At 43.4% G+C, this 288,358-nt stretch overlaps 7 protein-coding genes across 15 annotated transcripts; 5 read left to right on the plus strand and 2 right to left on the minus strand.

The window, feature by feature from the left end:
• Nucleotides 1-22,198: 22,198 nt before the first annotated feature.
• LOC110505385 (EARP-interacting protein homolog) lies at nucleotides 22,199-121,246 on the minus strand. 6 transcript variants are annotated; one of them, XM_090220655.1, is made up of 10 exons: nucleotides 121,103-121,222; nucleotides 120,931-120,991; nucleotides 120,662-120,745; nucleotides 102,492-102,624; nucleotides 86,981-87,143; nucleotides 82,450-82,549; nucleotides 79,232-79,368; nucleotides 48,213-48,380; nucleotides 44,148-44,315; nucleotides 22,199-23,724 (listed from the first exon to the last, which is right to left on the minus strand). In XM_090220655.1, the coding sequence occupies exons 2-10, from the start codon at nucleotides 120,970-120,972 to the stop codon at nucleotides 23,700-23,702; spliced, it is 1,020 nt and encodes a 339-aa protein (XP_090076781.1). In that variant the 5' UTR covers nucleotides 120,973-120,991; nucleotides 121,103-121,222; the 3' UTR covers nucleotides 22,199-23,699. The 6 variants fall into 6 exon arrangements, with proteins under 6 accessions (XP_090076781.1, XP_090076780.1, XP_036818748.1 ...); XM_036962853.2 differs by lacking the exon at nucleotides 22,199-23,724 and adding an exon at nucleotides 39,328-39,643 and having other exon boundaries at nucleotides 121,103-121,246; XM_090220654.1 differs by lacking the exon at nucleotides 121,103-121,222 and having other exon boundaries at nucleotides 120,931-121,095.
• LOC110505384 (trafficking protein particle complex subunit 12) lies at nucleotides 121,189-138,106 on the plus strand. Its single transcript, XM_021584566.3, has 12 exons — nucleotides 121,189-121,292; nucleotides 121,658-123,009; nucleotides 123,127-123,243; nucleotides 130,724-130,837; nucleotides 131,160-131,298; nucleotides 132,438-132,550; nucleotides 132,689-132,761; nucleotides 133,595-133,668; nucleotides 135,027-135,125; nucleotides 135,213-135,313; nucleotides 135,600-135,687; nucleotides 137,202-138,106. Exons 2-12 carry the CDS (start codon nucleotides 121,669-121,671, stop codon nucleotides 137,442-137,444), a joined length of 2,502 nt encoding a protein of 833 aa, XP_021440241.2. The 5' UTR covers nucleotides 121,189-121,292; nucleotides 121,658-121,668; the 3' UTR covers nucleotides 137,445-138,106.
• Nucleotides 138,107-138,181: 75 nt separating this feature from the next.
• Nucleotides 138,182-142,227, minus strand: adi1 (acireductone dioxygenase 1). Its single transcript, XM_021584570.3, has 4 exons — nucleotides 141,840-142,227; nucleotides 141,164-141,283; nucleotides 140,830-141,009; nucleotides 138,182-138,635 (listed from the first exon to the last, which is right to left on the minus strand). The coding sequence occupies exons 1-4, from the start codon at nucleotides 141,963-141,965 to the stop codon at nucleotides 138,519-138,521; spliced, it is 543 nt and encodes a 180-aa protein (XP_021440245.1). The 5' UTR covers nucleotides 141,966-142,227; the 3' UTR covers nucleotides 138,182-138,518.
• Nucleotides 142,228-148,855: 6,628 nt separating this feature from the next.
• On the plus strand, nucleotides 148,856-178,820 carry LOC110505388 (filamin-A-interacting protein 1). 2 transcript variants are annotated; one of them, XM_021584571.3, is made up of 6 exons: nucleotides 148,856-149,225; nucleotides 163,293-163,583; nucleotides 163,976-164,146; nucleotides 164,406-164,584; nucleotides 174,699-177,555; nucleotides 178,031-178,820. In XM_021584571.3, the coding sequence occupies exons 2-6, from the start codon at nucleotides 163,296-163,298 to the stop codon at nucleotides 178,226-178,228; spliced, it is 3,693 nt and encodes a 1,230-aa protein (XP_021440246.3). In that variant the 5' UTR covers nucleotides 148,856-149,225; nucleotides 163,293-163,295; the 3' UTR covers nucleotides 178,229-178,820. The 2 variants fall into 2 exon arrangements, with proteins under 2 accessions (XP_021440246.3, XP_090076783.1); XM_090220657.1 differs by lacking the exons at nucleotides 148,856-149,225; nucleotides 163,293-163,583; nucleotides 163,976-164,146; nucleotides 164,406-164,584 and adding an exon at nucleotides 173,410-173,683.
• A 9,611-nt stretch (nucleotides 178,821-188,431) lies between these two features.
• LOC110505389 (cell cycle control protein 50A) lies at nucleotides 188,432-198,539 on the plus strand. Its single transcript, XM_021584572.3, has 7 exons — nucleotides 188,432-188,992; nucleotides 189,157-189,276; nucleotides 195,858-195,965; nucleotides 196,085-196,172; nucleotides 196,493-196,636; nucleotides 196,721-196,930; nucleotides 197,239-198,539. Exons 1-7 carry the CDS (start codon nucleotides 188,744-188,746, stop codon nucleotides 197,430-197,432), a joined length of 1,113 nt encoding a protein of 370 aa, XP_021440247.1. The 5' UTR covers nucleotides 188,432-188,743; the 3' UTR covers nucleotides 197,433-198,539.
• A 222-nt stretch (nucleotides 198,540-198,761) lies between these two features.
• On the plus strand, nucleotides 198,762-211,252 carry LOC110505390 (cytochrome c oxidase subunit 7A2, mitochondrial). Its single transcript, XM_021584573.3, has 4 exons — nucleotides 198,762-198,949; nucleotides 201,907-201,996; nucleotides 210,731-210,815; nucleotides 211,029-211,252. The coding sequence occupies exons 1-4, from the start codon at nucleotides 198,932-198,934 to the stop codon at nucleotides 211,082-211,084; spliced, it is 249 nt and encodes an 82-aa protein (XP_021440248.1). The 5' UTR covers nucleotides 198,762-198,931; the 3' UTR covers nucleotides 211,085-211,252.
• Nucleotides 211,253-215,723: 4,471 nt separating this feature from the next.
• Nucleotides 215,724-288,039, plus strand: LOC110504194 (collagen alpha-1(XII) chain). Of its 3 annotated transcripts, none has more exons than XM_036962414.2 (66): nucleotides 215,724-216,104; nucleotides 217,089-217,197; nucleotides 223,647-223,763; nucleotides 223,869-224,012; nucleotides 224,391-224,447; nucleotides 225,476-225,739; nucleotides 225,998-226,162; nucleotides 226,322-226,495; nucleotides 226,696-226,986; nucleotides 227,132-227,734; nucleotides 228,715-228,993; nucleotides 229,201-229,476; nucleotides 229,611-229,886; nucleotides 240,819-241,088; nucleotides 244,026-244,292; nucleotides 244,608-244,800; nucleotides 246,083-246,204; nucleotides 250,057-250,206; nucleotides 250,376-250,495; nucleotides 250,852-251,016; nucleotides 251,276-251,422; nucleotides 252,148-252,287; nucleotides 252,926-253,055; nucleotides 253,741-253,886; nucleotides 254,497-254,626; nucleotides 254,835-254,971; nucleotides 256,738-256,867; nucleotides 257,028-257,167; nucleotides 257,350-257,482; nucleotides 257,608-257,631; nucleotides 257,826-257,965; nucleotides 259,631-259,760; nucleotides 260,037-260,176; nucleotides 260,406-260,535; nucleotides 262,335-262,477; nucleotides 264,106-264,235; nucleotides 264,342-264,484; nucleotides 264,648-264,777; nucleotides 265,212-265,331; nucleotides 265,505-265,651; nucleotides 265,744-265,860; nucleotides 266,517-266,669; nucleotides 266,860-266,934; nucleotides 267,053-267,192; nucleotides 267,373-267,496; nucleotides 267,704-267,847; nucleotides 268,123-268,287; nucleotides 268,410-268,448; nucleotides 268,582-268,720; nucleotides 269,742-269,884; nucleotides 270,368-270,477; nucleotides 275,675-275,833; nucleotides 276,185-276,262; nucleotides 277,185-277,271; nucleotides 277,842-277,895; nucleotides 278,425-278,520; nucleotides 278,877-278,930; nucleotides 280,170-280,223; nucleotides 280,668-280,721; nucleotides 281,202-281,273; nucleotides 281,612-281,647; nucleotides 281,739-281,805; nucleotides 281,906-282,088; nucleotides 282,614-282,691; nucleotides 283,829-283,999; nucleotides 284,430-288,039. In XM_036962414.2, exons 2-66 carry the CDS (start codon nucleotides 217,128-217,130, stop codon nucleotides 284,438-284,440), a joined length of 9,216 nt encoding a protein of 3,071 aa, XP_036818309.2. In that variant the 5' UTR covers nucleotides 215,724-216,104; nucleotides 217,089-217,127; the 3' UTR covers nucleotides 284,441-288,039. The 3 variants fall into 3 exon arrangements, with proteins under 3 accessions (XP_036818309.2, XP_090076784.1, XP_036818310.2); XM_090220658.1 differs by having other exon boundaries at nucleotides 285,487-285,660; XM_036962415.2 differs by lacking the exons at nucleotides 223,647-223,763; nucleotides 223,869-224,012; nucleotides 224,391-224,447; ... (10 more) ...; nucleotides 244,608-244,800; nucleotides 246,083-246,204 and having other exon boundaries at nucleotides 215,731-216,104.
• The last annotated feature ends 319 nt before the right edge of the window (nucleotides 288,040-288,358 follow it).

Raw genomic sequence — 288,358 nt, forward strand, 5'->3', positions numbered from 1 at the left:
CTTTTCCAATCTGTATTCTGTTGGTAGTCTTTAAGATGTATATTCCATATAGTTACCTATTTCTGCCTATCATGTGTAATATTTAATTTTGAAAATGAGTATGGTGGTAATGATGGTTCACCGTGGGGCTTTTCAGCAGCAGTTGAGATCATAGCATCACTGCTCTTCATAATTCAAAGGTTCACCAAATGTCAGGAAAAAGATCCAGTATCTTGGCAACCACACGCCAGTGGCGGGGTGCCGGACAGCAGAAGAGACAGACACTGTCATCCACGCTAGGGATTTCTATTCCAAGCGCACACACGCATGAAAGCAAAAAACATGCCCATGCACATGCACACGCGCACACACACACTCAGATACCATCCACATTGGGGATTTCTATTCCAGACACCTCCCCATATGGCTGTTTACATTGCTTGTGAGCTTTCTCTTTCTTTCTTTATCTGTCCTTATTACCCTTTCCTGTCTCTCCCCTCTTTTCTGTCTTGTTCTCTCCCTCTACCCTCTCTCAGTCAAAACAAACCCAAACACTGAGGGGAGGAGGACTAATTACAGAGAGAAACAGGACTTAGCAAGCCACCTCACAGGAAGGGGCAAGGAGTTTGATGTGCTGTAGAAAAAGCCCTACAGCAAGCAAACACACACACACACACACACACACACACACACACACACACACACACACACACACACACACACACACACACACACACACACACACACACACACACACACACACACACACACACACACACACACATATCCCTCACAGTGAATTGGCTCTAGATTTGGCACAGGATAGCTTAATCTTGGCCTCTCCTCCACCCCCCAAGCCAGAGTCAGAGGTGGTGCCCGTGCCAGGGTATGGGGGGGGGGGGGGGGGGGAGCAGGAGAACTGGAGGCCACAGCAGCCAGACAGAGATAGATGTACTGCTGGCTGCAGCTGGCTCCCTCAGCATGGAACAGTGAGGGAGAGCTGGGGAGCCTAGATGATCCCTCACACACATAACAGAACAGAACAGAGTGTAGGTAGCCTAGCAGTTAAGAGCGTTGGGCTAGTTACCGAAAGGTTGCTGATTCAAATCCCTTATCCGACTAAGTGAAAAATCTGTTGACGTGCCCTTGAGCAAGGCACTTGAACCTAATTGCTCTGAGTAAGAGAGTCTGCTGAATGACTGAAATGTAAATGTAAGCAGAACAGAAGAGAGCTCCATAGAAGTGTGCAGCTCAGATAATACATACAGACATTGTGTTCAGAACATGTTTTTCATTTGATTTATTAGGATCCCCATTAGCCGACGCCAATGGCGACAGCCAGTCTTACTGGGGTCTGACACAGAACGAAAAATACATTACAGACAAGAAAATTACTTTACAATTTACATACATTTAAAATACATTAACATGTAGTGTGTGTGTGTGTGTGTGTGCGCATCTATCAGTGCTGAGGGACAAATCACAGCCAATTAATTAGTTCTGCTCACCCAGGAACCACAATAACAACAAATATGTAGGTGTACATAGTCACATAATACAGAATACATGTCAACAGACTATTTCTTATTCCTGAAGGCCGCTGAAATGCTGGAGGGAAACGGTTGCATATAAATGACATATGCATTTTAATAGAGGACAGTTTTGTCTTACACCATTGAGTCATATTACTGAGAAGTTGAAGATTTCAATGTTTTTTTTTTAATCCAGAAAGTCAGGATGATGGTCAGGATGATGGTGCTGGGGCTTCTGGATGAGAGAGGACATAGAATTGTGCATACACTCTATCCTGGGGTTCGGCAGAGAGGCTTTAGCCATGTGAGTAGCCTACGTGTGAAACTGACCTCTCAGCAGTCCTCTCTGACACTGGGATTAGGATTGGAACAATGTGTCTCCGGCGTGGGGAAGTGAAACCTGTCAGAATTAGAGAAGATTTAACCGAATTTAAGATCAAAACCAAGAGCTTTGACTTCCTCTGTCAGAAGACTGTATCCATTACTGAGCGTTAGGACCCCAGCGAGGAAAAGCTGAGGTTTTATGGGGAAATAGAAAAAGGTTCAGCGGACTGTGACGTTCCGTAGTCACCAGCTGAAGATTAAATCTATTTAGAAAGGAGATACCACTTTGTAATACACATTATCCAGATGTGATTTTCACATCTTACACTGTTGTAATTCTGCATGTTTCTACTGACTACGTGTTCCAGTGTTTGAAACTGTACATGCACACATGTTACCAACAGTGGAGCAGTTGGCTTTCCTTCATGCCTGTGGTCGTAGATGGGGCAAACAAGGGGGATTACACATGCACGCACGCGCACGAGAACACGCAACCGCACACAGGCACACACGCGCAAAGCGGGCGGGTGTGTGGGTATAGGCATGGGTATACACACAGAGATCTTGAAGGGCAGCCAAACCACACATCAAGCTGCAGTGGCAACTGGATCTGGAGAGTCAAGGGCTAACAACCCAGGACAAAGCTATTTATACAACCCACAGTGATGGAGTAAACACTTTATCTAGCTCTGCTCAGCCCCAGGCCCCAGCCCAATGCTCTGCTCACAGACCCATACAACGCATTACCCAGACAGGTCCCCGTAAACAATGGATTATCGCCCACCGTGTAATGATTTCACATACACGTCTCGGGCATTTATTCTGTTCTTTCTCGCCAGCCAAGTGATGGCTATGGATTTAGGGCGAGCTCAACGTGTCAAAACTAGCAGGTTGCGATTGAGGGATTGGGAAACGAGAAAAAGAGGGAAAGCGACATGGCACTTACAGTTTATTAATTAAAGTTTGCTGCATGGTTCAATACCTCTATGCCTGCCTGGCTGGCTGGCTGCATAGCATAGCACCTCTTATCAGCCCTGCTGGTGGCTGATCACTGAGATCTGGGGGGCAGATTAAGGCACCCTGTGGGAATCATTGGGGCTATTTATTCTCTTTCACCTTGGTCTCATTTCACAGCTCTTTGGGGAATATATTGGACTGTGTAACTCACTGAATTGTCATATTTGGTGGCATTATAGACTCAATCATTCCAGACTCAGTACATGATTTCCAGTCGAGTTACTTTAGTGGTTTATGTTCAGCAAGGAAACAACCCATCCAGCAACTTAGCAAATATCATATAGCCAACACTTAATAATCTGCATTACTCAGTGTGTTGTTTTATAATGGTGATGTATTAGATAACATAATGGGTCATAAGAAACCAAGCATAAAGCCTGCCACTGAGACATTCAATTTCCATCATAGAATGTCCTCCATTAGTATGCATGATGATTGGCAATGACACCAAACCCTAATGGCCCGGTGAGTTGTGGTTACCCAGGCTTGTTCCCCTACAGTCCTCCTTTCCCTCCACCCCCCTCATTTCTCCCAAAGTGTTATGTGTGTGTGTGTGTGTGTGTGTGTGTGTGTGTGTGTGTGTGTGTGTGTGTGTGTGTGTGTGTGTGTGTGTGTGTGTGTGTGTGTGTGTGTGTGTGTGTGTGTGTGTGTGTGCGTGCGTGCGTGCGTGCGTGCGTGCGTGCGTGCGTGCGTGCGTGCGTGCGTGCGTGCGTGCGTGCGTGCGTGCGTGCGTGCGTGCGTGCGTGCGTGCGTGTGCGTGTGCGTGTGCGTGTGTGTGTAGGTGCATACCAAGGTTTCCATTAGCCGGTAACAGCCGGCTTTTGGCCGATAAAATAAAATAGCCAATAGTTAAAATTGGCACCGTCCAAAGAAAAAACTCCATTGAAAAATAATGCTTTTCAGCATATTCGTTGGTGGAAATACCAGTTGATGGAAATACATTTGACTGCTCATGCTTATCGGTGTATAGGTTCATTTGCATTATTCATTGGAATTAAATTGCCGTGTGTGTGTGTGTAGGCCTACAGTGTATTCGTAATGTATGTTATTTATCACATGCATACAGATACAGGGTCTTTGAGCTGCTGCTACGGCATCTCAAACAGCAAACGCTTAGGCAACGGAAGGCAGACTTCATCAGTGCGTCACACACCACTTTGCATTGAGCTGGAGGCGGTATGCACTTTGAAAACGTATTCTTAATCGTTTGAAACCTGAACATTTTACTACATATTACAAGGCAGGTCTTACCTTGCTTCAAAGTAACCTAGCCAAAATCAGACCATATCCATGGAGGCAATTATTCATATCAACTTTATGTCGTTGTCCAGTGGCCAAAGGCTAGCAACCCATGCTAGTTGGTGCATATTTGATCTTCCCTCTTTCAAAAACGTCTCTGTCACATGAAACTGCTCGCATGTGTGGTGTGCTTTTGACAAAGGTGTTTTCCTGCTAATTGGTATGAACATGTGCATGTTGCCTACTGCCTGGTATGCAGTGCCTCGCTTCAAATGCGAATAAATAATAGTTCATTGAAATTTGAAGCTAAACGGTCTGATCTCTTGCATCAGACTCATTGCGTTAAAAAAAATATCTGTTTTTGCCTAGGCCTACCGGATGTATACATTTGGGATCTATTATCCCACAACTGTCCCAGAGTCTGTTTGGAACAGGCTATTTATTTCTTGACACGCTGACCAATAGAATAGGTCAACTTTTCTACAATGGGGGATAGTAAAATCCAGGGCCGTTTCAGACAGTCTCCAGGGCCGTTTCAGACAGTCTCCAGGGCCGTTTGAGATAGTCTCCAGGGCCGTTTCAGACAGTCTCCAGGGCCGTTTCAGACCATCTCCAGGGCCGTTTCAGACAGTCTCCAGGGCCGTTTCAGACAGTCTCCAGGGCCGTTTCAGACAGTCTCCAGGGCCGTTTGAGACAGTCTCCAGGGCCGTTTCAGACAGTCTCCAGGGCCGTTTCAGACAGTCTCCAGGGCCGTTTCAGACAGTCTCCAGCTCCAATGCAGCTCCAGCCAGGTACAGAGATTCGGCTCCACTCACCTTGAGCTCATTAACCTGCAGAGGCGCACGATGGATGTCCCCTCCTCTTCTCTCGCCACATTTTGGGAAGGTCGGAGTCGGGGAGAGAGGGAGAGAAATGCTCTGAACTGTATCAGCTCTGGAAGGACAATAAACAAAATCCTGACAACCCGTCACCACCCACCAGTGGCTTTAACAGCTCTCTACTGTGTTGCACTACATGTAATAACCTCTGTGTAGGTCCTTCAAAGACAACCGGTTGGTCTGTAACTCTGCATAGGGACCTTTCTTCTCGAGGGTGTTTCTGATGTAAATTCACAGGACTGTATGCAGCAGTGCTATCAGGAGGAAGCAGTCCCAAACCAAGGTGACTTGTAGCTGCTACTGTCAGACGGCCGTTGGTTTTGTTCAGCAAAGCGTGAAAGTGAGTTAAACGACCTGCTGAATTGTCCCAGTCGCCACGCTAAATGGAAACTAGAGGTAAAGCAAATACTGAAAGAGGAATGGGAGTAACACAGGTGTCGCTTTCATGTTTTCAGTGTTCCACAATACAAGAATGACAGTACATAGAAAAATAGGACTTTGCCACATTTCGGTCAAACAAAGAGTATAACATATCCACAACAATGTTAGCTACACATGTTATAAGCAGAATATTAGAGCTTTGCACAGAATGAATGTGGTCATTTTTAGCCTTTCGGTGCTCTTGTCTACGTGCTCTTCCATGTGGTCTGTTTGTTTCTTAGTTTGTTTCTTTGTTTGCCTCTCTGCAGCTGAGATAACAAGCGCCATTTTTACCTCGGCTCTCTCTCCCAGCGTGGTCCAATTAAAGCGTCTGATCAGGTAGAGCGGTTTAATGATGGTTGTGGTTGGTTCGGCCAGACGGGCGCTTCACTGGTCCGAGTCGACGGGTAGAGAGCGTGCTCTGAGGTGGTGTCTGCACAACGTTGGTGTTGTGGCTCACTGAATTAGTCTACAGACGAGGTCAAGTAACCCTCCCAGCCTCCATCCCTCTCAACAAGCAAGAGGAGGCAGGGGAGGCTAGTTGTTTATTGGAAATCCTTTATGTGGAGCAAATATCAAGCTGGATATCATCCCACACATCTTCCAAAATGGTGTCTAATACAACGATCAAACTAAAGCAAAGGAAACAAAACTACAATAGTATCACATTTTTCAACAATACAATTCTAAATGTTCAACTTCTTAACAATGGTCAAGGTCAACCATTGTGCTATGCGTAAATGAACAGAAAATGCAAAGAAACGGAAACAAAGTAAGAGGATGAAATGCATTACCTTGAACAATACATCTGTAGTTCAAATCCAGCACGTGTTCTGACTGCATGCAAGGCCACCCCTCTCGCAGTCACTTTCTGTTACTGTCTATCATATAATGTCATGCACTAACAAGCACAGACTAAATGGAATCAAGTACACACAAACACATGCAATACATTCACACATGTACACATAGAACATCTGTGACATGACCAACACAGCTGTTCATCCATTCTAATCAAATTGTTCATTTTCGATGTGGTCAAACACACCTCACAGGAAGGGGAAAGGAGTTTGATGTGCTGTAGAAAAAGCCCTACAGCAAGCAAACACACACACACACACACACACACACACACACACACACACACACACACACACACACACACACACACACCAAAATACACATTGGGACCATCCCACAGGTGCATGTGTGTGTTGTCTGACCCCTGACTCTCAGTGGAGGCCAGCGTCTGCTGAGGAGAACTTTAAAGGACCCCTAGCTGGAGTCAGGCACACACAAGGGCAGCCAAAGTCAGGCCCACTCCCATCGAGGGACCCCAGCATTTGGCAGAGCTCCGGAACCTGGTTCGGTCTTCTCTCTCTCTATGTGTGTGTGTGTGTGTGTGTGTGTGTGTGTGTGTGTGTGTGTGTGTGTGTGTGTGTGTGTGTGTGCATGCATTAGCGCAAGAGAGAGAGACAGGGAGAGACCGAGAGAGAAAAGGGCTGAAGATACAAAAAGCCCAACTCACAGACACATGATGCAACTCTCTCTTATCTTCTCTAAAATATCCGGTTTGTTTCAACAATGTAAATAAAACATCACATGTAACTAATATTCAGTGAATGTTAAAGCATAATTGTTATAGTGTAGTCAAATATTACTTCCTAATGGCAGAAAAAGCTTGTTGGCTTTGAAGTCTCTTTGCTTTGCTTTGTTATTGTAATTCACAGCTTCATCCATGTGAAAGTACAAGACACAAAAGCCAATAGCCACCCAAGGCAGAAAAAGAAGAAATTAAAGAAGAAGAGTTCTGAGGTCTATTCTATCTCTCCACCAGGCTTTGTAGATTGTTCTCGTCTGTGAGACCAATCGGTTTGATCTTCTGTACCGATGATACTTGTTGTTCATTCCAACTGTAGCACACCAACACCAACTTAGATGTTGCCTCAAAAAAACATGGTTCTCTCTACTGATCTCTTTTGCCGTATGGTCTGTACGCTGCATTTGGAGCTATAAACAGGATGCTATGGGAGGCAAAGTTCAATTGCACTATCAAAGGCATTGATCCGTTATTGTATGCCCGCTGGTATGCTGGCTATAGTAATGTAGTAAATCTGCATATTAGTCAGGTCTTCGGATATGGGCTTTCCCAAAAGAATTGAATATGTTTGTAAGGTTTCTGTGAATTTCGTTTTTGAATGCCTAAATCTGCATTTAAAGCAAGTGTGTGGGTACATGTCTGCACGCTTGCGCATGTGTTTTGGTTCGTGCTTATTCATACAAGGTTACAGCTAAGTGTGTGTTTGTCTCTGTAGAGTACGTGTGTAGAACGATTAATGTGAAGGCTACAATGTACTTGTAAACAGACGTCTCTCGTGAGTACTTCTGTACATAGGCCAACATATGTGTCTGTGTGTACATACTGTATGCATGGTATACACTGAGTGTACAAAACCTTAAGATCACTCTCTCTTTCCATGACATGGACAGACCAGGTGTATCCAGGTCAAAGCTCTGATCCCTTATTGTTGTCACCTGTTAAATCCACTTCAGTCAGTGTAGATGAAGGGGAGGAGACAGGTTAAAGAATGATTTTTAAGTCTTGAGACAATTGGGACATAGATTGTGTATGTGTGCCATCCAGATGGTGAATGGGCAAAAATAAAACAGAAGTGCCTTTGAACAGGGTATGGTAGTAGGTGCTAGGCGCACCAGCTTGTGTCAAGATCTTCAACATTGCTGGGTTTTTCACATTCAACCGTTTCCCGTGTGTATCAAGAATGGTCCACCACCCAATGGACATCCAGCCAACTTGACACAACTGTGGGAAGCATTGGAGTGAACATGGGCCAGCATCCCTGTGGAACGCTTTCCATGCCCCGAAGAATTGAGCACGTTCTGAGGGCAAAAGGGGGGTGTTCCTAACGTGTGGTGTACTCAGTGTACGTGTTCCAGTTGGGCCTCTTATGGTCTTACAGTGGCTACAGCTGACCACCCCGAGCCACAGCTGGAATACACACCCCAGAATGCCAAACACACACAGGCACATGAGCCTGGACAAACATACAGACATACAGAAACGTGCCTACTGTCTTGTGCCTTTCCCGCTGTATTACATATGCATGAGTTACAAGTCACAACACGGCTCGCGGTCTGCGTAAAGCAAACGTCTCTGTTCAAACAACTGTCGTTTGAACAGAGAGATGTGGGGAGATGTGAGTCAACATCCCCCTCTGATGCCTGTTAGCTGCACTCACCCTATCTCACCCCTCTCCCCCATGGTGGGTGTGATGTAGGGGTAAGGGTGTAGGTAAATGACAGAGCTGGTTGGGCATGGCCTTTAATAGCAATGTCCTGCTGGCGCCTGCATGAATACAGTCCCACTCTCTGCTACTACAACTGCAGTGGGAGAACAAGTAATATCTCTCTTTGTCTCTCTTTCTCTCTCTCTTACTCTCAGCCTTCTATTCCCTCTCTCCCATTCTCTGTCGTTTTCTTCCATTTGTCCCTCTCATTCTCTGTCGTCCTCTTCTTCTCTCTCCCATTCTCTGTCGTTTTCTCTCATTTTCTGTTGTCCTCTCCTTCTCTCTCTCATTCTCTGTCGCCCTCTCCTTCGGTCTCTCATTCTCTGTGACAGTGGAAGGTTGTGACCTTGATCAGCCTCTGTCATTCTATATTGTGTTCTGCACTCTCTATTTACCGAATTGTATTCTCACCCATTCTGTGTTCCCGGCTTACTGTACGCACGCACCCACACACACGCTCAATGTCCTTCAAAGTGTGTGACTGTAACCCGTCTCCTCCCCTGGGCATATCCTGATTGATCATTCCACCCTCTGAGTAGAGCATAGCTCAGAGCAGGGCTGGCACTGAGAGATGTGCCCCATGCAGCTCTACGATACTATAACAACCTCCCCCGCTGGGACACTCATAGACTTACCATGGACCCCTTCAGCCATACAGCCTGTAAAAATCACCGACATTGTGTATTCACAATCCATAACGCTCTAAACAATAGGCCTACCTACACACCTGCGCTATTGCTACGCCCCTATACGATGCAGATGTTTTCACTAATGTCACCCTAAACTCAAAATCTCCTATGTTTATGGAAATTATTGGCTACCGGTCCTACTTTAATCTACAGCAACTCTCTGAAAAATAAAAGTCCATCTGTATATGGCCCTTGACTCTATAAGGACCCCACGTCCCACGTCCAGAGGTGACCAGTAATATGCCTGAGACTCTTCTCATTCTCTGACCCAGCAGGTCTAAACCGTTCAGTTTTGTCCAGAGCCCAGCACCGCTTTTCCTCCTCCTCCTCAGCCTCCTCTTCCTCAGCCTCCCCCAGGCCTTTGTGAGGACCAGACACTCATCCCCATGGATTTAGATCAGATCTGCCTACAGCTGCAATTAGAAAAGAGCATTTCCTCTCCTGATATTTTAAGATGGTTTTATGCTCGTCTAAGTGGGACCTTTTCAAGTCAACAGCAAATGTTCTTCAGGTGGTTGTAGTGTACTATTAAATTCCTGCAGAGAGAGAGAGAGAGAGAGAGAGAGAGAGAGAGAGAGAGAGAGAGAGAGAGAGAGAGAGAGAGAGAGAGAGAGAGAGAGAGAGAGAGAGAGAGAGAGAGAGAGAGAGAGAGAGAGAGAGAGAGAGAGAGAGAGAGAGAGAGAGAGAGAGAGAGAGAGAGAGAGAGAGAGAGAGAGAGAGAGAGAGAGAGAGAGAGAGAGAGAGAGAGAGAGAGAGAGAGAGAGAAATGGGTGAGTGTTAATTTTGAGCAGGCAGAGCACAGCATAGCTATGGAGGAAGGGATTTATGTGGTTAGAGCTTTAGAATCTCTACTAAACAGCCCCACACAGCAGAAGGCCTGGCAGCATCTTAATCCCAGCACGCTCTCACAAATAAGCCAGCTACGCTTCAGAACAAGAGAGGGAGAGAGGGATGGAGAGATGGAGGGAAAAATAGAGTGAAGGAAAGAGGGAAGGAAGAAGGGAGACGCCAATTAAATGGAGCTACAAAGCATAAGAAGGGAGAAATAGAACGAAGATAGAGGGAGACAGAGAGAGTAAAGTATGGGAAGACGATCAGAAAGAGAGACAGAATGAGGGAACGAGGGAGGGAGGGATGGAGTAAGAGAAATAGATAGGGGTGCTTTGAGGTTGTGATTCAGCTGTCTCCAATGGTGGGTCTCACTGGCGTTAATGAGGGTAGTCGCTCTAGGGAGAGAGTGTGTGTGTGTATGTGTGACTGTGTGTTTAGAGGGAGGCAGAAGGAGGTATGGGGTTTGATTGGCATTGCCAGTCTATCTCACAATTTAGCTCCAGAATATCCACACACACCCCTCTCTTCGCTTCTCTACCCACCAGAATGAACAGTGCCTCTGGGTTCTTATGTGGTGAGCTTCCCTCTCTCCCACTCCCAAGTCTGGAGGTCACTAGCTTCCCCCTCTGGGTCCATGGAGAAACACTGGGCTGCTGTTATTCTCACCGTCCATTCCTGGCTCACGCCCCTGCTATGCTCTCTCCTTGTCTGCCTCCCCTGCCTCTCCACTCCCCTGCCTCCCCTCCTCTCCACTCATCTCCCCTGCCTCCTCTACCTCCTCTCATCTCCCCTGCCTCCCCTCTCTCCCCTCATCTCCCCTCTCTCCCCTCAAGTCCCCTACCTCCACTACCTCTCCTCTCTCCCTGCATCTCTCCTAAATGCTCTCTCTCCCCTCATCTCCCTTCATCTCCTCTCTCTCCCCTCTCTCGCCTCATCTCCCCTACATCCCCTCTCTCCCCTCTCTCCCCTCATCTCCCCTCTCTCCCCTCATCTCCCCTCATCTCCCCTTATCTCTCTTATCTCCCCTCTCTCCCCTCATCTCCCCTCTCTCCCCTCATCCCCCCTCTCTCCCCTAATCTCCCCTACCTCCCCTCATCTCCCCTCTCTCCCCTCATCTCCCCTCTCTCCCCTCATCTCCCCTCTCTCCCCTCTCTCTCCCCATCTCCCTCTCTCCCCTCATCTCCCCTCTCTCCCATCATGTCCCCTACCTCCCCTACCTCCCGTCATCTCCCCTCCTCTCCCCTACCACTCCTCTCTCCTCTCCCCTACCTCTCCTACCTCCCCTACCTCCCGTCATCTCCCCTCCTCTCCCCTACCTCCCGTCATCTCCCCTCCTCTCCCCTACCACTCCTCTCCCCCCACCTCTCCCCAGCATCTCCTCTTCCCCCTGCCTCGTCTCCAATCCTCCACAGCCAGTCTTAGCATTGATTCAGAGGAGAGTGCCAGGGCAAGCAATATGTGTCTCCTGACATTCATGGAAACCAGGGAGAATGTTGAAGTAAACTCAAAGGCAATTCATTCACCATGGTCACGGTGCTGAAGTCTGGTGGTGATTTAAGTTAATCGCCACGCTTCTGTGGTCAGTAACAACATTGTTATCAGATAACCTATGATAAAGCTCTTATTGGCTTCCTATATGTCCTACTGGTAGAGGAGAGGAGAGGTATTGAATGGCAATGCGGTAGTCTGTGGAATATTTTGCACTGTAGGCGTGCACCTTTCACACACACACACACACACACACACACACACACACACACACACACACACACACACACACACATACATACACACACAGAGAGAGACCACCACCACCATCTCCAAAATTAATTCAGTCAATAGAGACCCTTTGCCCTCCTAGGCTCTTCTAGGGATATAGCTGCCCTATACCTCCTCCCACACACAAATGCTCCCTCCCTCCCTCCCTCCCTCCCTCCCTCCCTCCCTCCCTCCCTCCCTCCCTCCCTCCCTCCCTCCCTCCCTCCCTCCCTCCCTCTTTATCTCTCTTTCTATCCTCAGCTTTAGCCAGCAGTCAGCCTCCCTCTCTACCAGCAGTTAATGTTACTCTGCTCCACTCCTCTGTGAGGTTATAATGCAGCCATTTTCTATGCTTTAATCCCAGTATGTCATATGGGGATGGTATAGCAGGTTAATAATAGGAGATGAGGAGGAATACTGATGACAGTGTGCACTTTAAAATGTCTGGATGTTAGTACACAGTGGGATTAGTTCCTACAAAGGGATTCACCTCTAATTGTGATGAGTTATAAATGTTTTGTTTATATATTGAGAAGTCTAGAAGTATATGGTTCTTGTGAAAAGTAGAAAAGTTGTGACTGTTAATAGAACAGCCCTTTGAAAACACAAGCGGTTCAATAAATGAGTGATGCTATCTGAAGGTAAGGGTGAGGGTAAGGGTGAAGGTCAGGGTGAAGGTGAAGGTGAGGGTAAGGGTAAGGGTGAGGGTAAGGGTGAGGTTAAGGATCAGGGTGAGGGTCAGGGTGAGGTTAAGGGTGAGGGTCAGGGTCAGGGTGAGGGTCAAGGTGAGGTTAAGGATCAGGGTCAGGGTGAGGGTCAAGGTGAGGTTAAGGATCAGGGTAAGGGTGAGGTTAAGTCAAATCAAATCAAATCAAATCAAATGTATTTATATAGCCCTTCTTACATCAGCTGATATCTCAAAGTGCTGTACAGAAACCCAGCCTGAAACCCCAAACAGCAAGCAATGCAGATGTAGAAACACTGACCAGGGTAAGGGTGAAGGTCAGAATGAGGTTAAGGATCAGGGCCAGGGTGAGGGTGAGAGTCAGGTTGAGGTTAAGGATCTGGGTCAGGGTGAGGGTGAGAGTAAGGGTGAGGTTATGGGTGAAGGTCAGGGTGAGGTTAAGGATCAGGGTCAGGTTGAGGGTAAGGGTGAGGTTAAGGATCAGGTTAAGGTTGAGGGTCAGGGTGAGGTTAAGGGTGAGGTTACGGGTGAGGGTCAGGGTGAGGTTCAGGGTAAGGATCAGGGTGAGGTTAAGGATCAGGGTCAGGGTAAGGGTGAGGGTAAGGGTGAGGTTATGGATCGGGGCCAGGGTGAGGGTCAGGGTGAGGGTCAGGGCGAGGTTATGAATCAGGGCCAGGGTGAGGGTCAGGGAGAGGTTATGGATCAGGGTGAGGGTCAGGGTGAGGTTAAGGATCAGGCTGAGGGTCAGGGTGAGGTTAAGGATCAGGATCAGGGTCTGGGTGAGGGTCAGGGTGAGGGTCAGGATCAGGGTCAGGGTGAGGGTGAAGTCCAGTAGAGATAATGTAACACCACTAATGTATCTGCATGTAGATTCGTGGCTATGGTCCATCCACCCAGACTGTCTGCCCGTCTGTCCGCCTGTTTATTTCAGAGATGAGCTGTTGACTCACAATATCCCATCCAACTTCCTGAGGTAGAACATGCATTAGAGGAATTGGAGAAACACCAAGAAGGCCAAATTAGACATAGCCAAGTCTAGACAGACAGCCAGGCACTTCCTTGACAGGAGACTCACTGAGTAAACAAATGTCCTTGTTGATTTGTACTTAATTTACCTGATTAAATCCTCCATTATGGCTGTCATTCATTCAAGCAGATATCAAGAGGTCAGGTTAAATTACATTTGTTATGGCACTGTGTATACACTATCTATGTTTACACACCTACTGCCAATGCACCTGAGTCCATAGTCTGGTTTGTGATGAGGGATTCCACTAGCACAGAGGATCCATATGATAGGATTTGATACATGATATAATTCTATAGCCCATGATACAAAGATAAGATCATTTTCATGCTGATTTCCACACTCCCTCTATTTATTTAGACTGAATGCAAATTAGAGTGCTATTATCACAGAACATTTGGTGCCAACATGGAGGGCAGTTTCCCAGAATCTGTACTGTACCTCTATGGCTCTGATTGCCACTATCCCGGTATCCTTGGCCATGCTGGGTACAGTAAGGGGAGGAGAGCCATGGGGAGATGTCCCTGGTCCCAGTGTGTTGTTGCTCCTGACGACACTCTCAGCGTGACCCAGCCCGACCATCCATCACGGGAACGCGGCTAAATGGAGCGTGGAGCCTCAGCTCTGACCCCTTTCAATGAGCCGCGAGGCCGACGCTTCGATGGTCCCTATGGGAGTGATTTGGAGTGATCCGACCGCCTCGGAATACTAATGTCCCATAGCGGGAGGGGTGCATTAGCTTCTGGACACTACCCCACTCTACCACCCTTTACGCCCACGCCTCATTGCTCTACCTATTCCTCCTTTTCTCCTTCTTCCCCTCCATGGCACCGTGCCAGGGAGTGAGTCAGTGATGGCTGATGGACGGAGGGATGGATGTCAGAAGCCAGAGGAGGACAACTTTTGCTCATGATGGAGTCACAGAAGCCAGTAGAGGGAGAGTCCCTCACTGTGGCTAGTAGTACTGTCTGTGATCTTTCTCTCTCAGTTTATTTTCCTTTACTTGCAATGTATTCACTAGTATTGACAATTCAAAAGTTTGGCTGAAAAGGTTAACATGGCTGAACAGGCTGGCAAACAGAATTGGTAGTAAAGCCTCCCCCTTCCAGGATTCTAAACGTCTTCCTCCCTGTTTGGGCTTTCTTTCCATTATGTGGCGGGTGGCTGCGGCTGAGACGGTCGCTGTCCACTGCCATGTGGTGCTGAACGTCGGAATTCCGCTTATGTCATTGTTCGTTTTAGTCGCCACTAATAGCAGGTTTGTTTTCTGTAGCATCAGTCGTTGTACTATTATGACAAAATCACCCTAATGCAATGCAATGTATGGTCTATATACACTGGATGTTGAAGACTGGGTGAATATTTGTCATTTATGCTCATCAAGTTTAATCAGACAAAAAACGCCCACTCACAGCCTATTATAATATATGTTTACTGAGAAAACAACACGTACTTTCATACTAAACAAACTAAATTGACTTCTGGTTCTTTGTATTTAACTGTATGGGTTTATGGAAATACTCAAAACTCCGCAAGAAATTCAAACAAACAAAAACAATTATTTGATGAACACACAATCAAGGTATTTCATCGCAGGCACCTGGATTTCTCATCAATAATACCCTGACGTACAGCAATTAAGTATAACAAGAGTTGGTATATTGAGCCTCCAATTGAATTCTCTATTGTACTCCCCCTCCCGTGTAATCATGGGGTGTAATTACTGCCTATGATATGGCATTAGCCCCATACCACAAATGATGATTGCTAGGAGAGATCGTGATTCAAATATTTGAACAATTTCCAAGTGGGAGTGTTTTTGTTACAGCACTTCTAACTAGTTATGCATCACTAGCTAGACATAGACTCTGAGAAGTTCTGTATTTGACAATGAGTGACCTACACAATACGGGATTAGAGGGCTCTTCATCAATCTACTGTACAGTGTGTACTACGTAGGGGACAAATAGCCTCAGTTGAATATGGCAATCAGAATCACCAGGATGGCTGGAGTCCCAGCTACTGATTGCTCATCAGGAGAAACAAAGACTTCCTCTTCAGACTGTGGCAAAGTGAGGAATAACAGCCTCAATAACAGCCTCGTCTCCCACCGTGTGAAACAGTACAGTCCTAATTAAAAGCAGCATGCAGCTCCTAAAGTAGATTTCCACAACCGACGTATTTACTTTCTTCAGAACTGATTCCTTTTCATTCTTCACTCTGAACAGGAAATGTTAGAGGTCTGCCTCTGATGAGAAAGAATGTTTCAACACCTATGTCAGGGGTTTCAAACATACGAGGGGGTCCAGGTCTGGCAGTACTGCACTAGCAGGTCCAGGCTCTGCTGTAGACCATGTGCTGTGGGTGACAGCAGGCATCGGTCATCTGCGAAGAGTTGGCATTTAATCCCTGGAGACTAACACCAGAGGCTGAAGATTTTTCTAGAATAATGGCCAATTCGTTGATGCAAATATTTAAGAGTACAGAGCTCAGATTGCAACTCTGGCGAAGGCCGCGCACCTGGGAAAAAAATTATGTTATTTTCTTGACAATAACTTTGTAGAACAGTCCTGTATGCCAAATGGAAGCAAATGCTTTTTGGAAGTCAATAAAGCATATTTTGGTATTATTTTGTTGGACATGTTTATCTATCAGGGTGTGTAGGGTGTAACTATGATCAGTCGTGCAATGTTTTGGTATAAATCCAATTTGGCTTTTACTCAAGACGTGCTTATTAAGAAAGTTCAGAACTCTTACATTTATAATACTACAGAAAATCTTCCCCAGGTTACTGTTCACACAAATGCCTCTGCAATTGTTAGGGTCAAAATTGGGGTTATGAGTCCTTGATTCCAGATGTCAGGGACATAACCTACACTCAGGATCAAATGAAACAGTTTTAATATAGCCAATTGAAATTTTGCACAAGTGAGTTTGAGCATCTCATTTTGGATGCCATCAGGTCCGCAATAAGCGAGGGGGTCCAATCCGGCCCGCGAGTGGTTTGACTAAAAAATGTATTTAAAAAAGTCATAATCATCATCATAACCATTTCGAAATTATTTGTATTATTATTTATTTTAAATGGGGGGGGGGGGGGGGGGGGGGGGACTCAATATACTTTAAAATGACTAAAACCAAATTGACACTGTGTAAGCATGTTAATGGACCTACATTCAGACAGTTTCTTGACTGAGTCCAGCTGCTAATAATCACCCAAATGAAAGCCTAACAGCCATTTTCAGTGCCGCCCTCCAGACCTCGTTGAAGACTGAATGTAGCCCGCGGGCCACCCACAAAATTGGACACCCCTGACCTATGCTCACATTAATTCAACATTGCACCAACTCTACACAGATGGCTACGGGTTAACAGCACATGGGTTACTGTAGCATTGCATGGATCCACTGTTGAGAGCAAACCAGCCTTTGTTTTGCATGTTCATACTGCAGACTCCCTCAGCATAGAGTTCCAGCTGAAGAAACATATGGAATTATGTTTTCTCTCAATGCACGAGTAGACACACACACACACACACACACACACACACACACACACACACACACACACACACACACACACACACACACACACACACACACACACACGCACAGGTCTGAGCAGAACCCGACTGAATATTCACATGATATAAATACTGCAGAGAGAACACTGTCTGTCTGGTCATGCAGTACTGCTTTGGTGTAGCTGCATCCATTTTTTGAGTTATTTAACTTAATAGGCTTCATCAATGCTGGTTAGCATATTTTATGGATGAGTGGAAATACATACAAATGTCATGTCATTCATAGGATCTAGAGATGCCAGTACACACACTCACACCACACACATCTGCAGAACAGAGCAGAACGTGTGCAACGAGATACAAATAATGCATGCAGATGCACATAGTGAAACAAAGCCACACTGAGACAGGTGTGAGACTGCTCTTCATCGACTACCATGCTAGGTAGAGGATTCAGCAGTGGTTAGCCAACAGCCATTGAAACAGGTGCAAAGCTTTGCCTTACTTTGAACTCCATCTGATAAACTGGACTAAAGTACATACTGCTGTCATCCACCTGTATCTCAAAAACACAATGACCTGAGTAGCTCGGTGCTGTCTGTCTGTCTGCCTGTTGTGTGGTGTTGCGAGTGAGGGAGTGAGTGAGAGGGAGATGTGTACAGCATTGTGTTGCGAGTGAGCACGAGCTGTGTTGTAGTGATGCTCTTCACAGAGCAGAGGGCAGATCAGATCGAACAGAGAGCGGCTGTACCCGTTAATAAGCCATTACAATCGAATTTAGTCCTCGTTAAAATACATCTAAAAACAAAACACATTAAGGTTCAGTCAGAAAGCAAAGAAATGATATATACTGTATGTCAACCTCTGATGTCAGAAAAAAACCTTAACATGTACTGTAGAAACACACCCACACAAACAGAGATAAGATAAAGGAACACCTTATACTCAAGGAACACCTCATACTAATCACCGGGTACACACACACACACACGCACACGCACACACACACACACACACACACACACACACACACACACACACACACACACCACCACCACCACCACGACTCCCCCACCCCATGTAAGAGATGGGTGTGAATCTCCTTGTTTTTCCCCTTGTTTAATTAAACCATGCAGTAAGTGTGAAATTAACTCTCTCCTACACTGTGGCTGACAGCTCTGAGTGGGAGGGAGAATCCGCCACCTTTGTCTGGGCCGTAATTAGTGAGAGGGGAGGTTGAGAGAGCAGGGCAGAAGGGGGGCAACAAAAAAAAGGGTGTGGGAGATAGAGAGAAGGAGGTGATTGGGAGAGGAAGAGAGATGGGGGTGAAGGGGAGAGAAAGAGAGGGGGGCTGTTAGTCATTACCACCTGCAAAAAAAGCCCAGCCTCTCACAGCCTCGGGATAATTTGACGATCCACTGCCACTCCGTCTCCTGCAGAAAGAGGGAGAGAGAGAGGACAGGTGGGAGAGGAAGGGAAAAGAAGGGGAGCTGGCTGATAGATGGTACAATTTGGAGAGTGAGAGAGGCAAGGAGTCTTATGAGTTTAAGAATTGATGAAGATGAACGTCGGCCTGACTGCGGTAATAATGTGTGTAGGCTCATCCTGATCCTTATGAGCGGTGTCTCTGTGTTTCTGTCTGCTGCAACGTTCTGATCCACTGCTTCCTCTTGCAGACTCACCCTGCCATCCAACACACCTGACTGGCTACTGTAGGGGAGACTGAATAGGCAATCTACTGTAGCCCAAAACACATCGGAATGATATATTCATCTCAATGACCTCGGCTAGAACTGGGATAATCAAGCCGACCTGATTCCAATGTTGATGCCTGAAAAGGAGGGAAAATTGTAAATGAATGTGATTTTCATTAAAAACGTTTAACCCATTAGAGTCTAAGCCCTGTCTATACCAAGGGAGGGGGAGGGGGGTTCTACTAAGGAATTGTATTAAGAAGGTCAAACCAATGATTATTCAGCTATTTGATTTACACTTTGAAGACCCCTTGAATTATTCACTACATGAAACAACAGTCCCCACAGAAAATCAAAAGGAAGTTTGTTCTGAAGTGTCCTATATCTGAGGTATAAGAAAGATCAGGAAACATTTGTACATTAATTTTTACATGTATTTAACCCCTTATTTTGGCACTACACAGACTTCATATATACTTCCATACATTTTTTCAACTGCTACCGTGGGACCTACAGACAAGTCTTGTGAGGCCTGTGGGTGTCCTAGAGAAAAATATGTAGGGGGGCAGAGAGTGAAAGACAGAAAGAGAAAGAGATAGATGTTGAGTGATGAATAATGATGAATGGGGGGGTGTCCGAGAGATAATACCGTGCAATAAGGACCCCGGGGCCCAGTTTTTCAAAAATGATCTATTTGGACATGATTAAATTCATAGAAATACAATGAATCTAACGAGAATCCCCATACAATCAATTGATTCATCCAATCTATACATTCTATTTAATCCTATCCGATATGCGAAATCCAGATAGATAACTTTTGAAAAACTGGGCACAGAGGGCAATAACCTGCGACAAGTAGAGAAACCCTCCTTCCACTGTCTGTCTGTCTGGCCAGAGAGGTGCTGGATCCCTAAACCATTTCCTTGTCCACATCAACTGTCATAAGTATCAACAACCAGTATTCATGATGTACAGCCTCCTGAAAAACATCCACAAACATCAAACAAAACTGAAAGTGAAACATCTAAAACAAGAGCTTCGCTATTTTCTGATTGAGGCGGTAAAGACTCCCATGGCGATCATCTCACCACCACAACGGTTGTCATATTTACAATCTTCAAGGTGAAACCTTTTAATCCTGACATCCTGTAACCATATTTATCTGACGGGTCAGTCTATCTGTCCGTCAAAGAAGAGCGGTGAGCCCACCCCCCTCCATTAGAACCCATGTAACCCCTAGTGGCACAGGGGCAGACATTAAGCCTCTCTGGCTCCGGCTATTGATTGGCCCTTATGGTAATGGACATCTTTCTCGCTATCTCGTAATTGGCTAAGTGAAGTGATTGATCCTGAGATTGTTCCGTAAATTCATTTGCTGGGCTGGCTGAGACTGTGGCCACCAGTGAGCACATCACATAGTCCCCATGTTTGACCCACGGGAGCGGTGGGAGACACAGCCTGCTGTAATGGCCCTGTTATTTATTAGTCTAACTGGGAAGCAGGAGGAGGGGCTGGATTAGTGTTGAGGAAACGTTGAGGGAGTGTTGATTATGGGTTATTACAGCGATCACAATGTGATCACACTTTACACAGAACACTCTAAAATTGTGTTTTCCTTCTCGGTGTGGCAGTCAATGACCTAAAGCGCCCTCTTTCACCTCATGGGTAGAATGTACTAATATTTTTAATAATTAAATCATTAATAAAGATGTTTAAATAAAACTGTGTTTCAATGTCAAATAGTTGTGTTATATTTCTTCTGTGATGTAAAGTGTAATATTTGGATGCAAACTCAAAATTGAACACGTCTACTCTATATCCGACATGGTACAGGTATCTTCTTTTTAAGCCCTTTTGTTTCAAAGTAAATGTGTTTAAGACTGCCAAGAATCACTCTATGTGACCCTGATTTAGACCACTGTAGTAAAAGGTTAAAAACACAGAATGTGAACCAAGACAGCCAGCTTATCAATCCCTGCAAACTGAAGGCCAAGAAGACCGTCAGAAGCAATATAATGTACTGTCCATTCTGCTACAAATGCTGAATATTGATAAAAAAAAATCCCCAATATAGTCTCTGTAGTATTCACCGAATATCTATTTCTATTCATACAAATATTCACATCACACTCCTCCTCTCTCTCCTGTGTGTATTAGAGGTTATAGCAGGCTGAAGGGTTGCAGGGTCTGTGAGAGAGAGTGTCTGTCCGGAAGGTTCTGCACAGCGCAGAGTGTTATCTCCTTCCCATATGTTTACCCCAGGGCCATTCCACTCCTTGTAATTGACTGTCTAGCATGGAGCCTGGGCCCAAGCCTCAGCCTGCACTGGAAGGAACACTTTAGTCCACTTGTTTCTCCTGTCTGTCACTCTGATAAAACAATTAAAAGACTACCGTAGTGCCCCGCAGTGCCCCACAGTGACAGCATAGCTGCAACCCAGCTCTAGAAAGAGGCCAGAGTTCCCGATTTGGATTTCCGAATTGGATGACCGTTCAAAATATATTTTCCCAGTCAGAGCTAGTTTTTTTTCCCAGAGTTCCCAGTTATCTTGAACTCACTTAAATCCGAGATTCCCCAGTTCAGAGTTTACAGTCGTTTTGAACGCGGCAGATGTCATACTGGATTGACAGCATGGCCAATCTATTCAACCTTTTCTGGCCCATGGTGTGTGTGAGTGTTTATTCTTTCAAGATTGGAAAAGATACCCTTAATCCCAGACTTGTACCACACACCCTCTCCACTAAATAGCAGGAGAAGCAAAATAGTGATTGATTTGCAACACTTGCAATTAGCCACTGATTCCATCAAACCACTGATTGTTGAACTTGTTGTGTGATGTTTATGTCCAATGGCCGATCATTTATCTTCATATGACTTTTTGAAAGGGATTTGCCAGTAGATTGTTGATGTGATTCATGATGATGACTGCTTGTCAGCTTGCTAGGTAAGATTTTGAAAGTATGACGTTGACATGTTGACACCAGTCCAATCAAAGCTACGTTAGATATATTTTGTGTCATTTTATCTGTGGTCAATGACCTTGAGCCTTCTTGGATTGGCACTTCTAATGTAAATCTATGGCAGCACCCAAGGAGGCTTGAATTTTCAAGCTCTTCCTGTAAATTTGGCGGTGACGTGGTGTCCCCATGAGTGACAGAACACTGAGCCAATCATGGCACAAATAGAGAAGATTACCAACCCCTATGCTCTGTATTTTCCGCTGGCTGACCCTCCACATGTGAAACACCTGCATTTCTGAGCCGCTTTACTCAAGAAAACAAAAAAGAGACCATGTTTGTATGCGGCTTTATTAACTCAACACATTTGTTTTTAAAGGTGGATTTTAAACTGATATGTGACATGTATTAATGTCAAAATAACACGCAACACAGGCAACAAAACAACAAAAACATCCATGTGTATTTTATTTTTATAATGTTTTTGCTAAAACAGGTGGGGCTCTCATCGTGGTTCTTACTTTGCCTGTAATGTGGCAGCCTCTGACTCTTGAGTATCAGACCACCAAAGGTTGCATCTTTGCACAAAACTGCATGTCCGGCAGCTCACAGACTGTCAATGATCGCTCGCAATTGAGAAATGATCAGTAGGCCTAAAATGACATCATTATATCTGTTGAATGACTGTTAGTTACAAAACGAACAGTCCTGGGTAGCCCCATATGCAAAAGGACCTTGGCCGCTTTGCGGTTACAATGTAGCCAAGCTGTGTACAGTATGTACTGTATGTGCCTATGCACCAAATTAAAAAAGCACAGGATCATTTGTATCCCAATAAAACAAACAGCTCTGCTTGGCTTGGTAAGTCATATTGACAAAATAAGTCATTTCTACCCTTTTTGAATCAAATACGTATGCTGTCTTTTACATTGGCATTTACTGTGTTTCACTATTAACAAAGTAAGCATTTACATTTGTCAGGAGTTATAATATGATGTAGAGGAAATGAAATATACAAGTCATTAAAATTTTTTTTTTAAATCATGGTTGACAGTGCTTCAAACAATGACGCCAATACAAGTCCATGTTGGAGGAAAAGCAGAATGGTCAACTGGCGTGGTTGTTGAGAATACACTTTTTTTCATTCATCTTTTGTTATTCCTCATACTTTTCATGATTATTCTGTTTCTTCACAATTTGTTGTCGGATACGTACCCCACTCACTTTGGTTGTTGTTCAAAATGACAATCATTTACGGTAGCCTAGCTGCAGGCTACATATTTGTTCAAATGAGAAAAAAAAACGTGTATTTTCTCTCATCTTAAAAAGGAAAGATTCTCAAGGTAGAGTACAGTCGAATGATTTTTTGTTCCAAATGTGTGGTTTTAGGAACCAAAACGCAATTACATTATGTATGTAGTGCTGTTCTTTGTTTCTATTTATCAAATCAGGCCTACACAATAACAAAATATGCAGGCTGTATATGAGTGGCTCACAATTATTGTTGTTGTTGTATGAAGTAGCCTTTATGAAAGAAATGGTAGGAGACAGAGTTCATGTTGAAATATGACCCATATTACTGGAGTTACATGTTATTTTTCTATTGCATATTCGGGGCCGCATTCATCATATGTTTGCAACATTATTTTTATGTGAACATAATCAATGACCAAATTTAAAAGCAAAACTCCAATTTGCTTTTTCAAGTTGAGAGTTCTTGTTCAATGCCCTTCCAGATAACACTGTCGTATTGAGAAAGAAAATTGTTCAAAGATAAATGAAAGTTCACATTCGAAAATTGTACTACATTGTTGTGGAAGGAGAAGGATGTTTGTCAGTCAAAGGGTTGGTAGGGGTTCAGACCTGTCAATAAATAGAAGGAAGGGAGTAGATTAGTAATCTAGTCACTAAAACACTTTTTCAGTGTAATTTATTGTGTCAAAACCAAAGAAAAATAGCTGTGTTCTGTTCATAAATATGGATTCCCCCTGTTAAGAAACAGCACAGCACTGCAGGAAAACTTACCCCCAGCGTTTGCACCCCCATTTTCAGACAAAGTCAGGCGCACATGGGGGTGGGAGGAGGTGTGTGTGTGTGTGTGTGTGAGTGTGTGTGTTGACATTATTATGATTTTCCACTATCAGCCTCAACGAACCATGCATCATAACTACTACACATTATGTGGAACTGCCTCAGTAGCTTCCATTCAGATAAAACATGTGTTTTTCAGGTGAACATATCTAGCCTCTATGTCTCTATGTCAAACAAGAAGCTAGTAGTCACATCTAATGACAGCTAAATCCTATGACACCTGATACAGCAGATGAACAAACAACTATACAATGCTCTATGTTACAGCCATCCATATCAGTCCCATCAGGTAGCTAGTGTACATACGGAGCCTGAAGGATCAACAGTCCCATAGGAATCACTGCGGAGAGACAGAAAGAGCAGGAATGATACCGTGCCTCCCAGTTAAAAAGGTTAATCCGTTTATCATTGTACATTCAGAACCATTCTATGAGTCAGTGTATGGTGCTATGGAATGCCATAGCCTTTGGGCTCGTCTTTCCCCATTGGCGTATAGCATTGTTATACTGTATAACGTCGTCAAGGCCACAGGATGTTCAACTGTCATTATAAATGAATGCATAGATTGAATATACACTGCTCAAAAAAATAAAGGGAACACTAAAATGACACATCCTAGATCTGAATGAATGAAATATTCTTATTAAATACTTTTTTCTTTACATAGTTGAATGTGCTGACAACAAAATCACACAAAAATTATCAATTGAAATCAAATTTATCAACCCATGGAGGTCTGGATTTGGAGTCACACTCAAAATTAAAGTGGAAAACCACACTACAGGCTGATCTAACTTTGATGTAATGTCCTTAAAACAGGTCAAAATGAGGCTCAGTAGTGTGTGTGGCACGTGTGGCCTCCACGTGCCTGTATGACCTCCCTACAACACCTGGGCATGCTCCTGATGAGGTGGCGGATGGTCTCCTGAGGGATCTCCTCCCAGACCTGGATTAAAGCATCCGCCAAGTCCTGGACAGTCTGTGGTGCAACACAGTCTGTGGTGGTGGATGGAGCGAGACATGATGTCCCAGATGTGCTCAATTGGATTCAGGTCTGGGGAACGGGCGGGCCAGTCCATAGCATCAATGCCTTCCTCTTGCAGGAACTGCTGACACACTCTAGCCACATGAGGTCTAGCATTGTCTTGCATTAGGAGGAACCCAGGGCCAACCGCACCAGCATATGGTCTCACAAGGGGTCTGAGGATCTCATCTCGGTACCTAATGGCAGTCAGGCTACCTCTGGCGAGCACATGGAGGGCTGTGTGGCCCCCCAAAGAAATGCCACCCCACACCATGACTGACCCACCGCCAAACCGGTCATGCTGGAGGATGTTGCAGGCAGCAGAACATTCTCCACGGCGTCTCCAGGCTGTCACGTCTGTCACATGTGCTCAGTGTGAACCTGCTTTCATCTGTGAAGAGCAAAGGGTGCCAGTGGCGAATTTGCCAATCTTGGTGTTCTCTGGCAAATGCCAAACGTCCTGCACGGTGTTGGGCTGTAAGCACAACCCCCACCTGTGGACGTCGGGCCCTCATATGGACACATGCACATTTGTGGCCTACTGGAGGTCATTTTGCAGGGCTCTGGCAGTGCTTCTCCTGCTCCTCCTTGCACAAAGGCGGAGGTAGTGGTCCTGCTGCTGAGTTGTTGCCCTCCTACGGCCTCTTCCACGTCTCCTGATGTACTGGCCTGTCTCCTGGTAGCACCTCAATGCTCTGGACACTACGCTGACAGACACAGCAAACATTCTTGCCACATCTCGCATTGATGTGCCATCCTGGATGAGATGCACTACCTGAGCCACTTGTGTGGGTTGTAGACTCATGCTACCACTAGAGTGAAAGCACCACCAGCATTCAAAAGTGACCAAAACATCAACTAGGAAGCATAGGAACAGAGAAGTGGTCTGTGTTCCCCACCTGCAGAACCACTCCTTTATTGGGTGTGTCTTGCTAAATGCTTATAATTTCCACCTGTTGTCTATTCCATTTGCACTACAGCATGTGAAATGTATTGTCAATCAGTGTTGCTTCCTAAGTGGACAGTTTGATTTCACAGAAGTGTGATTGACTTGGAGTTGCATTGTGTTGATTAAGTGTTCCCTTTATTTTTTTGAGCAGTGTATTTGTAGGCTATTGTCTGGGCTATAAGGGTTCTCTGTTGTCATATGAGATCAAAAAATTGAATGAATATCCCATAATGATCCATGTCTTGTTATGATCTTGTATGTCTTGTTATAAAGGCTCCTATCCTGCATTCCAGTAAAACATCCATTCGGGCCTGGGCTTGGTTCACCGAGCAGGGTGAGGTTAAATAGCAGGAGTAGCAGGGAGATGCGGTGAGTCAACACATTGCAGTGACCTCTCCCACTTTCCTCCAGCACATACAGTGAGTCTCCAGGGAGGAAACATCACATGCATCACCACAAATGCATGCCAGTATGACTACTATGGGGTGTGAGGATAGGGTCAAGGGTTGGAGTGTGACCCATTACTACAGCAAGCAGCCCAGACTTGGTCCAATTATAGTGAGAGAACCACCATGCACAGGTCAACGATGGTATGATAGCAGTGGCCATCTCTACACTGGATGTTGTGTATAGCTCATTAGAGTGGTGTTCTATCATTACTACTCATTCCCCTATAGAGGGGTCTCACATCATGTCATCCAGCCCGGCAGAACATCATTACAGTTTGTGTGTGTGTGTGTGTGTGTGTGTGTGTGTGTGTGTGTGTGTGTGTGTGTGTGTGTGTGTGTGTGTGTGTGTGTGTGTGTGTGTGTGTGTGTGGTAGAGGGAGCTGTTGCTGTTCCCAGTCCATGATAAAAGCTGCAAATGGACACCACCTTCGCTGGAGAAGCAGGGGTCATTTTAGATTGCCTAATGGATGGGAATATCCATAACAGTATGGGGGATACCATTTCCCATTATGTCCAGGGCCTACCATTAATGTCTCCAATCTTTTTCATATGGTGGGAGATGAGGAAACATATTCTGAGTTAAAGGTGGATGAGATTGCCAATATTGAAGATGCACTTCTGAAAATACTTGACTTGTTCTTCAAAGAAAGGTTGAATTCACTTACTGTGAGAGGTGGGGGACCACTCAATTGCCAGGTAAAACGTACAGTCATTGACATAGAGATAAATTCACACATTTTTTATGACTGCGTACACTCATCAAATAGGAGGGCCTACCTCTTTGAAAGCTAATTTACGAGAGTCCTTCTTGTTCCAAGTCCAGCTTTTAATAAGAAGACTTAGGAGGGATAAATAACTATGGGCGTTCCCTAAATCATCAGCCATTAGCAAGTTAGTATGCAGTGTTAACAAGGCACTGTCTATAGGAGCTTTATGTCTGTTTATAGGTCCCTGTCTTAAAGAGGCCCTTAGAAAGTGGAGTCAATCAATAGCTTTTCCTTACCAGTTGTTTACTTCTGCCTTAAATCATCGAACATCTCAGTCAAGTAAAACTTCTTCTCAAACCTACACAAAACAATATGGATGCCTGAATAAAAACATCGCTCCATGTTGTGAAATAGTGGCCATTGTTATGGGGATATGAGTAAATGTCACAGACACAATTAATGACTTGCGTCTGGCTGCCATTTCCGCAGGTGTTAAGGATTGGGTAGCCTATCCACAGCTGGTGAGATCCTGTTGTCCCGCTTGTTTAAAAGTCATTACCATCTTGTGTCTGCCTGACCAGTCTGGTGACTCATCTCCATACTTTTTCCAGCTCAGTGTGGACCCTGGTTATAGTTATTACTGTGTCTGCAGCTGGATGTATTGTGAACGAGCCCTAGTCTGACCACAGTCTTGGAGACGAATGTAGATAGACATGTCACATGGTAGACTATTGTAGGTGCTTCTGCTGATCACATACGCTGTTCTTCAGGGGAGGAGGGGAGAGAACTCCAAGTCTGTGTGTCTTATCTCCTCAGCACCAAGCAGCTTTAACCAGACTAGATTTTCAGAGTGCTGTGAGCAAAATATTCACCCAGAGATTGACAGGGTGGAGGGCTTTTTCCTCCCTTTCTTATCCAAAAGGCTGAGTGAGCGAGGGGGGCTGAGGAACGAGGCTGAGCGAGGGAGGCTGAGCGAGCAAAGGAGTGTAGACAGAGCGAAGATATAGGGACAGAGCAAACGGCGTGGGCAGTAAGCCATGAGAAACACTCCAATCTCCATCTATCCTCTAATTACCATGGTGCTTGCAAGGCAATGCAATTTGCATAGGAGACGACTAACATTAGAACACCATCATATCCACATTCAGCTTCACGGTTAGAGCAGTAAAAAGAAGAGATTGAATATATAGGTTATTTTTTAAATGTAATCCGTTACAGTAGTGCAATCCAAAATTATAATCAGTAAAGTCATTTTGGATTACCCAAACTCAGTAACGTAGTCTGATTTTTTTCAGTTACTGTTGGATATATTTCCCATTATTAGGCATTAGAAGAGGACAAAAGGATCCCTCTAATGCATTTGGTGTGTCATCATAATGGTCTCTGACTTGTGGTCAGACTAGCTCTGGTGGAACAAACTTCAATGCTGAATTGAATATCATTGAGAAAACAGAAAAGTCTCATAATGTATCTTTCTAATGTGACATACTTTCTGAAATGAAAAGTAATCCAAGAAGATATATATTTTTCAAATGTATTTGTAATCGGATTACAATATTTTAGCTGGTAACGTAGATTGCAGCTACATTTTATAAAATCAGATTACTTATAAATTATTACATTGAATCAATAACTCCCGACCCTCGTCATGACATATCCTCAGTGATGGCTGCTCAACACCAGTGGTTTACTAAATCAAGACAAATGTTCATGTTGTTCACATGTTACTGCCTGAAACAAGGCCTTCCCCCTGAGCAGAGCATTTAAAATGACCCCCTCCCCCTAGCCCCTTTTGCCATTCCAATTCTCAGCCATTTTCTGATTTGAATAATCATTCAACTAAGCTGTCAGTCACAAACCCTCCTTATTTGGGGAAAGCCGAGATATTGTTAGATCACAAACTAGATGGACCCAACTTCCCTTATTTACCATTTAAATATCACCCGTAAACTCTGCATGCTTGAGACCAGGAACACTACGCACATGTGCAGTCCATATTCAGCAGTCTAAATAAATCTGCATCTCATTTTACTACGTCTATCAAAGCCTGTGCTGTACGGTGGGCTGAGCCTCAGTCGTAAGATCATTCTGTCCTCTGAACCTTGTATGAAAACCCAGTCTTTGGCACAGTGAACATCATGCAGCACAGAAACCTCAACAGAAATGTGCCCAGATGCACACAGTGTACAAAGACACACAGACATACAGGCTCCTGTTGAAATAGCTCCAGTATACCTATCATTTAACCCTGCAAATCTGACTGTATACAATACCTAACAGGCACTACCTATTCTCCACATCTACATACTTTCCAGATAACCCAGTTGTTGTCCCTACTCCTCATACCTAGCCTATCACCAGAACTGATACTTCAGTGTTGGTCCAGAAGTTGTGTGAGCTTGCTGTGGCTGGCTGGTATGATGGTGGACATGCTGTGGCCGTTCATCATAGCCAGGGATATGGCAGACAGCCTGTCAGGCCAGTGACTCGTGTGTGCCAGTTGTGGCCCCTACGGGGTGGGTGTCTCTGGGTAGGGTGAGACTGAGCATCCATCAATGTCCAACACACTGGGACTGAACCGCACAATATGGAGCTCTCTGTAGGCTGGGATTGGGTTGGAATGATTGTAGCCTGAGAGAATATTATCTGGAAGTTCAAAAAGCTTCCAAAAGAAAGTAAGCCAACAAAATACACAGCATTTACTACTGACTGTAACCAAAAAAACTCCTGTGGCACGGTCAAACTCACAACCCCCCCCCCCCCGAAAAATGTATTAGTGTATTCTCCACACAATAACACCCCCAGGTCTCCCATACATACTAGGTATGCCTGTCAGTTCTCTGCAGTTCCTAGAGCTTTCATGTACTTTTCAAAGTTTCATTTATCACCTACGGCAACCTTGCCTTTGCCCAGGGCAATGGCATTGCTCTGTGCCACCGCACACCTCATACACACAGACACACACACACACACACACACACACACGCACGTACATCCTCTTCGATTGTCTCAGCGCCTCACTGTCATTAACACTCATTGAGGATGGGTTTATTGAAGGCAGCGGTGTTGAGGCATCCTCTGTGTTATTCATAGGAGCCCTCTTCTTGAAATGCAGCTGGAGCTGGATGGGGCTGGGGACAGCTTCCTATATAGGTCACTTCCTCCTTCTCCCTCTCGCTCACTCTCTCTCTCCACCCGCATGGCAGGAAAGTGAAAGTGAAGGAGGAAGGGAAGGAGATGGAGGGAGGGAGGGAGGGAGGGGAAGGCTTATTTTATCAGGTGCACACATGCAGATATACACACATTCACAAACACACACACACACTGTAAAGTCACACGCCACAGCAGATAAAGCAGCATACGCTACAGAGTAGATTTTTGCAGTCATGATTGGAGGGGGGGGGGGGGCTGGATGTATTAATAGTATGTACTGTATTACTAGATACACTAGTATTAATAGATACAAAATAAATGGACAGCCAGTTATCATTAAATCATGTGAGACAGAGTTTTTACATGCATACACATAACCCTTATTCAATAGATACTTGTTGAAAATGCAGGGACATTGATATGCATTTACACAATTTTGATAATGCCTTCAATCAAATATTCATAACATATAATTAGGGTTAAATATGCATGATGGTAGAAACATTGGTAATCAAGAGTGAACCCAAGCACTGGGGGTAAGTACACAATGTATGAAAAGGTAATGTAAACATATTCCCTGGAGTGAAAATATAAATATGAAGGAACCAAGACAAAAAAAACAAGTAGAATACTACTGCAGAATAATGATGATGTTCATGACAAGGATGATGATGATGAAGGTGATACTGAGCTCTCAAACTGTTTTGTATTGTCTTGCATTATCTGCTAAGGACTGACTGTTATAATGGTAATAATGTTCTCAAAGTCTCTTCCTGTTCTTTCAACCAATGAGAGTCATTCCTTACTACTGTCTCTGTCAATCCTGGTCTTTCTATTGGAGGGTTAAGTTCTAGGCTTCCTCTCAAGAGTAGCTTGAGCAATGACTTTGTGAAAATAACTACACAAATTGAACTACATTGAGACAAGTTGTATTGACTTTAAAAGCTTTCGAAAGCCGGTGAAGAAATCGTATGTCCTTCTCTATCATTCAGACCACAGAAATCACAAAACAGCATGGAAAGAAGAGTGTGTGTGTGGTGTGTGTGTATGTGTGTGTGCGCGCGTGCGTGTGTGTGCGCGTGCGTGTGTGTGCGTGTGGGTGATCCAACCTTGTTTCCCAACAGCCTCCTGTCTAGAGGCGAATGCCACAGTGACGGTTCACTGCCCCTCTGTATGACCTGGGTCATACAGTCCTCACCTAATGTCTTGTCAATGACCCACATCTCAGGCGTGTGTGTGTTTGTCTGCCACTCGGCTGGGTGGGAGGAGGAGACAGATCTGGGTCAGGGAGTTCCCATGAGCCTGTCTGAGACAAGTGTTCCATTCAATCACACATCTGACATGGACGAGAGAGCAGAGAACACTGTGGACACACACACACACCCACTAGAACAACACACACATGTACAGTATGCAGTGCCTTCAGAAAGTATTCAGACCCCTTGACTTTTTCCACATTTTGTTACGTTACAGCCTCAATCTAAAATTGCTTAAATTAAAAATGTTCCACAGCAATCTACACAAAATACCAAAACATGACAAAGCGAAAACAGGTTAAGACACTTTTGCAAATGTATTAAAATAAAAAAACAGAAATACCTTATTTACATAAGTATTCAGACCTTTTGCTATGAGACTCGAAAATGACCTCATTTCCATTGATCATTCTTGAGATGTTTCTACAACTGTGGTAAATTAATTTGATTGGACATGATCTGGAAAGGCATACACAGTTGAGAGTGCATGTCAGAGCAAAAGCCAAGCCATGAGGTCGAAGGAAGACAGGATTGTGTCGAGGCATAGATCTGGTTACTCTGACAGAGCTCTAGAGTTCCTCTGTGGAGATGGGAGAACTTTCCAGAAGGACAAACATCTCTGCAGCACTCCACCAATCAGGCCTTCATGGTAGAGTGGCCAGACGGAAGCCACTCCTCAGTAAAAAAAAAAAGAAAAAAAGACACAGGATGTTTTTCAGGGGCAGGGAGACTAGTCAGGATCGAGGCAAAGATGAACAGAGCAAAGTACAGAGAGATCCTTGATGTACACCTGCTCCAGAGCGCTCAGGACCTCAGACTGTACTGGGGTGAAGTTTCACCTTCCAACAGGACAATGACCCAAAGCACACTGCCAAGGCAACGCAGGAGTAGCTTCGGTCTCTGAATGTCCTTGAGTGGCCCAGCCAGAGCCCAGACTTGAACCCGATTGAGCATCTCTTGAGAGACCTGAAAATAGCTGTGCAGCTACGCTCCCCATCTCAACTGACAGAGCTTGCGAGGATCTGCAGAGAGGAATAGGAGAAACTCCCCAAATACAGGTGTGCCAAGCATGTAGTGTCAAGAAGACTTGAGGCTATAATCGCTCACAAAGGTGCTTCATCAAAGTACTGAGTAAAGGGTCTGAAAAATGATGTATTTTAGCATGTAAATCTTGGTGGGGCAACCGAAGTTAGTTTGCAGGAGCCCGGCCCGCCACAAGTAGTGACTAGAACAGGATGAGAGAAGGACATCCCGATCGGCCAAACCCTCCCCTAACTTGGACGATGCTGGGCCAATTGTGTGCCGCGTCATGGGTCTCCCGGTCACAGCTGGCTGCGACATAGCCTGGGATCGAACCAGGGGCAGCAGTGGCGCCTTAGTACTCATTGTTAAATTTGTGATTTCCAACTTGTTGTGAAATGTTTATGTCCAATGGCTGATGAGCACTGATACGTTTTATCTTTATCTTGTCTGCATGTGACAAGGATTGAAAAGGATTTGCCAGTAGATTGCCGACTTTATGCATGATGATGACTGCTTGTCTAGCTTGCTAGCTGATGTTGTATGATGTTGACATGATCAGTCCAATCAAAGCTACGTTTGAGATAGCATATAGATATAGCATTTGACATCATTTTATCTGTGGCCAATGATCTTGAGCCTTCTTGGATGGTCACTTCTAATGTAACTCTATGGCAGTACCCAAGGGGTTTGAATATTCGAGCTCTACCCGTAGGTTTTACGGTGACGTAGTGTCCCCATGAGTGACAGAACACTGAGACAATCACAGCGCAACAAGAAAACATTACCAAACCCTATGCGCCATATTTTTTTGCTGGTTGCAAAAATGTATAAAGAACAGTTTTCGCTGTGTCCTTGTGGAGTACTGTGTGTAGTACTGTGTGTAGATTGAAGAAGGGGGAAAAAACATTTAATCAATTTTAGAATAAGGCTGTAACATAACAAAATGTGGAAAAAGTCATGCACTGTATTTGATAACATTTGCTGTGATGACTCAAATCCATCCTTTAATTTCTCCCCCTACAGCAGGGGTGTCAAAGTCAAATGGACGGAGGGCCAAATAAAAAAATCAGCTACAAGACGAGGGCCGGACTGTTCGAATGTTCATTGAAAAATTTTTAAATGACGCATATAGTCTAGTGAACCTAATTGAACCTACTGAAAACCTAACAAATATATTACAATATGATCAGATAAATAAAGCAATATTTTCTTATGGCTCTGTCAGTAATCTTTAATTTTCAACAGACACAAAAGACAAATTTCCTTTATATAAATATCCCCATAACATGAACATTAAATGAAAGAAACCGGTATTCAAGGCACCATCAGTAGACTATATTTTCTATTTTAGCAAAAGTGGGCTAAATTTACTTCAAAGAAAAAACAATAATAGCAATTTTCTATCATCCACTCAACTGAAATATTTTTAAAATATAATTGGATTGAAATACAAAAAAATAAAGTGCAAAAATCTATTAATCAAAAACAACACTTTGTTTAAGGAGAAGTAACATGCAGTGAAAACAAATATTAAATTTTAACTTTTAAACTTGAACTGAGTAAAAACTCTAAATATGTGATTGCACAGTAATGTTCACTTGTTTGAGGTTGAGGGTGATACTTGGTGGTGTCCCATCTTTTCCACAAGTTCATCAATGTTCGGGGTAAGGCTCTGAGCTGAAGAAATCCTCAGAATTGAGTGGAGGTGTTCAGCAGTAAGTCGACTTCTGTGTGATGTTTTGTTCAGGTTCATCAAAGAAAACAGTTGTTCACACAGGTATGTGCTGCCAAACATAGACAACGTTTGAGCAGCCTGGATGCGCAGCTGGGGCATTGTGCCGGGGAGGAAACGGGCGAACTCCGCAGCACCCACTGCCGCATATTTTGCCCTCAGTGCATCATTGCATTGGAGGTCAATCAACTCCATTTGGAGGTTTGGTGGTGAGCTTTCCACGTCAACAGCAAATGGGTTACCGAGCAGTTCCAACCTGCTTTTTTGTGCTTCAAAGTCAGCAAATCGGCGTCGAAAGTCAGCGGCAAGCATACCTATTTTATCAGCCAACTGTGTGCTCGGGAACGCACTGGTAGAGAGCTTCTCTTTCATGGTCTGGCAGCTGGGAAAGTGGCTCAAATTTTCTTTCCGCATCTGCGTCTCCCACAGAGTCAGTTTGGTTTTAAATGCCTTCACTGTACTGTACATATCAGAGATGACACGATCCCGACCCTGCAGCTGCAAGTTTATTGCATTCAGATGACTCGTAATGTCACACAGAAAAGCCATTTCACACAGAAACATTTCGTCTCGGAGTTGTGTTGTGTCTTTCCCTTTGCTGTCCAAGAACAGACAAATCTCCTCACGAAGCTCGAAACATCTTTGAAGCACCTTTCCCTGGCTTAGCCATCGCACCTCTGTGTGATAAGGCAAATCACCATGCTCCGTTTCTAACTCCGTCAGAAATGCCTTGAACTGGCGGTGATTCAAACCTTTGGCTCTGATAAAGTTAACTGTGCGCGTGATGATGCTCATTACATGCTCCATTTTCAAGGCTTTACCGCACAACGCTTCCTGGTGTATGATACAATGATAAGCTGTCAGCTCACCTGTCGCGTTTTCCTCTTGCATCTTTTCCCGTATCTTCGCCACCAGTCCGCTCCTGTGTCCACACATCGCAGGTGCTCCGTCGGTTGTCAAACCCACGAGTTTTTCCCAAGGCAGCTCCATCTCATTTACACATCTTGACACCTCTTCATACAAATCATGCCCCGTAGTTGTGCCATGCATAGGACGTAAAGCCAAAAACTCCTCTGTCACGCTTAGGTTGGAGTCCACTCCGCGGATGAAAATTGACAACTGGGCAATGTCAGAAATGTCGGTGCTCTCATCCACAGCCAAGGAATATGCAATAAAATCTTTTCCCTTTTTCACAAGCTGCTCTTTTAGATTGATGGACAACTGGTCTACTCTCTCGGCAATGGTGTTTCTGCTCAGACTCACATTTAAAAAGAGTTGCCTTTTTTCTGGGCAAACTTCGTCACAAACTTTAATCATGCAGTTTTTGATGAAATCCCCCTCCGTAAATGGCCGGGCTGATTTAGCGATCTCTTCTGCCAAAATAAAACTGGCCTTGACAGCAGCCTGGCCTTGTGATTTGGCTTTTTTGAACAGAGCCTGTCGAGATTTGAGGCCTCGTTTTAATTCCTCTGCCTTTTGTAGCCTTTGTTCCATGTCCATATTCTTGTTTTTGTCCGCGTGTTTCGTTTCATAATGTCGTCTCAGATTATACTCTTTCAGTACCGCCACACTTTCTCCACACAGAAGACACACAGGTTTTCCAGCTACCTTCGTGAACATATACTCCGACTCCCACCTTGTTTGAAACCCCCGGTTCTCAGTATCCACCTTCCGTTTTGCCATTTTTGATGGGTATCTGAAAGTTAATTTTACTGTGATGCTGACGACTGCTGTGCCAATAAATATTGAAATGAAGCAGCCTACTGCTCGGTGCGTCACCTTTGCATTGTGGGAAATGTAGTATTGGTGCGTGTAAAAGATCTGCGGGCTGCCGGCTTGCTGCGGGCCGGTTCTAATAATAAATCAAGATCATCCCAGGGGCCGTAAAAAACCTTCTTGCGGGCCGGATGTGGCCCGCGGGCCTTGACTCTGACATATGTGCCCTACAGTAATGGACACAGTATAATACACTTTAATTACAATCAAATATTGTATTTCTTACACAATGACAAATGGCAACCAGAGTTGAAAACAACAGTTTAGAAATAACTTTGATGACCAAAGTTTTGAAAATCTATTTACTAATTCAATACTTATTGATTGAAATGCTCAAATATCTGGGAGGCGTTTGGGGAAGAACTAAATTGGTTTTAATGGATTTCATGGTGTGACAGTTTCTAGCCAGACTGTGTGACTGTGTGATTGACACACAAGTTGTGAGTGGCTGTAACCTCTGCCTCTGTCATGTTCTTAAACTGTGCTCCATTGATCGAACATACTCAAGCTGCCACATCACATTGCCATAAGACTAGCGACGAACTCAGCATAAACTCTAATCATATCAATCAGCTCTCTATGAAATTCCACCCTCATAGGACCTATACCCATTCAATAGAAGCTATTGTTTGACAGACTGTTTCATTTATGTTATCAGCACAAATAAAGCTTGCCACTGTAGGCTTTATTCAGAATAGGAATGAGTCACAAATAATATGTATTCATGTACCTTAAAATCAGCACTGTACAACCAACATTGTAAATGTCAAATAGTATTGTACCGTTTCTACACACACACAAAGCAACCACAACATTCCCACACTCCTCTCCAGTGTGGGCAACCTCATGACTTCAACGTCCCTCATCAAGCATGGCCACTCCATCTCCATGGAGACACAGAGGGCATGTATGCGGAAATTTGGCACTGGACATGAGAGACGAACGCAATTACAGCTTTTGAGAAGCAATTATATATATTGCCATGTTGTGGCAAAGCCCCATAAATAACAGCACATCCACTGGTGCTTGTTCTGTGACGGAGGAATAATATGGCTGAGAAAAGCTGTTGACTGTGTGGAAGGTTGCACGCTCCCACGTGGCCTTCTGTGATGTCCAGGGCCATTGTGCTCTGTTGTTCCATAAGAAAGAGGGTCAATCTGTTTGACAAAGGCTTAATGATATCAAACATGAGGACTATTTCTATGGATTTGACACTGAGCTACAATACGGAAGCATGGAGATATAAAAAAAAATTAAACAAGTCTGCTAAGAAGAGCATGTTGGGCCTTTTGTCTGGTTTTTGTAAGACATACAGAAAATCGTATAAATGTAAATCTGCCAGCACTAGTGCTTGACTGTGTGGAGTCCCTATATCCATGAGAGACCGGTGAGGGGTGGGGGGCACATTTAAATCAGAGATTCAGAAATGGTACAAGAAGACAAAGGGATAAATAATAATTTCCTAAATATAGACTGTGCCTGTGATTTCAGTGAGGGCTTGATAGTCTCGTTCGCCCCAGCTAAAGCACTTGATCTGCTGAGAAGGATGCTAAATAAGCAGCTTATGACACAAGCGCTAGCTAGCTTCCCCGGTCTATGGGGTGTTTGTCAGCGTAAGTAGTTATGCGAGTTAAGCATCAAAGAGCTCGGACCACATTTCAATGTGGCAACACCACTTCCACCACCATCTAGCTAAAAAGCCTAGGAAATTCCTTTAGTGTACGCAATGCCGGGACACAGAGACAGCATAGATGTATGCATGTATGAATACGGTTTGTCCTGTATTTTTCCTGCATGATTGATGGATCAGAGACTTTACAAGAACACGCATATAAACACGTGAACGTTTGATGTGATGCTGCCTGCAGGCAAGCCAGGCTCCGGCATTCAGTAAGAGCTTCCTGAGGATAGACCATCCCTGGGGTTTCCCCATTAATGTCAGGCAAAATTTCCTCCACAACATTCCCAACACATATCCAACCACCTCCCAACCCTCAGGACAACCTCTCGCAGGTGCCACAATGGTCTTAGTCTTTGCCAGTTGTTCACTCCTTCCGCAACATTCCCAACCTTTTCCAAATGCTCAGACAACCTACCACGGGTCCTTCCAATGTCTCTCTGATGTTTTTCCCAAAGTGTCCGTTTTCTCTCCACCCTTCTTGGATCGCCTGCCTGGTGTTTGCGCATTGTTTGTTTTTCAAGGGATTGTGATCATTTTCTGAATGCAAATGAAAGGGCCTCTTGAAGGTAATAATCACCTGGGTTGCTCTCTTGCTCCGAACACATGAATAAGTCATTAAATGAAATCTAATTTAATTTACTTCATTTCCAGAGCAGCTGAATCCAATTCCGCCTGCGTCCTCGGAGGAGGGCATCCGTATGACCCTCAGGTTTTTTAGGACTATTTAAAACATCACACAGAAATGAATATTTATTTTACCTTTATTTAACTTGGCAAGTCCGTTAAAGAACAAATTCTTACTTTCATCGACGGCCTAGGAACAGTGGGTTAACTGCCTTGTTCAGTGGGTAGAACGACAGATTTTTACCTTGTCAGCTCGGGGATTCAATCTTGCAACCTTTGGTTACTAGTCCAACGCTCTAACCACTAGGCTACCTGCACATGTGAAGCAATGTAGGGTATTTTGAATTCATGCCAAGATAACAAAGGAGAAATCGAGGCAATGGAGATGAAAGCAGGAAACATAGTGAGGCATGACTCCATGGGGGGGTTTAGACAAGCAGCTGCCATTCTGCATAATATTTAGATTGCATAGGAAACACAATAAAGGCTCAGGCTTTACTTGAAGTGTTCTTCCTCTACTCTGCATGTCTCTTGCTAGGATTTCAGTTCAGTACATATTTGAACTTGAACCAACTTTCAAATATACAGTGTAGACTGACATCTCAATTACATGTAAACTGGGGACACCGTAAGAAATGTATCTTGATTCATCCAGGTTATTTTCAAGAGATACTTGACCCTTTTAACCAACAACAAACCTCAGGGGTAAGTACAGTAACATAACGCATCTAGAGTTCACATGTAAAGTGTGTAATTGACTATTTGCTGTTCTCAATAAAACACTAAAGACAACTCCTTTTAAAACCGTTTGTAAATCTCAGCCTTGCCCATCCATTGGATACAGTATCTGCCAGTCACCTGTGATATCAACCATGACGCCATCTTGGATTGGAGATCCGGGTTCTTGACATGAAGATGCTCGTCACCACCGCTGACAGGTACACTGCACTAGGGGTCATGTGACTGTGTGACACAGACGATAGTTGTCAGTCGTGCCGGGCTTTGTGTGCAGGGTCTGCCGAGTGTGGCTCCCCTGACGGGTGTCGGACACGGTCGGCTCCCCTCCTCATCGCTCCTCCTTCCTCGCCCTCTTCTCCGTCACTCTATGATGAGTCCAGTCGTCGGCCCAGTGTGTAGTCTGTCTAGAGCAGGATATGGTATTTGAGTGCACGGGGGACCCTGTTGATGACCAGTCTGCCATCATAGCTGAGAGAGGCAAAGAGCCATGGGTCTGCTGAGGACCACTCTACTGCGTACACACTGTCCTCATGCTCCTCATAGGTAGAGATGATACTGTCCTGCAGGGGCTCCTTGCTCCTAGAACACACACATGTACACAAACACACACTGATTCACACTCACAAATTCATGCACACGCGTGCGAACGCACACACAGTGTGAAAAGGCAGTTGAATATGGAGAGTTTCTATTTTTGAGACGGTAGATCAGCTTTAATACTGCAGATAGATTGTCACTTCCATCAACGTAATTGTCTGCATCATTTCCAATCCCCCATATACAGTGCATTCGGAAAGTTTTCAGACCCATTCACTTTTGACAAATTTTGTTAAATTACAGCCTTATTCAAAATAGATTAAATATAATTTGTTTTCATCATCCCACACACAATACCCCATAATGACAAAGCGAAAACTTTTTTGTTGTTGTATTTTTTGCTAATTGAGCTCAGGTGCATCCTGTTTCCATTGATCATCCTTCAATCAAGTTGTGGAAACATCTCGAGTCCACCTGTGGTAAATTCAATTGATTGAACATGATTTGGAAAGGAACACACCTGTATAAGGTTACAGTTGACAGTGCAGGTCAGAGCAGAAACCAAACACAGGATTGTGTCGAGGCACAGATCTGGGGAAGGGTAGCAAAAAATGTCTGCAGCATGTAAGGTCCCCAAGAACACAGTGGCCTCCATCATTCTTAAATGGAAGAAGTTTGGAACCAACAAGACTCTTCCTAGAGCTGGCTGCCCAGCCATACTGAGCAATCGGGGGTAAGGACCTTGATCGGGGAGGTGACAAAGAACCCAATGGCCACTTTGACAGAGCTCCAGAGTTCCTCTGTGGAGATGAGAGAAACTTCCAAAATGACAACCCTCTCTGCAGCACTCCACCAATCAGGCATTTATGGTAGAGTGGCCAGATAGAAGCCACTACTCAGTAAAAGGCACATGTCAGCCAGCTTGGCGTTTGCCAAAAGGCACCTAAAGGACTCACAGACCATGAGAAACAAGATTCTCTGGTCTGATGAAACCAAGAATGAACTCTTAAGCCTGAATGCCAAGCGTCACGTCTGGAGGAAACCTGGCACCATCCCTACGGTAAAGCATGGTGGTGGCAGCATCATGCTGTGGGGATGTTTTTCAGCAGCAGGGACAGGGATACTAGTCAGGATCGCAGGAAAGATGAATGCAAAGTACAGAGAAATCCTTGATGAAAACCTGCTGCAGAGTGCTCAGGACCTTAGATCGGGTGAAGTTTCACCTTCCAACAGGGCAAAGACCCTAACCACATGGAAAAGACAATGCAGGAGTGGCTTCGGGACAAGTCTCTGAATGTCCTTGAGCGGCTCAGCCAGAGCAGAAACTCCCCAAATACAGGTATGCCAAGCTTGTAGTGTCATACTCAATTCCTCGCAGGGAACAGCCTTAATTTCTCAGAACAAGAATAGACTGATGAGTTTCAGTAGAAAGGTCTTTGTTTCGGGACATTTTGAGCCTGTAATCGAACCCACAAATGCTGACGCTCCAGATACTCAACTAGTCTAAAGAAGGCCAATTGTATTGCTTCTTTAAACAGAACAACAGTTTTCAGCTACGCTAACATAATTGCAAAAGGGTTTTCAAATGATCAATTAGCCTTTTAAAATGACAAACTTGGATTAGCCAACACAACGTGCCGTTGGAACACAGGAGTGATGGTTGCTGATTCCATTAAAAGTCAGCCGTTTCCAGCTACAATAGTCATTTACAACATTAACAATGTCTACAATGTATTTCTGATCAATTTGATGTTATTTTAATGGACAAAAAATGTGCTATTCTTTCAAAAACAAGGACATTTCTAAGTGACCCCAAACTTTTATTATTTTCCCCTAACCGTACCACCCCTCCCCTAATTGGAGAAAACTAATGTACAACTTCTACAGGCTTCTACATCCAGCGTATACACACAGCTGAAGTCAGAAGTTTACATACACCTTAGCCAAATACATTTAAACTCAGTTTTTCACAATTCCTGACATTGAATCCTAGTAAAAATTCTCTGTCTTCGGTCCGTTAGGATCACCATTTTATTTTAAATAATTATTTATTTCAGCTTTTATTTCTTTCATCACATTCCCAGTGGGTCAGAAGTTTACATACACTCAATTAGTATTTGGTAGCATTGCCTTTAAATTGTTTAACTTGGGTCAAACGTTTCAAGTAGCCTCCACAAGCAATACCTTGACTTTGTTGTCCTTAAGCCATTTTGCCACAACTTTGGAAGTATGCTTGGGGTCCTTGTCCATTTGGAAGGCGCATTTGCAACCAAGCCTTAACTTCCTGACTGATGTCTTGAGATGTTGCTTCAATATATCCACATAATTTTCCTACCTCATGATGCCATCTATTTTGTGAAGTTCACCAGTCCCTCATGCAGCAAAGCACCCCCCAAAACATGACGCTGCTTGCAAGCCTCCCCCTTTTTCCTCCAAACATAACGATGGTCATTATGGCCAAACAGTTCTATTTTTGTTTCATCAGACCAGTGGACATTTCTCCAAAAAGTATGATCTTTGTCCCCATGTGCAGTTGCAAACTGTAGTCTGGCTTTTTGTATGGCAGTTTTGGAGTAGTGGCTTCTTCCTTTGTGCCTGTTTCCTCCAGAATCTTCACAAGGTCCTTTGCTGTTGTTCTGGGATTGATTTGCACTTTTCTCACCAAAGTACATTAATCTCTAGGAGACAGAACACATCTCCTCCCTGAGCAGTATGACGGCTGCGTGGTCCCATGGTGTTTATACTTGCGTACTATTGTTTGTGCAGATGAACGTGTTACTTTCAGGCGTTTTGGAAATTGCTCCCAAGGATGAACCAAACTTGTGGAGGTCTACAATTGTATTCCTGAGGTCTTGGCTGATTTCATTTGATTTGATTTTCCCATGATGTCAAGCGAAGAGACACTGAGTTTGAAGGTAGGCCTTGAAATACATTCACAGGTACACATCCAACTGACTAAAATTATGTCAATTAGCCTATCAGAAGCTTCTAAAGCCATGACATCATTTTCTGGAATTTTCTAAGCTGTTTAAAGGCACAGTCAACTTAGTGTATGTAAACTTCTGAACCACTGGAATTATGATACAGTGAATTATAAATGAAATAATCTGTGAAATTTGTGGAGTGGTTGAAAAACGTGTTTTAATGACTCCAACCTAAGTGTATGAAAATGTCTGACTTCAACTGTTGTACACACATTTTACGGGCTAACTATATTTGACATTAGTTATCTTGTTGTTTTTAGTCCACCCTACACTAAACCCCTCCCTTCTATCTCTGGACACCATCCAATTTGGATTTTTATTTGGACAAGGCTACAGACAAACACACACACACAAAAGGTTACATTACTCATAACCTCCACTCATAGTCTCTGGCCTGGTTGTGATAACACCAGGTACAGTACTCCTCTACCCTGGCTTCCTTTACATACAATAGGCTATTTACTGCACTCTCCGAAAAAAAGGGTTTGGCTACAGTATTGTTCCCTGGGGTAGAAAAATATCTAAATACACAATGTACCTTCATAGGTGGACATAAGGATCTCACATGATACTGTTCGGTACGTTTCAGGGTACATGTGTGAATAGTATAATGGTACAAATTATTTATGTACTCAATATTTCATATATGAAGGTACAATCATTGGAGGTGTGGCTTAGTGGGGGTGTGGCTTTCAGTTAGTTATTTTTGGCCACCTGGGAGGGGAAGTGTTGGACCAATTTAAGTGGTCTATGGCAGTGTTAATTCAAGTTTGAGCATGTCCGCTGCCAGTTCTGGAGTCTTTATAAAGGCTTGCATAAGAGTATATGACAATAAAGAGCTGTAATTAATATTGCAGTGAGCTTAATGCAACACTGGGGGACCTAGTCAAGAGGCTGGCGTAATGGTTAAGGTGTTTGACTGTCGCTGGACCCTGGTTCCAGTCCCGGTCGGGGCTACTGAAATTGCTACACTGGTGTCAGAAGTGAGATGGCGAAGAGGTGTGTACAAGTGAGGGACTTTATATAGAGAAAAGGAAAACATTTTGCCACTTAAAAGGAACAAACGGTGGTACCCTAAAAAGGTAAACACGTTTGGCTCTTTTAAGGTACAAACTGCAAGAGGACAATGATGCACTTCTAACTAATGGTACAATGGACGTAACTACTACAGTGACAAGCGTTTGTACCCCTTTAAGTACAATTTGGTTACTTTTTTCCTGAGAGAACGCATGCTATTCACAATGTGTAGTGACAGTTATTTGGCACAGAAATTGAACCATCACAAAATAGGGCATGGCAAAGAGTTGGTGAAGTTCAAGACCAGAGAACTAGAATCAGAGCACAAACTCTAGATTGAATTGATAAAATAATCATAATGATTAGTAACTGTTGCATTGAAAATCCGATGAAAGATTATGACAGTGGACAGTTATGGTTGAGATTGATCCAGTATGGCTATAAGGGGGGACAGGTCTGGACAAATATGTCCGAAAGTGGACCGTGTTGACAGTCATGACTAAGTGGACAGATATGTCATAGAGGTTTTGACTTAGTGTCCATACTTGTCGTACTGGTTGTTGTCCTCTCCGTCGCTGAGGTCATCGTCGTCCACCAGGTGACCGAAGGGCTCGGAGGAGATGGACACCATGTTGGACAGAATCACCCTGCTGTCACTGCTGCCGGTCAGCACCAGCTGATCATGAGAGTGGTTGTAGCGAACGCTCCACACCCTGGGTGGTGGGCACACACACACACAAAGAGAATCAGTGAATGGGTGTTTTTAATCCATCTATATATCCTCTTTCCTTTTGTCTCTTATCCTTTTGGCTCCTCAATCCATGTACGTGTGTGGTAATTGAGATGGATCTGGGCTTTGTTTCCCTGCTGCTTAGTTTGTACTGCCGTGAGGTGTTGTATAATTATGGTTAGCTAATAAAGGTAATCATTCTGTAAACTCCTAAGCCGTCCCTCTCCAGCACTCTCTTTTCCTTCTTCACTTGCTGTCCTTCCCTCCCAATCACTATATCCTCTCTCTATATCTCGGTCTCTCTCTCAAAGCCTAGGGCAGAGCTCAGTGGTGGAGCTCCTCATAGAGAGGGATTGAAGGATAACTGGGCTGTTGACATAAAATCTGGCTCAGCGCACCCTTTCCCTGCGTTCGGCTAATCTTCTTCCCTCCTGAAAAATAGTTCCTAATACCCAGAGCCCCGAGGCCCTCGGAGCACTGCTCAGAAATCACACACTGTAGACTACTATCAGAATGGGATCACATCTACACTGCTCTGGATATATTTGGCCAGTTGGCCAGTATGTATGTATGTGTGTGTGTGTGTGTGTGTGTGTGTGTGTGTGTGTGTGTGTGTGTGTGTGTGTGTGTGTGTGTGGTTTGGGGAGTGAGAGGGGTTGTAGGGTGGATGTGTGTTTGTGTGTATGTACAGTAATGCAATGTACTTAATCTCAGAACGTATGTTGGTAGCAGCAACAAACTTCTCCACAGCCATTATCTATTCAGCTCACACCAGAGAGAAAGAGAGCCAGAGCGTGTCTCCACACACACACACACACACACACACACACACACACACACACACGCCTGAATACTGCAGTACACTGTGTTCAGCTACTTACTGAGCACTGCAGCTCATCACAGAATAGCTACAGTAACCCACACCTGAACACGGCAGTGCAATGTAATTAACCATCACAGAATGTATGTTTGTAGCAGCAGCAAGCTTCTCGTCATACAGTAACAACACACACATTGTGACAGGGTCAGTATAAAATAAGCTAAAAGCACACGTATATCAGCGGAATATGACTGTTTTGCAAACTGATGCTAATTGGTAGGAATGTTGTTCATGCTCTCAAATCCAATTTTATTGGTCACATATACATGGTTAGCAGATGTTAATGCGAGTGTAGTGAAATGCTTGTGCTTCTAGTTCCGACCATGCAGTAATATCTAACAAGTAATCTAACCTAACAATTTCACAACAACTAGCTTATACACACAAGTGTAAAGGAATGAATAAGAATATGTACAGTGGGGCAAAAAAAGTATTTAGTCAGCCACCAATTGTGCAAGTTCTCCCCCTTAGAAAGATGAGAGAGGCCTGTAATTTTCATCATAGGTAAACTTCAACTATAACAGACAAAATGAGAAGAAAAAAATCCAGAAAATCACATTGTAGGAATTTTAATGAATTTATTTGCAAATTATGGTGGAAAATAAGTATTTGGTCACCTACAAACAAGCAAGATTTCTGTCTCTCACAGACCTGTAACTTCTTCTTTAAGAGGCTCCTCTGTCCTCCACTCGTTACCTGTATTAATGGCACCTGTTTGAACTTGTTATCAGTATAAAATATACCTGTCCACAACCTCAAACAGTCACACTCCAAACTCCACTATGGCCAAGACCAAAGAGCTGTCAAAGCAATCTTGAAGCTTGGAATCCGATTGGTCGGACCAGCGTTGAACAGACCTGAGCGTGGGTGCTTCCTGTTTTAGTTTCTGTCTATGGGCTGGGAGCAACAAAATTGAGTCATGGTCAGCTTTTCTGAAAGGAGGGCGGGGGAAGGCCTTATATGCGTCGCGGAAGTTAGAATAACAATGATCCAGTGTTTTGCCAGCCCGGGACACGCATTCGATATGCTGATAGAATTTAGGAAGCCTTGTTTTCAGATTAGCCTTGTTAAAATCCCCAGCTTCAATAAATGCATCCTCAGGATATGTGGTTTCCAGTTAAAATATTGTCAAATGAAGTTCGTTCAGGGCCGTCGATGTGTCTGCTTGGGGGGGAATATACACGACTGTGATTATGATCAAAGATAATTCTCTTGGTAGAAAATGCGGTCGGCATTTGATTGTGAGGAATTCTAAGTCAGGTGAACAAAAGGACTTGAGTTCCTGTATGTTGTTATGATCACACCACGTCTCGTTAATCATAAAGCATACACCCCTGCCCTTCTTCTTACCAGAGAGATGCTTGTTTCTGTCGGCGCGATGCGTGAAGAAACCAGGTGGCTGTACCGACTCCGAAAGCGTGTTTCGAGTGAGCCATATTTCCATGAAACAAAGAACGTTACAGTCTCTGATGTCTCTCTGGAAGGCATCCCTTGCTCGGATTTCGTCTACCTTGTTGTCAAGAGACTGAACATTGGCGAGTAGTATGCTCGGGGACAGATTATTTCACTTGTAATTCACTGTATCACAATTCCAGTGGGTCAGAAGTTTACATACACTAAGTTGACTGTGCCTTTAAACAACTTGGAAAATTCCAGAAAATGATGTCATGGCTTTAGAAGCTTCTGATAGGCTAATTGACATCATGTGAGTCAATTGGAGGTGTATCTGTGGATGTATTTCAAGGCCTACCTTCAAACTCAGTGCCTCTTTGCTTGACATCATGGGAAAATCAAAAGAAATCAGTCAAGACCTCAGACAAATTGTAGCCCTCCACAAGTCTGGTTCATCCTTGGGAGCAATATCCAAATGCCTGAAGGTACCACGTTCATCTGTACAAAACATAGTACGCAAGTATAAACACCATGGGACCACGCAGCCGTCATACCGTTCAGGAAGGAGATGCGTTCTGTCTCCTAGAGATGAACGTATTCTGGTGTGAAAAGTGCAAATCAATCCCAGAACAACAGCAAAGGACCTTGTGAAGATGCTGGAGGAAACAGGTACAAAAGTATCCATAGCCACAGTAAAACAAGTCCTATATCGACAACCTGAAAGGACGCTCAGCAAGGAAGAAGCCACTGCTCCAAAACTGCCAGAAAAAAGTCTGACTACGGTTTGCAACTGCACATGGGGACAAAGATCATACTTTTTGGAGAAATGTCCTCTGGTCTGATGAAACAAAAATAGAACTGTTTGGCCATAATGACCATTGTTATGTTTGGAGGAAAAAGGGGGATGCTTGCAAGCTGAAGAACACCATCCCAACCGTGAAGCACGGGGTGGAAGCATACTGTTGTGGGGTGCTTTGCTGTAGGAGAGACTGGTGAACTTCACAAAATAGATGGCAACATGAGGCAGGAAAATTATGTGGATATATTGAAGCAACATCTCAAGACATCAGTCAGGAAGCTAAAGCTTGGTCGCAAATGGGTCTTCCAAATGGACAACGACCCCAAGCATAATTTCAAAATGTGGCAAAATGGCTTAAGGACAACAAAGTCAAGGTATTGGAGTGGCCATCACAAAGCCCTGACCTCAAGAACTAAAAAAACATGTGCGAGCAAGAGGCCAACAAACCTGACTCGGTTACACCAGCTCTGTCAGGAGGAATGGGACAAAACTTATTGTGGGAATCTTGTGGAAGGCTACCCGAAACGTTTGACCCAAATGAAACAATTTAAAGGCAATACACTCAATTAGTATTTGGTAGCATGTAAACTTCTGACCCACTGGGAATGTGATGAAATAATGAAATCTCTCCACTATTATTCTGACATATCAGATTCTTAAAATAAAGTGGTGATCCTAATTGACCTAAGACAGGACATTTTTACTAGGATTAAATGTCAGGAATTGTGATGTATTTGGCTAAGGTGTATGTAAACTTCCGACTTCAACTGTATATCTGCTATGTGTGTGTGTGTGTGACAGGTGCCCACCAGTGAGAGTGCTCCTCCAGGCTCTTGACTGGCTCGTTGATGTTTCTCACGTCCCAAAATTTGACCTTGCAGTCGTCCCCACAGCTGGCCAGGTAGTACTGTTTGTTGGGATTGAAGTCAAGGTCTCGAACCAGTTGCCCATGAGCATTCTCTATACAGTAGATCTGACTGGAAAAGAGAGTGAAAGGGATGAGGGGGGAGGAGAGGGGGAATGAGAGATAGAGAGAGAGAGAGAGATGACAGAAGAGGGTGAGAAGGGTGAGAAAAAGGGGGAATGATGTGAGCGAGAGAAAGTGAGAGTGAACGCCACAGCAACCCTGATGACATAAATCATGGAGAGAAGCCTGTAGTGGTTCTCTACACTAGGTGAAGGCCAGACCGTATTTCCAGTCCTATAAAAGCCTGACGTGTAATAAAGCCAGGAGTCACAACCAAACACGGCCTTGGCTTCCTGGTCCTGCTCGTCCCGGGTGGGGAGAGGTCAGTGTTAAGGCACGAGGAAAGAAATGAGAGAGCAAAGAAGAGAGGAGAGACTTTTCCGCTTCAGATTATGTTCATGTTGTAAACCTACTCTCTTCTCTACTCCTCCACAGGACCCTGTACCCTTCCTCTCATCTCCTCTTCTGTCCTCTCCTCCCCTTCCCCAGTCATTCCTACCTCTCATCCGCTCTTTTCCCCCACTCCACCCCTCCGATCATCTTCCCTCCCTCTCCTGCTGTGATGACTGAAGAGGAACCAGGGCGGTCTATTGAAACAGCGTTAGACCCAATGTTCTCTGCTCCCCTCTCTCCTCCACCAGACACCATCTACCCTGCTGATCTCATTATACAAATAACATGCTAATTAAAAATCTCATTAAAAAGGGAGGGAAAAGAAAATAACCTGAGGGATTCAATGAGATCAGGATGACGGTCTGTAATGGCTCTATGACTATATGGTTTACTTGTTATATGGTTATTAGATTCTGCCACTGGACCTCAGCAAACTGGATGAGACCACACTTGGACTTCACAGAGGGCCCAGACACTGGCAGCAGCTCCTTCCTCTAACCAAACAAAATTACAACACTCTTTAATCTTGTGACTTTAAAATGACTTGAGTGTGTGGAGTCACTTTGCTGTCAAGTGCACAATCTGCTCACCATTGACTGCCTCGGCATGACCTCTGGCCAGGGGTTTGACAGTGTGTGTGTGTTTGTGCTGTGTCGTAAACTCTGTCCTCCATGGAATAGGACGCATGAGGGAAATGGAGCAGGAAATTGGGTTAGTTTCGGTGCTTCCAGAATGCTTCTGAGCACCCCACTCCACTCGGCAAATATGAAATGGGGATCCTGAGCAAAGCCTGGCTGGAACCCTCCTCACAAAGTATTAAGGATTATATGCCTTCCTAGCCTAAGCCTGCGGACACAGTGAAACCAAATCGAAACTCATCCTCCTTTACGTCAGTGAGGGCCAGAACAATCTACAACACACACACACACACACACACACACAGTAAAGGGGTTACCATGAATTTGACAGTAATTTACAGGCAGCTCTGTGGCAAGTAAAATTCTGTATTTAATATTTGTGCACAAGGGCAAAACTTTCACTGGGGACGGGGCAGGGGTCATGTCACCCCCACATTCTGAAATTGCATTTTTGTCACCCCCGGTTTTATCATTGCCCTGTGATACAAAAAGAAGTGTCATCGGTGTGTGTAAGGACCATGCGGACACCTCAGAGCAGAGCGGTCAGGTAGGCTGTCTGGCTGTGTCAGCCGGCTAGATTTAGGACCGCCTGGACACCACCACAGAGCGTTTGGACAAGCTGTGGGAAGGCAACGCTTCTGAAAGGCTGGCTTAGAACTGGCAAGGGACAGTTGAACAGATGTAGCTGCTGACGGTGTGTGTGTGTTGCACTCTTTCTCGGAGTTGTAAAAGCAAGCAGTGCAGATACTGGCTACCCTTTAGTTAACTGATATTAGCTAATGTTTCATCCCCTCTCAAATGAGTCAAATGAATTTAGCCAGTTCAGCTCTAGCCATCTGTCAGATGGCGATATGAGGTGGCTATTATTATAGCACTATCTAACAGCTGTTGTGTGTATGGAAATGTTGTTTTGTAACCTTTATTTTGTCCCCTTTCAACAGTAAATTAATTTGGCTAGCTTTCGCCAGTTGATGTACCGGCATGCGAGAGTTTGCCAAAATTATTATTTTTGCCTCAATCACACTAGACCTGCATCAAACAAGACGAAACCAGCGGCCAAACGATTGAAGACCGATATTCTGATGTTTTTTCAGTGCAATGTGAGATTTTATTATTCAGTATAGCAATGTAATGTTATTGATCTGTCAGTTTCCCTAGCTAATTCTCTACTTTTCAAACTGATATAGTAATAAACAGCTCTACGGGCTTCACTGTCAAGCTGCTCAGTCAGTTCACAACACTATGCTCATCATGTCTTAGCACAATCAGATGGTGACAGGTGTCCCTGCAGGGTCAGACAGCCAGGGAAGACCAGTCTACGGAGCTCAGGTGAATTTCACTATATATTATAACAATATCAGTGAATGGACAAAAAGTTCCATCTTGAGTTGATCGGTAGGTCTACAGTAGCTACATGACAGAAGCTTAAGTTTAAAGCCACAGTCTGGGATCTGGGAATAATTGCAATTTCAACTATTGAACCATTGATTCTATGCTTGAATAATATTCATGTGTACACCAAGGTAATTCTTTGTCATGCCTGCCTCATCTTAGCAGGATCTGATGGTGACAGGGGTCTGTACATAAGTGGCAATGAGAGTGGTTATGGTAAACATGTTGGTCCTCAATGGCTAGTGGTAAAATACATACAATTAACCATTATGGAATTGCCCTACCTTTTCCATTGTAGCTACCCTACCCATTCACTATAACTTGTACTTGCAAAATGTCCAACTAAATACAACTACTGAACCATTATATTATCAAATAATAGAATCAATGTATTAATGCCCCACAAGCATAGCACAACTGTCTTACACTATCATAACCCCAAATATTATGCAGTTTAGGCCATATTTAAAACTATCATGTGTGTGAAATGGACTGTCAGTCTTGCATCTAGAATGCAGTCTATGCTTTTGAGATGGGTTATATTTGAAGTACTTTATATTGGGGGGGGGGGGTTGTGGGCTTCACTGTTATGGCACACAGACAGTACACCAGACAGTAATCACTTGTCATGCCTCATCTTAGGATGGTGACCAGATGATGACAGGGCTCCCAGCAGGGCCAGGTAGCCAGGGAAGATAAGTCTCTTACGGAGCAGAGGTGAATATAATAATATGATTAGTATTCGTGAATTAAACTACTCTCCTTAGTGTTTTCAGTAGTTTCTGATCATCAAACATACAGTAGCACTTGATTGTAAGGTATAGAACTTGTGAAGACATCACTGGGAAGACATCAGTGGTGTAGTGGAAACCTTACCCACCCATTTGAATTTTTAGATGCATGTACAACGTTATTAGAAAGGTTCAGAATATGTGTGAAACATCACAACACAGTTAACAAATATATGTCACATGGAAATCATAATAGAGCGGTTTACAGAGATTGTTGGGATGAGAGTAGCTGACGGGTGGGTTTACGGAGATTGTTGGGATGAGAGTAGCTGGCGGGTGGGTTTACGGAGACTGTTGGGATGAGAGTAGCTGGCGGGTGGGTTTACCGAGATTGTTGGGATGAGAGTAGCTGGCGGGTGGGTTTACGGAGATTGTTGGGATGAGAGTAGCTGACGGGTGGGTTTACGGAGATTGTTGGGATGAGAGTAGCTGACGGGTGGGTTTACGGAGATTGTTGGGATGAGAGTAGCTGACGGATGGGTTTATGTTCATGTTCTATAATAATTACGACAACAAAAACCCGATATATAGTGTATACCATATCTGTACTATCTATCCAGATGTAATTTATATAAAATAACTACATTCTTTCTATGTAACACCTGTAAAAAAAAAATGCCATGTACAGTTCTTCAGAAAGTATTCAATCATACCCCTTGACATATTCCACATTTTCTTTTGTGCTACAACCTAAATTCAAAATGGATTAAATGTCTTTTTTGATCTACACACAATACCCCATAATGACAAAGTGAAAACATGTTTTTAGAAAAGTTAGCAAATGTATTGAAAATGAACTACAAAAAGATCTCATTTACATAAGTATTCACACCCCTCAGTCAATACATGTTAGAATCACTTTTGGCAGTGATTAGAGATGTGAGTCTTTCTGGTTCAGTCACTAAGAGCTTTGCACACCTGGTTGTTCAATATTTGCAAATGATTCTTAAAGAAATGACAGCTTATTGCATTTGTGTTCATTCTCGGGAAGCCAGCAGCAGGCAGTAGTCAGTGCTGGGATACCCATAGACCCAATACAATCAGATACGAAATGGTTGCACAACGTAGACAAAATTAGCATGAATTTGAACAGCAGGTCAGCACAGGAGGAGCTGAGGCAGTAGGCTCTCCGGGAGAGGTTTAGGCAGTAGGCTCTCCGGGAGAGGTTGAAGCAGTAGGCTCTCCGGGAGAGGTTGAGGCAGTAGGCTCTCCGGGAGAGGTTGAGGCAGTAGGCTCTCCGGGAGAGGTTGAGGCAGTAGGCTCTCCGGGAGAGGGTGAGGCAGTAGGCTCTCCGGGAGAGGTTGAGGCAGTAGGCTCTCCGGGAGAGGTTGAGGCAGTAGGCTCTCCGGGAGAGGTTGAGGCAGTAGGCTCTCCGGGAGAGGTTGAGGCAGTAGGCTCTCCGGGAGAGGTTGAGGTAGTAGGCTCTCCGGGAGAGGTTGAGGCAGTAGGCTCTCCGGGAGACGTTGAGGCAGTAGGCTCTCCGGGAGACGTTGAGGCAGTAGGCTCTCCGGGAGAGGTTGAGGCAGTAGGCTCTCCGGGAGAGGTTGAGGCAGTAGGCTCTCCGGGAGACGTTGAGGCAGTAGGCTCTCCGGGAGAGGTTGAGGCAGTAGGCTCTCCGGGAGAGGTTGAGGCAGTAGGCTCTCCGGGAGACGTTGAGGCAGTAGGCTCTCCGGGAGAGGTTGAGGCAGTAGGCTCTCCGGGAGAGGTTGAGGCAGTAGGCTCTCCGGGAGAGGTTGAGGCAGTAGGCTCTCCAGGTGAAGTTGAAGAAATAGACTCCATAGGAGAGGCTGAGGAAGTAGACCCCAATGTCCACGTCACAACATATCAGCCAAACTCAAAACTAGTGGTAGACCAGAAGCTGTCAAACAAGACACTTCGGTTTCTGGATAGGTGGTACAAATAATTCCAGTGGCTCCTCTATGTTCCCAATGTGAAAGGAGTGTTGTGCTTTTATTGCAAAAATCTCTTGCAAAAAAATGCAGATCCTGCATTTGTGCACTCTGGATTCCTAAACTTATCCGGTGCCTTAATCCAGTTTTCTTCACGTGCATGCAGCCATGCACACAAGGTTGCCGTTACCACTCGCTGTCACCAACCAAAGCCAGTGGATACCCAACTTTCCACAGTAAGAGCTGTATAGCTAAACAAAGCAAGGTCTTGCCTTAGGAAAGTAACAGGTTCGGTCCATCCTCTAGCACGTAAGGTATCAGTTCTCAGGGGCCATGATGCTACCGAATATAATCTGTACCAGTTACTGAAAGTTAGAGCTGAAGATGGTCCAGTGCTCACTACATGGCTGAAACTCAGTCATGATCATACAAGCTCACAAATCCAAAACAAAATCCTGAGCATATTGGCCAACAGCATTGTGAGAGACATCACAAAGAGAATCCACCATCTACCACTGCTCCAGTACTCCATATTTATTGATGGTACACAAGATGTCGGGGGAGTAGAACAAGAGTCATTCTGTTTCCGTTACATGGTTCACGATCTAGTGCCTGTTGAGGACTTTGTAGGTTTTTATGAAGTCTCCCTTACAACTAAAGAGAACCTGGCAGAAGTTGCCACAGATGTGCTACTCCACCTGAATTTGCCTCTTTCAGGTCTGAGTGGGCAAACGTATGATGGTGCAGCGAACATGTCAGGGAAAATCAAAAGGAACACAGGCTAGGCTGAGAGCAGTGCAGCCACTGGCTCTGTATGTGCATTGTGGCCATCACAGTGTCAATCTAGTCACCCAGGCTGCCTGCTTATCTTCCACTGTGATATGTGATGGCCTGAAGTGGCTCCATAAGCTGGGCTGCCTGCACAATCAGGCAAATACAAAACAACATTTAAGGAAATAGCGACATCTGAGTGTGGGTCATTCACAAGCCCTTGTGTCCAACAAGGTGGACTGTTAGGACTCCAGCACTGAGCTCTTTGCTAGGTCAGTACGAGTCTGTGCTGTTCAGCCTGGAGGAAATTAGCACATCTGATTCATCAGACACAGCAAGGGGATTGCTGAGAGATTTGAGAAGGGGACCACAGTCCTAGGACTCCTTGCAGCAGCTAAGGTAATGGAAGATTTGGAGTGCCTCATTCGCACCTTACAAATGTGAATAAGAGACATTTGCTGGGATGCTCGCTGCAGTGGACTGTGTTAAGACCACCCTGAAGGCAAAGAGATCAGAGGTCCAATTTCAACAGATCTATAGGCGAGGAACAGAGTTGATTGCCAAGATCAAAATCCAGCCCATTCAGATGCGCCACATCTGTAAACCACCAAAGCGCTTCACTGGAAATGCTGCTTCATACTCACCCACATCCCCAGAGGATTTCTACAGGGCTGAGCACTTCAATGTGCTTGACACAGTTGATGTGCAGCTAACAGAGAGGTTCAAACAGGGTGGCCTGGAAACTCAGACTAAGCTGGAAGAAGTTCTTCTCTCTGGGGAGATGGATGCTGCAGTGGTGGACCAGTATCCAGAGTTGAACAGGAGATCACTTGAGATGCAGCTGGCCATGTTCAAGATGCAATACCAGTACAAAACAAGTACAGAAGCTGAATCTGTTCTCGGGAATCAGCTGCCTGAGGTCCACCGGTCTCCTTTGACCAGGTAGAAGCCCTCATTCGCATACTAATGTTTGTCCCTGCATCCTCTGCTAAAGTCGAGAGGAGTTTCAGTGGTCTAAGAAGGCAGTCTGTCACATTCATCAGGACAGAGTGGATGAAATAGACATGGAAAAAGTCTGCCAGCTGTTTGACTTGGCAAATGACCACAGGAAACATGTTTGGAGCTTTTTATTAGGTTGAAAAGGCAGAAGTAAGAACAGATAGGATGAATGGAGGATTAATTAAGAAATATGTTAAATAAATGAAACAGGGTTAATGGAGGAAGGAAAATAGATAGATGGTGTGTTGGCTATGGCTATTTGTGATTATTTTGAAAGTTGATCTAGACAATGTCTTGATAAAGACAATCAAGTTAAGTCTTTGTACTTTTTTTAGTTGTTCATTTGTTAGGCTATTAGTTCTAGTTGCAACACAACGTTAATGGTAACTCTAGCTGAATTAGAACATAAAGAAGTACAGAAGAAATGACAGAGGATGAAGGAAGAAAGGCTGGATGCATAAAGAAACATGGACGAACTAAGTATTTATAAAGAAATAGGATAAAGAAAGGAAACGGGGTTAATGGAGGAAGGAAAATAGATATGGTGTGTTGGCTATGTGTGCTGATTTAGAAATGTTATATATAGGATCTTAATAAAAGACAATCAAAAGTTGTCTTTGTATTTTTTGTCTTTGTACTTAAGTGCTGGTTAAGTGTTATTTTAGAGGTTTTTTTAGTTGGGGGGGGGCGGGGGGGGTTCAAGGTGAGGAGGAGGATAATTTAAGATACTGTTTGAAGAGGTAGGGTTTCAGATGTTTTTTGAAGATGGGCAAGGACTCTGCTGTCCTAGCTTCAGGAGGAAGCTGATTCCACCATTGGGGTGCCAGGACAGAGAAGGGCTGAGCGGGAGCTGTCCTCCCATAGGGGTGGGAGGGCCAAGAGACCTGAGGTGGCAGAACGGAGTACTCGGGTTGGCGTGTAGGGTTTGAGCATAGCCTGAAGGTAGGGAGGGGCAGTTCCTCTTGCTATTCCATAGGTAAGCACCATGGTCTTGTAGTGGATGCAAGCTTCAACTGGAAGCCAGTGGAGTGTGTGGAGGAGCAGGGTGACATGAGAGAACTTGGGAAGGTTGAAAACCAGGTGGGCTAATGCGTTCTGGATAGTTGCAGGGGTTTGATGGCACAAGTGGGGAGCCCAGCCAACAGCTAATTGCAGTAGTCCAGACGGGAGAGGACAAGTGCCTGGATTAGGACCTGAGCCATTTCCTGTGTGAAGTACTAGGGTCGTACTCTACGGATGTTGTAGAGCATGAACCTGCAGGAGAGGGTCACTGCTTTGATGTTTGCTGAGAATGACAGGGCGTTGTCCAGGATCACGCCATGGTTCTTTGCACTCTGGGAGGGCGAAACTGGGGCGGGCAGGCCTTCCCTGGGAGGAAGAGCAATTCTGTCTTGTTCCATCACTTCTGGTAGTACACCTACTGTAATATATATACAGTATCAAAGCAAGTACTTTGTAATGACACACATTACAATACTGTACGATAGACTATATTATACAGTAAAAAAAAGTAAACGCTACCGTAATCGGAATGAATGACTGGATGAATAAATTAAATAAATTAAGGGCAGGGGTTTGTGTTTCACAATTACAAGGGATCGGTGCAAGCAGGTTGATTGCTAGGTAAAGTGTTTACACATTTATTTCACTTGCACTTAGAGGCCTTACAGTGGAGCTGACAGCATTTTAACAACATGAAATCGTATTCAAATTTGTTCATATACATCCCCAGGAAGAATATTACGTACACTAAGGAATTTGGGAAGATTCTATAGCAATATATTGTTGGAAGGCGGTCGTGCGTTTGGATAATTAATAGACACTGCAGGAAATAAAATCAAATAAAAACATCTGTCTCGTCCAGGACCAGAGTCTATGCAGACCGGGTGCGTCATTGCCAATCAGAACTACATTAGGCCTTTATTTGCATCACAGGCCTGCCATCATTCACTTTGAACAAGCCTGTGTGTTTACAGGCAGTTGCAACAGTGCAACTTTAGATCATTAGAAAGCATTCTCCAAAAGCCACAAAATACACCTGAATGGATTTCTGTAAATATGTCAATACCACTTGGGAGTCCTTTTACATTTGGGAACATTACAGTCCTATTGATCAAACAACCATGAAAAGGTAGGCTCTCTCTCTCAACAACAAAAAGATAAACAACTAATGCTAGCCAGAGAAAGATGAGCTCAAAACTAATGAAAGAACATTAGATAAACCCTCTCAAACTTTTCCAGCTAGTTGGCCGTCAAAATTGCACCGATAAACAATGAGATTTATGTTACCTAGAGTGTTCGAGACTAACTATTACTTTCTTTGCCTACCTCTACTGACACGGGTAATATTCAGTAGGTGTTGCACGTTCGTAAATTAATAAATTATTCTGCGCTCTGGCACACTCAGATGAGAGTACTCTGAAATTGGAATAAATAGCCAGAGTGAATTTGCGAACGCAAGAGAAATGCTACAGTGCATTCGGAAAGTATTCAGACCCCTTCACTTTTCTCACATTTTGTTACATTACAGCCTTATTCTAAAATTGATTGGGAGACTAGTCAGGAGAGGGAAAGATGAATGAAGCAAGGTACAGAGATATCCTTGATGAAAACCTGCTCCAGAGTGCTCAGGACATCAGACTGGGGTCGAAGGTTCACCTTCCAACAGGACAACAACGCTAAGCACACAGCCAAGACAACGCAGGAGTAGCTTCGGGACAAGTCTCTGAATGTCCTTGAGTGGCCCATCCAGAACCCGATCAAACATCTCCAGAGAGAGCTAGCTTGCTAATGTTAGGCTCTGCTTTTCCTTCACTCTTCGGTCCAACTCATCCCAGACCATCTCAATTGGATTGAGGTTGGGTGACTGTGGAGGCCAGGTCATCTGATACAGCACTCCATCACTCTCCTTCTTGGTCAAATAGCCCTTACACAGCCTGGAGGTGTGTTTTGGATCATTGTCCTGTTGAAAAACAAATGATAGTACCACTAAGCCCAAACCAGACGGGATTGCATATCACTGTGGTAGCCATGCTGGTTAAGTGTGACTTGAATTCTAAATAAATCAGTGTCACCAGCAAAGCACCCCCACACCATCACACCTCATCCTCCATGCTTTTCGGTGGGAACCACACATGCGGAGATAATCTGTTCACCTACTCTGCGTCTCACAAAAACACAGCGGTTGGAAACAAAAATCTCAAATTTGGACTCATCAGACCAAAGGACAGATTTCCACCGGTCTAATGTCCATTGATTGTGTTTCTTGGCCCAAGCAAGTTTCTTATTATTATCGGTGTCCTTTAGTATTGGTTTCTTTGCAGCAATTCCACCATGAAGGCCTGATTCACGTAGTCTCCTCTGAACAGTTGATGTTGAGATGTGTATGGTACTTGAACTCCGTGAAGCTTTTATTTGGCCTGCAATTTCTGAGGCTGGTAACTCTAATGAACTTATCTCTGGGTCTTCCTTTCCTGTGGCGGTCCTCATGAGAGCCAGTTTCATCATATCACTTGAGGGTTTTTGCGTAGCCACTTAAATAAAAGTTCATGAAATATTCTGCATTGACTGACCTTCATGTCTTAAAGTAATGACGGACTGTTGTTTCTATTTGCTTATTTGAGCTGTTCATGCCATAATATGGACTTGGTCTTTTACCAAAAAGGGCTATCTTCTGTATACCACCACTATCTTCTCACAACACAACTGATTGGCACAAATTCATTAAGAAGGAATGAAATTCCACAAATTAACTTAACAAGGCACACCTTTTAATTGAAATGCATTCCAGGTGACTACCTCATGAAGCTGGTTGAGAGAATGCCAAGAGCTGTCATCAAGACAAAGGGTGGCTACTTTGAAGAATATCAAATATAACATATATTTTGATTTGAACACTTTTTTGGTTACTACATGATTCCATATGTGTTGTTTCATAGTTTTCATGTCTTCACTATTATTCTACAATGTAGAAAATAGTAAAAACTTTTGACTGGTACTGTAAATAGATACGCTAGCCTATTAGCCATGTTATGATTGACTTGTGATCATTGCCCAGTTGGATTGTATTGACATTCCCAGCCTTAGTTACATTTGTCAGTTGCTGTCCAAAATAATGAGCCATTCAAACTGAAACGGTGCATCCCGAATGGAGGCAGCAAACAATGTACCAGGACAGCTGTGATTTACAAACTGATTGCAATATTTTTTGGACTATCAACTAATAAATTGGTGAAAAAAAATAAAGGGAACACTTAAACAACACAATGTAACTCCAAGTCAATCACACTTATGTGAAATCAAACTGTCCACTTAGGAAGCAACACTGATTGACAATAAATGTCACATGCTCTTGTGCAAATGGAATAGACAACAGGTGGAAATTATAGTCAATTAGCAAGACACCCCCAATAAAGGACTGGTTCTGCAGGTGGTGACCACAGACCACTTCTCAGTTCCTATGCTTCCTGGCTGATGTTTTGGTCACTTTTGAATGCTGGCGGTGCTTTCACTCTAGTGGGAGCATGAGACGGAGTCTACAACCCACACAAGTGGCTCAGGTAGTGCAGCTCATCCAGGATGGCACATCAATGCGAGCTGTGGCAAGAAGGTTTGCTGTGTCTGTCAGCGTAGTGTCCAGAGCATGGAGGCACTACCAGGAGACAGGCCAGTACATCAGGAGATGTGGAGGAGGCCATAGGAGGGCAACAACCCAGCAGCAGGACCGCTACCTCCGCCTTTGTGCAAGGAGGAGCACTGCCAGAGCCCTGCAAAATGACCTCCAGCAGGCCACAAATGTGCATGTGTCTGCTCAAACGGTCAGAAACAAACTCCATGAGGGTGGTATGAGGGGCCAATGTCCACAGGTATGGGTTGTGCTTACAGCCCAACACCGTGCAGGACGTTTGGCATTTGCCAGAGAACACCAAGATTGGCAAATTCGCCACTGGCGCCCTGTGCTCTTCACAGATGAAAGCAGGTTCACACTGAGCACATGTGACAGAGTCTGGAGATGCCGTGGAGAACGTTCTGCTGCCTGCAACATCCTCCAGCATGAACGGTTTGGCGGTGGGTCAGTCATGGTGTGGGGTGGCATTTCTTTGGGGGGCCACACAGCCCTCCATGTGCTCGCCAGAGGTAGCCTGACTACCATTAGGTACCGAGATGAGATCCTCAGACCCCTTGTGAGAACATATGCTGGTGCGGTTGGCCCTGGGTTCCTCCTAATGCAAGACAATGCTAGACCTCATGTGGCTGGAGTGTGTCAGCAGTTCCTGCAAGAGGACGACATTGATTCTATGGACTGGCCCGCCCGTTCCCCAGACCTGAATCCAATTGAGCACATCTGGGACATCATGTCTCGCTCCATCTACCAACGCCACGTTGCACGTTGATAAATTTGATTTCCATTGATAATTTTTGTGTGATTTTGTTGTCAGCTCATTCAACTATGTAAAGAAAAAATTATTTAATACGAATATTTCATTCATTCAGATCTAGGATGTGTTATTTTAGTGTTCCCTTTATTTTTTTGAGCAGTGTAGTAATCATGCATTGAACTGCATCCATCTATTCTGCCAACAATGCCTTAGTGTATGTCATGGAATGTTGAGGTAAATAGAAGCTATTTTTCAAACCTCTCATAAAGTTGGTTTTGTAGCCTAGTGGTTAGAGCGTTTGGCCTGTAACCGAAAGGTTGCTGGATCGAATCCCCGAGCTGACAAGGTAAACATCTGTCGTTCTGCCCCTGAACAAGGCAGTTAACCCATTGTTAGGCCATCATTGAAAATAAGAATTTGTTCTTAACTGACTTGCCTAGTTAAACAAAGGTTAAATAAATTAAATAAATAAAAATAAACTGGGAGTTGTATATTTTAGACTGATATTATGAATGTTTCATATCTGCAAAGACTTCAAACCGGCAGTGCCTACAGGGCAAAACAGATCAAAAGGACTTGGAAAAATGCTCAACCATTTAAGACTAGCTGCTAATTCAATCTGTACCCTATACATGTTAAATTGATGTGGCACTATTAACACATACGAGTTAAAATAGTACAGTTACCTCACTCACGGGTTCAACAAATATAGCCTCTTACAAGGCACGCCTCAAAATATGTTAATTAGCCAGACACAGCAATACCATGCCCCCACTAGTGGTCAAAAGGTTTTTGGCGCTCCAAAGATACAATACTGTATTCTGTTGGCTAGAATTACAGTTCGAAATACAGCAATTTTCTCACAACGCACCATAACATAGTACGCTGCAGTAAAACATTTAAAAGTTTTTTTTATTGATGCTAATACCTAAAATTACCGTATAAATTACAGATTTCCATTACAGTACACACACACACACACCGCCCCCTCTAACCTCAGTCTGGGTGATAAATCGCTATGCTAAGGGGATAGACTGGATATCTCACACTATCACTACAGGTCTCTGTTTCTATGACAACTGCAGTGGGGGAGAAAAAAAAAAGAAGAGAGAAATAATTGAATTGCTTATCAAAATTAAAGCCCAGCTTTGTGAGTGGTTGGGAAGGAAGGAGTGACAGTCCATGCATAAAAGTAAGGGATCATCACATCAATAGTGTGGGTTGATTGAGATATATCTTTATGGACATTAATATAAAGCAATGCTTGAGGCTTAAAAGTCTCAGAGCAACAAAGTTTTTACTCATGTTACTGTGTTAATATAGGACAAATAGTGAGAAAGAGAAGCTTTGCCCATTCTAAATAAGCCCATAGTCTATTTAGTAGAGAGGTATATTATTTCCCATAGCATCCAAGCATGGCTGAGGAGCTCCAGTAATATTGTGAACGTTGCACCATCCTAGCCTTCCTGGGGGCAGCATCAGATGAAAAGGTCATGGATGATTGATTTGACAGAAAGTTCAGGAGGTTAATGTCAAATAGGCTTAACAAACGCGTCACTCACAGTCGACAACACCTTTGATACATTGTTAATATCCAACTGCCGAGGGCTGAAGGAAATACAGTAGGCTAAATCATACGAAAAAGGGCAAATCAGTTTGTTTTAGATGTGAGCAGTACCAGTGCGCTGTAGTGTCTATATATCTGTCTGGGTGAGAAGGCTGTCCTGTCCTGTTTCCCACTGTTATCTGACGCCAGTGTGACCGTTTCAGTCCCTGCTGTGAGTCTCCTCTCAACCCACAGTGTGATGGAGCAAATAGCAATCACACCACTGCTAGTCTCTACTCTACCTCCACTCCAACACACACCTGGATACTGGAGATAAAACGCTTCATTCAAATCATTTCTGCTTTAAAGACCAAGTAGAGGATACTGTGGTTGGTAAACAAGTTACACACAACAATATTCAACTGAATGTAAAACATACTATACACACTCGCTAAGGCATGCAGAGACACACAGTGCTGTGTGCTACTGTACTATACAGGGAGCTAGAGGGGCCAGTTTGACTGCAGCACTGCACTGCGTTTCTGTATGCATCCTGCGGTGCATGCTGAGTAGGCAGGCCCGGCAGCTATCGCACATCTGACGGTGTGTGTGCGCTGCCCTCTCACTGTGGATTGTGGGTCCAAATTAGGGATGTGACGGTCATGGAGTTATGGATGACGTTTATTGACCGCGATCACTGTAATAACCGTTTGAATAACAAACCGTCCGAATAGGGTTTAGGAGTGATGAACTGAGAGAACATCCCAAGTGACAGCCCCAGCCAGCAACAGAGCAGAACACACACACACACACACACTCCAGTGTACCCATTAGCAAGAGCAGCGCACAGAGCAGAACACACAAAATACACAGAGGAGCACAACACCCGCACATGTCACACACACACACACACACACACACACACGTGACACAAACACACACACGCACACACAACATGCCTGTGTAACTACATCTCCTGTGTCTCCTGTGTATACTGTGTCTTTAAGGCTGCTGGAGGGAGCAGTAGACCCAGCAAACCGGGAACATTTCACAAACATTAGCTACGTTTCCATTTAAGCTACGTTTCCAATTAAATCTATATATCAACAGTGTTTTAGATGAAATATCTTGTAATGTTCTCCTAACATTCAAAAATGTTGTGCAACAACCACCACAGAACATTCCCCAAAACAGTCTGGTGGAAACATCACAAAAGATACCAAAACTGTCCAGTTGTGCAGATGATTCAACTGTGCCTCTTCAACATCAGGAGGCTGAAGAAATTTGGCTTGGGCCTCAAAACCCTTACAAACTTTTACAGATGCACAATTGAGAGCATCCTGTCGGGCTGTATTACCGTCTGGTACGGCAACTGCACCATTCACAACCGCAGGGCTCTCCAGAGGGTGGTGCGGTCTGCCCAACGCATCACCAGGGGCAAACTACCTGCCCTCCAGGACACCTACAGCACCCGATGTCGCAGGAAGGCCAAAAAGATTATCAAGGACACCAACCACCCGAGCCACGGCCTGTTCACCCCGCTATCATCCAGAAGGCGAAGTCAGTACAGGTGCATCAAAGCTGGTACCAAGAGACTGAAAAACAGCTTCTATCTCAAGGCCATCAGACTGATAAACAGCCATCACTAGCCGGTTTCCAACTGGTTACGCAACCCTATATATATATTTCTATATACTATACTTGGAATCACTGGCCACTTTAATAATGAACACTAGTCACTAATGTTTAAATAATGTTTACATACTGCTTTACTCATCTCATATGTATATACTGTATTCTATTCTACTGTATTTTAGTCAATGCCACTCAGACATTGCTCAATCTAATATTTATATATTTCTTAATTCCATTCCTTTACTTTTAGAGTTGTGTGTATTGTTGTGAAATGTTTTAGATACTACTGCACTGTCAGATACTACTGCAATGTTGGAGCTAGGAACACAAGCAGTTTGCTACACCAGCAATAACATCTGCTAAATACAGTGCCTTGCGAAAGTATTCGGCCCCCTTGAACTTTGCGACCTTTTGCCACATTTCAGGCTTCAAACATAAAGATATAAAACTGTATTTTTTTGTGAAGAATCAACAACAAGTGGGACACAATCATGAAGTGGAACGACATTTATTGGATATTTCAAACTTTTTTAACAAATCAAAAACTGAAAAATTGGGCGTGCAAAATTATTCAGCCCCTTTACTTTCAGTGCAGCAAACTCTCTCCAGAAGTTCAGTGAGGATCTCTGAATGATCCAATGTTGACCTAAATGACTAATGATGATAAATACAATCCACCTGTGTGTAATCAAGTCTCCGTATGAATGCACCTGCACTGTGATAGTCTCAGAGGTCCGTTAAAAGCGCAGAGAGCATCATGAAGAACAAGGAACACACCAGGCAGGTCCGAGATACTGTTGTGAAGAAGTTTACAGCCGGATTTGGATACAAAAAGATTTCCCAAGCTTTAAACATCCCAAGGAGCACTGTGCAAGCGATAATATTGAAATGGAAGGAGTATCAGACCACTGCAAATCTACCAAGACCTGGCCGTCCCTCTAAACTTTCAGCTCATACAAGGAGAAGACTGATCAGAGATGCAGCCAAGAGGCCCATGATCACTCTGGATGAACTGCAGAGATCTACAGCTGAGGTGGGAGACTCTGTCCATAGGACAACAATCAGTCGTATATTGCACAAATCTGACCTTTATGGAAGAGTGGCAAGAAGAAAGCCATTTCTTAAAGATATCCATAAAAAGTGTTGTTTAAAGTTGGCCACAAGCCACCTGGGAGACACACCAAACATGTGGAAGAAGGTGCTCTGGTCAGATGAAACCAAAATTTAACTTTTTGGCAACAATGCAAGACGTTATGTTTGGCGTAAAAGCAACACAGCTCATCACCCTGAACACAACATCCCCACTGTCAAACATGGTGGTGGCAGCATCATGGTTTGGGCCTGCTTTTCTTCAGCAGGGACAGGGAAGATGGTTAAAATTGATGGGAAGATGGATGGAGCCAAATACAGGACCATTTTGGAAGAAAACCTGATGGAGTCTGCAAAAGACCTGAGACTGGGACGGAGATTTGTCTTCCAACAAGACAATGATCCAAAACATAAAGCAAAATCTACAATGGAATGGTTCAAAAATAAACATATCCAGGTGTTAGAATGGCCAAGTCAAAGTCCAGACCTGAATCCAATCGAGAATCTGTGGAAAGAACTGAAAACTGCTGTTCACAAATGCTCTCCATCCAACCTCACTGAGCTCGAGCTGTTTTGCAAGGAGGAATGGGAAAAAATGTCAGTCTCTCGATGTGCAAAACTGATAGAGACATACCCCAAGCGACTTACAGCTGTAATCGCAGCAAAAGGGGGCGCTACAAAGTATTAACTTAAGGGGGCTGAATAATTTTGCACGCCCAATTTTTCAGTTTTTGATTTGTTAAAAAAGTTTGAAATATCCAATAAATGTCGTTCCACTTCATGATTGTGTCCCACTTGTTGTTGATTCTTCACAAAAAAATACAGTTTTATATCTTTATGTTTGAAGCCTGAAATGTGGCAAAAGGTCGCAAAGTTCAAGGGGGCCGAATACTTTCGCAAGGCACTGTATGTGTATGTGACCAATACAATTTGATTTGATTCTACAATGTTTATTTTAGGGTGCAAAAAACATTCACCTGATGTTCCAAGAACGTTCCAAGAACACATTTTGTCTGATCTTTAAAAAGGTTCCCGTGACGTTTCATTGTGTTGTGGTAACATTGTGGGGACATGACAAGAGATATGTTCTCAAAATGCAAAAAAAACTGTCCAGTTGTGCTGACATTCAGATGTTTGTATCAGGTTGCACAAAACATTTATTTAACATTGCCATAATGTTGATAACATAGCCTGTGAGTCCTTTAAAAAGGTTCCCAGAACATTTCATTAGGTTGTGGGAACATCGCAAGAGATAAGTTCCCATAACACACTAAATATGCTCAGCTGTGATGACATTCATACAATGTTTAAGTTAGGTTACACAGGACATGCCCTTCATGCTGTTAGATAGAAATAAGTCAGTTTCTATGACGTTCATAGCGTATTTGTTTTAGGTTGAACAAAATACTCCATTGATGTTCACGCAATATACATATATATGCTGCATACTTCTGGGGCCCATATTTATACGGTACCGAAGACTATGAGTGCTGGTCTAGGATCACTTTTTCTTTTCAGATCATGAAAAATAAGACCATATCAAGCGTCTTTTATTTATTTTTTTACAGTTGCTCTAAATTCCGCAATTCTGAACGAAATGGACGAAATAAAGACAACCTCGCTTTTAGTAGAGAAATATGGCTTCAGAATATGTGTGATTGAACCTGCAATGTCTGGAACTGCAGCCAGATAATTAACCCTCTGCGTGGCCTTGTATATTTTTTTTCCTCAGTTAAATATGGTCAATCAGGACACAGAACTCAATTTCTGAGTCAATAAAATGTTCCCATTCTCTTCAAACGCTGTGCACTTTTATGATTTTCTTTCTTCATCATGTGATTTTAGTTGGATATAGCTTCCTTTAAATAACTTGTATTCTAGTGTATTCAAAAACGTTTTTTTTTTTACCATTTCTCAATTTCAAGATCACATTTCATAAGACTTTCAACATGCGATGAAGAAAGAGAATCATAAAATACAGTGTTACGAGTACACAGCATATGAAGAGGATGGGAACATTTGAATAACTGTTCTGTGTCCTGTTTAACCATATTTGACAACAACAACAAAAATAACACACGGCCACAGCTATCCCCTAATGGCACAGAGGGTTAATGATCGGGCTAGGGAACCAAACACTGCAAGTTCAAACCCCACATGTGCAGCCTGTCAACATACAAAGTATACAAAATATGGTTGTGTTCAAATGTCCTGTGAATGAAAGTGAAATGCCATGTCTCTCTATAATCACCTAAAATAAAGTCCTTAAATGTGAATTGCCATTACTGTACACCTGGAGAGAAATGTATTCCAATCTGCTTTAAGGAACTACAAATTTGCACACTGAGAATGTTGTGGCAATATTAGGTAAAACTTCAATTTAACATGTTCTTGAAATGTTCTGAGGACCTCAAAGACAAGGTAAAATTACGTAATTCTTACAACATTAAGAGAATGTCCTGTTTAACCTAACTTTAACCTAACAATGTTCCCACCAGAATGTTTCCATAACCTAATGAAACATTCCGGGAACACTTAAAGAATTGATTAAATATGTTCTGGGAACATTCTTGTAACTTCAGGTGAATGTTTTTTGCACCCTAAAAGTACGATAGTAGAATCATCCAGATAACTTTTTGGGTTTGGAACTCGGTACTGAGTGTTGCAACCAAGGACAGACCATTTTTACATGCTACGCGCTTCTGCACTCGGCGGTCTCGTTCTGTGAGCTTGTGTGGCCTACCACTTCGCGGCGGAGCTGTTGTTGCTCCTAGACGTTTCCACTTCACAAAAACAGCACTAACAGTTCACCGGGGCAGCTCTAGCAGGACAGAAGTTTGACGAACTGACTTGTTGGTAAGGTGGCATCCTGTGACGGTGCCACGTTGAAAGTCCCTGAGCTCTTCAGTAAGGCCATTCTACTGTCAATGTTTGTCTATGGAGATTGCATGGCGGTGTGCTCGATTTTATACACCTGTCAGCAACAGCTGTGGCTGAAATTGCCAAATCCACTAAATGGAAGGGGTTTCCACATACTTTTGTATATATAGTGTATATTTTGTGATGTCCCCACAATGTTTGCACCAGACTGTTCCCACAACCCTGTGAAACATTCTGGGAACCTTTAAAGAATATATGAAATGTGTTCTGAGAACCTTCTTGTAACATCAGGTGAATGTTTTTTACAAACATTCTATAATCATCACCACGACTGGACAGTTTTTGTGTCATGAGAACAATTTCTGCAACCTAAGGAATGTTCTGGGAACTTTCACAGAACCAATTTTGGTTTTCTGGGGAGAGTGTTCTCCTCTAGAGTCCCTTAGCGGGGCAGAGCGGGCAGGCCGGTTTGGGCTGGCACACAGTGTGACGAGCCAGAGAAGACACCAACTGAGGAGCCACTGGACCGTGTTCACAGACTGCCATCACACAGCTGCCGCACCAACTGGACACAAACACACACAGTCTCACAAACCCTGTAATACACACACCCACGCACCTAGCTCAAATCCAACACACTCTGCCTGCTCACAGACTCTGCTCACGAGCACACACTAAGCGCTACTCACACAGACACAGACTCAGCCTGTGTCCTTGGCTTCCTAAAGGCCCCTGTGTACCCTCAAAGCCCCTGAAGGGTGAATCACACTACTTTTACTGGTTAGGAATAAGAACTAGCTGGAATGTGACTAAAAAGATGGAATCAAATGCGGGATAATGAGGATAATACTACAGTACTGCAACGGTTTTTACATTTGCATGAAATACATTGTTTCTTTTCTTGGCTATTATCATTTCTCTCCTGTATTTTTCTAATATTTTCTCTGCATCCCTCTATTCCTTCTCTCTCTCATTCTTGTTCCACCTCTCTCTCTCTCTCTCTCTCTCTCTCTCTCTCTCCAGCACTCTGTCTTTATAGGAACGGTCGAGAGAGAGGTGATTATTATTCCTTTAGCAGTGCCCACACACAGCCTGACCTCAACTCAATATCTCTCTCCTCCTCTCTATCTTTCTCTTTCCCCACCGCACTTGCCACAGCCTCACACCTCAAGGCTGAGCCGGGAGGCAGTACAGGTTGTCTACTGTAAAGACACGCTGTTCATCAGTTGTTATACAGGTAATTGCTCAAATAAAGTAAACACCAACATCAAATCAAATTTTATTTGTCACATACACATGGCTAGCAGATGTTAATGCGAGTGTAGCGAAATGCTTGTGCTTCTAGTTCCGACAATGCAGTAATAACCAACAAGTAATCTAACTAACAATTCCAAAACTACTGTCTTGTACACAGTGTAAGGGGATAAAGAATATGTACATAAGGATATATGAATGAGTGATGGTACAGAGCAGCATAGGCAAGATACAGTAGATGGTATCGAGTACAGTATATACATATGAGATGAGTATGTAAACAAAGTGGCATAGTTAAAGTGGCTAGTGATACATGTATTACATAAGGATACAGTCGATGATATAGAGTACAGTATATACGTATGCCTATGAGATGAATAATGTAGGGTAAGTAACATTATATAAGGTAGCATTGTTTAAAGTGGCTAGTGATATATTTACGTCATTTCCCATCAATTCCCATTATTAAAGTGGCTGGAGTTGAGTCAGTGTCAGTGTGTTGGCAGCAGCCACTCAATGTTAGTGGTGGCTGTTTAACAGTCTGATGGCCTTGAGATAGAAGCTGTTTTTCAGTCTCTCGGTCCCAGCTTTGATGCACCTGTACTGACCTCGCCTTCTGGATGATAGCGGGGTGAACAGGCAGTGGCTCGGGTGGTTGATGTCCTTGATGATCTTTATGGCCTTCCTGTGACATCGGGTGGTGTAGGTGTCCTGGAGGGCAGGTAGTTTGCCCCCGGTGATGCGTTGTGCAGACCTCACTACCCTCTGGAGAGCCTTACGGTTGAGGGCGGAGCAGTTGCCGTACCAGGCGGTGTTACAGCCCGCCAGGATGCTCTCGATTGTGCATCTGTAGAAGTTTGTGAGTGCTTTGGTGACAAGCCGAATTTCTTCAGCCTCCTGAGGTTGAAGAGGCGCTGCTGCGCCTTCTTCACAATGCTGTCTGTGTGAGTGGACCAATTCAGTTTGTCTGTGATGTGTATGCCGAGGAACTTAAAACTTGCTACCCTCTCCACTACTGTTCCATCGATGTGGATAGGGGGGTGTTCCCTCTGCTGTTTCCTGAAGTCCACAATCATCTCCTTAGTTTTGTTGACGTTGAGTGTGAGGTTATTTTCCTGACACCACACTCCGAGGGCCCTCACCTCCTCCCTGTAGGCCATCTCGTCGTTGTTGGTAATCAAGCCTACCACTGTTGTGTCGTCCGCAAACTTGATGATTGATTTGGAGGCGTGCGTGGCCAGGCAGTCGTGGGTGAACAGGGAGTACAGGAGAGGGCTCAGAACGCACCCTTGTGGGGCCCCAGTGTTGAGGATCAGCGGGGAGGAGATGTTGTTGCCTACCCTCACCCCCTGGGGGCGGCCAGTCAGGAAGTCCAGTACCCAGTTGCACAGGGCGGGGTCGAGACCCAGGGTCTCGAGCTTGATGACGAGCTTGGAGGGTACTATGGTGTTGAATGCCGAGCTGTAGTCAATGAACAGCATTCTCACATAGGTATTCCTCTTGTCCAGATGGGTTAAGGCAGTGTGATGTGTGGTTGAGATTGCATCGTCTGTGGACCTATTTGGGCGGTAAGCAAATTGGAGTGGGTCTAGGGTGTCAGGTAGGGTGGAGGTGATATGGTCCTTGACTAGTCTCTCAAAGCACTTCATGATGACGGAAGTGAGTGCTACGGGGCGGTAGTCGTTTAGCTCAGTTACCTTAGCTTTCTTGGGAACATGAACAATGGTGGCCCTCTTGAAGCATGTGGGAACAGCAGACTGGTATAGGGATTGATTGAATATGTCCGTAAACACACCGGCCAGCTGGTCTGCGCATGCTCTGAGGGCGCGGCTGGGGATGCCGTCTGGGCCTGCAGCCTTGCGAGGGTTAACACGTTTAAATGTCTTACTCACCTCGGCTGCAGTGAAGGAGAGACCGCATGTTTTCGTTGCAGGCCGTGTCAGTGGCACTGTATTGTCCTCAAAGCGGGCAAAAAAGTTATTTAGTCTGCCTGGGAGCAGGACATCCTGGTCCGTGACTGGGCTGGATTTCTTCCTGTAGTCCGTGATTGACTGTAGACCCTGCCACATGCCTCTTGTGTCTGAGCCGTTGAATTGAGATTCTACTTTGTCTCTGTACTGACGCTTAGCTTGTTTGATAGCCTTGCGGAAGGAATAGCTGCACTGTTTGTATTCGGTCATGTTACCAGACACCTTGCCCTGATTAAAAGCAGTGGTTCGCGCTTTCAGTTTCACGCGAATGCTGCCATCAATCCACGGTTTCTGGTTAGGGAATGTTTTAATCGTTGCTATGGGAACGACATCTTCAACGCACGTTTTAATGAACTCGCACACCGAATCAGCGTATTTGTCAATGTTGTTGTCTGACGCAATACGAAACATGTCCCAGTCCACGTGATGGAAGCAGTCTTGGAGTGTGGAGTCAGCTTGGTCGGACCAGCGTTGGACAGACCTCAGCGTGGGAGCCTCTTGTTTTAGTTTCTGTCTGTAGGCAGGGATCAACAAAATGGAGTCGTGGTCAGCTTTTCTGAAAGGGGGGCGTGGCAGGGCCTTATATGCGTCGCGGAAGTTAGAGTAACAATGATCCAAGGTCTTTCCACCCCTGGTTGCGCAATCGATATGCTGATAAAATTTAGGGAGTCTTGTTTTCAGATTAGCCTTGTTAAAATCCCCAGCTACAATGAATGCAGCCTCCGGATAAATGGTTTCCAGTTAGCAAAGAGTCAAATAAAGTTCATTCAGAGCCATCGATGTGTCTGCTTGGGGGGGATATATATGGCTGTTATTATAATTGAAGAGAATTCTCTTGGTATAATAATAATAATGCGGTCTACATTTGATTGTGAGGAATTCTAAATCAGGTGAACAGAAGGATTTGAGTTCCTGTATGTTTCTTTCATCACACCATGTCACGTTAGCCATAAGGCATACGCCCCCGCCCCTCTTCTTACCAGAAAGATGTTTGTTTCTGTCTGCGCGATGCGTGGAGAAACCCGTTGGCTGCACCGCCTCGGATAGCGTCTCTCCAGTGAGCCACGTTTCCGTGAAGCAAAGAACGTTACAGTCTCTGATGTCCTCTGGAATGCTACCCTTGCTCGGATTTCATCAACCTTGTTGTCAAGAGACTGGACATTGGCAAGAAGAATGCTAGGGAGTGGTGCACGGTGTGCCCACATAGTGTCTTAGTAGGGCGTTTGGGCCACCACGAGCCAGAACAACTTCGATGCACCTTGTCATGAATTCTGCAAGTGTCTGGAACTCGATTGGAAGGATGCGACACCATTCTTCCACGAGAAATTCAACAATTTGGTTTTTTGATGGTGGTGGAAACTTAATTGAATCCTACAGACGAAGAACCATATATGTGACATTTACAAAAAAAATGAGATATACATGAACAATCATTATTGGACACCATTTTTCTATAGTGAACCAGTTTCACAAACTTTCCATGCGCTAATTAACAATAATTTTAAATTTAAAGATAGGCTCTTGTGGAATAACCGTTTATGTGCACCACTCAGAATGGACGGACAAGCGCACAACCTTTCTGTTGCTGATGAAAATCGCAGAAATGTGGGAAAGAAACGTAAAACAAAACTAAAAGAATGGAAAGACAGGCAAAGGAAGATCTTACGGGATGCGGGAAAACCCTATACAAATCGTAAGGGTCAAGAAAAAACTGGGAAAAGCTGTCCAAAAGAGGTATGTGGAAGAACCGTATATCAAACAATCAAGCTAGCTAGCTATAGTACAGTAACTAACATGTATGTTGTGGGTTGTCTAATTTGTAACTATAGAGAAAACATATTAGCTAAAGTTCATTGGCTAATAACTCATACATTAACATTACAAATGTTATTGCTAGATTATAGAAGAAACATAGGTAGCTACTTTTTCTCCATCCACCGGATGATTCGACATGGCTACAGTAGCTAGCTAGTTACACTGTATCCTGCAGGGAAGAGCGTGTTCCACGACGTGCAGAAAGGAGTGTGGAAAGTGACTGATGAACGCAAGCTGCATCTGTTCAACAGGTTCTACACTGTCCCATACGAGAAACAACAAGCGTTGATTCTCTCCGGCTTAGAACAGGTTAGAAATAAGACAAAACGCCTATTATTATAATAGCTATATTGAACACTTGCATAGTTTAACTTTGACAGTAATGATACGTACATTAACGTTAACTCTAAAAGTGCTGTGTTACACAATGGTGCAATTCAAACTCATTCTGTGTATAGATTGGGAGTGTTTTGTAGTTCTATGGTATGTTCACATTGAGGGCTTCATTTTAAATGAGACTAAGATTTCATGACTCAACTTTTAAGAAAAGTCATCATTGCTGAAGTTGATAGACCACCTTTAAATGAACCTCCATACAAATGAATTAACTACATATTGCATTTAAGTTATTTACATGAAGGGCATCTGTACTGTACTTGAAAGTACTTAAAACATCATATCAGGTGTTAAAAACGGACATCTTACAAGAGTCATGCAAAATGTCACATATACTGTTCTTCCACAAACTGAAATCATCACTGGAGATATACTGTTCTTCCACATTCTTAAAATTAAAACGGCAATAAAAAAAGTATTTTTTGAAATAACAAAAAAATATAAATTGTTGTTGGAAGATATGGGTATGGTGAATTATTTGTCAACCATAAAACACCTAATGTGGTACACACAATTAATAATATAAAAATAACTGATTATCTTAAAATGGAAAAATTGTCACATATATGGTTCTTCGTCTGTAGGATTCAATTGCTTAATTAACTAAGGAACCACACCTGTGTGGAAGCACCTTCTTTCTATATACTTTGTACCCCTCATTTACTCAAGTGTTTCTTTTATTGGGGACGTTACCTGGTAAGGACCACATTTAATACTAGAACCCTTTAGTTTCTAATATTAATGACGACAAATTAGAGTTACTATACGAAATAGTTCAGTACTACTAGACTATAAAGAAGTACTTTTGTAGAACATAGCTGAATAATATATGGTTAGTGAATTTTTTTATTTCACCTTTATTTAACCAGGTAGGCTAGTTGAGAACAAGTTCTCATTTGCAACTGCGACCTGGCCAAGATAAAGCATAGCAGTTCGACACATACAACAACACAGAGTTACACATGGAATGAGCAAACATACAGTCAATAATACAGTAGAAAAAATAAAACAAAAAGTCTATATACAGTGTGTGCAAATGAGGTAGGATAAGGGAGTTAAGACAATAAATAGGCCATAGTAGTGAAGTAATTACAATATAGCAATTAAACATTGGAATGGTAGGATGTGCAGAAGATGAATGTGCAAGTAGAGATAATGGGGTGCAAAGGAGCAAGATGGGGATGAGGTAGTTGGATGGGCTGTTTACAGATTGGCTATGTACAGGTGCAGTGATCTGCTCTAACAGCTGGTGCTTAAAGCTAGTGAGGGAGATATGAGTCTCCAGCTTCAGTGATTTTTGCAGTTCGTTCCAGTCATTAGCAGCAGAGAACTGGAAAGAAAGGCGGCTAAAAGATGAACTGTCCTTGGGGATGACCAGTGAGATATACCTGCTGGAGCGCGTGCTACGAGTGGGTGCTGCTATGGTGACCAGTGAGCTGAGATAAGGCAGGGCTTTACCTAGCAGAGACTTGTAGATGACCTGGAGCCAGTGGGTTTGGGGACGAGAGGGAAGCAAGGGCCAGCCAACGACTTAATTATAACATAACACACAGGAATACGAGCCTTTGGTCATTAATATGGTCGAATCCGGAAACTATCATTTCAAAAACAAAACGTTTATTATTTCAGTGAAATACGGAACCGTTCGGTATATTATCTAACGGGTGGCATCCCTAAGTCTAAATATTTGTGTTACATTGTACAACCTTCAATTTTATGTCATAATTACGTACAATTCTGGCAAATTAGTTCGCAATGAGCCAGACTGCCCAAACTGTTGCTTATACCCTGACTCTGCGTGCAATGAACGCAAGAAGTGACACAAAGATAAACAAGTAATTTCATCAACCATGTGTAGTTATAACTAGTGATTATGATTGATTGATTGTTTTTTATAAGATAAGTTTAATGCTAGCAAGCAACTTACCTTGGCTTCTACTGCATTCACGTAACAGGCAGGCTCCTCGTGGAGTGCAATGAGAGGCAGGTGGCTAGAGCGTTGGACTAGTTAACCGTAAGGTTGCAAGATTGAATTCCAGAGCTGACAAGGTAAAAATCTGTCGTTCTGCCCCTGAACAAGGCAGTTAACCCACCATTCCTAGGCCGTCATTGAAAATTAGAATGTGTTCTTAACCTGTTAGATCTCTAGGGGCGCTATTTCATTTTTGGATAAAAAACGTTCCCGTTTTAAGCGCGATATTTTGTCACGAAAAGATGCTCGACTATGCATATTCTTGACAGTTTTGGAAAGAAAACACTCTGAAGTTTCAGAATCTGCAAAGATTTTGTCTGTAAGTGCCCCAGAACTCATTCTACAGGCGAAACCAAGATGATGCATCAACCAGGAAATTAGCAGAATTTCTGAAGCTCTGTTTTCCATTGTCTCCTTATATGGCTGTGATTGCGCAAGGAATGAGCCTACACTTTCTGTCGTTCGCCCAAGGTCTTAGCAGCATTGTGACGTATTTGTAGGCATATCATTGGAAGATTGACCATAAGAGACTACATTTTCCAAGTGTCCGCCTGGTGTCCTGCGTGGAATTCGGTGCGCAATTGCCAGCTGCTTGTACTTTTCCATTTGATATAGGGGAGAAACCATGTGTCCAAGAACGATATATCAATGAAGAGATATGTGAAAAACACCTTGATGATTGATTCTAAACAACGTTTGCCATGTTTTCAGTCGATATTATGGAGTTAATTTGGAAAAAAGTTCGCGTTTTGAGGACTGAATTTTCGGGTTTTTTTGGTAGCCAAATGTGATGTATAAAACGGAGCTATTTCTAATACACAAAGAATCTTTTTGGAAAAACTGAGCATCTGCTATCTAACTGAGAGTATCCTCATTGAAAACATCAGAAGTTCTTCAAAGGTAAATTATTTTATTTGAAGGCTTTTATGTTTTTGTTGAAATGTTGCGTGCTGGATGCTAACGCTAATGCTAACACTAAATGCTACGCTAGCTAGCTACTTTTACACAAATTATTGTTTTCCTATGGTTGAGAAGCATATTTTGAAAATCTGAGATGACAGTGTTGTTTACAAAAGGCTAAGCTTGCGAGATGGCATATTTATTTCATTTCATTTGCGATTTTCATGAATAGTTAACGTTGCGTTATGGTAATGAGCTTGAGGCTGTAGTCACGATACCGGATCCGGATTTGGGAGATCAGAGAGGTTAACTGACTTGCATAGTTAAATAAAGATATATATATATATATATATATATATAGATTTTTAATCGGCTCCAAAAAAATACTGATTTCAGATTGTTATGAAAACTTGAAATCGGCCCTAATTAATCGGCCATTCCGATTAATCGGTCAACCTCTAGTCCACAGTAGTGATGCTGAACGGGCGGGCAGGTGTGGGCAGTGATCGGTTGAAGAACATGCATTTAGTTTTACTTGCATTTAAGAGCAGTTGGAGGCCACGGAAGGAGAGTTGTATGGCATTGAAGCTCGTCTGGAGGTTAGTTTACACAGTGTCCAACGAAGGGTCAGAAGTATACAGAATGGTGTCATCTGCGTAGAGGTGGATCAGAGAATCACCAGCAGCAAGAGCGGCATCATTGATGTATACAGAGAAGAGAGTCGGCCCGAGAATGGAACCCTGTGGCACCCCCATAGAGACTGTCAGAGGTACGGACAACAGGCCCTCCTATTTGACACACTGAACTCTATCAGAGAAGTAGTTGGTAAACCAGGCGAGGCAATCATTTGAGAAACCAAGGCTGTTGAGTCTGCCAATAAGGATGTGGTGATTGACAGAGTCGAAAGCCTTGGCCAGGTCGATGAATACGGCTGCACAGTAATGTCTATTATCGATGGCGGTTATGATATCATTTAGGACCTTGAGCGTGGCTGAGGTGCACCCATGACCAGCTCTGAAACCAGATTGCATAGCGGAGAAGGTACGGTGAGATTCGAAACGGTCGGTAATCTGTTTGTTAGCTTGGCTTTCGAAGACCTTAGAAAGGCAGGGTAGGATAGACATAGGTCTGTAGCAGTTTGGAGAAATCGAGGAGGCTTAGGCGAGTTTCTGTGGGGAGTGCAGAGCTGTTGACTGGGGTAGGGGTAGCCAGGTGGAAAGCATGGCCAGCCGTAGAAAAATGCTTATTGAACTTCTCAATTATAGTGGATTTATCGGTGGTGACAGTGTTTCCTAGCCTCAGTGCAGTGGGCAGCTATTCTCCATTGACATTACAGTGTCCCAAAATGTTTTTGAGTTTGTGCTACAGGATGCAAATTTCTGCTTGAAAAAGCTAGCCTTAGCTTTCCTAACTGCCTGTGTATATTGGTTCCGAACTTCCCTGAAAAGTTGCATATAACGGGGGCTATACGATGCCAATGCAGAATGCCAGAGGATGTTTTTGTCCTGGTCAAGGGCAGTCAGGTCTGGAGAGAACCAAGGGCTATATCTGTTCCTGGTTCTAACATTTTTGAAAGGGGCATGCTTATTTAAGATCGTGAGGAAGGCATTTTTAAAGAATGACTAGGCATCCTCTACTGATGGGATGAGGTCAATATCCTTCCAGGATACCCGGGCCAAGTGGATTAGAAAGGCCTGCTCGCTGAAGTGTTTTAGGGAGCGTTTGACAGTGATGAGGGGTGGTCGTTTGACCGCAGACCCATTACGGATGCAGGCAATGATGCAGTTATCGCTGGTTGAAAACAGTAGAGGTATATTTGAAGGGCAAGTTGGTTAGGATGATATCTATGAGGGTGCCCGTGTGTACAGATTTGGGGTTGTACCTGGTGGGTTCATTGATAATTTGTGTGAGATTTTTTATTTTATTTATTTTACCTTTATTTAACCAGGCAAGTCAGTTAAGAACAAATTCTTATTTTCAATGACGGCCTAGGAACAGTGGGTTAACTGCCTGTTCAGGGGCAGAACGACAGATTTGTACCTTGTCAGCTCGGGGATTTGAACTTGCAACCTTCCGGTTACTAGCCCAATGCTCTAACCACTAGGCTACCCTGCCGATTGAGGGCATCAAGCTTAGATTGTAGGATGGCCGGGGTGTTAAGCATGTCCCAGTTTAGGTCACCTAGCAGCACGAGCTCTGAAGATAGATGGGGGGTAATCAGTTCACATATGGTGTCCAGGGCACAGCTGGGGGCAGAGGGTGGTCTATAGCAAGCGGCAACGGTGAGAGACTTGTTTCTGGAAAGGTGGATTTTTAAAAGTAGAAGCTCAAATTGTTTGGGTACACACCTGAATAGTAAGGGAACTCTGCAGGCTCTCTCTGCAGTAGATTGCAACTCCTCCCCCTTTGGCAGTTCTATCTTGTCGAAAATTTTTATAGTTAGGGATGGAAATTTCAGGGTTTTGATAGTCTTCCTGAGCCAGGATTCAGACACGACTAGGACATCCGGGTTGGCAGCGTGTGCAAGGGCAGTGAATTAAACAAACATAGAGAGCATGAAACCAAGGCTTTTACAGTTACAGAAGTCAACAAATGAGAGCGCCTGGGGAATAGGAGTGGAGCTAGGCACTGCAGGGCCTGGGTTAACCGCCACATTACCAGAGGAACAGAGGAGGAGTAGGATAAGGGTACGGCTAAAGGCTAAAAGAACTGGTCGCCTAGTACGTTCAGAACAGGGAGTTAAAGGAACAGATTTCTAGGCGCGGTAGAATAGTTTCAAGGCATAATGTACAGACAAAGGTATGGTAGGATGCGAATACAGTGGGTGACGTGCATAGAGTGACAATGAAAGAGATATTGTCTCTAGGAATATCATTTAAACCAGGTGATGACACCATTATATGGTTAACATATGGTTAGTATATGGTTAATATGTTAGCATATGGTTAACATAACATATGGTTAGTATATGGTTAATACTATATGGTTAGTATATGGTTCACATATTGTTAGTATATGGTTAATATATGGTTAGTACTATATGGTTAACATATGGTTAGTATATGGTTAATATATGGTTAACATATGGTTAGTATATGGTTAACATATGGTTAGTACATGGTTAATACTATATGGTTAGTATGTCAGTCTTACCTCATGGTGCGGAGGTCCCAGCCTCTGATGGCTGTGTCGTTGGCTGTGGCCAGCTGGGTACAGTTGTGATGCGGACTCCACTTCCCAGAGGTGAATTTCAGTTGACCTTTACCCTCTAGGGTGGCACTGCTGGAGATCTGGAGGGGCAGGGGTTAATGATCAATACACCTGATCATACACCTATCAATCATGGGGTATGGCGAGGGAGGCTAAGATAAGGGTAAGAGTTAATGCATTGATGGACCTGTATGGGCAGGCCTTCCCTAGTGTGAAGCTGACCTCACCCTCCCTCAGACAGCAAAGTCAATGACAGGTTCAATGACTCCTGAAGGACCTTGTTGCCATTGTGAATATCTATATACTGTTACTCATGGATCACCAGTTTGACCAGTAAGGACCCTCTGAGTCTGTACTGACATAATCAACAGAGATACAATCATTTCATACTTCTGCATCTCTAAATCCAACCTGATAACATTACTCTCTATCTCGTCTCTCTCCACACACACACACACACATACACACACACACACACTATAGTTTCATTATTTCGAGGAGAGAGGGAGGAGAAGATAAGGGAGCGTGGGAGAAGGGAAGTGAAGGAAGGGGACGAGATAGGGTAGGGGATAGGAGAGAAAGAGAGGGCGGCTGTCTTCAAGTATAATCTCTCCTGTCTAGCACGTGGCACATTGGCACAGCCTCATGCCCTGCCTAGCTCCCAGCTTTGTTAGCGCTAAACACATTAGCAGGCCTAATGACAAAGCATATAAAACACAGAAGGACAGCTACCTTTAGCAATCGCTGTCCAATAAAACAACGCTATCTGCCAAACTTTCACGCATTTAGGGAGAGCGTGAATTGTGTGTGAGTGAACGGCCACGGTGGACAAGGTGTGTGAACGTACCGTGAGCCGGAGAAGATGTTCTGACTCAGTTTCAGCAGTGTTTCTAATTGATCACACACACACACACACACACACACACACACACACACACACACACCTTTAATCTACCGTACACTCGAGACAAATCCATGGTGCAGCTGGACAGACAGGCCTGTGATGAACACATCAGCCTGAGAGCCTCTGATAGAGGGAGGGGATGTGGGTAAGGAAGGAGGAGGGGGGGGGGGCTGTAAAGGAGTGGAGAAGATTAGCATTCTCAACAGCGCTGGAAGAATCTGTCTAGGCTGGCAGGCTCCCTCTCTCTATCCTAGTTCTCTCACTTCGTCTCTCGCCATCTATTTCTCTCTCATTCTCTCACCCTCTCTTTTTCCTCTGACCCTGCTCTACTCTTCTCTCCCTCTCTCACCCCTGTGCCCTCGCTCCAATTTTAATGGCTGCCATGCCCAGGGCAGGCTGTGTCACTCAATAGCTCCCTGCTCTGCTGCTCTGCAGCCCAGCCTGACATCAATGTCACTACACGAGGGGACGACGACACACAGAGTGCCTTCCTCTGGGGACGCTGCCACACACATAGAACAGGAGAGAATGTGTGTGTGTTCGTCTGTGTCCCTCTGTGAGTGTGCATGTCTGATTGCAATCTCTGGACAAGGCGATTCTTCACAGGTTTACATTATGACACACACATCCACACGCGCACACACACCAATGTCAAGTCCTTGGTTGTGTCCTGTTGGGCCTGTGGCCTGGCTGGCCTTGTGAAGATCTCTGTATGAGCACATTAATTACTAATGACTTAGCCCCATTATTCATGAAGCACCTCCCTGCTAAAGTATGCCCAGGCAGCTAGTAGCTAATGGAACATTAACTGACCAGCCTACACACTACAGAGTACACACACACACACACACACACTTCATCTCCACTATAGAACTATGGACGTTTTAATTGCAGAGGCAGTGGAGTGGAGAATCAGAGGAACAAAACAGTAAATAACAAAAGGAGGAGACCGGGACGCCTCCTCCTCACCTCACTGCATTAGTGGGGATGGAACAGCACTGTCAGAGGAGAGCATTTCCACTAAACAGCATGGCCACAAACTAGTCCTGACTAGACCAACTGTGTGACAACAATTAGAATTCCGGCCATTCAACTTTGAAATGGGTAAAGTTCAACATACACGGAGTACACAAAACATGCTCTTTCCATGACATAGACTGACCAGGTGAAGCCAGGTGAAAGCTATGATCCCTCACTTGTTAAATCCACTTCAATCCGTGTAGATGAAGGGTAGGAGAAGGGTCAGAGAAGGATTGAGACAAATGAGGCATGCTGTCCAAACACTTAAAAGAGACACACCCTATCCCCTCAGGCCTCAAATTAAGTGGACACTTCTGATGACGTATCATGACGTCTGACGAGTATACACTTGCAGGGCGAGGGAGGAAGGAATGATTTTTTAAATGGACCGCCCTTGGCTGGAAATTTGTCACTCGTTTATCCCGCGATGATTGTGTCTTCAGCTACTGGTAGCTTGTGGGTGCTTTATATGCGCTACAGTCAATTTTGATTGCATGTCTACTTATATTACATAGATAATTACTAATATACACCTACTGTTTGATAGCTAGCAAATTAATTAGCTAACTAACGTTAGCCTGCCTAGCTGGTTTTATTTCTACAATTTCCAGAAGATAACCAAACAAAAACATATTTACTTTTTACGAGACGTGTTTGTGCCATCATGTGCATTAGTAGCACAATTTCAAACTTATTTGCATTCGTTTTTACCTACACTTGTATGTTGACTTCTCCATCGATGTTGTGTTAAGTTTTCACAGACCTTTCTTAGCGGATGTACAATCGTCGCGAATTGAATAATGGGGAGTTTCAGGCCCCGAAGTGAACATAATTGTGTAGCTCTATATTAGGAAGGTGTTCCAAATGTGTGGTGTACTCAATGTATATCTAGCTTGAATGGGGGTCGTTAAAACAGCGAACGGTTTACTTGACACAAGTTAACTATTTTAGTTGGATGACAGCAGAAGAGAATTGGGGCACCAGTGAACCAGCTCTGAAAGTCCACAAAAACACCCACAGGAGCCACTGCTCTGGACACTAAAGCTAGCCCAGATACAGTGTGTTTCAGTAAGGAATCATGTGATCTTGGTGAACCAAGCAGAGTACACCCCTAGACAGTTCTTATAACACCGTTGTTGGGAAGGGAGGGCAAGATAAGACCGGTCTGATACCGTGGTTATCAAATAATGAGCATGGGGTATGGGGAGACGTATGGTGGTGTGTGTGTGTGTCTCACCGTGGCCTGGGTAGAGCTCTCCGTCAAGTCCCAGAGCAGAGCGTGGTTATCAGCCAGAGAGATCACACGCGTCCCATCTCCCATGGGCTCCCACAGGACACTGCAGCAGAGAGAGAGCGAGACAGCGAGATGGAGAGAAAGAGAGCGAGGGGAGAGAGACTCAGTTCACAGGACACACACATCAGTGCGAAAAATTTTAAAAAAAGGTAAACGCTCTTCTACACAACCACAGTACAATGCGCACACACATCCAATGGTGGCAGTTTATGACCAAAGTTTATTACCATGGTATATAGTCAAATGAGCACTATGTAGTATTTACTGCATGTGACACATACAGTGCATGATAAGAGCTGCCTGTGTCTGCTGTAGACTGATGTCATTAGTTCTAGTGGTGATAAATGAGACTGGCCCATCTCCTCTGAGTCATTCATCAGTGTGGAGCAACACAACATGAAGCCTCCACTGTGCTGTGTGTGGGGGAAGAGATAAAGGGATGGAAGGAGGAGGAGGGACGGACAAAGTTACAGTCTTCCTCAGGATTCCATCCAACTCAGGAATTTGCATATCTTGTGAGGGGAGAGCGGGACAGGGGGAAAGAGAGGAAGAAAGGGAACAGAGAAGAGGAGTTTATGGAAGTTGTAAATCCAGGGACGATGGGGGACAGTTTTTACTGCCCTCCCAAGGTGCTGGGAGTCACACACACACACACACACACACACACACACACACACACACACACACACACACACACGTGTAGGAGGCAGCACTGTCTGTCCCTCTCTTACCTGTCTCTCTCGCTCTTTCTTTCTCTTTCTCTCTCGTTGTCTGTCATTCATTTATTCCATAACAGCTCCAATCTGAAGTCAATATATTCACCACCCCCAGATTTATAAAAGTAGCCCTCCCAATAGTATTAATTAATTCATAAAAGAGAGAGAAAGAGAGAGATCCTCTTCCCCTTCATGGCAACAGCCAGCCGCTCTTATTAAAGAAAATAAGTTATGTGCATTTGACCTTGAGCTCTGCGGCGGCTTGGCATCCTGGTAGGGACTGAATATGTAAATGCATGGAGGACTGCCAGGGAGGGGAGTTTTACAGGCCCATATATCTCAGACAGTCCTGGGTGAGACACCCACCTCTGTCCTTCTCATCAAACTGTTTCTCCGTCTGCTTTGTATTCACATGAGTTTAATTCAATAGCAACATATGCACATGCTCATGGTATTGGGGGGAAAATCAGATTGGACTCCTTTGGGGAATAGAGACAAAACAGATAAATCCGGTTGGCTTGGCTACAGAGTTACAGTGAGGGATCAGCTCAATAGAGCTATACAGACCCCTTGACCCCTTGACTTTTTCCACATTTTGTTAGGTTACAGCCTTATTCTAAAATGTATTAAATAGTTTTTTCCCCTTCATCAATCTACACACAATACCCCATAATGACAAAGCAAAAACAGTTTGGCGGGGGTGGGGTGTTCTCCCATTCTTCTCTGCAGATGCTCTCAAGCTCTGTCAGGTTAGATGGGGAGTGTAGCTGCACAACTATTTTCAGGTCACTCCAGAGATGTTCGATCAGGTTCAAGTCCGGGCTCTGGCTGGGCAACAAGGACATTCAGAGGCTTATCCTGAAGCCACTCCTGCATTGTCTTGGCTGTGTGCTTAGGGTCGTTGTCCTGTAGGAAGGTGAACCTTCGCCCCAGTCTGATGTCCTGAGCGCTCTAGAGCAGGTTTTCATCAAAGATCTCTCTGTAATTTGTTCCATTCATCTTTGCCTCGGTCCTGACTATACTCCCAGTCCCTGCCCCTGAATAATATCCCCACGGCATGATGCTGCCACCACAATACTACACCGTAGGGATGGTGTCAGGTTTCCTCCAGACGTGACGCTTGGCATTCAGGCCAGCTCTAGGAAGAGTCTTGGTGGTTACAAACTTCTTCCATTTAAGAATGGAGGCCACTATGTTCTTGGGGACCTTCAATGCTGCATAAATGTTTGGGTACCCTTCCCCAGATCTATGCCTGGACACAATCTTGTCTCAGAGCTCTACAGACAATTCCTTTGACCTCATGGCTTGGTTTTTGCTCTGACATGCACTGTCAACTGTGGGACCTTATATAGACAGGTGTGCGCCTTTCCAAATAATTTCCAATCAATTGAATTTACCACAGGTGGACTCCAATCAAGTTGTAGAAACCTCTCAAGGATGATCAATGGAAGCAGGATGCACCTGAGCTCAATTTCGAGTCTCATAGCAAAGGGTCTGAATACTTATATAAATAAGGTATCTGATTTGTGTTTTCAATACATTTGCTAAAATTTCAAAAAATCTGTTTTCCCTTTGTCATTATGGGGTATTGTGTGTAGATTGTTGAGGGAAATGTTTTATTTAATACATTATAGAATAAGGATGTCACGTTAAAAAAAAGTGGAAAAAGTCAAGGGGTCTGTATACTGTAGGTCCAAGGCAAGGCCTGGGAAAGACACAGTGGATGAGAGAGTGATAAAAAAAGATTAGTGTGTGAGAGAGATAGAAAAGGGAGGGAGACGGAGATGGGAACAGAGATAGTAGAAGAGGGAGAGAGATTGAAGAGAGAAAGGAACTAAGAAGGACAAAATATGGGCAATTTAAAAAGTGTGTGTGTGCAGGCATGTGTGTGTGTGTAGAGACAGGATTATTCAGCCAAGCAGAGTTTGTGTCTCCAATTGAAGGTGTGTTAGAATACTGATCTCCACGGCCCCTAACATTACTGACAGTCTTGACTGGCTTGCATATGACTGTGTGGCTGCCTGAGATCCCATTGGGCTAACATTGATTGACTAACAGTCCCTTTGAGTGCAAATCATACTCTGTGCACTGTGATCACCAGGACCCCCCCCCCCCCCGCCCCAACACACATACAGACATACACACACCCCTGTACACAAAGGCTACACACACGCTCACAGACACACACGCTTACCCCCCTCCCGTCACACCCTCCCGTGAAGAAATAAAACAGTGTGCCTGTTGAGCTTCATGATTCCTCATGGTGCCCAGCCAAGCCATGATTAGTCCTAATCGCTCAATGGGAATTGATTCCTGAGCCTGGTGCTGCTCCAAATCGAAATGAGGCGCTTGGCTCCCCAAAGCATGGGGAGAGAAATGTAGCCATGCCAGAGTACTACTGTTTGTGGGTCTGCTTCTTCATTCCAGCCACGCTTCACAACACGACACTATCCCAAATATTAGTCCGGCAAGGCTGAGGAGGGACTGAGGTACAGCCATAAAAGGCATAAAGGACGTACATACATACATACAGGAAGGAAGGTAATAAGTGATCTGAACCCACGCAGACTCTCATACAGTACATTAAAAACAGCTTCCTATGCTCCTTCTGAGTCTATTTCTCCTTGAAATACACAACATTTGGCAGTATATCCTCACCGCTGAGAGCCCTGTTGATAATATACAGTATGTACATACAGACACTCATGTACTCCTTCTCTCACACACTTAAACAAGCACATAGTCGCACACACACAAACACACCCTCTGCTGGTTGCTGTGCTCTTGCCAGCGTAGTCAGAGACGGCGGGGGTTGCAGCCTGAAAGAGATGGACGAGGTGGGCACCAAACCAAAGCCATCCATCTCTCAGAGCCAATACAACAAAGCGAAGGCTGCAAGACTCACAGAACACACACACAGACACACTATCATGCCCTTGAGAGTGTTGCAGCTCTGGAGGTGTCAGAATGGCAGACAGCAGAACCATCAATCTCCACCACAGAGTCCCACCTCACTCACTCAACTGAAGGCTATTGCACACACACACATGCACAAAGTCAATTGCAGCCTCTAAAATATATATTTTTTAAATACTGCTCAGGGAAGTTTTTTTTAAAAATGGAAATGGGGAATTTAATTTAGAATGCCAAAATGCAATCTTCCTTCCAAAGGGATGAGGCAGCTACTGAAGTCTAAAAAGGGACGAGTATTGATGTTATCTTCCTGCACCATAAATGGATGATGAATGTAGTGTATACAGCTAAGTATAAGACAAAGGCCTGAGCAGTGGCTGAGCCCTGGGATATGTAGGTCACTCAACACAGTATTGTAAAGTATAGACCAGGATACACTTCAGTAGTACATGAGAAAGAGAGAGACGGGGCAAGTGACAGAGGGAGATAACAACGAGATGAAGAGGGCGAATGAGAGATAGAAAGATTTAAAGATAGAGGAAGATAAGCGGGTATAGGGGGTATAAATGGTGAGAGGCAGGACCATAGATTTAGCAAGACAAAATACACAGAGATGGAGTCAAATGGAGAACGGGAGAGAGACAGAGGGGGAGAAGGAGAGAAGATGAGATAGAGGAACAGAGAACGAGGGGAAAGAGGGGAAAAAGAACACAGAGGAGAAAAGAGCAGAGAAAAGTATTGAAACAGGGGGTCGTGGAAGCCCTATAGTTTCAGGTTTGAATTGATATGACTGTTGTGTTGTATACAGTATTGTAGCTGTAGGCGACAGTCTGAGAGCAGCCTACCTGGAGGCGTTGCCATGGGCGCTGTTGTCAAGGTGACAGAGGAGTTCCAGGTTCTGGGGGTTGTGGGAGTTGTGGGGATCGTCTGGGGACTCGTGGCTCCCTGACTCCCACTCTGGGGGCATCCTCCATACAGCCCCACACGTCACTACGCGACTCTCACTGGCTGCAGTGGACAGGAGACAAAGTCAGTGTTAGACACCTGAGGTGGGTGGGGACTCACTCATGATATGGATTTGAGAATGAAAACCAGAATGTACAGAGGGACCAGGTCTGTGGGACCGCATCAGGGACCAGGCTATGAAGGTTAAAAAAACCTGCTGCAGCTAGATCCCTATAGGTACTTTCATTCAAATACATTTCCTTAGTGTCCTGTGATTTACGTAAGGAATCATCAACCTGTGCGTTCTATGGAAAATAATCCATGACGTGGAAGGTGTGGCACTAACCTTCTACGGAGTTTCCTTATTTTCCAGAGAACACAAGAGCCCAGAGTTAATTATCACACAAGCCATGGGGTATCATTTAACGGATATACCACTAGAAATGTGCCGCTAGAAATGTGCTTAATATCCACTGAAGTAGCTAGTAAGTTTACTATATTGAACAAAAATATAAAACGCAACATGTAAAGTGTTGGTCCCATGTTTCATGAGCTGAAATAAAAGATCCCAGAAATGTTCCATATGCACATAACGCTTAATTTGTTTCCATCCCTGTCAGTCTGCAATTCTCCTTTGCCAAGATAATCCATCCACCTGACAGCTGCTTAAACAGCATGATCATTACACAGGTGCACCTTGTGCTGGGGACAACAAAAGGCCACTCTAAAATGTGCAGTTTTGTCACACAACACAATGTCACAGATGTCTCAAGATTTGAGGGAATATGCAATTGGCATGCTGACTGCAGGAATGTCCACCAGAGCTGTTGCAAGATAATGGAATGTTAATTTTTCTACCATAAGCCTCCTCCAACTTCGTTTTAGAGAATTTGGTAGTACGTCCAACCGGCCTCACAACCGCACACCACGTGTAACCACACCAGCCCAGGACCTCCACATCTGGCTTCTTCATCTGCAGATTGTCTGAGATCAGCTACCCGGACAGCTGATGAAACTGAGGAGTATTTCGGTCTGTAATAAAGCCCTTTTGTGGTGAAAAACAAATTCTGAATGCCTGGGCCTGACTCCCAAGTGGGTGGCCCTATTACCCTCCCAGGCCCACCCATGGCTGCGCCGCTTGCCCAGTCATGTGAAATCCATAGATTAGGGCCTAATTAATTTTTTTCAATTGACTGCTTTCCTTATATGAACTGTAGCTCAGTAAAACTTGAAATTGTTGCATGTTGCGTTTATATTTTTGTTCAGCATAGATAGCTACAATAGTTACCTTGGTAACCAACCAAACAGACTTGTTATCTTAGCCCCCCAACCATCAGTCCTTGCATGCAATTATGAAAATCGAATTCAACAACACCAGTAAAGTTTTCAATTCAACTTTTGCTTCCAAAAGCTGCTAAAACAAAGAACATATAAGTATTAATTTCCTAGCCATTGAATAATACCGTGCATTACACAACGAGTGGGTCATATCCTGAATGCTGATTGGTTAAAACCACATTCCAGCCAGTGTCTATTTCACAAGTTACCACTGGCTAAATCCATTGTCTCATCAGCTCAGCCAGGCAATGTATATACTAGGTCTACACTGTAAAAAGCATCTAGACATGATCACCCATTTGTTTTAGACTAACATTTAGTTTTCAACAGCGGAGATTTGTAATAACCTTGCTGTCTGTCTCTCAGACATTTTCAACATTGTTTCAATATTGCAATTCGATATCCAGCTGTCCCATAGTAATGAATGTGTCGGGAGTCAGGACGAGACAGACAGGCTGGCAGCTCTTCTCAGCCAGTCGAAATCATGAATTAGCATCATTTTAATGGATCTATACAAAGAAATGTGAATATAAAAACACAGAAATACAGATAGTTTGCGGTCATTCCAGCTTCAGTTTGAAGTCATTATGTTAGCTGTGTAGTTGGCCATCTCTTCTGAACAGTGGCCTGGCAAGAGAGCAAATGTTCTATGCCAGGCAAAATTGCACATCATTAGCTCGTTATGGATGTATCCCACCCAAAATCACTAGAAAAGGCAAATTAAGCTACTTTGCTGTTATTCTGGCTGCACTGTTTGCCGTGACTGTGTTTGGTAGCTAGCCGTGACTGTGTTTGCTTGGTAGCTAGCCAACTGTGGCTAAGCCATCATGGAAACGGAACATTTAGAATGAACGCGTCCATAGACTTGCAACAAAAATACTTAACAACTGGGTCGCATCTTTGGCAACCGAACCGAGAGAACGCATGTCGGCCAGAATATATTGGTAACCCGTTGTATAAAAGTGATAACGCCTTCGAAGCCGGTGTTCGGAGGATATATTAGCACGGTTTGCCGGACCGAGACACTGGCTTTAAATATTGCACGCTCTAGTGTGCCCTTCAAGCAAATTAGAAATGAGTATTCAACAATGCCACGGTATAAATGCCTATCTCACTTGACTCGCTCCTGCTCTAACTACTCACTATTATTTTCAAGCTTCAAGTATTTATGTCACGTGCACAAGTAGAATGAAATGCATATCTTGCAAGCTCAAAACCCAACAATGCAGTAATCAATATCAATGTAGTACTACAAATAACATAAGGTAGAACAAAAACACAATAAATAAAAATAAGAAATAATAACACGAGAAGTAAGTAAGCTACACAAAATACTCTGCGGGATGTCATGTGCCTTTTACGGAGGAGTGGCTTCCGTCTGGCCACTCTACCATAAAGGCCTAATTGGTGGAGCGCTGCAGAGATGGTTGTCCTTCTGGAAGGTTCTCTTATCTCCACAAAGGAACTCTGGAGCTCTGTCAGTGACAGTCGGGTTCTGGGTCACCTCCCTGATTAAGGCCCTCTCCCCCGATTGCTCAGGTTGGCAGGACGGCCAGCTCTAGGTAGTTCTTGGTGCCTAGAAGGCCAGCATCCCAGATTCGCCTCTTCACTGTTGACGTTGAGACTGGTGTTTTGCGGGTACTATTTAATGAAGCTGCCAGTTGAGGACTTGTGAGGCGTCTGTTTCTCAAACTAGGCACTCTAATGTACTTGTCCTCTTGCTCAGTTGTGCACTGGGGCCTCCCACTCCTCTTTCAATTCTGGTTAGGGCCAGTTTGCGATGTTCTGTGAAGGGAGTAGTACACAGCATTGTACGAGATCTTCAGTTTCTTGGCAACTTCTCACATGGAACAGCCTTCATTTCTCATAACAAGAATAGACTGTCTAGTTTCATAACAAAGTCCTTGGTTTCTGGCCATTTTGAGCCTGTAATCGAACCTAAAAATGCTGATGCTCCAGATACTCAACTAATCTAAAGAAGGCCAGTTTTATGGCTTCATAAATCAGTTTTCAGCTGTGCTAACATAATTGCAAAAGGATTTTCTAATGATCAATTAGCCTTCTAAAATTATAAACTTGGATTAGCTAAAACAATGTGCCATTGGAACACAGGAGTGACAGTTGCTGATAATGGGCCTCTGTAAGCCTGGGTAGATATTCCATAAAAAATATCAGCCGTTTCCAGCTACAAAAGTAATTTCCAACAATAAAAATGTCTACACTGTATTTCTGAACAATTTGATGTTATTTTACTTGACAAAAATGTTAGCTTTTCTTTCAAAAACAATAACATTCTAAGTGACCCCAAACTTTTGAACAGTAGTGTATGTACAGTGGGGCAAAAAAGTATTTAGTCAGCCACCAATTGTGCAAGTTCTCCCAATTAAAAAGATGAGAAAGCCCTGTAATTTTCATCATAGGTACACTTCAACTATGATAGACAAAATGAGAGAAAAAAATCCAGAAAATCACATTATAGGATTTTCAAATAATTTATTTGCAAATTATGGTGGAAAATAAGTATTTGGTCAATAACAAAAGTTTATCTCAATACTTTGTTATATACCCTTTGTTGGCAATGACAGAGGTCAAACGTTTTCTGTAAGTCTTCACAAGGTTTTCACACACTGTTGCTGGTATTTTGGCCCATTCCTCCATGCAGATCTCCTCTAGAGCAGTGATGTTTTGGGGCTGTTGCTGGGCAACACAGACTTTCAACTCCCCCCAAAGATTTTCTATGGGGTTGAGATCTGGAGACTGGCTAGGCCACTCCAGGACCTTGAAATGCTTCTTACGAAGCCACTCCTTCGTTGCCCGGGCGGTGTGTTTGGGATCATTGTCATGCTGAAAGACCCAGCCACGTTTCATCTTCAATGCCCTTGCTGATGGAAGGAGGTTTTCACTCAAAATCTCACGATACATGGCCCCATTCATTCTTTCCTTTACACGGATCAGTCGTCCTGGTCCCTTTGCAGAAAAACAGCCCCAAAGCATGATGTTTCCACCCCCATGCTTCACAGTATATAAGGTGTTCTTTGGATGCAATTCAGCATTCTTTGTCCTCCAAACACGACGAGTTGAGTTTTTACCAAAAAGTTATATTTTGGTTTCATCTGATGATATGACATTCTCCCAATCTTCTTCTGGAACATCCAAATGCTCTCTAGCAAACTTCAGATGGGCCTGGACATGTACTGGCTTAAGCAGGGGGACACGTCTGGCACTGTAGGATATGAGTCCCTGGCGGCGTAGTGTGTTACTGATGGTAGGCTTTTGTTACTTTGGTCCTAGCTCTCTGCAGGTCATTCACTAGGTCCCCCCGTGTGGTTCTGGGATTTTTGCTCACTGTTCTTGTGATCATTTTGACCCCACAGAGTGAGATCTTGCATGGAGCCCCAGATCGAGGGAGATTATCAGTGGTCTTGTATGTCTTCCATTTCCTAATAATTGCTCCCACAGTTGATTTCTTCAAACCAAGCTGCTTACCTATTGCAGATTCAGTCTTCCCAGTCTGGTGCAGTTCTACAATTTTGTTTCTGGTGTCCTTTGACAGCTCTTTGGTCTTGGCCATAGTGGAGTTTGGAGTGTGACTGTTTGAGGTTGTGGACAGGTGTCTTTTATACTGATAACAAGTTCAAACAGGTACCATTAATACAGGTAACGAGTGGAGGACAGAGGAGCCTCTTAAAGAAGAAGTTACCGTTCTGTGAGAGCCAGATATCTTACTTGTTTGTAGGTGACCAAATACTTATTTTCCACCATAATTTGCAAATAAATTAATTAAAAATCCTACAACGTGATTTTCTGGATTTTTTTTCTTCTCATTTTGTCTGTCATAGTTGAAATGTACCTATGATGAAAATTACAGGCCTCTCATCTATTTAAGTGGGAGAACTTGCACAATTGGTGGCTGACAATACTTTTTTGCCCCACTGTATAGAGTACTAGTCAAAAGTTTGGACACACCTACTCATTCAAGGGTTTTCTTTATTGTTTTTTACTATTTTCTACCTTGTAGAATTATAGTGAAGACCTCAAAACTATGCAATAACACATATGGGATCATGTAGTAACCAAATCAAAATATATTTTAGATTGTTCAAAGTAGCCACCCTTTGCCTTGATGACAGCTTTGCACAGTCATTGTATTCAGTCATTGTATTCGTATTGAAGGAGTTCCCACATATGCAGCACTCCATCACTCTCCTTCTAGGCCAAATAGCCCATACACAACCTGGAGGTGTGTTAGGTCATTGTCCTGTTGAAAAACAAATGATAGTCCCACTAAGCCCAAACCAGATGGGATGGCGTAGCGCTGCAGAATGCTGTGGTAGCCATGCTGGTTAAGTAAGTGTGCTTTGAATTAAAAAATAAGAATCACTGACAGTGTCACCAGCAAAGCACCCCCACACCATCACACCTCCTCCTCCATGCTTCACGGTGGGAACCACACGCGGAGATCATCAGACGCGGAGATCAACCACATGCGGAGATCATCAGGGAGACTTTTATCTCCCTCACCAACTTCAAACATCTGCTATCTGAGCAGTTAACCGATCGCTGCAGCTGTACATAGTCTATCGGTAAATAGCCCACCCATTTTTACCTACCTCATCCCCATACTGTTTTTATTTATTTACTTTTCTGCTCTTTTGCACACCAATATCTCTACCTGTACATGACCATCTGATCATTTATCACTCCAGTGTTATTAACCTGCAAAATTGTAATTATTCGCCTACCTCCTCATGCCTTTTGCACACAATGTATATAGACTCCCCCTTTTTTTTTTTTTTTTCTACTGTGTTATTGACTTGTAAATTTTTTACTTACTCCATGTGTAACTTTGTGTTGTCTGTTCACACTGCTATGCTTTATCTTGGCCAGGTCTACCTGGTTAAATAAAAGTGAAATATATATATATATTTTTTTAAATCCATTGACCCACTCTGCGTCTCAAATTTGGACTCATCAGACCAAAAGGACAGATTTCCACCAGTCTAATGTCCATTACTCGTGTTTCTTGGCGCAAGAAAGTATCTTATTATTATTTGTGTCCTTTAGTAGTGGTTTCTTGGCAGGAAATCCACCATGAAGGCCTGATTCACGCAGTCTCCTCTGAACAGTTGATGTTGAGATGTGTCTTGCTTGAACTCTGCAGCATATATTTGGGCTGCAATTTCTGAGGCTGGTAACTCTAATGAACTTATCCTCTGCAGCAGAGGTGGGTCTTCCTTTCCTGTGGCGGTCCTCATGAGAGCCAGTTTCATAATAGCACTTTGTGGTTTTTGCAACAGCACTTGAAGAAACTTGAAAAATTACTTACATTTTCCGGATTGACTGACCTTCATATCTTAAAGTAATGATGGACTGTCGTTTCTCTTTGCTTATTTGAGCTGTTCTTGCCATAATATGGACTTGGTCTTTTACCAAATCGGGCTATATTATGTATATCAACCCTACCTTGCTACAACACAAGTGATTGGCTCAAACGCATTAAGAAGGAAAGAAATTCCACAAATTGACTTCAAAAAGGCACACCTTTTAGTCGAAATGCATTCCAGGTGACTACCTCATGAAGCTGGTTGAGAGAATGCCAAGTGTGCAAAGCTGTCATCAAGATAAAGGGTGGCTACTTTGAAGAATCTCAAATATATCTCGATTTGTTGCTACATGATTCCACGTGTTATTTCATAGTTCGATGTCTTCACTATCATACTACAAAAAAATAGTAAAAATAAAGAAAAACCTTGGAATGAGTAGGTGTGTATAAACTTTTGACTGGTACTGTATATATTTGCGCCCATCTCAGTGAACTAATCCATTGCGGAGGCCTAGACTAAAAGACAATGTATGCTTGATTAAAAAATGTGGTAGGAGGCCTCATATGTGTGAAGCAATTGCGGAGTCTCCAGAGGCATGCAGAGGCCAAATCGAGTATATCCATGCCCCTCCCGAATTGGTTGACGGTAGGTGGGGGCGGTACATAAACACAAACTCAAAATCACTTTCTTGACAACAGCTCTGCACTGCTCCGCGAAACGCAATAAGTAGGAATGCCCTGACTTCTGCTGAGGCCATATCACCGTAAATGCTGCACCGCCAATGCACACGTCAGATTGACCATGCGCCCAGATGCAATTCTCACTCCAGAATGCGCTATCTCCCGCCAATTTGTGCACATTCATTGCTTCATAACTTCCTTGTGTGATTTTTTTTGCGTTTGATTGTGAGTGTATATCAATTCCCTAATACATATATCACCAGTAGTACATGACCGTTAACTCCTATAATTGTTTTATCTACAATGTTTGTTACTTTGTTCACGGTAATTTATTTTAATGCATTCAATATTATTATTCCAGTCTTCCTGTTCTCATTGTCGGAGTGGACACATTGTTTGCAGAGCGCACAACCTATTCTACACTTGTGAGAAAAAAACTTTGGGTTTATTTAATTCCATTTACGAGTTCTGCCAATTTAGTTATTGTATTTTGTTTGGAGCGCTCCTGTCAATGTTGAGTAAGGACGCGCACGCATAGAAGTAGGCCTGCGCGCAAATGTAGGCGTATAATGTGCCTATTTGGGCATCTGATAGTGTTTGTGATTGCCTTAACGGACCACCACTAATGACGTGTGGAGCTTCTCAAATTAATGTTTTCTTCACCTCAAAACAGCAAGCAAACCGTCTGTTTTTACGTCCATTGAGAATTACAATAGTTTACAATATTGAACATTCCATACAAATAAAGGCATTTTAATTAATTATATGAAGAGTGCCTTGGTCCTCCTTTCTTTTTAATGTCCAATTCACCCCTTTTACCAAAGAGCACCTTCTGTCTACCAAATTGTCCGTAGTAGCGCTTCCCTTCCTCCTCTTTCTACTAGTTCCTTAATGTATTTGAAAAAACTTTCCAACTCTCCCTTTCGATAACCACAGCGTGTAAGGGGAAAATGTTATGCTCTGATCCAGTGGAAACTTCATAAAGTAGGCTTCTTATCAGTGCTCGACTTGGACTGAAATAGGTTCCGGTAGTGATTTTGGGTGCTGGAAGGTACGGTTTAAACCCGCTAAACACCAGTCTCAACGTCAACAGCGAAGAGGCGACTACGGGATGCTGGCCTTCTAGGCCAGTCTGAGATATGGCTTTTTCTTTGCAACTCTGCCTAGAATGCCAGCATCCCAGAGTCGCCTCTTCACTCACTGACGATGAGACTGGTATTTTGCAGCACCTGATGTCACAGGAAGGCCAAAAAGATCAAGGACAAAAACTACCCGAGCCACTGCCTGTTCACCCCGCTATCATCCAGAAGGTGAGGTCAGTACAGGTGCATCAAATCTGGGACCGAGAGACTGAAAAACAGCTTCTATCTCAAGGCCATCAGACTGTTAAACAGCCATCACTAACGTAGAGTGGCTGCTGCCAACATACAGACTCAAATCTCTTACCACTTTATTACATTTAACATGGGATTTAATAAAGGTATCACTAGTCACTTTAAATAATGTCACTTTAATAATGTCTACATATCCTACATTACTCATCTCATATGTATATACTGTATTCTATACCATCTACTACTGCATCTTGCCTATGCCACACGGCCATCGCTCATCCGTATATTTATATGTACATATTCTTATTCATCCCTTTACATGTGTGTATAAGGTAGTCGTTGTGAATTTGTTAGATTACTTGTTAGATATTACTGTACTGTCGGAACTAGAAGCACAAGCATTTCGCTACACTCGCATTAACATCTGCTAACCATGGGCTCGTGAGTAAGCATTTCACGGTAAAGTGAAATTAAATTGGATTTGAGTTTGTCTCCCAGTGTTTGCTGGAAAGCAGATAACCAGGTTTTTCTTTAGGAATTCCCCTGTGCTTAGCTCTACTGACAAGCATACCCATAACATGATGCAGCCACTACAATGCTCGAAAAGGAGGGAAGAGGCATTGTCGTGCCCTCTTCACAACTGTGTTGATGTATTTGATCTGTCACAGACTAAAAAAAATCGACTGCTGAACATTTTTAAATGTGTATTTTTCCCATATATAGACACCCTATGTGTTTTAATAAAATCAACTATGTGCAGTATTGTTTTGGTGCCTTATTGCGAATGTTTTGGAATATTTTTATTCTGTACAGTCTTCCACTCTGTCATTTACGTTAGTATTGTGGAGTAACTACAATGTTGTTGATACATCCTCAGTTTTCTCCTATCACAGACATTAAACTCTGTAACTGTTTTAAAGTCAACATTGGCCTCATGGTGAAATCCCTGAGCTGTTTCAGTCCTCTCCAGCAACTGAGTTAGGAAGGACGCCTGTATCTTTGTAGTAACTGTGTGTATTGATACATCATCCAAAGCATAATTGATAACTTCTCCACAGTGTATTTAGCCTCAGTTTCATCAGCTGTCCGGGTGGCTGATCTCAGACAATCCTGCAGGTGAAGAAGCCGGTTGTGGAGGTCCTGGGCTAGCGTGGTTACATGTGGTCTGCGGTTGTGAGTTCTGGATGGATGTACTGCTAAATTCTCTAAAACGACATTGGAGTTAGCTTATGGTAGAGAAATGACTGCATGCTCCCAAGTGGCACAGCGGTCTAAGGCACTACAGACACCCTGGTTCAAATCCAGGCTGTACCACAACTGGTCGTGATTGGGTGTGTCATCTGGGTTTGGCCGGTGTAGGCAATCATTGTAAATAAGGATGTTATTAACTGACTTGCCTAGTTAAATAAAAGTTAAAAAGTGCACATTCTTGCATACCAATTGCACACTCCCTCAAAACTTGAGACATCTGTGACATTGTGTTTTGTGACAAAACTGCACATTTTAGAGTGGTCTTTTATTGTCCCCAGCACAAGGTGCACCTGTGTAGTGATCATGCAGTTTAAGCAACTTTTTGATATGCCACAACTGTGGATGGATTATATTGGCAAAAGAGACATGCTCACCAACAGGGATGTAAACACATTTGTGCACAAAATTGGAGGGAAAGAAGCTATTTGGGCGTATGGATATGTTCTGGGATTGTTAATTTCAGCTCATGAAACATCGGACCAACACTTCACATGTTGCGTTTATATTATTGTTCAGTATACATTGCCAATTCTTTGGATATATCCATTATAATGATCCTGATAAATTAATTTGCCTGGCTAAGAGAAGCTGTTAGTCTCGTCATGTTCACACGCAGGGCAGATTAAGTTTATGAACGCCTGGCTGGGCTGTGGGACAGTGGAAGCACATTTATACTTACAATAGAATTTTGCGGGAATTATCATGAATAACTCCCTGCTATCAACCAATCAGCATCCAGGGTTCAAACAACCAGTTTTATAATTGAGTTTATACCATGGCATGGCATTGTTGAATACTCATTTCTGATTGGCTTGTATGGCATTGTAGAGCGTAAATTATTTATTTATAATGCAAGTTATAATTCAATGGCTATGAAATTAATTCTTACATGTTCTATGCTTGAGCTGCTTTTTAAAGCGAAAGTTGAATTGAAAGCATTATCGGCAATAGCAAGTTGATGGTTTGGTTAGCTAAGCTGGGAGCTAAACTAGCAAGACTGTTTGTTTGGTTATCAAGTAAACTTGCTAGCTGCCTCCCGAGTGGCGCAGTGGTCTAAGCAGAGATCCTGGTTCGAGTCTGGGTTGTGTTTCGGAGGACGCACGGCTCTCGACCTTCGCCTCTCCCGAGTCCGTACGGGAGTTGCAGCGATGGGACAATTGGATACCACGAAATTGAGGAGAAAAAGGGCAAAAAAATATAGAATAATAAAATTGCTAGCTACTTTAAAAATATATATTTTACCTTTATTTAACCAGGTAGACTAGTTGAGAACACGTTCTCATTTACAACTGCGACCTGGCCATGATAAAGCAAAGCAGTGTGACAGACAACACAGAGTTACACATGGAATAACATAGAATAAACAATAAACAAGTCAATGACACAGTAGAGAAAAGAAAGTCTATATACAGTGTTTGCAAAAGGCATGAGGAGGTAGGCAATAAATAGGCCATAGGAGCGTAGAATTGCAATTTTAGCAGATTAACACTGGAGTGATAAATGAGCAGGTGATGTGCAAGTAGAGATACTGGTGTGCAAAAGAGCAGAAAAGTGAGTAAAAACAGTACGGGGATGAGGTAGGTAGATTGGGTGGGCTATTTACAGATGGACTATGTACAGCTGCAGCGATCGGTTAGCTGCTCAGATAGCTGATGTTTAAAGTTGGTGGACGAAATATAAGTCTACAGCTTCAGTGATTTTTGCAATTTGTTCCAGTCACTGGCAGGAGAGAACTGGAAGGAAAGGCGGCCAAATGAGATGTTGGCTTTGGGGATGATCAGTGAGATATACCTGCTGGAACGTGTGCTACGGGTGGGTGTTGTTATCGTGACCAGTGAGGTGAAATAAGGCAGAGCTTTGGTGGCGTGAGTGAAGGAGGCTTTGTTGCGAAATAGAATAGAGTCTGGAAGGAGAGTTTACAGTCTTGCCAGACACCTAGCTATTTATAGTTGTCCACATATTCTAGGTCAGAACCGTCCAGGGTGGTGATGCTAGACGGGCGGGGGCGGGCAGCGAACGGTTGAAAAGCATGCATTTGGTTTTACTAGCATTTAAGAGCAGTTGGAAGCCACGGAAGGAGTGTTGTATGTCATTGAAGCTTGTTTGGAGGTTAGTTAGCACAGTGTCCAAGTAAGGGCCAGAAGTATACAGAATGGTGTCGTCTGCGTAGAGGTGGATCAGGGAATCACCCGCAGCAAGAGCGACATCATTGATATATACAGAGAAAAGAGTCGGCCCGAGAATTGAACCCTGTGGCACCCCCATAGAGACTGCCAGAAGACCGGACAACACGCCCTCCGATTTGACACACTGAACTCTGTCTGCAAAGTAGTTGGTGAGCCAGGCGAGGCAGTCATTAGAGAAACCAAGGCTATTGAGCCTGCCGATAAGAATACGGTGATTGACAGAGTCGAAAGCCTTGGCCAGGTCTATGAAGACGCCTGCACAGTACTGTCTTTTATCGATGGTGGTTATGATATTGTTTAGTACCTTGAGGGTGGCTGAGGTGCACCCGTGACCGGCTCGGAAACCGGATTGCACAGCGGAGAAGGTACGGTGGGATTCGAAATTATCAGTGATCTGTTTATTAACTTGGCTTTCGAAGACCTTAGAGAGGCAGGGCAGGATAGATATAGGACTATAGCAGTTTGGGTCTAGAGTGTCACCCCCTTTGAAGAGGGAGATGACCGCAGCAGCTTTTCAATCTTTAGGGATCTCGGACGATACGAAAGAGAGGTTGAACAGGCTGGTAATAGGGGTTGCAACAATGGCGGTGGAATAATTTTAGAAAGAGAGGGTCCAGGTTGTCTAGCCCAGCTGATTTGTATGGGTCCAGGTTTTGCAGCTCTTTCAGAATATCTGCTATCTGGATTTCAGTGAAAGAAAAGCTGGGGAGGCTCGGGCGAGTAGCTGCGGGGGGGTGGAGCTGTTGGCCGGGGTTGGAGTAGCCAGGAGGAAGGCATGGCCAGCCGTAGAGAAATGCTTATTGAAATTTTCGATTATCATGGATTTATCGGTGGTGACCATGTTACCTAGCCTCAGTGCAGTTGGCAGCTGGTAGAAGATGCTCTTGTTCTCCATGGACTTTACAGTGTCCCAAAACTTTAGTTAGAGCTACAGGATGAACATTTCTGCTTGAAAAAGCTAGTATTTGCTTTCCTGACTGACATTTCGACAATGAAATATGTTAAATTATATGAATGCTGATTGATAGTATATAAGACCGTGTACCACAGGTATGAGCAAAAATGTATTTTCTGCGTTCTAATTACGTTGGCAATAGCAATAGGGAACCTCAGGGGTTTGTGTTATATGGCCAATATACCACGGCTAATGGCTGTATCCAGGCACTCCGTGTTGCGTCGTGCAAAAGAACAGCCCTTAGCTGTGGTACATTGGCCATATACCACACTCCCTCATGCTTTATTGCTTAATTATAGCCCTGGTATAAGTGGGATAATTAACTCGGGGCTAGTGCGTCGTGGAACCTTCTACGTCATACATTATTTTCCAGAGAACGCATAGCCCCTTGTTGATTATCTCTTGTATAATAGTGAGTAGTTAGAGCAGGAGCTAGTCACAGAAATAATATTCATAAATATACATTTTGTGTGTGACATGCATGTGTCTGTCTACAGTGGGGTGGTCTGGTCTCTGTGCTCTAACGGGAGCTGTCATCGTGTGAGCTGAAGCATGTAGAGCCCAGCTGACAAGAGAGACAGAGAGAGAGAGAGAGAGATGGAAAGAGAGAGAGCGAGAGGGAAGGAGAAAGAGAGAGAGGGAGAAAGAGAGAATAAGAAAGACAGAATGAGAGACTGTGGCCCTCTCTCCCTCTGGTGTCTGCTGCCCCTAGAGGCCTACCCTGGCCTCCACACCTCCCTGTTCTCGCAGTCTCTCGTCGCTGTCTACCACTGCACCCTATGCCACGTTCGCACCCTATGCCACGTTCACACCCCAACCACACCACCTCCACAAGAGACAGCCTATCTTCTCAGATCAGATAGTGGATAGAAATGAATTTGCCTCAGCAGCAGCAGTAGTGACTTAGTAGGTAAAATTGGGGCATATGATCTTCACTCCTCCACTGCGCTTCTCTTTGACTGGGGCTGCTCCATTAGATTGGATGTAATGGCAATTACATTTCTCTTTTGAACTGCACACTGACATATCGTGTATCACAGCCTTGTTTTCAATGCATCTCTCCCGGTCTCTCTCTTCAAAACGGCAGTACATCCAGAGGTGATTTAGATTGTCACCAAGGCCAAAGGCATTCATCTAATGAACTTAGAAATTTAATTACATTTTTTTCTTCTCTCTCTCGTCCAAATAGTCATGTTCCTTTAGATTTTTAATTGCCTCGTGGCAACTGTTGGCAGAAGGAGTGTGAGGGAAATGTGACATGTTACTTTAGCATAATTGCTAGCGTGAAATTGTTGGGAGCATGGTGTGAGTCTGGCCTTGTATGTCGTGTGTGTGTGTGTGTCCTATCTAGGCCATGGACAGGGGTGGACATGGCTGGCTAACAGGGTTCTTACTGTCTTGCCTAGATGGCTACCTTAAATAACATCCTTTCAGGTCAAGACAGAATTCAGTAGCTATACCTTATGGGACCCTTAGTTTTTCCTTTACACATGACTTCAGCAGCAAAAACTCTGGCCCCTATTTGTGAGAGAGACTAGTGACATAAAGACAGGAAAAAAAGACTGAAAAAAGAAGGGAGAGATAAGAGAGAGGCAGGAAGACAGACGGAGAGAAAGAAAAGGAGAAGGAGATAAGAGAGAGAGAGGCAGACAGACGGAGAGAAAGAAAAGGAGAAGGAGAGAGGCAGACAGATGGAGAGAAAGACAAGGAGAAGGAGAGATAAGAGAGAGGCAGACAGACAGAAAAGGAGAAGGAGAGCTAGAGAGAGAGGCAGACAGATGGAGAGAAAGAAAAGGAGAGAGAGAGAGGCAGAGAGGCAGACAGAGACGGAGAGAAAGAGAGGCAGACAGACAGAGAGAAAGAAAAGGAGAGAGAGAGAGGCAGAGAGGCAGACAGACAGACAGAGAGAAAGAAAAGGAGAGAGAGGCAGACAGACGAACAGGCAGGCTGAAAGAAAAGGAGAAGAGAAGAAAGGGACAAGATGCAACGGGAGTGTGTGAGTGTGTTAGTGAGAGAAGAAAGGGACTTGATACAACGGGAGTGTGTGAGTGTGTTAGTGAGAGAAGAAAGGAACGAGATACAACGGGAGTGTGTGAGTGTGTTAGTGAGAGAAGAAAGGGACTTGATACAACAGGAGTGTGTGAGTGTGTTAGTGAGAGAAGAAAGGGACTTGATACAACGGGAGTGTGTGAGTGTGTTAGTGAGAGAAGAAAGGGACTTGATACAACAGGAGTGTGTGAGTGTGTTAGTGAGAGAAGAAAGGGACTTGATACAACGGGAGTGTGTGAGTGTGTTAGTGAGAGAAGAAAGGAACGAGATGCAACGGGAGTGCGGAAGCCTCACTTTTGTTGTAGCAGGTCGACAGCACGGCTTTATCTGCAGGACTGGCGCTGATGTGCCATATCTCCCCTGCCTGGTGCAGCAGGACGCTCTTACTAATGATGTTATTCTCATCATCAAAGTCAATGATGTGGATCTGTGGGAAGGAGAGAGAAAGAGAGGTGGGGAGGGGAGAGGGAGGGAGAGCGAGAGAGAGAAACAGAGAGAGGTCGACAGCACGGAAACAGAGAGAACGAGAGCAGTGAGGAAGAGGTTGGAATGAGCTCCTCTTCCGTCATCTCTCACCAGTCACCCTAACCCTCAACAATTCAAAGCACCCCTCACTTCTCACAAAAAAAGTTTAATATGACAGTAAATGCATTCTTAACTTCACACACCCACTGTGTTTTTTTGTATTGATTTCCCCTTCAAAGCAGTGATTAAACTCCCCTTCAGAACTTGGGTTAGATTCATAGGAGAGATTCACATGTCTAATAAAGGTCCGATAGATGAAGATCGATCAAATCTAGCTCACCACACTTCACAGCATATGATAACTAATATGTGAAACATGAAAGCAGGGAGGGGTCACTCTCTGTGAAATCAGTAAAACATGACTGCAGTAGTGATGGTCATGTGACATCCTTTTGCTCCAAGGTAGGCCTTTTAGTGAGACAGGCTACAAGGAGAGTTAAAAGCATTGAAACTCAGATATGGTGGATATTGGACAATGGTTGACAGGTGTTGTGAAGCCAAAGCTTCCTGTTTAATTGATTCCAGATTGTCTAACAGCCATAAAGTTACACCATATATACAAAAGTATGTGGACACCTCTTCAAATTAGTGGATTCGGCTATTTCAGTCATACCTATTGCTGACAGGTGTATAAATTCGAGCACACCGCCATGCAATCTCCATAGACAAACATTAGCAGTAGATTGAAAGTCACTGAGCAAGGAGTAAGGCCAATGTGGCCCCATCACACACCTTTCCAATATGTCAGTTCATCAAATTTCTGACCTAGTAGAGCTGACTTGATTAACTGTAAGTGCTGTTATTGATGCTTCGAGACGTTTCCACTTCACAACGGCTCAGCCGCAAAGTGGTAGGCCACACGAGCTCATAGAACGGGACCATCGATGGCTGAAGTGCGTAAAAATTGTCTGTCCTCGGTTGCAACACTCACTACCGAGTTCCAAACTGCCTCTGGAAGCAAATCATCTGGAGCTTCATGAAATGGGTCTCCATGTTCGTGCACCCGCACACAAGTATAAGATCACCATGAGCAATGCCAAGCGTCGGCTGGAGTGGTGTTAAGCTCGCTGCCATTGGACCCTGGAGCAGTGGAAACGTGTTCTCTGGACTGATGAATCACGCTTCACCATCTGGCAGTCCAACGGACTAATCTGGGTTTGGCGGATGCCAGGAGAACGCTACCTGCCACAACGCATAGTACCAACTATAACGTTTGGTGGAGGAGGAATAATGATCTGGGGCTGTTCTTCATGGTTTGGACCCTTCTAGTGAAGGGAAATCTTAACGCTACAGCATACAATGACATTCTAGACAATGACTTCTAACTTTGTGGCAACAATTTGGGGAAGGCCTTTTCGTGTATCAACACGACAATGCCCCAGTGAACAAAGCGAGGTCCATACAGAAATGGTTTGATGAGATCGGAGCCCTGACCTCAACATCATCGAGCACCTTTTGGCTGAATTGGAACGCCGACTGCGTGCCAGTCCTAATCGTCCAACATCAGTGCCCGACCTCACTAATGCTCGTGGATGAATGAATGCAAGTCCCTGCAGCAATGTTCCAACATCTAGTGGAAAGCCTTCCCAGAAGAGTGGAGGCTCTTATAGCAGCAAAGGGGGGACCAACTCCATATTAATGCCCATGATTATGGAATGAGATGTTCGATGAACAGGTGTCCACATAGTTTTGGTCATGTAGTGCATCTTGGCAACCTCTTAAAGGTCAGCAGAACACAACGTTAGCATCACAATTGAAAACGTTGGCCCAATTTATGCAAGCAAGCAGTGTGCAGGAAGTTGGGACCTCTTGATTTGACTTAGGCTTGATTTGACTTAGGCTTATTTGAATTTACCATTCTGGAAATCTTTGATTTACGGATGTCGGATCTTAACTTGATCACTCTTTTGTCGCAGAGAATGTTCCTGCTGCATCAAGAATTTCAAATGAGCCTTGAGAGTCCCTAAAAAAGAGCAGTTGTCTTTCTCTCCATGCGGGGGCAGTCGAGTCATTGGGATCAGGATTTGCTATCAAAATCATTTTCTCTCGCTCGCTCAAACACTATAGACCTTAAAACATTAAACATGGATCTGAAATGCAGCCATACGCGTCAACCATCATTTTATACAGCTTAATAACACAAGATAGATATTGGTCTCCACTGGGCCATGACATAGAAGTGTCAAGTGTATGGGTAAGGTCAAAATTACCTTCAATCGTGGCATGCAGTAGTTTAGCGGTTCGGGCTGCGGCCTTCACTGCAGCTGAGCACATACAGTACAAGCCTACCGTGTATGCAATGGTTGCAATTGAGATCAGCTGTGCGTGTGAATTTAGCCGTGTTGATGGTTTAACGAGACATCTGGCGATAATATAGTGCCATCGATGGTTTCAATAGGCCCCTTGTTATTTGATAATATTCCAATACGCTACATTCTGTAGGCTACCTGTTAGCCTATCGATTGTCAATTAATGAAAGGTGTGAAAAGCCATAATAGGCTACTGGGTTTCCCTGGCTGAGTTTATCAGCTGATTTGGGCCATCCGTTGATTGGCAGATGTAGGCCTACTGTAGAACGATAACATTTCCTTCAGTGTGGATGTCGTTCACGTTTTATAGATAGGCTATGCATAATTTGTCAGTATATACTCACAAATATAAATGCAATATGTAAAGGGTTTTATTTCATGAGCTGAAATAAAAGATCAACAAAATTCTCCATATGCACATTATACCCGTTAGTGAGAATTTCTCCTTTGCTAAGATAATCCATCCACCTGACAGGTGTGGCATATCAAGAAGCTGATTAAACAGCATGATCATTGCATAGGTGCACCTTGTGCTGGTGACAAAAGGCCACTCTTTAAATAGGCAGTTTTGTCACATAACACAATGCCACACATCTCAAGTTAAGGGAAAGTGAAATTGGCATGCTGACTCCAGGAATGTTCACCAGAGCTGTTGTCAGATAATTTAAAGTTCATTTCTCTACCACAAGCTGCTTCCAACCTCGTTTTAGAGAATTTGGCAGTACGTCCAACTGGCCTCATAACCGCAGACCATGTGTACATGTATGGCGTTGTGCGGGCGAGCGGTTTGCTGTCAACGTTGTGAACAGAGTGTCCCGCCAGTGGGGTTATGGTATGGGCAGACATAAGCCATGCACAACAAAGACAATGGCATTTTATCAATGGAAATTTGAATGCACAGAGATATCGTCATGAGATCCTGAGGCCCATTGTCGTGCCATTCATCCGCCACCATCACCTCATGTTTCATCATGATAATGCACGGCCCCATGTCACAAGGATTTGTACACAATTCCTGTAAACTGAAAATGTTTCAGGTCTTCCATGGCCTGCATACTAACCAGACATTGTCACCCATTGAGCATGTTTGCGATGCTCTTGATCAACATCCACGACAACATTCCACAATCAACAGCCTGATTAACTCTATGTGAAGGAGATGTGTCGCGGTGCATGAGGCAAATGGTGGTCACACCAGATGTGGACTGGTTTTCTGATCCAAGCCTCACATTTTTTAAATAAAGGTATCTGTAACCAACAGATGCATATCAGTATTCCCAGTCATATGAAATCCATAGATTAGGACCTAATTTATTTATTTCAATTGACTGATATCCTTATATTAACTGTAACTCTGTAAAATCTTTGAAATTGTTGCATGTTGAGTTTATATTTTTGTTCAGCATAGTTGTGGTCTTCGATGTGGATCCAAAGACTATTTCGATTGAGCTGAGACACTTTTATTTGATGTGTAAATTATCAGACTATAAATGCATTTCAACTTCTGGACCTAAGTAGGCTCAGGCTGGTTACAATATAGCCCAGCATTGGGGACTAACTCGTGAGGCTTGTAGCCGGAGCGTGCTGCTTAGACCACTGCGCTATGGCAGTTCACAGCACTCTTGAAAGCACTAACAAAACTAATGATACATAGGCACATCGTTTTTAAAATTATTTTGTTTTACATAGTCCCAACCTTAACTTAATGTAGCGAAATGCTTGTGCTTCTAGTTCCGACAATGCAGTAATAACCAACGAGTAATCTAACCTAACAATTTCACAACAACTACCTTATACACACAAGTGTAAAGGAATGAAGAATATGGACATCAAAATATATGAATGAGTGATAGTACAGAACGGCATAGGCAAGATGCAGTAGATAGTATCGGGTACAGTATATACAGTGGGGCAAAAAAGTATTTAGTCAGCCACCAATTGTGCAAGTTCTCCCACTTAAAAAGATGAGAGAGGCCTGTAATTTTCATCATAGGTACATTTCAACTATGACAGACAAAATGAGGGGAAAAAAATCCAGAAAATCACATTGTAGGATTTTCTATGAATTTATTTGCAAATTATGGTGGAAAATAAGTATTTGGTCACCTACAAACAAGCAAGATTTCTGGCTCTCACAGATTTCTGGCTCTCCTCTGTCCTCCACTCGTTACCTGTATTAATGGCACCTGTTTGAACTTGTTATCAGTATAAAAGACACCTGTCCACAACCTCAAACAGTCACACTCCAAACTCCACTATGGCCAAGACCAAAAAGCTGTCAAAGGACACCAGAAACAAAATTGTAGACCTGCACCAGGCTGGGGAAGACTGAATCTGCAATAGGTAAGCAGCTTGGTTTGAAGAAATCAACTGTGGGAGCAATTATTAGGAAATGGAAGACATACAAGACCACTGATAATCTCCCTCGATCTGGGGCTCCACGCAAGACCTCACCCCGTGGGGTCAAAATGATCACAAGAACGGTGAGCAAAAATCCCTGAACCACTTGGGGGGACCTAGTGAATGACCTGCAGAGAGCTGGGACCAAAGTAACAAAGCCTACCATCAGTAACACAATACGCCGCCAGGGACTCAAATCCTGCAGTGCCAGACGTGTCCCCCTGCTTAAGCCAGTACATGTCCAGACCCGTCTGAAGTTTGCTAGAGAGCATTTGGATGATCCAGAAGAAGATTGGGATAATGTCATATGGTCAGATGAAACCAAAATATAACTTTTTGGTAAACACTCAACTCGTCGTGTTTGGAGGACAAAGAATGCTGAGTTGCATCCAAAGAACACCATACCTACTGTGAAGCATTGGGGTGGAAACATCATGCTTTGGGGCTGTTTTTCTGCAAAGCGACCAGGACGACTGATCCGTGTAAAGGAAAGAATGAATGGGGCCATGTATTGTGAGATTTTGAGTGAAAACCTCCTCCCATCAGCAAGGGCATTGAAGATGAAACGTGGCTGGGTCTTTCAGCATGACAATGATCCCAAACACACCGCCCGGGCAATGAAGGAGTGGCTTCGTAAGAAGCATTTCAAGCTCCTGGAGTGGCCTAGCCAGTCTCCAGATCTTAACCCCACAGAAAATCTTTGGATGGAGTTGGAAGTCCGTGTTGCCCAGCAACAGCCCCAAAACATCACTGCTCTAGAGGAGATCTGCATGGAGGAATGGGCCAAAATATCAGCAACAGTGTGTGAAAACCTTGTGAAGACTTACAGAAAACGTTTGACCTCTGTCATTGCCAACAAAGGGTATATAACAAAGTATTGAGATAAACTTTTGTTATTGACCAAATACTTATTTTCCACCATCATTTGCAAATAAATTCATTAAAAATCCTACAATGTGATTTTCTGGGGTTTTTCTTCTCATTTTGTCTGTCATAGTCGAAGTGTACCTATGATGAAAATTACAGGCCTCTCATCTTTTTAAGTGAGAGAACTTGCACAATTGGTGGCTGACTAAATACTTTTTTGCCCCACTGTACATATGAGATGAGTAATGTAGGGTATGTAAACATTATATAAAGTGCCATTGTTTAAAGTGGCTAGCAATACATTTTTCAGCAATTTTTCCATTATTAAAGTGGCTGGAGTTGAGTCCGTATGTTGGCAGCAGTCACTCAATGTTAGTGGTGACTGTTTAACAGTCTGATGGCCTTGAGATAGAAGCTGTTTTTCAGTCTCTCGGTCCCTGCTTTGATGCACCTGTACTGGCCTCGCCTTCTGGATGATATCGAGGTGAACAGGCAGTGGCTCGGGTGGTTGTTTTCCTTGATGATCTTTATGGCCTTCCTGTGACATCGGGTCATGTAGGTGTCCTGGAGGGCAGGTAGTTTGCCCCCAGTGATGCGTTGTGCAGACCTTACTACCCTCTGGTGAGCCTTACAATTCTGGGCGGAGCAGTTGCCGTACCAGGTGGTGGTACAGCCCGACAGGATGCTCTTGATTGTGCATCTGTAAAGGTTTCTGAGTGTTTTTGGTTAACTAGCCGAATTTCTTCTGCCGCCACGAGGCGCTGCTGCGCCTTCTTCACCACGCTGTCTGTGTGGGTGGACCAATTCAGTTTGTCCACGATGTGTACGCCGAGGAATTTAAAACTTACTACCCTCTCCACTACTGTCCCGTCGATGTGGATAGGAGGGTGCTCCCTCTGCTGTTTCCTGAAGTCCACGATCATCTCCTTTGTTTTCTTGACGTTGAGTGTGAGGTTATTTTCCTGACACCACACTCTGAGGGCCCTCACCTCCTCCCTGTAGGCCATCTCGTCGTTGTTGGTAATCAAGCCTACCACTGTAGTGTCGTCTGCAAACTTGATGATTGAGTTGGAGGCGTGCATGGCCACGCAGTCGTGGGTGAACAGGGAGTACAGGAGAGGACTCAGAACGCACCCGTGGGGCCCCAGTGTTGAGAATCAGCGGGATAGAGATGTTGTTACCTACCCTCACCACCTGGGGGCAGCCCGTCAGGAAGTCTAGTACCCAGTTGCACAGGGTGGGGTCGAGACCCAGGGTTTCGAGCTTGATGACGAGTTTGGAGGGTACTATGGTGTTAAATGCTGAGCTGTAGTCAATGAACAGCATTCTCACATAGGTATTTCTCATGTCCAGATGTGTTAGGGCAGTGTGCAATGTGGTGTCGATTGCGTCGTCTGTGGACCTATTGGGGCGGTAAGCAAATTGGAGTGGGTCTAGGGTGTCGGGTAGGGTGGAGGTGATGTGGTCCTTGACTAGTCTCTCAAGCACTTCATGATGACGAAAGTGTGTGCTACGGGGCGGTACTCAGTTACCTTAGCTTTCTTGGGAACAGAAAATAATGGTGGCCCTCTTGAAGCATGTGGGAACAGCAGACTGGATTGATTGAATATGTCCGTAAACACACCAGCCAACTGGTCTGCACAAGCTCTGAGGACGCAGCCGGGGATGCCATCTGGGCCAGCAGCCTTGCGAGGGTTAACACATTTGTTAGGTGTTTTACTCACGTCGGCTGCAGTGAAGGAGAGTCCGCAGGTTTTGGTAGCAGGCCGTGTCAGTGGCACTGTATTGTCCTCAAAGCGAGCAAAGAAGTTGTTTAGTCTGTCTGGGAGCAAGACATCCTGGCCCGCGACAAGGCTGGTTTTTCTTTTTGTAATCCGTGATTGACTGTAGACCCTGCCACATACCTCGTGTCTGAGCCGTTGAATTGCGACTCTATTTTGTCTCTATAATGACGCTTAGCTTGTTTGATTGCCTTGCGGAGGGAATAGCTACAGCTGTTTATAGCTGTTTGTATTCGGTCATGTTTCCGGTCACCTTGCCCTCATTAAAAGCAGTGGTTCGCGCTTTCAGTTTTGCGCAAATGCTGCCATCAATCCACAGTTTCTGGTTTGGGAATGTTTTAATAGTAGCTGTGGGTACGACATCGCCGATGCACTTGCTAATAAACTCGCTCACCGAATCAGCGTATTTGTCAATGTTGTTGTTTGACGCAATGCGGAACATATCCACGTGATCGAAACAATCTTGAAGCATGGAATCAGATTGGTCGGACCAGCGTTGAACAGACCTGAGCGCGGGAGCTTCCCGTTTTAGTTTCTGCCTATAGGCTGGTTGCAACAAAATGGAGTTGTGGTCAGCTTTTCCGAAAGGAGGGCGATAGGGCCTTATATGTGTCACGGACGTTAGAATAACAATGATCCAGGGTTTTACCAGCCTTGGTTGCACAATTGATATGCTGATAGAATCTGAGGCTACAATGAAGGCTACAATGAATGCAGCCTCAGGATATGTGGTTTCCAGTTTACATAGAGTCAAATGAAGTTCTTTCAGGGCCGTCGATGTGTCTGCTTGGGGGGGAATATACACGACTGTGATTATGATCGAGTGAGCCATGTTTCCGTGAAGCAAAGAACGTTACAGTCTCTTATGTCTCTCTGGAATGCTACCCTTGCACGGATTTCATCAACCTTGTTGTCAAGAGACTGGACATTGGCGAGTAGTATGCTCGGGAGCGGTGCACGATGTGCCCATCTCCGGAGCCTGACCAGAAAACTGCCTCGTCTGCCCCCTTTACGGCATCGTTGTTTTGGTTCGCCGGCTGGGATCTGATCCATTGTCCTGGGTGGTGGGCAAAACAGAGGATCCGTTTCGGGAAAGTCGTATTCCTGATCGTAATGATGGTGAGTTGATGTTACTCTTATATCCAATAGTTCCTCCCGACTGTATGTAATAAAACCTAAGATTACCTGGGGTACCAATGGAAGAAATAACACGAAAAAAAAAAAAAACTGCATAGTTTTGTAGGAATGCGAAGCGAGGCGGCCATCTCTGTCGTCGCCAGAAGTTGTTTCTGTTTTAACCCTGTAACCACGCAGAATTAATGCAGCAATAGACATTCATCCATGAGTCAAAAGGCAGTTGGCTGGATTCAAACTCATGCCGACAGGCATAGGGCCTGTGTGTACAGGGGTCAGTAGTGTAAACACTGGGCCATGCGGTCACTGAGGAAACTGATAATTTATCCTGCCTATTGCTTGCCTTTAACATATAAAAAAAAACATGTAGCCCCTACAAATACAGTGCCTTGAGAAAGTGTTCATACCCCTAGTCTGTGTTACAGACTGAATTCATAATGCATTAAATACATGTTTTTTCTCTCACCCATCTACAGACAACACCCCATAATGAAAGTGAAAACATGTTTTTAGAAATGTTTGCAAATTTATTGAAATACAGAAATATCTAATTTACATAAGTAATCAAACCCCTAAATCAATACTTTGAAGAAGCACCTTTGGCTGCAAATATTTGTCCATTATTCTTAAAAAAAGTTCTTCAAGCTCTGTCAAGTTGATAGTTGAACATTGCTCGAATGCCATTTTCAAATCTTGCCACAGATTTCTAAGCCTATTTAAGTCAAGACTGTAACTAGGCCACTCGGGAACATTCAATGTCATCTTGGTAAGCAACTCCAGTGTTGAATTGGCCTTGTCCTGCTGAAAGGTGAATTAATCTCCCAGTGGTCTGTGGAAAGCAGATTGAACCAGGTTTTCCTCTAGAATTTTGCCTGTGCTTATAGTTGTATTCCGTTTCTTTTTAGCAATAAAAGAAAACTCCCTAGTTCTTGCCGATGACAAATATGAAGAGCGTTACTCCGTGATGTGTTGGATTTGCCCCAAACATAACACTTTGCATTCAGGACAAAAAGTTACCTTCTTTGACACATTATTTGCAGTATTCCTTAAGTGCCTTGTTGCAAACAGGATGCATGTTTTGGAACATTTGTATTCGGTACAGGTTTCCTTCTTTTCACTCTGTCATTTAGGTTAGCATTGTGGAGTAACTACAATGTTGTTGATACATCCTCAGTTCTCATAGCACAGCCATTAAACTCTTAACTGTTTTAAAGTCACCATTGGCCTCATGGTAAAATCCCTGAGCAGTTTCCTTCCTCTCGAACAACTGAGGTAGGAAGGATGCCTGAAATTTTGTAATGACTGGGTGTATTAATACATCTTCCAAAGTGTAATTAATAACTTCACCATGCTCAAAGGGATATTCAGTGTCTGCTTTTTTAAATTTTTACACATCTGCCAATCGGTGCCCTTATTTTCGAGGCATTGAAAAACCTCCCTGGTCTTCTCTGTGCTTGAAATTCACTGCTCAATTGAGGGACCTTACAGATAACTGTATGTGTGGGTTACAGAGATGAGGTAGTCATTCAAAAAATAATGTTAACCACTATTATTGAAAACAGAATGAGTCCACGCAACTTATTATGCGATTTGTTAAGCACTTACTTAGGCTTGCCATAACAAAGGGGTTGAATACTATTTGCCTCAAGACATTTCAGCTTTACATTTTGTATTCATTTCTAAAATGTTCTATAAACAAAATTCCACTTTGACATTATGGGGTATTGTGTGTGTTACGGTGCGTGAATGAGGACCCAAAAGCGAATTAACGTAAACAGAGCTTCTTTAATAACAAAACATAGGTAGGCTCAGATGGACCGGCAGATTCCGACAGGACAGGACAAGGTTGCAGCAAACATGACGATAGTCTGGTTCAGGCATGAATAACACAAACAAGAATCCGACAAAGACAGAAACAAAAACAGAGAGAGATATAGAGGACTAATCAGAGGGAAAAAGGGAACAGGTGGGAAAAGGGGTGACGAGGTAGTTAGGAGGAGACAAGGAACAGCTGGGGGAAAGAGGGGGAGAAAAGGTAACCTAAAACGACCAGCAGAGGGAGACAGGGTGAAGAGAAAGGACAGAAACAAGACACAACATGACAATACATGACAGTACCCCCCCACTCACCGAGCGCCTCCTGGCGCACTCGAGGAGGAAACCTGGCGGCAACGGAGGAAATCATCGATCAGCGCACGGTCTAGCACGTCCCGAGAGGGAACCCAACTCCTCTCCTCAGGACCGTACCCCTCCCAATCTACTAGGTACTGATGACCACGGCCCCGAGGACGCATGTCCAAAATCCTACGGACCCTGTAGATGGATGCGCCCTCGACAAGGATGGGGGGGGGGGGGGGGAAGACGAGCGGGGGCGCGAAGAACGGGCTTGACACAGGAGACATGGAAGACCGGGTGGACGCGACGAAGATATCGCGGAAGAAGAAGTCGCACTGCGACAGGATTAATGATCTGAGAAATACGGAAAGGACCAATGAACCGCGGGGTCAACTTGCGAGAAGCGGTCTTGAGGGGAAGGTTCTGAGTGGAGAGCCAAACTCTCTGACCGCGACAATATCTAGGACTCTTAGTTCTACGCTTATTAGCAGCTCTCACAGTCTGCGCCCTATAACGGCAAAGTGCAGACCTGACCCTCTTCCAGGTGCGCTCGCAACGTTGGACAAAAGCCTGAGCGGAGGGGACGCTGGACTCGGCGAACTGAGATGAGAACAGCGGAGGCTGGTACCCGAGGCTACTCTGAAAAGGAGATAGCCCGGTCGCAGACGAAGGAAGCGAGTTGTGGGTGTATTCTGCCCAGGGGAGCTGTTCTGACCAAGACGCAGGGTTGCGAAAAGAAAGACTGCGTAAGATGCGACCAATAGTCTGATTGGCCCGTTCTGCTTGACAGTTAGACTGGGGGTGAAAGCCGGAAGAGAGACTGACGGAAGCCCCAATCAAACGGCAAAACTCCCTCCAAAATTGAGACGTGAATTGCGGACCTCTGTCCGAAACGACGTCTGACGGAAGGCCATGAATTCTGAAAACATTCTCGATGATGATTTGTGCCGTCTCTTTAGCAGAAGGAAGCTTAGCAAGGGGAATAAAATGAGCCGCCTTAGAGAACCTGTCGACAACCGTAAGAATAACAGTCTTCCCCGCTGACGAAGGCAGTCCGGTGACAAAATCTAAGGCGATGTGAGACCACGGTCGAGAGGGAATGGGAAGCGGCCTGAGACGGCCGGCAGGAGGGGAGTTACCGGACTTAGTCTGCGCGCAGACCGAACAAGCAGCCACGAAGCGACGCGTGTCATGCTCCCGGGTGGGCCACCAAGAACGCTGGCGAATGGAAGCAAGCGTGCCCCGAACGCCAGGGTGGCCGGCTAACTTGGCAGAGTGAGCCCACTGAAGAACGGCCAGACGAGTAGGAACGGGAACGAAAAGAAGGTTCCTAGGACAAGCGCGCGGCGACGGAGTTTGAGTGAGTGCTTGCTTTACCTGCCTCTCAATTCCCCAGACAGTCAACCCGACAACACGCCCCTCAGGGAGAATCCCCTCGGGGTCAGTGGAGGCTACTGAAGAACTGAAGAGACGAGATAAAGCATCAGGCTTGGTGTTCTTAGAGCCCGGACGATAAGAAATCACGAACTCGAAACGAGCGAAAAACAGCGCCCAGCGCGCCTGACGCGCATTAAGTCGTTTGGCAGAACGGATGTACTTAAGGTTCCTATGGTCAGTCCAAACGACAAAAGGAACGTTCGCCCCCTCCAACCACTGTCGCCATTCGCCTAGGGCTAAGCGGATGGCGAGCAGTTCGCGGTTTCCACCTGACCGAAATTACGGATGAAACGACGATAGAAGTTCGCGAAGCCGAGAAAGCGCTGCAGCTCGACGCGTGACTTAGGGACGGGCCAATCAATGACAGCTTGGACCTTAGCGGGATCCATCTTAATGCCTTCAGCGGAAATAACAGAACCGAGAAATGTGACGGAGGAGGCGTGAAAAGAGCACTTCTCAGCCTTCACAAAAAGACAATTCTCTAAAAGGCGCTGGAGGACACGTCGAACGTGCTGAACATGAATCTGGAGTGACGGTGAAAAAATCAGGATATCGTCAAGGTAAACGAAAACAAAGATGTTCAGCATGTCTCTCAGGACATCATTGACTAATGCCTGAAAGACAGCTGGAGCGTTAGCGAGGCCGAAAGGAAGAAGAGACAGAGGAAACAGGAGGGATAGCAGACATTAAACATTTCACATGACAAGAGACGTTCCAGGAGAGGATAGAATTACTAGACCAATTAATGGAAGGATTATGACAAACTAGCCAGGGATGGCCCAAAACAACAGGTGTAAAAGGTGAACGAAAAGAAATGGTTTCGCTATGATTACCAGAAACAGTGAGGGTTAAAGGTAGCGTCTCACGCTGAATCCTGGGGAGAGGACTACCATCCAGGGCGAACAAGGCCGTGGACTCCCTTAACTGTCTGAGAGGAATGTCATGTTCCCGAGCCCAGGTCTCGTCCATAAAACAGCCCTCCGCCCCAGAGTCTATTAAGGCACTGCAGGAAGCTGACGAACCGGTCCAGCGTAGATGGACCGACAAGGTAGTGCAGGATCTTGAAGGAGAGACAGGAGTAGTAGCGCTCACCAGTAGCCCTCCGCTTACTGATGAGCTCTGGCTTTTACTGGACATGAAGTGACAAAATGACCAGCAGAACCGCAATAGAGACAGAGGCGGTTGGTGATTCTCCGTTCCCTCTCCTTAGTCGAGATGCGGATACCTCCCAGCTGCATAGGCTCAGCACCCGAGCCGGCAGAGGAAGATGGTAGTGATGCGGAGAGGGGGGCAACGGAGAACGCGAGCTCCTTTCCACGAGCTCGGTGACGAAGATCAACCCGTCGCTCAATGCGAATAGCGAGTTCAATCAAGGAATCCACGCTGGAAGGAACCTCCCGGGAGAGAATCTCATCCTTTACCTCTGCGCGGAGACCCTCCAGAAAACGAGCGAGCAAAGCCGGCTCGTTCCAGCCACTGGAGGCAGCAAGAGTGCGAAACTCAATAGAGTAGTCTGTTATGGATCGATTACCTTGACATAGGGAAGACAGGACCCTGGAAGCCTCCTCCCCAAAAACAGATCGATCAAAAACCCGTATCAGGGGGAGAAAAGGTAACCTAAAACGACCAGCAGAGGGAGACAGGGTGAAGAGAAAGGACAGAAACAAGACACAACATGACAATACATGACAGTGTGTAGATCAGTGACACAAAATCTCAATTGAATACATTTTTAATTCAGCCTGTCACACAACAAAATGTGGAAAAGGTAAACGGGTGTGAATCCTTTCTAAAGGTACTCTATGTCCATTTATTATAATCCACATAAGAATTCACACGAGACGAACTGTAACCTGCACGTAGCCTACATAAGGTACAACGTAGGTACTACGTGCATTGTCTACAAACACCGCTTCAAGCTGCCCCCTGGTGGCGATTCTATTTTCAATATTCAAATTCTCCTGCTGCAGGATTATTTTCCTCCTGCGACGAAAGTGGTCAAATTAAGATCTGACATCTGTAGGTTGTAAAGCAGTGACAATCATCTGGTATGATGTGGTTGATAACACACATCATTCTAATAAGGCTGAGTCTCACTGCACCGTGGGAACCATTCATCTGGTGGCACCGGACAATAACTCCTGGCACTCCTCTCCCCTGTTCATTTTTTACAGGCAGGGAGGAGAAGAGCAGAGCATTGGAACAGCAGCATAGAGCATCCTTTAGCTGCCTCAAAGCCACATTGGCTGCCATTAACCTTGGGCTGGAACCCATTGAGCCAAAATTATTACGCAAAGTTATAATTTTATGGAAGGGAACCATACAAATAAATTCTGGTGCTGGTGGGACAGGGTAATTGGAAGGAGGGCCAGTAACAGGGCCCTTGAATGAACCCAGGTCTGGTGGAGAATTCCCATGGGTAATTTATTCTGTGTTATTCTCCAACTGGAGCCTGTTGAGTAACTCATCCCTCCATCCCTCTCTCAGAGGGATAAAAACGAGCTGGCCGGTGGCCTCCACTTTTGGGCCTCTTAGTTAAAGCTCTTTAGTGGTGCAGATGACAGTAAGTGGGGCAGGGGAGTAAAGAGATGGCAGAGGTGGTACGGCAAATATCCTTTATCCCCAACAATGTGCCATTCATATTGCCCTGCCCTCTCAGGGCTGAAGTGGCACTTGAGGTGAGAGGAGAGGGTAAATTAGATATCTGGGCCACACATTATAGAGACAATGAAAGGATAAAAAGCCAGGAGGCTTATTGACATGTCCAAAGGTACAGGATAAGTGCCTCTGAAGCCAGAGCCAATCAGGTGGGGTCTTTATGTGATCAATTCATGAGGATGGGACTGAAGTTATCTTCAAGGAAGAACACTTTCTGGAACATCCAATAATTGTACGTGAAATAGCATTTCAATAATGATTGGCTGAAATTATTGCTGTCTTTGTTATAACTGTAGTGCATTCTGAAATGCTGGTACAAAACACTCCCTTTTTTTCCCTCAACATCACCTGTCAGTGCTTGGTGCAGGCATCACAGCAGTACGATCATTATGAGTATTTGCCTCTCAAAAACATGGTGTGGGTGAGTCAAACATAAGTACCGTCTGTCTGTCCAACCACAGGGATATGTTCAAAGTGGGCTCCAGCTACATCTTAACACCCATAGACTTGTAAACAACAGCCAATCCCAGAATCAAAAAAAAAGCATTGGCAATTTCTCACCAAAGGATGCCAAAAACATTTCAACACAGACATCAGTCTCTCCTCTCTCCCTCTCTAAAATCACTAATTATCTCCCTCTCGTTTATGGCCAACTGTTTCTGTCGGTTGTCTATCTGCATGATGACCTAGAAAAGACCACATACACACACACTAAATTGGAGTCAGCCCAATACCCAGTGACAGGCGCCAAGGCTAAGCCTGTCCTCACAGCAATACCTGGTCCACACAGGCCTATACGGCTAGCATGATCCCAGGCTTGTTTGCTAGGGCTACAACTCTCAAAGCCACACAGCTGCTGGACAAGGCTTGAGGTAACCAACTTTACTGAAAGTACTGTACCACTAAACCCAGTTGGGTAGGTTACTTTATAAATGTAATATGTTACAATTTCTAGTTATCTGTCCAAAATTGTAATCAGTAACAAGATTTGTGGATTACCAAAACTCAGTAACGTAATCTGATTATTTTCAGTTTACCTTCCCCTTAAGAGGCATTAGAAGAGGACAAAAAGCCATTTGGTGTACCATCATAGTCATCACTGACTTGTGATCAGACTCGCTCAGGCAACTTAAACTTGCACCTTTTTCAATGCAGAATTGAGTGACATTGAGAAAACCAAAAGGTGTTATTTTCGCCCGCAAACATCCTTTCTGAATTTAAAAGTAATCATTTTGTTTTTCAAAAGTATCCAATTACAATATTTGTTGCAGGTAACGTATTTATAATCAGATTACATGTAATCAGTTACTCCGCAATCCTGAATAAATTAAAATAAGCTGAACATGGCATGGACAGTCATAGCACAGGCATTGAGATATTGCATTAAAACCCAGTCTTGCTGAAACCCAGGAGGAACTAGTTGTGAGATATCACTGAGTCCCAAACCCTGCAACAACATGTGGGCCAATCCTGGGTGGAATCACTGAGGTACAGTATATAATTAGAGTGGAAGAGGAATACCCCATTGGGAATACTAGAGGCCTTAAGGTGCTGCGACGGGCAGCCACAGGACTAGATCAGAGAACGGAACAAGTCCGCTCTAGGTTTTTCCATAAAAAATAGATAGTGAAAACACACATACCTTTAAGATATGTTCTAATTTCTCTCCCCCATGAGGGAGGATAATGAAAGTTCACAGGAGTAAGAAGTAAAAGGTAGCCCTACAAATTATATATATATTTTTTTATTGATATCCATTTGGTTTAGGATTTATTAAGTTATTGCACCTTGAAATTCTGTTACCAAATTGGTAGCAGAATTTCTGAAAAATCTCTAACAGAATTACTGCAATTGAATTGGCTGCAATGGTAAAGCATAGTAGTCACAAACTACAGTTGGGTCACCTGCTACATTTCTCCCTTCCACTGGCATACTGTAATATTCAACTCATAACTGTTTTCTTTCTCTTTAGTGAGATAAAAAGAAATCTCAGTTAGTAAAGCATAGCGTTTGCAATGTCAGGGTTGTGGCTTCGATTCCCGCGGGGGAACAGTACAAAAAAAGGATAAATGTATGCACTCACTACTGTAAGTGACTCTGGATAAGATTGCCTACTAAATTACGTAAATGTAAAATGAAAACAGTCTGGACAACCCTTCCCTCTCGCTCTCTCCAGTTACTATACCTCTCCTAGCTCTTACTGACACAATGAGCCCCCTCTTTTTACATTTTCTATCCTAAATATTAGGACTATGTAAAGGCTTTGATTTCTGATCAAACAGATGGAAAAATAGGTCTTAGAAAACATCTACCAGAAAAGGTCTTAAAAGGTATGAGAAAGCAAAGGCTTTGATTTCTGAGAGACTCCTTTCCTTAACCAGTATCCTTACCCACTGAGTACCAACCGAAGTTGAAAAGTAGTAGAAATTTGGTCAGTCTGCCTTGTCTTTAATTTTAATGTCCACAGACATTGTTTTTCATTTTTGGTACATTCCAGAACGGCCAGTACACAGTTGAGCACACTAGAGTTGAGTACACTAATGTGTTGTACTGTACTGAACTCTACTGTACTGTGTTTTTCTGTACTCTACTGAGCTGTACTTTGATGTCCAAACTTGTGAAACATAGACATCTATGACTGGTTCAGATTTGGTCAGGTCTGGACCAACCAAATTTTGTCTTGTTTGCCAGTGTGTAGATTAATACTCAAATATGCAAAGGAGGATATTGCATATTTAAACCTTTGTGTACCTATTTAGGATAAATCACCATGAAGAGAATGACATTCATATCCACAATTATGCATTTCTGTGTAGTACACAGTTCTGTTACCGCAATTCTGTTACCGGGTGTGAATACACGTCACTTTCTGTAGTTCAATAACTAAAATCTATTATTTCAAACTCAAGGTGTTATGTCATAGTTGACACCCAATTCTTTTCGGCAGACATATTTGAAACTTAATTAATTCGGAGCAGATGTTTAACAGTTTTTGGAAAAACTGGTCACAACAATCGGAGGTAAATTTGACCGAAAATCCATGACCAAATTTTGCGTTTGCACAGATCTTCCAGGAAATGTGTTTTTGTAAACATTTCTGTATACATTCTTACACGTAGTCCTGGTGCATGGAGTTGTATGGTTTGTTGAACTTTGTTTTTTGTTTGGCAAACATTTTAAGGTGAAAAAACATTACCATGGAATTGCCCATATACAGCTGTGTAGTAGGTTGACTCACCTGATTGTCAAATTTGAGGGACTGGGTGCCGACAAGGAATCGAATGGCATCTGATTCAGCTGTCTGGGAAGTAAGTGCACGAGCCTGGAGAAGCAAAACAACAAGATAGATACAATTGACACATTGTAAAAATGAATGATATAATTGCAAAGCAACAATGTTGACATACATTGAATATAGCTCAGCTGTCACTGAGGTTAAATTCTTAGCTAGGGGGTTGTCTGACATAGCATTAACGTTATCAAGCAAATGCATGTAACTGACTGTACCTGAAATTCGAGGCCGTATATGACAGGTGCATCGTCCTCCATTTCCCACGTCTGATGCAAGCTTATGATTATTGATAGAAAGCGTAACGTTTAATTTGAGGTTTCACAAATAAGCTGCACCTCACTGGACGTTATTATAGTTCCGCAAACGTAAAAATGAATACTTACGTACCGTATAGTAAATGCCCGTAAATATGTTTGGAAAAGCTGATATTTATGTTTTAAAATGCGTAAAATGTTCAAGAATACCCATTTGACAGTTGCGTATGAAATTTCAACCCTCTAGGACACCGTACATTTCCCTTCCTGGAAAACTAACGCAGGCGCACTATTGCCGTAACTGTCATCGTTCCTAAGCAAAGGTAACGTAAAGCTCCCTTTTTTGTTAACATGTATTCGTTTACAGCTTGACAGGAGATTCTGAAGCATCGCTACATGTGATTTCTGTAAACAAGTGTTTGGTATTAACACTGTTATGAAACTAGTTAATGTCCCGTTTCGCCATTTGAAGCACTGTTAACTTAGCTTAACAAGCTATTTAAATAGCTGGCTAGCTAGCCAAGCAGTTAGCCTATCGTCATCACGCAACAACCACAACAATATTCTACTATAGCCCAGTTTAAGAAATACCAAATGCATTACCTATACTTTAACGCACATACTTACAAATCCATGTAATATTTTTATGTGGATCTACTTTATTTCCCCGTGCTATGCTATTCCTCAGGGCAAAGAATCATGGACAACAACGAGACTCCTGCCCAGAGGCCAGTCACCCTTGACATCACAGGGGCAGTGGAGGTTAAACCCAGCCTGAGTGAAGCCCCTATCTCTCCTCAGCCATCCCTCCTTCCCTCCTCTGATGTCCATTTCCAGGAGGAGAGCATCGACCTGGGGGGCGAGTCCTTCATCACTCCCGAGGAGGACAGCCACAGCACGCCCTCAGAGAGCCTGATGGACAAGCTCAATGACCAGATGATGGAGAGTGTCATGATCTCTGACTCCCCCAACAACAGTGAGGAGGATGATGTGGTTCCCATGGACAACCTGCTGGAGCAGTTTGAGGAGAGGGAGGAGGAGCCAGCAGCAGCAGTGGTTAAAGAAACCTTAGTGGAGGAAGAGGAGGTGGAGGAGAAAATGGATGATCTGATTGGACAAGACACTACTGAGATCAAGATAGAGGCAGCGATGATGCAGACAAGTCCAGTAGCCTCTAGTCCTGAGGAACCATTGGAGAATGTGAAACAGAAGCTAACCACTGATGACCAGGACGTTATCACTGTCTCTGTCTCTGCTGTAACCCCAGAGGACAGCACCCCCAGCTCAGGCAGCCCCAAGCCTGAGGCAGCAGCCCTGGAAGCCAGCAGCAAAGAGACCACATCCAAGGATGAATCCATCCCTGTGTGCACCATATTCAGCCAGGGAAGCCAGCCCAAAGCCCAGGCCCTGGTGCCGGATGGCTTCCAGCCTACCCTCATTAAATCTCCCAGCTTCAGTAGTGGCACCGGGGGGAGCACAGAGATTACCCCCAGTCAACTGGCTCCCCTGGTCTGCCAGCCCAGCCCCAGCCTCAGCAAGTTTTTCTCTGACAGTGGCCATGTCAACCCGGCTACTGACTTCTTTGACTCCTTCACTACTTCCTCCTTCATCTCTATCAGCAACCCCAACGCAGAGTCCCCAAAGTCAGCCGCCCCACCCGAACGCCAGCTCTCTGCTTCCTCTGGGTCCTCTCTGTCCACCTCTGGGCTTACGGAGTCCGGCATCCTCACCCCTACCTCCTTCATTGGGCCTACCCAGACTGAAGCCACCCCCAGGCCACTTCAACAGGCTCCAGTAGAGCCAGCCCCGGCCACAGCCCCTCCTCAGCCCTTCACCCAGCTGCAGGCTGTGTTCTCGGGGGGAGATGACCCGTTTGCCACGGCACTGAACATGAGTGAGGCTGATAAGAGGTACGATGCCTGGCTGCCTTCTGAGGAGACCAGGAAGGTGCTGATCTCCATGGCAACGCAGCACTACAGCCAGGTGTTTGTGGAGAGGGAGAGACTGACCATGCCCGGACTCAAGTTTGACAACCTGCAGGTGGGTTAGCTTGCCATTTGCCCATAGAGCTGGGGTTCCATACATGTTGAGATCTAGTCATTTTCTCCTGGCCCTAACTGATTGTGACCAATGACCAGTTCTGTGTGTGCGTTTCAGGGTGATGCTGTGAAGGATCTGATGGTGCGTTTAATGGGGGAGCAGGCGGCTATGAAGAGACAGGTCCTTACAGCGAACTCTGTAGAACAGTCCTTCCTGGGCCTCAAACAACTCATTGTGAGTCACTGTGCGTGCATGTTAATGTATTTGTGTGAACAGGTATTTTATACATCTATATGTAACAGCCTTGTTGGAAACGACTTTCATGGCAGCTTGGTTTACCCATACTTAAAAAAAAATATAATAATTCGCCTTTGCGTTCCCCTCCATTTGAAAGAACTAGGATGCACAGAAAGCGCTTGCACTTCTACTTATTCAGTGAGTGAAGACAGCGTAAATTGCTGTTTGTATGTAGCAGATACGCTTGTGACATTCTATGATGACTACCTAGAGTATGCCTCACCTCCCTCATTGAATGGTTGTTAATAGCACAGCCCCATAAAATTGCCTACAATTTCTCTGGTTCACCTGACTCCCCTATCCCTCCATAAAGCATGTCAATTAGTCTGCATAGTGACCTCTCCTCCTCCATGACCTCATTCTCCTCTTTCCTCCCCTTCCCCTGTTTTAGCAAATGCCCCTGACCTGCACTTGGTATTTAAAGCGTATGCACTGTAGCGGAGGGAGGGAGGGAGAGAGAGAGAGAGAGGGAGAGGGAGGGAGGGAGGGAGAGAGAGAGAGATCCTCCAGGCTTCGAGTTCTCTCTCCTGCTGTGCTGATGTCTAATGCATGGGAGCTGTTTGCATATTTCAAAGCCTTCTGCTCACACACCCACCTGGCACTGGGCTGCGGTCCTCCAGGAATATACACACACCCACACAGAGATTGTGAGTGAGGCAGGTCTGTTGAAATGTCAATGGGTTTTGCTCCTCCACTGTGGCCCTCACAGCTCCAGCCGGCCCAGCCTATCAACCTGACACTGACCAATAGTTATGATTGATTGCACCGAATTTGAGACATTTGGGTGGTCTGTTTCTTCATTCACTTGGTGTATGTTGGCATGGTGTGTGTTAGTGTTAATGGCCTACTTTTGCATGTTTCTTGTGAGGGAAGGGTTCTATATTATGCCCTATGTATAATTATACACATTTTACAATTGTATAACATTGAGATTCTTGAAAATAACAATTAAGTGCTTGAAAAAGTCCTTGAATTTGTCTATGAGCCATGCTTAATAAAATATATATGGTCCGAGGGCTATGTTGTTATGGGCCAATTTTCATATATTCACTTTCACACATTCGGAGCTGCGTGAAAATCTTTATTTTTGTTTGAAACTATTTTGAAATGTTTATCCCAATGTCACACATTGGCCCCATTTGTTTATAGAAAGACTCATTTATAGATTATGGTAATTCCTCTTAACATAATTTACTGAATTTCCATGTTCACTTTGAAGATGGTAGAATAACTGTCCACATGTACTTTCCCTCAGCCCACAAGATGAGTCATGAACAGCAAAATCACTAGCCTATGTCAATTTACTATCCCCCATAGTAGAAAAGTTGACCTATTCTTTTGGTCAGCTTGTCGTTCTGTGCGAGAAATAAATAGACTACTCCAAACCGACTCTGGGACAGTTTCAGGACGATAGAGCACAAATTCATACGACCAGTACATACAAATTAAAAAGCAATGAGGCTGATGAAACAGAACAGAATTTACCTGAAAATGTTGACCAAATATTATTTCTTCACATTATAAACGCAGCGATGTGCACACGGCAGTAGGATGTGCACACGGCAGTAGGATGTGCACACGGCAGTAGGCTACGCACAAATGTTTGTTCCATAATGCAATAAGCGGGAAAATGACAGATATGAGAATATCCGTTAGAAATTTTGAACAATTGGAGATCTAAAGATGCAATAACTAGCTTGCCTACCGTTGCCTATGCACTTGAATGGTGAATGGGAAGTGGGCTTCAAATTCCAGTTGAGAAATAAAAATAGCAGCTCTTTTTAATCATGGCCACACAATGCAATTGCATTTAGAATTGTGCAATGATTTGGCTTTAAAGCACATGTTCAATCCAGCAGCAGCTCTTGTGCTGTCTTGACAGATTTCCCGCTCTGTATCTATATGCTCAACGTGTGATAAATAAGAATCATAAACAACGAACAAAAATACACACTCACCAATGTCATTTCACAAAATTATGCAAATGAATCTATAGACGACAAGCATGACCGGTCAAATGTATTTATGTCGACTGGTATTCGACTGGTATTTCCATCAATGAATAGGCTAAAAAGCATCTTGCAATGGGACTTTTTTTTCTTCTTCTCCCAGACAATTGGCCTGCACCAATTCTATTTATTGGCTATTAGAAACCCTGGTGTGTGTGTGTGCGCTCACACAGAGCTATGTTTACCTTGGGGTTGTAGTGACTAATTAGATGTGCCCTATGGCTGTATAGAGATGTGTGTGAGTCTTCCCTCTGGCTTGTGTGTGTGTGTGTGTGTGTGTGTGTGTGTGTGTGTGTGTGTGTGTGTGTGTGTGTGTGGTACTCCCTCCTGATTCTGGGGGCTGCTGGGAGCTGGCAGTGACTCATGCTGCAGTGCCAGAGTATGACTGCACCCACTGCCACCACACTCCCTCTGAGAGAACACACAAACGCTGGCTATCACAGATGGAGGGAGGAGCACAGAGATTATGGAAGGGAAGAACAGAGGAGAGGGAGAGGAAGGACGAGAGAGAAGGGAAGGGAGGAAGAGAGCTATTAGGCTGGGAAAGAAGAGAGATGAGGGGAGGGGAAGCGAGGGATGAAAAGGAGGAAACGGCCTCTGTGGAGAAGAGCGAGGCTTTGAGAACAGATGCTGCGTTCTCTTTCTCTTGCTCTCTCCCCATCCCCCGCTGATACAGACAGACAGTGGTGATATACACCACTGAGAGAACATTATTCATAGGCGAGCTCAGATAATATTATTAACACCACCTGAAAATACAGTAACTGAGTCCAAATATCATAGCTCCACACTTTGACTTGAAATAGGACTGACCCAAACCCTGTTGAATGTTGGTGTTGTAGAGGGAGAGCCAGATCCTCTTTCTCTCGGCTTGGTTAACTGTCCTCTATCCCTCAGGATGTCTCTCTCTCCCTCCCATCCCTCTCTCTACCCTTCCTTTGAGAGCTAGTGACCCGTCTGTCCTCTCCCCTGAGTCGTCCCGTCAGCATTTCCCCTCTTGCTCAGCAGGGCTCAGGGACTTTATTTTTTTCTCTCTCTCTCTTCCCTCCCTCTCATCCCTTCCTCATTTCCTCTGAGGCTTGTGTTGTGACCCGTCTCTTGTCTCTTGTGGCCAATGTCAGCTGGCCAATGCCTCCTCTTGCTCAGCATTACCCATGGCCCCTCTCCTTCCCCCCCTCTGGTGACCTGTCCCCCTCTCCCCATAGTCATATTGGCCTAGGGCTTATATTTCTCTCATCTCTCTCCCTCCGGTGACCTGTCTCCTCGCTCTCCCTGTGGCTGGTCAGCGTCCCCGCTCTCTCAGCAGGGCCCTGGGCTGGTTAATCTGTCACTCTGATTAACCACCTCTCTCCTTCCTTCTCTCCATCCCTCTCTTCCTCTGGGGCTGATGACCTCCCTCTCTCCCTAGTGTGCTGGTGTCTGGGCCTGAGGCCAGGCCCGTCTGTGCCGGGGCCATATGTCCAGTGGAGGAAGGGGAGGGGAGGTATGATTAGCATCATCCCCACCTTCCTCCCACCTTGGCTGGGTCAGCCTTGGCCTTGACACTCCCTCCCATCTGTAACCACAATGACCTGCATTATACAGTAGCTACCTGGAGGTGTGCAGCAGAGTTGTCATTACCTCAACCCATTACAACATTGAGATCTGGACTAGCTGTGTCAGCTGTTTGTCCTATGCTATGGCAGTCAGTGCTCTTCAGCACTGGTCCTGGGCATAAGCACAGAGCGTGGCAATGTAGCTACAGCTAGGTACTGAGTTTTGTAAAGGGAGAATGAGGCCTTTAAATCCATCTGTGGACAACGTCATCAAACACGGTCACCCAAAGGAAAGCTGTTCAGAACTCTCCCAGAGACAGCCATTACAGGGTCATACAGAGTTGCTATAGCAATCCCTACTAAACTAGTTACTTCAAAATACCTTCATATCAGTCATGTGATCTATTCCATTGTCCCAGGGCTATAGATGTCTGGATCCCTTCAAACAGAAACTACGGTGGTCTTTAGAACAGTCAGCCAGTCAGTCCATCCTCTTGGCCTGGAGGCAAAGCCCTGGACTGGCACTCGGGCCACTGATACAGAGCCTACAGCCCTTCACCAAACCATCAAAGACAAGTTAGCCACTACCAAGGCCTTAGAGATGCTAGTGTGTTTTGCATACTACCTTTCTTTTGTCTCTCCCCTCTATTCTCCCCTCTATTCTGGGGCTAAATTGAAGTGGCACAGGAACTTAGTTTGTTAGGAAGAACAGGGCGAGTAGCCTTTCTACTGTGTTTGGCTGGAGGCTGGCGTCTCACGAGAACCCTGGCAGTGGGTGTGCAGTGAGCTTCGCATCAGGGAGTTTCTACTTCACAAAAGGAAAATCTCTAAAACTTGTGATCTTCAACACAATTTAAGAATCCTCGCCCCTTTTAAACCCGTGACGCTGCTAATTGCAAACACAGCCTCGTGTTTGTTTCTGTGTGTTTTGTATGAGTAGGGAATCCAGTGGTATTCTATTGAAGTAGTAGGCTGTAGTGAAGTCTCTCTGTTCTTCTCCTATGGGGTGGGGATGGAGCTCCCTGGCGGGGGCCCAAGGCCTGATTGGTTTTACTGGCTCTGGAGTCTCTCGCTGTTGCCCCGTCAGAACTGTGGCTAGTCAAGCAGACACTAGCTGGCTTGTAATCCTATTGGTTCTCTCTCCCCCAGCTGTGTGCGTGCGTGAGTGCACGCCACACGTCAGTAGTACTCACAAGGGCTTCTGTTGAACCTTTTTTTTAATTTATTTTTTAAATCAGGTGAATAAAAAGGGATGAGCTGAAAGGAAGCTCATACCCCTGCCTCCCCGGTGGCTGTGCGTGAACACTATGCATGCAAACTGTGGCTAATCCACTTCCTTCCCCAGTGTGAGAGACAGGAGTTTTCATTTAGGCCTGCACTGTGGCCCTGCTCTGTACACATTCTGCGTTCATCCGCATTTCCTCATTAAATATCACTCAATATAATCAGCAACTTCTCTGTCTTAATGCATCCTCACTTGATTTAGGAGGATCCGATTGGCTCTTATTGCAGAGTAATATGAGCGGAGGTAAATTTATACTGAAAAAATATATTAACACAGCATGTAAAGTGTTGGTCCCATGTGTCATGTGCTGAAATAAAAGATCCCAGAAATGTTCCATACGCACAAAATAAAATTGTTTACATCCCTGTTAGGGAGCATATCTGCATTTACAGTCATGTGAAATCCATAGATTAGAGCCTAATGCATTTATTTCAATGAACTGATTTCCTTCTATGAACTGTAACTCGGTAAAAATCTTTGAAATTGTTGCGTGTTGCGTTTTTATATTTTTTGTTCAGTGTATTAGTCATGTTCATCTACTGTTCTCTCTCTCACCTCTTCTAATAGACCTTTCTCACACCTGGTATTATTGATGCTGTTGGGTGTTTGGGTATGCATGATGGCACTAACTAACATCGGTCTTGGTGGGTCATTCCATGGCATTTCAGCAAGCCATGACACCCACCATCTCTGATGGCTCTGAAATCATTTCTGTCGTTAGAAACAGAAGATTAGCATTCCTGCAACATTATTTTTCGTTGGGAAATAATTTGATTTTGATCATTAGAAGTGAAGCTAATTGATTGCACCCAAATTAGCCATTTTAATTTATAGGATTCATATAATATCCAATGAATATAGTACCTCACATATGATTTGTACCTAACTTTTTGTTCTAGCAATGAGATTGTAAAAAGCCACCCATAGATCCCACACCAAACCCACCCCAACAATGAGTATCAGTTGTAGGAATGCTAATCTTTTGTTTCTAACAACAGAATACATTTAGGAACAATCTAGATGGTGGGTGTTGATCCTCTTTCTTGTGCTTTTTGAGATGGAACGACCCCTTGTTGAAAACCCTTACTGTCCCTCTCCTGAACACTAACTCACAGCCATCTAATTCCGGAAACAAGTAGCCTACCTGCCCTCAACTCTGCCTACCCCACGTGCAGGGAACAGAGGTGTGGACCCCATTGTTTACAGGCTCCTCTGTTAGCACTTCTGGAGCTTTCCAGTTGCATCACCAACAGTTCCCTCCTCTGTGAAGTTGTGTGTGTGTGCCTGTATTAGGTGTGAAATAGCGTTTGAATTGCAGGCTATCCCTGTATTCTGCTGGTTGTTATCAGTCTCTTACCAGGACTATGGAAAAGTTGTGCCTAAACTAAACCGGCACCCCTTTCGGAGACCACCCACCGAGCCAACAGGTGGCGCTCTTTTTCAAGCCTACTTGCGACTTGGTGCCACTACATTATGGGATATGGTTGATTTAATAAGGGCCGTGTGAGTGTATGCGTGTACAGTATAGGGTCGTGTGAGTGTATGCGTGTACAATATAGGGTCGTGTGAGTGTATTTGTGTACAGTATAGGGTCGTGCGAGTGTATGCGTGTACAATATAGGGTCGTGCGAGTGTATGCGTGTACAGTATAGGGTTGTAAACTCAGGTAACTTTCCCCAAACTCCCTGGGGACTGCCGTGGGTTCTGTCTCAGTGGCTGCAGCTGCTTTTGGCCATCTCCATGTCTCTCGTTTTCAGCTTCATTTCACCCCCTAATGAAGATTTAGAGGCACCAGGGACACTGGCATGGGGGAGAGGGGGAGAGGGAGGGAGGGAGGGAGGGAGGGAGGGAGGGAGTGTGTGTGTGTGGAAGAGTGAGAGGGGGGAGAAAGGATGTCTTTCATTGTCCCAGTGAAATTGTCATCACAAATTAACACAGCCACAAAGTCAAAATTGGCTACAAAAATGTAGGCATAAGGTTCAGTGTTGCTGCAGTTAGGTTTAAAATACAATTTTAAGTCGAAGTTGTAGAAATGGGTGGGGTTTAGTCATAATTAGGACTTGGGTGTGTTTAACTAATGATAACCCAGTGAAATCTCCCATGATGGAACCCCACCTGTGCTCCAGTATAGAAAGAAAGCTGTCTGTTGTGACTGAGCTCTCCCTCCTCTATTCACTCAACAGATCTAGCTTGCATTCCTCTCCTCTCTGTTCTTCTATTCTCCTTTCACCCCCCCCCCCCCCCACCCCTTCTGTTTCATGTGTAATCCTCTGCTGCCTAATTAGCTGGCTGGCTGTGATGAATGGCCGTGCAGTGAAAACCCAATCTCTGGGCTGACCTTGTCATCCTTACTGATTGGGAGGCTCGACTCCACACACCCTCTTATGCCCCTCTGTCCCCTGTCTTTGGCTGCCCTGGCTCTTTACCACTAATACCACCAGTCATAAACTCACTTGACAATGCTATGGTTGGCATCTCTGGTTGGTTCAATTTAGCGGTCACCGTGTGTGTGTGCGTGTGTGTGCGTGCGTGCCTATCCTCTCACCTTGTCTGTTGGTTTTGTTGTAACGGCTCTTCTGTCCCTGTAGAGCACGAAGAACTGGCGTGCTGCTGTGGACCTGACAGGCAGACTGCTGACAGCTCATGGTCAGGGCTACGGTAAGGCTGGCCAGCCCTCCAGCCACAACACTGACTCACTACAGGTACCTGTGTGTCTGTCTGTATATGTTTGTTTGTCTTTGCCAATACTGGTGCACATGCCTGTATGTGTGAGAGTGGTTTATGTGTGTAAGTCACGTATCTGATCACGTATGTAGCTAAGGGTCGGTACAGTGTGTCTGGGGAATAGAGGTAAGACTAACGTGTGTGTGTGTGTGTGTGTGTGTGGTAGAGGAGAGGATGGGGTGAAAGCCAGGAGCTGCCTGCATGAATTAGACTCAGGATGACAAGAGTGGGCTGACACACACACCCACAGAGTGGGTGGGTGGGGACAGGCTAGGATGACAGGAGTGTGTGTTGTTGCAGCTGTGGTTTGTTCGCCTGGCCCTGCTCACCAAGCTGAGCCTGTTCCAGAACGCTGAGATGGAACTGGAGCCGTTTGGAAACCTGGACCAACCTGACCTCTACTATGAATACTATCCTACCGTATACCCTGGGAGGAGAGGTACACACCATCTACACTTAAAATACTAACCAAACGCTCTGACACCCCCCCCCCCCCCCCCCCCCGGATCAAACCATAGAAATCCCCAGCCCTGCTAACAACCAAAGACAACACTTTATTTCACAGCCACTGTTTAGTTTCCCTTTTAACTCTGCATGAGCAGCTCTCTGATGTAGTGCCATTGCTTTAGTCTTTACAGCCCTAGGGTTTACTATAGTAGAGGCAATCGCTGTAGAGTCATGGCCGCGGACACACAGACAGCGAGAGAACCGAGGTGAACGCTTGAAGCGACACCACACAGCAGTCCAAGGGGAGAGCAGATTGAATTTCCATTCCTCAATATTAAATGCTTTGTGCTGCCCTAGGTGGCTACAGATACTGGCAACAGTTTCCTGCCTGGCATCAAAGATTGACATCTGAAGGTCTGCTGCCCCCATCCAATATCTATTATCCATGATCTAACTCTTAGAAGGAACATTAGCGAGCGCCAAGCATATCCTCTCAAACAACCAGCAGGATATACTGTTTAAAAAAACAGAATCGGTTATTCATTTGTTTACAAAGTGAGAGGGAAAAGTTTAATGTTTTTTTAAAGGAAACTTGAATAGTTTAATTTTCTATCTGCATCAACAAGTCATAGTTTCACTAAATTATGGGATGTACTTTCATTTAGTTCACTCTTTCTACACGAAGCCGACAAGTCCGATGTTTCTTTAGGTCAACAGGGTGAAACAAGTTTAACCCCTGACCCTTATTACTCCAGAACATGGCTGTTCTCTCTGTGACGTCACTGTAAAGCTGTAGATAGGAGTCGTGGGTGTTTTCATGGGTGCTGCTGATTACCAGAGAATCTCTACACAGACAGCGACAGACAGACCGAGACGGTGCTTCCTCTGTAGCTATCAAAGAGCCAGAGATCAAAGGCTCAAAGCTCAGGCACATGACTCACTGCTCACCTCTAGGTAGGGCCTTCATTCCTCAGGAGGTGAGAGGAAGAGAGCTGGAGGAAGAGAGTGTTGGATAAAGGGAGAGGAGGCTTCCTGCTTTGCAACACACGTTTCTCAATGCCATCTGTACGTTTCGTCTGTGGGAGTTTGTGAATGACATATGTGTGAAGATTCTCTCTCTCGTTCTTTCAGGCTCCATGGTTCCGTTCTCGATGCGGGTGCTGCATGCAGAGCTGCCTCAGTACCTGGGGAAACCACAGGAGTCTCTGGACAGACTACACAGCATGAGGACCGTCTGTCAGACCGTGAGTTCACACACCAACTTTCTCTCGTGTCCTCCCTCGCTTTTGTTTTCTTCCAATAAAGTCAGTAATGGGTTGAAAAATAATGACTACCTTGTTTACAACGTGTCCCCTTTTATGAAACGCTGTCTCTCCTGATAGATCCTGGATAACCTTGAGCAGGGCTTGGCTGAGGACGGCAGCATGATCAACCTCACCCAGGAGAACAGACAAGGTGCGGTACAGAACAGTGTCTCGTCCCCACCTGTCCCACACTATCTGAGAGAGTGGCGTAAACCCACACTCTATACCCAGTGTTATTCAACCTCTGCCATCCTCCTCCCAGTGAAGCCACTATTTTGCTGTTTGTCTTATATTAAAGGAACTTATTAAATGGGCATAGACCATTGAGACAGTTGGTTTTGAGTCGTGAGAAAGCAATCAATACATAAGACATCGCCAACTTTTCAATAATTGGTTCATCGTACTGTTCAGATGCAGAGGGATCTGGTAGTTGCACCTCACTCCTTTGTCAGTCTCTCTCTCTGCTTCTCTTCCTACGCACTCAATAACAAAGACTAGCACATCTCAATAGACCCCCACTGAGTGATGGCCTCAGTCAGCAGAACACACACACACACACAGGTTCACTACACACACACAATATGACTGTACACACAATCCAGTCCATACACATTCACGCATATGAGAACACATCTTGCTGCAGCTGAGCGCAAACCAGCCCACTGACAGCCTATACAATCAGCCTGAGGATAGAAAGAGTTAGTGTGTGGGAGAGGGAGTTGCAGCGTCTTCCCTCCCTTCTCAGACAAACGATGATGGTGATGGGAATACTAGTGTGATGAGGGGAGGGGGTAGTTGGATAGAGAGATGGGGGAGAAAGGGAAGGAGGTGCTGAATTTGCTCTCTCGTGCTTGTTGTGTGTTATATTCAACTCTGTTTTTGTACAGTGAAATGTCAATTCAATTGGTCCCACAATGCTAAAATTGTCCCGGTAAATAAATCAACAGGTCTGAAATGAAACCAATGTGTCCTCCTTTGTTGCAGCATCTCTTCAGCTGTGGAAGTCTCGTCTGAGTCGGGTCATGTACGCCATGGCTAACTGTCTGCTCATGATGAAGGTATGTGTTCCGCGTGTGTGTGTGTGGGTGGGGGAGGGACTATAACGGCAGCACAAAGCTACCAGAGTGCCCTGTGGGTGTATGCGCACACACACACACCAACTGTAACACACACATTCATTGACGTACTTGCCCAGTCACATATTCACACACATGCCCGTCCATGGCTGTCAGGAAGCTAGCGGAGGAATGGATAACAACTAGCAAGCCACGTACACACACACACACACACACACACAATGGCTAATAAAGGCTTATTTGGTTTAACAGCATTGTTTTGGTGCATAGTGAGTAAACGTGTTAGAGGTCTTGTCGGGTGTGTGTGTTTCATTATATAAGGAGAGATGCCGTTTGTCTGGTTCGGTCCTCTTCATTCTGCCTTCCCCTCTGTCCAGAACTCTGTCTAGAGACCCATGCTGACAGTGGAACAGCCAGGCGGACGCTAGCCTGAGCATATCCTGCACCAAGACACTGTCTGTCCACCCAGAGTCTAGACCAAATGAGGGAACAGTGAAACACAAAGCTATCATGTAACAGAACCACCATTCTGGATGATCTGACTATCATGGCTTGGAGTCGTAATGTAATTGGCAGATGCAGAGTGACACAGTGTTCACCTGACACCCACAATACATTAGACAAGTTCCTTTGATGAAGACGGCATTCATCATGTTTAAGGGCCCTCTATACCAGGGTTATTCAACTCTTACTCTACGAGGTCCGGAGCCTCCTGTTTCTGTTCTACCTGATAATTAACTGCACCCACCTGGTGTCCCAGGTCTAAATCAGTCCCTGATTAGAGGGGAACAATGAAAAAATGCAGTAGAACTGGCGTTGAGGTTCAAAGTCGAGTTTGAGGGCTCTATACTTTACTAGAGAATGCTTTCCAACAATGTTGCTTGTTCTTTCCTAGTGACAGTTGTGTGTAAAATGTTGTTTGTGTTGGTCTGTAGATGTATGATGGCAGACCACAGGCTTCCCAGTAATATCCCATAGGATCACCCTGATTGGATTCTTTGTCAGTGGGAGATGGAGAAAGAGGGACAGAGAGAAAGTGGGGAGTCGTTCTGTACACAGGACCATTGAAAGAGACACAGCGCCATCTGCTGGTGGTAGCATGAATGTAAACACACACAAACTGCACCAACTCACTGACCTCTCTCCCATCCCCAGATACATAGCAGCCATGCTCAGCAGTTCAGTCAGCATGTGAGCGATGTGATGTGTGGTAGAGAACAGCCATGGCTGGGGCACGGTGTGACCAGGGACACCTCGCCCTACTAATGGTCAATACACTTGATTAATTCTCATTCTGTCTGTCTCCCTCTCTCTTTCTGTCTCCTTCTCTCTTTATCTAGGACTATGTTCTGGCTGTAGAGACATATCACTCCATTGTCCAGTACGAGCCTCAGCAGAAAGTACAGCTGCTGAGTGGGATAGGACGCATATTCCTGCAGGTGAACACACACACCTTTTCTCTTTCAATTTCAACTACTTTTTCCACAACATAATGCGTTTTGGTTTGAATTGTTATTTTTGACCAGATTGGAGACATTAAAACAGCCGAGAAGTATTTCCTAGATGTGGAGAAAGCCTCTCTGGAGAAGGGAAGTGGAACAACAGACACATGCGTTTTGATGAACAGGTACGAATCAGTGTGTGTCATAAATAAAACTATTTCCTGATTCATTTATCTGTACTTCTGTCAGACTTCCCTTACAGTTGTAGGGTGTGAGCAGGCACAGGGGTCACTTTGTGATGCTATGCTAGGAGACAAAATGGTGCCATTCACACTGTGTTGATTCACATTAGCTGTTAATTCCTGTCAGTTGGCCGACTGACACATCTTCACACAGAATCACTGAAGTGACATTGTAATGTGATAGGTCTCTGTAGTAACCCAGCTGACCTGTGTGTGTTGTGTGGTCCAGGGCCTTCATCTACCTCAGTCAGAACAACTACTCAGAGGCACACTCCTCGTTCGCAGAGGTCCTAAAGATCGACCCCAAAAACCCTGTGGTAGGTGATCACGCAATCTACGACAACTATACGTGATTAAGACTTAACATTTTATAGGATACATCGGAAGTTTCACTTTCCTAGAAGACTGTAAATAAATTAATGCACTGTAGTTGAGTAGTTGAGTGAGGCAGATCTCACCCCATCGACTTCATGATATTTCCCCTCAAGCAAGAAAACAGCCTCCCTCTCTCTCCCCCTAAGGCAACATTATCTTCTCCCTAGACAAATAACGCCTTTCTTCCCTCTCCTCTGTGCAGAGCTCTTCTCCTTTCTTCCTCAGGCAAATGACTCTCTCCTCTCCTTCTCTGTAGATGAATAATTATTATTTTCCTACTCTCCTCAAGCCTTTGTCCCCTCTCCTCTCTTTACGCACCTGCATTCATTTATTTACAGTCTTCTAGGAAAGTAAAACTTCCGATGTATCCTATATAAAATGTGTTAAGTCTTAATCACGTATAGTTGTCGTATATTGCTCTTTCCTCTCCCTGCAGGCAAAAAAACTCCTTTCTGCGTTCTCTCCCCTGTCGACATACCCATATGAAAATATACTGTAGTATTACTATATTTATTCACTGTAGTGTTTTTGCGGAAGTACACTAGTATTCATTGCAGTGTTTATGTACATGTCTGTAGTAAAATCTATAGCATATACTGTATTTACTATTTGTTTTATCTTTGACATAAAAGTGGGGGCTTTCTCCTTGAGGAAACCTACTGGGCAAATACTAAGAGCAAATGTTGCATAACATGTATAGTACCGGTCAAAAGTTTGGACACAACTCATGCAAGGGTTTTTCTTTATTTTCTACATTGTAGAATAGTGAAGACAAAACTATGAAATAACACATATGGATTCATGTAGTAACCAAAAAAGTGTTAAACAAATCAAAATATTTTATGAGATTCTTCAAAGTAGCCACCCTTTGCATTCTCTCAACCTACTTCACGAGGTAGTCACCTGGAATGCATTTAAATTAAGAGGTGTGCCTTGTTAATTTGTGGAATTTGTTGAAACGAGTCACTTAAGATTCCCTACATGGCAGTTTCTTGTCATTGTTGGTAGCTGTCTGGCAATCCAGAATCACAACTACTCACGGACTTCTGATCCATTTGAAGAGTGTGCATCGGTAACATGACGTCGTCAACTAACCCATCTATTTACTACAGTTTTTTTTGCAGATAATACTATAGTATTACATAGTATTATCCAGCATACTACATTCTAAAGTAAGCACTACATTATCAAACTATACTAGTGTGAAGTATAGTATTCTGCAGTATACTGCAAAAGTCTATAGTAAGCACTTCACGGTCGAGGGTTACCACCGTGTATAGTATTCTACAAAATTATATAGTAAGTACTACACATGATCGAGTGATACTACAGTGTGCAGTATACTGTATTCTACAATATTACAGTAGTAGAGTAATACCACTGCTTTAACTTCTGAGACCTTTCTGGCCTCTCTTCTCCCTGCGGGCCAACAACCTCTCTCTCCTCTCCCCTACAGGCGAATAACAATGCAGCAGTGTGCCTGTTGTACCTGGGCCGTCTGAAGGAGTCGCTGAGACAGCTGGAGGGCCTGGTGCAACAGGACCCGGCCCTGTACCTCCACGAGAGCGTCCTTTTCAACCTGACCACCATGTACGAGCTGGAGTCGTCCCGCTCCACCCAGAAGAAACAGGCCCTGCTGGAGTCAGTGGCCTGCCGAGAGGGAGACAGCTTCAACACACAGTGCCTCAAACTGGTGTAGAGGGAACCAGGGAGGTATGGGACCCTTGTAGGTCACAAGATTAGAGCAAAACGTTTGCAGGAACAGGGGGCCATCAGGAGTGTGACCTAGGCTTGAGTGTCATTACACTCCACTAAACAACATGGGCATTACCCTGCCTGAACTCCAGAGCAGGCACACAACTGTCCTCACAGCGCAGGCAAATCCACTCCCCATATTATACTAGTAGTGATGGAAATGATGATGATTGTGTAACTCACAAGTGAATGCTGATAGGATATCTATGTGAATACATGCAGTAGTGTTTTTAGACAAGGCAGACATTTTGTATTCCTGTGTGATTAAGACCTGAGTAAATCATGTTATTTTGTCCTGTAAAATCAACCACACTTAAAGGGTCTTCTGTAACTTTTTGAATTTGAGGGTCAATGATTGACTTGGCTCAGGATCCACCCCTCTCCACAAAAGGAATGTAAAATAGATATGGAATAATTCAACTGTACATATTATTATTCGTAGGGAAAATATATTAATGGAAAGTGTTAAATTACTTAAATCACTTATTTAATTATCCTAATGATCTCTTAAGTATAATTGTTTGTTTACATGTTGTACTGTATTGCTCTGGATGTGAGAAAAGGAATCTTGTTTATCCAAATAAACTGAACATGGTGTAGACCTTTTACAATGGTTATTGATTGAGACCAGACTTGTGACAATCAATTACTTTGGAAGAATGAAAAGTTAAGACAACTAAATGATTGAAGAGTGATTTTTTTAATGTGATAGCTTACTGGCATTTTAGCTCACCGTAGGTAACAAACAGCTCACTAGACTTGATTCTCACTGATGTAGTGTTACAAAAATAGAATGTGACCTTGAGTGGTGCAATACAACAGACAAAATCATAGAAAGTGGTGTTTTAATTAGTATAATTGCTTACAATGTAGGCACTGCATGAGTTGAAATACCTGATAATACAAAAGCATTTGATTATCCAACTCCACTAAATTGGTTCCTAGAAGATTGGTTGGTCATAGAAATCGTGTAATTCTATGGACACTGCATCCATTCAGTAACACCCGTTGCTCAGTCTTAAGCACATTGGAGAGCGCTCACATACTTCTGGCGAATATCAAACTCATCTGCTGGACGATTGTAGGCCTTCCATACAGGCTCCCCCACGAACAGTCTCATGGCTTGAGTGTAGTTCTGTAAAATGCATGAGGAAAAACAATCAACATTTTACTTGAAATGTAAAAATCTTACTTTTGACTTGGACATGCAGTATGGCTCTAGACCTAGACATTCTCATATTCATATAGGTCAACTGCTGGCAGTGTGTGCATATCCTTTCCTAACCACATGACCTGACTGATAACATTGAGGGAGTTCGATTAAGCTGAGCCGCGGTGCACCGGTCTACAATGCCTTCAGAAATTATACACACCCCTCAACTTTTTCCAGATATTGTCACAGGCCTACACACAATACCCCATAATGTAAATTCCATTGTTTCTATAATTTACAAATTAATTCAACAAAAAGCTTGAGTCTAAGTATTCAACCCCTTTTATGGCAAGCCTAAATAAAGTTCAGCAGTAAAAATGTGCATAAGTCAGAAGTTGCATGGACTCAATGTGCAATAGTGTTTTACATGATTTTCCAATGACTACCTCATCTCTGTACCCCACACATACAGATAATTGTAAGGTCCCTCAGTCAAGCAGGGAATTTCAAACAGATTCAACCACAAGACCAGGGAGGTGTTCCAATGCCTCGCAAAGGGCACCTATTGGTAGATGGGTAAAAAATACATGTAAAAAAGCAGACATTAAATATCCCTTTGAGCATGGTGACGTTATTATACTTTGGATGGTGTATCAATACACCAAGTCACCACAAAGATACAGGCGTCCTTCCTAACTTAGTTGCCGGAGAGGAAGGAAACCGCTCAAGGATTTCATCATGACTTAAAGACAATGGTGACTTTAAAACAGTTACAGAGCTTAATGGCTGTGGTAAGAGAACTGAGGATGTATCAACAACATTGTAGTTACTCCACAATACTAACCTAAATGACAGAGTGAAAAGGAGGAAGGAAGCCTGTAAGGAATACAAATATTTGTTTGCAATAAGGCACTAAAGAAAAACAACTAAAAATGTGGCAAAGAAATTAATGCTTTGTATTCAGGACAAAGTTATGTTTAGGGCAAATCCAACATTACTAAGTACCACTTCATATTTTCAAACATGGTGGTGGCTGGATCATGTTATGGGTATGCTTGCCATGGACAAGGACTAGGGAGTTTTTTTAGGATACAAAGAAATGGAATAGAGCTAAGTACAGGCAAAATCCTAGTGGCAAACCTGGTTGAGTCTGCTTTCCAAAAGACACTGGGAGACAAAACTCACCTTTCAGCAGGACAATAACCTAAGGCCAAATCAACACTGGACTTGGCAGAGCTTGAATCATTTTTTAAGAATAATGTACAAATATTGTCCAATCCAGGTGTGTAAAGCTCTTAGACTTACCCAGAAAGACTCACAGGTGTAATTGTTGCCAAAGGTGATTCTAACATTTATTGAATACTTATGTAAATAAGATATTTTTGTACTTTATTTAAGAAATGTGCAAATATTGCTTAAAAAATGTTTTCAATTTGTCATTATGGGGTATTATGTGTAGATGGGTGAGGAAAAATAAGATTTAATCAATTTGGAATACAAGCAGTAACAAAAACATAAGTCAAGGGGGTATGAATGCTTTCAGAAGGCACTGTATGGCCAGTGATATCAACAGGAAAAAGCAGTGAGGGAGCCACCCATCCCATGAGAGTGAATGTCATTCCAGTGCACTGCACTGCACGCTATAAATTCTAATCAGATAGTGTTTACATGTTTAGGTAAAAAGACAAATAATGTCCTGTTTGGAACACTGGGTGGATTCGATTATGCTGAGTACCAGTCTGTGGCCCGTGACGTGAAAAAGCATAAGTGATGAGGGATCAGGGCCCTTCTCAATTGGAACAGTAATCTGCACCGCTTAGTCTTGTCAACAAGGCAGCATGGTGCTTCATTCAGAAACATACATTTTTTTTCCCATCAAATATAGGTTCAAGTTTTCATTAGGAAGGTAGATATAGCATTTTTATCAAAAGTAATCACTTCTGCATGTGAAAACACATACCTACTCATTACTCCACGTACTTAACCTACGTCACTTAACCATCGGCCACGAGCGGGGCACCTGGCTCACGCCTGGGAGGAAGCCTGGTTCCAAAACTAATGCAATTTGCTTTTCGCCTTCTACCAGGGCAACCTGGGCCAGATAATCGAATGCCCTCCATGTTGGACAGTTTTACTGTAGGTGTTGTAAACAGCCAAATGACAAATGGAGCCATACGGTCTCAGTCAGAGTGAATCTGTGGTAGATGCCTGCAGGCAGAGTGATCAGGTCTCCCTTGGTCATGGCGATGCGGATCCAGCGGTCCTCTCGGTCCCTCACATCAAAGTAGGCCCTGCCATCCAGGATGTAGCGGATCTCATCATCCAGGTGAAGGTGCTCCTCAAAAAACATCTTCAGCTTGAGACAAGAGTACACAAATGGCAGGACACAATGTGCTTTTATAAAGTATCATTATAAGTATAATATTGGCGTACAAAATAACAAGTGAAACAATTGGAATTTGACTCAGAGCACCCTCAAATGTGTTCTTGTCACTGTACGCAGGCATTACCTTGTCCTCGTAGTTAGGTAGTTTGTCCTTGTCGATAGTGATGATGTCGGAGTAGGAGTAGCCTCTGTCTTTACGAATCTTTTCCAGCACAGGGTCTGTTTCATAAATATCAGCATCTAACTGGAAGACATGGACAGTACAGAATCAACCAGTCGGTCTCTAGTCTCATAAAATCTAGGCTGTCTCTAGTCCCATAAAAAAAATCTATTTTTTTGTGGCTAACATTAGCTAGGTTACGAGTTAGGTGAAATGGTTAAAGTTAGCTTACATGCTAAGTAGTTGCAAATTAGCTAAAATGCTAAAGCTGTCGGTGATGAGATTCGAACACGCAACCTTTGGATTGCTAGATGTTCGCGTTATAAGAATACCCATACACCTTATTTTCATTTTGGCCTAAGTAACCCGTTTTATGTAACTATACCAAACGTAAAATATACTAATTTGACGTCCCGGGAATAACGTTTACTATGTTACGTCTAGTCTATGAGACAAGGCTGGCGACTCAGACGCTACTGTTATGCAATCCAATTTAGCCAGTCACATTTATTTGTGTACAATTGCATTCACCGACGTGTATGACAGTAGATAACGTAACCAGCTAAACGTTGACAACTTTTTCTTGATAGCTGAAGTTACCAAGTTGTTATCCCGCCTTGCTCGCTAGTTAGCTAACTACCTTCCAGTAGAAAACCCCAATATTTTCTAACTCCTTCAAAGACACGGGTTCGTTTGGGTTTAGTTTATGTGGCATCCTATGATCTTCGTCAGAATCGTCCATAAACCAAGCCTCAATCGACGCCATGGTATGGCACTGAATAAATATTAAAACAAAGGTAAATCTTCTTATTATTCTTGTTCTTCTATGATGTAATGGCGGTCCGCAAACGTTAAAGTTGCATTCTGCCACCTACTGTGCTGGAGTGTGTGGTCAATGACGGTTTACAACATTAGCTCCACATTTCTAAATCCTGCTACCTAACTCAGTACTTCTGAGAAAATATAAATAAATACCCCTACTAGCTTCTAATAGATCCCACCTCATCCCTAAAGAGAAATGTGTAGATAACTAAGTAAGAACATGCACGTGATAAAAACAAACGGTAACGTCGCTTTGGAATGGTAATGAGGAAACGTTCAAAATAAAAGTTCGCATATCAACTCATTGCAATGTCAATAACTAATTCAACATATGATTTCAGCAGTCTGTTAGAGCAGTGATTGAGGAGGGACAACCTGAGGGGGACTTGAACCAGCAACCCTTTAATTTTTTTAGTCAAAGATCCCTACTTTCAACTACCTCATCAGAACATTGGAACAAAGGTGGGAGCACTTGTATTGTCTATCCCGCTGAATATCTCATTACAAATAAATCATTAGTGTTCTACCATAAGAGGAGGAATTCCCTTAAAGGTCCAATGCAGCAGTTTGTTAAAGTCTCAATATCAAATCATTTCTGGGTAACAATTAAGTGCCTTATTGTGATTGTTTTCAATTAAAATGATTTTTTTTTTAAACGAAACAAAATTTCTCTTTGCAAAGAGCAATTTCTCAAGCAAGCAATTTTGTCAGGACTGCCTGGGAGTGTTCAGAGTGGAAAGAGGAAAACTGAAAGCAAGCTGTTAGTGTTTTGCCAGTAACCAAAATGTTGCTGGTTTGAATTCCTGAGCCGACTAGGTAAAAAATCTGTTGATGTGCGTTTAAAAAAGGCACTTAACCCTAATTGTTCTGGAAAAGAGTGCCTGCTAAATATGACTCAAATGTAAATGTTATTCTAACCTCATAGGGTGGAGATCCACTGTATATTTTCACTAAACAAAAACATTAACGCAACGATTTCAAAGATCTTACTAAGTTACAGTTTATATAAGGAAATCAGTCGATTGATATAAATTAATTAGGCCCTAATCTATGGATTTCACATGACTGGGAATACACATATGCATATGTTGGTCACAGATACATTAAAAAATAAAAAAACAGTCCGTATCTGGTGTGACCACCATTTGGCTCATGCAGCGCGACACATCTCCTTCGCATAGAGTTGATTGTGGCCTGTGGGAAATATTGCCTCACTGTTGTAGCTTCACTGTACTATCCACAGCTCCCCACAAGGTGGCGGCCATGTATTTGACACACACAACATTCCTGTCTTAATAATTCATATCTGTAGTTGAGGTGATAAAACAGTCGGGATTGTGTGATTCTGTGTTTTCTCATATCAGTGATATTTAAATAGGAATTTAGCTGTAGCATGAATCACATGAATTGAAAATGACACGCTCTTTGTATGCATGCTTCTTGAAGATGCAACACAGGAAATATTGACTACTGTATATATATGACAAACCCAACGCAACAGAAATGTTTTCTACCCGTGTCACCAAAATGTTGTTCTGGAGCAGTCACATACACTCTGTGTTCCAGGTTCATTGCATTACACTATGTTGTTGGATCAAACGAAGCTTCTGACGTCATTGATGACGTTCTTCTGATACTGTGACACGCATTGGCACACAGCTTCGAAGTCAGCAATGCCTCAGAGTTTTGGTATCACACGTAACATCACTAGTAAATGCTATAGTATACCTTGCTACAGTCCACAAAAACACTATAGTAAATACTACAGTATAATACCGTCCCTAAAAACACTGCCTTTAATACTACAGTCTGCAAAAACACTACAATAATTACTATAGTATATATACACTACTCTTTTTTTACTACTTTATGTATACTATAGTATTCCTTCCATAGTATACATTATAGTCTATTTTTATGTCAGTAGCTTGAAGGTGACTTTGTTGACTTCTCACAAATAGTTCAAATGCAATGCAGTATATACTGTGTGCATAAGGACAATAACTCGGCCTATAAGAATGACAGCTTTTTGATCCTTTTTTGATCTGATACCAATAAGAAAAAAAATAATTGCATCATTATGTAAACTCTGTTGGTGGGATATTTGGTCGGTCAGCTTGTATTTGTTCGGTGTGATTTCTATTCACGTTGATTATCTGAGACAAGTTAGTGTGAGGTAATGAGGGCTACTTTACATTAGTAAGCCACATCAATGTGAATCATATTAACCAACGTGCTGATTCTCTGAAATAAGACCACCATCTCAAGGGTAAATACAGACTGAAAAAATAACAAACCTCCTTCCTTCTACTGGAACTGACCACATGACCTCATCTGGGTGTGGGAAATATGACATTCAATCAAAATATACTTGTGATGCCCTCAGCTTGGATAGATCTACTCCATGATACCACATGTTCATATGGGATGACATAATGCATAGAAAGGAAAGAGGCTGTCAAACAACTGTGTTTTGCATTTCACAATGATTCACTTGGAGTGGCACAGGACAACAGAGGCAAGACCGCAGAGTGTATTAACCCTTGGGTTTATCTGTATTTTTAGGTATCAAGAGCGGCAATGAACTTGATGTCAAAAACAAAACGGGTCAAGACCAAGTAAGAGCACTATGTTGCCACCTGAGAGCATCTCGACAATATAGTGCAGTCGGAAAATAGTCAGACCCCTTTCTTTTTTACATTTTGTTACGTTACAGCCTTATTCTAGAAAAGGATTACATTGTTCATCCCTTAATGAGAAAGCAAAATCAGGTTTTTAGAAATTGTAGCAAATGTATTAAAATAAATAAATATCACATTTAAGTATTCATACCCTTTACTCAGTACTTTGTTGGAGCACCTTTGGCAGCGATTACAGCCTAGAGTCTTCTTGGGTATGACGCTACAAGCTTCTCACACCTGCATTTGGGGAGTTTCTACCATTCTTCTCTGCAGATCCTCTCAAGCTCTGTCTGGTTGGATGGGTAGCGTCGCTGCACAGCTATTTTCAGGTCTCTCCGGAGATGTTCAATCGGGTTCAAGTCCTGGCTTTGGCTGGGCCACTCAAGGACAGAGTGGCCCAGAGACTTGTCCCGAAGCCACTCCTGCGTTGTCTTTGCTGTGTGCTTAGAGTCGTTGTCCTGTTGGAAGGTGAACTGTGGCACCAGTCTGACTTCCTGAGCACTCTGTAGCAGGTCTTCATCAAGGATCTCTCTGTACTTTATCACTCCAGTGTTAATCGCTAAATTGTAATTATTTCGCCACTATGGCCTATTTATTGCCTTACCTCCCTAATCCTACTACATTTGCACACACTGCATATATATTTTATTTTTCTATTGTGTTATTGACTGTACATTTGTTTATCCCATGTGTAACTCTGTGATGTTTGTGTGGCACTGCTTTGCTTTATCTTGGCCAGGTCTCAGTTGTCAACGAGAACTTGTTCTCAACTGGCCTACCTGGTTAAATAAAGGTGAAATAAAATAAATAAATACAACTTTTCCCTCGATCCTGACTAGTCTCCCAGTCCCTGCTGCTGACAAATCCAGACAGCATGATGCTAACACCAACATGCTTCACCGTAGGGATGGTGCCAGGTTTTCACTCAACGTGATGCTTGGCATTCAGGCCAAATAATTCAATCTTGGTTTCATCAGAGAATCTTGTTTCCAATGGTCTGAGAGTCTTTAGGTGCCTTTTGGCAAACTCCAACCGGCTGTCGTGTTCCTTTTACTGAGGAGTGGCTTCTACCATAAAGACCTGATTGGTGGAGTGCTGCAGAGATGGTTGTCCTTCTGGAAGGTTTTCCCATCTCCACAGAGGAACTCTGTCAGGCCTTTCTCCCCCGATTGCTCAGTTTGGCTGGGCGGCCAGCTCTAAGAAGAGTCTTGGTGGTTCCAAACTTCTTCCATTTAAGAATGATGGAGGCCACTGTGTTCTTGGAGACCTTCAATTCTGCAGAAATGTTGTCGTACCCTGCCCCAGATCTGTTTCTCGACACAATCCTTCCTTGGAGCTCTATGGACAATTCCTTCGACCTCATGGCTTGGTTTTTGTTCTGACATGCACTCTGAACTGTGGGACCTTATATAGACAGGTGTGTCTCAAGGATGATCATTGGAAACAGGACGCACCTGAGCTCAATTTCAAGTCTCATAGTAAAGGGTCTGAATTCTTATGTAAATAAGGGATTTCTGTTTGGGCGATCAAATCAAATGTATTTATATAGCCCTTCTTACATCAGATGATATCTCAAAGTGCTGTACAGAAACCCAGCCTAAAATGTGTGGATTGATGAGGAAAAAATGAATTGAATTAATTTTAGAATAAGGCTGTAATGTAACAAAATTTGGAAATAGGGAAGGGGTCTGAATACTTTCCGAATGCACTGTATAAGCACCATGCAGTGGGTTTCTCTCTCTCTCGCTCTCTTTCTTTGTGTGTGTGTGTGTGCTTGTTCTTTGATTGTGCAAAGCATTACATCTGCATACTACACCCACACAAGTGACGGGCATGTGTGAACAGAAGTGTTTTTGAGGAGAATCAGTGGCCTAACACAGCACAGGACAAAGTAGAGGATTGGATGGCTATTGTGAAGTAACTGTTCACTTTTTGTTTTTGTTTCTGCTTAGTGATTAGACAACATTGAGAAATGTACATCACACTGTTATGTCCTCATTGGACTCTTTACCTCTCACCCATTGTAGGCTCCAGATCCCACAAGTCCGTTTCACATGTCCAACAGCAGTAGAACACCCACGTTGACCTCACAATGATGCCAACCATGCCCATTGACACTGTAAACAATATACTGTACAACACATTTAGCTCAGTAAGCTAACTGCCAAAGTCCTGAAGAACCTGGCAGCCCCAGCCCTCGCTAGCTCAGCAACTGGCAGTGTCTTGGACTGCCTCTGGGGTGGGTTGGGGTGGCTGGCCGTGCTGGACTATCCCAGCATGGGAGAGAGAAAAGTGGCATGTCACTGGGCACAAACTGGTTGAATCAATGTTGTTTCAAAGTCATTTGAATATTGTGTCCATGGGAACCAGGTCTATCATTCATTTTGATCTACAGTGTCCACAGATTATTAAGTGAAAATGTCAGTCGGAACCGGTACCAGAACTACGCAGATCCCCTAAACAGGTTATTCCGCCTGAAATGTATGCTTGTCATAACAAAGGGGTTGAATGCTTATTGACATTTCAGCTTTCAGCTTTCCATTTTTATATTCATTTGTAAAAAAAAATCTGAAAAACATAATTCCACTTTGACATTGTGGGGTATTGTGTTTAGGCCAGTGACAAAACAAATCACAACTGAATCCATTTTAAATTTGGGCTGTAACACAACAAAATTATGAAAAAGTCAAGGGGTGTGAATGCATTCTGAAGGCACTGTACTCAACCTTAAAATGAGTAACACATCCATGGCCACATTGTGAGGTGACTGTAACTATAAATGTCTTCTTATGTAATGATAGAAAGCGTGCATGTTCAACATAGCATGCAAAGGTTGCAGGTCTGTGGAGATCTTCACCATTGTTATAATAATATGTCCCAAATCTCGAACAGCATTGATCACTTGCACTACAGTATGTACTTCTAATGTAATCTCAACTGCAATCCAGGTCATTTTGGTTGTGATATTAGATGAAGCACTGTGACAACACATGAAGTTGTTGTATAAATACTAAATATCTCACATTTTATTCCCATTTTAACCTTGGACTAGATTCCATCAGATTCACGCTTGCCGATTCACGCTTGTTTTGCGGGTGTCTGAGATGGACTTGCGTTAGAGCTGTCAAATCCACAAGCGGCTCTCGGCATTATACTTTTTGTAAAAAAAAAAAATTACCTTTATTTAACTAGGCAAGTCAGTTAAAAACAAATTCTTATTTTCAATGACGGCCTAGGAACAGTGGGTTAACTGCCAGGGGCAGAATGACAGATTTGTACCTTGTCAGCTCAGGGGTTTGAACTTGCAACCTTCCGGTTACTAGTCCAACACTCTAACCACTAGGCCACCTCATACTTAAAGTGGACATTGCCATTGGCTGCACAGAGTTGCATTAAGACAAATAAGACAAACCACAACTGTGGTATATCAGACCATATACCACAGGTATGACAAAAAATATATTTCTACTGCCTAATTATGTTGGTAACCAGTTTATAATAGCAATAGGCACCTCTAGGGTTTGTGATATATGGCCAATATACCACAGCTAAGGGCTGTGTCCAGGTACACCGTGCTGCTGCTCCAGCTTCAACTGTTCTGCCTCCGGCTATGGAACCCTGACCTGTTCGCCGGACGTGCTACCTGTCCCAGACCTGCTGTTTTCAACTCTCTAGAGTTGGAGCGGTAGAGATACTCCTAATGATCGGCTATGAAAAGCCAACTGACATTTACTCCTGAGGTGCTGACTTGCTGCACCCTCGACAACTACTGTGATTATTATTATTTGACCATGCTGGTCATTTATGAACATTTGAACATCTTAGCCATGTTCTGTTATAATCTCCACCCGGCACAGCCAGAAGAGGACAGGCCACCCCTCATAGCCTGGTTCCTCTCTAGGTTTCTTCCTAGGTTTTGGCCTTTCCAGGGAGTTTTTCCTAGCCACCGTGCTACACACTGAAAGACTGGGGACAAACCGAAGAGTAAATCAAAAGACCTGGACAAGTGACAAAGGACATCATACTGCTGCACCTCTCTCTCCTTGCTGAGCAATGGCTCCTTTCAAACACAGACTCCCTCACCCTTACACCCTTCCATTATCTCTCTGTCACAAGCACTCCCTCACTGACTCATCAAAGAGTGTATTTCCTTGGCTGACTTACAGAGAAAGAGAAAGGGGGGAGAGAGAGAGAGAGAGAGAGAGAGAGAGAGAGAGAGAGTAAAGAGAATGTGTGTATGAGAGAGGGGAGTAGGGAGTAGAGCAAGAGAGAGAGACCCAGATCTCTTTGCTGTAGCATTTTCTTCTTGACCTGGAATCCTAGAGGAGGAGAAATGAGAGAGCAGAGCTGGTCCGTGTGATGGTATTCACTCTGTAACAAGGCAGATGAACATGAGTAGTAGTGAGAAGAGGAATAGGAAGAGGTCGTCAGAGGACATCGACATACAGAAGGACAGACTGAGTCTCCTGTAGGATTAACTTCAGCCCCACTCCAAACCTAACCCTGGGGACCAGAAAGAACAGGTAAGAAAGTACAGGTCTTCCACATAGTGCACAATAAGTAGTGAAAGCATGCGTCTCTCCTCTCTAAACAGTTAAACCATTTGCCAGTGCCGTGGCAGGAGCTAAGCTTGTCAGCTGAAATGCTCTAGTATTATGAGTTTGAAATGCAGAGAGGACTACTACTGTTGCTGGACTTTGCCAGTGCTGTTCTGCACTGATATACTGTAGGTTAGGGAGTAATGTGTGTCGGAATACCATCTATTTCAATGGACTGTGGCTGCCTGCTTTGTGCAGTATGAATGGGTTAAAATCCATGATGCCCACATGAATAAAAACACATTGAGTTGATGACATGTTTTTTTAAGAGAGTAAAGGTGTTTTGACTGTTCTCAGGAGGTAGAATGGTCATTAGCAAGGAGCTAGACACAGGCACTGTGACAGCACACACCGGAAAGAGAGAGTCATTAATCTAGCATTTCCTATAAATCACTACTTGTTCCTCTGTCATTGTTATGTAAAAGCAGTGTGAGAAACCCTTCTAGCGTTTAACTAGGGAGAAGAACTTTCTGAGGACAAATGATGTTCTCCTGAGATATTTAGGCTGGAAGATAAGGAACAGCTAATCCAGATTCCTCTGTTTAGACCTCTTCCCTGAACCTTGTCTAGAGGGGCTCAACTTTCTACCTGGTTATTAATTCATTTGAGTGATGTTCAATTATTTCATTTATCACCATGCCATAAATCACAGAGCATTCGTGTACATTTGGTTCTCACGAACTGTAATCCATTTGTCAAGGCATACATCACACTGTCTAGCTGAGCCAAAACGAAATGTGCAACATATCTATCTTTTAAAGGTTTAAAGGGAGTGCAGTACAGGCATACTTTAGGTTAACTGTCATTCATCTCCTCAGCACCTATCTGTCTTTGCCGTGCTCCTAATCCAGACCAGCTCCGGGAGAGAGAGGAGAGATACTTGAGCTTTTCCCACTCGAGCTGATGTGGTCCTCCAGCACTTAATGACATCATGGTAGATACATGGAGGAGGGGAGAGAGAGAGATATCCGCCATTAACATTTTTGGCACTTTGTCCAGGTCAGGGATAAGGAGATCCTTTCCAAATGTTTGTGTCAGTAGTTTACTTTACACACGTGAGCGTTTTGCTTCCAGGGGTCACCACAGTTCATTCACATACCTGTGAGAATCAGACACAGTATTAAAACTGGTCCGGTGTTTTACAATGTTTGAAGAGTTATTAAGTCAGACAGACCAAGCTATATCATATAAGTGCCATAGGTGCAGAGAGGGCACTTGCTTACTCAAACTGCTTCCCTTTCCACTGAGTATGCCGTTGTCACAGAGCATCTCACGTCACTATATAATTATGATATTGCATCACTTCCTTCTGATCATTGAGATGACAAAGGACATGGCTAAGCTGTGAGGTAATGTAGCTGTGAGGTAATGTAGCTCTATCAGCAGTGGAAGACATCACAGCACAATAGTGAATGTACATCCAGTACTGATACTGCAGGGTACATCATGCACTAGGCTTTGGAATGTCTAGATTGTTGGATAGAACGCATCCAATATTCTACTTATAGAGAGTGCATAAGGGGTGATTATATACCCTGGGCATGTGTCCACTGTCCAGTGCACTGCCATCAGCAAGAGACCTGGGATAACTACAGTTTTAACTACGCTTTGGGGAAAGTAACTATTCCAGGGGAATAAATAGTTACTTTGGAGGTGACTACAACTATTTGAATTCAGATCCCATAAAGTACTACTTTTTAAAACTATTTGAATACAGATCTCAGAAAGTGACTACTTTTCAAAACTATTTTAATGCAGATCTGAGAAAGCAACTACTTAAAAACAATTTTTGAATACAGATCTCAGGAAGTGGATAATTTTCTGAAACTAGGATTGGCCGCTTTCAACTAATGACAGGGCTGTATCTGGAACTGCATGTTGCAGATATAAATAGAATGAATAGAGCACACACAATCTCCTGCACTATTCCAATCTATCTCACAGTCATATTTGAAGAGTTTTGTTCCAAAACGCTATATACCCTCTGTGACTTCTAGGAAGATTTGAACCCACCCATCCCCAAAAAATCTCCAAGTTACCACCATCATTGTAAAGTTTGTTGCTTGATTGTTATCTCTGAAGATAATTATTTATTTCAGGTGATTAGTGATTCATTTACAGGTCAACCCTGTTATATGAACTGAACTCTCGTTTTAATGTGGTGCAACTATTCCTTAAAAAAAAAAAAAAAAATCCAATACATCTCTGGAATGTATTTTAAGGCTTTGCATGCATTTTAGCAAAGCTGCAAATGTACAGTATCTATATGTATTTAAAATAGATTTTTTGCCATTGACATTGAAAAAAAATATGAATGCAACATGCAGCAATTTCAAGGTTTTACTGAGTTAAAGTTCATATAAGGAAATCAGTCAATTGAAATGAATTCATTTGGCCCTGATCTATGGATTTCACATGACTGGGAAAACAGATATGCATCTGTGTATCAGAAAACCAGTCAGTATCTGGTGTGACCACCGTTTGCCTCATGCAGCGTTATACACATCTCCTTCGCGTAGAGTTGATCAGGCTGTTGATTGTGAACTGTGGAATATTGTCCTACTCTTCTTCAATGGCTATGCGAAGTTGCTGGATATTGGCGGGAAATGGAACATGCTGTCAGTACATGTCGATCCAGAGCATCCCAAACATGGGTGACATGTTTGGTGAGTATGCAGGCCATGGAAGAACTGGGACATTTTCAGCTTCCAGGAATTGTGTACAGATCCTTGCGATATGGGGCTGTGCATTATCATGCTGAAACACGAGGTGATGGCAGCGGATGAATGGCATGACAATAGGCCTCAGGATCTCGTCATGGTATCTCTGCGGATTCAAATTGCCATCGATAAAATGAAATTGTGTTTGTTGCCCGTAGTTTATACCTGCCCACACCATAACACCATCGCCACCATGGTGGCACTCTGTTCACAACATTGACATCAGCAAACCGTTCGCCCACACGACGCCATACACACTGTCTGCCCGGTACAGTTGAAACCGGGATTCATCCGTGAAGAGCATACTGCTCCAGCGTGCTAGTGGCCATCGAAGGTGAACATTTGACCACTGAAGTCGGTTACGACTCTGGTGTGGAAGACTAGCATGCAAATGTACTTCCCTGAGATGGCTTCTGACAGTTTCTGCAGACAGTTTTTGGTTGTGCAAACCCACAGTTTCATCAGCTGTCCGGGTGGCTGGTTTCAGGTGTTCCCGCAGGTGAATAAGCCGGATGTGGAAGACCTGGGCTGGCGTGGTTGTTTGGGGTCTGCGGATGTGAGGCCAATTGGACGTACTGCCAAATTCTCTAAAACGATGTTGGCGGCGGCTTATGGTAGAGAAATTAACATTGCATTCTATGGCAACAGTTCTGGTGGATATTCTTGCAATCAGCATGCCAATTGCCCACTCCGTCAAAACTTGAGACATGTGTAGCATTGTTGTGATTTTTTATTGTCCACCTTGTTCATGCTGTTTAATCAGCTTCTTGATATGCCACACCTGTCAGATGGATAGATTATCTTGGCAAAGGAGAAATGCTCACTAACAAGGATGTAAACACATTTTGCACAACATTTGACAGAAGTAAGTTTTTTGTGCATACAGAACATTTCTGGGATATTTTATTTCAGCTCATGAAACATCGGAACAACACTTTAAATGTTGCATTAATATGTTTGTCCAGTGTATGTCGAAATGTATTTTTTTCCTCATATGGATGGAAACAGAGGTCTGCTTCACGTGGCTAACTCAATGATCCAACTCATCACTCCTGTGACATTTAGAAGGCATGTTTCTGCCTATAGTGTGTTGTGGGTGTGGGCCAGAGGAAGAAGGGGAGGACCATCCTCCTCAGTGAATTTCAGAAAAATGTCAATTTTAAAACATTTAAAAAGTAATTATTTTAGATAAAACTATACCAAATATAATCACGTCAACAAATATTTGATTAAAACACACTATTTTGCAAAGAAGGTCTACAGTAGCCTCAACAGCACTATGTAGGGTAGCACCATGGTGTAGACAGATGACAGCTAGCTTCTGTCCTCCTCTGGGTATATTGACTTCAGTACAAAACCTAGGAGGCTCACGGATCTCACTACCCATCCATAGACTTAAACAGTCATTATGACAATTTCCGGAGGACGTCCTCCAGTCTATCAGAGCTCTTGCAGCATAAACTGACATGTTGTGCACCCAATCAAAGGATCAGAAAATTACTGAAAGCATAAGCTACAGATAGCTAGCACTGCAGTTTATAAAATGTGGTGAGTAGTTGACTCAAAGAGAAAGACAATAGTTGAACAGTTTTGAACAAATTAATTTCTTCCGAAATGAAGGAGAAGCAAGAGCGAAATAGAGAGAGAGTTTGTCTTTTTTTAAACTTTCAGTTTCACTTACTTAGCTAGCAAATGCAGCTAGCTAGTTTAGCCTACTGAAACACTCTGCTCCAACAGAGAGATGCTTACTGACAGTACACTAACGTTACTGCATGATTGTAGCGGATTTACTAACGCGTTAGTTCTATTAGCTTTGCTGACTATGACGTTACTTTAGCTAGTTTGTATAGGTTTGGCTTGGAAAGGCTATTTCGCATGGTCACATAGAGCTGGTTTGCTGTGCATTGAAGTCCACAAGCGAAGGGAGGAAAAGAAATACAATGTGGCTGTTATGAAAGTGAACTCTGTTCACGCATGATCAGGGTGTATTAATTTAGCCGATTCTGTTGAGAAACATTTCTTAAACAGAAGCAAACAGAACAAAACAGGGATAAACATACCTGAATTTGTCCAATCGAAATTCTCGTTTGCAACTGTTGGACTAGTGTCACCTGAAATTTGTCTCTCGACCTGTGTACACCTAAGCAGTAAATTTTAATTTACAGGCAAGGTTGTAGCAACCTCATGATGGGTATAGGGAAAATTAGAGAATCATGTAGTACCCTAAACTTATCACGGTTACATTGAACTGGGTGAATGGAATATGAATGAGAGTCATCCAATATGCTGTAAAGGAAATAAGGCCATGCTCATAAAAAAAAGGTCCTCCATCATCTTAAACTGCACTGACCGCCACTGGGCCAGACTGCCTGTAGTGTGTTGTGGGAGTGGCACCAGACTGCCTATATTTTATTTTTTATTCTTTAAACTTGTATTTAACTAAACAAGTCAGGTAACAGGATCGGTGGGTCCCCCACAGGACTGTTGAGCTAACGTAGGATAATGTGATTAGCATGAGGTTGTAAGTAACAAGAACATTTCCCAGGACATAGACATATCTAATATTGGCAGAAAGCCTAAATTCTTATCAATTTAACTGCACTGTCCAATTTACAGTAGCTATTACAGTGAAATAATACCATGCTATTGTTTGAGGAGAGCACACTGTTATGAACTTGAAAATGTATTAATAAACCAATTAGGCACATTTGCCCAGTGTTGATACAACATTTTGAACAGAAATACAATGGTTCATTGGCTCAGTCTAAAATGTTGCACATACACTGATGTCATCTGCTGGCCAAAATCACTGTCTCTTCTAGCTAGAAAGAGTAGTCATGCAAAGAAACTGGCTGCTGAACCTTTGAAAGGTTCATGTATTGAGAGTTCGAATTTCCCTGAAGAGAGACTTACTGTAGTAATCAGTGATCTCAACCAGGCTGCTCCTCTCTTCCTCCCTCGTTCAGGTTGAGGGAGTGACATCATGATGGACTTCTGGAGAGTTCCGTTTGTTCTCTGATGTCATCGATTTGGACGGTTTTGCACATTGTTGACTGCACCATGATTCTGAGATAGAGCTGCCTTATCACCGTGGTTTCTGAGTTATCAGTGTCTGCACTGGCTGACTGCCGGAGCTCTTGAGTTGGACAGACTCAAGTTAGACTAAAAGTGTACCGCTTTCTTCCAGCAGTGTGAAACGATCATGTAATGTCATGTAACATTATGTCATGTCATGTTGTACATGGACAGATCAGTCCAGACCATTTGAACTGTGTGGAATTTCATGCAGAGACCACCTGACTGGGCCTGTGGAATTCCGGAGTGGTTCAGTGGAATTCTAATTTTAGACTTCAGAGAAATAACTGACTTCATGATTTAGTGTGTAAGTCTACTGTATCTGAGTGTGCTTCACCCATGTCTAATTTGCAGACTCTATGGCCTTAAGTGCAACATCCTGAACATGACCCATGATCCACGCCTCTCAGAATCTCCTTTTAAACGTTATATCCAATCATGTCACGTTACTCAAGGAATTTGGTTCTTGATTGGTTGGTGTTCATTTACAGATTCTGTAAACCTACTCCATGTTGCTCCCTAAATAGATCATATGAATTGGGTTGCTACCCAGCACAGTAGAGTTGTGAAGATCACATCTGCTGTGAGATGCAACACATGCAAACCTCAAATCAATCAAATCACATGAGCCAAATACAACAGGTGTAGCCCTTACTGTGAAGTGCTTACTTACAAGCCCTTAACCAACAGTACAGTTCTTTGTTCAGAACATATGGAGATACTTATACTGTATGTGCACATTTAGGCCTATGTGAATTGCATATGATTTGATAGGCCTACTGCGTACAGTAATAGGGCATACTAGCTGACACATCTTCATCTACTGAAGGTCCTTCCCTGTACAACTTCTGTCACTCATGTATTCATACAGGTCATGTCTTCCTTTTGTCATACGGTGCCTTCAGAAAGTATTCAGACCACTTGACTTTTTCCACATTTTGTTACGTTACAGCCTTATTGAATTGATTAAATTCAATTTTTCCCTCATCAATTTACACACAACACCTTATAATGACAAAACAAAAACATATTTTTATACATTTTTGCAAATGTATTCAAAATAAAATACCGAATTACCTTATTTACATAAGTAATCCTTATGCCTAGAGACCTGAAATTGGGCTCAGATGTGTCCGGTTTCCATGGCTCGTCCTTGAGATGTTTCTACAACTTGATTGGAGTCCACCTGCGGTAAATTCAACTGATTGAACATCATTTGGAAAGGCACACACCTGTCTATATAAGGTCCCACAGTTGACAGTGCATGTCAGAGAAAAAAATCAAGGCATGAGGTCGAAGGAATTGTCCGACAGGATTTTGTCGAAGCACAGATCTGGGGAAGGGTACCAACAAATGTCTGCAGCATTTAAGGTCCCCAAAAACACAGTGGCCTCCATTATTCTTCAATGGAAGAAGTTTGGAACCAAGACTCCTCATAGAGCTGGCTGCTCGGCCAAACTGAGAAATCGGTGGAGAAAGGCCTTGATCAGGGAGGTGACCAAGAATCCGATGGTCACTCTGACAGAGCTCCAGAGTTCCTTTGTGGAGATGAGAGAACCTTCCATAAGGACAACCATCTCTGCAGCACTCCACCAGGTCTTTATGGTAGAGTGTCCAGACAGAAGCCACTCCTCAGTAAAAGTCACATGACAGCCCGCTTGGAGTTTGCCAAAAGGCACCTAAAGACTCTGAGACCATAAGTTAAAAGATTCTCTGGTCTGATGAAACCAAGATTGAACTTTTTGGCCTGAACGCCAATGTCGGGTCTAGAAGAAACCTGGCACCATCCCTACAGTGAAGCATGGGGGTGGCAGCATCATGCTGTGGGGTTGTTTTCAGCAGTAGGGACTGGGAGACTAGTCAGGATCGAGGAAAAGATTAATGGAGCAGAGAGATCCTTGATGAAAACAGAACGATTAGACAGAACGATCTACAGAAAGATTAGACAGAACGATTAGACCTCAGACTGGGGCGAACGTACACCTTCCAACAGGCCAACGACCCTAAGCACACTCATGTAAATGTGATTTTTACAGGGTTTTTAAACAGGTTTTGCTTTGTCATTATAGGGTATTGTGTGTAGATTTATGAAGGGGAAAAAAACATTTAATCCATTTTAGAATAAGGCTGTAACTTAACAAAATGTGGGAGAAATCAAGGGGTCTGTATACTTGCCAAAGGCACTGCAAATGGCACTGTTAAGACACTGTGGTCCTCATGTTGAAGAGACCGTGTTTGCTAATGGTGGAACCTCTAAATTTAACCAATGCAATCAGAAGACTGTGATGATGAAGGGGATACTATGAGTTGAAACCTGGTAGGGAAATTACATTGCTCTGGCAGCATGACATGTCAGGTGTAAGAAATATTGATGCAGAGTATAAACAGAAGTAGATCACTAGATGTACCATTTCAAAATGTATGTAAAGTAGCCAACAAGACAGGGACGATGACTACAATGAACTCTATTCCACATCATGTAACTCAAGCGAGCAGTAAAATCTGATTTAAAAAAACATAAAACTACATGTTATGGAACAACGCGGACTGTGAAGAGACACACACACACACACACAGGCACACACACATACGCACACACGCTCACACACGCACTCTACACAAACATACATTGTAATGTTGCAATATTGTTGTATTGTGGTATTATACATGTTGTATTGTCGACATGTAGTGGTATAGTAGTGGTGAAATAATATGTTCTATTATATACACATTTTTCTTGTTAATTTTCATTGGACCCCAGGAAGAGTGGCCTTGGCAGCAGCTAAGGGGGATCCTTAATAAATACAAATACAAAATGTCAGCAGGGACCATCAACTCGGAAGGTTTAAGAAATTCCAAGTGAAATAAACAGAATTTCCACGTGTAATACAATGCTATGACATCAATCAACGAGGAATGTGTATAATGTAAGTGTGATCGGCTGTCTCAACCGACAACAGACGTCATCGCTCTTCGGTTTAACTACATTTGTCTCTGGAATACGTCTGTTAGGACCTCAAAGGTCATTGTTTGTCTGCAAAGGAATGTGTCTGCAGAAAGCCGAGACAGACCAATTTGTACCACTACATGGGAAATAGGGAGTGGGACTTGTAAAAACTGCAACACTAATATTTGATTCTAGACCATTTCTTCCACATTCACGAGTCAAGTTTGATTGAAATATCCGTTCATTGAAATTCTGGTATTTTCTGGCGAGGTCATGTTTTCCTTGTTAAGATGGAAGAGCCTTGGGATCTCATTTTATAAGTGTCTGCAGGCGTGGTACATTGCCAAACTCCTTCGTGCTGAGGCACAGTTCCCAGCCCATATTTAGTCACGTTGGATTCATAGCGTGGATATATCAAACTCCCCAAATCCAAAAATTGATTTTTCCAAAGACTTTGGAGGGTCCCTGGAATCCCAGCAGCTGTTGGCACTAGTGTCTCAGGGAGTAGGAGCTATCTATTTACCATTGCTGACATTACAGGCCTAATAAGCAGTCTGCGAAGAACCCCTGGAGGAGCGCTGGCCCTGGCACTGGCAGAGTGGCAGTATCCACGCTATGAATACAGGCCTCACACAAACAACACCAATGCTAGAGAGGTCTGGGAAAGAGATCATATCCACTGGCTCAATCAGGCTCTCCAACTCAGTTTATATTTCATGGCATGTCCACACACGTTGTGGTCGAAATTTGGATTGTATGTACAGTATGTGGTGGAGCTGTAGCTAAACTTTGTTACTTTTTTAATGATCATTTGACCAGTATGTTGTGTCCCAACCTAAAGTGGTGGGACTCCCCCTAAGTCTGCTGCACGCACCGCAGATAAAACACAAGTGTTAATTTGCTGATCACGGCTATAGTGATGGGGATCATTTTTGCAACATGCAGGAATGGAATGTGGGGCTTAGAGGCCAGGTGGCTTTAGAATCCCCATTTGTCCGCTAAGAATCTACTTTAATCACAACAGTTGCAAACCATTACGCTGACATTTAGGGTCATCCTGTAAGAATCTGATAGAAATGTTTATAGAAAACACACTGTTGGAGGAAGTTAAGGGTATAGAGAAGGTCTTGTTATCATTACGCATTGGTGAGGTTGGAGTAATAGATCAATATCCTGATCCTGGTCTGTTTCAATCAACAGTGTCCAGCCTGTTATCTATCTAACCTCAGTTCCTTGTGAATGTTGGGCTTTTCACGGCTCAATCAGCTCATTACTACTGAATCAAAGTAATGCATGTCCCAGCTGACAGTATTACACAATACCCACGGAAATGTGGGAATAAGAAATGGTTTAATTAAACTGTGCTGGAGGAAAAATAATAGTGTTTGGAATCATAGGTGGAAGCCAAAGGAGCCAGAAGTTGGAGCTGAAGTGTTTATCCAAAGTTAAATGGAAGATGAACGCCAGAGAGCTAGGGAGAAGTGATACTTTTACTCTAAAAAGCTGTTGCATAGTTACGTAACTGGAAGTATGCATGCACTTCAATAACAAATGCAAGTGACACATTGAATGCCCTCAAGTTCATGTCCTGAGCAAGAGTTCAAAACATTATCCAGAGTTATGTTTTGACATTTATGGTAGAAGTATGAGCACTCAAGATATGGTCAGCATTGATTGTGTCTGATTCCCCTCTGACCTTTTACACCCTCTCTTAACTACTGGTAGCCAACTACTGGTGGCCGTCTACTGTAGGCCAACTACTGTAGGCCAACTACTGTAGGCCAACTTCATTTTCCACTACCACTCATGTTCGCACGGCAACGCTGATCACTATTTGCGTGTGTTAGAAGTGTTGGTCAGAAGGTGCGAGGGGGGAGGGGGGTGTGTGCAAATGATAGTCCCACTAATCCCAAACCAGATGGGATGGCGTATAGCTGCAGAATGCTGTGGTAGCCATGCTGGTTAAGTGTGCCTTGAAATTTAAACAAATCACATACAGTGTCACCAGCAAAGCATCCCCACACCATCACACCTCCTCCTTCTTTATTAGTGGTTTCTTTGCAGCAATTTGACCATGAAGGTCTGATTCACGCAGTCTCCTCTGAACAGTTGATGTTGAGATGTGTCTGTTACTTGAACTCTGTGAAGCATTTATTTGGCCTGTAATTTCTGAGGCTGGTAACTCTAATGAACTTGTCCTCTGCAGTAGATGTAACTCTGGGTCTTCCTTTCCTGTGGTGGTCCTCATGAGAGACAGTCCTCATCATAGCGCTTGATGGTTTTTGTGACTGCACTTGAAGAAACTTTCAAAGTTCTTGAAATGTTCCGTATTGACTGACCTTCATGTCTTAAAGTAATGATGGACAGTTGTTTCTCTTTTCTTATTCGAGATGTTCTTGCCATAATTGTCACACCCTGATCTGTTTCACCTGTCTTTGTGCTTGTCTCCACCCCCCTCCAGGTGTCTCCCATCTCCCCCCATTACTCCCTGTGTATTTATACCTACGTTTTCTGTTTCTCTGTTGCCAGTATGCCTTGTCCCGTCAAGTCCTACCAGCTTGTTCCTGTAATTGCTGGCTCTTGTTATTGTGTTACCTAGTCTTCCCAGTTCTGACATTTCTGCCTGTCCTGACCCTAATCCTGCCTGCCGTCCTGTACCTGCCTGACTCTGATTTGGATTACGACTCTTTTCCTGCTTCGACTTACCTTTTGCCTGCACCTTGTACTATAATAAACTCTGAGACTCGTACTATCCACCTCCTGTGTCTGCATCTGGGTCTTAGCCTGAGCCTTGATAATGATATGGACTTGGTCTTTTACCAAATAGGGCTATCTTCTGTATACCACCCCTACCTTGTCACAACACAACTGATTGGCTCAAACGCATTAAGAAGGAAAGAAATTCCACAAATGAACTTTTAACAAGGCACCACCTTTTAATTGAAATGCATTCCAGGTGACTACTTCATGAAGCTGGTTGAGAGAATGCAGAGAGTGTGCAAAGCTGTCATCAAGGCAAAGTGTGGCTACACTTTTTTTTGTCACATGGGATGATGCTGGAGAGACGAAGCAGGTACGGGGAGTCAAACATTTAATATAGAACAGACATGGAACGAGACAGGAGCAGCGTCAGCAAACGAGTAACACAAACAAAAAACAATTAATACAGCAGTGGGGAACAGAGCAGGGAACTGACAAATATGGGAGAGGAAATAAACAGGTGATGAATGAGTCCAGGTGAGTCCAATATCGCTGACGCGCGTGACGAGGGGAAGCAGGTGTGCGTAATGGACGATAGGAGTGTGTGATGCAGGACAGCCTGGCGCCCTCAAGCGCCAGGGGAGGGAAGAGCGAGAGCAGACGTGACATTTTTGGTGTCTACTTGATTCCATACGTGTTATTTCATAGTTTTGATGTCTTCACTATTCTTCTACAATGTAGAAAATAGTAAAAATAAAGAAAAACCCTTTAATGAGTAGGTGTGTCCAAACTTTTGACTGGTACTGTACATACAGTCATTGGTGCAGGCCTGATTTGCTCCCAGTCTCGTAACTTTCCTATTGAACATCTTGTTTTCATCAAGGTTACAACGAGTTAGACTGTTCTTTCTTGATGTTCACAGTCCCACTGTAGTGCTGTTCTGGTGCCGGGTTGCGTTGTTTCAAAGGTCCCAGGGAGGTGGTTAAGATCTGCAGTCTGCAGACGGAAGCGGGTCGCACATCTAATTGAACCTCTAACTGATCTCAGAGCAGAGACAGCAGTGGAGCGGTTGAGGGAAGAGAGAATGAGTGTCAGTTCTGTGATCTCACTCAGCTCAGGACGGCTCAGAGCATGAGTCATGGGTCAGGGGTCGTATGACATCACCTGGGAGGTACAGGGGATTTGTTCCTTATCTGTGAATAATTACAAGTACTGATGTCATACTGTATCAGAACTTGATTACAGAAAGAACACTCTCTCAATATCAGGGGCCTGTAGTTGTTCCATTAATCACAACTCCTTCAGGGGCAAGGAGAGAAGCTCTATGAAGTTTAAAAGAGTTTTAACACACACAAGTTTTAACGCACACGCATACAGACACATGCACTGATTACCTATTTTGTGTGCAGTGCACTTGACCCCAATGGACACAGAGATGACTCAACAGAACATGAATGCAATGTAACTCTAAAGATGACCCTACTGGTCTTACTGCATAATATGATGCATATGCCAACATAGTTTATAGGCCTGTATTTCTTTTTGAGTTGGATCCCAGATGTTGTTCTGATTTGCATGACAAAACAGGCCAAACACCCAGGGGTGTTGCATATTTTCCAGTGTCCTCCCATCCAAAGTGTCACCACCCAGCATGAGATACGGCCTCTGTGAAAGAACAGGGCATGTCAGAAACACACACACCCTGTTGAGTGATTTTGCATGTTGAATATTTGGCTGAGCTCGTATAGATTAGAGAAATGACAGATGAAGGACATGCTGCCTTGGAGTATTGTTTTGGTTGACTTTACACCTGATAATCTCATGTACAGACTACATAAACATAAATGATACCATAGATCTGTCTTTTTATACTATCTGCACTGATAGCTGAAGAGCAGCAATAGTTCCAGCGCTTGGGTTTTTCGTCACTGGTTATATGAATAAATCCCGATTTCGCAGGTGTATAGATTCTGAAGAATTACGGAAGGGGAGAGGGCCTTCGGCCTATAGACTTTACCCGTAACTTGTAAAGAGTGAGGGTGGAGTGCCTCGTTCCGGTTCCACTCCTGGTTGCAGCATCTCTTCATCTCTTCTCTTAACATGTATGGGCGCAGAACTTCATAGAGCAGCTGACCAATTACATGAGACTTTAGCTCTGGGTTAACCGAGATATTACACCTGATAATACAGTACACTTCCTCATGTAGCTCTAATTCAGCCTGTTTGCCTCCTGTCATTGAATAGAAGTGGGTGAGAAAGGCAGAGGAAGGGGAGGGGGGGGTATGAAGATGAGTTTTAAAGGCCAAGGCCCTTAAACTAAAGTGATGTGTCTACAATCGGAGTAGAATGTAGTCCAGGATCTCTCTCTCTCTCTCTCTCTCGCTCTCTCTCTCTCTCTCTCTCTCTCTAAGTTTGCACTGATTCTGTTGACATTAAGTTAATTGATTATTTAGTTGACATGTTCCTTCATTTGTATTCATTGCTGCACAGGTAGAGCAAAGCACAGGATTAAAATATGATTTCCTCTGTTATTTTTCTCTGCACGGGTAGAGGATGAGATCCAAGAGCAGTGGGGTGGAAAGCCCAGCCAATGGAGTACTGAGGGTTCCCCAGGCAATGCATGACATAAACCAAGAAGAGGAAGTAAATCTGCATGCACCTATAAAGAGCCTAAAGGTCAAAGTTCAACCAAACAATGAGGAAGTGGAGGGGTTGGTGGTCTCTGACATAGAGAAGTCAACTGAGGACAGCTCAGGGACTAGTGACCAAAGACTGGGAATCATCAACTTTACTAAAGAGGACCTTCTGAGGCTGCTAGGTGTCATGGAATGTGAGGTTCAGGTGAGTCTCACTCATGTTGATAAACTACCATACGCTCATATTGTACATAGATTTATAGCTAACTGTGGGTTGGACCACAAATCTTGTCAGCTGGGATGTTGTTTACTTGTATTATCCACTAGGTGGAACGTATTGCCATGATTTTATTGTAAACCCTCACAATACTATAGTCCAAAATTACAATTTATTTACAATTTCTCTACATTACAGCTCTCTCTAGTGGCTGATGTTGGTACTAACACAGAGAAAACCTGTCTAAATGCTGTTTTATAACATGCAATTAAGGACTTGGAAGAGTTGTCCTTTGGTGGGCTAAAGGAGATCCTAATAAACAATTGCACGTTTTTCCCAGAGTACTAACATTGTTTGTTTTTTATTGGTGCAACCCCCAGGCGATGGAGGATGTTATCTGTGTGCTGAAGACTGAGAAGACACGGAAGACTCTGGAGTCCCACTATGGTTCTGCAGTTCCTACCACGGCCCTCCAGGCCTTACAGAGAGACAGCCTTCTCACCACCATCCGGATACACAATGACAATGTCTACCCGAGGCCAATGGCTGAAGTTAGTCACCTACTAACAGATACTTATTAACCTTAGGAAGTGCTTATACTGTAACATTTATTGACTGTAGTATTGTTTTTTTCTTTCTTCAAACAGACAAATCTGGTTGAAGATTATTATTTATTTCATATTTTTTTTGCATTATTCTAACAATTTCTTAGTTTTAAAGTTAGGATGCATAGGTCAGCAAGACTTAAGTGCAGTGGCTGACTCTCAGAGTAACAGTCTCATAAGATTCTGTGTTGTGTGTGTGTCTCAGCTGGATCATCTACAGGAGAAACACAAGGACACGTACCGGCGCATGCTGGAACAGCTTCTATTGGTTGAGAAGTGTCACCGGCGCACCGTGCACGAGCTGGACAATGAGAAACGCAAACACACTGACTACATGAGCAAGAGTGACAACTTCACTAACCTACTGGAGCAGGAGAGAGAGAGGTGAGAGGATGAGAAAAGGGGATGGGCTCTGTAGACAGGATATTGGCTTAAATTCCCGCAAGTCAAATGTATGCACGCATGATTGTAATTCGCTTTGGATAAAAGCGTCAGCCAAATGGCCTATATTATTATATATAAGTACATTTTTGGGGGGACCCAAAACTGAAAGAATGGAAGTAAGAAAAGGTTTTAGGCATAAGGGGCAGCAGGTAGCCTAGTGGTTAGAGTGTTGGCCTAGTAACCGAAAGGTTGCAAGATCGAATCCCTGAGCTGACAAGGTAAAAACTCTGTCGTTCTGCCCCTGAATAAGGCAGTTAGCCCGCTGATCCTAGGCTGTCATTGAAAATAAGAATTTATTCTTATCTGACTTGCCTTGTTAAATAAAGGTAAAAAAACAGAGTTAGTGATGAGGCAACATTGCCCATCACCAAGGGATCAAACATGCATGAGAGAGAGAGAGTCCCCATCCCTGTGAGACCTGCTAGCTGATTAAACTACTCACACAGAGGGATGAGTGAGTTCATCTGACCAGTGTGAGCTAGGCAGTACCTCACCATGACCCAACTCTGTGACTCCCATTGACACTGATCATCATGGTCTATACTGTATGACACCTATCGTATGGTCAGGACCTGTAAAGACAGAGGGCCAGCTCACTTTAGCAGACTTGTTGCTTCCCAGTGCAGCGACTTGCTCAATGGACGCATGGAAAACCTGAAAGCCCATAAATCCACGCAGTTCCTTTGGCTCCAGCAGCAGTATAAAGGGCCCTTGCACAGTGTTAACTGTTCTCTTGTGCTAAGGGTTACTGTGCAGTACCAGCCGCCTCTGGACACGGACCATTTACTCAGGTTTATAAATGATGTGCTAGAACTAAGCTGTGTTTTTGCGTGAGTGTGTGTGTGTGCAAGTGTGCACTGTATACAGTCAACCTGTGTGCGTGCACGTGTGTGTGCGTGCACCAGTGTGTGTATATGTTCCCCACACCAAGTCATCTGCAGGCCACAGGCCAGAGTGGATCCCCAGCTGCGTTTCATAAGCTATAAAACATCAAACAGCATCTCCAAGACCACTGTACTCTCACTGCTCCACAGACCCTTTCACAGCCCTTTCTCCTTCGCTTCTATTGGACAACTCAGGAGACATACCGTGAAGGCTACATCACTGTCAGAAGAGCCGCCATCAGACAGTGGAAGAAGCCCCAGAGAAGGAGGGATAAAGAGGAGAAAAGGAGATGGCGATGAAGTACTTACTGTACATTGATTGTGTTCATTACAACGGACTTGAACCTGACATTTGCCCATGTTGTGTTTGATTGACACCTGACTGAGGTTGACCCTAAGCATGCATAACCCCAGACAACAGGTTCCATTCTCAGTTGGAGAGAGATAACAACCCCAGGATCTCCCTTTAATGAACCTTCAGACGGTCTGATGAAAGCCTTACTGTAAGGCCCTTACACATTAACCACCCTTAGGGAAGCAGATAAAGTCAGCGGGGGGGCTTCATCGGGTACTAGCTACAGTGCCTTGTGAAAGTATTCGGCCCCCTTGAACTTTGCGACCTTTTGCCACATTTCAGGCTTCAAACATAAAGATATAAAACTGTATTTTTTTGTGAAGAATCAACATCAAGTGGGACACAATCATGAAGTGGAACGACATTTATTGGATATTTCTAACTTTTTTAACAAATCAAAAACTGAAAAATTGGGCGTGCTAAATTATTCAGCCCCCTTAAGTTAATACTTTGTAGCGCCACCTTTTGCTGCGATTACAGCTGTAAGTCGCTTGGGGTATGTCTCTATCAGTTTTGCACATCGAGAGACTAAAATTATTTCCCATTCCTGCTTGCAAAACAGCTCGAGCTCAGTGAGGTTGGATGGAGAGCATTTGTGAACAGCAGTTTTCAGTTCTTTCAACAGATTCTCGATTGGATTCAGGTCTGGACTTTGACTTGGCCATTCTAACACCTGGATATGTTTATTTTTGAACCATTCCATTGTAGATTTTGCTTTATGTTTTGGATCATTGTCTTGTTGGAAGACAAATCTCCGTCCCAGTCTCAGGTCTTTTGCAGACTCCATCAGGTTTTCTTCCAGAATGGTCCTGTATTTGGCTCCATCCATCTTCCCATCAATGTTAACCATCTTCCCTGTCCCTGCTGAAGAAAAGCAAGCCCAAACCATGATGCTGCCACCACCATGTTTGACAGTGGGCATGGTGTGTTCAGGGTGATGAGCTGTGTTGCTTTTACGCCAAACATAACGTTTTGCATTGTTGCCAAAAAGTTCAATTTTGGTTTCATCTGACCAGAGCACCTTCTTCCACATGTTTGGTGTGTCTCCCAGGTGGCTTGTGGCAAACTTTAAACGACACTTTTTATGGATATCTTTAAGAAATGGCCACTCTTCCATAAAGGCCAGATTTGTGCAATATACAACTGATTGTTGTCCTATGGACAGAGTCTCCCACCTCAGCTGTAGATCTCTGCAGTTCATCCAGAGTGATCATGGGCCTCTTGGCTGCATCTCTGATCAGTCTTCTCCTTGTATGAGCTGAAAGTTTAGAGGGACGGCCAGGTCTTGGTAGATTTGCAGTGGTCTGATACTCCTTCCATTTCAATATTATCGCTTGCACAGTGCTCCTTGGGATGTTTAAAGCTTGGGAAATATTTTTGTATCCAAATCCGGCTTTAAACTTCTTCACAACAGTATCTCGGACCTGCCTGGTGTGTTCCTTGTTCTTCATGATGCTCTCTGCGCTTTTAACGGACCTCTGAGACTATCACAGTGCAGGTGCATTTATACGGAGACTTGATTACACACAGGTGGATTGTATTTATCATCATTAGTCATTTAGGTCAACATTGGATCATTCAGAGATCCTCACTGAACTTCTGGAGAGAGTTTGCTGCACTGAAAGTAAAGGGGCTGAATAATTTTGCACGCCCAATTTTTCAGTTTTTGATTTGTTAAAAAAGTTTGAAATATCCAATAAATGTCGTTCCACTTCATGATTGTGTCCCACTTGTTGTTGATTCTTCACAAAAAAATACAGTTTTATATCTTTATGTTTGAAGCCTGAAATGTGGCAAAAGGTCGCAAAGTTCAAGGGGGCCGAATACTTTCGCAAGGCACTGTATGTACAATTTGCACAGTATGAGTGAACAGAGACTTTCATTCTAAAAGCATGGAAGGCGTATATGAGGTTTACAGGTTTCACTAGGTAGGTCTACTGTATCTCCAGTTTATCTTACAGTAGGTGTTAGCGGTGACCTCCTCTGCCAGGTTGTTTCGCTGTCCTGGTTGGCCAGTGTTCAGCCTGCTCTCCACAACCTCCTCTTAGTGCCAACAGCTGTGTGTTTTAACTCTCCTATCAGCACTGGCTGAGCCCACATTCCCCTGGCCTTGAGTCACACACACTCCCATGCCAGGTAGAGGGTCATCACTGTTTTGATGTTTCTGTCTGTCAGTGTGAAGTGGGAGGAATGTCCATCCATCTCACACCTGTTCATTCAGATATCTCACTAAATTGTGTGAGTGTGAAAGGAGAAAAACGAAAACACCTATCGGGTCATACACCAGACTACTGAAGGAATTTGGAGAGAAGGGGTTACGAACTATACTCACGACATATAGCCAACAGCCCTAATCACTCACTTTATTTGGCATAGAAAAGTATGTGCATGATTAAAGGAAGAAATATCTCAGATTCTCGAGTGTTATCTTTATATAAAACCACAGATTTTCAGTGATACAGTGCACTATATTTACACTCACTCTATTACACATATAGTATGTTGTGAATGAAGAAATAGAAGCCAGTTGCTGTGGTTGACACAAGTATTCATAAGATAGGCATTTAATACCACTAGCCGCCATTGTGATCAAAACGACACCGCCTTGTGTTCCACACATTGGGTGCTCTAAAATTAAAGTAGCTCAACCTTACTTAGCCTCGCTTCTAGTGCCCTTCTGTTAACACAATGCCAATGAGAAGTGTGCCCAATCCCAAATCAATCCCTAGACCATACGGCATATTCACCTGTGGATATCTGAGAGGATTTGATAGGTATAAGCAATTTACTAAGACCCATCAAGTCCTCTCCGATATCCACAAGTGCATAGGGCCTAGGGTCTAGGGGTTGATTTGGGATTGGGCCATACTGTATAGATCCTGCTGAGCACTTACTGTAATGCTTTTCCCCCTCAAGAGCAGGGATTACAGTCGAAGGCTTTGTTTTGACAGGCAGCGTCAGCTTCAATCCACAGGCCCCTGACACATACAGGCTGTTGCGCCTCCAACTACATTCCTCAGGGAAACACAGGATGATTGAAATGTTGTTCCACCGTGAAAATCTGTTTTCTTAAGGACCCACTGTTGATTGCTCCTGAAGAAGTGGTCAAGCGAGTTCAGGAGTTTGCCCTGTTTAGGTTGTGAGGACAAATGCTATAGTATATCCACCAATTTTTCACATTTGTGTTTTTCATCAGAAATGATGGCATATGGGTACCTTCATGTGTGTGTAAAATATGACTGTTCTCAGATTTCTTATTAATAGAAGTTAGATGTATGTGAAAATGTATATTTTTTTGTCCGAGGCTTTATATCCATTGTTTAGCTGGAATTGAATGTTCGTATCTAGTAGTTTATTTAACTGTGTTATGTGGTTGTCTCTCCTACTGTAGCTATCTTTAGATGAATGCACTTACTGTAAGTCACTCTGGATAAGAGCATCTGCTAAATGACTCAAATGTCCAATGTAAATGTGTTAAATACAGATCTCATTCTTTTTCAACATGGTTTAAATATTGAGGTCACAAATCTATCATTTGTACAGGTATTTATTAAACATTTAGTTATTTGTTACATTTGAATGTAAAACCTAGCAGTACTACTTATTTATCTGAGAGCGAGGCGGATATATAGCATTTTAAGAAGAAAAAAAAACATGATTATTTGTCTCTCTGAAATGAAACCATCAAGTGATAGATTTTAAAGAAATAACAAAATCAAATGTCTGTCATTGAACATGCCCTGATTACATATTTGAAAAAACACACCAATCTCTTTCATAAAGTCTTATGAAATTAAATTGACCAACTTGACCAATCTAATTGACCAACTTTTCTGAAAATGGATATATAGCTTTTTTGGAAAGAAACTCTTCAATTCCATATAGACCAAGTCATTATTAAAGTTACAATCACTTGGAAAGTAACTGGACACCTACCATCCTGAATCTATGACCAAACAGAGCTGATACCATTCCACCCATGTTTCCTTACACACTAGCAGGCTGTGTGGTACATAACTCATCATGCTGGTGAACTAACTTCATTAAAGTATAGTCTGGTTGTTAAAAGGTCAATGCTGCTCCTTGTTGGAGTCTAACTTGGCCTTAGATCATATAAAGGGGCTCCTGAGGACATTGTTACACCTCTGATTGGTCTGGCAGGGTCTCTAGTAGCCTTTTTTTTACCACAGTTACTCCCTCTTGACTGACTGGGTCTCCAGGGAGATAGGAGCACTATTTTACACCTGAAGGTCAGGTGTGACTTCTCTCCCATGTGACCTCGCTGCTGTAGGCCCCATTGACAGTGACATCATGCCTGTGACCTTTGCTTGAGGGTAATTTTAGAGTGCTGATTGCTTAGGTGTCAATAATTTATGAACGTGTAAATACAGTATGTATGAAGATCAAGTGGAGGCTGGGTGACCCTCTGTACAGTAGCCAGCCATGGTGGTAATCTGACTTTGCAGCGGGTTTTGAGGGGAACAGATGCTCATAAACTCACAGCATAAACTAAGGATCTTCACTACTGTAATCTTGAATTCAACGCATCCTCTGTATTGAGGTCAACTATGATCCGCTGTTTAAGGGATAGTGAATTACATTGCCCTTAATTGTGTTTGTTGTGGTGAAGATAGACGTTTGTTTGTCTGTAAGGTTTAGAGTACTAGGCCTACTGTCTATATCCCAGGGATCATCAGCTAGATGCAGCCATGTTTTTTTTCTTGAGCAGATGATCGGGGGCCAGAATATAATTACAAATAATTTGTAGCCTGCAAATTGAAGCCCAAACAGATATAATATTTGACTAAAACAATCATTTCCAACCTGGCTACATTTGCATACAATTTGTATACGATCACGTGTCTCTTTATTATGCGTGGGAATATTTGGCAACAGATTTAGAAAATTAAGATCACTTGGGCCTGATTTCCTGGTTTTTTTTTATGGTGTCTTTTATGTGCACCCCCCAAAAAATCCCCAAAAGAAATACAATTGCTCAGAAAATTTGGCGTCTGGAATAAAACCGCCCGTGTGCCAAATTCAGTTGGGGAACCATGCTCTGTACTGATCCACTTGGTCACCATATCGTTCAGCACCTCAGAAAAGCATTTTCAGGGTTCCTGTCTGTCTGTACATCTGACTCGTTACAGAGTCTCCTCCAGGGAGCGGAACTGGCTCATCCCTATCTGTTTTCCCCATTATACGCCAGTTTACACCGAGCAGACCACTGATCCACTTCTCCCAAGGTGACACTACAGCAGACAGACTCACCGTCCTCTCTCCTATACCACTGAGTTTATAGCTTCCCGTCTGACCAGATCATTTCCTGTCTATAGGGAGGGGTATTAGGAGATTGACCACAGGCTACCCACATAAAATATTAAATACTAGAGTACTTACTCTAGATTTCTATAAAATTCTGTAGTAAACTGCAATATACTGTAGAATCCTGTATTCCACACTGTAGTGTCCTTTGATAGTTTAGTGCTTACTATAGACTTTTGTAGTATACTGTAGAATTCTATACTATACACTGTAGTATCCCTCGATTGATTAGAGCTTACTAAAGAATTTTGTGGAAATACTGGAGTATACTGGGGCCTCCCGAGTGGCACAGCAGTCTAAGGCACTACATTGCAGTGCTTGAGGTGTCACTCCAGTTTTATTATAATAATAACACTGGAGAATTCTATACTAGACACTGTAATATCCCTCGATCGTGTAGTGCTTACTATAGAATGTTGTAGTATACTGGAGAATTCTATACTAGACACTGTAATATCCCTCGATTGTGTAGTGCTTACTATAGAATGTTGTAGTATACTGGAGAATTCTATACTAGACACTGTAATATCCCTTGATCTTGTAGTGATTACTATAGAATGTTGTAGTATACTGGAGAATTCTATACTAGACACTGTAATATCCCTCGATCGTGTAGTGCTTACTATAGAATGTTGAAGTATACTGGATAATTTTATACTAGACACTGTAATATCCCTAGATCTTGTAATACTTACTATAATATTTTGTGCTGTAGAATACTATACACTAGTATCCTTGACCATGTAGTGCTTACATTAAAATGTTGTAGTGTACTGTGTAGAATACTATACTAGAGAATTGGGTTGTCTGTGTAAACGCAGCTATGTTTGAAACAGGACCACAATGGAAATACACTGAACAAAAATATAAACACAGCATGTAAAGTGTTGGTCCTATTTCATGAGCTGAAATAAAAGATCCCAGAAATATTCCATATGCACAAAAATATTATTTCACAAATTGTGTTTAGATCCTTGTTAATGAGCATTTCTCCTTTGGTGTGGTGTGACAGGTGTGACATATCAAGAAGCTGATAAAAAAAACATGATCATTACACAGGTTTACCTTGTGCTGGGGACAATAAAAGGCCACTCTTAAATGTGCAGTCTTGTCATACAATAATGCCACACGTCTCAAGTTGAGGGAGCGTACAATTGGCATACTGACTGCAGGAATGTCCACCAGAGCTGTTGCCAGATAATTTAATGATCATTTCTCTAAGCCGCCTCCAACCGGAGTACGTCCAACCGGCCTCACAACCGCAGACCACGTGTACTTGTTGTTGCGTTGTGTGTGCAAGCGGTTTGCTGATATCAACGTTTTGAACAGAGTGCCCCATGGTGGCGGTGGGGATACAGTATGGGCATGCATAAACTACGGACAAAGAACATTTAGCGCGCACCGCTAACTAAGCTAGCCGTTTCACATCCGTTACACATAAGTCATGGTAAAATGTGTAGAACCGGAAAAAAACCTGCTTAAAACTTTCTCTGGTAGAATTGCAGGAAATTAACTTTAAAATGTGCATTTTTCTCTCCGCCGTCAACCAAATCTCGCTTAGGGCCACCAAAAGGCTAAAGCCGGCCCTGACAATATACTACAACAATGTCCACAAAAAAATGACATTGAATACTACAGTAAAGTGTGCAAAAACACTACAGTAAATACTAAAGTATATTGCAGTCATGTCTGCAAAAACACGTCAGTGAATACTATAGTATACTACAGTCATGCATGCAAAAATATTGAATACTATAGTACAGTCAAGTCTGCAAAAACACTATAGTGAATACTATAGCATTCTACAGTCATGTCCGCAAGAAGACAACAGTGAATACCACAGTAAAGTCTGCAGAAACAATGTACTATAGTGTATAAATATAGTAATACTACAGTATTTTGACCATAGTATACCATAGTATTTTTTTCATGTGGGTACTTTGCATTGTTTTCCATGAACATAATTTGGCTTAGCCAAAACAGCGCTGTCTCTATAGAAACCACCTTAATTAATATAAGAAGTAACTTCAATAATGGAGACATGACTGAGTAAGATGTACTGTGTGTCTGAATTACTTGTGTAAATAGGCTATTGTGACAGCCTGTGTGAAGGAGCCCTTTCCCTTGAAACAAGCCCCGCAATGCCTGTAAGTGAACACAAAAAAGGGGGAAACAAATTGAGGAGGAGTGTAAAGAACGCCAGGGTCCCTCCTACCCTCTGGCCAGGGTCCCTCCCACCCTCTCACAGTCCAAACCAGAGCCCCACAGAGCTCTGCCTGCCGAATATGAGCGAGGTGACTAGCTGAAGGTCCGGTGCTACACACCATTTTTATTCACCTTTCATTGTGTCCTGATGACAGGCTTGGAATGTGGAGTGTAAAAGGGGGTCTATGCCAACTCTGAACTTGGAGTGGATCATCTACTATGGCAAACATGTTAGACATGGACTCTCCTGTAATGCATCAAGAATAGTGGGTACGTTTTGAATGGTGTCTAAGTTGTTTAGAGTTCAGCTGTTTCTGCTGACATGATATGTACTGTCATCGGAACGTGTTTCTCGCTTGATATTGCAGCTCAGTGTGAGATGTACTGTATTTTTATATAAAGTGTGCACTTCAGGCAAAAGATGGAATGTTCCCAAGACAACTATGCATTCAGTGTATTTTGTATGTAACTTGTTACTGGCTTTCTCTGTCTGCTGAGATTCCTCATATGGACATGCACAGCAGAAAAAGAAGCAGAGAGAAAAAGAGATTGCTCACTGGCGTTTTAGTCAAAATCTCAGTTCTCAGTCTTAATTCCAGAAGCAAGGATGGAAAACAGTGAGGGAGTTTTTGGCAATTTTTCCTAGTGTACTACCTCTTTCAGTGTGCTGCAGTTATTTGCCAAATGAAGTGTGAGAGGCATGGTGAGCTGAACCAAAGAGAATCCGGATAAAGCAAGATACATTTTTTTTTAAATCACAGGGAACCACAATGATGGTTCAGATCAGAGACTGAACAGATCAGAGACGTTATCCTGACCATCCATTATGCAGTAATAGAGCTTGATTTCCTCTGTGTTCATTTAACATCTACCAGGTGCATTAATTGGGAGCATGAGAAAAGAATGTATATCTTTCGATTGATGTATGCATGCATTCATCACAAAGAGTATGTTGCAGCAGTGAATACCAGTAGTTATATATTGCAAATAAATTGTATCTTAAACACTGTACCTTTCGTGGCAGCTTACTGTATGATGAGTTCAATCACTTCTGTCATGTGAATCAAATGTTCTATGGTTTGACATTTCTGTAGAAATTCAAAACATGCAGGTAATACAAAGTATCAAGCTCGGCTAAAGTGAAACATTTAGAAATTATATTTTTCTTTGTGATACAGTATGATACACCATATGAAACACTGCTACTTCCAGGATGTACAGTGCAGCAAAACATTACACACATCCTTACTTATCCTTCATCTATTGTTTTGTTCTCTCTTCACAGATTGAAGAGGTTGCTGGAGGATGAGAAAGCCTGCCAGGTGCGTAAAGAGAAGGAGCACGCCAAGCGTCTGGAGAAAGTAAGAGAGGAGCTGGTCAAACTGAAGTCCTTTGCCCTGATGCTGGTGGATGAGCGGCAACTCCACCTGGAGCAGATGGACCAGCAGAGCCAGAGGGTCCAGGAGCTGAACCAGCAGCTGCAGGAGAGGGAGCAGACCCTGAACGACACCAGCTGCCGAGCACAGGAGGACTGCCAGAGGGCCCTGAGCTTGGAGGGCAAGCTGAAGGAACACCAGGCCAAGTTCATCCAGGAGCAAGAGGAGATGACAGCCAAGATGGTCAGCCAGGAGTTCCAGAACCGCCAGCTGGATGCCAAGCTGTCTGGACTCACCCTCAAACTGGAGGAGCTGGAGGAGAGCAACGTAGCACTGAGGAGGTCAGAAAAGGAGCTGCACGAGCTGAGGGATAAGACCAGCAAAGGGGAGTGTGGGAACTCTAACCTAATGACAGAACTGGAGAACTTCCGCAAACAGGTATTTGAGATGAAAGGGCAAGACGAGGAAATCACCAAGACAGAGGTCCAGTACAGAGAGATGAGGAAGAGGCTGCAGGAAGAGGAGAGCCAAAGGAAAGAACTCAAACTGCAGGTGGAGAAGCTCCAGAGAAGGATGGTGAAGCTGGAGAGACTTGAGGGGGAGTTCGATGCCAGCAAGGCAGAGTGCTCCCAGTTACACTCCACTCTGGAGAGAGGGAAGGGCATGTCGAAGGAGCTCACCGATGAACTGGTAGCAGTTAAGATACGCATGAAAGAGATGGAATCTTCTGAGCTGAGACTGGAAAAGACTGAGCAGAGCCTTAAAGATGACCTGGCGAAGATGAAGTCATTCACTGTGGTAATGGTTGATGAGAGGAACAATTTGATGGAGAGAATGAAGTTAGAGGACAATAATTGTGATTTGAGTAAGATGTTCAAGGCTGAGCAGGGCAAGGTTATGGAAGTGACTGAGAGATTAATAGAGGAGAGTAAAAAGCTCCTGAAGTTGAAATCAGAGATGGAAGCCAAGGTAGGGACCCTCACCAGAGAGAAAGGAGAGCTTAGTACTAGGCTTGCTTGTGAAATGGAAAAGAGCAAGGATCTTAGCTACAAAGTCAGCCAAATGAACAAGAGGTTGGATGGATTGGAGGAGGAAGGAAATATAGGCAAACATAACATAGCAAAGAGGGAACTGGGAAGATTGTCAGATGGGGGTTTGAAAGACTACAACAGGGTGAAGGAGCTAACATTTGAAATAGAGCAATTAAAAAAACGCCTCAAGCAGCTGGAGGTTGTGGAGGGAGATTTGATAAAGACAGAGGATCAGTACGACCTGCTGGAGAAAAAGTTCCTGACAGAACAAAACAAGGCCCACATTCTCTCCCAGCAGGTGGAGGAGATGAAGAGTCAGATTGCCCTGAATAAAGGCATAGAGAAAGGAGAGGTAGAGAGCCAAGAAGTAGACCTACGACAGCGCTACAAGACAGAAGAGGCCAAAACCAGAGACTTGCAGAATGACATAGTAGCCCTCAAGGAGAAGATCCATGAGCTGATGATCAAAAAAGACCAGCTCTCTCAGCTCGAAGTGAACTACTCCTTCCTCCAGCAGAGGTTCCTAGAGGAAAAGGAGAAGAAGAACAAGATGAGCATTGAGGTCCTCCACCTCACCAAAGAGCTGGAGGTGACCAAGCGCCACAGCCGCACTCTACGACCCAGCCTGAATGGGAGGAGGATGGTGGACATCTCAATGGCGTCCACTGGAGTGCAGACTGATGCACTGGCCACTGAGATGGCAGAAGAGGACACCGCAGCTGTGTTCATCAGGAAGTCTGTCCAGGAAGAGAATCACATCATGAGTAACCTTCGACAGAAGTGCCTCAAGAAACCCACAGAGAAAGCTGGTGGTCAAGAACACTTCTCACTGTCTGCTGCAACTGACCTCAGCATGAAGAAGTCTTGGATTCCCTCGATGCGGAAGAGGGAAGATATTCCTCAGGGTGGTAATGTGGACAGGTCTGTGGGTATCGACAGTGAATCCATGCATTCTGAGCTAACCATGTCCCAAAAGGAAGGGCAGCCTTTACGCATCAGAGTGACCCCAGACCACCATAACAGCATGGCTACCCTGGAGATCAGCAGTCCCACTGCTGAGGACCTTTACTCCAGCTCCACCCTACAGGTCCACCAGAAGTCTCGGATTACCATCATTCCCACCCACACCACCACCTCTTCAAGGGGCAGAGCCAGCGCCAGGCCAGGGGGACCAGATATGGCCAAGTCCCCAGTCAGCATCACCACCATCTCCAGGGCCAAGTCACCAGAGTGCAGCAGGGCCTCCTCATCTTCCTCCTCCTCTTCCTCCTCAGGCAGGCCCATGTCACCTATATCTATCATGACGGTCAGCACATCCATGCTGTCCAACATGTCCGCCTCCCCAGAGCTCCATGAGATGACCATGGCCCGGGCAATGTTCAAGGTCACCCCTGAGAAACAGATGGTCCCCACGCAGATCAGGAAGTACAACTCCAACACCAGTATCATTACCACCACAGAGGACAATAAGATCCACATCCACCTGCATGGCTCCCAGTTCCATAAGAGCCCCTCTGAGGGCCACAACAACAACGACAACACAGGCCCCAAGGTGGTGGTTAGGCCTGTCGGCGTGGCAACGGAGTGTAACAGAGAAATGACGTTATCCACGGGCACAGTGTTGCGCTCCCCTCGCCACAGCACTACAGCCCTCAAAACCACACCCAGTAAAGTGATGAGCAGCATCACTATCACTCCAGTCACGTCCACCCCTGCCAGACCAACACAAGCTGTGGTGAGTCTCCTCATAACACAAATTCCCCTGGCTGTTATGTTAACCTGTAACTCACTCATTCAAGCTTATACATTTTGATGTTGTATTAACCCTCTTCACCCCCAATTAAAGGAAATGTATGAAATTATTATGTTTATGAACTGGCAAAATAATAATTTTGGAAGATTGTGGACATGTACTTTCCTTTCTGTTACGTAGCATATTGATGGGCGACACAGTGGCGTCTCACTGAGCAGTCCCGTCTTTGTTGGGCGGATGGATAGTCTGACAGAAACAGTACTCCTTCACTTGGTCTTGAAAGAAGGACTAAATATTTACAGGTCATATAGTAAATGTTCTTGAAGGGAAATGTTGTCATATATTTTCCCCCTTAGTAATTTATCATTTTCTTCTACCCTTTTCTCTGTTGTGGCCTCCTCTCCTCTCATCCTTGCCACTTTCTATCCTCTCTCTATCCTATCCCTGTATATCCCAGACTGGGCATGATGCCCACCCATCCCGGGCAGGGCTCACCCGTATCCCCATCTCCAAGAGCCTGAAGACGGGCAAAACCATGCTGGGAGTTCTGGGGATGTTTGGAGGAATGAGAGCAGAGAGCCAGTCCATGAGGATAGAGCTTAAGAAATCCACAATCAGCAGCACAACAGCCTTTCAAAATGGAGGGAAAAGTTGATAGAGCCAGAGACACTAACAGGGAACATTAATCAAACAAGCTGCCAACCATGGTAGTGTTCTATGGGTCAGAGGTGCTCAGTGTAAAAGTTCAAATTAAGTACCCTGAGGCGGAAAGAGAGAGGGGGGATATTCAGACAAGAGAAAGTCATTTGGCTCCTCTCTATTGAGCAGGAGGCTGTTGACCATTGTGTTTTCGTCCAACTGAAACAATATACATATCTAAACATTATACGATAAAATGTTGTACTTGAAATTATGTATATATATTTTTTTAAACAAATTCTATTCTGTTTTCATGTCGATGAAATCAACTTCACTGCTTTCTTAGATAACAATTGGCATGTGTGCATTTTTATGGGAATATAGCCCATGTGGATTGTTAGGTAATGCTGCTACTAACTGCTTTATGTATTAGTTATGTACTGCTTGTTACAGCATTTAGTACTGAGGCCAAATCATTTGGTTTGCGGCACATGAAATGTGTCCTTTTTATGTCAAGGTTTTTGTAATGACATGTCATTTAAATAAAATACTTTTTTGAAAGATGACCAACTTCAGCATATTAAACAGATAATATTGCTATGAGCAAACATGCATTGAGTTCATAATATTTGTCACACCCTGATCAGTTTCACCTGTCTTTGTGCTTGTCTCCACCCTCCTCCAGGTGTCGCCCATCTTCCCCATTATCCCCAGTGTACTTATGCCTGTTCTCTGTTTGTTTGTTGCCCGTTCATTTTGAATCGTCAAGCCTACCAGCGGTCTTCTTGTGCCTGGTTTCTAGCTTTCCTGGTTTTTGACCATTCTGCCTGCTGTTCTGTACCTTGTCTCACCACCCTGGATTACTGACCTCTGTTTGCCCTGAGCCTGCCTGCTGTTCTGTACCTTTCGGACTCTGTTCTGGACTACTGACCTCTGCCTGCCCTTGACCTGTCGTTTGCCTGACCCCCCGCCGCCACCGTTTCTGTAATTGTTACGTTCCCCTGTTTCTGTGTTGTAGTTAGTTTATTTGAGTGTGTATTTCAGGAAATGGCTTCCTGATATCCCCCAAGCAGCTGATTGGTTGACACCATGGCTAATTGGAGAACTGACCCCGCCCCCTCGTCAGGATGCAGCTGTCTTCAATTAGATTCCTTCTGAAGCTAATAAATAAGCTAGTGTTCTGTTACTCAGAGGAGTGCTTGATTGTGATATCCAGAGAGAGATGATTGCAGAGAGATGGATGTGGGTTATTTGTGTTGGTTGTTCTCAGAGGGAGATGATTAGTATGTCCTATGTTTTCGTTGTTGCGCAGAGGTATAATTTATTGCCAGTATTTTTGTAGCCGGTCCTACTAAGGTATGTCTATGACAAAAGGCCTGTTTTTGATTGTGAAATTGTTTGTAAAATTCTGTTTCATTTGTTCCCAGGGGGGAAGGGGAAGGCACCTAGGGAGTGCTTCGGCAAGAGGCCCGCGGGCATACATATACCCAAAGTATATTCACTGTCTAGGCACACTAGGTAAGACCTGGGCGGACCACCCCCTGTATTTTGGTTAGTGCACCAGGTGGTGCTAAATTAGGTAAGTAGTGGGTAGGCAGGTAAGATAGGAGAGGGGGCTTTGATATTTACTTTCTTTGCTTTGGTTCCGTCCAGCCCCTTTTACCCATATTACTGTGTGACGGAATATTCCTGTATTACTGTGTGACGGAATTCCTTGTAAACGGTACCACTCTCTGCCTTTGTCATCCTTACTCACACCTACAGTCCCTCTTTCACTTCACGGGAAGTTGAGTTGTAGCAGGGTGTTGCGTTCCCTCTTCACAGAGGCGTGTGTAACAGTAATAAACATTTGTTACTTCAAAACTCTTCTCCTGAGCCTTGACATGTTAAAGTCTAAAATCACTTTGGATGCATGTTATGCCCATGTGCATCAGTTGAAACAGACTCTGTAGCAAGTCATTCATCTCACATTCATTTACTTAATAGTCAGTGTTTGAATTGACTTGCTGTGTTATCAAATTGAAAAAATGAATCAAAACAAATGGCCACAGCCAGCCATATTTGTGCTGTGATACACTAGAGACAAATTATCATGGTCATCTCGCAATTGTGGAGCGCTCACTTACATTGGCCTTTCAGAAGTTAAAAATCAACCGAGTTAAGAAGCTGCCTGTGTCTACAATCACCAACCATGTGTCCTCTGAGTGAAAAAATAATAGTGTTTCCAATCGAGCAGATGAGTTACATTTGCTCAATCAACCAATGACAGACAATCAAACCAGTGTCATTAGCTGTGTTTGTTACTCAAAGGGTAGCGAGACTCCATGCGGAAAAGTACTATATTGAAATGTAGGAAGTGCACAAAAATGTTTTGTAATATATACTTGTCTGTAATGTGACGCAATTAGCTTTGTAAATGATAGAACACATCAAATTAATGTGAACATGAGGACACAAAGGAGAGAGAGAATTAGAGTATTTGAATAAAAGTTTTTTTTATGCAGAAAAATCCACTTCTGGATATGGGCAAATTCACTCTGGGCAAATGGCCTGTGCGACAAAAAGAAAATAGTTAACATCCCTGCTACTTCAGTCATATGCTATGTTAAAGAAAAAACTCAATGATTGGATTAAGTTTGGAAGGATTTTCCAGAGTCATACAGCACTTCAATAGGATAGTGTCAAGTGGCACAACCATTGGTGCCGTGAGGGAGAGGGCAGGCCAGAGAGCTGTCGAGGGAGTGGTCCAGGCCCTTGGCTTGGAGGCTTTGAGTTGGTCCCATCAGTGTAATGCATTGTAGGGTATCTGCTGCCCCATAGACCTGCTAGTGGGAAATATGTTAGCAGGAGATCACCAGAGAAAGCTATGATTGACTGACACAGTCTTGGAATTAAACCTCATGTAGTCTAAAACAATATTCACCTGCTTTCATGGAGAAAGAATTCCCTCCTTTGGGGCAACAGATATCTGTTACAGGTTCCAGTTTTGGGAATGGTGCAGCAGATAATAGTTCCTGTAACACAGGATAAATTATGAAACAGGAGAACGTGGCTTCACTTTCAAAGGTTCTCTGCATTATTTTATTCAACTTTCTCTCAAGTGCAAATCATCTTTTTCTGTCTTTTCATTGTGTTTCAAAGTTGTTTTTATGTTTTTTATTTAAAGTGTATTTAATGTCTCATAAATCCTTGACATATTACTTCATAAACATATATAAAAATACAGATATTTACACAGTAAAATTTATTAAATTCCAATCTAATTTACATTTTAAAATGCATTACATTTATTCCCCAAAAACATTTACTCTTAACTTGAAATAATTATAATTATGTAGTTGACTGTAGCCCACTGTAGCCCTATAGGAGACTCTAAAACATGAAAGCCTTCAAAGACTGGTATAACTCATTAGAAGGTACTTTATACTCATGCTCAAAATACATTCACCCAGTGTAAGAAGGACTAATCAAAAGATAAATGTCAAAGCCCCCTCTCCCATCTAACCTGCCTACCCACTACTTACCTAATTTAGCACCACCTGGTGCACTAACCAAAATACAGGGGGTGGTCCGCCCAGGTCTTACCTAGTGTGCCTAGACAGTGAATATACTTTGGGTATATGTATGCCCGCGGGCCTCTTGCCTAAGCACTCCCTAGGTGTCTTCCCCTTCCCCCCTGGGAACAAATGAAACAGAATTTTACAAACAATTTCACAATCAAAAACACAGGCCTTTTGTCATAGACATACCTTAGTAGGACCGGCTACAAAAATACTGGCAATAAATTATACCTCTGCGCAACAACGAAAACATAGGACATATGACATTAATGCTAATTATTGGAAAATGACTGAACAAGCTAGCATAGCGCTAATTGAAGCTAGCAACCAACTGACCAGAGCTAGCAAACAGCTAACCCGAGCTAGACACTTTTCTAAAGCTTACCACTTTCCTAACATTTACAGTACATCAATTACAGAGTTCTTAAACATCACAGTTACAACATAAAATTCTCTAATCCCTGAGGATATTGTCAGAAGTGTCTTTTTCAAAAATACAAATGTTCAGGAGTTAATCATTTGTTTTTTTTCTGGATCAATGGAATGCACCGCCATCATTTCATTTCACACTCGACATGCATTTTCTGTCTAGTACGAAGTTACACAATTAGTATGTTGTTCAAAACCATCACATTCACTTCAACAGACAAGTTACAAAACTACATTGTGGTATTCAGTGCATTTTTTCACTTCAACAGACAAGTTACAAAACTATATTGTGGTATTCAGTGTATTTTTGCATTTTTCTGACCTGTAACACAGGATACATGATGAAATAGGAGAAAGTGGTTTCTCTATCAAAGGTTTTCTCAATTCTGAGAACACACAGGTGCAGGATCGCATATGGTCCCAGTGTGAAGCGAACACGTCTCACTGCCCCCTACTGGACAACAGTAGTATAAATGCATCTCAATGGCAAAACCTTGGAGGACTGACCTTTCAGTAAAAGCATTCTTCCAAAATAAAAAGAAACAACACATAAACACAAATGCGACCATACATTTTGTGTGCATCACATTTCCATACACATTTCCATCGGTGGAGGTGGTTGTACAAGCTTGTTCTGTAAAACACCTCAACACATTTTCAAAATTGTTAGTAACATTATCACAGTTTAAATACATTGGTCATTTAGATTTAATTGAAAATCTCAGCCTTGGGCTCAGTTTTGTCAACCCACGTGTGCAAAGTTGGATCCCAGACAATCTTTTTTTTGTTTTGTATTTCTTTTACCCCTTTTCCTCCCCAATTGGTAGTTACAGTCTTGTCCCATCACTGCAACTCCCCTACGGACTTGGGAGAGGCGAAGGTCGAGAGCCATTCGTCCTTCAAAACACGACCCTGCCAAGACGCACTGCTTCTTTACACACTGCTCGGTTAACCTGGAAGCCAACCGCACCAATGTGTCGGAGGAAACACCGTCCAGCTGGCGACCAAAGTCAGCTTGCAGGCACACGGCCCGCCACAAGGAGTCGCGAGAGCGAGACAATTGCATGGCATGCTTTCGCTGTAAAGCCTATTGTAAATCGGACAATGCAGTTAGATGAACAAGACTTTAAGCTTTTAACCGATAAGACATTTGTATGTACCTGAATGTTTAATATCCATCATTTTTATGATTATTTATATGAACTGCGCGCCATCCAATTTCACCGGAAGTTGTCGACAGGTGTCCCGCTGGCGGGACGCCTAGCCCTAGTTCAATCTTGGTTTCATCAGATCAGATAATCTTGTTTCTCATGGTTTGAAGTCTTCAGGTGACTTTTGGCAAACTCCAAGCTGGCTGTCACGTGCCTTTTACTGAGGAGTGACTTCCATCTGGCCACTCCAGTATAAAGCCTGATTAGTGGAGTGCTGCAGAGATGTTTGTCCTTTTGGAAGGTTCTCCCATCTCCACAGAGGAACTCTGGAGCTTTATCAGAGTGACCATCAGGTTCTTGGTCACCTCCCTTAACCAAGGCCCTTCTCCCCGATTGCTCAATTTGGCCAGGAGGCCAGCTCTAGGAAGAGTCTTGATGGTTTCAAAGTTCTTCCATTTAAGAATGATGGAGGCCACTATGTTCTCTGCCTCGACACAATACTGTCTCGGACCACTACAGACAATTCCTTCGATCTCATGGCTTGGTTTTTTCTCTAACATGCACTGTCAACTGTGGGACCTTATGTAGACAGGTGTGTGCCTTTCCAAATCACGTCCAATCATTATAATTTACCCCAGGTGGACTCCAATCAAGTTGTAGAAACATCTTAAGGATGATCAATGGAAACAGGGTGCACCTGAGCCCAATTTCGAGTTTCATAGCAAAGGGTCTGAATACTGATGTAAATAAGGTATTTCTAAAATCCTGTTTTTACTTTGTCATTATGGGGTATTGTGTGTAGGTTGATTTAATATTTAATCCATTTTAGAATAAGGCTATAACGTAATTTTTGGGGGAAAAAGTCAAGGGGTCTGAATACTTTTTGAATGCACTGTATTTGCATATGTTGTGGTCTTGTGAAGGCTGGAGGAATTCTGGCAAAGAGTATTTTCTTTAATCTCATTATGTCTACAGATTCTCCATTCTCCCTGTTTTTGTTTGCTTGGAAATGTTGATACTGGTGACTGTTATCAGAAGAAACTGTGTAACTAGTGGCTAATAAATGCATTGCCATTAATTGGAAGGATGGCTATCCTCCCACAATGTATGGAAGACATGTCAAGTTATGTACAGTATCGCTAGATTTGTTATAAGAATAAGGGTATACTGTGCATATTTCATAAGGTCTGGATGCCTTATATGGAATTCTGTATGACAAAAGGAGTCTGTATTGAAAACATGCCCATGTCAGGGGAGATACCTATTTAGACAATCCCTAGCTGCTTGGCTTCTCAGTCCTGGCCTTGGGGGTCTGCTGTAGTCTTGTCACGCTGGCCTTGGTCTAACACACCTGAAACCAATAATTAATGTTTCACTAAGATCCTAAATATGAGTTGGGTTGTCTTGGGTTGGGGCGCTACAGGGCCGTGAGCCCCTAAGGGCAAGACGGGGGGCGACCCAGCTATATTGTGTGCAAATTAAAAGAGGTCTACAGTACTATTAGGCCTATGATATGAATTATATGGAGGGTGTACTGTTCCTGTGTGTTAATGTGTAGATGCATGTGTGTTTTCATTCAACTTTTGTTTTCCAAACCTTTCCATTGAGACTGAGACATTAAAACCAATGGTAAGGAAGTTGGTGAAAGAGTTCAGTTATTGACTAGACTGGTGGGGGTTGGTGTGAAGGCGGCTCAGGTTGGCTGGGTGGTCTGGCTGAAATTTGATATAGAGGATGTCTTAAAAACCATCAAAAGTTAAGTATTTTTACTTTATTTGTAAGAGTTGTTCATTTGTTAGGCTATTGTTAGACTATTGTTAGGCTATTGGTTAAAGGTTAAAGGTCTCTTACTGACTGTGGGCATTTTTGCTTACTTTTTGCTGTTCTAAATAAAGATGGCTAGAAGGGCCATGGGTCATATTAAATTGTGTAGAAATGCAGGAAATGTGCTTCAGATGCCCCCAAAAATGGGAGGAACCCCAGACCCTCTTCTTGTTATGTACACCTTTGCAAATGATGTACACCTTTGCAAATAGCACTGCTGGGTGATTTAAAAAGTCATAGTCAATCGATCAATAATATAATAATACTCTGAGCAAATTTTTTAAATGTAAATTTACAATGTGTAGAATCTATGAGAATAGAAAGGTTTAGAACTTCTGTGAAACATCACAGGACAGTTGAAAAATATATGGCAAATAGAAATCAAAACTGGATGGTGTTCAGAGAAAGATGGGAGGGGTTGAGTGGAGCTGGGACTAAAAAACAAACAAAAGATAACTATTGTAAAATATACTGTGGCTGTAAAATGTATATAGTATGTATAAACTGGAAATAGAGGCTTAAGTGTTGTTAGTTTACTCTAATTAGGGGAGAGATGATATTAGGGGAAAAGGAAAATATATATTTTTAAATATATTTACAAAGAAATATATAGGGGATTGGAATTGATGCAGACAATTACATTGATTGAAGCCACCATCTATCTGCAATATTGCCCCCTACATTTTTTAAATAAATAATAATAATAATTCTGTCCCCATCACTTCTAAAACCAAAATTATGCCCCTGGGATAAGGTGCCACCTGTATGACAGAAATCCACGCCTTGGTTTTGTTGTCCACTGTTTCAAATGCTAACTTTTTATCATTTGCGGCACAAATTCAATGCAAATCAATGATACCTATATTAGCATTTCCGTGCTTCATATCCATATTCATTTAAGTAATATCATTGAGTTACAAAATACATTTTTATCAGTGGAGGCTGCTGAGGGAAGCACATAATAATGGCTGGAACAAAGCGAATGGAATGGCTTCAAACACATGGAAACCCTGTTTGATGTACTGTATTTGACACCATTCCACTTATTCCGCTTTGTGCCACAAATGCTAAAAAGATTTCATTTGAAACAGTGGACAAAAAAACCAACGCGTGGATTTCTCTAATACATTGTCCATAGATTAAATCACCTGGAACAGCGCCATCTAGTGGTAATATCAGAATGGGACATAAACCCAACAACTTCAATTACTAATTTATCTGAACATGGGGAAAATATCATCACCAAATTCACTGAGAATACATTGCATAGGTTGAAGAAACACATACCCTGAGCCATAGCTCCATACTACTTTTCAGACATATAAAACTGATACTATATAGTTGTTGTTGTGGTGTGATTGGCGTGGAGTCTGAAGGGTCCGTAGGGGGCTTTTGAACATTTATTTAGATTCCTCATGTCTAACTCACTGTTTGAAAAAAAAAGTCTCATCCAAATCAGATGTTAGGTACTATATTTATTGAATATTATATGAATCCCATAAATTAAAATGGCCACATTTGGGTGCAATCAAATAGCTTAATTTCTCAGTGATCAAATTATATTTAAACAAAAGAATGTTGCAGGAATGCTAATCTTAGCCGTTTCTAACAACAGAAATTTCATAACAATTTATCTGAGATGGTGGATGACAAAATCCTCTTTCTTGTCCCTTTTGAGTGCTTACCGCCATGCAAATATTGTCCCCTGTTATTTTGAACAACATTGTCCCACGTTTGCCCAATAGTTTCCGATTGTGATGCGCTGGCCTTAATGAAACAGTCAGGTAAACATTTCAGAGAAAGAACAATAACAATTCGACATGAGACAGTGCTTCCAGATATTCCAGAGTCAAACTCAGGGGTCCTTCTGAGGTAAGTAAATAATCTGGTGACTGACTAAATACAGGAAAGGTATCCATGATTCCAGATTAAGCTAATCCTTTATGTGATGCCCATCCTATCTGGGTCAGCAATGTAATGACTGCCACATCAGAAAAGACACGTCTCCAGGCTACAATATGTTTTGGGTCTGGAAAACATAGAAACATAATAACTATTGTGATGTATTATTGCCATGGTAATTTGTAATGTTCAGTCAATGATCATTCTCAATGGACAAAGCTGATTTTGGACTATGATACTCTGGGCTATTTTAGAATGAGCCAGTAATAGGCATAGATATCATTAGGCTATGTATAATGCATGAGTCAGTGTCTGGGTAAATGTACCTGCCCAATGTACCTGTCCAGGTCGGAATGTAAAGTTGCAATTATGTTCAACTCAAGTCAAGTGATTGAAAAAGTTTGTTGTTTTGACTAAGCCTTTTGAACTAAAACATTAAAAGTAGTAATTATAGCTTAACCCATACGCCTACCTTGCACACGCTTATACAAAAGGCCCGTCCAATCCTGAATGAACATACCGTTGGGCAGATAAAAGCACAGGGCCATTTACCTCAGACACTCTGTAAAGTGAATCATACTGATTATATCAAAGCAAACCCTTATTTATAATTTAAACTCTAAAATGCCTTTTAAGCCAATCAGAATCAAGTATTTAACAATACCGTGGGTTCCATATAATGCCACAATCATATTAGGCCACTTTACTTCACAAATTACAATCAGTGAACATAGGTAATTAGAATGTAATAAAATAGAATATAATATTGTAATTTCTCCCAGATGGACTTCAGGGAAGTCTGATTAGGCTACATGTATATGCACAGACTGGGGGCAGACTGACCATCTTGGCTGGTCCATTTTTTGCCAAGTGGGCCTGTCTAATTTGTTTATTTTTTGCAAAATGATAATTATCTGGATAATAATGGGGGCTTCAAGGAATAAAATGGGCCTCAAGGGAATTTTTGTTTGTTAGATATGCCCGAGGCGATTTCTGGTCCCAGTCAGCCCCTGCATGTACTGCATCACTGAAATCATATGAGGATAATCATAACAATAGTAGTGTATACATTATCATGAGTAGCCTAGCTTTAGTTAGGTCAACCAATAGAGGCCAAGTCTTTGAGTGCATGTATCCTCCAAAGATGGCGAGGGACAGTTCATATGATATGATGACATGTCCTGAAACACGGAGAGACACAATGAAGTGATGAATTCAAAATGATTGATTACACTGTTGTATAGGATTTATACAATCCTTGAACATTTTCTGTTCGAATGACTTCATAGTTTCGAACCTCTGCCTTACACCGGGAAAACATTTTTTCTGATGAATTTATTTGGACTCATTGGCTAGTGAGTGTCTTTTAAAAAAAAATAGCATATAAGGGACGTGCTACTCAACTGATCACGTGCAACACCATTGGTTTAGGAGCTTCCGGATTCAATCTCATCCTTAGCTGCCGACTTTCGCAGTAGATCGAAATCCTCTCAAAAGCGGATCCAAAATGTTTGTATGTTTTAAGTGATTACATTTAATGTTACGTAACATTATAGAGAATATAACTTTCGTTTCTAAGGGAATCAATCAATCTGCTTTCTCGCGACATAGCCAGCTGTCACTATTGTTGACAGTGGATTATTTTGCTCGACGAGAACTGCAGCCATGATGGCGTCTAACTACAACGCTAAGGAAGAGGACGGGCACCAGCCTGCTGCTATTGGCCATGGAGGAGCAGGAACTGTCAAAAATAAAAAGCCGGACAACACTGCGTTCAAACAACAAAGACTGCCCGCTTGGCAACCTATTTTGACAGCCGGCACTGTTCTTCCTGCTTTCTTTGTCATTGGTCTCATCTTTATCCCAATCGGCATTGGTTTATTCGTGACATCAAACAACATCAAAGAGTTAGAGGTAACGTTAACCAACTAGCAAGCCAACACAACAGGAAGTAGCCAATTGATTGTGTATGTATGTGTTAGCTCTGTTTGGCTAGCTATCTTTCAGTTCTTGTCTGTATTTAGTGTATAACACTTATTTATATACACATAAGTGTAATTGATCATTTTACTTTACAGATCGATTACACTGGTGTTGACATGTCAAGTCCGTGCTATAACTGCTCTCAAAGCTACAGCTGGAACAGCACAAAGCCATGTACCTGCTCTGTTCCCTTCTCTCTGGATCAACCATTTGAGGTAAGCTGAGCAGAACCTGCAACCTTTACGGTCCCCAAACTACTGTATAATCACAGTTAAAAGTGTAGGCTAATCATTCAATAATTGATGTTAGTGTTTGCAGAGCAAATCAAAGTTTATTTGTCACATGCGCTGAATACAACTGGTGTAGACCTTAGAGTGAAATGCTTACTTACAGGCCCTAACCAACAGTGTGATTTTTAAGTAAGAAATGGGTATTAGGTGAACAATAGATAAGTAAAGAAATAAAAACAACAGCAAAAAGACAGTGAAAAATAACAGTAGCAATGCTATATACAGGCACCGGTTAGTCGGGCTGATTTAGGTAGTATGTAGGTATGGTTAAAGTGACTATGCATATATGATAGACAGAGTAGCAGCAGTGTAAAAGAGGGGGGTGGGGGGGGGGCGGGACAATGCAAATATTCCAGGCAGGCATTTGATTACTTGTTCAGGAGTCTTATGTTTTAGGGGTAAAAACGGTCAAACTTTTGGTCCTAGACTTGGCGTTCCGGTACCGCTTGCCATGCGGTAGTAGAGCGAACGTTCTATAGGCTGTCTCCTCGTTGTCGGTGGTCAGGTGGTCAGGCCCACTGTTGTCTTTTGCAAACTTAATGATGGTGTTGGAGTTGTGCCTGGCCGTGCAGTCGTGGGTTAACAGGGAGTACAGGTGGGGAATGAGGGGTCCTATGGTGTTGAACACTGAGCTGTAGTCAATGAATAGCATTCTCACGTAGGTGTTCCTTTTGTCCAGGTGGAAAAGGGCAGTGTGGATGCAATAGATTGCATCATCTGGATCTGTTTGGGCGGTATGCAAATTGGAGTGAGTCTAGGGTTTCTGGGGTAATGGTGTTAATGTGAGCCATTACCAGACTTTCAAAGCACTTCATGGCTGCGGACTTTAGTGCTATGGGTTTGTAGTCATTTAAGCAGGTTGCGTTAGTGTTTTTGGGCACAGGGACTATGGTGGTCTGCTTGAAACATGTTGGTATTACAGACTCAATCAGGGACATGTTGAAAATGTCAGTGAGGACACCTGCCAGTTGGTCAGCACATGGCTGGAGCACACGTCCTGGTAATCCGTCTGGCCCCACGGCCTTGTGAATGTTGACCTGTTTAAAGGTCTTACTCGCGTCGGATACGGAGAGCGTGATCACAGTCGTCCAGAACAGCTGATGCTCTCATGCATGCCTCAGTATTGCTTGCCTCAAAGCGAGCATAGAAGGGATTTAGCTCGTCTGGTAGGCTCGTTTCACTGGGCAGCTCACGGCTGCGCTTCCCTTTGTAGTCTGTAATAGTTTGCAAGCCCTGCCACCAATGTCCAGCCATTGTTGTTCCAAACACTCACTACCCATTGGGCATAAGACATGATGAAGTCGTCTTTACTGGTTGAAAACTGGTCAGGATGTCTTATAACCAGATCCTGTTGTTGCAGATTTCAAAGTGCTATGTGTTCTCTTCTGCAAAATTCTCTAGAGGGCAGAATTGGAAAACCTTACTGATCACACACAAATAAGGGGGGAGGAGGACTGATTTCCCCCAGTCCACAACAATGCATAAACCACATCAGGGAACCATTTTTGAGAGAATCTGAGAAATGTAGTTTTTTTTTGTATAGTTATCCTTTAATTCAGGTGTATACCAGCCACACAGTGCACTTGTGATGATGTTCTCAAAACACATGGCTACTGGATTTATGCAAATAATCATGATTCTGCCAGGTAGGCAAATCTACTTTTAATTGCCTTTCCATCTACCTGAAAATGCTAAGGCGATCATTAGCATCGCTAACGACTACACAAAGTGGTAGACATATAGGCCTTACGCGCACCTTACACAGCAGGGTTCGGTATTCAGGTATATTTGCCAGTGGCACACTGGGCCAGTGCCAACTGAAAGCTACTGGCCCGGAAGGAAAAAAACTAAATATATATTCTTGACCCATCCTGCCATGGGATATTGGTTAGGCTACAATTAGGCTGTGGAATAATGTAGCCTAAATAAATAAGGAGTAGGCCTACTTTGCTCAATTGCGTACAGTATAGGCAACAACTTCAAACACCCGCAGAGGTTGTGAAATACAGTATGAACAGAACACTCACATGTTGCTGTTCATTTATTGTTTAATTATTCAAGGGCCCCCTTCATTTATTTTTAATGTTATAAGTAAAATGCTTGAACTAATTTAATTATTTAGAGAGCGATCGATATAGAAGTAGCAATTGAAGAGAACTCTTTGGAGATTATGGGGCAATTATCAGACCAAATGTGGACACAACAGTTCACCTGATACAAGACTAAAGTTGGAAATGTATCAATATCACAGGCCTGCTTTGCCCTAATAAAAAAATAAATCAAATGTATTATAATCCACATTATAGGTAATGATTTACAGTGGGGGGGAAAGTATTTAGTCAGCCACCAATTGTGCAAGTTCTCCCACTTGAAAATTACAGGCCTCATCTTTTTATCATAGGTACACTTCAACTATGACAGACAAAATGAGGGAAAAAAATCCAGAAAATCACATTGTAGGATTTTTTTATGAATTTATTTGCAAATTATGGTGGAAAATAAGTATTTGGTCACCTACAAACAAGCAAGATTTCTGGCTCTCACAGACCTGTAACTTCTTATTTTACAGGCTCCTCTGTCCTCCACTCGTTACCTGTATTAATGGCATCTGTTTGAACTTGTTATCAGTATAAAAGACACCTGTCCACAACCTAAAACAGTCACACTCCAAACTCCACTATGGCCAAGACCAAAGAGCTGTCAAAGGACACCAGAAACAAAATTGTAGCACCTTGGTTTGAAGAAATCAACTGTGGGAGCAAATATTAGGAAATGGAAGACATACAAGACCACTGATAATCTCCCTCGATCTGGGGCTCCACGCAAGATCTCACACCGTGGGGTCAAAATGATCACAAGAACGGTGAGCAAAAATCCCTGAACCACTTGGGGGGACCTAGTGAATGACCTGCAGAGAGCTGGGACCAAAGTAACAAAGCCTACCATCAGTAACACACTACGCCGCCAGGGACTCAAATCCTGCAGTGTCAGACGTGTCCCCCTGCTTTAGCCAGTACATGTCCAGGCCCGTCTGACGTTTGCTAGAGAGCATTTGGATGATCCAGAAGACGATTGGGAGAATGTCATGGTCAGATGAAACCAAAATATAACTTTTTGGTAAAAACTCAAATCGTCGTGTTTGGAGGACAAAGAATGCTGAGTTGCATCCAAAGAACACCATACCTACTGTGAAGCATGGGGGTGGAAACATCATGCTTTGGGGCTGTTTTTCTGCAAAGGGACCAGGACGACTGATCCGTGTAAAGGAAAGAAGGAATGGGGCCATGTATCGTGAGATTTTGAGTGAAAACCTTCCATCAGCAAGGGCATTGAAGATGAAACGTGGCTGGGTCTTTCAGCATGACAATGATCCCAAACACACCGCCCGGGCAACGAAGGAGTGGCTTCGTAAGAAGCATTTCAAGGTCCTGGAGTGGCCTAGCCAGTCTCCAGATCTCAACCCCATAGAAAATCTTTGGAGGGAGTTGAAAGTCTGTGTTGCCCAGCAACAGCCCCAAAACATTACTGCGCTAGAGGAGATCTGCATAGAGGAGATCCAAAATACCAGCAACAGTGTGTGTGAACCTTGTGAAGACTTACAGAAAATGTTTGACCAACAAAGGGTATATAATAAAGTATTGAGAAACTTTTGTTATTGACCAAATACTTATTTTTCCACCATAATTTGCAAATAAATTCATTAAAAATCCTACAATGTGATTTTCTGGATTTTTTTTCTAATTTTGTCTGTCATAGTTGAAGTGTACCTATGATAAATTCCAGGCCTCATATTTTTAAGTGGGAGAACTTGCGCAACTGGTGGCTGACTAAATACTTTTTTGCCCCACTGTATATACAGTTTAAGTCGGAAGTTTACATACACCTTAGCCAAATGCATTTAAACTCAGTTTCACAATTCCTGACATTTAATCCTAGTAAAAATACCCTGTTAGGATCACCACTTTATTTTAAGAATGTGAAATGTCAGAATTATAGTGGAGTGATTTATTTCAGCTTTTATTTCTTTCACCACATTCTCAGTGGGTCAGAAGTTTACATACACTCAACTAGTATTTGGTCGCATTGCCTTTAAATTGTTTAACATTGGTCAAACGTTTCTGGTAGCCTTCCACAAGCTTCCCACAATAAGTTTGGTAAATTTTGACCCAGTCCTCCTGACAGGGCTGGTGTAACTGAGTCATGCTTGTAGGCCTTGCTCGCACAAGCTTTTTCAGTTCTGCTCACAAATTGTCTATAGGATTGAGGTCAGGGCTTTGTGATGGCCACTCCAATACCTTGACTTTGTTGTCCTCAAGCCATTTTGCCACAACTTTGGAAGTATGCTTGGGGTAATTGTCCATTTGGAAGACACATTTTTAACACAGCTTTAACTTCCTGACTGATGTCTTGAGATGCTGCTTTAAGATGTCCACATAATTGTCTTTCCTCATGATGCCATCTATTTTGTGAAGTGCACCTGTCCCTCCTGCAGCAAAGCACCCCCACAACATGATGCTGCGACCCCCGTGCTTCACAGTTGGGATGGTGTTCTTCAGCTTGCAAGCATCCCCCTTTTCTCTCCTAACATAACGATGGTCATTATGGCCAAACAGTTCTATTTTTATTTCATCAGACCAGAGGGTATTTCTCCAAAAAGTATGATCTTTGTCCCCAAACCGTAGTCTGGCTTTTTAATGGCGCTTTTGGAGCAGTGGCTTCTTCCTTGCTGAGCGGCCTTTCAGGTTATGTCGATAAAGGACTCGTTTTACTGTGGATATAGATACTTTTGTGCCTGTTTTTCTCCAGCATCTTCACAAGGTCCTTTGCTGTTGTTCTGGGATTGATTTGCACCAAAGTATGTTCATCTCTAGGAGACAGAATTTGTCTCCTTCCTGAGTGGTATGACGGCTGCGTGGGCCCATGGTGTTTATACTTGCATACTATTGTTTGTACTATTGTTTGTACCTTCAGGCGTTAGAAAATTGCTCGCAAGGATGAACCAGACAGGTCTTTGCTGATTTCTTATGGTTTTCCCATGATGTCAAGCAAAGAGGCACTGAGTTTGAAGGTAGGCCTTGAAGTGCATCATACAGGTACACCACCAATTGACTCAAATGATGTCATGGCTTTAGAAGCTTCTGATAGGCTAATTGACATTTTCTGGAATTTTCCAAGCTGTTTAAAGGCACAGTCAACTTAGTGTATTTAAACTTCTGACCCACTGGAATTGTGATGCAATGAATTGTAAGTGGAATAATCTGTCTAAACAATTGTTGGAAAAATTACTTGTCATGCACAAAGTAGATAGCCATAGCCAAGACAATGCTGTAGTGACTTTGGGACAAGTCTCTGAATATCCTTGAGTGGCCCAGCCAGAGCCCGGACTTGAACCCAACCGGAAAATAGCTGTGTAGCTATGCTCCCCATTCAACCTGGTGGAGCTTGAGAGGAGAAGGAGAAACTCCCCAAGTACAGGTGTGCCAAGCTTGTAGGGTCATACCCAAGAAGGTGGTTCAACAAAGTACTGATTAAAGGGTCTGAAATGTTATGTAAATGTAATGTTTCGTAAAAAATATATATCAATTAGCACACATTTCTTAACCTGTTTTTGCTTTTTTGTTATGGGGTGTTGTGTGTAGATTGAGGGGGGTGGGGGGAATAATTGTAAAATAAGGCTGTAACCTAACAAAATGTGGAGAAGGTCAAGAGGTCTGAATACTGAGGCGCTGTATGTCAAGAAACGGGCCTATTTTTCTTAAATACGTTATGTCACGATTCCAAAGCTATACGATACTACAGATGGCAAGTTAATTATCTCATAACTTGGGAAATATTTGTCATGTTGTACTTCTTCTTGATGAGATTTGTGCTAATGTTGAGTTTTTGAGCTAGTGCCCAATAGACTCCTATTCACTCTTTAAAAGGGGAGTGCTCTTTGTCCCAGAATCGCTCAGAATGCACTCCTCTGTTAGGCACATCGGTCTTCAGGTTGAACAGGGTGAGAGCGTTGTAAAAATCACCTAAACAAACTGCATTAACTAGCTTCGTTACATGCTTATGTTGTCTTTGGTATTATTGTGTGTAGCTATGTTTGCTTGCTAGCCAGCCAGCCCATAGAGAGAGCATTGTATTGTGGATGTTGTAGTCGACTTGAACTGCAACAGATGTATTTTTTTTTTTTCCCTAACGCTAAAATGAAAAAAAAAAAAATAGTTTGCAGTGTTTTTTAAAAATAATGGGTGGTTTTTTTTCCCCCCTTTTATTAGTCAGGCTCTTTCCTCAGAATCGATCATTACTATTTAAAACATTGTGTTGAAAGTTATTTCACAAACACAGCTTTTATAGGAGGATGTTATTGATTGCAGGAATTCCTTTAGACTCACCCAACCCCCTGCTCTTTCATCTTAGGGTTGCAATGTTGCGTTGTCTTATGAAGTGCTACTCTCTCATCCGATGAATAACTAAACTAATTCATTGGTCCTTAATCTGCAATCCTTCCCCTCTAGAGCAACGTGTTCATGTACTACGGATTGTCAAACTTCTATCAGAATCACAGACGCTATGTGAAGTCCAGAGATGACAGCCAGTTGAATGGAGACAAAGCTTCTCTGAAGGTATGTTTACAGGTGCACTTAGTAGAGAGAACACAGGCCTACATCCATTCAATGTAATGGTTAATTGTTTGATTTCAACAACCTGCAGTTGCACTGAAACATCTTGACACTCTTTACAGAGCCCCAGCAAGGAATGTGAGCCGTACCGCACCAGTGACGAAAAGCCTATCGCTCCATGTGGTGCAATCGCCAACAGCCTCTTCAATGGTAAGACCAGAGGGATACATTTTCTCTTAGCAAATAGTTTTCCCATTTCCAGTACAGGAGTCAAGTAAAAATAATACACACTAATACTCAACCACAATCTTATCATATTTTCCTGTACTTACTTACAATGCTATTTAGATACGTGTCTGACAATTTGGGCCAACCCTTGTATATGGAGTCTTGTCTGCTTTTTTTACATGTATTTTTTTCAGGTTGAAGTGGTTTTGCTTTAGTTTACCATGTAGCACATCACTGTTGGTCTACTACTTAAGAGACCTGTCTTGCTGTTGATTGCCGTGTGGTACTGTTTTTCTCATCAGACACTCTGGAGCTGTATTACATTGACCCCAATGGCTCCAGAACTGCGATTCCTCTGGTGAAGAAGGGTATTGCATGGTGGACAGACAAGCATGTGAAGTTTAGGAACCCCGGTGGAAACGACAACCTCACTGTAGTTTTCCAAGGTGATTTGCATACCATGCAAAATGATACAACTGCCTAGTAGTAATCAAATTATCATGACTAACTAGGCCTTTTTCCTCCTTCAGGTACCAGCAAACCTGTCAACTGGAGGAAATCTGTCTATGAGCTGGACCCTTCAGACCCTGACAACAATGGCTTCATCAATGAGGATTTCATTGTGTGGATGAGGACAGCTGCCCTTCCCACCTTCCGCAAGCTGTACCGCATCATCCATAAGAAGCCCAACATGACCCCGACTCTGCCCCTAGGACAATACATCCTGGAGGTCACCTACAGTATCCTTTTGAGAACGATCGCAATAAATCACAACACAGAGGTTCATGGCAGGCATATAGGTTTGTATTGAGAGAACATTGCACATGGAAGGCATAGAGACACGAGTTTGTGTTCAGTTATACACTTATTCCATTTAGGTTTACTCAATTGTAATTATATCTATGTCCAACTCCATCTTTGACAATGTTCACTATAGTTGATCTGTATAGTTTTTTTTATAGATCACAAGTTCTACACATGATACAAAACATTCACTGACCCATCTGTATCATTCCAGATTTCCTTTCCTTTAACCATATGTACTCAGATTATCCCGTGCGGAGCTTCGAGGGCAGGAAGCGTATGATCCTGAGCACCATGTCCTGGATGGGTGGCAAGAACCCCTTCCTGGGCATCGCTTACATCACCGTGGGCTCAGTCTGCTTCTTCCTGGGCATCGTCCTCCTCATCATCCACCACAAATATGGCAACCGTAACCACAGTGCAGACATTCCCAGCTAAGTCTTCCTAGTATGGAGACCGTACCTCCTCCTCCCTCTGCATGCCTGGGTCTAGCCACCACTGGTCTGGCCCTGCTCTGCTCTGGACTGCTTGCTGATTTAGCCTGGATGCATTGGTCTTTGTTTGTGTTTTGTGTTGTAATGTTAGCTCACTCATCCCCACCTCCAGGGGAAGGCTGCAGTCTGGTGTTTGTTCAGAAGGTTGATACATTCAGCACATTCCAGATATATTTTGTGTAGAACTGACACAATTGCTGATTCTGAGACTATAGTCTGTTCTAAAAAATATATTTCTAACGTTGTGCCCTCCTGAATAAGCTCAAGGTGTGTGTTGTAGAGTGAGTGGCACCCTGTAAACTAATGGGATGAGACACAAGAAGGCTCTGGGAGCTTAGGATACTGTGTCTTTGTATGACATGACTGCTGAAATTGTTGCCTGTGTACCTTAAGTACATTGTGTATTTCTATTTATCCATATGTTGTCTCAAAGGAGAACATTTTATATTATTTGAGCAATGCTTGTCATGATGCTTGTCATAAATGTCTCTACTGAAGGATGTTTATATTTGTAACTTTAGTTCCACACTCATATTATGTAATATGTCCTGCTGGTGAACGTACTAATGTATTTCATTTACATACATCTGAGGCTTAAATGGGGAACAAAAGCTCATAGCCATGTTGCTCTGCTTTGTTCGTAATGAGGGCCAACCATTTTAAGGGATAAAAGCAGTCATAGATTTTACCTAATGTTCACATACAGATTGTATTGACTCTCACCAATTTGTTTGTCAATGTCTAATAGTTCAATGTATAATCCAAAACATTTTTTAAACATTTTATGTGAAGGTTTTTATGGACCAATGCTACTGACTTTGTCTCTACGATGATGCTTGACTATCAAGATCTATTTCAAAACAAATGTATCATTTCAATGTTGACCAAATGCTATGCATTTTACAAGTGTCACATTTTGTTATGCAGTTCCTACATTTTTCATTTGGTCGTTATTTCTTTCAAAGCTGATTCCGCCTTTTTATTCTTTAATATGGTGTTGGATAATTTACTGATATTACAGAAGTTAATAAAATACATGTTATTGATTCGTTTTTGTTTCCCTCACCAATGGTGTTCAAAGGCAATTAAATGTAAGGTCCAGTCCTTGGTCTTGCCCTATAACAAAGTGTAATTTCCCACACACAGGGCTGCTCTCACAATTTACACATTTTAGATGTTTACTGCCAGCCAGCAGCCTACTGAATGTCGGACCATGCAAAACGAGCTCGCCCATTGTCACTCAATGTAAAATGTTTGCGAGCCTTGTGCAATCGAATAAAGATCAGAGTCCAGCCTTCGCACACCAACCAATGAGCAGCCAGTGAGCATGACCGGAAATGTAGCAATTTTCTCGCCGAAAAGAATTTTGGGATATCACCGGAAGCAGTGGCTAGGTTTTCAGTGTCCTTGCGCACTCACCTCGAAATAAACACGTTTGCCAAAATGTACAAGCAACTTATGGTAAGTGTTCAATATTATTTGTTCGAACTTTTCATGGCTAACGTTACTGCAAGTACCTGACATCTCAATTAACTAGCTAGCCTAGATAGTTACATCAGGGTAGTTGGCTAACTAGCTAGCATTCTTAGGCTGCTAATGCTAGCTATCACCGGTTAATTTAAAATTTCTTGATAAAATCAAGGTAGACTTCTGATCTAAACACACCGTATTTTATTGTTAGTTTGATTTGCTATTAACGTTAGTAGCAAATCAATCAGCTCGACATAGTAAAAGCGTGCCCCTTAATCTCAACTACAGTGAACAAGTATTTACAGAAGTGAAAAACAGTGAGGGCAAGTGTAGAGGTCGCATAGGGGGCTACTAAAAGTCGCATGAGAATAGTCACATTTCCTTGTTTTTTTTAACAATACGTTTTATTTGATCACAAGGTCATAAAGGTACAATCACTGTATGCAATATCCACATAAATAGTTAGATACATCGGTACCCCAATTCTGATATACCTTCCACCAATCGGTCCCCATCCACACCAGATCTTTTTCAGAACTGGGCCACTATTTTTTTTGAAAGTGAAAAACTGACAAAAAAACTGACAACTGCATCGAAGTAGAGCGTTTGATATGACGGTCTGCATATGCGCAGTTTGGGGCGTGACGAACGTTAGACCCGATGACGTGTTTATACGCATGAGTTTTGCTCGCCGACGTTGCCATGACATCGCCTACAAGCGTGATGAGGGATTTTTTTTCTCACACATTTATCAAGACAACAGTCCTGGTCTTCTTTACTGCCTCTGATCTGCGGACTCACTAAATGCAAATGCTTTGTTTGTAAATTATGTCTGAGTGTTGGAGTGTGCCCCTGGCTATCCGTAAAAAAATATATATAAATTAATGGTGCCGTGTGGTTTGCTTAATATAAGGCGAAATTATTTATACTTGTACTTAAGTATCAAATGTCGAAGTAAATTTGAGCAATTACATTTAATTGAGTACCTTTTCCACCACTGAGCAAAAGTAACACCTTTGTAGAGGTCATAGTAATTTCACACCATTTTGTCTCCATATATAATTTTGTCTGCAGGGGATGGTGGAAATAGATGGTTACAAACCTAAGGGGAGTAGAGAAGAATCTCTCTAAGTTCAGCCTTACATGCTGACTTCACCGGGCACGTGGATGGTGATTTTTGTCCATCCACACTAGATGCGATCAGGACACGCAGGCTGAAATATCAAAATGAACTCTGAACCAACTATACTGAACAAAAATCTAAATGCAACATGCAACAATTTCAAAGATCATATGAGGAAATCAGTCAATTGAAATATTAATTTGCCCCTAATCTATGGATTTAACGACTGGGAATACAGATATGCATCTGTTGGTCACATGTACCTTTAAAAATATGGGCCTCAGGATCTCGTCATGTTATTTCTGTGCATTCAAATTGCTATAGATTAAAATGCAGTTGTGTTTGTTGTCCGTAGCTTATGCCTGCCCATACCACGCAACGCGGCCGGTGAGGTCAGCATGTTAGGTTATTCAATATCTTTGAGTTTGTCTGACCAGGTAATTCTTTCCAAAGGCAGTTGCAAGGGGAGAGCATACGATAGCTCTTAACGATGTGGCCATACAGGATTTGATTCTACGATTGCCCACTCTGGAGTTAGTCATGAGGATGAATCCAAAACATATTACAAATGTTTGCAGCCCCATAATATTTCTGAAAATTAAGGAGCCCCAAACCCCCTAGTTCTTTTGGTTTTTGCAGTATGGCTTTACGGAATTGTGGCTTTTTATTATTCCATATAAGCTCTGAGCTCATTGTGTCCAGCACCTTTAAAAATAGTTTTGGGTATAGCAATCGGGATACACCGGGAAAATGTAGGAATTTCAGTTGGATAAAATGTATTCGACCCATAACTGATAACTGACCATTGTATCAGGTCTTTCTTAGTCATTTCCTATTGCCGCATGAGATTTTCCTTGAGGTATGACGAGGTTGGCTTAACAGTAATTCCTAAGCATCTAAAATGATCTGTAACGACTTTAAACGGGACATTTAAGAGTAGTATTAGACAGTAGTCTTTGTAATTGGGTTCAGTTAACTTTTGCTTTAATTTAGTTTGTATCCTGAGATTAAGTAAAAATGTTAAGGACCAGTGGAATGGATGCAACCGGTTCTGAAATTTATAAAAGCAATACTTTTACCAAAGGAAATGAAATTGCAGCCAAATCCACATTTTCATAATGTTGCAAAGCGGTAATACCATTTTTTGTAGTTGTATAAGTCCGATGGGAACCCGTCAGGTCCAGGTGACTTATTAGTTTGCGTTGATTTAATAGCTTTATTTTTTTCAATGAGACTTAGAGAGCCACTTGTCAAAGTGCTATCTCGAGAATCAAAAGTGTGTAATGAGTTTTTTTTTTTTTTTTAAAGAATGATTCAATTAAAATTAAGGGAGTGTTTCCAATAGATTCTGATATTAATTAATATGTTTTTAAACGCTCTGTTTATTTCATTGTCACAGGTGGCCATACCATTACTGTCATTTATTTGTGCAATTGTATGCGATGCGGCTTATCGATGTAGTTGTTGAGCTAGTATTTCACTGGCGTTTTCTACCTGATTCGTAATGTTAATGGGTCTTTCTATAAGTAATGGGGACGTTGGGGTCAATGTTTTGAAACAAAATAAGTGAAATATATATATATATATATATATACACACATACATACATACATACATACATACATACATACATACATACATACATACATACAAACAAACGAACCCATAACAACAACATAAGTCTAGGACTATACATCCTTTAAGCAGGGCTCATCTACTGTATCTAGCAGAAGAAGTAGCTATAGGCCACTAGTTGGTCCACATATTACTTCAGTAATCATTGACAAATATTTGTATCTTTTCCTGATCACCTGTTTTTTTTCAGGGTCTTCAGCAGCTGTCCAGACGGACTATCTCCAGTAGTGCCCGCAGACAGGTGGACAACATGGTCAAAGAGAAGCAGAAGCTGTTCCAGGTAAGACCTGGGTCGAGGCAAACGGGTGACAATGCAGCCGAAAGTTCCCCTGAAGAGCAGTAGAAATGTGGAACTGAACACCTGTCTCCCGAAGCTGAAATACTGTTTTCAGAAGTTAAAAGTAAACCAGGATAGAATTGTTATTTACCTAATTTGACAGTCAATATGTGTTGAATCTTGTTTGACCAGTATTGGTACGGTAATGCTAAGGTTAAAGTTGGCACTTTATTCCCAGGTTCTGGAAACAGAATCTTGTTTCCCCCCTTTGTAGCCTGAAAGATAAGTATGTGGTTGCTCATAACGTTCACTCATAGTTTGGGCTGGACTAACACATTTTTGCATGCAGTATGATACGTAAACAGGCATCAGCCAATGCAAAATCAGACTTATGATATTGAATGCTTTTCTGATTCTTGTCTAACCTCTATGGTGTCCACAGCTGGCACTCACTCTGCCTTAAAAATCATAGAGCTAAAGCAATGACTGCTTCTCTGCAATTTGTTGTTGAAATGCATTTTAGCCTAAGAAATTCCTGACCCTTTTAAGGGCACACGTTTATGGTATGTGTTTCCGTTTGTATTAGGTTCAGTTATAACATCTCCCAAGCAGCACCTTGCTCTCCAAGAAGTAGCTAAAACCCATTTTAGTTGTTTTAATTGGGGTTATATACAGTGGCTTTCACCCCCTTAGCATTTTTCCTATTTTGTTGCTTTACAACCTGGAATTTAAAGTATTTTTTGGGGGGGAGGGGGGGGATCTTTTTTTTTTTTTTTTACACAACCACTTTGAAGATGCTAAATATTTTTTCTGAAACAAACAAGAAATAAGACAAAACTATTCAGCCCCCTCCCCGAAAGTTCATACTTTGTAGAGCCACCTTTTGCAGCAATTACAGCTGCAAGTCTCTTGGGGTATGCTTCTATAAGCTTGGCACATCTAGCCACTGGGATTTTTGCCTATTCTTCAAGGCAAAACTTTTGGTGTACAGTAATCTTTAAGTTGTACCACAGATTCTCAATTGGATTGAGGTCTGGGCCATTCCAAGACATTTAAATGTTTTCCCTTAAACCACTCGAGTGTTGCTTCAGCAGTATGCTTAGGGTCATTATCCTGCTGGAAGGTGAACCTCCGTCCCAGTCTCAAATCTCTGGAAGACAAACAGGTTTCCCTCAGGAATCTCCCTGTATTTAGCACCATCCATCAGTTCTTCAATTCTGACCAGTATCCCAGTCCCTGCTGATGGAAAAACATCCCCACAGCATGATGTTGCCACCATCATGCTTCACTGTGGGGATGGTATTCTCAAGGTGATGAGAGGTGTTGGGTTTGCGCCAGACTTAGCGTTTTCCTTGCTTCCTTGTTTTCCTTGCCAAAAAGCTCAATTTTAGTCTCATCTGACCTTCTTCCATATGTTTAGGGAGGCTCCCACATTCCTTTTGGCTAACACCAAACGTGTTTGCTTATTTTTTTCTTTAAGCAAGGACTTTTCTGGCCATTCTTCCATAAAGCCCAGCTCTGTGGAGTGCTTGGCTTAAAGTGGTCCTATGGACAGATACTCCAATCTCCGTTATGGAGCTTCAGCTCCTTCAGGGTTATCTTTGGTCTCTTTGATTAATGCCCTCCTTGCCTGGTCCGAGTTTTGGTGGGCGGCCCTCTCTTGGCAGGTTTGTTGTGGTCTCAAATCAAATCAAAGTTTATTTGTCACGTGCGCCGAATACAACAGGTCCTTAGTGAAATGCTTACTTACAGGCTTTAACCAATAGTGCAAAAAAGGTATTAGGCGAACAATAGGTAAGTAAAGAAATAAAACAACAGTAAAAAGACAGGCTATAAAAAGTAGCGAGGCTACATACAGGCACCGGTTAGTCAGGCTGATTGAAGTAGTATGTATATGTAGATATGGTTAAAGTGGCTATGCATATGATGAACAGAGAGTAGCAGTAGTGTAAAAGAGGGGGTGGCGGGACACAATCCAGATAGCCTGGTTAGCTAATGTGCGGGAGCACTGGTTGGCCGGCCCAATTGAGTTAGTATGTACATGAATGTATAGTTAAAGTGACTATGCATATATGATTAACAGAGAGTAGCAGCGGTGTAAAAAGAGGGGTTGGGGGAGAAGGGGCACACATTGCAAATAGTCCAGGTAGCCATTTGATTACCTGTTCAGGAGTCTTATGGCTTGTGGGTAAAAACTGTTGAGAAGCCCTTTTGTCCTAGACTTGGCACTCCGGTACTGCTTGCCATGCGGTAGTAGAGAGAACAGTCTATGACTGGGGTGGCTGGGGTCTTTGACAATTTTTAGGGCCTTCCTCTGACACCACCTGTTGTAGAGGTCCTGGATGGCGGGCAGCTTAGCCCCAGTGATGTACTGGGCCGTACACACTACCATCTGTAGTGCCTTGTGGTCAGAGGCCGAGCAGTTGCCGTACCAGGCAGTGATGCAATCAGCCAGGATGCTCTCGATGTTGCAACTGTAGAACCTTTTCAGGATCTCAGGACCCATGCCAAATCTTTTTAGTTTCCTGAGGGGGAATAGGCTTTGTTGTGCCCTCTTCACGACTGTCTTGGTGTGTTTGGACCATTCTATTTTGTTATTGTTGTGGACGCCAAGGAACTTGAAGCTCTCAACCTGCTCCACTACAGCCCCATCGATGAGAATGGGGGTGTGCTCGGTCCTCCTTTTCCTGTAGTCCACAATCTTCTCCTTAGTCTTGGTTACATTGAGGGATAGGTTGTTATTCTGGCACCACCCGCCAGGTTTCTGACCACCTCCCTATAGGCTGTCTCATCGTTGTCGGTGATCAGGCCTACCAATGATGTGTCGTCTGCAAACGTAATGATGGTGTTGGAGTCGTGCCTTGCCATGCAGTCGTGGGTGAACAGGGAGTACAGGAGGGGACTGAGCATGCACCCCCGGGGAGCTCCAGTGTTGAGGATCAGCGTGGCAGATGTTTTGCTACCTACCCTCACCACCTGGGGGCAGCCTGTCAGGAAGTCCAGGATCAAGTTGCAGAGGGAGGTGTTTAGTCCCAGGATCCTTAGCTTATTGATGAGCATTGAGGGTACTATGGAGTTGAACAAATCAAATCAAATTTTATTTGTCACATACACATGGTTAGCAGATGTTAATGCGAGTGTAGCGAAATGCTTGTGCTTCTAGTTCCTACAATGCAGTAATAACCAACAAGTAATCTAACTAACAATTCCAAAACTACTGTCTTATACACAGTGTAAGGGGATAAAGAATATGTACATAAGGATATATGAATGAGTGATGGTACAGGGCAGCATAGGCAAGATACAGTAGATGGTATCGAGTACAGTATATACATATGAGATGAGTATGTAAACAAAGTGGCATAGTTAAAGTGGCTAGTGATACATGTATTACATAAGGATGCAGTCGATGATATAGAGTACAGTATATACGTATGCATATGAGATGAATAATGTAGGGTAAGTAACATTATATAAGGTAGCATTGTTTAAAGTGGCTAGTGATATATTTACATTTCCCATCAATTCCCATTATTAAAGTGGCTGGAGTTGAGTCAGTGTCAGTGTCGATGTCAGTATGTTGGCAGCAGCCACTCAATGTTAGTGGTGGCTATTTAACAGTCTGATGGCCTTGAGATAGAAGCTGTTTTTCAGTCTCTCGGTCCCAGCTTTGATGCACCTGTACTGACCTCGCCTTCTGGATGATAGCGGGGTGAACAGGCAGTGGCTCGGGTGGTTGATGTCCTTGATGATCTTTATGGCCTTCCTGTAACATCGGGTGGTGTAGGTGTCCTGGAGGGCAGGTAGTTTGCCCCCCTTGATGCGTTGTGCAGACCTCACTACCCTCTGGAGAGCCTTACGGTTGAGGGCGGAGCAGTTGCCGTACCAGGCGGTGATACAGCCCGCCAGGATGCTCTCGATTGTGCATCTGTAGAAGTTTGTGAGTGCTTTTGGTGACAAGCCGAATTTCTTCAGCCTCCTGAGGTTGAAGAGGCGCTGCTGCGCCTTCTTCACGATGCTGTCTGTGTGAGTGGACCAATTCAGTTTGTCTGTGGTGTGTATGCCGAGGAACTTAAAACTTGCTACCCTCTCCACTACTGTTCCATCGATGTGGATAGGGGGGTGTTCCCTCTGCTGTTTCCTGAAGTCCACAATCATCTCCTTAGTTTTGTTGACGTTGAGTGTGAGGTTATTTTCCTGACACCACACTCCGAGGGCCCTCACCACCTCCCTGTAGGCCGTCTCGTCGTTGTTGGTAATCAAGCCTACCACTGTTGTGTCGTCCGCAAACTTGATGATTGAGTTGGAGGCGTGCGTGGCCACGCAGTCGTGGGTGAACAGGGAGTACAGGAGAGGGCTCAGAACGCACCCTTGTGGGGCCCCAGTGTTGAGGATCAGCGGGGAGGAGATGTTGTTGCCTACCCTCACCACCTGGGGGCGGCCCATCAGGAAGTCCAGTACCCAGTTGCACAGGGCGGGGTCGAGACCCAGGGTCTCGAGCTTGATGACGAGCTTGGAGGGTACTATGGTGTTGAATGCCGAGCTGTAGTCGATGAACAGCATTCTCACATAGGTATTCCTCTTGTCCAGATGGGTTAGGGCAGTGTGCAGTGTGGTTGAGATTGCATCGTCTGTGGACCTATTTGGGCGGTAAGCAAATTGGAGTGGGTCTAGGGTGTCAGGTAGGGTGGAGGTGATATGGTCCTTGACTAGTCTCTCAAAGCACTTCATGATGACGGAAGTGAGTGCTACGGGGCGGTAGTCGTTTAGCTCAGTTACCTTAGCTTTCTTGGGAACAGGAACAATGGTGGCCCTCTTGAAGCATGTGGGAACTGCAGACTGGTATTGATTGAATATGTCCGTAAACACACCGGCCAGCTGGTCTGCGCATGCTCTGAGGGCGCGGCTGGGGATGCCGTCTGGGCCTGCAGCCTTGCGAGGGTTAACACGTTTAAATGTCTTACTCACCTCGGCTGCAGTGAAGGAGAGACCGCATGTTTTCGTTGCAGGCCGTGTCAGTGGCACTGTATTGTCCTCAAAGCGGGCAAAAAAGTGATTTAGTCTGCCTGGGAGCAAGACATCCTGGGTCGTGACTGGGCTGGATTTCTTCTTGTAGTCCGTGATTGACTGTAGACCCTGCCACATGCCTCTTGTGTCTGAGCCGTTGAATTGAGATTCTACTTTGTCTCTGTACTGACGCTTAGCTTGTTTGATAGCCCTGCGGAGGGAATAGCTGCACTGTTTGTATTCGGTCATGTTACCAGACACCTTGCCCTGATTAAAAGCAGTGGTTCGCGCTTTCAGTTTCACGCGAATGCTGCCATCAATCCACGGTTTCTGGTTAGGGAATGTTTTAATCGTTGCTATGGGAACGACATCTTCAACGCACGTTCTAATGAACTCGCACACCGAATCAGCGTATTCGTCAATATTGTTATCTGACGCAATACGAAACATATCCCAGTCCACGTGATGGAAGCAGTCTTGGAGTGTGGAGTCAGCTTGGTCGGACCAGCGTTGGACAGACCTCAGCGTGGGAGCCTCTTGTTTTAGTTTCTGTCTGTAGGCAGGGATCAACAAAATGGAGTCGTGGTCAGCTTTTCCGAAAGGGGGGCGGGGCAGGGCCTTATATGCGTCGCAGAAGTTAGAGTAACAATGATCCAAGGTTTTACCACCCCTGGTTGCGCAATCGATATGCTGATAAAATTTAGGGAGTCTTGTTTTCAGATTAGCCTTGTTAAAATCCCCAGCTACAATGAATGCAGCCTCCGGATAAATGGTTTCCAGTTTGCAAAGAGTTAAATTAAGTTCGTTCAGAGCCATCGATGTGTCTGCTTGGGGGGGGATATATACGGCTGTGATTATAATCGAAGAGAATTCTCTTGGTAGATAATGCGGTCTACATTTGATTGTGAGGAATTCTAAATCAGGTGAACAGAAGGATTTGAGTTCCTGTATGTTTCTTTCATCACACCATGTCTCGTTAGGCAACCTCGCTACGCTGAGCTACGCTGAGCTTTAGTCGATGAATAGCATTCTAGTGTTCCTTTTGTCCAGGTGAGAAAGGGCAGTGTGGAGTGCAATTGAGATTGCATCATCTGTGGATCTGTTTGGGTGGTATGCAAATTGGAGTGGGTCTAGGGTTTCTGGGATAATGGTGTTGTGAGCCATTACCAACCTTTCAAAGCACTTCATGGCTACGGACATGAGTGCTACGGGTTGTAGTCATTTAGGCAGGTTGCCTTTGTGTTCTTGGGCACAGGTGGTCTGCTTGAAACATGTTGGTATTAGACTCAATCGGGGACATGTTGAAAATGTCAGTGAAGACACCTGCTAGTTGGTCAGCACATGCTCACAGTACACGTCCTGGTAATCCGTCTGGACCCGCAGTCTTATGTATGTTGACCTGTTTAAAGGTCTTACTCACTTCAGCTACGTGATCACACAGTCGCCCGGAACAGCTGATGCTCTCATGCTTGCCTCTGAGCGAGCATAGAAGCGATTTAGCTCATCTGGTAGGCTCGTGTCACTGGGCAGCTCGCGGCTGTGCTTCCCTTTGTAGTCTGTAATAGTTTGCAAGCCCTGCCACATCCATCAAGCATCGGAGCCAGTGTAGTATGATTCAACCTTAGCCCTGTATTGATGCTTTGCCTGTTTGACGGTTCGTCGCAGGGCATAGCAGGATTTCTTGTAAGCTTCCGGGTTAGAGTCCCGCACCTTGAAAGCGGCAGCTCTACCCTTTAGCTCAGTGCGAATGTTGCCTGTAATCCATGACTTCTGGTTTGGGTATGTACGTACAGTCACGGAGGACGACGTCCTCGATGCACTTATTGATAAAGCCAGTGACTGATGTGGTGTACTCCTCAATGCCATCGGAAGAATCCCGGAACATGTTCCAGTCTGATAGCAAAACAGTCCTGTGGTTTAGGATTTGCTTCATCTGACCACTTTTTTTTATAGACCGAGCCACCGGTGCTTCCTGCTTTAATTTTTGCTTGTTAGCAGGAATCAGGAGGGTAGAGTTGTGGTCAGATTTACCAAATGGATGGCGAGGGAGAGCTTTGTACGCGTGTCTGTGTGTGGAGTACAGGTGATCTAGAATGTTTTTCCCTCTGGTTGCACATTTAACATGTTGATAGAAATTAGGTAGAACTGATTTAAGTTTCCTGGCATTAAAGTCTCCAGCCACTAGGAGTGCTGCCTCTGGGTGAGTGATTTCCTGTTTGCTTATTTCCTTATACAGCTGACTGAGTGTGGTCTTAGTGCCAGCATCTGTCTGTGGTGGTAATTAAACAGCCACGAAAAGTGTAGCTGAAAACTCTCTAGGCAAGTAGTGGCCTCCAATTTATCACAATATGCTCTACTTCAAGCGAGCAAAATCTAGAGACTTCCTTCGATTTCTTGCACCAGCTGTTGTTTACAAATATGCACAGACCACTCCCCCCTCGTCTTACCGGAGTGTGCTGTTCAATCTTGCCGGTGCAGCGTATATCCCGCTAGTCGAATATCCATGTCGTCATTCAGCCACGATTCCATGAAACATAGGATATTACAGTTTTTGATGTCCCGTTGGTAGGATATTCGTGATCATACCTCGTCTAATTTATTGTCTCGCACGTTTGCGAGTAGTATTGATGGTAACGGCAGCTTTCCCTCTCGCCTTCTCCCGGTCCTGACCAGGCATCCGGCTCTTTGTTCTCTGTATCTGCGTCGCTTCCTCTTGCAAATAACGGGGATGTCAGCCCTGTTGGGTGTTTGGAGAATGTCTTGTGCGTCCTCCTTGTTGTAGAAAAAATCTTCATCTAATCCGAGGTGAGTGGTCGCTGTCCTGATATCCAGAAGCTCTTTTCTGCCGTAAGATACGGTTGCAGAAACATTATGTACAAAATAAGTTACAAATAACGCGAAAACAACCCACATAATAGTACAATTAGTTGGGCGCCCATAAAACTGCTGCCTTTTCTTCCGGCACCATTTTACTGCCACCACCAACAGACCTGTACCCAGGTGCCATATTCTTTCAATTTTTTTTATAATGGATTTAGTGGTGCTCCGTGGGATGTTCAAAGTTTTGGATATTTTTTTTATAACCCAACCCTGATCTGTCCTTCTCCACAACTTTGTTCCTGACCTGTTTGGAGAGCTGGGGCCTTTCAGAACAGTTGTTCTGTAATATACTGAGATCATGTGACAGATCATGTGAAACTTAAAGTCCACCTGTGTGCAATCTATTTGACTAATTATGGGACTTCTGAAGGTAATTGGTTGCACCAGATCTTTTTTAGGGGCTTCATAGCAAAGGTGAATACATATGCACTCACCACTTTCCTGTTTTTAATTTTCTATAATTTTTTGAAACAAGTTATTTTTTTAATTTCACTTCACCAATTTGGACAATTTTTTTGTATGTCCATTACATGAAATCCAAATAAAAATCTATTAAAATTACAAGTTGTAATGCAACAAAATAGGAAAAATGCCATGGGGGATGAATACTTTTGCAAGGCATTGTATGTCCCACTGAATATTTGAGGCTTTGCCAGGTCTAATTATAGTGCTGTGCTGATGAATGAAATGCATAAACAAACATATTCAGGTGGTGCCATTTTTAAAATACCACTGCCACCACCAACAGACCTGTACCCAGGCAGAATCATTTATCTTTTGGTTCATTTATGTTGCTCTAAAGGGCTTGTCAGTTTTCTGAATGCCGGATGATAATTTCCTCTTTGTGCAGGCAGATAACGGGATTCCAGTCCATCTGAAGGGAGGAGCCAAAGATGCTATTCTGTACAGGCTAACAATGGCCCTTACAGTCTTTGGTAAGTGCATTAACCTGAAATTGGGTATGTGAAATTGTACAGCCCTGATTTAACCCACCTTGATTGTAAGTGTTAATGGCATCTTTACGGCAATTGATCAAGTAATCTTGACTAGAGTCATGTCTAACCACAAACAGTGGAGTCCAATGCCAGTTTCACACACATTTCTTGCTTTGCCTGTTATTAAAAAAAAAAAATCCTATCTCTTCACAGGAAGTGGATTTGTCGTGTATGAACTCCTCAATGCAGCCATGCCCAAGAAGGCATGAGTGCCCTTGTCCATGTCCATCCCTACATTAATGTTCTCTGTTGTGCAGATGTATGATCTGGGAGATTATTTGTCCTGTCAATAATGCCAATATGTTTCATGCCTGGGATCAATATTTATTGATTGTACAATTAATGTACCATAGATAATAAAACAACTACAATATGAAGTCATATCCATGTGTATGTCTTCATTTTAAAATCTCAATACATCTGATGTTGTCATAAACAGACAGCTTTAAAAAAATATATATATATATATATTACACTGCTCAAAAAAATAAAGGGAACATTAAAATAATACATCCTAGATCTGAATGAATGAAATATTCTTATTAAATACTTTTTTCTTTACATAGTTGAATGTGCTGACAACAAAATCACACAAATTATCAATGGAAATCAAATTTATCAACCCATGGAGGTCTGGATTTGGAGTCACACTCAAAATTAAAGTGGAAAACCACACTACAGGCTGATCCAACTTTGATGTAATGTCCTTAAAACAAGTCAAAATGAGGCTCAGTAGTGTGTGTGGCCTCCACGTGCCTGTATGACCTCCCTCCAACGCCTGGGCATGCTCCTGATGTGGCGGATGGTCTCCTGAGGGATCTCCTCCCAGACTTGGACTAAAGCATCCGCCAACTCCTGGACAGTCTGTGGTGCAACGTGGCGTTGGTGGATGGAGCGAGACATGATGTCCCAGATGTGCTCAATTGGATTCAGGTCTGGGGAATGGACGGGCCAGTCCATAGCATCAATGCCTTCCTCTTGCAGGAACTGCTGACACACTCCAGCCACATGAGGTCTAGCATTGTCTTGCATTAGGAGGAACCCAGGGCCAACCGCATCAGCATATGGTCTCACAAGGGGTCTGAGGATCTCATCTCGGTACCTAATGGCAGTCAGGCTACCTCTGGCGAGCACATGGAGGGCTGTGCGGCCCCCCAAAGAAATGCCACCCCACACCATGACTGACCCACCGCCAAACCGGTCATGCTGGAGGATGTTGCAGGCAGCAGAACGTTCTCCATGGCGTCTCCAGACTGTCACATGTCACGTGCTCAGTGTGAACCTGCTTTCATCTGTGAAGAGCACAGGGCGCCAGTGGCGAATTTGCCAATCTTGGTGTTCTCTGGCAAATGCCAAATGTCCTGCACGGTGTTGGGCTGTAAGCACAACCCCCACCTGTGGACGTCGGGCCCTCATACCACCCTCATGGAGTCTGTTTCTGACCGTTTGAGCAGACACATGCACATTTGTGGCCTGCTGGAGGTCATTTTGCAGGGCTCTGGCAGTGCTCCTTGCACAAAGGCGGAGGTAGCGGTCCTGCTGCTGGGTTGTTGCCCTCCTACGGCCTCCTCCACGTCTCCTGATGTACTGGCCTGTCTCCTGGTAGCGCCTCCATGCTCTGGACACTACGCTGACAGACACGGCAAACCTTCTTGCCACATCTCGCATTGATGTGCCATCCTGGATGAGCTGCACTACCTGAGCCACTTGTGTGGGTTGTAGACTCCATCTCATGCTACCACTAGAGTGATAACACCGCCAGCATTCAAAAGTGACCAAAACATCAGCCAGGAAGCATAGGAACTGAGAAGTGGTCTGTGGTTATCACCTGCAGAACCAGTCCTTTATTGGGGGTGTCTTGCTAATTGCCTATAATTTCCACCTGTTGTCTATTCCATTTGCACAACAGCATGTGACATTTTTTGTCAATCAGTGTTGCTTCCTAAGTGGACAGTTTGATTTCACAGAAGTGTGATTGACTTGGGAGTTACATTGTGTTGTTTTAATAAGTGTTCCCTTTATTTTTTTGAGCTGTGTGTGTGTGTGTGTGTGTGTGTGTGTGTGTGTGTGTGTGTGTATGTATGTATGTATGTATGTATATATATATATATATATATATATATATATATATATATATATATATATATATATATATATATATATATATATATATATATATATATATATATATATATATATATATATGACAATAATGTTTTTAGCTTTGATTGTGCACATGAACCAATAAATTAACTGTTCTATGGGGAAAAACCCCTGGGCCTGTAGCCTAGTGGTCACTTCTGCACGTGGATGACTTTCAATGTGCTGTCCTATATGTATGTACTGCTTTTAAACACTAGAGGGCCTCACTGACCATGAAATGAGTGACATAATCTAGATTTGGTTTAAGGAAACTGGACTGACCATTTCTACTCCGCGAAGATCCATTCAAAACGTTTACAATGAAAGGCAACACTGCCTCAATACGACCCAAACTGTTCAAGGCTGTTCACATGGCCTACCTGACCTGTAATTACTTAATCAAGCGAAATGGTACTAAATAAGTAATATATTTTATTGTTTGTAATTTTCATTAAATGTTGGACTGTTAGTGTGTTTTAACATCGGTGGCTCAACTTGGTTTACTACAATTTTCAATGCGTAAAAGTTGCCTGAGTGAGCACATCTCAAGATCCACAAGAAAATCCACGGACTGATCTTTGGATGGTAAATTCAACAGATTTTTATTGATTGAACAAATAATTCAAATGAAATATAAAAATATAGTTGACACCTTTTTGACCATTATTTATTTATGTATACACTAACGTTCAAAAGTTTGGGGTCACTTAGAAATGTCCTTGTTTTTGAAAGAAAAACACATTTTTGTCCATTTTAAAATAACATCAAATTGATCAGAAATAAAATGTAGACATTGTTAATGTTGTAAATGACTATTGTAGCTGCAATCTGCTATTGCAGCAGATTTTTTAAAAGGAAAATCTACATAGCCGTACAGAGGCCCATTATCAGCAACCGTCACTTCTGTGTTCCAATGACACGCTGTTAGCTAATCCAAGTTTATCATTTTAAAAGGCTAACTGATCATTAGAAAACCCTTTTGCAATTATGTTATTATGAAAACTGTTGTTCTGGTTAAAGAAGCAATGAAACTGGTCTTCTTTAGACTAGTTGAGTATTTGGAGCATCAGCATTTGTGGGTTCGATTACAGGCTCAAAATGGCCAGAAACGAATTACTTTCTTCTGAAACTCGTCAGTCTTTTCTTGTTCTAATAAATGATGGCTACTCCATGCAAGAAATTACCAAGAAACTGAGGATCTCGTACAATGCTGTGTACAACTCCCTTCACAGAACAGCGTAAACTGGCTCTAACCAGAATAGAAAGAGGAGTGGGAGTCCCCGGTGCGCAACTGAGCAAGAGGACAAGTACATTAGTGTCTAGTTTGAGAAACAGATGCCTCACAAGTCCTCAACTGGCAGCTTCATTAAATAATGCCTGCAAATTACCAGTTTCAATGTCAACAGTGAAGAGGTGACTCCGGGATGCTGGCCTTCTCGGCAGAGTTGCAAAAAAAAGGCCATATCTCAAACTGGCCAATAAAAAGAAAACATTAAGATGAGCACAATAACAGACGCTGGACAGAGGAACTCCCGGAGTTGCCTCTTCACTGTTGATAGTCCCACTAAGCGCAAACCAGATTGGATGGCATATCGCTGCAGAATGCTGTGGTAGACATCCTGGTGAAGTGTGCCTTGAATTCTAAATAAATAACTGACGGTGTCACCAGCAAAGCACCATCACACCTCCTCCATTCTTCACGGTGGGAACCACACATGCGGCGATCATCCGTTCACCTACTCACTCTGCTTCTCACAAAGACACTGCGGTTGGAACCAAAACTCTAAAATTTAGACTTGTCAAATCAAAGGACAGATGTCCACAGGTCTAATGTCCATTGCTCGTGTTTCTTGGACCAAGCAAGTCTTTTCTTCTTATTGGTGTCCTTTAGTAGCAATTTCTTTGCAGCAATTCGACCATGGCCTGATTCACGCAGTCTCCACTGAACAGTTGGTGTCCGTTACTTGAACTCTGTGAAGCATTAGTTTGGTCTGCAATTTTCTGAGGCTGGTAACTCTAATGAACTTGTCCTCTGCAGTAGATGTAACTCTGGGTCTTCCTTTCCTGTGGCGGTCCTCATGAGAGCCAGTTTCATCATAGCGCTTGATGGTTTTTGCGACTGCACTTGAAGAAACTTTCAAAGTTCTTGAAATATTCTGCATTGACTGACCTTCATGTCTTAAAGTAATGACGGACTGTCATTTCTCTTTGCTTATTTGAGCTGGTCTTGCCATAATATTGACTTGGTCTTTTACAAAATAGGGCTGTCTTCTGTATACCAACCCTACCTTGTCACAACACAATCAAATGCATTAAGAAGTAAAGAAATTCCACAAATTAACTTTTTAAAAGGCACACCTGTTAATTGAAATGCATTCCAGGTGACTACCTCATGCAGCTGGTGGAGAGAATGCCAAGAGTGTGCAAAGCTGTCATCAAGGCAAAGTGACAACTTTGAAGAATCTCAAATATAAAATATATTTTGATTTGGTTTGACACTTTTTTTCGTTACTACATGATTCCATATGTGTGATTTCATAGTGTTGATCTCTTCACTATTATTCTACAATTTAGAAAATAGTCAAAATAAAAACCCTTGAAAGAGTAGGTGTCCAAGCTTTATACTGATGCTGTATATATATATATATATAGTATGTATGTAAATATATATGTATATATAGCCTACATGTTAAGTTCCTTAGGGCTGCCCATTAGGCGCTTGTAACTCATAAGATCAATGTGCCGAATGAATTCAGAAAAGAATGCCGTTTCCAGAAGTGTATTCCCACTTTGGGGGATGTTTCATATATCAAACCATTGCGAGGTTTACCAGTGGAGTTTCGTAAGAGCTTATTGTAAAATGAGAGTTGGGAACAGCCCCCTATTAAGTAGCAGATTGTGGAAAGATTCTTCCCACTTGGAAAGAGACTTTCTTTCTGGAACACATGCTGTTGGATCTTCCAGTAGCCAGCGAGAGAGAAGTGTCCACCCAGAGCTCCTGAAAGTTCTCTATCAGTTTCTAGAAGGGGGAGTCTTCAAGGCGGGTGCGCCTACATTTTTTGATTTTATTCTGTTAAGATTGACCAGGTGAGCAACATATTTTATTTTCTTCTATCTTGCTGTGGGTTAGAAATAATATAAGATTTATACAAAATAAATGGTTTTCAATTAATCAAACATTGTGCTTAGCTGTATGTGCTATATTTATGAGTTTTTTCTAATGAAAGGACTGATTTATTCTTTTTCTGTGAATAACTGCCAGACAGGTGAAAGATTTTTTTTTGTGCTTGGTTAGTTCTTCAGCCTGTATTTTTCCCATAAAGGAACATATATGTTGGATTATGACGGTACCCCTGTGTGGAATCAATAAGTATACTGTATTAGAGTATGAACATTGAATTAGAATAGCCTAGCCAAAGTAACAAATAAATTAGTTGATCATTAGTCATTTGCTAATAGGCACATTGTTTAGGCAAAAGTAATTTATACTACATATACTACATTTTTTTATTTATCTATGGGCCTGATGTGTATTAAGTTGACATTCATGATAGGATATATAAGGGCCAATTCTGAGGGTCTTGGGAGCTAAATGGGATAACTGAATGAAATGTCCTTCCAGTTTCAGTAGCCCTATATGAGCTCCTGTGCCACTAGGCGGGGTGCACAACCTGTAGGACCAGTAGCCTATTTCTGATATTCCAGGCAGGTTTGCTTTTGACGAAATTCTCAACCGTTTTCAATGTCGAGCCTATACGACAGGTCGAATTATGATTAAATTATTTACTAAAAGTACATGATTTAAAAAAAAAAACTAATGTTAATGTTAATTCTTGAGACCGTCATTGTAAATAAGAAAGTGTTATTAACTGACTTGTAAATGAAAAAATGTAAAAGACAACGCATGCATGAGGTGACAAAAATTAGGTCGTTACTTTTCACTCCTTTGAACCCAATGTTGCCTCTTCAGTCACGTTCATTTAATATATTCCCTGTCAAAGGCTCGTGACTTTTTGCCCATTCTCTTCTCAAAGCTAAACCTAATGGGTTTGAACGCAACTCTCTCCTCAGATTCATTAATGTGCTGCTGCTGACCCATAACTTCTAAAAATGAAGATAAGGCTGTCATTGGCCGTGTCGGCTTTCGTTGCAGTGTTATTCGCCTCCGTTGAAGCGCAAGGTAAATGTGCCTCCCTCCTGCCCTTTTCACACACCCCCACCCCCAACTCTGGCTCGCTTTCTCTCTCTCTCTCTCTAGTCGTTTGATATAAACCTACAGGATTTAGGGTATTTATTGTGTGAGAACCATCACATGGAAACAACCATAATGCATTGTACAGTATGATTAATAAAATGATACCCAGTTGTGTGTATTTTACTTGATATGACTTGCCCTGCACCCAGGGGCACCATGCACCCCCAAAATCTGAGGGCACAAAGTACATGTTGTAGGGGGTGGTCGGGAGAATTTAGCTGAAACATCTTCTTCCTGGAATCAAGAGACATAATCATTGTGCCTAATTTGATGTAAAAAAGAGAAAATAATAAAGCTATATTTTCTGCATAGGTTATCTAAGCATACTGCCTTCACCTGTTCAATTGTGATTTTAATAAACTTGTATGCCTTTAGTACAACTGCCACATGGGTATATAGTATCATTACCCCATAATTAAAGCAATTTTATTCAATTGTGTATCTATTTGTCATTAGAGTTTTGAAAATAACAATCTAAATATCTGTCAATCTTTGCATGCATAGCTCTGTCTATTAAATTCAGTGGTTACATTTCCCCAGCCCCTGCCTGCATCTTTGCTAAAATATGGGTAAAATAATAGAATATGAGTCTTATTACAGTACATTTAGTAATTGCTTGCTTTTTTAAAGTCTAGCAACCTTGCCAGCAGGCATGCAATTGCCAGCTAAGATAGTTAGGTAAGCTAGCCAAGCTTGCTCAAACTTGATTGATAGGCTGAAATGGCTTCTAGATGGGCTACCCACTTGGCTAAATCCAACTTGATAAAATTGCTAGTTACCTGGCTAGAATTGCAGCAAAACATTTGTTTTATTTTGAATCAAGAGGGAATCGGCTATCAATATCTTGATCAAATAATTTACAAACATACCTCCTGTGAGTTCTGCCCACCAATAAAATCAAACTACACTATATATACAACGGAATGTGGACACCCCTTCAAATTAGTGGATTCGGCTATTTCTGCCACACCCGTTGCTGACAAATGTATAAAATCGAGCATACAGCCATGCTATCTCCATAGACACACAATGACAGTAGAATGGCATTACTGAAGTGTTCAGTGACTTTCAACGTGGCACCGTCATAGGATGCCACCTTTCCAACAAGTCAGTTCGTCAAATTTTTGCCCTGCTAGAGCTGCCCTGGTCAACTGTAAGTGCTGTTATTGTGAAGTGGAAACATCTAGGAGCAAGAATGGCACAGCCGCAAAGTGGTAGGCCACACAATCTCACAGAACTGGACCACCGAGTGCTGAAGCGTGCGGCGTGTCCTCGGTTGCAACACTCACTAAGGGTTCCAAACGGCCTCTGGAAGCAACGTCAGTACAATAACTGTTCATCGGGAGCTTCATGAAATGGGTTTCCATGGCCGAGCAGCCCCACACAAGCCTAAGATCACCATGTGCAATGCCAAGCGTCGGCTGGTATGGTGTAAAGCTCGCCCCCATTGGACTCTGGAGTAGGGGAAATGCGTTCTCTGGAGTGATGAATCACACTTCACCATCTGGCAGTCTGACGGACAAATCTGGGTTTAGCGGATGCCAGGAAAACACTACCTGCCCCAATGCATAATGCCAAATGTAAAGTTTGGTGGAGGAGGAATAATTATCCGGGGCTGTTTTTCGTGGTTCGGGCTAGACCCCTTAGTTCCTTTAGCATTACAGCATACAGTGACATTCCAGAATGTTTCTGTGTTTCCAAGAAATTGACTGGCCTGCACAAAGCCTTGACCTCAACCCCGTCAAAGACCTTTGGGATGAATTGGAACAACAACTGCGAGCCAGGCCTAATCGCCCAACATCAATGCCCAACCTCACTAATGATCTTGTGGCTGAATGGAAGCAAGTCCCCGCAGCAATGTTCCAATATCTAGTGTAAAGTCTTCCCAGAAGAGTGGAGTCTTTTCTAGCAGCAAAGGGGGGGACCAACTCCATATTAATGCCCATGATTTTGGAATGAGATGTTCGATGAGCAGGTGTCCACATACTTTTGGCCATGTAGTGTATGTGCGTGCAGCGTGTCACTCTAGTCTACAGCAAAGATGGTGGAGAGTCTACTCATACTCAGGCTGTTTACCATTGGAAAAAAATGGTCAGTTCCGATCTACTTAAGGGTGGTGCTGTCCCATAGACACTAATGCAATAGCATCTGGGTCTGATCTACTTAGACTTCCATTGAAACAATGAACAGGTTGGTTGTTTATCAGCAAAACCGATGCTCGCGCAACCATGGGACAAAACAGACTGGGTTGGCTTAGATTGTTGACATGTAAACTATATTTAGTCTCCAATGTTTGTTGAAAACACAAATACATTTGCATAATGAGCACTTGTCTCTCAAATACATCGTTACAGTTGTTGGTTAGCTAGCTAGCTAGCATTTTTTTTTTTGCCATATTAGCGTTGACATGAAATCAGTCAAAACACCTCAAAACAAGACATGACATCAAGAACAAGACGAAACTATCTGAAACAAGTCACGATTCCCCACATGGTAGTTTCTTGTCATTGTTGGTAGCTATCTGGCCATCCAGAATCACAACAACTTGCAGACTTCTGGCCGAATGAAGCGCCTGCATTGCTTTCGTGACGTTGTCAGCTAACCCATCTATAGAGAATGATAGAGAAAACATCTCTATATAGTTCCCATTGTGGTGTATGTGAGCACATGTCGCAGAGCCATTGAGGCAATCTTCATTTTGAAGTCGTCAATTTAAAAAAAAATGATTAGGTGATCCCTCCTAATGACCCGGTTGGACATGACTCCAACAGGGTCATCAGGAGGGATCAGCCAATAAATTTGGAAGTCCCACCCAGTTGACTACATTAAAATGGTGGAAGCCCTCAATGGCGCTGCCCATGCTAAAACTGCCTTTTGGCCACTAGATGGTAAATCTTTATTAAGTTTAGTAATTAATTTATTAATTTATGTTTTTTTAGCAGGACAAATCTGAGAGGGAACGTGCCCCTGGGCATGACACTTCTGTCTACACCTCTTCCCTTTCTCTGTGATGTAATATGATGCCCCATTCTAGGAGTCCCATTCTAGAAGTTATTTCAGGATAATTACAATTTGATTAATTTATTTGACATTTAGTCCATCTTGGTATATATATATATATATTACACATATACTGTGTGTATATGTATATATATATATTCTCAATTTGTTTTTTTAAATGTAATATCCCAAATTTTGGAAATGTTTCCAACTTTACCAATGAGAAAGATCATGTTCTCGCTGGACTGAATCCTAACTTGACAAAACTCAAGTGACTCATGTTGTCAACTGTAACAGTTGGATCTGACTCTTACATTGATGTCAGTGTCTTCACAAGGCCAGGTAACAATGTGTTACCTTAGTCTTATTGATGTTATTGTTTGGTAGAAGAATCCAGGACCCAATAGTCGGTCCTTTAAAAATTGGATAGGATTTTTTTTTTTTTTATCTTTCCAATTTTGTTTTCTCAAACAAAAATTAAGTAAAGTAAAACTACAATTATTTCATGGTTTAGCTATTCCCCTCTGTAATTATGTTGTTACATTGACGTTACGGTAGCTGTTCTAGATTTGATTGTTTCTCATATTTCAATATCCAAACAAAATTAATGGTCTTGATCATTTGTAGAAATGTGACATCATAGTTTCAATATCCTTGATGTTCAAAAACTGGAGCATTCAATTGTTCCCTTTTTTGCCCTGAAAGCTTTTTGGGGGAGTTCAATGTCTACTCCCATATATCTTCACTAACGGAATGGAAAGATGTAATATGAGAATCGCTAATTAATGCTCAGACAGGGCAAAGACAAAGAGCCTTTTTAGGCTTTTTACGGACATTCTCAAAAACGCTGAGTTGCAATCCATATAGAAAGTTAATATGCAGAAATGTTTAATGTCAGCACATGTTGCGGAATTACTTTGGCATCTGTTCTGCCTTTTTGGGAGAGTCAGAGCTCTTTCTTTGACTGGCTGGCCTGGCAGTAGAGCAGGCCAGGATGAATGGCTGACTGGCCGCAGACTGAGGTTACTGACAGTAGCCAAAGTCTGGCCATGGGTAAGGCCAGAGGTGTCTTCTGGTCGAGCAGGGTGCTGTGATATGCATCTACACCTGGCAGAGGGAACGAGTCTGAAAAGATATCTGCTAATGTTTATTCTGATTATTTTATATCTTCAATGTATTTTTTTTTCAATATCTTGTTTTAGAAAATTACATTAAAATGCAACATGAGAAGACTGAAAAGAAAATGTGTGAAGTAACAACTCTGTCATGAATGATTCCAACTACTTGCGACTTTTTGTACAACGATGATCAAACACCTTGAGTGAGGTGACACAGCTCTTTGCTCTTGTGAGTGAAGACAATCTCCCTACCCAACTTTCCTCCCCACTGCCCCTCCCAACCCCCAAGTGGGTATATTGATTCTTGTTCGAGAGACTTTGTTGGAGAGGAGGGCAGCTTACCCGGGCCCCCTAAATTGATGTGGCAGGTTGGTGATCCTCCTTTACCATGTACCAATACCAGCTTGGCTCAGGTCCTAGATGTTGTCTGCCTGTACATTCAGTGTGTCCTGAGCTGTGGCTTGTCTCAGCAGGTATTTTACAGTGATATTCTTGCATCCCATCCCAATGCCCCTCCTCAGCAGCTTGCATGCCGTCCACTCGCTGACATAGTCTGAAAGGCCAGCCTTTGTATGTATGTCTTTATCACATCCTCATCATCATCCTGGACTATAGCATGTAGCCTATGAGAAGTACATATACAGCCATAGGCTACAGGAATAATAGAAACTCATACATCACCTGATAGATATTAAGACTTTCTTATATTCTATGCAGTTTAAGCTTGTTATGCTGTTTACCCTTAAGTACAACCTTGTCTGTCCAAAACAAAAAATAGTATTTTTTAAACACTTTGTTTCCACTCTCCTTTAACTGCACTCACATAAAGGTGAAAGGTCAGCCAACACTGATCTAAATAGGTTGCATGTGAAACCCCAGTGAGGAAGAATATCATTGTAAAATACATTTATTGTCTCTCTGTGTGGTCCCTCGTGTACATGGAAACACCTTCACCCAATTTGTCAAGTTGTTCTGAACAACTTTCTCATGTACACATGCATGGTGCCGTGGCAACCTGCTCAATGTGGACACGTGTGTTGTCGGACTGCATCTGTCGCAGTTTTTGTTTGTTTATTTTGAATGTGTACACTATTTTTCCTCTGTATCTTAACTCTCTCTTCATTTTGACTGTGTACGCAGTGTGCCTTCACCTCATGCCATCTTGTGCACTCTGTCAATGAAAAGAACATACACAACAGTCTCCTGTGACACATTGTGTATTCTTTTTGCAAGGTTTGCAATGGATCTATGCCAAAGACTTGTGCTTGAGTCTCGCTCTCTCGCTCGCTCTCTCTCTCTCTCTCTCTCTCTCTCTCTCTCTCTCTCTCCCTCCCTCTCTCTCTCTCTCTCTCTCTCTCTCTATATATATATATATATATATAAATATACATAAACACTTCATTTTGTCAAAATATGTATAAATACTCTGTATTTTTATTTATTTAAACAGGGAAATCCCATTGAGGCCTCTTTTACAAGGGTGCCCCACACACAATCATACAAATTCACAATATTTACAATTCCAACACAATAAAAGCATACAATATTTACAAGTAATTTAAGATAAGTAACTTACAAAACACCATCATGAAAAACAAACACATTCCTCAGTAAAAAAAGTAATCAACCAGCTGTCTGAACTGCTCTAGCAAAACATCCAACTTTAGAGTATATATATAACATTGGGTGTTAAATTCAGCAAATGCCACCCTCAACATTACCTGGCAATCTTGACTCCATTGTATAATCAACAACGTTGGAAGGAAAATGTTGCTGTAATTATGTGTTGTTCATGTCAACGTGTTGGTGCTGGTTGGTTGGGCATGCGTGGTAAGGACTGCACTCAGCATGTATTGGATGGTTCACTCAATGTTTGCACTCAGGGGAGTTTTGTGTGGAGTTGGTCTGTATTAATGTTGTGTACTCCAGACTTCCGGTGCTTGAGTTGCTGACTAGGGTTACCTGGTTGTGCAACTCAAACAAATGCCATTTTGTTTTCCAAAATGGCTACTCACACTTTTTAAATGTTGTTTGTGTGCTTCTTTTTTTTGTCACTTTTACCATGGATGTTGGTTCTTCTTGTCTCCCTCAACAATGAACGTCTCAACTTCAGTCATGAAGTGTTTATCGTTGGGCTAAATGTGAATGCTTGATATAAAATGTCTTGCTGAAATACTTGATCAACATTTTTAAACTCATACACACGTTTTGTTATTCATGTATGTAAGTTAACATCAGTTCCTCTTTTGTTTGCAGTGGAGCCCCCCTCAGACTTGAAATTTACAATTCTAAATGAGAACACAGTGCAAATGTCATGGAGAAAGCCATCGCATAGGATACAGGGCTACAAAATACAAGTTGTATCGGATACAGGTTTGTATTTATTGATCTCATTAGTTCATTGATGTTTGCCTGACTAGTTATAGCTTTTCATGCCAACCCTAATGATCTAATAGCAACCCATGCTCTATATCCCAGATGAACCAGCCAAAGAGTTTAACCTCCCAGCCACTGCTACAAAGACGTCTATTACAGACCTAACTCCTGATCTGGACTACTCAGTGTCCATCAACTCCTATGATGACACAGAGGAGAGTATACCCATCTTTGGCCAGCTCACTAGTAAGTGTTCAAGATTCTGATGCTTTTACAAGGTTAAACATAACTTTGGGAAAATCCGATGGCTTTCTCAAAAGTCGGATATAGTCTGATATGAAAAGGGTTTAATCTCAGATCAGATTATTCTGTCATAAGGAACAAAGGACCCATTACATGGTTTCAAACCTCCAGCTTGTCTGTTAGCTTCTAGCGACATTAGAATCAAATAAATCTGTTTTTAAAACTCGAATCACACTCTGTTCATCGCCGATTAACCAGGACAAATATGTTTATATGTATGTGATTGAAGAGGCTTGATGATTTGTTGAATGTCTAGGATTTATTCCCCATACATGGCACACAGGATGTCATGGTAACAGTCCAAATTATTTTGTGTTTCAGTTCAGTCCAGTAACACAAGTGAAACAGAAAGGAGGCCGCAGACTTCAGATGCAATCAGTAAGTATGTTTACGTCAATGTCAACCAATCTGCGCTATGCCCATTGCCTGTCCACATAGCTTTATGATCTTACCAGTCCATTTTTTTTTTGTGTTTTTCCAATCCAATCATAATATTGTTCACTGGAATAATTTCCTCAGACTCAAATACCCCATCTGTACTGCTGAGTTGTTCATATTTGAGCAGACAGGGGGTTCCGACAGTGGCTGAGAATTAGTTTGTGATTGAAAACAGTCTTCACATCAAAATCTAAGAGTGAGAGTCTTCTGTTATGCGTATAATCCAAGGAGAGTGATGATGTCACTGTCGTGCCAGCTCTGTGCATTTCCGTCCATTTAAATGTTGAAAGAAGTGGAAAGGATTACTACTCTGACCAGAAGTCCTTTTACTGGAGTTCTGTGCCTCTCTCTGTGAGTTCAGTCTGTGGATTGACAGGGAGACATGCTCACTTTTTCCCTCACCATGTACGCTTTGGGTGTAAATTCAACCCAAAGTTCCTGATGGTTCAAAAACCTTTGCTCCTAGAAGCTATTTCTGGTGGAACGCTCATAACACTCTTTCACAATTGACCCAATTGGCCAGATAAATCCATAGAACTTGATATTTGATGTTTTGTCAAGAAATGCTCAAAAGGCGTAATAACAAGGCGTAATAACAAGATGTGAGTAGCGTGGAAGGATATTCAGTCAAGTGGACCTACGAGAGCTAGGATTTGAGACATTCACAGAAGTCCAGCCAATCATCTTGGATGTTCCAGAGAATCTGAACTATCCACGATAAACAAACAAAAAACCACGGGGGTTTGAAAACACAAAACCAAACAATGCCACTGAAAGTTTTAGTGATTTTAGTGGTCTACAAAAACACATTTTTGTCATCATGTCTGTTGAAATACCATCTGTCAGAGACCGCCTGTCAGATATACAGTATTCATTAGAGTACCAAAAAGTTGTGCCAATCTGCCAGATTGTGTCCAGACAGTTGATTGTGTTCCTGCTCTACCCCATCCCCCTCTCCACCCCTCCAGGGTGTTCAGTCAATGCCATAGCAGACCTGGTCTTCCTGGTGGATGGCTCCTGGAGCGTTGGCAGGGAAAACTTCAAGCACATCCGCAGCTTCATCAGTGCTATGGCTGGGGCCTTTGACATCGGAGAGGATAAGACCAGGGTGGCTGTGGTCCAGTACAGCACAGACACCCGCACTGAGTTCCTCCTCAACCGCCACTCCAAACGAGGAGAGCTGCTCAGAGCCATCAACACCCTGCCCTACAAGGGAGGAAACACAATGACAGGTATACATGATAGGTGGGACTAGACAGCATGGATATACAGTACTGCCGATATTTTGTAAATACTCGCTGGACTGAATCCTAATTTGAGATCTGTGTGTGTAACTAGAACATTGGTGCAAGTCTCCCGTTAATTGAGGTACATGTTTTGGTTACGCGCTTGTTCTCAAGGTAGGCTTTTGCCCACAGACAGGAAATGTTATAATAAGCAAAAATGTTTTAAGAAACGCTAAGGTTTAATATGTTACACTCTGTGTCTAGGGGACGCCTTGGACTACCTGCTGAAAAACATCTTTACGGAGGCGGCCGGCGCCAGGAAAGGCTTTCCGAAGATAGCCATGATCATCACAGATGGAAAATCCCAGGACCCAGTGGAGGAGTATGCTAAACGACTCAGGAACATTGGAGTGGAAGTATTTGCTTTAGGTACTGTGTGTTTTACCTCTGAATGCTAATCTCTCTTGAGAACATCTCTATAATGCTTTTAGTTTTTGAATGCCTGGAAATCCTGGAGATTCCGTAGTGGCTGATTTCCACAGTACTCCATTTGTCAGGCTAACTTCTGAGATGTTTTTCACCATTTAGGCATCAAAGGAGCAGATGAGGATGAACTGAAGGAAATGGCCTCAACTCCCCACAGCACACATGTCTACAATGTACCTAACTTTGATATGATCAAGGCAGTGCAGCAGAAGCTCATCATGCAGGTGTGCTCCGGTGTGGAAGACCAGCTCAACTCTCTAGTGAGCGGAGATGATGGTAAGACATTATAGATGATTCATTACATCACATTTCCGTTGATTGATTTAAATCGTCACATATTTCAAGTACATTGTCTATGGGCGGTCAGTGTAACAAATCGACAACAACTATGTAACTGTAAATGTATTGTTAAAGTGTTTTCCAACCATACTACAGTACATTCCAACCTCAACAGTGTTTATTTGTTGTGTCTCTAGTGGTGGAACCGGCCTCTAACCTCCAGGTGCTTGAGATCTCCTCAAAGTCCATGAGGGTGACTTGGGATGCCTCTCTAGGGGAGATCACGGGCTACAAGCTGACCCTGATGCCCATGATGACTGGGATGAAGCGCCAGGTTGTATATGTGGGGCCCACCCAGACCACTGTCAACATCCGGGACCTGTCCCCAGAGACCGAGTACGAGATCAGCCTGTTCGCCCTGAATGGCCTGACCCCCAGCGACGCTGTCCTGGCCATGGAGAAGACTCAGCCCGTTAAGGTGTCATTGGGTGAGATAAAGCTCTGTAACAGCATATCAGTGATCCAGTACCTCACTCACTCGCTCACTGAAATATTACATTGTTGCTTTAAAAACAAAAGCAAATCACGATGTAGACCATATACAGATGGTATCTAATGTCCTTCCCTCCCCAGAATGCTCTCTTGGAGTGGACGTACAGGCTGACGTGGTCCTGCTGGTTGATGGCTCCTACAGTATCGGATTACAAAACTTTGCCAAGGTCAGAGCTTTCCTGGAGGTCCTGGTCAACTCCTTCGACGTCGGGCTCGACAAGATTCGGCTCAGCTTAGTCCAGTACAGCAGAGACCCCCACACAGAGTTCGCCCTGAACACTTATAATGACATTGCTTCAGTGGTCAAGGCTGTCCGGACGTTCCCCTACCGAGGAGGCTCCACCAACACGGGCAAGGCCATGAACTACGTCAGAGAGAAGATCTTTATCCCCACCCGAGGATCTCGCAACAGTGTCCCGCGTGTCATGGTCCTCATCACTGACGGGAAGTCCTCTGACTCCTTCAAGGACGCTGCAACCAACCTGAGGAATATAGATGTGGAGATCTTTGCTGTGGGTGTGAAGGACGCTGTGCGGTCCGAGTTGGAAGCCATTGCTAACACCCCGGCGGCCACCCATGTGTACACTGTGGAGGACTTTGATGCTTTCCAGAGGATCTCCAAGGAGCTCACCCAGTCCATCTGCCTGAGGATCGAACAGGAGCTCCTCAACATCAAGAAGAGGAGTGAGTAGCCATTTAACATACCCTTATAACAAAAGGCCAGGGTTTTCTCGGTCTGGGCATGTGGTCAACTCCTAGGCCTACTCATAACACATACTGTTTGAAGTTGAGCATGCTTACCATGGACCATACACGTGCCGGTAACTATAGCTATATAACCATACATTCTGGTTAACTTTAGTGGCAGCCGCTAAATGACCTCAAACTCCAGACAGTCTATTGTAATCAGTTATTTGCGATGTGATACAGCAGGTCAAACTGAGCGGTGCTACTGAAATAGTGATGTCACGATGTAACTACATCTGCACAACACAAAAAGGCTGTGTAATTATCTTCATCTCTTAATTCCCAATGCCTTGGGTCTGTTTCAGGCAGGCACAAGCGAGACATATTCATTGTTTTAACTTTCCCTGACTGATCACGCTGCCTCAAATACCACAGAACCATATGCCTGCATCTCAGGGGAGCCCGTTACACCATTTGTCATTGTTTACTGTTTTTAAACACTATAGTAACTGACTGGATACTTTTATTCTGACCTAATTGTCCTGCTAATTCAAAGGCCACCTGTCTCTGAAAGTCAGCGGGACTGTGGATGGTTTTCAACACCATGGTAGCATGACATGAGTTTCTCCGCTGCACATATTGGTAATGATCCCCCTGTCACAAGAACACAGAACATTTAGGCATTGGCAATGTCCAGGGGTTTGTAATATAAATGTGTTGCAACCCTGTCGACTGAATGCATACTGCTAGCATACGAGGAGTGTTTCCTATGGCTAAGACACTCATGAAAAATAAATGTTCAGAGATGGAACTGTGAACAAAGTTGAATGAGTTCAAATAGTTGGTTCCATTCCAGCTTTTCTGAAGGAATGAGATATATAGCTCGGCTTAATGTTACCAAAAGCCATTATGATGACATTGTCTATGAGGACAAAACAGAAACCAGCCATTTAATTGTGTTTTATCCCGCTCGTCAGGTCTGATTGCACCCAGGGACCTGGAGTTTTCTGAGGTGACGTCTAGAAGCTTCCGTGCCACCTGGGCCACCGATGCCACCAACGTCATGTCCTACCTGGTGCGTTTCCGTAAGGCCGAGGACATCACTGAGGATTACATCTCCCTGGCTGTGCCAGCCGACACCACCAGCACAATCTTGCCACACCTCACTCCCCTCACCACCTACGAGGTCAACGTGTTCGCCCAGTACGACAAAGGAGACAGTTTCCCTCTGTCGGGGGAGGAGACCACTCTGGAAGGTAAGGGGTTGAAGGCGTACACGTTCAGGGGTTTCACAGCATAAGCAAGTGAAGAGATTTATGTTTTAGTGCTTTTGTTTTTTTCACAAGAAACCTACATGGCTTCTTTAGATGCAAAATCATTCAATAGGTTATCCAGAATATTTATTCTTAAAAGTTATATTGACAAGCTACTGCTAAACAAAACCTAAACATTCTCCATTCCAGAGCAAGGGACTGTGCGGGGACTGAGTGTGTCTGAAGAGACCACGGACAGTTTCCGGGTGTCATGGCTGGCGGCGCCAGGGCCCGTGGTGAGGTACCGGTTGTCCTATGTCCCCTTGACGGGGGGAGGAGAGAGGCTGGAGGCCCAGACCAACGGACCTGACACCACCATCGTGCTCCAGGAGCTGTTCCCTATCACCACCTACCGCGTGTCTGTGTCTGCAGAGTACACCTCCGGCCTGGGAGACGAGATGCAGGTGGACGGAACCACCAAGGAAGGTCAGTAAGTTAGCCAGCATGGCTGCTAACATTTAAATTCCTTACCTGTAGCTAATGCAGTTTTTTTAATTTACTATACAGTAAATAAGTGAAGATGCAGTAATTGGTTGACCACTATGTCTTTTCCCCCTCAGTCCGTGGTTCTCCCCGTGATCTCCGCGTCTTCAACGAGACCGTGTCCAGCATGATGGTGTCATGGCGGGCCGCTCCCGGGAACGTCCTCCAGTACCGCGTGGCCTTCAAACCAGCCGACGGCACCGGGGAGAGGAAGGAAATTGCCGTGAAGGGAGACACCACCGTGGCCCTGCTGAAGAATCTCCAGCCTGCTACTGAATATGAGCTGTTTGTCAGTGCCCGCTACACCTCTGGGCTGGGAGACCCCCTCCTGGGTACAGGCACCACCCTGGAAGGTACAGGAACAACCTTCTTGTGTCTGTCTTTATTACGACTGTCTGCTCTTTGGCTGCTTTGAAGAATGGGGGTTGTTTCTTTGACAGCTGATGTGAGCGAGAGTGTGAAAAATAGCTTGAGGCCATCTTCAAAGTGAGTGTCTATACTGGCCATCTCTGTGTACGGCATAGTGTCCTGCTCCACTTTTAAAGACTGAAAGAAGTATAGTGCCATTAATTGTGTATGCCTCTGTTTCTTAACCTTCCATTTTTTGTAAAGGGAAAATTGTCTTTTTTTTTTAAAATGTTCTGTGTTTTCGGAGTGCGATGTGAAAGTCTTTAGAAAAACATACTGCCCTAGAAATCCTTCCTAGATATCTCAGGATCCCTCTTCTCTGACTCAGTGTATAAGGGAAACTGTGCAAAATCTGGAATGTGGAGCTTTATGTCATTCCTGTGGCACAGACAGACTGTAGGTTAGTTCTGCTTTTACCGCCCATGAAGCTGGAAGAGATGGAAATGAGTGGGGGTACTCTCGTAAACCTATCAAATCTGGAACAGCCAACACATGCCATGCTAGGCTAGCTCATGCAGTTTTATACACTCCGGGGACATATGGTTTATTCAATATTATTTTATTTGGCACATGGGGAGTTGTTTAACAATTCTTCGATATCACTTTAACGATTTGTAAACCATTTGGATTAGCAATGCTGCTGAGCAGAGACGGCTACCTCTGCTATTCTGCTAACTAAGATCCTCAACCATAGAGTTTGATGCATGCGTAGGCCTACGTCTTCAAGAATGTAAATGAACAACATTAGCCAACATTTACCAAACCCTTTGAAGACTATACCCCTCTCTCTAACCCTAGGGGATAGTGTTAGAAAACTGACCATTATTCAGGACTGACATGCAGTGAATTAGTGTGGGGGGACATCTGTTAGTGCTATATAGGCTTTTCAGTAGGAAGCTCTGCCTAGAGGAAAACCTTCAAGCCATGGCAGCAGGGGGTTATGGTCCGGGTCACGCTAGCTTGGTTCCCAGGGCGCCCAACAACCACAAAGACCCCTGTATCCTACAAGCCAGAACTTACACGCCTCCACAATCCATTCTGCTCACTGCAGCCCAATCACAGGTCTCTGGATAGCTTCATGACATTAGTGGAGTTCCATCCTGAGGGTGGTCTAGGAGAGAAAGCTCTGGGGAAGGGGGGCTCAAATAGGACTGGGGTCAGGCACTCAGGAGGCTGTATGTGCTATGCTTTAGTTTGGTTTGGGGGTCAGTAGTATGTAATGTTTGGACTAGAGATATATAGTCCTTGTCACACGAATTAAAGATCACTCGAATGGAAATTAATTGAGGGCAGAGAGGAAAAAAATATTTAGCAGTGATAGAACTTCAACCCTAACTGGCTCTGAGCAGAATCCAGCCTTCTCCCTTTAGTGTCCCCTATCTCATTCAGAGGCCAAGTTGAAAGCAGGTAGTGGATACCAAATGTGAACCATTTCAGGAAACTAGGTGTATGTCGTAGGTCACTACTTTACAGGAGAGCCGCTTGAACATAAACTTGATTTTTTTTAATAAAGGTGCATTTTTTTGGCAGAAATGCCTTCTTGAACATGTGAACTCTCATGTGCCTTAAAAAACTTCTTAGGGCTGAGATCCCGCTAATGGGATCGATATGACAACAGCCAGTGAAAGTGCAGGGCACCAAATTCAAAACAACAGAAATCCCAGAATCACAATTCCTCAAACATAGAAGTATTTCACACCATTTTAAAGATACACTACTTGTTAATCCCACCACAGTCTCCGATTTCAAATAGGCTTTACGGCGAAAGCACCACAAACGATTATGTTAGGTCAGAGCCAAGTCACAGAAAAACACAGCCATTTTTCCAGCCAAAGAGAGGAGTCACAAAAATCCGAAATAGAGATAATAGAGATGTTATGCATGGAACGTCAAATACACTTCTCCTTAATGCAACCGCTGTGTCAGATTTCAAAATAGCTTTACGGAAACAGCAAAACATGCAATAATCTGGGTATGGCGCTCAGAGACCAATCAAGCCAAAAAGATATCCGCCATATTCTGAGGTCAACAGAAGTCAAAAATAACGTTATAAATATTCACTTACCTTTGATGATCTTCATCAGAATGCACTCCCAGGAATCCCAGTTCCACAATAAATGTTTGTTTTGTTCGATAATGTCCATAATTTATGTCCAAATAGCTACTTTTGTTAGCTGGTTTTGTAAACATATCCAAAGTCACGAAGCGCGTTCACTAAGAGCAGACGAAATATCAAAAGGTTTCGTTACAGTCCATAGAAACATGTCAAACGATGTATAGAACCAATCTTTAGGATGTTTTTAACATAAATCTTCAATAATGTTCCAACCAGAGAATTCCTTTGTCTGTAGAAAAGCAATGGAATGCGAGCTACCTCTCACGTGAACGAGCATCACGAGCTTGTGGCACTCTGCCAGACCACTGTGACCCTAATGAGCCCCTCCTTTACAGTAGAAGCCTCAAACAAATTTCTAAAGACTGTTGACATCTAGTGGAAGCCTTAGGAAGTGCAACATTACCAATATCCCACTGTATCTTCAATAGGGAATGAGTTGAAAAACGACCAACCTCAGATTTCCCACTTCCTGTTTGGATTGTTTCTCAGGTTTTTGCCTGCCATATGAGTTCTGTTATACTCACAAACATCATTCAAATGGGTTTAGAATCTTCAGAGTGTTTTCTATCCAAATATACTAATAATATGTGTATATTAGCAACTGGGACTGAGTAGCAGGCAGTTTACTCTGGGCACCTCTGAGCACCTTATTCATCCAAGCTACTCAATACTGCCCCCAGCCATAAGAAGTTTTAATAACAAACTTGTATGCCGTTTGTAAATATAAATAAAATTGTTAAATTACGAGCCTAGTTGGTTTAGCCAAAGAAAAATCAGCAACCTTTCTGCTAGCCATGATTGGCTGAGATAATGAGTGGGCTGAACATGCCGAAAGATGAGTTTGGATTGGTCTGCCATATAGGATGCTTCTGTCTATTTGAGCTGGTCAGTATGTCTAGGAAATTCTCTCTAACGCGGCTTTTTTAAATGTATTGCGTAGGAAAACTGCTCAAGTCTAATGCCAAGTTAAGGTGTACCGTTAGCTAGCTAATGTTATGTGTATGTTCTCCACTTTCTGGAGGACTGAGTTTTGAAATCAGTTGAATTCAAGTATGATAGCTAAGGAGATGGAGAAAACACCAGTCTAGCTTGGGTGCTTGACTGCCGTTGTGAGGTCAGAACACTTGGATCAACCCTACTCCTCAGCCAGAGCGTCCAGTGTGCGCGTAATGTTCAATGAGCTCTTCTTTCATTTGTGTCTGGAAGTAGCTAGCAAGTTAGCTTGAGTACCTGACTGCTTTTTTTGTTTTTTTGTTATTATTATTATGAACAAAACAAATACAAAACAGAAATATACAAACAAGAGTACATAAACCTAACAGACAGGGGTAGATCAGATCGAGATCCGTTTTCAATTTGTTAAAATGTTTTATGTTGGGTACGTATGGCTTTTTAATTGTTTTTGCACTTTTTAATTGTTTTACACTTACTGATACACCCACTTAATTTTATGGATAAAGAATCTGCCATGAAAAATAAACAAATTAACAATGAAAGTTAAATCAGGGTCCATTTAATTTGGATCAAAAAAAAACATAATATCGGAGTCTTTCAAATTAACATTAATAGTAGTTCATTTTAAAATAAAATCTTCTAACTCACTTACATCTTCTTGCAAAAGAACAGTCCCAAAATAAATAGTCAAGAGTCTCTGGGTCACAACCACAAAATACACATTTGTCAATAGCTATTTTGAATCTGTGTATAATAAAGGTCTTTACAGGGGTGCTTGACTGCTGTTGTTAGTACAGAACGCTCGGATCAACCCTTAAAGTGATGGGTGGGGCAAAAGCTTAAGATGGTGTGAACGATGCTGAATGGGTGTAGACGAAGAAGGGCTCTCCAGTAGTAGTACCAAAACATTCAAAGGCCATTTTCTCAAAAGTGAGTTTATCAACTTTCAAAGCAAAACTACTTTCCAATTGTTCCTCAGCTGTAGTGTATGATATACTATTTTGTAGCTCTGAGTCTCTAATTTTATCCAATGTAAAAAACACAATTTCAAATTTTGTTACATAAGACTGATTTGAGCCTGTCACAAATGGTCTCTCCTCTTAAAAGCAGTTTGAGCCCTCTACACATCAAAGCTTATATCATTCATCATGACCAAACTGTGGAGTCCTTGTCTCTCAATGTCACCTCCTACCTAAATGACAACATGTCTAGCAGATCAAATGGCTTCTAAACAAGGGAATATCAGAAGCCTTCTCGTGCACTAGAGGACAATGGAGAGGTGTCCTGCTATGAAGTATCATGTAGCTATTTTCAGTTCACATGCTGAATGGTGCACATTCATTCTTTCCCCATGGGACTCTCCTGCCTGAGGCAACCTTCTCCCCCTTCTTTGACAACAAAACTGACCTCGTGTCCACCTCTGGACCTCCAGCCTGGGAATGGTCAGAAGGTCAGAAGTCAGATGGTGAGATTCCATGACATGGTCAGTTATGCTGACTCATTAGCCTTAGCCTCCCACCAGAATAGAACCAGTGTCTGCGCTCCATGACAAAGCATTTGGTCTGGTTACAGCAGCACAGCTTGACGTCAGAAAAACAGGCCAACACTGATCTCGTTGTTTAGGGGGCCACAGACTTCCAGTCATCCACTGTGTGAGTTAGCCTATGTAGGCGGACCTGGAGAATCCGGAGGCACAGTCAGGCTGTATGGTAGAGAATGCTAACAGGATGATGGAGACAATATAGCGCCCCCTGTGGCAAGCTTACTGTATGTTGAGCCTGCCATATCCTGATTCCTGACCAATAAAGATTGGCTTGATTAATGGAGTCAACTCTGGCCCCGAATCATGTGAAGTGGAGCTGAGTAATTGCTGAGATTCATATTCCAAATGTGAGCCTTTAGAAAACAATGTGGTGAGAATGTGTATCGAAGCGCGGAGTCTTTCTCAACATGTGTTAGGTTTTACCTAGGAGGTACTGTACTTCAAACCTGTGAGCGGTCGAGTACTGGCTGGGTCCTCCAGCAGATAACTGACGGTTCACTTCCTCCCAGGCCAGTGAGGGGCCCAAAGAGCATGGGGAGAGAAAGAGCAGAGAGAACCCACGCCACACTAAGCAAAGCCCAGTTTGAAGAACAAAGAATAAAGTTGAAGTCGGAAGTTTACATAAACTTAGGTTGGAGTCCTTAAAACTTGTTTTTCAACCACTCCACACATTTCTTGTTAACAAACGATAGTTTTGGCAAGTCGGTTAGGACATTTACTTTGTGCATGACACAAGTCATTTAAAAAAAAATTGTTTACCGACAGATTATTTCATTAAGAATTCACTGTATCACAATTCCAGTGGGTCAGAAGTTTACATACACTAAGTTGACTGTGTCTTTAAACAGCTTGGAAAATTCCAGAAAATGATGTGATTGCTTTAGAAGCTTCTGACAGGCTAATTGACATAATGTGAGCCAGTTGGAGGTGTACCTGTGGATGTATTTCAAGACCTACCTTCAAACTCAGTGCCTCTTTGCTTGACATCATGGGAAAATCTAAATAAATCAGCCAAGACCTCCACACACAGACAAAAAATTGTAGACCTCCACAAAATAGATGGCATCATGAAATACAATTATATGGATATATTGAAGCAACATCTCAAGACACCAATCAGGAAGTTAAAGCTCGGTCGCAAATGGATCTTCCAAATGGACAATGACCCCAAGCATACTTCCAAAGTTGTGGCAAAATGGCTTAAGGACAACAGAGTCAATATATTGGAGTGGCCATCACAAAGCCCTGACCTCAATCCTATAGAACATTTGTGGGCAGAACTGAAAAATCGTGTGCGAGCAAGGAGGCCTACAAACCTGACTTAGTTACACCAGCTCTGTCAGGAGGAATGGGCCAAAATTCACCCAACTTGTTGTGGGAAGCTTGTGGAAGGCTACCCAAAAAGTTTGACCCAAGTTGAACAATTTAAAGGCAATGCTACCAAATACTACTGTTTGAAAAGACTGCCTGAAGTTTCAGCCTGTTGAGGTGGGATGTTTTGGCCTGCCTGGTGACATCCCCAGGTGCTAAATTAGTTCATAGTCCAAGAAAAAAGAGAGTTCCTAACCTCTCTACCAATAACAGTAAGTTTAACATTTTCCTGTCCCCACTCAGACAACTCCCAGACAGTCCTCGCTAAATTATTGCTTGAGAAATTGCACTATATACAATGAGCTCCAAAAGTATTGGGAGTGACAATAACTTTATTTTGGCTCTGTACTCCAGAACGTTGGATGTGAAGTGAGACAATGAGGTTAAAGTGCAGAATGTCAGCTTTAATTTTAGGGTATTTTCATTCATATCGGGTGAACCGTTTAGAAAATACAGCACCTTTTGTACATAGTGCCCCCATCTTATGGGACCAAAATTATTGGGACATACAGTGCATTCGGAAAGTATTCAAACCCCTTTGACATTTTCAACATTTTGTTACTTTACAGCCTTATTCTAAAATGGATTAAAATAAACAATTTTCCTCATCAATCTACACACAATACCCCATAATGACAAAGTGAAAACAGGTCTTTAGAAACTTTTCAAAATTTATAAAAATGTATAAAAAATAAAAAAACATATTTACACAAGTATTCAGACCCTTTTGTTGTGAAACTCGAAATTGAGCTCAGGTGCATCCTGTTTTCCATTGATCATCCCCGAGATGTTTCTACGATTGATTGGAGTCCACCTGTGGTAAATTCAATTGATTGGACATGATTTGGGAAAGGCACACACCTGTCTATATAAGGTCCCACAGCTGACAGTGCATGTACGTGCAAAAACTAAGCCATGAGGTCGAAGGAATTGTCTGTACAAATCTGGGGAAGGCTACCAAAACATTTCAGCAGCATTTAAGGTCCCCAAGAACACAGTGGCCTCCATCATTCTTAAATGGAAGAAGTTTGGAACCACCAAGACTATTCCTAGAGGTGGCTGGCCAAACTGAGCAATCGTGGGAGAAGGGCATTGGTCAGGGAGGTGACCAAGAACTCGATGGTCACTCTGACAGAGCTCAAGAGATTCTCTGTGGAGATGGGAGAAGCTTCCAGTAAAGGCACATGACAGCCCGCTTGGAGTTTGCCAAAAGGCACCTTAAGGACTCTCCGAACATGAGAAATAAGATTCCCTGGTCTGATGAAATGAAGATTGAACTATTTGGCCTGAATGTCAAGGATCATGTTGAGAGGAACCCTGGTACCATCCCTACAGTGAAGAATGGTGGTGGCAGCATCATGCTGTGGGGATGTTTTTCAGGGGAAGGGACTGGGAGACTAGTCAGGATCAAGGGAAAGATGAATGGAGCAAAGTGCAGTGAGATCCTTGATGAAAACCTTGTTGTCCTGTTGGAAGGTTCACCTTCCAACAGGACAACAACCCTAAGCACACAACCAAGACAATGCAGGAGTGGCTTCGGGTCAAGTCTCTGAATGTCCTTGAGTGACCCAGCCAGAGCCCGGACTTGAACCCGATCGAACATCTCTGGAGAGACCTGAAAATAGCTGTGCAGCAACACTCCCCATCCAACCTGACAGAGCTTGAGAGGATCTGCAGAGAGGAATGGGAGAAACTCCCCAAATACAGGTGTGCCAAGCTTGTAGTGTCATACCCAAGAAGACTTGTGGCTGTAATCGCTGCCAAATGTGCTTCAACAAAGTATTGAGTAAAGGGTCTGAATACTTATATAACTGTGATATTTAAATGTGAAATTAGCAAAAATGTCTAATAACCTGTTTTTGCTTTGTCATTATGGGGTATTGTGTGTAGACTATTTAATGCATTTTAGAATAAGGCTGTAATGAAACACAATGTGGAAAAACTCAAGGTGTCTGAATACTTTCCGAATGCACTGTATGTGTGTTAAGTCAAAAGTTTAACAGTTGGTCCCATATTCCTAGCACACAGTGATTTCATCAAGCGTTTTACTCTATAAACTTGTTGGATGCATTTGCTGTTTGTTTTGGTTGTGTTTCAGATTATTTGGTGCCCAAACAGAAATGAATGGTAATGAATGTATTCTGTCATTTTGGAGTCACTTTTTTTGTAAACAAGACTAGGATATGTTTCTAAACACTTCTACATTAATGTGGATGCTATCATGATTACAGATAGTCCTGAATAAATCGTGAATAATGAGGAGTGAGAAAGTTGCAGATGCACAAATATAAGATATGCTAACCTCTCACCATTACAATAACAGGGGAGGTTAGCATTTTTCATATAGGTTATACAAGCTTCAAAGCACAGCCATGAAAGGACATAGCTAGCTGGTGTGCAAGTAGCTGGAGAAGTAGTAAGCATTTTCAAGTAGTACGCATTTCATGGGCCACAGAGTGTGGCGTGAAACCCGGTGAATTCCAAGCCATTTGAGTTGATTTCCTTTCATGACGATCCCTTTGGAAACTGGGCTCTTGGCGGAGCGGTGGTTTGCCAGGCTCAGTGTCGCAGTGGAGCCAGTAGCGACTGTTTTCCTCCAGACGGATGGTCCTTCGAGGCGAAAGGGCAGAGCAGGGCATCCCTCACACGCAGGCGAACCCTGTGTCTTTACCATGGTCTGGCCTAGACACATTCTAGGTGGACCAGGCTCCAGGGCAGTTACATGAAGTAACTGTAAATGGGAGTGCCAGGCCTATAATGGCACTTTGGAGGAATAGTGGGTTTGATGGATCCTCTTTAGACCAGCCATCTGGAAAGAGCTGATCTCAAACCAGACGGAACTAAACTGCTGATCTGTACATTTAAGTGAATATCTCCATTTCCAGTGGCGTTTCTTCTTCACCTGTGTGCTCAAGAAATAGAACAGTCTGTAGGCCGTTTGTCGGGCAATAAATCATGTACTGTATGAATGCAGTCAATGCATGCTATTATGTTAGATTGACAAGACCGCTATTTGAGCGTGTGAGCGGAGAGGGTGAGCTTTTTATGAATGCTCAGCCTCATAGCAGGTAGCACACATGGTGTACTTTTCCTAGCACCTGACTCATCCTCTTGACACATTCCAATTCAAGCCCAAACTCACAAGCCTTTTGGCAGTCAATTTGAAGGTTAGGTACATCAACAAACATGCCTTGGTTACAGGAAGCCCCTGGCTTGTCTACTCCTATACGTCAGTTAGTGAAGTATACAGATTAGGCTCTGTGTCTCAGTGATATAGTGAAGACCCATTGTGTTTGTCAGATCCGTTTCCTTATCGGGCTATTGGAGATTTGGGAGATTACCATGACAAATGTTTAGCCAAATTGCTGATAAATATGTGCTCTAAGTCATCCCTGGTTGATGGCTCCTTCCTCAGTACTCCCTTAATGCTTTTCTTTGGTTCGCTACACAGAGGCTAGGCCCAATTATGTAGTTACAAATCTAAGTCCTGCTAGCAATTGTTGGTTTCAAATGCAAGTTTAGCTAATTCCGACTGATTCAACTTTGATGAGGAACTCAAAATGGCGCCGGCTAGCTGTCTAAGTCTGTGTTCCATGTGTTTCATTTGTGTGCTTTAGTGCTTGGTCAGACAAGGCCCTGTGACTGTGCTGTTCTCAAAGTACTGAGGGAAAGTGGGCCATTGTCTGCAGAAGCGATTATTGTGTGATGCGGTCCCTCTTGTTCAGCAGCACAGCCGGGAAAGTCAGTGGCCTCGCTCCTCAGCGCTTGACAGCAGCTCGCTGCACCCTGGATAGAGGGGACTTGGCATCTACAGGGGCCACAGCACATTATCCTGGACAGGCCCTCCAAAATCTGTAATTCTCCGTTCATTCCTTGTTGAATTCATTACTCCTCATATCTGGAGCAGCTCTTTCTCTCTCTGTGCAACCCAAACTGCCTCGTTGGTGAATAGTGGTTGAATAGTGAACCCTGGGTTATTCATTTAGATTGATGACGTTTGATAACACAGAGAATCATGCTAGCTTCGTAGCCAAACCAGTCACTGAGGTGTCTCTTTACTGGCACACATTAACTACCTGATATCTGATTTGATATCTCTAGCTGTTCCCTCATTAGCAGTGTTAGGTCCAGGCTGTGTGCAGGTTACAGCAACAGCTTGGTCCTCTCCTGTCCTGTCCTGAGGTTGTGTGGGAGAGAGATGTGAGGTGGTCTTTCTCCCTGTGGTGAGTGAAACTTGTCTGCGCAGCCAGGCTGTGTTGAAGGAGCCCATCTCAGTAGGGGCGCCCAAAACAGCCAAAGATCTGTTGGCAGACAGCTGACACAGCTAACGCCACCGCAAATCCTTCTCCCGTAACTCAGCGTCTGCTACTTCCCACCCACCCCAATAGTCTCTCAGGAAAGAGAGAGATGTAGAGAAACAGAGAGCGAGAGAGAGCAACATCTGCGATTGTAGCAAACACACTTTAATGGATCAAGTTTCTTCTGTTTCGATGGAAAATGAAAGTGCTGCTAGACGCCCTAAACTGAGCTGAGGGCTGGAATCGGGTGATTGGTTTCGCAGAGCTTTTTCCAAACCCTCAGATTATGAACAATGTAAATCACTGGTTTTAAAAACACCCCGAGGGGTTAAACAGAAATAGATCAGTGATTGTTGGTGGTTTATCGTTATACCAGCTCATTTATCCTGCTCAATAGAACACAGTCCCCCAGACTGCATCTGTCTGCCTTGAAATCATCAGCACCCACATGCAGACAAGCAACCACATCAACTAGCACCCCTGACACAAACTCTGCTGTGGTTCATTTGTCAAAGACTCTATGCACTAACACTGATATGTGAGATTAAGTTTCCCAGCTTCCTAAGGTTTTAACTCTGTCCCTTTCCCTTCACAGTCCTTGGCTCCCCTAAAGACCTGGTCACCAAAGACGTCACAGACAACAGCTTCGCTGTCTCTTGGACGGCGGCGCCCGGTAACGTGCGCTCATACCGGTTGAAGTGGAAGTCGCTGTACACGGAGGAGACAGGGGAGAAGTCCGTCCCCGGGGACGTAACGACCACTGTGCTTGAGGGGCTCACTCCGGAGACGCGCTACCAGGTCTCTGTGTACGCAGCCTACGGCAGGGGAGAGGGAGAGCCGCTCGTGGGTGCTGAGACCACAGATAGTAAGTCACTCCCTAATGTTTCCACCATACACACACTTACTGTGGGACCTCTCTCTATGTCTCTCTCTCTCTGTCTATCCCCTTCTCTCTCTCGGTCTCTCTCTATCTCTCTCTCTCTACTCTCTCTCTCTCTCTCTCTGCCTGCCTCTGTAGCTCTCTCTCTCTACTCTCTCTCTCTCTCTCTCCCTGCCTCTGTAGCTCTCTCTCTCTCTCTCTCTACTCTCTCTCTCTCTCTCTCTCCCTGCCTCTGTAGCTCTCCCTCTCTCTTTCTGCCTGAGAAGATGCATTTCCGGATTTCTCGTCCCCAGGTTAACTCAGAGCTGGAAAAGGATATAAAAATACTCCATGACCGCAGAGAGTTGTATCTACAGTGCCTTCAGAAAGTATTCATACCCCTTGACTTATTCCACATTTTGTTGTTACAGCCTGAATTCAAAATTGATTAAATTCATTTTTTCTCTCACACACAATACCCCATAACGACAGTGAGAACATGTTTTTAGAAATGTGTGCAAATGCATTACAATTTAGATCCGGAAATATCTCATTTACATAAGTATTCACACCCCCGAGTCAATACTTTGTAGAAGCACCTTTGGTAGCAATTACAGCTATGAGTCTTTCTGGGTAAGTCTCTAAGTGCTTTCCACAACTGGATTGTGCAACATTTGCGCATTATTCTTTGAAAAATCTTCAAGCTCTGTGAAATTGGTTGTTCATCATTGCTATAGACAACCATAACATGATGCAGCCACCATTATGCTTGAAAATATGGAGAGTGGTACTCAGTAATGTGTTGTATTGGATTTGCCCCAAACATAACAACACTTCTTTGTTTTCCGGACAAAAAGTTAATTTCTTTGCCACATTTTTTGCAGTATTACATTAATGCCTTATTACATGATGCATGTTTTGGAGTATTTGTATTCTGTACAGGCTTCCTTCTTTTCACTCTGTCAATTAGGTTAGTATTGTAGGGTAACCACAATGTTGTTGATCCATCCTCAGTTTTCTCCGATCACAGCCATTAAACTCTGTAACTGTTTTAAAGTCACCATTGGCCTCATGGTGAAATCCCTGAGTGGTTTCCCTCCTCTTCGGGCAACTGAGTTAGGAAGGACACCTGTATCTTTGTAGTGACTGGGTGTATTGATACACCATCCAAAGTGTAATTAATAACTTCACCTGTCATTGGAAAACCCCCCTGGTCTTTGTGGTTGAACCTGTTTGAAATGTACTGCTCGACTGAGGGACCTTACAGATAATTGTATGTGTGGGGTACAGAGATGAGGTAGTTATTCAAAGATTATGTTAAACACTTATTGCACACAGAGTGAGTCCATTCAACTTACTATGTGACTTGCTAAGCACATTTTTACTCCTGAACTTATTTAGGTTTGCCATAACAAAGGTGTTGAATACTTATTGACTCAAGACATTTCAGTTTTTCATTTGTAATTGATATGTAAAATGACATTATGGTGTATTGTGTGTAGGCCAGTGACAGAAAAATCTGAATCGTATGAATTAATTTGAAGTTCAGCCTGTAACACAACAACATGTGGAAAAGGTGTTTGAATACTCTCTGAAGGCACTGTAGGTCATTATATAACTGGAATGTGCCTATGTAGAGCACCAGGAATGAAGACGAGGACCAGAGTGGGTCATATTTGTCTCATGACAATAAAGAGCGATAGCAAGATAGCTTCGAGGTTCACGAAATTGGATTTGGGTACAGACCTTATTTCCTTAAATAAACCATGATAATGTAGCTTTCATAGCCCGTATAATCCACAAATAGAACTGAGACATGGTAAGAAAAAAGCATTAAATGACTTCACTCCTATCAGCCTTCAAAAGGAGTGACGCAGGCTTTAGAGTTATGCCGGAAACGAGGGTTTTGAAGGCCCAAACTTGAGCCTCATTCTTGGGCGTGATGTGGAAAAAGTGAGATAGGGTGACAGTTACGGCTCATTCTTTGAGCTTGCAGATAACGTCACCGCTTCGGGCAGTCACCTGATCCACCTAAAAGGCCACTGAAATGCTTTCGTAATCAGGGTGACGACGTGTGTATTATATAGTATATGGCCATGACGCAATACGCCACACCTGCTACCAGTTATCAGGGGAGGCTGTGGATTCAGATAGACACAGGAGTAGACAGTGCTTCCCTCTCCTTGTGATACAGCAACCAATTGAAGTGAGAAAAGCACATTGACGGAAACTTGCCCCGATTGGGGAATTTATCCGCTGCTTTGCGAGACAAAATGTGCTAATGGAAAACTATGTCGCTCCATCGTTTTGCTTATTGATTCTGGCAAGCAGGACATGTGCAATTTACACCAAAAACAACCTTCAGGCACCTCCAGAGGCTTGTATGGTTTTTATCCGTGGTCACTTCGCCCTGCTAGTTCCTCCTCCAGAACCACAAGCTCTCTCTCTGTCTGTGCTAACAGGACAGGTCCATTTGGGTTGAGCCACACACTGAAAACTTGGACAGGCTGCTTTTTTTCCATCCATAAAACTCCTCCCTCTGAAGTCTAGCTGTCTGAATATTTTCCTGAGCTCGTTAAGGGTTTTGACAATTCACACTTGTCCTTCCTGCACCAAAGACATACTGGGGTCATAGTATGGAAATCTGCACAGTGGGTCTGGTCAGTGTATGTTCTGACTGGGATATAAAACATTGTTTGGGTGGATCTGTGTTCACAAGCGTATGAAAACTGAACCGATACCTCAGTAAAAATCTCAGAGCTAACCAAGCATGCCAATGTTTAGATTGCCAACAAGCCGTTATGGCTTTGTACCATTTGGAAATGTAGGCAGCAATTTGACATGCATTTCAATTCTGCTCTCTGCTCAAACTCAAACACACCATAATACCGTTATCAATCCATCAAGCATTGGTGTTTAATTTTCCTTCTTTTGCGCTCCCAGTGTCTGCAGCCGGAAAAGTTGTGGTGGTTTCCGAGGAGACGGAGAAAAGCATGAAGGTGACTTGGCAGCCTGCACCCGGAAACGTTGTCAACTACCGGGTGACGTACAAGCCAGCGTCGGGAGGGCGACAGCTGGCTACCAAGGTGCCTGGTGGTACCACCAACACCATCTTGAGACGCTTAACGCCCATGACCACCTACGACATCACGGTGCTGCCTGTGTACAAGCAGGGAGAAGGAAAAGCAAGGCAAGGAGTAGGAACCACACGTACGTTGGTCTATCATTAACCACAACTGAACTGTGCTCTGTGCTGCTTGCGTTAGCTTAGGGGAGTCCTGTGCAGTAGCTAGTTGCTGGAGGGTTATGCAGACTTGTATCATGTACTCATCATCAATCATCATCAACTACTAAATCTACGATAGGCCAGGAGAAAATGGGTCTCCAGAAGCCGCTAAGAACTAGCATTTTACCTGTAATAATCTAATATTTAGCCTAATGTTTAGCCTAATTTTACTTCCACTTTATAGTCATCTGCTTATATAGTCATCTGCTTATATCAAATCTTCATGTTCTCTGTTCCAGTGTCACCGTACAAAGCCCCTAGAAACCTGCAGACCTCCGAGCCTGCTAGGACCAGTTTCAGAGTGACCTGGGACCCCGCTCCAGGGGAAGTCAAGGGCTACAAAGTCACTTTCCACCCCATTGGAAATGATATAGACCTGGGAGAGCTGCTGGTAGGACCCTATGACAACACTGTGGTTCTGGAGGAGCTCAGGTAGGTCTATCTTTGGAATGTAAAGTACAGTGCATTCGGAAAGTATTCAGACCCCTTGACTTTTTCCAAATTGTGTTAGGTTACAGCCTTATTCTCAAATGAATTCAATTAAACAGGTTTCGCAAATTTTAGCTAGTTATAAAAATAGAAAACTGAAATATCACATTTGTATAAGTATTCAGACCCTTTCCTCAGTATCTTTTTGAAGCACCATTGCCAGCGATTATAGTCTTGTTGGGTATGACGCTACAAGCTTGGCACACCTGTATTTGGTGAGTTTCTCCCATTCTTCTCTGCAGATCCTCTCAAAATCTTGTTTCTCATGGTCTGAGAGTCCTTTAGGTGCCTTTTGGCAAACTCCAATCAGACTGTCATGTGCCTTTTACTGAGGAATGGCTTCCTTCTGGTCATTCTACCGTAAAGGCCTGTTTGGTAGAGTGCTGCAGAGGTGGTTGTCCTTCTGGAAGGTTCTCCCATCTCCACAAAGGAACTATAGAGCTCTGTCAGAGTGACCATTGGTTATTGGTCACCTCCCTGACCAAGGCCCTTCTCGCCTGATTGCTCAGTTTGTCTGGGCGGCTAGCTCTAGGAAGAGTCTTGGTGGTTCCAAACTTCTTCCATTGAAGAAGCACGGAGGCCACTGTGTTCTTGGGGACCTTCAATTTTGGCACCCTTCCCCAGATCTGTGCCTTGACACAATCTCGGAGCTCTACGAACAATTCCTTCCACCTCGTTGCTTGGTTTTTGCTCTGACATGCACTATCAACTGTGGGAGCTTGTATAGACAGGTGTGTGGCTTTCCAAATCATGTCCAATCAATTGAATTTACCACAGGTGGACTCCAATGAAGTTGTAGAAACATTTCAAGGATGATCAATGGAAACAGGATGAACCTGAGATCAATTTCGAGTCTTATAGCAAAGGGTCTGAATACTTATGTAAATAAGGTATTTCTGTTTTTCTAAAATGTGTTTTTGCTTTGTCATTATGGGGTATTCTGTGTAGATAGCTGAGGAATTGTTTTTATTTAATCCATTTTAGAATAAGGGTGTAAATGTAACAAAAATGTGAAAAAAGTGAAGGGGTCTGAATACTTTCCGAATGCACTGTATATCAGATGGTTTGTCACAGTTACTGTATTGCCTTGCAAAGATAGAATGAACTGTGCTGCTTTTTCATTATTTAACCAGTTTGTTGGGTCCGTCTATCAGCAATTTCTCAGACAAACTGACAAACTTGTTGAGATGAATGAACTGTAACTGATTTAGTTGTTTTCTCACAGGGCTGGTACCAAGTACACAGTGAGTGTGTTTGGAATGTTCGAGGGGGGAGAGAGCCAGCCATTGGCTGGTGAGGAGAAGACCACTCTCTCTGACGCCCCTGAACCACCACTGTATGATGGAGGTAATGCCTCCTCTCAAACTCCTCCTACATGATTAATCATATAGCCAGCAACACCAGCCACACAGCACTTTTTACACAAGAGACTACACTGTAAAGTACTGTATTCACTTTATGCCCAGCCAATTAATAGGCACAGCGGCCTTGTTGAAAAGTAAAAGGTCATGCATAAGGTGAATATTAGTCTGTAGGAATCGTATAAACAAGCTGTGATCCATTTTATAGAGGCAAAAGTGAAACAATACATTTTCCTCAAAGAACTCAACAACCCTACCCACTGGGCACACACTGGTTGAATCAACGTTGTTTCACCGAAATGTGTCAATGTGGAGTAAATGTGGAAAATACATTGGATTTGAAAAAAAGTCATCAACCAGCATTGTAAACATTGAAATTAAGGCTTACCTTCAACTTAAATACATTGACTCAACTTGACTAACAGGTTTGAACATCAATCTATTTTCAACATAATCAATTAAACTATGTATACGTTGAAATTGAGTTGAAAATTCCTCAAAGAAATGTTAAAAAATGTTCCTATATCCTATATTTAATATACTGTATATTGGTTGGTTGAAATTGTCAAATTTTATGGTTGGTTAGACATTTTATTTGGCCTTGTTTCAATGTCGATAGTAAAATGGTATGTTTGATTCAACGATACAGTTTTGCCTAACAGTGACTCCTACTGGTATATGAAGGGTAATGCACTTCACTGCGAACAAGTCTACGATCCAGATGCCTATACTCTATGTACCCTGCTAAGCTTTGGAAACAAGCTGTGTTCAATTCAGCTGAACTATCATGTCAACACTTATCATGTCAGACACCGATCAGCTCCGTACTCATTAGCGTAGACAACCTAAATAACATTGAATAGTTTAAAGTAACTCCTCTAACTTTTCTTACACAAGCTGTATGTGAAAGTACACTGACACGGAATCCAAACCGGCTGTGCACGTGCACCATCGCACACTATCGTGCATACATTTATTTTGTCCCCCCACACCAAACGCGATCACGACACGCAGGTTAAAATATCAAAACAAACTCTGAACCAATTACATTCATTTGGGGACAGGTCGAAAAGCATTCAACATGCATGGCAATTTAGCTAGTTAGCTTGCACTTTCTAGCTAATTTGTCCTATTTAGCTGACTTGCTGTTGCTAGCTAATTTAAGATGGGAGAGGCAGGACTTGTAGTGCGATTTGCATCAGAAATAGGAATGACTTCTATTTTAGCCCTTGGCAGCGCAGACGCTCATTGGCGCGTGCGAGCAGTGTGGGTGCAATAATTGAATAACATGGATTTCTAAATTTACGACGCTCGTGCACGCGACATGTCCAGTCTGGTCAGCATGTGAGTGTACAAAACATCAGGAACACCTTCCTAAAATTGAGTTGCACCCACTTTTGCACTCAGAGCAGCCTTAATTCGTCGGTGCATGGACTCTACAAGGTGTCGAAAGTTTTCCACAGGGATGCTGGCCCATGTTGACTTCAATGCTTCCCACAGTTGTGTCAAGTTGGCTAGATGTCCTTTGGGTGGTGGCCCATTCGCGATACATACGGGAAGCTGTTGAGCGTGAACAACCCAGCACCATTGCAGTTCTTGACGCACTCAAACTGGTGCGCCTGGCACCTACTACCATTCTCCATTCAAAGGCACTTCCATTTTTTGCCTTGCCCATTCACCCTCTGAATGGCACGCATACTGTACACAATCCGTGTCTCAATTGTCTCAAGGCTTTTTACTTGTCTCCTCCCCTTCATCTACACTGATTGAAGTGGATTTAACAGGCTATATCAGTAGGGGATCATAGCTTTCACCTGGATTCACCTGGTCAGTCTTTGTCATGGAAAGAGCTTTGTTTTGTATATTTGGAGTGAGTTTGGGGTTATGTTGGTTACATTGACATCTGATTTGCCCAACAAAGGACCCCATCGTTTCGAACCCAATGTATTTTCCACGTTAATTCCACGTCACAATACGTTGACAAATTACATTGAAACAATGTTGATTCAACCAGTGTATGTGCCCAATGGGTAATGACCAATATGATTTGAAATTCCTTTTCTAATCTCCCTCATCATACTTAAGAATTTATACAGCACATATATTATATGCTGTGACTTCTGCGGCCATAACCGAAGTGTGGGACATATATCACACTGTCCATTTTTCGTTAGGAAAATACGTTCTAATCCCTCTCCCCATAAAAACAGACGAGTTGCCCTAAATGCCTTTCCTCAAAGCTAATTGTCTCACCAAATAACAGATGTAACTACTATTCCATCTGTTGGCTGCTCGCTTTTTCATCATTTCGTCACTTTGGGTTCCTTTTTATTTTTCTGGATCCAGCAGCAGCTAAGAGCAGCAGAATTGACCCAAAAATATATAATCTGTTTGCAATTATAAATGTTTTACAACCTCACGGGTGTGAGCGCGCAGCACGGCACAGGGCAGTGAGTGTTAGGAGAGGAACGAGAGAGAGGAAAATGTTATGTGTTTTAAGGAAGGCTCCAGAGGCCAGTCCTGACCCTCAGCTGCCTGGAAGGCCTCCTCTAATAGAGAGCAGATTCAGTGACAAGACCCTGTCAGTCAGTCGCCCACAATAATATAATTTAATAGAGGAGGCAGAAAACCCCTTCTCCACCCCATAACCCCCTTCTCCTCACCCAGTACTCCTCAATTTAATCCCCCATCCTGATCCTGAGGGAGGACTGAGAGTAAGAGAGAAGAGAGAAGAGGGAAGAGGGGATTAGGTGCACTAAAAGTGCCTAAAGTAATATGTACATCAGCCTCCCTCTCCTTTGAACACATTTTACAAGAGACAGTAATGAACATTTTTGTCTCCCGGTTTCCACTTTTAAAGTTTCTTTCTTCTCCCTGTAAATAAAAGATAACCTTCTCTTGAGTGACAGATACGCATGTGCTGCAATGCACAAGTTGTAAAGCTAACTTTGAATTTATAGTGCCATTAACAGGGACTGGACGTGAATTTATTGACTTGGCGAAATGCACATTGCAGTCAAAGGGCAAACATCTGGCGTGGCCAATAAATCTTCCCCTCTTGTCTCTGTCCGATAGCCTTAGATCATTTTCTTTATTACGACTAACGAAAACAGACCGTAGTCTGAACGGCCGGCGGTTCAGACACTCTCGGACCCTCACACTCCGCTGGGCATCTGTTTATCTGTGGGTCGCATGGGGAGGGAAAGAGAAGTCTGTAAATCAAACATGTAACAGTGGCAGATTGCGCAATCTGTGCGTTGCTGCCACACCCGCGGTCTTAACAGACTGCGGACTAGTCCTTCTTCTCATCATGCAGGTGTCCAGGAACACAGCGAAGAGCTGTGCCAGTGAGGAATGCACAGTAGCTCTCACCAAGGAGGCCCTCGTATATATCACATCAGGAGGGCTTATTTTTTGTTCTTCCCCCGGGGAGAGGCTGAGGAGTGGCCAGAGAAGAACACTCCTCAGACAGAGATCATCTCGGAAGAAAAGAAGACAACCATTATATTGACACCTGGAAATGAAATGTGTGATGATGAAAATGGCTTGTAACCCTGAAAATGGAATAGAAATGTGTTTTTACTGCTTGCTTGTAAAGAGACAGATATAGATAGATGTGTTTGGGAATTCTGTGTGATGTTCTGTGAATCCATGTCAACAATGTCATGTCAATGACCTCTTTTCTTTTCTACTCCTTCACTTCCCTTCTCACTCATGCATTTTGAACACCTTTGCCCTCATAACTCCAGCTGTGTTATACCTGAAACTGCATGATAATAACTAGTGCCCCATCACTGTTCTGTACTGTCTCTCTGACCTGTAACCTCTGTTCTCTCAGATGTGGTGTGTAAGACCAAAGCCCGGGCTGATATTGTCCTGCTGGTCGATGGCTCCTGGAGTATCGGCCGCCTGAACTTTAAGACCATCCGCTCTTTCATCTCTCGCATGGTGGGAGTCTTCGACATCAGCCCTGACAGGGTCCAGATTGGTAGGTTAAACCTCAGTGTGCCTGAAGTCTCACAGGACATGCGCATTCCTGCAACCTGCTGCAGATAACACTATTGTGTCTCCACTCTTTAGTCATTTTCTAGGCACGATCATGTTGGAGGGTTATACAAGGCATCTGATCTGACAGAGGCTCTGTGTGTTTCTCTTAGGTCTGGCCCAGTACAGTGGTGACCCCAAGACTGAGTGGCACCTGAACGCCCACAGGACCAGGGCTTCCCTGCTGGAAGCTGTAGCCAACCTGCCCTACAAAGGAGGCAACACCCTCACTGGTACTGTACTCAATCTACAACCACAACCTCCATTCAGAGACTGTTGTATACCGTCAGTTCCATTTAATTAAAGGTCTATCATGTTCAAGCTTCTATTGGCTATTTAGACGGCTACTGAAAGAAGTTCCAGTTCATAAACTTCCAAATGAAAACTGTGCCTCTGCTTTGGTTGTTGGCGGTTGGGCTGTTTGTGTGATAGCCAGAAGGTGAAGGAAACTGAATTGTATGCTCCATTATGCGAATAAAACTGAGTTGTTCCTAATCTCCTTGCTCTTTAGCTGCCTTGTTGGAAAGGCCTCTGAGAAATGATTAAACCATATAAGCAGTGTGAATAATTGTTTCGTCTCTCGTTGCAGGTCTCGCTTTAAACTACATCCTCCAGAACAATTTCAAGGAAAATGTTGGGATGAGACCCAACGCTCGTAAGATCGGAGTGCTGGTCACTGATGGCAAGTCTCAGGATGACATCATTGCCAACTCCCAGAACCTGCGTGACCAGGGCATTGAGCTGTATGCCATTGGTGAGTCTCAGCCATCGTCACTAGGCAGTTTTACCTTTGCTCTATTTTGAGTAGATAGGACATCTGAAGCTCCTTGTATCTGTCTTAACTCAAATAATGGCAGTTATCTTTGTCATCTTGAAGTACAGTGTGAATGCTCAAGTTGCCCCAGAATAATTCCTTACACACCTTTTCCATTCTCCACTTATCTTCCTCATTAAATATCTGTAATGTATCCTCAACCTGCTCTGAGGGGATGTCCCTGTTTGACTCCTCCTAGGTGTGAAGAACGCTGATGAGAATGAGCTGAGGTCCATCGCCACTGACCCGGATGAGATCCACATGTACAACGTGGCTGACTTCTCCTTCCTGTTGGACATAGTGGACGACCTGACCAACAACCTCTGTAACAGCGTCAAGGGACCAGGTACATTCAGGCCGGCATTACTGTACATTCCCTGCCGTGACAGTTAAGGTGGCAGTCTAAATAGGCTATGTAGGTTATCCCTCAAGGCTCATATTCACAGTGTCTCAGAGTAAAAGTGCTGATCTAGGATCAGTTTTGCATTTAAAATCATAATGAATAAGGGGGGGGGGGGCCTGGGCCCATATTCTCAAACCATTTTAGAGTAGGAGTGCTGATCTGGGATCTGTACATATAATCTTAATCATTATGATCTAAAAGGCTAAACTGAGCCTAGATCAGCACTTTTACTTTGAGACTCTTTGTGTATACGGGGGGTGATCTCTGCAGCCAGCTGTGTTGTGTTGTGTGAGGCTGTAGTTATGTAAACAGGGTTTTGGTCATGGCTAGAGGAGACCCTCAGTAGAGTAGCATGTCTGGTGCACCAGGGGAGACAACACAAGGAGCTGAAGGCCAGCCAACCACTGGAAATTATTTAGAATCTAAAGCCCTCTTTCCCCACCGATAGTTTATTTTTCCTCTCTAAAATGAGAAATAGTCTGCTCCTCAATCAAATTCAAAAGATGTAACTGAATACGTGTATGTAGGGTACATTTTTTAGGAAAGGCTTAGACTGTCTATATGTCTGTCTCCTGGATTTTCTGCAAGGGAGCTGTTTCCAGATTTGCGAAAGATGCAATGAGATCCTATGCTTAGGGTTGTTTTGACCCTCCTCTTTTCCCTGATAGGTGGTGGCCCCGATGCGCCCACTGACCTGGTGACCTCGGAGGTGACCCACTACTCGTTCCGTGCCAGCTGGACAGGCCCTGAAGGTCCGGTGGAGAAGTACCGTGTGGAGTACATGACCTTGTCTGGACGCCCTCAGAAGGTTAGTACCCCTAACGTCCACCCGAGCGGTAACCACGACCAACCCCAAACTCCTCTGCCAATCCCCCTCTATCAGCCTCCCAGATCCCTCTGTCACTCCAACCCTGGGCCTGAGGATGGAAGCAAGTTGTAGTAAAGACTATGTTCTGTGACTTACTTGGCTGAATAAAGATGAAAGAGATTACATTAGAATTCATTCTTACCCCACACCTAACTTTGACTGCAGGGTATTGGCTCCAGTGTACTAGCATGGGGTAGGCTAGCTGCTAGATCCACTTCCAACTCCTGGGACTCCAATTTCATTTAAAAAGTGTTTTAGTCCAACTCTCATGGTTTGGTGAGGCAGTGGTCTAGTATGTGATCTAAGTTGTTTTTGTGTTTGGCTCTTATAGAAACGCACACTGGGTTGAAAACGGTAGAGTTTGGCCAGAGTTCTACAACTTAAATTGTGGTTCAATTGAAACCAGATGCATCAACACAGGAAACACTTATAGCTGTAGTTTGTCTTGTTTGTCCACCAATAGAAACAAACCTTTCCAATGCAAGTGAATTGGTTACGTAAAATAGACATTCCAAGTCATTCTCCATAATCATGCTGTGTTCTCCTGGTTCATGTGCACTCTTGTTGTCTGGTTGTAGATGTTTGTTGATGGCTCAGTGACCACAGCCATGCTGCCCAACCTGAACCCTCTGACTGAGTATCTGGTCAACGTCTACTCTGTCATTGGAGAGGAGAGCAGTGATCCACTGAAGGGGACTGAAACCACCTGTGAGTCCTAATCTGTTTTTCTGTGCTCTTCTTTGATCCTCTACCCCCCTCCAGCACTACACAGCTGATTCAAATAACTAACTCATCATTAAGTTTTGATTATTTGAATCAGCTCTATAGTGCTCGGGCAAAAAACAGAGTTTGAGAAACCCTGCACTATACTGTACCTGTCTATTATTGTGCTTCAACATACCTGTGTCCCAAACGTAATCCCTGTGGGATCAACTAATGGACATCTTTGGGACTGTAAAACAAACATTCTTCCAGTATATTAAGCACACCCTGTTCCTGTGATGCTTGTGTGGTCCCTGTGTTCAACATTAAAGAAAAAACTAAACTGATTTGTTTATGATACGATATGAGGCTTAAAGACAGCATCATTGTAATAACAAATATATATATGTGCCCACTCACTCTCTGCAGCGAGAATTAAGTGTTTCTTTAACATTGTTCTTCAGCTTTACTTTATTTGTACTCTAGAATAGCGTGATTTTATGAAGCAAGTCATTTCTCCATAAAAGCGGCCATAAAATAACTCATTGTTTAGTTCTCACCATATGAAATCTGCATGACTGCGTCTCACTGCGAACATGCCGTTTTGGATGGTATTGTGTGCGCGTGTGTGTTTGTGTGCATGTGTGTTTAGAATCTCACAGTGTTCACCTCTCCCTGTTTCCCTGTCCAGTGCCCCTCAGCGCGGTGAGGAAGATGACCATCTACGAGGAGCGTCCCACCACCATGAGGGTGAAGTGGGAGGAGGCAGTGGGCGCCACGGGCTACATGCTGCTCTACAGTGCCATTAATGCCACCGAGCCCTCTGTGGACAAAGAGGTGAGAAGGCCGGGCCAGAGAGAGAGAGGTCTGGCTGGGACTCCAGGCCAGACCAGCTGTGGAACTGACACAGTCAAAGTCTCCACTACACACACACACACGTACACACACACACACACGTACACACACACACACACACACACACACGTACACACACACACACACGTACACGCACACACACACACACACACACACACACACACACACACACACACACACACACACACACACACACACACACACACACATGCTGCCAATGACCAAATACACCGGTCCCCTGCCAATGTCTCCTGACAGCATGCAGATGTCAGTTACAAAGTGAGCCGTGTTTTAACTCCAGTTTTACGGACGTCGAGTCAACAAAACACACAATATTGAGGGTCAGAGGGATGCAAGGATTTATTTGCTTACTGTGGCAGGATATTAGTCCCGGAGGTGTCAAATCCAGAGGGTAAGATTGTCTGTAGTATTGGCAACACTTAGATCGTTTCAGCACACTGGACACCACCAAAGATTTGTAATCTGTTAATCTAAACTGCCTGTCTGAATGACAGTAAGCCTTGTAAAAGTTTGTTCCTAAGGTTTGTTCCGTTATGGTCCTCCCCTGCAGATAAGAGTTGGAGAGGACACAACTGATGTCCAGCTGATGCAGCTGATCCCCAACACAGCTTACACTCTGTCCATCTTCGCCCTACATGGAGAGTCAGCCAGCGACCCCCTCACCAAGCAAGGAGTCACACGTACGTGCAGTGAAGAATTCCTCTACATTCACATTCATGTTCATGTTTTACTATCTGTGCTTCATGGACGGTAAAGGACGACAGGTCCTTACTCCTACAGAGTAAACCAGGGCTCCTCACTCCCAAGTTTACGGAACTAAAGTGATTAAAGGAATAAAATATGAAATTTAGTAATCCCCATCTTTCTGTCCCTCTGTCCCCTCCATAGTGCCCATGCCCCCTGCTGGAGAGCTGAGGGTCAGAGACGTTACCCACAGCTCCCTGAAGTTGAACTGGGACGCAGCACCTGGAGCCGTCCTCAAATACATCATCACCTATAAGCCTGACGAGGGAGAAGCCAAAGAGGTGAGACTCAATGGTCACAATACATCTGTTGGATACAGACGGTAGTGAAAGCAATACTCAGCACCCTAGATAGATACTCCCCCTGGGACTGAGGTATAGGCCTAGCTAGCCCACCTACTGGTGACAGCAGAATCCTGCTCCTGTGCTTAGCCCGTTCTCTGTTTATGCCATAATAAGCCATGATAGTGATCCTGGATAGAGAGCTAGATACTTCTTACAGATAATTTGAGGTATGACATTAGATAGCATAATGTGAAAGGCAGCTGGTGAGAGGGGTATGCAGGGGACCTCTGGGGCTTTGCTTTTGGACCAGGTACCTGGTGGAATGATCACACCACTGTCGGCAGGAGATGGGGAGAGCAGGTCCCTGCCCCGCATCCTGGGGTATAAATCACATGGCGGTACGCAAATCACATGTCCCTCCTTTGGACTTAAGAGATGAAAAGCACATCTACGCGTCTGATTGGGATGCCGTGGCGGTGTTGGAGGGGAGCGGTGGCTAACCTCATGCCCAGAAAGTGGCAGCGGTCTGGGCTAGCTGATGGATGATGACGCAGGCCTGGATTAGCAGCTCCAGCACTCTTCCTGACACTGAGAAAACAGGAAGGGCTCTTCTTCTGCATCCAAGAAAGAACATTTGCTGTGGCTTTATGATCCAGAGCCCCTTGCATAGAAGTTTCTCCCCAAACAACTCTTAATGCAAAAACAATAAGCCAAAAGAAAGACAGAGATTCCGGACTAAGGAACATTAGGAATGGTGTGGTCATGAGATTCCAGCAGTGGTGGAAAAAGTACTCAATTCTCAATTGTCATCTTAATAGAAAATGACTCAAGTAAAAGTGAAAGTCACCCAGTAAAATACTACTTGAGTTAAAGTCTTAAATGATTTGGTTTTAAATATACTTAAGTATCAAAAGTAAAACTATAAATAATTTAAAATTCCTTATATTAAGCAAACCAGACTGCACAATTATTATTATTTTTTATTTTTTATTTACAGATAGCCAGGGTCACACTCCAACACTCAGACATCATTTAAAAACAAAACATTTGTTTTTAGTGAGTCTGCCAGATCAGAGGCAGTAGGGATGACCAGGGAAGTTCTCTTGATAAGTGTGCGAATTGGACCATTTTCTATCCTGCTAAGCATTCAAAATGTAACGAGTACTTTTGGGTGTCAGGGAAAATGTATAGAGTAAACGGTACATCATTTTCTTTACCAATGCAGTGAAGTAAAAGATGTCAAAATATAAATACTAAAGTAAAGTACAGATGCCCCCAAAAAGTTGTACTTCAATGTATTTATATTTAAGTACTTTACAGCACTGGGTTCCAGAGGCATGAAAAGCAATGGAGAAGTTAATGATGCATTTTGAAGAAACAAAAACATACTACTGCTTCTACTTTGACAGAATATTTGTTTTGTTCATTGTTTATCCCTCTCCACCTCTGGATGTGCTGAGGATTTAAACATTTCCTGTGAAGGAAGTGAAGTTTACAGACTGTCTCGCCGGATGTTTACAAGGTCGCCCAGAGTTCTCTCACAGATTCTTTGGAACTCATCATCGAGACCAGAATGAGACTTTGGAAGCCTTTCAACGTGGCCTTGATGATGACATTATTACTCGTTATTACTAACCCTAACCCTTCATTTACAAACAAAAAAAAAGTTGTCATTCAGCTGTAGATACAAGCACGCTTTAAAAACCTAATATCTGTCACACAAAGAAGCTTGATTTCAACGAGGATGATTTCTTGGTCTGCAGCTTGAAGTGGGCGGAGGCGTGACTGCCAAATCCCTGGACAACCTCATCTCTCAGACTGAGTATGACCTTGCTGTTACACCCATCTACGACGAGGGAGCTGGCAACCCCATGCTCAACACAGCCATCACAGGTACAGTACAGTTACACAGCTTAGTACAGGGTTAACACACTGGGTTTACACTCCATGGAAGTCCTACCCACTACTATATAGTAGGTAAGGCCTGACCAGGAAGAACATTATTGATGGCATGGCAATCTCACCAATATAATTTTCCCTTTCTTCTGTCTAGATGTTGTTCCTGCTCCCAAGAACCTGCGTTTCTCTGAGGTGACCCAGACCAGTTTCAGAGCTCACTGGGACTATGGGGCCCCTGATGTGGCCCTCTACCGTATCGGCTGGACCAAGAAGGGAGAAACCAACTTCCAATATGTAAGAGCACTAGTATTACTGATTCTCATCTTTTAATATACAACAAAACCTGTCGAATGAGGCAAAACATTTGGCCAAAAATGTCAACAAACCCTTACAAGCAAAGCAATTGATGGCTTTGGGTAGCTTAAAGTCTTACGGGTGTTCTAGCTCCTTAAGGTCCATTGTGTTGTGTCTCCCAGGCCATCCTGAACAGTGATGAGACCAGTAATGTGTTGGAGAACCTAGAGCCAGACACTCTGTACGATGTGTCCGTCACCGCCATCTACCCTGACGAGTCTGAGAGTGAAGACCTGCTTGGCAGCCAGAGAACATGTAAGTCCATCATCTAATCTAATGCCACCGCAACACATCAATCAAGATACATAGTTGTAGATTCCCATCAATGCCCGATGAGATTTACTAATAAGAGCTCATTATATTTCTGTTTCTCTCTCCAGTGTCCAAGGTCATCATCACGCCTGGTAAGTTTGTTTGTTGCAATCAAGGAAAAACCATACAGCACCCTGAGAGAGCATGCATTTGAATCAAATACATTCCATTTTGTTCAGCAAATTTTACACAGGTTATCACAATCCAGAAGGTCAAATGTGAAGATCATCTGTTTTGGTTGGATGTGTGTTGAAGTGGTTGTTTATGTTGTTGTGTTTGTTCCCAGCCCCCACAGGCCCTCCCCAGAACCTGCTGGTGTTCAATGCCACCACCACCACTCTGAACGTCAAGTGGGACCACGCCCCTGGTCGTGTCCAGAACTACAAGATCACATACGTCCCAACTGCCGGAGGCAAGACCCAGTCGGTAAGAACCAGCCAGTAGCCACATGGCTCAGCTTAAGCATCACAGTCCCAAGTCCCAAGCCTTTCATGGTGCTAATTGTTTAATTCTAACCATCCTCTGGATGATGAAAGGAAAAGGAACTCTTTGAGGATCACGTCCATGGAGGCCTTGTAGCAGGACACACAATCACCTTGTTCGTGTGATAGACAGATCATATAAACCTATGAGAGTCTCCCACTGAAATCCCCCCCAGTAAAACATCAAGATGACAGGGTACATTGTAGGAGCACATGTGGGTCAGGGACATTGACCAGAGCCTCAGGGGAGTGAGTGTTATCAGTGAGGAAAGAGGGAGAGGTGGAGATGGAATGCCTGGGCTCAGCCGGGTTGTGTGTGTGTGTTTCTCTGTGTGTGTGTGTGTGTTTATGTAACAGGACGGGAGTGTGGTACCAGGGGTCGTTGACCTCAGACTGTTACAGGGTTACACAATGCTGTCTGGCCTTGCTGCTGCTCCACTCTAGAACTGGATAGTAGTTTAGTCAGACAGGCTTTTTTCATCATGCCAGATGTTTAGGCGCTTAGAGTTTGATGTAAAGGCACACAAAGAGAGAGAGATACAGCAAATGGATGGAGGCCGTTTGAGATGTTTTCTCTCTCTTATCAGACTTGTCTGTAATGTATGATAGGTCTGCCATGTTGGAGTTCAAGGGTAGCTAGCGTAATGTGAGTGTTTTGTCCATTCAGAGTTTCCATTGCAATGCGAGATGGAATGTTTTCCATTTTTTAATTAGAGGAGGGGAAACCTAGTTCTGTCCAGCGGCCATCCGTCCACCGGTCTCTGCGATGATGTCACGCGCTAAACGTTGAGGCATTGTTGAAAAGCTGGAAGCTAATGAGCCAAGCTTAGCCAAGTGTTTCTGGTTCACTGACAGCTTTTCAACAAGTATGGAGAGCTCAGGAGGCCTCGCTTTGTTTCATTTGTGACAACCGGTCTGTGTAGGAAATGGGAGACACACGCTCCATGCTTGTGTACAAGGAAAATTGTCTTGGTGCCAAATAACATGACTTCCATCATACAGTTTCCCATTGCCTGCTGATAAGCGTTTTCCCCAGGCAACACAAAGCATAACTTGAAAACCCACACTCACGCACACACACACACACACACAGAGTCAGCCGTCTCTGTGAGGCGAAGCAACCCAGAAGTGTTCCTTTCAATACAGTGTCTCCCTGGTAAAAAAAAAAAACACAAAAAAAAACGATGCACTAAATTCCCACTCATACCTCTAAGACAACACATCCCACTGGAGAATTGAGTTACCTTGGCTCATACAAAAACAAAGTGCAAAAATGCTCGCTGCATCCTCGGACAAAGATGTTGACAGTCTCCTATTGCTCAACCCGAATTCTTTCCATCAAGTTGCCGACACTGACAGAAAACTGTCAAGGGAGAGAAGATAGAATCAGAGGCATCCACATCCAATGAGAAAATAAATATATTTTTTCCTGTTCATGTCTTCTGAGGCCACGCTGAAGAAATGATTTGATGCACTTGTAATCTGAAGGGAATAAAATAACCATTCATGTTTGATCCAATAATTTAAAAATGAGTCAGCCCTTAGGCCCTTAGTGCAATCATTGACCAGGTGAGAACAGTAATTTTAATCTGTCTTCATCCCCCAACAGACGCAGATCGGAGGGAAGAAGAACACGGTGCTTCTCCCCAAGCTGACCCCTGACACTCCCTACTCCATCACCGTTGCAGCCATCTACGGCAGCGGGGAGAGCAAGGACATCTCTGGCATCGGAAAGACAAGTGAGTGACCTTGCTGTGGCCTGTCGAAGGCCTTCGCGATTACATCATGTTCCCTTTTGGCCTCTCAGCTGCACCTTCCCTCCCTCAGGGAACCAGGGTTACATTTGATGCCTAGATGAAGATGTTAAAGGTTCCCTAAATACTGTCTTAGTAAAACATAGATTCACACACCTACCATATGCCACGTCTGTACCTCCACGTGCATTTGAACATCAGAACCTCAGGGTTCTCATTCCACATAGTATGAATCCTATGGCCTCCCTTCTCTCTCTCCAGAGCCTCTGGGAGGAGTGAGGAACCTCCAGGTCACTGACCCCACCACCAGCACCCTGAACGTCCAATGGGAGGCTGCCGAGGGCAACGTCCGCCAGTACAAGATCTACTATGTACCTGCTGCTGGAGGAGCTGAGGATGTGGTAGGCTGAGCCACCTCTAACCAATCACTACTGAATTTCACTATGGAATGCACACACATCCGTTATCAAATCCATGATCTACTGCTAAAAGAATACTACACTGATACTTGGGATATTCGCTCAGACAGTCAAACACACATGCAGAAATACTGTTCCTTAACCAGATGTTTTATATCAGATCAGCTCTGTATAGCTAATATGACTGTTGTGTGGGTATGTGTATTCACAGGCCCAGGTCTCTGGTACTACCACCAGCACTGTGCTGAAGAACCTGATGTCTGACACCCTCTACACCGTCACTGTGGTCCCTGTCTACCCCCCTGGAGAGGGCAAACGCATGTCTGAGAACGGCAAGACACGTGAGTCCACGTACAGGTTTACTGTGAGGATGGTTAATGTTCTGTAGTACAGCTTCAACAACCCTTTTCTCATGGTAATTGTCACGCTATACCATGGTCACTCTGGAATGTAACCAAGAACCGGTGTTCAATACGACATGATTGTATTTCTACCACTATTAGTTCAGAATTTCCTGAGGAGAAGATTGTACAGTATGCTAAGGCTACAATATCAGATTACGAGTTGGGAGTCTGTTTCGTCGTTCTTTGAGAGCTGGCTTATCTGTAGAGCATACACTCCCGGGCCTTGTATTGCCTTATCTGTAGAGCATACACTCCCGGGCTTTGTATTGGCTTATCTGTAGAGCATACACTCCCGGGCCTTGTATTGCCTTATCTGTAGAGCATACACTCCCGGGCCTTGTATTGGCTTATCTGTAGAGCATACACTCCCGGGCCTTGTATTGGCTTATCTGTAGAGCATACACTCCCGGGCCTTGTATTGACTTGCTTATTCCTTATGCCAGTAAACTCTTGGATATGCCCAAAATATGTCCCAGTATTGTACCTGAATTTTCCTCGTAAAATAAGCCAAACCCCTTTTATATCTGAAGGCAATGCCAAAAATATCTAACATGGTTTGCTTCTCATGTGTTTACAGCTGAAATATCCACTTCAATGCTTGATAGAGGGATTCACTGTAGACACTATATTTAGTTTATTAGCTGTTTTCACTTTCCCACAGTTATAAGGCTGGGCCTCCCCTCAGTATGACTCAGTCCTTAGTGGTCTGATTGCACAGCAAAGGAATTCCTCTGCGTTGGCAACACTAGTGGTGTCTCCAGCCTTACGGTAACAGGGTCCATTTATGGGGTGTAATGCCTGGTTGTGGTGGTGGTAGCACCACGGGGGGGAGAGGGCTGGCATGACATCTTTTTTTGACATTCAACTCAGCAGTCTTCTCTAGACTGGTTATATTTATGTCATTACTGTTACTGGAGCCCTTATCCCCCCCCCCCCCCCCCATCAGAACGTACCCCAGGGGACACCGAGCAATGACAGCGTTGAAGTTTTTGATCTCTATCAGAAGTGTGGGACTCTACATCTGCATTCTCCATTCTCAGTGGAATCTATGTCTCTTCAGGCAGTCTGACAAACGTTGTTAATCAAACTTACAGATACATTTTACCGTGGCCTTGGGTCATCTCGTTCAACTTCAGAGATTGATGTATTGCTCTGACGGAGGCCATCGATATGGGCTACCTGTTGATGATGTGCTTTCATGGTGAAGTCCTTTCCTTCTTTGTCCCTGGCCAATACTGTCTGGTCTCTAAGTAAAGAGGCTCGCCATATACTTCCCACTCTGTCTTTATGAGGGTACATTGCTGAGTGGTACAAAGACTGGAAACATCTGCTTTAGTTTTAAAGGCATTTCTCAGGGGGCTTCAGACCTTCTCTCCTCTTCTTCTGAGCAACCGTTAGCTACTGTAGGTACTTTAGTGTTGTTTACTGAAGGTGTACAGTGTAAAGCTGATGTATGTTTAGAGCAGAGTCTGTGTGGTATTGAAGACTGGCCAACTATGTTGTGTTTTGCTGCAGTTTTAATGGTTGAGTCAACTAGTATGTATTGTACACAGGCCCAGTGAAAGCTTTGATGGCTTCAAGCGAACATTCCCTAGTGTCTCATTCAGGCACCAATAAATCTTTAGTCAGACTCTCTAATTTATATTTTCAGCTGCTGTTCTCAACCCAACTCTCTTATTTTCCCCCTCTCCCCTGTCCCTCTATCCGTGCCTCCATCTCTGTGTCTCTCTCTATAGTGGAGCGTATTCCAGTGAGGAACATCCAAGTCTTCGGCCCCACCACTAACACCCTGAACGTACGCTGGGAGCCCGCCTCTGGCGAGGTCGTGCAGTACAGGGTTGTCTACGCCCCCCTGAGCGGCACCAAGCCCTCCGAGTCGGTGAGTCACCACCAAGGAGACCCACAGGGCCTCTGATTGACCCCGCCCCAGGTCAGAGGTCAAATGTTAGAGTTCAGGGACATGGGGTGTGTGCAAGGGTGGTCGAGTCCAACGCTTCAGTTAATTTGCAGCACTACAGCTCTTTGTGAAGGGACAGAACGGAGCAACATCAACCTCGCCCCTGACTTAATGTTAGTTGAAGAACGCTCTGTCTGTCTGTGCTCCACATGGACTCTCTCTCTGGTGGCAGTTTTATTTAACTGTCTAGTACTGGTTTAAGGCGAGATGTTCATGTTTATTCATTAAAACAGGAAACCCCATCTGGGCTTTTTCCCTCCTTATCTGGCATGGCTGTGCCCACCTCTCTGGAGTTATGAAGTATGTATGGAGAAGCCCCACAAACAACTAATAGAGCGTTACTTGACACTGCGCAAACAGCCACATCTGTGAGAAGCATTGAGACACTGAGACCCTGTTTTTATTTAAAGTCAAAGAACATTAGTTCTTTGAAGAGTGATGCCGTTCCATTTTATTGATAGCTAGAGGTGCTCTCGTTTTTTTAATAAATTCATCACATTTAGTTTCTTGGGGAATATTATGATGGACTCAGGGCTGGGCTTTTCCAGTGCCAGAGCCAGCTTTCCATGTCAGCATGTGGCCAGTGTCACGGCCTACCATCAAATGAAACACTGGGAGATTTGGTGTATGCTTTAACCAGATTAGGAAAGCAGCTTTGTAATATTGGGTTTACCTCTTGAGAGGAATATGTTGCTATTAAACCCAGAGCAGAGACCGAAGAAAGGGTTTGATGACGCTCGTCAGAAACAGTCATGTGAAACAGAGAGATAAAAAAAAGCACACATTGAGCATGATGCAATGGTGCTTTGGGTCGGAAGTGAGAGTGAAACCAGATGGCTGTGGACAGGACTCCTGTATATTTTGTATAGTATGTGACTCTAGGTGACTAGGACATGGCAGGTAGATGAGAAGAGACTAGTTTCCCTTTGAGATCATGTTGGCAAGACACAGACAAGCGGTGTCTGGTATCTAGTATGGGTGAGCTAACACAGACACATGCAGACGACTGATAGTCAGTCAGATAGGTCATAAGAGCCAGGCGGCTGTAAGGAACTGTCAGCACATTACGTTAGTTACTCAGTGTGTTATTTCCCTGACTGTCTGGATGGGTCCTACATCATTGACATCAAAGCATAATTTTGTTCCCCCTTTCAGTGAGCACTGAGCAGTGACAACACAAGAGGTTGTTGAGTGAGGTGAGGACGAGCTTGTCAGGGTTGTCACATGAAACAGCTGTCAGGCTGGGAGGGTCACAGCTGCTAGGACCATGCGGGTCATAACAGCATAATGGCATGCTTGTTGTTTTCCCCATACAGCTGACACATTTTTAAAACAGGAAGTACTCCTTCCCGATCTGGATGTTGCAGTGAAGGCTAGCCTAACTGTTCTTCTACAGATCTCCTTGATATTACTGTTCATTCTGTGGGTATGGGGGTAGTAGTTTGATTGAATCCATCCCCCTGTAAGGCCTGCTGTTTGCTTCATCCTCCCATTGGGCCCAGTCCTTCATCATTGACCCCTGCGTCTCTCTCCTCTCTGTCCCTATTCAGATCCTGGTCCCTGGGACATCCACCACCACCCTGCTAGAGCAGCTAGTCCCAGACACGTCCTACAACGTGGGAGTGGTCGCCATCTATACTGACGGAGAAGGACCGCCGGCCGAAGACAAGGGCAAAACACGTAAGATCCACTAAATCACACATAAGATCCTGTGGCCTTTACAGGTTTATCCACGTCCACCTATTCGCTTGATATCGTGCTGACTTCCTTACTATCCCGGTCCCAGTTCCCCGCAGTGGCCCAAGGAACATGCGTGTGTATGATGCCACCACCAGCTCTCTGACCGTGGCATGGGAACATGCTGAAGGTCCAGTGCAGCAGTACAAGATCACCTACGCCCCCACCACTGGAGACCCCATTGAGGAGCATGTAAGCACCCATATTGCTGATATGTCTCAGGAAATTCTCATCAAACACCACCAAAGTTTTATGTGGCCCAAGGCACGTGTGGCCCAAAGTCCTTATTTATCCTCTGTTTGAAGTACCTGTAGTTTCTAATAGTCATGCAGTGTCCTGCCTGTATGTCCTGTAGACTATGGTTCCTGGGAACAGAAATACTGTCATCCTGCCCAACCTGGATCCAGACACTCCCTATAAGATCAACGTGCAGGCCATCTACCTTGACGGACCAGGAGGAGATCTGGATGGAGACGGACACACAGGTATGCTAGCACATTGTATGCTTGGTCCTCTATGCAACATGATAGAATAACAGACCCACACGGCGCTCACACACACACACACACACACACACACACACACACACACACACAAAGTTAATGGAGAGAAAGAATTACCAGTAGAGGGGTTTTATAAACTCAGCCACTGATTATTATCCTAGATCTAAGAAACAATAGAAACTGCATGACTTGGCTTCAGCTCAGTCTGCCTGTTTATGCCAGAGACGTGTACTGGCTGTCCTCCAATGGGATAACTCATACGGGAGCTGCCCAATACCCAGTCTCATTTCCCCTAACAAATTACACCACATCAAAGCAAATACATAGCGTAGGATCGCATGGCTATGATATTCATGTTCAAAGCGTTTAAATATGTTGTTAATATGTTTTGAATGTCTGTGTTTCCTTCCCCACAGTTGGCATGCTGGGGCCTCAGAACCTGAGAGTGTCAGATGAGTGGTACACTCGCTTCAGAGTGTCCTGGGACCCCGCCCCTTCCAGAGTGGTGGGCTACAAACTGGTCTACTCACCTGCAGGTCAGATAGCTACTGTTCTTTTCTATTCAGCCGTGAAAGAACATTGTCTGACGACAAATCACCTGACTTGCTTAATATACCTATCCTGCTAAAGAAGAAAGTCACAGATCTTTTGAAGATGTGATTGCTTGCCTGCTGTTATTGACCTGGAGTGTCCCTGTATGTGCTTGAAGGTACTGATCAGACCATGGAGACTTTCGTTGGAGATGTGACCACCTACCAGCTGCACAACCTGCAGCCAGGAACCACCTATGACCTCAAGGTGTTGGCCCAGTATGACGCTGGCCTTAGCGGACCTCTCATTGGACAAGGAACCACACGTAAGTTATTGATTGGTTGTTTGATTGTTTTGGTTGATCAAATGGTTGATTGATTGGTTAGTTGATTGATTGACTGTTCCTGTCTTTCACAGTGTACCTGAACATCACTGACCTGACCACCTACAATGTTGGTTATGACACCTTCTGCATGCGATGGACCCCGCATAGGGCTGCCACTTCCTATAGACTCAAACTGAATCCCTTCGACTGTAAGTACTATTCCTGGCTGGGAGCCAGACGAGGCTGGTGGGAGGAGCTATAGGAGGACAGGTTTATTATAATGGCTGGTATGGAATAAATGGAACAGAGTCAAACATGTGGTTTCCATATGTTTATGTGTTTGATACCGTTCCATAATTCCGCTCCAGCCATTACAACAAGCCCGTCCTCCTGTAGCTCCTCCCACCAGATGGATTGTTGTTATACATTGGCTCTCGTTTTATATTTATTTCAGAATGTCTGCTGTCGATCAGACATGTAGCCAAAGTTACCAACCTATCACAAAGGTGCAGTTGATAAAATGACTTATTCCCACTGATCCATCTGTTTCTTATTAACTCTCCGACGCTAGAGTTATGTAAGAAGAAAAAAGATGTGAAGAAATGTTGGAATATTTAAGTCTGTTTACAGTATGGCAGCCATTATTGATGGAAGCAGTGCACTTTGCCACATTAAGTAAATTCTTGTTTATTTGAAAGGGTATCTGTTGAATAACAGAAATCACTGTGTAAGCCCACTGGTGCCTCAGTCCAAGCGCTACAGTACCACTGGCTGTAACCCCTCTGAGGGAATACGTTTAGAGTGTATGGGGATAAGTCACCCGATCCACTACCGATGTGGGTAACTCTTTCCTCTTTACCCGCAGCCTCTAACAAGGGAGCTCAGGAGACCACCATTACTGGGTCTGAGAGCCACTACTGCTGGGACGGCCTGACTCCTGACGCCCTCTACAATGCCACAGTGTACACACAGACCCCCAACCTGGAGGGGCCCGGAGTCAGCGTCAAGGAGAGGACGCGTAAGAAACCCCACTAACCATCAGTCCTGTAACATGTCACTTCCATTGTGTTCACACGCATGTATACCCCCCCCCCCCCCACCACCACCACCACCACACTCAGGGTGTAAGAAAACACCTCAGTGTCTTTGCAGGGGGATAACATGGCATGCTAGTAAAGCTTATGTTTATGTTCTGGTCTTTGTTACAGTGATCAAGCCCACAGAGGCCCCAACTGAGCCCCCCACCCCGCCTCCACCTGCCACCATCCCCCCTGCTTTGGACGGTAAGGAGAGGCTTCAAGTCAGCAGGCTGTGGAGTGACGTGAAGCTAACACAGAGGAGAAACTCTTTAAACGTCTCCTACCTGACATGTCCGTTGACTTTGCTCTATGTGCTCCACAGTGTGCAGAGGAGCCAAGGCTGACCTGGTGTTCCTGATTGATGGTTCCTGGAGTATCGGAGACGAGAGCTTCAGTAAAGTGATCCAGTTTGTCTTCAGCATGATCGGCGCCTTCGACATCATCCACCCTGGCGGCATGCAGGTACATCTGAGATATAACGCTTCAAAACGAAAGTGATGAGTCTCTGGTTGTTTACAGCATATTCTGTTCTCCTTTCCTTTTTTTTTTAGAGTGGATTCATGTAAATGCTTTATGTTCTCTCACTATCACTCTCCCCCTCTCTCTCTCTCTTCCCTCCCCCCTCTCTTCTTCTGGAAACAGGTGTCTTTTGTGCAATACAGTGACAGTGCCAAGACAGAGTTCAAACTGAACACTTACCAAGACAAGGGAAGGACCTTGGCTGCGCTGCAGCTCGTCCGCTACATGGGAGGAAACACCAAAACAGGTACGCCCACAGACCACTCTGACTGGCTGCCAGTCTCAATATGACTGACTGACATCCTTAACCCTTAATACATAATGTTGAGTTAATAGAAAAGTCGAGAGACATTCACTCAGCGACAATGTCATCATAGTGTCTTCATCGTGCTGGTGGAGTTGAATGAGTCCAGAGTTAAAGGTTGAGACTGATGTCCGACCCCTCTGTGTACAGGTGCTGCTCTGAAGCACGTTGGCGAGAAGGTGTTCACCTCAGACAACGGCATGAGGAAGCACGTGCCTAAGGTTCTGGTGGTCGTCACCGATGGTCGCTCCCAAGACGAGGTCCAGAAGAGTGCCTCCAACCTGATACACTCTGGTAAGTGTTCAAAGTTGGGATTTGTCCTTATAGAAGTAAGAAACTGGATATTTTCAGACTTTAAACGTCATTTTAGCGTAGCTAGCTACGTAACTTGTTTTGAGGTATAGCATTGTTTACCTCTTTTTGGGGGGGGTTTCATTTTTTTTCAAATTGGAGTGCTGTACTGGCAGATCTAATCAGCTACTGTGAAATAGATGTGAACAGCCACTAAGGCTTGATTAGGCCATGGCGTATGGATTCTAAAGGTTGTCTTTGCACTCATCTCACTCCAGGTTACAGCGTGTTTGTGGTCGGTGTGGCCGATGTGGACATGACAGAGTTGAGGAACATCGGCAGCAAGCCCAGCGAAAGACACGTCTTTGTTGTGGATGACTTTGACGCGTTCGCCAAGATCCAGGACAACCTCATCACATTCATCTGTGAAACGGCCACATCCAGTAAGAGTAGCATCGGCGTGACGCAGTACCTTAAGGCACAAGTTAAACCAGATTGACGTTTGCTGTCTGTTGTCCTCTAGCCTTTAACAGCTCGTCGTGTTGTTTCATTTCTCCCTCTTCAGCTTGTCCTTTGATCTACATCAACGGGTTTACGTCCCCTGGTAAGTATATATTCCGAATAAACTGACAGATACTGATAGCACCTACGGGCCAGTCAGTACTGTACAGAATCTTCCTTTGTATTGACTTGTATTTTCTCATGATTGTGTATTTGACCTGATGTGTATTCTCCAGGCTTCAGAATGCTTGAGGGCTTCAACATCACAGACAGAACCTTTGCTGCCATGAATGGCGTGTCCATGGAATCTGGCTCCTTCAACAGTTTTATAACCTACAGGCTTCACAAGGACGCATTCCTCTCTGCGCCCACAAAGTAAGTGTGTGTCCGTGCTTGCAGCCTGTTTCCTTCGTGCGCGGCCTGCTCCTCTCCTGCGTACTGTAATGCTGGCCTGTGTAATTATTTTTAATGACCTTCAAAGGCTCGGCAGCCTGCGGTCCCCCCAGCGCCCATCCAGCATCTACAGAGCCCCTAGCCAGTTCTGTTTGTTGTTGCAGCTTGTAGAATATGAAGTGTTAGTAAGAGAAAATAATTTTGTTCGGAGTGTAAAGCTCCCGGGGTAGGGCCCTCTTCCACATATGTCATAGAGGGAGCAACCAAAGCAGCCACAGGTCAAAAGCCCAGGTCTTTATTGAGCCCATTAAAATGTCTTCAAGCGATTGCTGAGCTGCTCAAGAATTCTGTTCTAACCTCTAAGGCACGAGCATGCTTTGTTAATTTGTCCATAATGGTTTGTATTTGTGCGTGGGTTAGCCATTGACTCAATGTGCACATGTGAAAACACTTCCAGCCGTAAAGTAGGGACAGAAAAATATTTCAATATGTCAGTCATTTTTCAAGGCTGGGCTCAAACTGGCAACCATTTTCAGGTTGTGTGGCCAACGTGAAAGGGTGGTTATTGTGTGTCTTTTTGGTTTATGGTGTGGTTTTTAAGGTGCCAACATTGTTGCTCTGTGTCTTTGGTCTTCCAGGAGTTACAAAAAATCTAGTGTTTCATCCTGGCCAAAGGCTCTATAGGTTATGATTTGCCATCTTAATCCAAACAGGTTTTTGTGAACTCTCCCATGTTGCTCAAATATTTATGATTATCTGATGATCTATACCCACTGGTCACACACTGGTTGAGTCAACGTTTCCATGTCATTTCATTGAAATGACGTTGAATCACAGTGGAATAGACTTTTGAATTGACATCTGTGCCCACTGGGTAAACTAGTGATCAGATATTCTCAAGGCTGGTGTCTATGAAGTTGACCATCTTACAAAAGTAGAATCCTTTAGCTCCAGGAAAGAGGTCTGCCATGACACCTGTATCCTGTATTTTTGTTCCTGCCAGGGAGATCCACCCAGAGGGTCTTCCTCCATCCTACACCATAATCCTGCTCTTCCGTCTCCTCCCCGACACCCCCAACCAGGCATTTGATATCTGGCAGATTGCTGACAGCAACAACAACCCTGAGGTTGGGGTCACCGTCAACCGTAAGCCATGCTTTGTTTCTCTTATGGGGTAAAGCTGTGGTCTGATTCCCCTCCTTACTGCATCAGATAACAGTGTTTAGAAACGTAGACCAGTGTAATGACCTGTAGGCCACTACGGTCCATTGATCCTCTGTTGGTAAATGAAGGATAAAGGAGATTTAGACCTCTGAATGCAAAAGCATCAACCCCCAGACTTGGCTGTATCAAGTTCTTTCTCATGGGAAAGTGTTTTGATTTGACACTGACTTTTACGCTCTGTGCGTATTTCCAAGTCAATAAGTGTTCCCTTGTGTGCCTAAGTTTGTGATCAAGTATTGTACCTAAGTATTCGCTAGTTACGTAAGTGTTTAGTTGTTCATAAGTGTTTACTTGTGAGGGCTATCTCCCCTGTAGCTCACTCTCTGTGTCTGTTTCCATGTGTGTTGCGTGACGTCTCCCTGTAATGTATGGGGGCCATCTGAAACCATTGTTCCCTCTTTTCAGCTTCCAGCAAAACAATCACGTTCTACAACAAGGACACCAGAGGGGAGATCCAGAGAGCCACGTTTAATGAGGATCAAGTGAAGAGAGTTTTCCACGGAAGCTTCCACAAGGTAAACACCATTTCACTTGAATGACATTAAGGCTTGGCAAAGGAATCACATATCTTGGCTTATTTTTTTGGTTGAATTTCCTGAGGACATACAGATCAGCAATAATCTACAATAATTTGGGACAATTACTTCCAAAACACCAGGGTCCAAAGAAGCCTTTTCACATGAATAATGGATTTCTGTGGTAAAATGTTTAGATTAATGTTCAGGGGAGATTATCCCTGTCTGGGATGTGTACAGTTGATATGGTCACCACCTATGATAGATGTATTTGTCTGTTTCCAGTCTTTATGAGCGGTTATGTCTGTTCATAGTTGATGTTTCTGTGGATTAGTGTTTTGCCTCATTGAGTTCACCTACTGAGGTGATAATCAATGCCAAGACTAAGGTCTAGCTAGGATCTGGTTACCTACCTCTCACGACATTGAATGCGATATGGATTCGGTGCCAAAGTGGAGTTCAGGCCTTTTTACAATCTGGCGTTTAGCTTTGTTTTCGGAGACTTTAGGCAGTTATTTTGATGAATGGTTTGGAAGGACTATAAATATCTTTCCAAAGGTTGAAGGAGACTTTGGTGACCCATGGTCACCTTGCACAATGTGCAACCAGTTAGCCTAGCGATGGAGGCTTACAGTGTGCTGATTGGCCATTGTCCTGGCGGCAGTCAGGTGGGAATTCCTGAACATTCTGAGGAAGTGGGCTGTTATTGGATCAGTGTTTGTTGTGGTTTACCTCGTTTACAATAAATAAAACATGATACATTGGGAAAAACACCAGGTCGTACTTTTACCACGCAAAACAGAAAGCTAGCTGCGTGTGCCCTATGAAGTATTTTCAAAGCTATTTGCTGCTTGAATCGAATGATATGTTAATAACATTAATTTCCTGCTTCAGCAAATGGTTTCTTAAAGTCAGAGAAAATCCTCTCACAGTATTATCACACGCCATGTTTGCAGCCTGTGGAATAAACTGAAAAAATTTAACAAGCCCAAAGAGACTTACAAACATCTGTAAACATGAATGGAGATATTTGAAGATATATTGCATCTCCTATACTTCACATCTTCCTGCCTCTGAGTCTGGATTCCCATTGCCGCCCTGTTACTTTCCTATGGTGGGATTACAATGTCAAGTCTGAGTGGGGGTCATTGAGTACATACCTACAGTCATTAGCCACTCAAGGCTTTTCAACCCTGTTGAAATAACACTACAGACAATGCCGTAATTGATTTTAAAAGCCCTTGTTTCTCTAGAATGATTTTGTCACATGCCAAGTTTTAAATTCGTCATATACAGTGTTTCTGCCACATTCTGGGTACCGCAAAGTCACAGCAGGAGTAGAGGAGCTCACATGGGACATCAAACGCTAGGCCCAACTCAAAGCAGGGCACAATGTAAAACATCCTCTGTTATGCTCAGCTATCAACAGATGAGAAGGATTTAAACAATGAACGTCAGTGTATTTTCATATTATTTTATGAACGGTTCAAGATGTAAGATACATCTAAGATGTAGATGTTATTGTTTCCAATGGACTTGAAGAATGTTTCAAGTGTATCCATGTTTTTGAGGGTCCTCCAAAATCACGAGGACCCTCTAGTGTAGTCTACTCTGATCTGACATCAAATCTACTTCCTAAGGTCAATGAGTCCACTCTGAACACTTAAAAGTTATGAGGGAGAATGGTTTGCCCATAGAACCTCAAATGAATGTAGTTTCAGTCAGACCACTAAGCAGCGAAGCTAATTACAGGACAGTGTTATGAATGGGACCCTGGAAAATGTTGGGTCAGGGCTATATCCGATGACGTCAGTGACATCAGCACAATGACATCATCAGAGCTCTAGTTGGGTACCAGCCTACATGTCTGTGTTTCTTGTCTATTGCTGTGGTGGTGCCTGCAGTCTGAGTGTTCTGAGTGGCTAGTATGTGGTGCTGCGGTTACTGCGCTGAGGGAATAGGAATCTATAGCGGTCTACCTACCAGATTAATTGCTGGACTGGTGCATGTGTATACTGTCGTTACTGACTGGACTTTTTGTGTGTATTGTGGTTTCCCAATGGTTCATCCATGGGTGGTTTGGAGTGACCTCAGCGTGTGGCGCTGGAACCTATCTGACTAGTGAAGTCAGAAAGGACAGCTGGACGTAAATACAGCTGTTCCACAAATGCTCAAATGTAGCCCGTAGCATGGATAGTGTTCCCTACCTCAGAACACTTCATATCTTTTGATATGAACTCAGAATAGATTGTTATGAGACTCATAATACATTTGAGGTTTTCCCCTCCTCTCGACTATTTCACTCACAAAATGAATTGTTAATTCTAAGATTAGACATGTCCATGGGAAAATATGAGACAATAATCCAAACCAACCCTCATCTTTATTTCTAGTCTGACCCATGCTCTCATTTGAACTATAGTCCTGATGTTTGCCAAGTGTAGTAAAATGTGTAGGGTGTAGCTACTTCATATAGTTTAATAGCAGGGTAAATGTTTTTTCATCAACTCATATATTGTATGTATCATTGGTGCCATTGGGGGTTTTGCATTTTGTTGCGATCAAGTGGAAATATTAACGTTTTTAGTGGTTTTTGTCATAGCTAGATGTATTCAGTCCACCCACTCTGCAGTTTGCCCATACTTAAAGCTTCACAAATGCAGCTATTATTCTCTGAGAGGACCCAAACTCTCTCAAACTTTCCATTCAGGGATTGGGTGGTTAGGTTTTGCCAGTATTTGCAAGCACTTATTGAGAATGAGTGGGAGAAGAGAATGCTCCAAAGAACCCGAGTTGTTTAAAACGTTGGTCTTTGGTCAATCTCTAACTGATACTTTGCCATAGCCCTGACTGCCCTCTTTGTACTCTCGTTACTACAGTGTTTTCTCTGATGACTTCTTTTAAAAGCCTTCCATTCCGTGAGGTAGTCAAGCAGATTTAATGAAGCATACTACCATTCCAGCCCCAGAGGAAGCCACTCGGAAATGAAATGGTGACTTTACAACCAATGCTAAGCAAGCTCCTTCGGAAGCCTGGATGGGAATATCCCATTGTCCTCCAGGACTGGACATGGAAGCATAGATGTCTGGAATGATATGGTGGCAGTAGTATACCCAAACTGGGATTTTGTCTCTTCCTGAAAAAAGTTGAGACCTGTGAATGCAATTTAGCTTTGCATCAAAACATTTCAGATATGTCAATCTAATTAAGGAATCCTGTCTTAGGTAGTGAGGCTGGATGTGAACTGTGATTTCATGGCGATCAGGGCTCAGGGTGGAGAAAAAGGAGGAGCCGTGAAGACACAGCCAATACTAAGAAAATGGAGTCCGATAGAAATCATGAACGTATGTCAGGGGAATCAGGGGGAAAGAAGCCAATATATGACTATATGAACTGTTTCTGTACCCTGTCTGTGGACTGGACACCTAGCTCTAATACAGCCTACATTATGGTGTCTACAGTATACCAATGGGAGAATGCTGAGAAAGAGATGTGTCCAAGATGTGTCAATGTCCAGAAGAGCTACGGGCAGAGGAAGGGAGGATTAATTGAGTGTAATTGTGACTTGGCTGGTCACGGTGGAAGTCGAGGTCTGGTCTGACTTGACTCCTGTGGTTTTTGATCCATTCAGAAGATGTTAATCATCTGTGTCAGTGTGATAGTTTTCTCAGGCTTTTGTTAGAGAATGGGCCATTGTGCGATTCAATGATTGGGTTCCAATTGAATAAGCTTCCTGTTCACCAACATCAGCCTATTTCAGTTGATGGAATTCTATTTTGCTTTCAAATGATGAGAGAAAACACTGACCTTTTTATGGTAAATCCTAATTTTCCAGTAATATTTCCCAGTAATGTACAAGTTCGCATTCTTTGCACTTGCAGTACATCATTGAGCTTTATTTTTGGTAAGCCCACAAGTGCATCAAAGTATCTATGTCCATGCCAGGATCCTGAGGTATCAGACCCCTCTCCTGTGGTTGGCCAGATAGTCTGTTCTCTTGCCAAGAAAGTCCACTGTAATTTTGTGAGTGGTTGCCAAGTGCAGTTGTTATTGCTCTATAGGACAGTAATGTTAGCCTGCTCTCTCTGTCAGGGTGAAAGCTTGTCAGACTGTTAAAAGAAAATGCAACTGCACAGGAAAGTGTGTAAAGTGTAGTGCTTTTGATGGGTTACCCTAAACAACATCATTTCAAAGGCCCATATTCTGACAGTGTGTGTTGTTTCATATATAGCCATAGCTTGTTTAATCTTTTAGATTTTTTAATGTTCTGACATCAACTTTCTTCCAAGGGACCTACAACCAGAATGTTCTTACGTGATTCTAAGCCATTGCCTCACCTCCTTACTCCATTTGCACACACTGTATATCGACGTTTCTATTTTGTTGTAGACTGTACTTTTGTTTATCTCACGTGTAACTCTGTGTTGTTGTTTTTTGTCGCACTGCTTTTCTTTATCTTGGCCAGGTCTCAGTTGTAAATGAGAACTTGTTCTCAACTGGCCTACCTGGTTAAATAAAGGTGAAATAAAATATATATATATAATAACTTAATTATAAGGAGGACTGAATAACAAATCATGTTAATAGTGGTGATTTAGTGAAATACAGTATCAGCATCTTAATAAACATCAGTTTCGACTCCACATGGGTTCAACTGGGTTCTTAGTTTCAAATCAAATCAAAAAAAAAAAAAAAAAAGGTAGTTTATGTTACGAGACTATCGAATCGTGTCCCTTATTAGGTCTTTCCATTGTAGAGAGAGGCTCTTTTTTAATAGGGAAATGGCATGTGAAAAACTCTGGACATTCTCAGTATCTTACGCAAGCCTGGATGTCCAAACATTGTAATAAGATAATAACAATAATAACATGTTGGGTGCTTATATTTGGCCTGCTTCACTTTGGAAATGTTTTTTTTTTTTACATTTCCCAACTCCCCCTGAGACGCCCTCTGAGTGTATAGGGTCACGGCCAGGGTCTGCCATTATCAAGGTGACCCTGGAGCAATGTGCCCTTGCTCAAGGGCACATTGACTGATTTTTCACCTTGTCGGCTCGGGGATTCAAACTAGCGTTTTTTTGTTTACTTGCCCAACGCTCTAACCGCTAGACTACCTGCCACCCGTTGCTGTCGTAGTTCATATTGGGATTAGAGTGGTCTTGACTAATAATCCTCTCCTCTTCCTCCTCCTGCTACAGCTTCACATCAGTGTTTCTCCCGAGAGGGTCAAACTGAACGTGGACTGCCAGGAGGTTGCAGAGAAACCCATCAAGGAGGCCAACAACATCTCCACAGACGGCTATGAGGTGCTGGGAAAGATGGCCAAGTCAGGAGGATCAAAAAGGGAGTCGGCAACGGTGAGTGGAAAATGTACAACACTTATTCAGACTGGAAAACCCCTAAGGAAATGCATCCGTCACTCACACACAAGCTATTGGTGTTAAGTGTGAAGTGCAACGTGCCCAGGTTTTACACCTAGCTCCTCATCTGCTGATGCTCAAGTAAGAGCTACAACTCAGCCATTGCTGGAGGAATGAAAGACGCTGCTCTCTCTCATCTCACCTGTGTTCCAGCTCTCTGTGGGTGCTGGTCTGTGTCTGGAGCCGTGCCGTGTTGAGTCCTCAGCGCTGGAGCTCAATGGAAGCCATGTGTAACGCCCATCTGTGTTCTAATCTCTCTTTTTCTCCTCTCTCTGTTCTGTTGTGCAGTTCCAGCTCCAGATGTTTGATATTGTGTGCAGCTTGAGCTGGACCAGCAGAGACAAATGTTGTGACCTCCCGGCCACGGTAAGAGCAGTTTCGCCGTGGACGGCCTTCTAGTAAAGGCCTCAGACCTGTACAGTACCATCAAACCTTTGGCACTTTGACTCGCCCTCTAGCACGTACTATAAATTAAGAGAGCCATTATATTCTTCCGTGCATGCATGTGTCAGAGGTTATGTGTTATTTCTAAAGTGTGCACGTGCTGTATAGACTTTGTCTGAAGCCTAGCTGGGGAAAAGTTTCAAATGAAATGATTGCGTTGGCAGGCCTGAATAGACCATTGTATTCCTCTTTAACTGGATTAATCTGTGTACAGTTTTACAATTCCAGTCCCACCAAAACAACTGGTCCTTTTGATCATGTGGTGAACATATGAATCATAGTACTCATCTGTGATATGTTTATTACCAGATGCATGTGCACTTACTTACTTGACTGTAGCCAATTACCCATCTCTCCCTCTCTGTGTAATTTGCATGATATATTCATATATCGTGGCAAAGAATGCTGTGTTGTGTAAGATGTCATATTTCCTTCCACAAAACAGGTTTCAGTTGTCAAAGAGTATTTGTGTGTAGACCATGCATTCCACTAGTCATATTTCAGTATGCGCACCAGTTTTATAAAAACTTGATCAGCTTTTCTAATGGGTTTTCCTTAAGGAAAACTTCAAGGCACCATTTTATGGTTTGGGTTGTCAGAGCAGTGGCACTCATTTTCAATACAGATACTCTTATCTGCACTTATCTGTATTTTGTGGGTTACCAGAAAGGCCCACAGATGTCACGTGATGCCCAATGGGTCATACTATTAATATTGTATTTTAGTAAAGTATTTTTGACATTCTCATTATCTTCCTCTCCCTCTTCCTCTTCCTCTCCCTCCCCTCTCCCTCTCCCTCCCCCTCTCCCTCTCCCTCCCCCTCTCCTTCCTTAATGTATTGCAGAGAGATGAGCTCAAGTGCCCGGCTCTTCCCCACGCATGCACATGTGCACAGGACAGTGTCGGCCCTCCGGGGCCACCCGGCCCCTCGGTAAAGACATTAACCATCCCTCCATACCTTCGTCCCTCCATTTCGCCTTGTCTTGGGGCAGGGTTCTCTCTACTTCGGTCTGTCCTCGCCTGGCAGCAAAGCTCTCTGTCTACTCTCTTATATAATGATGATGATGATACCACTCTGTCTCCACTACGATGATGTGGACATATAGGAATAGTGTTACAGGGGTATTCTTTTTTCTTCATAATTGTTGCCGTGCTCTAACGTTTAAGCATGTGGATATTAGAGTGGGGACATCCCTCATGTGAGTGTCTGTGTTTTTCCCATGGAAAACGAAAGAGAGGGGGATGAGATGAATGGCGTGAGATGAGGTGTGGGCTATCAGGCTTAGAGATGTGTCAAAAGATAAATGCCCATCTGACAAAATAAAAACCCAGGAAAAACCTTGAAGAGGAGTCTGGAATATGTATGCTTCACTTTGCAACCTCACTACTTCAGGGGATTCCTGAAGGCTTGGGGTTTAGGTCTGGAAGCAGCTCCTGTTGTGGGGATGGCTCTGATTCTCCGTCTCTGACTCTGTCTTTCATTCTGTCTTGACTTTCCCAGGGTGGACCAGGTACTAAAGGACCCAGAGGAGAAAGAGGAGACTCAGGCCCAACTGTAAGTCAAGATTGTTGGATCATTATCAAGCCATTTAACACACACTTGGATCCAGAGCGATTAATGAGTCTGAGTCATTGGATATTATGGTGTTGTGTGGTCCGAGCCACAATCAAACGTTGAATCAAGCCATATCCAACTGAGCTAACTCGGCTACAGTCCAAGGCCCAACTCATTTACAGTAAAGCAGAGTTCAGCATAATGCAGTAGGGATCTCAAAGCAGTTACCACTGAACAGTACAGTCCACCATTTGCATGCCCCATCAGACAAAACAGATTGCTCACATCTGAACTCACTTATTGAATGTACTGTATATTCTTCAGCTTGATTTGTACTGTGTATTTCTCCCCAGTTTGATTTACGGAGGCCAGTGTCGAGAGGTCTGATGAGAAATAGAACTTGTTTCTCACCAACAGTTCATTCTCATTCTCTCAGCCCTGCTGTGGAGAGGTCTACAGGGAGATATGGTGTGAATAGTTTAAAAGTAATGGGACTATGTTTGGTTTTGTCATTCCTCTTCTACCATAGGGTTCAATGGGCCCCCGTGGAGAACAAGGACTTCCAGGACAATCCGGACCTCCAGGTCCACAAGGCCCTAACGGCTTGTCTCTGCCAGGAGAACCTGTAAGTAACACCCCCTTAGATTACGAGGAAAACTAAACTATGTTTAGTGAACATAAAAATGCAATTGCAACCGTCCCTGCAGCTATCCTTCATCTGGAATGTTCTGTTGGATTCACAGTGTGTGGGGACTGTACGACGTCCTCCCTGACTTATGATTTACACACACAGTCACCGAGTGTTAAGATCCTATTTATTCCAGAACGTTCTTCCTTTAGCAATTCTCCTAAAGCTGGGCTGTAAATTCACTCTCAGTTACAGACTACATGACAAAGAGAAACACCAGATCCCTGTAGTTGTTCAGGGTTGGACTTCCCTTTGTACTCATAGTTCTAATCCTCCCCTCTTCGTCTTCTCAGGGACGCCCCGGACCAAAGGGAGATCCCGGAGACTCAGGCCTGACTGGGCTGAAAGTGAGTACAGCTCTCTTTTTCATTAGCTGTGGTTTGGAACAGGAAACCAGAGGCGATTCACTGAGAGAAACATTGCTACTGGAGCCTGGAATCTGTCCACATGGCAATGCTGCAACCACTTTCAAAGTAGGAGGTAGACCATACAGTCCCCAGAGTGGGGTATACTCTCTAATCAACCTGCTGTTTGACACTCAGTGGATGGCCACCAGTTAAGATATTATGGGAAACAGAATGGTCTTGCCAATGGGAGTGGAGGATTGATATGAACTGTACATGTTGGTGTAGGCCACCATTGTAAATAAGAATGTGTTCTTAACTGACTTTCCCAGTTAAATAAAGAAATAAAACATGTTTAAAAACAAATTACACTACTGTCCTGCAACTGCACTTACTCTAAACCCTGTAGTCAAGGCCAAAAATAGGTATTTGCAGACTATTCGTGGCTCTACTTGTGTACCACTAATTGGATTTAAATAGCTGGGAAAGAATGTGTTGAGAAGACGAACAACCTCAGCATTGGATGAGTAAATCATTCAAGGTTGCCAATGACCACATGATTATGTTCTCAAAGTGTATGTGGAGCCTACATAGCATCAAAAGCCCAAAGAGCGATTTCTGGAGACAATGGGACTAAAGATCAAGAGTTTTCTTGGAAGATATCCTTCTTCTTCTCATAGATGGACTCCTTGCCCATCTGAGAAGGGGACCACAAGATACTGTGATAATTCTTTGGCACTGGTCCTCCACACAACATCCACCATGGCCAGGGACTTTACAAACTGAAAACTCCAGTGCCGAATGATCGGAGGGATTATTCTGTAACGTCAGTAATGAGCATCATTTACGTAGTCATTCGCGTCCCATCAAGGACGACTTTACTTTGGGAATATGAGACTCCCCTGAACCCTAATAATTACCCTGCCAAGTTATTAATACTAAAGAAACATTTTGTTGAGAGTTTCTCATTGCGTTATGATTATGGCTATAGCAGCCTTGTCTGTCAAAAGCTCCTGTTAACAACATGCATTTCAACAGCCAATACACGTATCCTAAGGTACTGGCACTAAGATGCATCAGCTAAGTGCATCATGTTCTCACTAAATCACAGGGAACCTAGAGAGAAAACGAGTACCTTTCTGGCAATATGAAAATGCAATTATGGGCCATTTGGGACAAGTCCAACGTGGGTGTGTTATTACTGGTTATCACAGTTTGATTGAGTGTGTTGTGTTCCTGCAGGGTCCTGCTGGTGCTGCTGGTCCTATGGGTTCTGTTGGACCAGGTGGAGTGAGGGTAAGATCTGCCTCTCTGGACCTCTACACAGAGCATGCTTAGTGTACCCGCCCCGTTGAAAGGCCATGAATCAAGCCAGCACCTACTTAAGCATGTGATCACCTACTTAACTCAAAGTGTGCAGTTAAAATGTTGTGTGCTCATAGTATTCTGTTGCATGTTAATGATGTTACTACCCTTGTCAGATGACGTAGTTTGGCTCCGTAGGATGGGTGCAGTAAAATACACTACAGAGATAGGTCACTAGGGAGATCAGAGAGGTCCTGGTTTATGTCACTAAATCTTTATATACTCATCTCTTGGAAAGACAACATAACTTGGAAACAACAACAACGTTATACAAACAACTTAAGGACTGCAACTAAAACTTAATGCCAACTTCTTTATAATGAAGTGTAACTTTTATTGTTGCCTGTTTGTGATTGCCCACCTTTTTTTCCCCAGGGACCACCAGGGAAGGAAGGACCCTCGGGACCTAGAGGCCCAACGGGACCGATGGTGAGTACTGGATTTCAGTCAAGAGAAGTAAAACCTCCTGGGAGTGTCTTTTAATACCTGATAGTAAGCCTGTTAGTTAGCCTGCAGCACGTGGTCAAAACACAGACAAACTCAGTCCTTCAGTAAGTATTGACGATCAAGCATGCATCTCATTCCCTATACTCTGGTGGAGGCCTGCCTCCAGTTAATGAATGGCCACACCATTCCAATAGGAAGAGGGCCTACTTTACCATAAGGACTGATCTGAGGACCGTTAAGCATCCTATCCCTGTTGGCAGTGTTTCCACCCATTTTAGTGTTCTTGGCACAGTATACTGTATGGTGCCTTGACTGTGGATACACAACACAATATAAGGCTGGACAGTATTATACAACATGTTATTTAACAGAGACCGAGAGTGGTTGTTGTTCTTGTATTTACTCCTTGGTAACTTTGGTAAGTGGATGTAACAATAACGCTGTTATCTTTCCATCATCCAGGGAAGCCCAGGATCTCCAGGAAACACAGGAAACACAGGCAACCAAGGAAAACCAGGAGACACAGGAAACCCAGTATGTACAAATACAAGTGGTCATATGGTGATTTGCATGGGTCATCAAGGAGGCAATGGCCAAGATGTGCCAAAATAGTGCAGAATTTCCTCCCACTCCTGAAATTAAGTTTGAAACTTCATTTGTGGAAGCATGAAGGGATGGTTTGGTTAAAAACAAGGGAAACTACAACAGTTGATTACATTGTGTCTTGGATTTTACTCTGGTTCTGACTGGATGACCTTATTCGGAACATTTACCCCTGATTGCATTCGATTCAGTTGGAAAACGTTGCAAATCTCAATCAAATGAATGCCATTCCTGTTATTGAGAAAATCCATGTTTCTTCTCTTTCACAGGGATTGGCTGGAATAAAGGGAGAAAAGGGAGAGAGGGTATGTATATGTACAGTACTGTATCTTTGGACACTTCATAACGTTTCAGAGTAGCATTACCTTGTCTCACCAAAATGTGTCTGTTTTCCAGGGAGACTTTGCATCTCAAAATCTGATGCGCTCCATTGCCAGACAAGTTTGCGAACAGCTTGTGAACAGTGAGTGGCCGTTTAGAACTTCATAAGCCAGCATTGGTTGGGTACACAAACACACACTGGATTCATTGTCTGGCGTCATATCTTTATTCATTCCTCTCAGGTCAGATGAGCAGAATTGATAATATGATCAACCAGATCCCCACTGGTTACCGTAGCAACAACCCGGGCCCTGCCGGCCCCGCTGGTCCTGCCGGCAACACGGGTCCCCCTGGAGAACCTGGACAGCCTGGCCGAAACGGTTTCCCTGGAAACGCTGGCTTACCTGGAAACCAAGGAGAGAGAGGTGAGTGTGATATGTGTTGTTTTTGTTTGCCTGTTGTATTACTTCCTGTCTGTTTTTGGATGACTAGAAAGTAAATGACAAGTTCTGCAGAGATGCAGAACTTCAAGTTGTGACTTACATGTAGGACACAGTCTGTGCTCTTGTTCATCCCATGTAACCTCATAGCAAATCACCTGGAGTAGCATTGAAACTTTTACAATGATGGTATAATTAAATAATGACGAGCTCAAAGATCAAATGGCAGTTTTGATTGCAAGCGATTGTGCAAAACCCCCATCTACAGTAGGCTGAACATATAGGGTTGAAGTTGGAACCTGACATCATGCTAAGACCTGAGGGTCATCTGCCATCATGCTTCACTTTCTACAGTAAATCTGATATATGCTACAATTTCCTCCATCCTCAAACATGCTCATTTGTGGTTTCAAGAGCAGTTATTTTCTGTTACAGATACATTGTACCGTACAATGGGACCTTTTGTCATTGCTAATAACCCGTTCTCTGTGTCTGATTGTGTTGTTGCAGGGACGCCAGGAGAGAAGGGCGAGAGAGGATCCCCTGGAACTGGACAGAGAGGACAGAGAGGACTCAGTGGTCCGCCTGGTAAGACCTCGGACATCACTTCTCAAGTACAATAACCTATTGCACAACTATGCCTCTTCCAAGGTTGTTCTACATCCTTTACTTGGACCTCTCTTTGTGACCTTTAGAACTCCTCCCAGTGCGATCTAAATGACAGACCTGAGGGGCAGGCCAAGATTTGCCTAGCTGTGTCTCAAGAACCTTCGTTTGGGCTGCTGTGCTTCATAAATTCTTAGTGAACGATCAAATGTATTTCCAGCAAAACACTTCTCCTTTCTAGAGATAATGTATGTTTCTTCTTCATGGGATCGGTCCGTGTTCACACGTTTTCCACGGGAATTAAAGTTCCTCTTGATCAACATACCACAAGTCTGACGATGCAAGATCGACATACAGTAATATACATCAAATGACTGAGGGCCTGGGTCTATTTCTGAATGAAGGATTTAACATGTGCTGATGCATTATAGCTGCTATTTTCTATAATCAAAACAATCTTACTCCTACCTCTAATCATTCACCAGTGATCCCAAACCCATTCTAGAAATGGCTGAGGATTAGTCTCTAATAGCCGTCTTATTCAATGTTGATATTATTCTGTCTTCATAGAGGCCCCTTTAACATAGCATTCCCCTTTAATTGAAATTCAGCATGTGAGTCCCCAGAAGCTTTCCTATCACGGGCTAGTGGAGATATCAGGCCAGTCATTGATGTCTACTTTTCCCCTTCAGTCGAACACTGCCAAGTCTGTTTCTGTGAATGAAGTGAGACAACCTAGCAGCAGAGGGAGGAAGGTAGCTAGCAATGATTACTCATTGTTGAGTATGGAGAATCAGATTTTTGTACAATGAGCATTGCTTTGGTGGCTCCTTCATTGACAACACATGTGCTCACTTAAGAGAGCGAGAGAGAGTGGGGGGAAATTCCATCCTTGGTTTGTACTGTCTAGACAGACTGGGGCAGGGGGTAACTCCACAGTCTGACTGGCTTGCTTTTTTTCAGACTTTTAATTGAGCTGTCTAAATATCTCAATTACAGTGGTAGAAACCAATCCCCCCCCACTTCCTGTTGCGATTTAAGGGTAATGTCAGTGGGGTTTAGCTCTGAGTCTGAGTATTTGTTATTTAATTCCCATACCCTACCTTTATCTAATCCCAGGGCCACCAGGTGAGGCTCGGACTGGCCCCACAGGTGCTACGGGCTCTGCTGGGCCTCGTGGCCCTCCTGGTCGCCAGGGAACCCCAGGAGTGAGGGGACCACCCGGGCCCCCTGGCTACTGTGACTCCTCCCAGTGTGTTGGCATTCCTTACAATGGACAAGGCTACCCAGGTATGTCCACGACTGACTGAATCTCTATCTGCATGGCAGGATAGCTGAATACAGAGTGAATGCACAAATGTAACGTATGCACACAAATGTATATACAACTTACAGAGACATACTGTACTCAACAGCCAACTTTCTGCTCTGGTTCAATGTATGGAGACCATGGGTTTCAAGGGTTTTTAACAAAAGTGCAATGTTGATATTCAGTATAAGTACCCAGTTCCTTTTGATCCAACAAATTTTATGCAAATGGAACAGTGGATTTATCTTAGTGCCCACGACAGGCTTTTCACAACATTATAAACCCTTTACTTCCAAGGTTTCAATATGTTTGTCATAGAGTTAATTTTCATAATAGCATGTAAAACAAATAGAAATGGCAAATAACTTTCTCCAACAGAGAGATCTAACCCCCTGTTTGAACTGTTTCCAGGTCGGTCCTAGTAAACTTTCTAAGCCGCCTTACACTTTGAAGTCCTGTTTCTGAGATGTTAGCTCACTGGCTAATGACCCCGTAAGGATAACCATTGTGGACATAACGAATGAACAACATTAAAAACCCCAAAAACGAGAAAGAAAGGAGTGGACTGGCACTAACACCACTTCACAGCTTCTATCAGACAAGCTGCAGAGATGGCAACCCTACTGGCCTGTTTGCAGCAAAACGAGCGAGAGAGAGAGAGAGCTTCTCTGCGCAGGAAGGAGCATGTAAAAAAAACCACTTAAAAAAAAAAAGACTCATAAATTGGATCTCATAACAAAAGAAAAACAGTGTTAACATGGAGACGTGATATCTGTAAATAAACTAATTGTGCCTTGTAAATTATGTTTGAACCACACAATCCACTAAAATCAGTTGGCATCTGTATTGAGCTCGTGCCTTATAACCCCGCTTCCTACTGACGTACTTCCTGCATAACCCTCTGTTTTATTATGATCCCTGAGTGATTTACACAGCTTGTACTCCCATCCAAACTGAAGCATGTGCCATTTGTACATTTAATAATGATGTTCTTTGTATGTTTGCCTAATCTATGCTAAATGGGATTTTCTTGACATTTTCTTCATTTAAAACAAAAAACATATATATATATATATATACATCATATTAGTTCCTTTGCTGTAGAACATGTGTTTTCTAATACCTCAGTGGGTTTTAGGACTAGCAAAGGGATATAGGCAAGAGCTAGACACTAGTGGCAGTGTCGTCTTAGTGTTTTGATGCAAATTCCATCCCAGCTTTATAACTCTTTATTTGGGGTATGTGTTCAATATGGCTGATAGTTGTCAATAACATTAAGTGCTAGAGTGCATGGAATCACTAACATTCTTAGAAACAGAGAATTTAACAGATAAATAACAGTTCTTAGGTTCCAGTTCTTCGGTCCATATTTAGGAGATAGTCAAAATGTTTCGGTTGTACATTGTGCATATCAAGTCTCAGACTGCCAACTAAAGTCCTGTTTTATTGGCCAAACAAATATTTCTAGCCAACGGCTACGAGCTCGATCCTGAAACCTACGTAGTCCCTATACTCGAGGAAGAATCGGAAGACGGATCTGAGGCTATGCAGTCGCCTGGTTACTCACGAAACCAGAGAGGAAAGAGGTCACTATCAAGAGATGATGCAGAGAGGATATCACAATAAACAAAAACAAAACAAAGAATTGTTATCTTGAATTGATCTACGTTTTTACATGAGCGAGTATCAGTGAAACTCAGATAATAACATCTATGGGTTTGATACCCCTAGCTTTATTGTGCATATCTTTACGCATAAACAAGCTAAGTTTAGGAAGATTAAGTGAAAAATATAAAGAATCTAGACATTATTTCATTACAAATCTGTGTGCTTGCTAACTGTTCCCTTAAGTGTCTCTGCTTGTAATATAACTGCATTAAGTGTTTATTAGAGTCCAATGTTTAATGCAATAATCATGTCAAAGTCAGCAAATACATTGGGGGAAGTATACAGTGGCAAGAAAAAGTATGTGAACCCTTTGGAATTAACTGGATTTCTACATAAATTGGTCATCAAATGTGATCTGATCTTCATCTAAGTCACAACAATAGACAAACACAGTCGACTTAAACTAATAACACACAAACAACTATACGCTTTCATGTCTTTATTGAACACACCATATAAACATTCACAGTGCAGGGTGGAAAAGGATGTGAACCCTTGGATTTAATAACAGGTTGACCCTCCTTTGGCAGCAATAACCTCAACCAAAGTTTTCTGTAGTTGCGGATCAGACCTGCACAACAGTCAGGAGGAATTTTGGACCATTCCTCTTTACAAAACTGTTTCAGATCAGCAATATTCTTGGGATGTCTGGTGTGAACTGTTCTTTTGAGGTCATGCCACAGCATCTCAATTGGGTTGAGGTCAGGACTCTGGTTGAGGTGACTGAGCCACTCCAGAAGGCATATTTTCTTCTGTTGTTGCCCTTCTGTTGTTGATTTACTTCTGTGTTTTGGGTTGTTGTCCTGTTGCATCACCCAACTTCTGTTGAGGTTCAATTGGTGAACATTCTCCTGAAAAATGTCTTGATAAACCTGGGAATTCATTTTTCTGTTGATGATAGCAAGCTGTCCCAAACTATGACACTCCCTCCACCATACTTTACAGTTGGGATGAGGTTTTGATGCTGGTGTGCTGTGCCTTTTTTCTCCACACATAGTGTTGTGTGTTCCTTCCAAACAACTCAACTTTAGTTTCATCTGTCCACAGAATATTTTGCCAGTAGCGCTGTGGAACATCAAGATGCTCTTTTGAGTACTTCAGACATGCAGCAATGGTTTTTTTGGACAGCAGTGGCTTCTTCCGTGGTGTCCTCCCATGAACACCATTCTTGTTTAGTGTTAACGTATGGTATACTCGTCAACAGAGATGTTAGCATGTTCCAGGAATTTCTTTAAGTCTAGCTGACTCTCTAAGATTCTTCTTAACCTCATTGAGCATTCTGCGCTGTGCTCTAGCAGTCATCTTTGCAGGACAGCCACTCCTAGGGAGAGTAGTAACAGTGCTGAACTTTCTCCGTTTATAGACCATTTGTCTTACCGTGGACTGATGGACATCAATGCTTTTAGAGATACTTGTGTAACCCTTACCAGCTTTATGCAAGTCAACAATTCTTAATCTTGGGTCTTCTGAGATCTCTTTTGTTCGAGGCATGGTTCACATCAGGCAATGCTTTTTGTGAACAGCAAACCAAAATTCTGTGAGTGTTTTTTTTAGGGCAGGGCAGCTCTAACCAACATCTCCAATCTTGTCTTGATGATTGTACTCCAGGTTAGCTGACTCCTGACTCAAATTAGCTTTTGGAAGGGGTTAGCTTAGGGGTTCACATACTTTTTCCAACCTACACTGTGAGCGTTTAAATTATGTATTCAATATAGACAAGAAAAAAACAATAATTTGTCTGTTATTAGCAGACTGTTTGTTTAAGCAGACTGTTTGTCTGTTGCTGGGACTTAGATGAAGATCAGATCACATTTTTTGACCAATTTATGCAGAAATCCAGATAATTCCAAAGGGTTCACATACTTTTTCTTGCCACTGTATGTATGTTTCTGTACTCATCCACATTACCCCTGTCCCTCACAATTCATTGTAAATTTCACAATGTCAAGCGGTCTGTTCTATTGAAATCATATAGTTTGCCACCCTCCTCATCAGAAAGAGGGTTACTGGTTCCAGCTCCATTAAGGTTCTCAATGACTGGTAAATCCAGCTTTCAATTAGTTACTTTAGACCGAATGTGTGTCTGTTTTTATAATACCAACTCACAGCTGATTTTTTTTACCGAAGTTGGAATTGCATGTCTGTGTTGTATATTTAGTAAAGAAAAAAAAAGAAAACAAAAAAATAGTTGTTTTGTATCAGTACCAAATGCAGTTGGAATTTGTTTGCAAGACTATGGACATAGAATTGCTTTTCTCATGTTTTAACTGCACATTGTGAACTCCACAGCCTTATTTTCTTATTTATTTCTGAAACAGAAGAGGCATTTTTCAATAAAACTACTGAAAATGTATATTTTGTTTCAGTCTCATGTCTGTGGTGTGCACTGTAGCTGCAAACATTAGATACAGTATGATCACATGGCAGATGCCAATCCCTCCCAAAAATGTATTTAGTAGAGTGAGTATTAATACGCAGGTATAAGAGCAGACCCAAATCAATTTCCAAGGTTATAGCTACACATAGGCCTACAGGTACAGGAACACTTAGTATGAAAAGATCACATGGAACATGCAATTGAAGGAGAAGGTCCACAACTGTACAATATTAACTGCACTATTAAGATTGGCACACATACTGTACAAGGACAGGCATACCATACCGTACCACAT

Source organism: Oncorhynchus mykiss, chromosome 25, assembly GCF_057628025.1.
Source record: "Oncorhynchus mykiss isolate SJ-2025 chromosome 25, ASM5762802v1, whole genome shotgun sequence".
Lineage (NCBI taxonomy): Eukaryota > Metazoa > Chordata > Actinopteri > Salmoniformes > Salmonidae > Oncorhynchus > Oncorhynchus mykiss.

What these genes read in the sequence shown, in the direction of transcription:
- LOC110505385 (XM_036962853.2), bottom strand. Translation starts at nt 120,972, where the DNA reads ATGGAGGACGATGCACCTGTCATATACGGCCTCGAATTTCAG. An exon ending in CTGGAGGAGCACTCTCACTG is followed by an intron (nt 44,316 to 48,212) that starts GTGGGCACCTGT and finishes CCCACCACCCAG; the next exon opens with GGTGTGGAGCGTTCGCTACA. An exon ending in GACAACAACCAGTACGACAA is followed by an intron (nt 39,644 to 44,147) that starts GTATGGACACTA and finishes TGTGTGTTCTAG; the next exon opens with GAGCAAGGAGCCCCTGCAGG.
- LOC110505384 (XM_021584566.3), top strand. Translation starts at nt 121,669, where the DNA reads ATGGACAACAACGAGACTCCTGCCCAGAGGCCAGTCACCCTTGACATC. An exon ending in ACTGTCTGCTCATGATGAAG is followed by an intron (nt 133,669 to 135,026) that starts GTATGTGTTCCG and finishes CTCTTTATCTAG; the next exon opens with GACTATGTTCTGGCTGTAGA. An exon ending in ACATGCGTTTTGATGAACAG is followed by an intron (nt 135,314 to 135,599) that starts GTACGAATCAGT and finishes TGTGTGGTCCAG; the next exon opens with GGCCTTCATCTACCTCAGTC.
- adi1 (XM_021584570.3), bottom strand. Translation starts at nt 141,965, where the DNA reads ATGGCGTCGATTGAGGCTTGGTTTATGGACGATTCTGACGAAGATCAT. An exon ending in TTGGGGTTTTCTACTGGAAG is followed by an intron (nt 141,284 to 141,839) that starts GTAGTTAGCTAA and finishes CATGTCTTCCAG; the next exon opens with TTAGATGCTGATATTTATGA. An exon ending in GATTCACTCTGACTGAGACC is followed by an intron (nt 138,636 to 140,829) that starts GTATGGCTCCAT and finishes TGCATTTTACAG; the next exon opens with AACTACACTCAAGCCATGAG.
- LOC110505388 (XM_021584571.3), top strand. Translation starts at nt 163,296, where the DNA reads ATGAGATCCAAGAGCAGTGGGGTGGAAAGCCCAGCCAATGGAGTACTG. An exon ending in TCATGGAATGTGAGGTTCAG is followed by an intron (nt 163,584 to 163,975) that starts GTGAGTCTCACT and finishes TGCAACCCCCAG; the next exon opens with GCGATGGAGGATGTTATCTG. An exon ending in ACCCGAGGCCAATGGCTGAA is followed by an intron (nt 164,147 to 164,405) that starts GTTAGTCACCTA and finishes TGTGTGTCTCAG; the next exon opens with CTGGATCATCTACAGGAGAA.
- LOC110505389 (XM_021584572.3), top strand. Translation starts at nt 188,744, where the DNA reads ATGATGGCGTCTAACTACAACGCTAAGGAAGAGGACGGGCACCAGCCT. An exon ending in ACAACATCAAAGAGTTAGAG is followed by an intron (nt 188,993 to 189,156) that starts GTAACGTTAACC and finishes TTTACTTTACAG; the next exon opens with ATCGATTACACTGGTGTTGA. An exon ending in CATCCTGGAGGTCACCTACA is followed by an intron (nt 196,931 to 197,238) that starts GTATCCTTTTGA and finishes ATATGTACTCAG; the next exon opens with ATTATCCCGTGCGGAGCTTC.
- LOC110505390 (XM_021584573.3), top strand. An exon ending in AGAAGCAGAAGCTGTTCCAG is followed by an intron (nt 201,997 to 210,730) that starts GTAAGACCTGGG and finishes CTCTTTGTGCAG; the next exon opens with GCAGATAACGGGATTCCAGT. An exon ending in AATGGCCCTTACAGTCTTTG is followed by an intron (nt 210,816 to 211,028) that starts GTAAGTGCATTA and finishes ATCTCTTCACAG; the next exon opens with GAAGTGGATTTGTCGTGTAT.
- LOC110504194 (XM_090220658.1), top strand. Translation starts at nt 217,128, where the DNA reads ATGAAGATAAGGCTGTCATTGGCCGTGTCGGCTTTCGTTGCAGTGTTA. An exon ending in GTTGTGACCTCCCGGCCACG is followed by an intron (nt 276,263 to 277,184) that starts GTAAGAGCAGTT and finishes AATGTATTGCAG; the next exon opens with AGAGATGAGCTCAAGTGCCC. An exon ending in CGGGGCCACCCGGCCCCTCG is followed by an intron (nt 277,272 to 277,841) that starts GTAAAGACATTA and finishes TGACTTTCCCAG; the next exon opens with GGTGGACCAGGTACTAAAGG.